The sequence below is a fragment of the Leuciscus leuciscus genome (genome assembly GCF_965113295.1).
Source record: "Leuciscus leuciscus genome assembly, chromosome: 20".
Taxonomy (NCBI): domain Eukaryota; kingdom Metazoa; phylum Chordata; class Actinopteri; order Cypriniformes; family Leuciscidae; genus Leuciscus; species Leuciscus leuciscus.
In genome coordinates this window covers 12092562-12367561 of record NC_138744.1, presented here as the reverse complement: position 1 = coordinate 12367561, position 275000 = coordinate 12092562, and the positions used below count along the sequence as shown (strand labels likewise).

General features: G+C 37.0%; 13 protein-coding genes and 1 long non-coding RNA gene across 27 annotated transcripts in view; 4 read left to right on the top strand and 10 right to left on the bottom strand.

The window, feature by feature from the left end:
• Positions 1 to 15578: 15578 nt before the first annotated feature.
• Positions 15579 to 19314, bottom strand: scrt1b (scratch family zinc finger 1b). Its single transcript, XM_082150054.1, has 2 exons — positions 18685 to 19314; positions 15579 to 17840 (listed from the first exon to the last, which is right to left on the bottom strand). The coding sequence occupies exons 1-2, from the start codon at positions 18797 to 18799 to the stop codon at positions 17116 to 17118; spliced, it is 840 nt and encodes a 279-aa protein (XP_082006180.1). The 5' UTR covers positions 18800 to 19314; the 3' UTR covers positions 15579 to 17115.
• A 46570-nt stretch (positions 19315 to 65884) lies between these two features.
• mroh1 (maestro heat-like repeat family member 1) lies at positions 65885 to 103428 on the bottom strand. 2 transcript variants are annotated; one of them, XM_082149729.1, is made up of 43 exons: positions 103204 to 103427; positions 102272 to 102368; positions 98908 to 99053; positions 97473 to 97604; positions 96673 to 96835; positions 95296 to 95394; positions 93685 to 93836; positions 93018 to 93158; positions 92645 to 92737; positions 91759 to 91837; positions 89278 to 89391; positions 89058 to 89131; positions 88599 to 88721; positions 88097 to 88204; positions 85512 to 85656; positions 84998 to 85041; positions 83791 to 83932; positions 82207 to 82259; positions 81939 to 82046; positions 81453 to 81572; positions 79397 to 79519; positions 78978 to 79124; positions 77897 to 77923; positions 77068 to 77190; positions 76786 to 76865; positions 76495 to 76633; positions 76283 to 76378; positions 76097 to 76201; positions 75072 to 75207; positions 74797 to 74909; positions 74535 to 74687; positions 73813 to 73967; positions 73521 to 73686; positions 72493 to 72698; positions 71830 to 71967; positions 71409 to 71523; positions 70691 to 70837; positions 70179 to 70367; positions 68888 to 69037; positions 68597 to 68731; positions 68078 to 68180; positions 67851 to 67916; positions 65885 to 67538 (listed from the first exon to the last, which is right to left on the bottom strand). In XM_082149729.1, the coding sequence occupies exons 2-43, from the start codon at positions 102300 to 102302 to the stop codon at positions 67462 to 67464; spliced, it is 4956 nt and encodes a 1651-aa protein (XP_082005855.1). In that variant the 5' UTR covers positions 102303 to 102368; positions 103204 to 103427; the 3' UTR covers positions 65885 to 67461. The 2 variants fall into 2 exon arrangements, with proteins under 2 accessions (XP_082005855.1, XP_082005856.1); XM_082149730.1 differs by lacking the exon at positions 77897 to 77923 and having other exon boundaries at positions 103204 to 103428.
• Positions 103429 to 131118: 27690 nt separating this feature from the next.
• Positions 131119 to 135006, top strand: scxb (scleraxis bHLH transcription factor b). Its single transcript, XM_082150897.1, has 2 exons — positions 131119 to 132024; positions 134480 to 135006. Exons 1-2 carry the CDS (start codon positions 131461 to 131463, stop codon positions 134516 to 134518), a joined length of 603 nt encoding a protein of 200 aa, XP_082007023.1. The 5' UTR covers positions 131119 to 131460; the 3' UTR covers positions 134519 to 135006.
• A 14354-nt stretch (positions 135007 to 149360) lies between these two features.
• LOC309483836 (uncharacterized protein) lies at positions 149361 to 156317 on the bottom strand. 2 transcript variants are annotated; one of them, XM_082149879.1, is made up of 15 exons: positions 154663 to 156317; positions 154467 to 154545; positions 154163 to 154224; positions 153982 to 154014; positions 153841 to 153894; positions 153624 to 153683; positions 153301 to 153336; positions 153026 to 153070; positions 152872 to 152910; positions 152738 to 152779; positions 152572 to 152613; positions 152417 to 152458; positions 152228 to 152326; positions 151325 to 151669; positions 149361 to 151242 (listed from the first exon to the last, which is right to left on the bottom strand). In XM_082149879.1, the coding sequence occupies exons 2-15, from the start codon at positions 154472 to 154474 to the stop codon at positions 150920 to 150922; spliced, it is 1230 nt and encodes a 409-aa protein (XP_082006005.1). In that variant the 5' UTR covers positions 154475 to 154545; positions 154663 to 156317; the 3' UTR covers positions 149361 to 150919. The 2 variants fall into 2 exon arrangements, with proteins under 2 accessions (XP_082006005.1, XP_082006006.1); XM_082149880.1 differs by lacking the exon at positions 153982 to 154014 and having other exon boundaries at positions 154467 to 156317.
• Positions 156318 to 156461: 144 nt separating this feature from the next.
• On the bottom strand, positions 156462 to 167820 carry csnk2a1 (casein kinase 2, alpha 1 polypeptide). Of its 2 annotated transcripts, none has more exons than XM_082149881.1 (15): positions 167724 to 167818; positions 166530 to 166619; positions 166337 to 166415; positions 165523 to 165651; positions 165207 to 165318; positions 164977 to 165078; positions 164729 to 164779; positions 164579 to 164638; positions 164226 to 164309; positions 161375 to 161485; positions 160820 to 160921; positions 160550 to 160650; positions 160225 to 160373; positions 158099 to 158188; positions 156462 to 157666 (listed from the first exon to the last, which is right to left on the bottom strand). In XM_082149881.1, the coding sequence occupies exons 4-15, from the start codon at positions 165621 to 165623 to the stop codon at positions 157542 to 157544; spliced, it is 1188 nt and encodes a 395-aa protein (XP_082006007.1). In that variant the 5' UTR covers positions 165624 to 165651; positions 166337 to 166415; positions 166530 to 166619; positions 167724 to 167818; the 3' UTR covers positions 156462 to 157541. The 2 variants fall into 2 exon arrangements, with proteins under 2 accessions (XP_082006007.1, XP_082006008.1); XM_082149882.1 differs by lacking the exon at positions 156462 to 157666 and adding an exon at positions 157678 to 157730 and having other exon boundaries at positions 167724 to 167820.
• A 901-nt stretch (positions 167821 to 168721) lies between these two features.
• Positions 168722 to 195631, bottom strand: ptp4a3b (protein tyrosine phosphatase 4A3b). Of its 2 annotated transcripts, none has more exons than XM_082149773.1 (6): positions 195527 to 195631; positions 178689 to 179306; positions 178386 to 178478; positions 173776 to 173906; positions 171461 to 171535; positions 168722 to 171024 (listed from the first exon to the last, which is right to left on the bottom strand). In XM_082149773.1, the coding sequence occupies exons 2-6, from the start codon at positions 178791 to 178793 to the stop codon at positions 170907 to 170909; spliced, it is 522 nt and encodes a 173-aa protein (XP_082005899.1). In that variant the 5' UTR covers positions 178794 to 179306; positions 195527 to 195631; the 3' UTR covers positions 168722 to 170906. The 2 variants fall into 2 exon arrangements, with proteins under 2 accessions (XP_082005899.1, XP_082005898.1); XM_082149772.1 differs by lacking the exon at positions 195527 to 195631 and adding an exon at positions 181014 to 181204.
• A 3086-nt stretch (positions 195632 to 198717) lies between these two features.
• Positions 198718 to 203192, top strand: ndrg1b (N-myc downstream regulated 1b). Its single transcript, XM_082149760.1, has 14 exons — positions 198718 to 198816; positions 199263 to 199368; positions 199599 to 199719; positions 200260 to 200322; positions 200439 to 200499; positions 200734 to 200820; positions 200958 to 201014; positions 201138 to 201238; positions 201408 to 201470; positions 201561 to 201612; positions 201735 to 201782; positions 201941 to 201976; positions 202192 to 202243; positions 202357 to 203192. Exons 1-14 carry the CDS (start codon positions 198769 to 198771, stop codon positions 202548 to 202550), a joined length of 1089 nt encoding a protein of 362 aa, XP_082005886.1. The 5' UTR covers positions 198718 to 198768; the 3' UTR covers positions 202551 to 203192.
• Positions 203193 to 203331: 139 nt separating this feature from the next.
• Positions 203332 to 208459, bottom strand: ccn4b (cellular communication network factor 4b). Of its 2 annotated transcripts, XM_082149761.1 has the most exons (5): positions 208242 to 208459; positions 206382 to 206658; positions 204786 to 205043; positions 204478 to 204671; positions 203332 to 204263 (listed from the first exon to the last, which is right to left on the bottom strand). In XM_082149761.1, exons 1-5 carry the CDS (start codon positions 208287 to 208289, stop codon positions 203964 to 203966), a joined length of 1077 nt encoding a protein of 358 aa, XP_082005887.1. In that variant the 5' UTR covers positions 208290 to 208459; the 3' UTR covers positions 203332 to 203963. The 2 variants fall into 2 exon arrangements, with proteins under 2 accessions (XP_082005887.1, XP_082005888.1); XM_082149762.1 differs by lacking the exon at positions 208242 to 208459 and having other exon boundaries at positions 206405 to 206539.
• A 1329-nt stretch (positions 208460 to 209788) lies between these two features.
• tg (thyroglobulin) lies at positions 209789 to 245131 on the bottom strand. Of its 3 annotated transcripts, none has more exons than XM_082149724.1 (48): positions 244973 to 245131; positions 244751 to 244859; positions 244550 to 244647; positions 243460 to 243648; positions 243090 to 243249; positions 242195 to 242301; positions 241748 to 241891; positions 240939 to 241121; positions 239494 to 240531; positions 237967 to 238563; positions 237619 to 237852; positions 237155 to 237292; positions 236458 to 236535; positions 236226 to 236326; positions 235981 to 236101; positions 234399 to 234602; positions 233252 to 233455; positions 232966 to 233111; positions 231847 to 232003; positions 231554 to 231718; positions 231056 to 231205; positions 230660 to 230824; positions 229679 to 229801; positions 229456 to 229571; positions 229064 to 229169; positions 228328 to 228525; positions 227210 to 227380; positions 226850 to 226936; positions 226643 to 226720; positions 226347 to 226484; positions 226060 to 226233; positions 222810 to 222921; positions 222644 to 222723; positions 222388 to 222531; positions 222178 to 222243; positions 221937 to 222071; positions 220723 to 220887; positions 220405 to 220612; positions 220168 to 220255; positions 219696 to 219834; positions 218381 to 218577; positions 214644 to 214808; positions 214382 to 214549; positions 214074 to 214261; positions 212133 to 212240; positions 211328 to 211468; positions 210860 to 211053; positions 210433 to 210723 (listed from the first exon to the last, which is right to left on the bottom strand). In XM_082149724.1, the coding sequence occupies exons 1-48, from the start codon at positions 245055 to 245057 to the stop codon at positions 210587 to 210589; spliced, it is 8199 nt and encodes a 2732-aa protein (XP_082005850.1). In that variant the 5' UTR covers positions 245058 to 245131; the 3' UTR covers positions 210433 to 210586. The 3 variants fall into 3 exon arrangements, with proteins under 3 accessions (XP_082005852.1, XP_082005850.1, XP_082005851.1); XM_082149725.1 differs by having other exon boundaries at positions 240942 to 241121; XM_082149726.1 differs by lacking the exons at positions 210433 to 210723; positions 210860 to 211053; positions 211328 to 211468; ... (1 more) ...; positions 214074 to 214261; positions 214382 to 214549 and adding an exon at positions 209789 to 209965 and having other exon boundaries at positions 214605 to 214808.
• Positions 215172 to 218363, top strand: sla1b (Src like adaptor 1b). The gene is made up of 7 exons (XM_082149771.1): positions 215172 to 215465; positions 216005 to 216104; positions 216876 to 216962; positions 217055 to 217152; positions 217329 to 217460; positions 217566 to 217689; positions 217854 to 218363. The coding sequence occupies exons 1-7, from the start codon at positions 215387 to 215389 to the stop codon at positions 218068 to 218070; spliced, it is 837 nt and encodes a 278-aa protein (XP_082005897.1). The 5' UTR covers positions 215172 to 215386; the 3' UTR covers positions 218071 to 218363.
• Positions 245132 to 245492: 361 nt separating the features above from the next.
• phf20l1 (PHD finger protein 20 like 1) lies at positions 245493 to 261554 on the bottom strand. 6 transcript variants are annotated; one of them, XM_082149732.1, is made up of 25 exons: positions 261397 to 261473; positions 261194 to 261280; positions 260293 to 260438; positions 259620 to 259788; positions 259294 to 259389; positions 258023 to 258107; positions 257693 to 257781; positions 257018 to 257228; positions 256540 to 256815; positions 255976 to 256040; positions 255665 to 255890; positions 255409 to 255543; positions 254655 to 254849; positions 254382 to 254441; positions 253984 to 254274; positions 253688 to 253870; positions 253533 to 253589; positions 253347 to 253448; positions 252976 to 253119; positions 252591 to 252775; positions 252291 to 252390; positions 249261 to 249456; positions 248699 to 248942; positions 248442 to 248607; positions 245493 to 246832 (listed from the first exon to the last, which is right to left on the bottom strand). In XM_082149732.1, exons 3-25 carry the CDS (start codon positions 260373 to 260375, stop codon positions 246690 to 246692), a joined length of 3501 nt encoding a protein of 1166 aa, XP_082005858.1. In that variant the 5' UTR covers positions 260376 to 260438; positions 261194 to 261280; positions 261397 to 261473; the 3' UTR covers positions 245493 to 246689. The 6 variants fall into 6 exon arrangements, with proteins under 6 accessions (XP_082005858.1, XP_082005860.1, XP_082005861.1 ...); XM_082149734.1 differs by lacking the exon at positions 261194 to 261280 and having other exon boundaries at positions 256540 to 256812; positions 261397 to 261554; XM_082149735.1 differs by lacking the exon at positions 261194 to 261280 and having other exon boundaries at positions 259626 to 259788; positions 261397 to 261554.
• A 4559-nt stretch (positions 261555 to 266113) lies between these two features.
• On the bottom strand, positions 266114 to 267253 carry LOC309483785 (uncharacterized protein). The gene is made up of 4 exons (XM_082149793.1): positions 267129 to 267253; positions 266780 to 266927; positions 266525 to 266633; positions 266114 to 266354 (listed from the first exon to the last, which is right to left on the bottom strand). The coding sequence occupies exons 1-4, from the start codon at positions 267205 to 267207 to the stop codon at positions 266229 to 266231; spliced, it is 462 nt and encodes a 153-aa protein (XP_082005919.1). The 5' UTR covers positions 267208 to 267253; the 3' UTR covers positions 266114 to 266228.
• Positions 267254 to 267738: 485 nt separating this feature from the next.
• On the top strand, positions 267739 to 271651 carry LOC309483786. Its single transcript, XR_014200644.1, has 3 exons — positions 267739 to 269112; positions 269248 to 271008; positions 271138 to 271651. It is a non-coding gene; the product is annotated as an uncharacterized lncRNA (long non-coding RNA).
• Positions 271652 to 273299: 1648 nt separating this feature from the next.
• LOC309483766 (gamma-aminobutyric acid type B receptor subunit 2) overlaps positions 273300 to 275000 on the bottom strand; it is a 9032-nt gene continuing 7331 nt past the window's right edge. Inside the window, exons 18-19 of one of the 2 annotated variants that reach the window (XM_082149748.1) lie at positions 274368 to 274446; positions 273300 to 274221 (exon numbers count right to left, since the gene is read on the bottom strand). In XM_082149748.1, coding sequence (XP_082005874.1) covers positions 274065 to 274221; positions 274368 to 274446 — 236 coding nt within the window. In that variant the 3' untranslated portion in view covers positions 273300 to 274064. The remainder of the gene's footprint in view (positions 274222 to 274367; positions 274447 to 275000) is intronic. The other variant, XM_082149749.1, reaches the window with a different exon arrangement.

Below are 275000 nucleotides of genomic sequence, written 5' to 3'. Positions count from 1 at the left end.
TCTCAACCTTGAAGAAAATCACCATTAAGTCATATTAAATTAATAATTTAGTTCAGTCATGGAACTCTCTAGAGGTCTCATAGTGATAGGTCCTTTACATGCAATCTGCAAGCAATCACATCATTACTGCATAGCACAAGCTGATTGGCCTCTGCTGATCCTGTAGCCAATGAGATTGCTTGCCCAACGTTTAAAGGGATAGTTCACCCAAAAATGACAATTCTGTCATCATTTACTCACCCTCAAGTTGTTTCAAACCTGTATGAATTTCTTTTTTCTGCTGAACACAAAAGAAGATATTTTGAAAAATGTCGGTAACCAAACAGTTGATGGACCCCAGTGACTTCCATAGTAGGAAAAAAAAATACTATGGAAGTCAATGGGGTCCATCAACTGTTTGGTTACCGACATTTTTCAAAATATCTTCTTTTGTGTTCAGTAGAAAAAAGAAATTCATACAGGTTTGAAACAACTTGAGGGTGAGTAAATGATGACAGAATTGTCATTTTTGAGTGAACTATCCCTTTAAATAGTCTGGTCCAGTGTTTGCTGTAAGCTAGTCCTGCAGCGTGCTATCAGTTCCTCTGAAACCCTCCACCTTCCCAGTTCCACCTGCCTAGATCTGCTACGGGGATTTATGTCTGTCTATTTATGCAGCAGCAGTATATCTTACATGCTAACAGCAACGTGTCTGTGTATCTATTAGCATTAGCAAGTCCATACTTGCTCTGCAGCAGCAGCTCCAATAATCAGCAGCAGCGTAGCAGATGAAGTCCGCAAAGAACAAATACATAAACATTGGTGTATTCAATAACATGCTAAAACTATTCAGAGAGTTATCATGATTGAGAACTGACAATTTCAAACATTACAAAATTCTATACCTTGAGTTTGCATTCTGAGTAATCCCCCCAAAAAAGCCATGATTGTTTTATATATAAATAATAAATCCTCAACCAACATGGATATACACACCCGTTTTTTTATTTTCCTTCTCATTGTTACTATTTTAGCAAACTTTTTTTCATTGTATGTAAATCTGTTATTTAATGTTACCAATGCTTTGGCAATGTAATGCCTTTTTTATATACCAATAAAGCCAGTTGAATCTATAGCACAGAGGAGCTTGCTGGACGCCCTCATCACATGAACTGGATGTTCTCAGTTGACGATGGTCCTGGTTTTAAGAGTAAAATGCTTAAAATGTATATTGTCTGAGACTGGATCTTTCTCTGACTCAGTCGCGTATGCCGGGCTCATGCTTGAAGTGAGTATATTTTGAGCTTTGAGTGGTTCTCTGTTTCAAACCAGACATCACACAGTCCTGCCCTGAGGAAAACTAACAAAGCAACTGCCAAGACAACAGACTTTTCAGATACACACGCAAACATGCACACACATAAAAACAAACATTACACACAAATACCTTTGCACTCAAAAAGAGGTCAAGAAAAAGGAGAAACAGATACTAATAGTGGTTTCCTTTGAGCACTGAGGGGAACATGTCTTATCTTGGATTTCATACGTAAATGTTAAACGCAAGATGTTTTTTATATTCCTACAAAGTGTTAACATTCATTCTGATGAATATTTATGTGGTGTGATCCAATGCAGATATTTGAGTGTCTGATTTCACATTGCAAAAAAATCATTTTTTTGTTTTCCAGAATAAATATCTAGTATCTAGCATTAAATAAAATAATTAAAATATAATAAAATATAATTCAGATTATACACAAATACTCCTTTAAACATGTAAACATACTTAAAAATACCTTGACTTGCCCTTAGAGTCCTTTGAAAAGGCCTTAGAGTAGAAAGTCTCAACAAATAAGCATACTTTTTATCTAATGGACAGGTACATATAAAGTTTTGAGTTTAGGTATCAGTATATTCTTAATCTGCCTCCGATACACCAGCCTATGCAGTTTTATATTCCATTTACTGATGGTTTGATATGTGTGGCATTATCTTCCATTAGACCTTGAGCGGAGACTATAAATATCCCCAACTGACCTCTTGTGTATTTGGCTGTGCTCTTTTGTTTTTATTTGTGTGTAAATTCCGTAGAGTCCAAAAGAAGCAGCGCTCATGCTAAAAGCCATTTGATTAATCTGAACCTCGATTGCCCCCCGGGGTGCAGTATGACCAGAGGCATATGTCCCGTGTTCGACATGGCATATTATTCCAAATGCAGAACCCTGTTTATCTTTCAACAAACCCTAGAATGATTTCTTAAGTCCCGTACAAGAGAATGAGGTGCATTCAACTAAAACCTGAGTCATCTGGCTCGTGTCTCATCTCTGTTTCAATCCCGCTGTGTTCCTGTTATGATGGAAGGGCAAGGTCACATAAACTGCCGATTCAGATAGCAGGTCACAACTACTCTATTTACACAACATTCACAACACTCTAAAGCTTGTACATGTGTGTGTGTGTGTGTGTGTGTGTGTGTGTGTGTGTGTGTGTGTGTGTATGTATGTTCAGATTGTCCTTATTTGTCTGTGTTGTTGTGTCGGTGTATTTTTATGTATGCACAGCTGTGAATGTGTTTACCTTGCTATACTTCATGGACAAATTTGTCCCCAGAAGTTAGGTAAATATGACAAAAACTCCCTTTGGGGATGTCCTCATTTGTAAAAATTCATAAATAAATTATTAATGTATTTTTTCCTACTAAAAATGCAGTTTTTGCAGGAGTATAGGGTTAGGGTTAGTCTGTAGTAATTAGATTTAGCTATATTAAGTCTATGGTGTATCCAAATTTAGATAGCAAGTAAATGTGTGTGTAAAGTAGGTCTGTATATGCTACTGAATGAATCTCACAGGATTTTAGCTGGTGTGATTATGTTTCTAATCGTACATCATACCTGCAGGCACTTGTCTATATATGCTTCACAGATACTTGTTTATGAACGTTCCCCATATGTGTTTGTTTGCGTGTGTGTGATTATATGTACAGTATATACTCTGTGTGTGTATCCCGGTGAGGAACATGCCCGTCCTGGTTTCCTGCTGCAGGCCTGGCTGCATTGATTGGAGCAGAAAGTGCTGATCCGGCAGAGCAGCTCGAAGTACAACTCGCCCTGACCCACTGATGCTGAAAACATGCACAGAAGACAGACCAACATTTACAACACTTTACTTACTCCAGCATCCTTCTCTCTCTCTCTTGCTGTACTGCATTGCGCTGCAATGCACATTTGAGCGGTGTTGCTTTAACCTCATCAGCAAACTCCTCTACACGACACTAAACTGAACTGAACTGATATCGAACAGAACTGAATTAATTTGAACAAAACTCAACAGCATCAAGCTACTGATTTGAAGAAACTGAATGCAACTATACCAAAGCAGAACTGAATTCATCAGAACCTTAATTAACTGAATTTGATTATCTGAATGAAATAGAACAAAACATACAGTGCTGGTCAGAATTATTTGCCCCCTTGGTAAAAATGATCAAAGATGGCAATAAATAATAAATCTGCATTTGGCAGCAAACACTTAAGATGGGTTTGGTGCACACAGGGATAACAAGGTACCCAAGTGTAAAATGAAATACTCTGCTGTATCTTTAATGCTGTGGGCCTAATTTTCTGCCAGAGGGCCTGGACATTTTATTCAGATCCATGGCATCATTCGATCAAATACCAACAGATAAAAAAATCTAAACCTGACAGCCTAGAAATCTTATAACGGGCCCTTTTTGGATCTTCCAACAGGACAGTGATCCAAAAACAAACATCAAAATCAAAACAAAAATGGGTCACTGAGCACAAAACCAAGCATCTGCAATGGCCATCCCAGTCCCCGACCTGAATCCTATAGAAAATGAGTGGGCTGAACTGAAGAGAAGAAGCACCAACATGGATCTGGGAATCTGAAGGATCTGGAGAGATTCTGTATGGAGGAATGGTCTCTGATCTCTTGTCAGGTGTTCTCCAAACTCATCAGGCATTATAGGAGAAGACTCAGAGCTGTTATCTTGGAAAAAGGAGGTTGCAAAAAGTATTTAATAAAAGGGGGCAAATAATTGTTCCCAACAGGTTTTGGAGAAAAACATTTATTTCATAATGTGACTTTCCCCCCACTTTCAATTCTTTTACTTCAATGATTTAGTTTTTACAGCCATCTTTGATCATATTTACCAAGGGGGCAAATAATTCTGATCAGCACTGTGGGCCATTCTACAGAATTGGTGCAAACTGCTGTCCGACAACCAAAAAACACATTTAAAAAGTATTTAAGTATTCAAATTTTAGATGTTTACTAAGATCCTTCTATTATCTATTGAATATATATAAGTAAGCTTAATATATATATAAAATCATCATTTATTGGGTACTTTCAATTGGAGGTGGCTGTCCCGAACCCTAACCCGTCAATTTCAACTTGTGAAAATAATATTGAAATATTTTGTTACATTTTTTCCATTGTTGTTTTTAATAATGTCAATTTGATTTATTTTAAAAATTAAAGTTAAATAAAAATTTATTTTATACTTTATTTTTAAATCATGAAACTTTATGTAAAAAAATGTGTCCCGCATTTTCATGTCACTAACAAAATATATTTACAAGGTAGATGTAAACAAAATATTAATAGGTCAATATAAGCCTTCTTATGAAATTATTTATTATTGTGTTTCGGTAGTGACAAATTTGGGGTGAGGAAAAATATTCCAAAACTTTCTGAAAAAACAATATGATAATTAACTGCACAATCACTAGAAATGTGTACCTTGGATATTATACAATTTGCATACATACAAACTTTGTGGAAAAAGACACCTTTTTTCAAGACATTTCCAACTCTGACTTTGAACCAATTCTGTAGAATGGCCCATATAAGAACGTAAACATGCCAAATGACTGAAAACAGGTCAGAACTGCACTGAACTAAACTGAAGTGAACTATATGAAAGTCTAGAACAGTAGGCCTACTGAAGTTTATCTGAACTGACAGAACAGAATTTATGTCATGACAACTCTCGGACTGTTTGGCATGGTAATGGATATGACAATGTTGATATGTTTGGTCTTGGCAGAATAGATGTGCTATGCTGCTGTTGCTGTTGATTATTGTTGCTGCTGCTGCAGAGCAAGTACGGGACTTTCTGCTGCCAATACATACACAACACGCTGCGGTGAGCAAGTAAGACATGCTGCTGCTGTACAATAAAGCTACAATCATACCTGTAGCAGATTTATACAGGTGGAGCTGGGGAAGTGGAGGGTTTCTGAAGGCGTGTTGCAATGCAAAGGAAAATACTAACCAAGTATTTGAAGGTTTAGCAGTGAGCTCATTGGCTACTGATAGGAACCAATCAGCTGTGTCCTATAGATAACGATGTGGTTGAGTTAAGACCCTATTAACGTGCACCATATAGAGTTTCATGACAGAACTTGGATTTATCTTAACAGAAAATAATTAATTTAATTGAGCAGCAGTGATCAGGAGAGAGAGCTGTGTTTAGCAGCACACCGTCTTCAAGAGTTTAGGTCTTAGTTCCGGTCTTCACAGTCTCCGTTACTGCCTAACTCAAAAAGGAGAAACAGCTTCAAATAATTCCAGCAGTCTCTCAGTCTCTCAGTCTCTCTCTCTCTCTCTCTCTCTCTACTGCATGTCAGTAAAGAAGGGTGTAATTTATAACCTCTCTCTCGGCTCTTCGTCTTGAGGTTATTGTGCTATATTTAATGCTTGTGTAATGATGAAGGCAGGTAGTCTAATCTTGGGTGAGAAAATGCCCTGGAGAGAGAGAAGAACAGAAAGAGAGAATGAGATGGAGAGACAAAAAGGCAAAGATAGAGGAGGAAGAGAGGGTCTGTAAGGAAAATAGATTGTAGCGTTAAGGCTGAAGTTCATTCCTGCCTAATACAAAGTGTGAAATATATGTTAAAGAATATAATCACATTAATATATGGTGTGTCACTACAAAACATTTCCAATATAGACCCAGTGTGGAGGAACCAACTTTAAAACTGTATGTACAACAAGTAACTGATGATACTATGTAATTCTGCAATTATAATATTTATCTGGCATTCAATTAAATAAAATTTTACAATAAATTATATATATATATATATATATATATATATATATATATATATATATATATATTGAAGTCTAATATAATTTTTATAACAGTTTTATAATATTTTAAAACTGATAACAACTGTTAAATATTAAATACACCAATTTGTGATATGTTAAAATCTGCAGTTTTCAACAATTACAAAGGCTATTGGCACAATGTAGCAGACTCATGCAGTGCCCATAATACAATGCGCCATAGTGGATTCAATGGCTTTATTATTCTCAGAGGGAGATACAAGCAGCAAATCAACACTGACTGATGTTCAGATTCAGGTCAGCTACATTACTCTGTGTTCCCACAAGCCTTTACCTCCAGTATTGTATTGTCACTGTTCCTGGAACAGTTTGGATGCTCTGCTTAATCTACAGTCGAAATCTCAGCTTAGTCTAATGCTTAGTCTGTTGCTGGGTAGGCTGATCCTACATCAGTGATGAAAAAGTATCATGTAACAAGAGCTGAGCTCTCCTTGAGGACATCAGTCAGTGTTCAGTCTATAGGATGGGTCCAAATCCCATTGCTGAGGGAGAGAGGGGAAAAAAGATGTGCATGCATGAGATAAAAGAACAATTCACCCAAAAAGGAAAATTACTCACCCTCATGACGTTCCTGACTAACCTATGTGCTATTTTATATTCCATTGAAAAAATACGAGAAAAGAAGAAACTGAGAGAAAGAGAGAAAGAATAAGAGAGAGAAGCAAGAAAGAAAAGAGTTAAAGATGTGAGATTGAAGAGCCAAACAATAGAGCCACAGGCGTGGAGACACCAGAGCGTCCAAATCCCATTGACTGTTCAGATGCCCTGTGCTCACTCTCTCTCTCCCACACACACAAAGACACAAGCGTTATCTCTTAGAGGACACACGTTGTAAGTTTATACTCACACATAAGAGTCTCAAAACAGCCTCTGGCTACCACTCACATGTGGATTTAGTCAAATTTCTGTCAACAGCCAAATCTTGATCCTTTTCACTCACAGGCAGTTTGTGAGATAGCCTGCGTTTCATAATGGGAATGATAAAGGAAAGCCATGGAGAAGTGCTCAAATGGAGTTTAAACACCTGGGGATGTTTATAGGAAGGTTTAGCTGGTGGTATCCAGCAAAACTTACTTGATGAAGCTGGCTGAATAACTGGCTGGTTAAATAAGTGAAAGGGGACCTATTATGCTTTTTTTTTACAAATTTCAACTTTAGTGTGTAATGTTGCTGTTTGCACATGAAAAAGATCTGCAAAGTTACAAAGTACTGACATTTTTTTTCTCAAGTACAAGTACTGTTACATTACTGAAATAATACTCAATTACAAGTAAAAGTACTGGTGTCAAAAAAGTACTGAAGTAAAAGTACAAATTACTCTACTCAAAAACTACTCAGAGTACTAGTTACTAGTTACTTTTTAGCCGGCGATAGTTCATGTATTACCAATAAATATTCAATCAAATCGTATATCTATTGTGATGGCCCAAGCCACACAGGATACCGGACTGTTTGGTCCGTGACACTATCTAGAAAATAACCACTTTTAACACATTTTTACTTTATTGACGTAGGACATTATTTATGGTCATGATCCTGGAATTTCTAACTTCAATATGACACTTTGAAAAATGTCAATATTCAGTATAATTTTCAACAACATTGGGAAAACCACCACATACTAAATATTTTAATATCTAAATTTTTGTCCATCCATTTTGTCAAGGCAATCATTATTTTCAAGCTTCAAAAAGCACAAAACTCATTGTAACAGTAATCTATTTGAATGGAAAAGTTAAATTCAAGTCTTCTGAAGAGACACATCCACTTTATACGATGAACGGATTTTAATTTAGGCTTTTGTTTACATATTTAAACGTTGATCAATAACCATTACAATAATCTAACTTAAACATTTGCTCACTCTGTGTATTTGTCTTTACAATAATAGCTCACACACAGCGCAAGGAAGCTTGATTTCAAACTGAATTGAATTTGCAGAAAAGACAAGTAAACAGTCAGTAATAAAATAAGAACAAATAAAATAAATTACCTCAATACAGTTGATGTATTTGAAATATGACAACACAGAATTTTTATATGCAGTGTGTGTTAAAGGGTTAGTTCACCCAAAAATGAAAATTCTGTCATTAATTGCTCACCCTCATGTCGTTCCAAACCCATTAAACCCCGTTCATCTTTGGAACAGAAACGAAGATATTTTTGATGAAATCCGAGAGCTTTCTGACCCCACATAGTCTGCAGTGTAATTCGCAGTTTTTAAGGCTCAGAAAGGTAGTAAAAATAAAATCGGTCTATACTGCAAAAAATGAGTATTGGAACAGATATTGAGTATTGTCAGATATTTCAGTATCGATATGTATCAAAATAAAGATATTTTGACAACACTACTATGTAGTTTGTTGTTTCTCCAAACTTTCAGTCCATTAATCACTGAGCTCCTTGCCTCCTTCACTTATGATCAGCTCTTCGAAACCTGTGGCTGCGGCAGCGTTATTGGGTTTTCTTCCGGGTAAGTACACGTCACAATATTCCTCATTTCAGTTCAGTACCTTGATCATATAATCATACGGCATAATATAGGTAAACAGATTTGGTTTGCTGTTCATGGTTAAAAGTGTGCTCTTAAATCAAGATCGAGCTTTTAGATTTCCTACCTCAGAGAAATGCATAAAGATGAATGTAGGCTTAAGGTGGAGAAGGTGGAGGGATGCTTGAGCGACATCATCGGAAGATGGTAAGCAAAGACGCTGTTTAAATACAAGTCCTCCTGGACTTACATCATGAACCTCAATTGAATAATTAATTTCTGTCAAAGGTATATGCAAAAAAGGGGGGGCAAGGCCTGGTTGAGTTGCACTAATAGTGTGTTGAAACTCTCGTAATGGGCGTAACATTTCTGAAACACTCTTGAAGCGGTTGACTAATCAAAGCACACTGGTCCAGCCGACCAATCAGAGCACATTGCGCTTTTTGGAAGGAGGGGCTTCATAGAGACAGGAACTAAACAGAGTCCTTTTGAAAGTCTGGCAAGAGAGGTGCTGTAAAATATGTGAAAAATAATGTGTTTTTAAAAATTCAAGCATGAAGTATACCTCCAAAACAAAATCCAGACTTTGTCAAATAATGTGGCCTCTTTAAGAAATTCTGGGAACTACCCTGCTAGAAAATCCAACTTAAGCTGGTTTCTAGTTCATCCAAGCAGACATTAGCTGGTGGTAAACAACTGGCTACCAGCTTGTCCTACAGTATCACCTTAAGGTGGTCAAGCTGTTTTAGAACATGTTGGTGTTGGGTAATGTTTTTAAATTGACTTTAATTAGAATTTTTAATTACTTGAATTTTGTTCAAAGAGTGCCTGAACATGTATTTTCAAACTAAATCTTAGGCTTCACCATGACAAAACTGAAAGGTTAAACATTTAACCTCATGCTAATGTGAATTTCAGCTGTTATAGTCTAAGGTATGCTACTTTTTTTGTCCAATGGAAAAAGTAAACAATGCAATAAAAGCTAATTACCAGTTTAGACCAGCTAGAATCCAGCTCCCATATTCCATATAAACACAGCCACCAGTTTAAGTTAGACATTCTCAGTTGGTTTACCTCAGCGTGCATTCATCTGTTGATTGAATACAACAAGTGGTTACATCATTTTATTTTAATTATACAATTTTTTTATTTTTATTAATAGAATTCTGGTCAAGCAGTGTCTAACTATGTATTTTCAAGCTGAATCTCAGCCCTCAAACCTGCATGAATAATCAGAGTGGACACACGGCAGACACAGTCACAGCACTTCACAATGCTCTCGGTCCCATACGCTGGAATGTGCTCTATTTAAAACGGCGAGAGTCAGTGTAAAAATGGACCTGCAGTGAGAGGAGATGCACGTTCCTGTAGCGGAGGAGAATAAATAGGTCTTAGTCATTCTAAAGCCCTGCTAATGCAGCATCTCTGCCTCTTGCAACCACTGACTCACACACATCAAAGGCTGTTGTGGGGCATTGCTCCGCCTTCTCGCCTGCTGAATATGCATGATGTGTTAATTCCTCAGCCACGTTAAATGAAAGGTCGAAACAAAAGCATACGCCCGGCCTGTTTGCGCACAAGTTCATCGCAGAAAGTACACTAGGAAACACTAAATTACACTAACTAAGTACTTAGGTATGAGTTAAAATGACTTACAACTTCACTTTGAAGTGCTTATGTTACCAGCTTGCATTACTGCAACAGGCACAGAGGACAAGGACAGACCACAAAGCTGCAATAATCAGAACATTATGGCTCCTCAGAAATGCTCCTTCAAGCCTAACATTAGACAACGATTGCACACAAGCACTTGGCCTATACACACTAATGGGCAGAAGCATCGTTCGGGCACAATTAAGGAACTGAACCGTTCCTCTCATACAGATATTCAAAAGGAGCCATTAAAAATGTACTGACTGTTCAGGCTAGAACACGTTTTCTCAGCTGCATGTCATCCAAACTGGGTCAACTTCCCTCCCTCCTCCCTCGTTTTCTCTCTCCCTCTCTTTCTTTCTTTCTCCATCCCTCCCACCATTTCTCTCTCCATCTCACCCTTTCTCCTCCTATAGAGACCTGAAAGCGCTATTCTCTGCCTGGGAATATTTGCCGTGCAACAGAGCAAGAGCATGCAACAAGAACTCTTACCGCTCTCAAAATAGACACCTCGTAGATACACAGACCTCATTATGAATGACTGAAAGGCCTCATGAATTATTTGAATCTTCCACTGTCTGCCAGAAAAACGCACACTCGAATTCTATGTAAATAAGGATGATTATATATTTTTTATATGGAAACTTTTAACATCTAAAGCATCTAATGACCTCATCGGAGAGGAATTAACTATGACAAAACCCAAAGGTTAAATGTGAATTTTCTCATGCTAAAGTCAATTTCAGGTGTTTAAAGCTTGAGGTATGCTATTTTTACAACATTTTTGTCCTCTGAAAAAATTTGAACAGGCATCACTTTAATTTACAGTCCTGTTTCCCTTGTATACTATGTATTTATTATAGTAATTGCAATAACTGGGTAATAACTAGGTACTAACCCTGAATCTACCCCTAAACCTAACCTTAACCCATGTAGTTACCTCTTAGGTAAGTACACTGTAAGTACACGTAAAACACGTTAATGTTTACCTATTTTAAAATATTATTTTTAAAGTACTATATGCAAACACAAAACACATAAAGATGCCTTATACATTGTCTATTCTCATCAGAGGTAACACTCTCTCTCAAGTGGCTGCGCAACAGCTATAAAAATCCTCTCTCTCTGAGCAACCGGCTGCTACTTGTAGCTACTGAAGTGTGTCTGAGAAAAGTTAGCCTGCAGACATTGCTTTTCAAGACCTCCACCTACACCAGTGTGGACAACTACACAAAGCAAACCCTGATGAGAGCATCAGAAGGAACAGCGTGCTTTATGTTACAGGTGTCATGGTTGCGCCGTTCGAAAAGAAAGCACACATATGTATTAGAATGCTATTAAAAAGACTAAAAAGACACAAGCTGCTTGGTTATAAACAGAACTCTAGAGAAAGGAGATCGCTGGACTGTGAAACATATCTGAATGACAGAGGATGTGACAGACAAGCTGAGGTACTGAGAATCTATATACTGTGGAGGATACATATGTCATCTATAGTACCTTAAAGGAACTGGCATATCTGCAGGAGTGGGCAGTTTCAGAAGGGAAACATCATTGTAGGGACTTTCATTCTGCACCACTGAAACGTGAAATTCTCAACTCAAAAAACATCAAAACCTCCGCAAATTTAGTGTGTTGTTGCCCCTAACACAAACCACTGCAGAGTTTAAATGAGTTTGAATTATTTTATAATCTAAGCGGTATCTTAAAGCTTCCACTAACATGAAAGTCAACTACAGCACACAAAACAACAAGATGAACACTGCAGAATTATTACAGTACCTTAATATTGATACTGTAGTCCTTTGAGGTCATTTTCACTATAATTGATAACTAAGGGGACGTTTACACGCCAATAATGTACTAATAACGGAAAAAGATGTATCTTTGTGGGGGGGTTTTTGCGTACAGACAACAACAACGTTGTCAAAATGATACCTGTTCACACAGATTCGTGAAAATGACTAAAAAGCTGTATTATTCATGCCAGACCAGTAGTTGGCGATGTCACTTTGTAAAGAAACACTATGCGACTGAACACATATTATGTCACCTTTATCACAAATTCACGTTTTTGACAAATGACAACAGTATCGTTTTCAGGCCCTCAAAACACAGTTGTTGGATAAATGAATGGCCAAAAGGCATAAAAAGTTTTCAGTTTTTGGTGAAATGAGTAGGTGGGGTCACTTTAGTGAAATTTCACGGGTCATATAAAAGTGTAGAGATATATGAAGCACAGCTCACACAAATCACTTTTCAAACAAAGCAGCTTTCTTTTGACCAATGCAGCGAATCAGCAAGAACAATTTGATCCCAGCTATAATTTGTGGAGAAATCTTTTGCCGAGATTTCAATCACATGGATTCCTATTGAAATGACTGGATTTCCAACACAATCTCACAGCAATTCTTAAATATTTTATGTTTTAGCGAATTGGTGGCTAATGCATATTAAAGGGTTAGTTCACACAAAAATGAAAATTCTGTCATTAATTACTCACCCTCATGTTGTTCCAACCCTGCAAGACTTTCGTTCATTTTCGGAACACTAATTAAGATATTTTTTATGAAATCTGAGAGCTGGCTCACTGCTTCATAGGCTTCTATGTAATCAATATCTGCCATCCAGCAAAAGTTAGTAAAGACATCGTTAAAATAGTCCAAGTGACTACAGTGGCTCAGCCTTAAGTTTATCAAACGACGAGAATACTTTTGTGTGCAAAACCCCCCAAAAATAACAACTTTATTCAACTATTAATTTTCTTCTGTGTGGGCCTCTGACGTGAGTTCACGTACTGTAACAGCGCAGCGCTTCTGTGTTGTACGTCAGAACGTAGGCTCACTATTGGCCGACGCTGGTCATGTGTGTGATGCGTGTGATGCTGGCCCAGAAGCGTTGCGCTGTTACACTACGTGAACTCACTCAGAGGCCCAAACAGAAGAAAATGAATAGTTGAATAAAGTCGTTATTTTGGGGGGGTTTTGCGCACAAAAAGTATTCTTGTTGCTTGATAAACTTAAGTCTGAACCACTGTAGTCACTTGGACTATTTTAACGATGTATTTACTAACTTTTCTGGGCTGGCAGATGAAATTACATAGAAGCCTACGAAGGAGTGAGACAACTCTCAGATTTCATCAAGAATATCTTAATTTGTGTTCCGAAGATGAACGAAAGTCTTACGGGGTTGGAACAACATGAGGGTGAGTAATTACTGACAGAATTTTCATTTTTGGGTGAACTAACCCCTTTAATTTGTATGATCTCATTTGTATGTTTTCGTTCAATCTGCTTATGCTTCAGTGATGGGTATGTTTAGAGGGTGAGGTTAGGGGTGGTCCTTCATGCTTTTTAAAAAATAATCATACGAATTAATCCAAAATTGCCACCTCGTAACATTTCCAGTGAGATCAGGTGGAAATTTCACCAAACAAATTCGCCGCCGAACAACGGTATGGTGATACGAGACACATGAAAGTAGCCCCGTTTCAATTGATGATGGAGAATATTAGAAAATATTAGACCACTGAATGTCACGATTGATCCGAAATAAGCATTTTAGAAAGCTGTGGAATACAAAAGTAACAGACAGATAAATGGACAATCATAATAATTCTATCCAAAAATGTAATACAATGTTTTCCAAGTGCTATAAACCATTAATAACTCTGTAAAGAACAGACATTGTTATTTGTGTGAAAAAATTCACAACTCTAAAATCTCATTCAAAGAGATATCTTTAAATTTGGGTATGACAGTCTCTCACAAGACACACAAGAGCCAGCAGTAATTTATATTGTTAAATCTTTCAAGGTTTATCAAGGAATAAACCTCAAGAAAAAGATTATCAGGTAATAACAAAACTTGGACTGTTTGTCACTCAAAGCTTATGGCTTCAGGAGGTCAATACTCTACATCAGAAGAATATAGAGAACAAGGACCACTATGCAGATTTTTAAGGCTTGAACATTCAGCAAAAAATAAATAAATAAATAAATAAATAAATAATAATAATGTACAAGTGGCATTTTGCTGGGTAACGTTTTCTTATGAGCATGTTGGCACGTACAGAAACTGGCCTGCTAGTTAGTTGTAGTACATCAACAAACTCTTTTAATGAATACCGCTCTCTGACCCGTCTGTGTTTTCAAATACAAGGCTTGCTTTAATAGCCTCTGATCTAATCCATCAGTTGACACCGGCACAATTTCAGCCATTGCTGATTGTAACCTCATGGATATTGATTCTGGCTTTCCAGAATGAAAACAGTGATGTCATTAATAAGCAGTTACTTTGACTAAACCCAATCCAATCACTTCTGAAAATGTTTATTCTGAGATCAAGCTGGGTCTCAGTTGTAAAAGTAAACCTGCTTGACTTGAGAGAGAGTTATGGGGTTTGTCAGAGAGCCGAGGACCTCAGAGTGCACACGGAGAGTACAGCAGACGCAGGAATCACTCAGGGGATGCTGTGATCCTAAAGCAGAGAGACGGGGACGAAACAGCAAACAGATCAACGTGTGCGGCCCCTCGCACAGCTGTCTCCGGTTAAATAATGACTCCTGCTGATCCCATCCTGCTAGCACAATTACCCAGAGCTCCGGAGACCAGAGCACAGACGCTCAGAATGCTTGGATAATGATTCCCAGCAAATTGATGACACTGGTGGCCTCGTTTGCACAAGCTAGATTAACCTGAGCGGGAGAGTTTGGTGCTCCTCGCTGAACGAGAGCTGAGCAGATACAGAGGAAACTGCAGTAAAAGCAGCACTTCATAGTGCGTGTTTGTGAAGTGGATTACATCCTAACACACAGGCAGTTTATCACCAAAAGCACAACTCAAGTGTAATGCATCCCTCGGTAAAACAAACCCTTATTTATGTGGATTGCTAACATTAATGTGCTTCACCATGAAACCTGTTGATTTGGGTTAACAAAAGCACACATTTTTCTTATACAGCAAAGTTTTTGTGGCGAGAATGTCACCTTAAATGAAACTCGGCACCTGTGGAAATGGTTCCCCCTGGACTTCCATTATTGCCAATCCATTGTTTCTAGTCTATCAGCTTTTGGTGCTACATTAAAAACAACCAATTGCTACTGCCGGAGTGGATATACTGAACCGTAAATAATCATAGCAGGTTTTCACCCATCCCATCTTTTGGCCTGCGTTGCTTTGTCAGTGCGTGTGCATTGATTTTCATTCACCAAGATTAATTGGCCTCTTTAATAGACTAATTTCACAGAGGAACGGCAATAATCAGGGACAAATGAGCAACAGACTGTGTTTGTTTACTTTGCCTTTATTATGAAGTGCTTAAAATGCCTTGTGTCTTGTGCTTACATCATTTGAACATTGGCTCAAAAAGTCGCAGGACATTTTTTGTTTGTTTCTTGAACAGGTTTAGTGGATTCATCTACAGTAAAAAGGTTTTTCCTCTTCAAATGAGTATCTACATGAAGATCATTTCACAAACTGAGCTGTTGTTCCTCTTCCAAGACATAAAAAAGGAAGATTGAGCTAGGTAATATCTACCTGAATCTAGGGTTTTTGTGCTACTTTTTAAGGATTTCTACAATGAAGTGCTTTTAAACTCAGGGACACCCAAACTGGAGAAAACGAAGTGTCAGATCAGAGCTGAGCAGGGAATGCAGTGTGAGTGCATTACAGAACGGCTTTGCAGATGGCACACCTTCCTATCACTCCAGTCCTTTCTTGTCCTTGCGTGTCCCTTTAAGTTAACCTCAGAAAAAAACCATTACATGTTCCACACTTCTAGAGAATGGTTCTGAATTGCTTAGAGTGGAGTTACAGCACTTTGGGCCTACATCCTAAATCTACGTTAAATTCGAGGCAGGCAGTGCATAAGCAGAGAGCAAAGGAAGATGGTTTAGACTTATGGATTTAGTCTCACTAAACTCTACATTGGCATTTTCCCTGATGTGGTATTTTTAAATGTTTATTAAGAGTATTGGATCAAAACGTACCTGATTTAGAAAAAACTGCTATAGGTAATACTTTATTACTTTCAAAAATACCATGCATTATGATTATTGCTTTTTATATTCTTAAGAGAACCCCTAGAAATATTGCCCCCTGATACTATCTCTACATTTTGGCAAAATAATAAGCTTTGTGGTATTGGCATAGATTTCTTTTCTTTTCTTTTTGCATGCAGTATGTAGGTATACAAAAAAAAGAATCAAACAAACAAAAAAACATTTGTTTCAATTGTTACCATGGATCTAAATGCTTTGGCGTGTTAATAAGACTGGTATAACCCAAAAGGCAACATTATTCAGAAAGAAAAATGCAAATTGACAAAAAAAATGCAAAAAAAAATATAGAAAAAATAACAAAAAAAATCACACTTTCAGGGCATCATAGAGAATCATACATCCTAGATGAAGTAATTAAAACAAACAAATAATAAATATTGAAAAAAATTAAATAAATAAATACCGGTTTACCTCGATTGTGAATACGTTTGGGCCACTTGCAGCAGTGTGATAATATCCACTGACAATACAAAAGAGTTTTATTTTAATGAGGAACATGGTGTCACTCAAACCTTCATTCGACGCCAGTCATAGTCAAGTGTTGCGCAGCGTCGAGGTGAACTGTCTGAATGTCATTTAAGGACATGGTTGCTGAAGTGCATGCGAAGGTTCCATATTCCTTTAAGGTCAACTTTGCAAAAGAAAAAAAAAAAATTTGATAAAATTGTGCTATTATTCGGTTTCATTTTGATTGTGAGACATAACTGGGGAAGATAGCGTAATCATCCTAACACGTGACGGGACGGGGGAAGTGAGCGTTTACAGACCGGAAGTCACGCCTCGATGGACGCCAGCGGCGAGAACGCGCCTTTAAAGCATGCCGACTCGTAGTGCTTGTTCAGATAGGACTTGAGTGCGAAAGTTTTGTTGCATCGCTTGCATTTGTAATGCTTAAACGCGGAGTGGGTCTGCATGTGCGCCCGCAGGTTGGAGCGGTCGGCGAACGCTTTTCCACAGTGTGCACATCCAAAGGGCTTCTCGCCCGTATGTGAGCGCATGTGGCCCTGCAGTAGCCAAGGTCTGCTGAACGCTTTCCCACATATGTCACACTTGTGCTTGAGGTCATGGGTAAGCAGGTGCATGGCCATGGCTGGCATGGACACGTACACTTTCCCACATGTCGGGCACTTTTTGGCCATCTTGCTGTCCAGGCTCCGGTGTGTCTGTTTGTGCCTGCTCAGGTTAGAAGACGTTGCGTAGGTTTTGCCACATTCGTTGCACGTGTGCCTCTGGAGGGTCCGTGAGCTGCTGATCACTTTCCGACGGGACCTGCCGTCCGTGATGAAGAACGCGTCCACGGCGTAACCTTCGCTCACCGCATTGTCGCCGTTGATGTACCCGGACGTGATCTCTGACTGCGGGCTGTCCGGCTGGTCCGAGTCAGGTGCTCCGTAGTCACTGTGGTTGCTGTCATAAATCGGTCCTGGAGAAGGTACTTTAGTGCCACCGTCACTTTCTCCATCATAAACGGCCGGGGTGATGTAGTCACTGATGTAGCCTAGCGTGGAGAGAACAAGATCTTTTATTCAATTATTCATATTCACAAGGGAATCGAGTGAGGACAATGGGGTTCGGCGGTGCAACGGGCACTTTTCCGCTCAATTTATCTCCACCTTGGCAAAGGCGACGGGCAACCAGATTGTGCCACTGCTCTTTGAGATTCATTAAATGTTCAACAAATTCAGCATTTCTCTTTGAATATAATTAGACTTAATGACCATTCACTACAGGAAATTTCAAATAGAACACATGTCAGTTTGACTTCCCATTATTCCAGAGTTATTTCAGGACAAAGCCCGTGGAGCTGTGAAGGATACCGCGTTTACTGTGGACTTACAGTATGAGCACAGATAGCACTTTTTTTTTTTTACAGTGGGAGATTAATTACCCCTTTCTAAAGGCACCACCATTAGCACAGTGTGCAGTGTGCAGCTGCACTAAGCGTTTCTTTGATTTGCAGAATAAACAAAACACCTAAGCTCATCTAGAAGTGACTGGGCTCCAAGTTGCTGAGAAGTTATGCGTTGTTACCAGCAGCAGATTTTCATAAAGCATGCGTCATGCATGTGAATTTTACCAGGCATTTCAGTGCTGGAATCCCACTAATTATGTTTGCATTCCCATTACGGTTTCACATAAATCACAAGCAACGCAACAGAGGTGCTCAATCCTGTAACTGGATATCTACTTTCCTTCCTGCAGAGTTTAATTTATACAGTAAATGAACCCCAAAACCTTGCTTAGCACCACAAAACCTTGGTCGCATCTAAAAACTATGCTTGGATTTGGCTAAAGTGTGCTAAATAAACAAAAAAAGAACATATGCATTCCTTTGCAATTACCTTTGTCGTGTATCCGAAAGCTAAGATCGGTCCTGGACCTGCCGTACGCACTCTCAAGTTCCGTGGATGAGAAATCATCTAGCTTCACCTTTTTCACCAAAAAAGACCTTGGCATGTTTAGAGCGCAGAGCTGAAATCCTCTTCCAGCACGTTATCCTCTCTTTATCCACCGCACAATAGAAGAGTTGGTCCTGCAGGGCTGAAAGTCAAACACCTGAGCGGGAGGAAAGACGAGGAAGCTCCGTTGCTTCAGCTGTGCACGATCCGTTCTGCACAGGCGAAATGCAACTTCAGCACTGGACAGCAGCAGATACGCCTCCCCGAGCCCGAGTGTCAGAGTGCGCTTAGACCCAAATGGAAGCGCTCCAAAAATGGGCAGCTTTAAATGCGAGCAGGTTTCCGGAGAAGCTGTTGTTGTTGTTGCTGTGAAAGCGGGGGGAGAGAGAGAGAGGTGTCCGCTGCCGTCTCTGCTCGCGCGGTGTCGGTTTGATGTCTGAGCTCTGCTGATCAGCTGCTGGGATTTATACGCGCGCGATCAGGTGGGAGATGGAGATGGAAGTGCTTAATTTCATCCATCAGAAATCTCCCGGGAACAACATTGGACGAGAATGATTTATTGATGCTGTTACTCGTCTCTCAGTCTCATTTTTCCCCCCCACATTCACGGCGCCCGCCATGTTTCTGAGGAATATGAATAAAATGTATTGTTTGGAAAAGTCGAGTTACGACAATCTATTGAACGTCATCCAGGCTTGGGAATTTTTTTTTTTACATTTCTTAAATTAAAGTGAATCACACATATATATATATATATATATATATATATATATATATATATATATATATATATATATATATATATATATATATATATATATTTAGATCGATTTTTTGTTTATCTGAAAGAATGAAAACATTTTAGTTTTTCATTCCTTCTTTCTCTAACAGAATAAGTCAATACGAAATAAGAGTTACACCTCAAACTTGGTCTGTTCCTTGTTTCCTTTGGTCGTATTCAGCACCTCTACTCTGAAAGCTTGCATAAAATATCCTACATGGGACATCAACGAAAATATTATACTCAGCAATATCTAGTAATTTATTTAATTTAAATAATATAGGCATTTGCTTTAGATATATTTGTTCTTGTGTCATAGATGTCCAAAATAGAAAACATGTCCTTGCTGCTTTTCAAAACAAATAAATAAGTTTAAAAAACATGCACTCATTTATATTGTTTAATCAGAATTACATAAAATCCCATCTACTCCTTCCTTGCAGTAACTAATAAACTGCCTATCTCTCTGGTTTGTGTCGCTGGGGTTAGTTTTATGAAAAAGGCACATTTTTGCTCCAAAGTGAAGCAAAGATAATAGTTGGGTCTTATTTCAAAAGTTATTTAAAAGGATGAAAACATTTCAAAGCAATTTTTTTATTAATATGACAATAACAATAAGACAATAGCATTTAACTTTAACTTTGGTTTTCAACCCCTCTGCTCCGAAGCTTTCACAAAATGCATCCACAAACTCCACAAAACCCTTCAAGTGGTTTTGCCACTGATTTACAAATATTAGATATGTCCCGCTCAATATATTCCTTCCAGTTAGCAATATTAGTAGTAATTTATATGATTCAAAAGGGCATTTGCTTTAACCTCAAGCCGCTTAAATTGGAACAAAGTGTTGCCGAAGTTCATTACACTTGAAAACTCGTGAAAACTGTAAATTACATTGTGTATATAGCTTAAATGAATGAAAATAAAGATGCTGTTATTTTTACAGTATCTTGTTCTTTTGCCAGTGCAATAGAAAAGATAAAGTCCTCAATGATTTCTAATATAGAGAGAGAGAGAGAGAGAGATAGAGAGAGAAAGAGAGAGAGAGAGAGAGAGAGAGATTGAGAGAGAGAGAGAGAGAGAGATAGAGAGAGAGAGAGAGAGGGAGGCCAGATGACGATATTATTGAACCTAACCCTATAACCTTATGAGTTGGAATCAATTATTTGAGAATATAAAGTAAGCTTTTCAGACATAAAGTACTCTCAAATATGCTTATTGTCTATGTTTAACCAGTATTACCTAAAATCCCATCCACTCCGTGCTATCTCTAACTAATCACCTGCCTGTGATTTTCTGTGATTTTGTGATTTTTAGCAGCAGTGCTATAGGTTGCGTAGGCTAGTTTACAGCTGGTGCTCGTGTGCAGTGGCAGGCAGGCAAGCACAGAGGAGCGCATGATTCAGGCTTTGCAGCTGCTGTGGCCCCCTCCACGAGCAGATGGAGCCTAGTGGGAACAAGCCGGGAATTGGGGGGGAAGGAGCAGCATAGGGGAACTCAAAATCACTAGAAGAGAGAAATAGAGGGAAGGAGTTTGAGAGAAGTGTTTGGTTGTAGTGTTGATGGGATCAACACAAATTCAGTAGTTTGGTCTTCAAGGAGTTTGTTCACCCCTAAAATCATAGGATCTAAGCTTACATATCTGTTCTGTCAGCTCAGCACTAAATTGGGGTTTCAGGTCAAATCATACCAAATATCCTGATTCTAGCTGGTTAGGTCTTCTTCTAGCTGGTTAGGTCTTCTGAAGTACATTCAATTTAATTAACATAAAGTGTACACACACTATAGAAACAAAGAAATCAATATAGATTGCCGCAAGCAGCAACCATCGGGGTCCAAGCACCAATGGCCCGTGTGAATGATTAGTGATCCAATTGAAATCTATCTTATGAAGTGGTTTTTATAGCTATAACTTTACTGAAAGTTAGAGCTTGATCATAATATGTGTAGTTTACTGTATGTGTGGACTCATATTCAACATTTAAATTTAGATTAAGCGCATGGTCTAGGACCATTTCGAAAGAATGTGAAGATTTGCAACTTATTTGCAGCTCAAAACTTTAACTGTTGCAGAGTTATTAGCTTGTGGCTGATTTTCACAAAAATCAGTACACATATACATTTTCACAAGATGTACAAATATATAAATTTTTGTAATGGTAAGCCATTCAGATTTGATGCTATTAAATTTGAATGGCTGCTGGCGGCCATGTTTTTTTTTTCATTTTAGAGGAAATGTTATAGGGCATCCACCAAAGAAGATGCACACCATTTATCAACTTCATGCATCATTGGTGGAATTTTACAAAATTTGGTGTGTATTCTCAGAATGTCCTTTTGTCTTTGTGTGTCAGGTTTTGCTAAGCTTGGACATTGCGTTCAGCAGTTATAGATCAACGCATAAAAATTGGCGCTGCCTGACAAATTAATTAACTTATAGGCCTAACGTTGCCAATTGTTTTGATAGCTTTTTGCCCACACTGCTGTGGGCCTATTTTGGCGAAGATTGGACCAACGGCCTAGGAGGAGTTCAAAATAGTAGTTTTTTTTAGGAAAATTAAAAAGGAGACATTTTGTAGGGCTTGTAGGGATTCTGATGGAAAATAATTTTTTTTTCTAGAATTTTGTTTAGGGTTCCAAAGTTATGATCCAAAATGCTAATTTCCTTATTATAGCGCTCCTAGTGTCAGACGGTTGTGTGTCTGTGCACATGAGTAGCACTGCAAGATCGGGACAATCCTGCCAACTTTGTGGTCTCTATGATTTATGGCCCATACACTCTTATGGCAGAAAAAATAAGGAGGAGGAGGAAGAAGAAGAAGAAGATGATCAGTACAAACACAATAGGGTTTCAGCAACTTCGTTGCTTGGACCCCTAATGAGTATATTTGATAAAAAGCTTTATATAACATCTGTTTCATGACAAACAGCTACTATGTATAAAGCATCAGATCTAAAATGAGAATAAGATCAGAGAATGAGATTTGTAGATAATACAGATGCACCAATATTGAAATTCTGGCAGACACTGATAATTATTGCTAATAACATAAAAGATTTACAATTTAAAAGATTTAAATTAATTTAAGAAATGAATATTAAAATATTTTTATTTTTAATTAGATATTTTAAATATTTATAAAAATAATAATTAATTAAAATATTTATAAAATGATATACCATTTTATCTAAATAAATTCAAAAGTAAAACAAATCTTTTGAGGCATCATTACAGAATAATGCAAAGGACGTGAAATGTTAGTAGTTAAATATAAAACATTTAAAATAAATATTTATTAAACATTTATTATTTATTTTAAAATATTTAGTTATTATTTAGTTAAATTATTAGTGTCTTTAAAGATCAATCTTAAGTGAACGTTAGATGGTGACAAAGGTAATAAAGGGTAATGAGCATGCATTTAATATACTGTATAATATCTAACGATATGATAACTAAAAAATAAATCTCTAATAAAAGCCAATAATGGATATTGTACTGATATATCATGCATTTCTTTTTTAAGACAATGGTCCACTCAAGCTATAACAACAGAGGTTTCAGTGCACAAATAAAGGGGACCGCTGGATATTATCATTCAGCCTGCTGTTGCAATAATAACACTAAATCTTGCTGAGTACAGTCCTCAACAGGCCAGAAATGCTGGTCTAGGAGTAAAACATACCTTGCCCTCTCTTTGAGTAAAACATACTTCATTGGCAAACCAGGGAAACAAATACCAAAAGATTCCACTAAAGTTAGTGGGTGGCACTACAATTCACACACTATGTAATATGTACTACAAACTCTCTCTCTTTCCTCTCTCTCCCCCCACATTCACAGCAAATTGAGGATGATGCAAGTGATGGTGGGTAATTAGGATTCTCTCCTCCTCTTTGTCTCGAGCGCTTGAACGATTTAAGTCATCACCACGCAAGTGTCAGTGGGGCTGCTGTGGATCTTTGCCTCGAAGCTCTTTCCTTTACAAGAGTCAGCCACCATCTGTGCCTTTGTAGTTTCTTCATCCTGATGAGGAAAGAGGCTCCAAGGTAATTGCCTTGAATCAGTGAAATTGCATTTCTATACTTGACAAGCCTTTCTGTGAAAGAGTAACATACCAGAGACTGGGAATTCCGTTTTGGAGAGAGGAAGAAAAGAAAGAAGAGAGAGATGTCATTTAATTCTGCCGACAGTCAAACAATGGTATGTCAGAAGTGATCAGAGGTTACATCCTTCTGAACCACAAGACACAGAGCCAAGGGAGAGAGAGATATTAACACCCGCTCAGAGATTATATTATAGCCTACTCTGACACGTAAACAGACACGCACATACAAATGCACACGCAATCTACCTCTGCATTCATCTCCCTGCAGATCACTGAAAGGCTCTCGGTTGTTTTCCCTGGTCACTGTGAGGAGCCAAATCACTCAGAGTAGACTCACTGCCAAAAGAAACTTACCTAGGATCAACTTGCTATTGAATTCTGCATACTAATGGTTGTGACAAGGGGTGAGCTGAACACCATCACAGAAATAGGTATCATACATGACCACCAACCACATAAAGGTAAAGATTTTGTAAGTCTCTGCATAATAAATAAATAAAAAGTAAAAAAAACAACAGACATTTCAACAATTCACTTCTGGGTTATAATTCTACTTGCAATCATGGACTACTGGATGTTAAATTACAGAACTAGTTTATAAGCACATTCTCTTGTTTAATTTGGTATCCAACATTTACTCAAAACCTTCAGATAAATGTTTAAAAAAAAATCTAAATATTGCCTAAACAGACAAGGAATGTTGTACTTTCCCACTGAACCCACAAAGACCAGTAGCACCTCACTGCAGTACACGAGATACAGGGGGTGGAGTTGGATCCAGATCTAAGGGGTGGAGATGGGTAGGTTTAGGGGTGGGTTTAGGGATCAGCGGGTGGAGATGGGTAGGTTTAGGGGTGGGTTTAGGGATCAGGGGGTGGAGATGGGTAGGTTTAGGTATGTGTAAGGTGGGAGGAATTGGATCTGGATCCAACTCCTCCCCCTGGATTTCGTGTTAGGGTTAGGACCATCAAAGACACAACATCTGGCACAACTGTGAAAGAGACACGGAAACACACCAGGGTTATTGTTGCACGTCCTGATTTTGCAGAGTTAGACATTTTCCTGCCTGGGTCAACATAGTTTGTTGATCCTGGAAAATCATTCTTGTCCGAACATTTAATCATAACCCCATAAGTTATATATGTGATTTTAGGGATAACTTACACCCTACCCTAGCCTGGTTAAAACCAGACCATTCTCAGTAGTAACTGAGTTATGGTCTGGCAAAGCTTCATAAATAACTCATTTCCAAAGGGGCGTCACCAATGGACATCGCTCAAATGCCTCTGGGCGCAATTGGATAAACCTAAAACCAATCAGAGCGATCGTCATCGTGTAAAGCCATATGCTGCATCCCAATTCGCCTAAGTTACACTACGCCATAAAAGTATGTACTCTTTTTGTGAAGAAAAGGTATTTACTTTTGAATGTGTAGCAAAAAAGTAGGCAAGCTTTGGGACATACTACTTCGTCATCTTTATCGGACGGATCTGTCGCGTGCATCCTGTCACTTAAACTGCCCTGTCAATCATCTTGTCACAGTTAAAATCCTCTATTAAAATATCATTTAATTTCCTACTGTTTCGGAGAGAAATGTAGTAGCACATTCATCTGCCAGTGGCTCTTTCATGGAGACTGTCCTCATGTGTTTGCAATTTGAATATAATAATGGATTTAAAAGTTTGTGCGCTTCACCAACGGACGTCGCTCAAATGCCTCTGGGCGCAATTGGATAGACCTAAAACCAATCAGAGCGATCGTCATCGTGTAAAGCCTGCCCCAACGTTTCTGATTGGTGCCGCAATTTCGACGGATTAGAAATGGGCTTGAATGAGCTCTTTGCCAGACTACTTGCAGAGCAAATCTAAATTTGCCGGAAGTTGTCTGGGTTTTCCCAGGCTAACCCTACCCATAAGTTATCCCTAAAATCAGAGGGAAATGATAGGTAAATAACACTCATAGAAGCACCTAAACCTGGTTGCAAGCCTAAACTTGACAAACTGTAAACTGCAAACCTTCAAATCTGATTGGTTGATTGGAATGTTGCTCCAGGTTCAACAAAGCTGTTCATCCAGGAACATGTTTTACTTGGTGAAATCAGGTTCTGCGTTATCATCAACCAAAACTATAAATATTTTTATTACTTAAATAAAAACGTGCAACATTTCTCATTTAGTTTAAGCTGAACTACTACAATAAACTAACAAAATATATATAGACATTTGAAAAGAAGAAAAAATAATAATAATAATGACAAAAACACTTAAAACATTTTTAATTAAAATGAAAATATCAATAAAAAAACAATCCCACTTTTTACTTTGCACACTCTTCATATCACAGTCCTACAAAGATGACAGAAAATTTGCTGTCCTGCGGCAAAACATGAGAACATGCTTATTATGTTTAGTCTGTAAGCTTTTATTGTTTGTATGTACATCATCACAAGTGGTTATTAGAATTACACTTAACACAATATAACATTTTTTCATCATGAAAAATTAAAGGTTTGCGTTCAAAGGATTTGACATTTTCCTAGGAAGTAAAAAGAGACTTTATATCAGAGAACATTCTAAAATTGGGATTACAGGGAATGGTTTTGGCTTTGTGAAAATGAAGTTTACCCAGATGACAAAGTAATACAGCGTTATTAGTCGTTTTCATTGATGTGTGTGAATGGGGATCGTTTTGATAATGTTGTCATCTGTACAAAGAAAAAAACGTTTCCATTTTTAGCACATGGTTGTCTTGCAAGTGGAACAGAGTCCAGAGTGCATGTGACACGTGTTCAGTTTTTGTTGTTTTGTTTATTACATCTGTAAGACTTGATTTCCCTACAATAAAGCAATAAAACGCACCCTGGAGAGAAGACCTTAAAGAAAGAGCACAGTACCTTTCTCCTCAGTTTCTCCCACCTCCCTTCCTTTCCCCCTGATTCAAGTCACTAAAAGTTCACTAAGAGGATCTACAATATACTGTACATATTATGTATCTTTTGAATTGTGTTTCCCTTTTATGTTTGGTATCATTTTAAATGTCTCAGTGCGATTGATAAAATGGTCTTAATTTCATTGCAGTCATTGAACACAAGAAAGATTGAACACTTAGAAGAATCCTGTTCTCCTCTTTGGGTTGTGTCTCTTCAAGATAGCTGATAATTCTCCCCCGAAACCAGGTGTTACCCCCTGGGGTACATGAATAGACCCAAAACAACTCTACTAAATATTTGTACAAGTCTTTTGTTCTGGTCTGTGTACAGTATATAAGTGGCAGAGCAGTCTTTGGGAACCTGTAACCAGGAAAACCCCCATACAGTGCTGTGTCAGTGTTTTCCCGTCGGAACACACTCACACACCACTGTGCGTCTCTGTCAGGAATGCTTTTCTTACTCTTGGAGTCATATTTGAGAAAGTGATGTCATGTATTTATTATTTCTGAATTGGCTTTTAATCATTTACTTGTGTAATTGGCATGATACAATTTTACCTGACAAATAAAATGTTATATTTGATTTATTCTGAATTATTCTGAAATCATTATTTTAGTAGATTGTAAGGAGGCTGATGCTACCGCAAATCTTAGTCAGGGTAGGTCAAACTAAAGGTGCATATATGAACGGAGCAGTAGGCACGTTATCTGAAGACCTTCTGATTTCTGTCTATCAGTGATTTAGTAAGTGACAACCGACTTAAGAGGTATTAGCCAACCCTGCATCCACTGACTAAAGTCAGAACTGACAAGTTTGTGTCCGTGAGAAACACAATCCGGCCGACGTGATTTCTATGCGGCAGTGGGTCCATAATGAATTAATAATTGAAATGATGGGATACTCAGAATTATCATAGATCTAAATTAAGTTATAATCAATATTTATGATTATTTTCTAATAAGAAACACAATCTAAATTTGATAATCATTTGAAATTGGAGTCAGATTAAGCGTAGAGCTAAAGTAATATTGAAACTAAATTCTAATAAATTAGCTGAACTTCACTGGAGCGTTGAAAAGACATACACACATTATACCTTCGCCCACACCATTGGATTCCGTCGTTGGGCCGATGGGTGGCCTTTACACATCCCAACCCACTTGTCACATTTCACGCTGGTACTGGGGTTGGTTGTAACAGCAGCACTCTTTGCACTTGACACAGTCTTGGAATACGTTGTAGACTTTAAAGACTAAAACAGCTTTAACTTGTAGTGCATAAATGTAGGGGAATTGTATCAAATTTAGAGATAAATAGTGCAAAACAACACCGAGTTACAGATGTTAAAGCAGAAAGTTTTTAAACCATTGCCACTCACCCCTATATCAATAACTAAACATTGAGGTTGTCAGTTTGGCCTAACAGCATTATTTGAAAGTTCTCTGATTGGCTGTTTGCCCCACCTAATAGAAAAGCTGAATACCGTCTGTTCAGTCAAGCTGTCAACCCTTAGCACAAATAAAAAGACCCACGGCAAACAAAAATACTGATATTTGAAAAACGCCATAATGGCTGCAATCTCAAATGCAAGCCTGAATTTCAATAAAAAGTCAAATCAGTCATCATACTTGCGAAACCACATTTAAATCAAAACTTTCCTAAACATGTGATTGTCAGATTTCCAGTTTTGCAAATAGCAGCAGAGCCTACCTGGCAACGTCTCTGACAAGCAGATGGGTCCAGAATTATATTTCATTAAAACACAAACAGACCAGAGGGTGCCCCCACAATGCTTTTCCCATGGAACGTGTGTCTTGGCTACACGACAGGAACAGGGTTTCTCAAAGAGTACCGGTGGATTTCTATATCAGGATTTCTAGTGGATGTATTCCCTACCGCAATTAGAGCACAGTCTACGGGTAACAGTCTGTGACCCCATGTCTGACCCATCGTTTGGCTGGTCTCCATCAAGGTCCAAATGGCCAACAGCTCAAGCGTGCACTGACCAGCATGTACTTTGGCTACCAGCTAAAAAAGTCACCTATCATTTGCAGGACTGCGGTCTGGTGACAGAGGGACTACATTAATCTTATTTGTCATAAGCAGTCTCTTGGGAGAGGAATGAGCCAGCCTGAGACTCAGCAAAGCCTCTTTATCTCACACAATCATGAAAACAGACCCAAACACACACACACACAGCCCTATCTCTAGCTGGCAGTCTGGAGCTCTAATTAGATGTGATAGTTAAAGAGACTGAAAATGGGGACAAAAGCCACATTATGCAAATGGTGTTTGATTTTTGCCCATTCTCTTCTCCGTCTCTCGCTTTCATTCCCTCTCTGCCTCTTTTTCTACGCTCCTTTTTCGCACTGTGTACCCAACTTGTGAAAGGAAGGAGGAAAAAAGAGAAAGGATGAATTTTGTGCCGTGCTGGCCTCAGTGTGTGCCCTTCCATGTGTGAAGACTCAGCTGAGTAGGTCCGATAATTGGACACTTTGGCTGGAGATAGTTTCATAATGGAGAGGCTTGTCATTGTACTGTATGAGAGTGTGTTTGTGAGTATGTGTGGGTGCAAGGGGCTTTTTAGGCGTAAGACACAGGAGATTTTACTGAACGGGTTCAGCAAAATCATGCTGCAAAAAAAACAAAACATGAGGTATGGGGGACTGTGGGTTCAGATAAAAATGCAGCGTAACAAGAGAGAAATGTTTCGCATAACCAGGGCTTGACATTAACACCCGCCAAATCTGGGTAGATTTCAGCAGTGGCGTGTAACGCAGTCACTCCTACTAGTTATTTAGTGGGTTGAATTTTAAATAGAATCTATATACATTTTTCAATTGAAGTCTTTTAAAAAGGCATCTGAAATAATAAACTAGGTGAAATGTAGTGGTGTCAGAAATGTCGATTTTTCATTACATATCGATGCTGAAATATCTTCAACACTTCCAATACTAATTTTCCGCAGAATAGATACATGACACCAGCTGCGCTTTCTCGCTCTATCATCTCTCTGACAGCGAGTTGACACACAAACCCGCCTCACACCCAAAGTGTGTGCGAATAAAGCCGCCTCTCAGTACTTTTTCGCTGCTTATTGCGCTTAAAAATACACACAAAATAATGTCAAAATGCTGGTCTTGGTGAGGATTCATGTAAACACAGTCAGTAATGTTCTAAGTGAATGTAAACAGTTGAGAGAAAAAACCCCGCATATAATGGATCAGTGTCTTTCGATGTCAAAACTATGGCCAGTGAAAATGCTGAGTGACTAGTAAGTTTTGAAAACTACTGAACTAGTAGCCACAGTGGCTGGTGAGTAAAAAAGTCAATGTCAAGCCCTACGCATAACACTATAAAACATGGCAGATATGCTGCACTTTAAGAGTGATAATTAATTTTGACCTATTTGCATTGTATTCTGTGCATTATTTTTTTTGCAGATACATTCAACATATAGTGTATGTGTGTGTATATACACACATTTTACCCAGTTTATGCATTCACTGGGAATCAAAATATTGGCAGATATTAAAGTTCTATGATTTTTTCTCGAAAATAAATTTACTTAAAAACACTAAAAACTCAAATATACCAGCCTGATCTCACAGCAATTCGTACGAATTCTACGAGGTGGCTAATTCGTACAAATTCATACGACCTCACTCGTACGAATTAATACGATTTTTGCGAAATCGTACATATTTTATGAATTGCCCAATTCATATGAATTCATACGAATGACCTACCCCTGACCCCGCCCCTAAACCTACCCATCACGTGGGTTTAGACAAATCGTACGAATTCGTACGAATTAGCCACCTTTTTATCACTCGTACGAATTCGTACAAACTGGTCGTGAGATAGCGTTGAATATACCACTATACAATATACATGCTACAAGTAATTTTAGGCATCACAACATTACAATGTACTGTATGAAAAAAAATACATTTAACTAATCAATTATTGGTGTTTTTAAAGATTAACCTAAAATTGTTGAATCTAAATCTAGATGTACAAATGGGGAAACTTAGTATAGACAATTAAATACCTAATACAGACCCACACTAATAAAAATAAAAAAAAAGTCTCCAATATTGGTATCAAAAACCAAAATTGTACCGATATATTGCATCCCAACTGAAACTTCATGATGTTACACTGCTATGCTAATGAGACCCATGAAAATGTATTTTATTTACTCTTCAGAAGAAGCTTTGGGTACGTCCCTATCGCCCTCTGCGTTTGACCTATTAAAGCTCACCAGCGCAGAAAGCTGATTATACGTGCACCGCACCATTGTTTCCTCGTATGAATGAATCAGACCGGCCACTGTGAATGGCTGAGCACAATGTACTAACATACACCAGACAAAGACCATATAATTAACAGATCATGATGGGGAAAAAAGACAGAGAGGAAAGTACAGGGGAGGGGAAATGAGGCATTTGAAAATAGACATGACTTGGCATGGAACTCTAACCCTGTAGACAAAGAGTACAAGGTCAAGTGAATTAATCTGATTAGCATGTTTATTCTGAATCCATTCCCCCGAGTAAAAGACCCTTTCTCACCCAACAAAACCAACCATCCTGCACTCAGTAATGGAAAATAATCAGCCACAGAGTTAAAGGGAAGAAAGCTATTTACGAGTATATGAAAAAGATCTCTCTAATATACAAGAGCTGTGCACCAATGATCCTACAGATGAATCTGTGCGCGAGTGTGTTTGTGTGTGTGTGTAATTGTGAAGTTTATCTTCTCTCTGTTGGAGTCTGAGAGCAGGGCCTTCTTTGCTCTTAAGCATGAAGTCTGGAAGAGATAATTAGTTCATCTGACTTTATTCAACACACTGGCAGACAGTCTATGAGTTGGCATTGCTGCACTGCCTTATTAATCAGAAGACACAGGAGTAATATTACTTATAGTGGTTTCTGCATGAATTAGGTGCATGAAAAAAATCACTTTAACTTTAAAACAAAGATAAATAAACATTTCAAAATGACTCTGTAAAGGCATTTCTGGTTAGTGCTTTACCAATACAATGACTTAACATGTAAGACTTTGTCCTAAACGTGCAGAATGAAAATGCGACAAGCAATAAATTCTCTTTTATATTAATCTAAACTAGTGGTGCAAAATCCAGCTCCTCTTAGCTGTTAATTAAACTTCATATGTCCTGATTGGGTGTGATTGTGTTGCATCATGCAGATTTTTCACTGTCAGTGTGGAAAGACAAAATTACTTGAGGCTGAAAATTTGCAGCATGGCTAAAACAGTGTCAGAACATGCTCTTACTATTTCATGTTACAACACTGAACAGATTAAAGTTTTCATACCTCTGCTTTTGTCCATGATGTCACAAAAAAAAATCAGAGACAAAGAATACAATGACAATACCTTAAAGATTCTACTAAATACTTGTACATCAATCCATGTGTTTTCTCTCTCTCTCTCTCTCTCTCTCTCTCTCTCTGTGGTCCTCTCTAGCTGGGAAATACAGTGCGGGAAAAAACAAAAGCCAAAAAAAAAAAAAACTCATTATCCTCTAAGTGTGTGATGGAGACTATAAGTGCAGCGAGGTAGACTTCAGATGGAGAAGAATGGAGCAGCTGAGCTCTCCTCCACAGATAACCCCTCTTTGAGATTGATAGCGGGACAGACTTGATGCCATATTGGTGTGGACTGGCTTTGTGATGTTTATCTCGAGGGAGAGAATCATCACATCAAGGTTAACACAAGATGAACAGTTTATGGGCAGTGAAGTCAAACCTAGAGTTCAGCTGCAGTTGTGGCAGAGCTCAGCACGCTTGTGTGTGAGGATTACAGCCAAAGATTCTGATCTGAAATCAATCTCTGAGCTCTGACAAACTCTGTCACAGCGGTCACGGATGTTCATACTGTGTGTGCACTGTGGAATCAACTAAATATGTTGAACTTGTTGACCTCAGCTTTTTAACAACACTAAGCCGGACCACAAAGAATCTGCCTGCAAATTTGTCCAACATTCAAATGTTCTTTATTAACATCTCTCTATCTTTTTGCATGCTTGTTTATTAAATACTTAAGCAGATTTTTTTATTGTTGTTTGTCAGATTGTATGACATGACTCCAGTAAGATCTTGGATAAAAGCCAAGACAGACTGCATCAACTGCATCATTCTGAAGTCAATTGACGTCCATATTATTATTAAAATGTAAACAATTGTGGTAAATAAAATAATATAATATAATATAATATAATATAATATAATATAATATAATATAATATAATATTCCATCTGAACATACCAATATAAGTGTCAAAAGGGGTTATGGCATACGATATAGGCCTGGACTGGGTTTCCCAAAAATTAATCGCGAAGACCATTGCCACCCATGTTCTCTACAATCAACTTAGCTCACAATGCTTTTGGGAAACGCAGCCCTGGTAACTAAAAGGAAGTTTGATTCATGCAAGAGGTGATCCATGAGATATCGCCGCTGTGCCCTTGAGCAAGGCACTTAACCTCAGCTTGCTCCAGCGGGATTGTTCCTGTAATGTATGTCGCTCTTAAAGCACCTGCTAAATGACTAAACTTACTATCATGAACGTTACAACCACAGTTTTTTTTCTGTCATAGTCACCAAATCCTATGTTTGTGTGTGTGACACAAAGGCCATTGCAAACCAAAGAGGCTTTACTTCAGAGCCCAGGGCTTTCTGACTGTTGTGCTGTGGCGAGACACTGCCCTCATAAAGATTTCATGTTTGGACTGGGATCGCATGCTGAGTTTATCACTCTGCGATTCCCTTGATGAATGATTGGCTTGAATAAAGCAAGACTATGATGAACAAACAGAGGTGCTGTTCAGAACGCCGTTTATGCGCACACTGTGAATCTGGATGGAGAAATCAGTCAAGATAATGAACAGAAATACACTGGGCTGATAATTAAATGCTAAGACAGACTCAACACAGCCATATTTAAAACATTCTGTGTCTCCCAGCCTGGATATTTTTTTTTTAATCATCAGTGAATCACTAGAGCTTTTTGGGAATGTACGAGATTTCGAAACAGATTAAATATGAATTAGTCGAAGCAATTAATCAAAATTATAAACATCTGTGTACATCTTATAAAACCATTTAACCTTGATAAGGTTTTAAAAGGTGTGTTATAATTAGATGCGCCACGTGTCATTACTCGGTTTAGGGGTGCGGTGTAAAAGTTGGGCTCTTATCAGCAGAGCGAATGATTAAATGGGCTCTTGAAGGATCATATGAATCTTCTGTCTGTTAGGGCGTGGTTAACAGCTTCCCATAGCGCACCATGCATACTTGTGAACACCTTTATTCCAGATGGTGCGGGATGACACACACATAGAGAGAGAGAGAGAGAGAGAGAGAGAGAGAGGTTTGTTCCATTCACTGTGCATTGCTCAATAAAGAAAGATAATTGTTGAGCTTTGACAGATGTTAAGTAATTATTACAGATGGAATGGATGAAAATTTCATTACATGATGAAGCTTCAAGTACCACAACAAAACCTGCACAACAACATCTCAAGCAATGACTTTAAATGCAATTAAAATCTGTCTGACGATCAACGTATCATCAGCTTCCTATATTTTAGTCATTCATAATTTATATTAGAACAACCTGCAGGCCAGCGAACATATTCAAAATACACTGTCAAATATCATGGTAAATATCATACTGTTTCTATAAATGTTGTGACAGAAATGAGAATGCAAGATACATCGGGTCACAGCTAGTTTGACTCTCTTAGCCCTCAGAAGTGCAGCTCCCTTGTGCTGATATCCATGAAGCCCTGCAAAAATTACAACTCTGACTGTGTCCTAAATCTAAGGCAGCTGCCCAGTCAATGGGCTTCCAAGACACCGTAACATCATACAATTAACTAAAACTACAATCAATGACTTTTAGTTTGGTTATCTTTGTTTCCTGTGTTCCCATTTGTCTTCAGTTACCATGGTTATTCATAATTTGATTAATTAGCACACCTGTCTTCTTTTGGTTCATCAGCACTATTTTAGTTCCTCTTTAGTTCCCATTCATTGTCCTGTATTGTTTGTGCCTAGCCCTCTGTTTTTTTTGTTGTTGTTTTTTGCTCATTTGGATTACCTACTTTTGAGTTATTTCAAAAACCTTTTAAAATTTGATCCTTTTGACATTTCTTCATAATCATTGGACTTAAACGTTACATTATCAGTGTAGAATCTCTCTCTCTCTCTCTCTCTCTCTCTCTCTCTCTCTCTCTCTCTCTTTGCAAGATGAATCGCTTATTGTGTTCCTTATTTGTAAGTTGCTTTGTAAGCATCTGATAAATGAATAAATGTAAATGTGAAAATGCATTTTGTATATAAAAAAAGGGAGTCTATTTGAAATAGATAAAAAAAAAAATTGTAACCATGTAAGACTCTTTCTTGTAAAGAATCAATGTAAAGCATCCTTAAAAAAAAACAAATCTTACTGACCCTGAACATTTGAAAGGTAATGTCCATCTATGCTACATACAAAATTCGGGCATCTAAGTGATCAGAATGTATTTGGACTTGTCCTTGCTGCCTTCCTTCCTCTATATACTGCTGCCTATCACTCTGACTTTTACCTAGACTGCTTCTTCAATGATAACACAAATGCAGATAAGATGAGAACAACCCAGCATACGAACAACTCTCTCACCCTTTATTTCCACAAGAGGTCACATCGCTAATGTAGAGTGTGTCAAAGCGTGTGCGTTTGTTTGTGTGTAAACTATCATCAACAGCTGCATGCACCATTTCCAGATGAAAACAGTCCTGGCTGTCCAACCCAGGGTGATTAGGTAAAAGAAAGAAGGACACAGGCCTGCAAAAGTCAATGAGGCGTCACCATCAGTGGCGGTAAGCCTCCTGTGTCATCTCAGCATCTAAATAGGGTTACATTAACAGCACTGATTAACATAAGTGTCAGTAGAAAAACTGCCGAAGAGCATCCTAATGATTTTTAAACGGATCCGTGGAGAAAGCAGCAGGTTTTAAGCAGCTCTGGTGATAAGAATCAGCTGGAAGGAGTAAAGACTTTTACTATGAAGAGCTATTAACTAAATGGTGAGTAAATAAGGAACATAGGCTACTGAATGAACTGAAAACTGTGTTTTTTATAGTTCAAATTATGAATTATGAATTTTCTTTGCATCCAAGACAATTTTGACAGCTCAATTTTTTTTTTTTTAATAAATAAAATAGACCATAGTAATTTTGAAATTAACCCTAAAGCTTCAATGTTGAGCTTTAGGGTTCGTTTCAAAATTATATGGTCTCTGGTACCTCAAAAATAAAACCAGTAAATTCATATCAACATAAAATGAGGGTTAAAATACTCAGATTTGTCAAAGTTATCTTAGTACACACACTTGTTTATATCCTTGCCATAGCTTCCCTTACGAAAAAGAAGTATACTTCAAGTTCATTTAATGAAGTATACTTAAGTAATGTTCAAGTATATTTTTAAGTAAACATTATGCAGTAAGTATACTAATGTCAATATGTACTTGTAGTAAACTTGTAAGTATACTATTTTAATACCGCTTGGGACTAAATTGGCCCACTTTTAGTATATAACAGTATATGTTTAAGTGTACTATAAGTGTAACAATAGTAAACTTTAAGTGCACAACTAGTTCATAATTACGTTTCTCATTTGTAGTGCAAGTGGGTATGGTTATACTAGTATGGGTATGCTAGTAGTTTTACTATTTTAATACTTATAGCAAATTTTTTGTTTATGTAAGTACACTTTGAAGTATACTTTCAGTAAACTACTAGTTTAGTAGTTTTATACTACAAGTTTTCTTTAAGTGAACTTAACATTATACTTGTCGTTTACTAATTATATATTCTTTTTGCTCTTTCAGTGTACTCTCAGTAAACTACTAGTTTAGTAGTTTTATACTGCAAGTTTTCTTTAAGTGAACTTAACATTATACTTATAGTTTACTATTTATATATTATTTTTTGCACTTGCAGTCTGTACCACTATGTTCAAATTTTATTTTTTTATACTTGAAAAATACCTTTAACTGTACTTTAATTTTAAAAACATTTTATTAGCTTCATGCATTCTTTTTTATCAACACTTGAACGTTGGTAAGTTTCATAAAGAAAGGCAACATTTTAAACAAAAAAGTTGAGAAAATCACATTTCTGCCAAAGATCAGACAAATTCAGAAAAAGATCAGATTCAGAACGATGATCAAAACACAGATGGAGTAGATCGAGTCCAACACCCCCAAAGCTTCACAGTCGTTTTCTCTTCATGGGTTAAGCTTCATTTCATTTGGCAATATTAAGCAGTTTTGATTTACACGCCGTTTAATGTTTGATGATCATGTTATTTTACATTTATACATTTGAGTGAGCAATCTTCTATCACTTGCTTCAGCTCTTCTTCACCTGTGTTTTGATCCGGAGATTCTGTACTAGAAGATGTCATATAGCGCCCTATACTAGTGAAAACATGGATAGCTGGAAAATTCAGTCAATGGCGGGGAAAGAGTAAAGTAGAATTAAAGTAAATTTATATACACTACCAGTGGACTAGCCTAAACAAAAATTTAGATTTTTTAGAAATTTAGACACAGAATTACAAACATATCTGTTTTATATCAATATTTTAATCAATATTTTCAAACAATGTAAGTTTCATAAGACTGTATATGCAAAACTATGTAAAAAAACAAACAAGTATATTTAATAGGCTACTCAAAAGAGTTAACACAACTACAAGCCAAGTATACTTTGAATACTTAATTATACTTTTAAGTATATCTCGATCAAAAGATTGAGTAAAAGTACAGGCCAAATATACTTGGATTTTTCTCTCAGTATAAGTCAAGTACACTAGTGTAATTTAAGTATATTTCTGAGAAGTACATAAAGTATATTTTTGAGAAGTATATAAAATGTAGACTGAAAGTATGCTTTCTTATTTTTAGTTGAAAAGAAGTGTACTAATAGAACACTTTAATAAACTTTAAATTATTATTATCGCTGTATACAAGATCAGGTTCAGTTCCATGCTCATTTTATTTACTCTATAAGCTACTCCACCCGAAAGCTTGTTACTATATAAACATGAACATGTTAGTTTATAAGACAGTGTGTAATATTATGTTTTTAAAAAAGTATTTAATAAGCTACTCAATCAAAATAGTACACACAAGTACAAGCCAAGAATACTTAGAATACTTAATTATAATTTTAAGTATATCTCGATCAACAAGTATAGGCCAAATATACTTAGACTTTTCTGTCAGTACAAGTCAAGTATACTTAAGTGCAATTTGAAGTATATTTCTGGTAAGTACATAAACTATATTTCTGAGAAGTACATAAAGTAAACTTTATTTTTAGTTTAAACGAAGTATACTAATAGCACACTTGAATAAACTTATTTTTCGTACGGGTTAACAATCGATAATGCAAGATAAACCAGTAAATTGCTGTAAGTAACCCCAACAAGTCAAGACTGGGTCAATTGTTCAGCCTCTGAGTGCATCTGAGTAACCGTAAGCTCTGAAGCGTTCAATAATTAAAGATGAATCTACAGCAATAATAAGGATGTAGCAGAGTGAATACTAGGTGCTCTCGATCTTACTTTTATTTCACTTTCTCTTTGTGCCCTCTTATTCTAAGATGGTTGTGAATGCTATTGTGAACTTGCCTTGACTCTACAGGGTCCTTTACCTCAGTGGCTTCAATGCAGACAGACACTGTTATTTTGTTTCACTTCAATTGGTTATTTTTGTCTTTCTTCTCGTTCTCTATATGCTGCACAAAGACACACCGATGAGGAACCACTTTGCTTTTGGCAACTACAATACCAACCTGGCTTTCTCTCAAATGCAAACACTCTACTGTACTTCAGAATCAATCTAAGTTTGTATTTCTACCAACAGGTGGGAGATATGAAACACCAGGTGGATGCTTGCTGTTGCTCTACCTAAACTATACTGGTCTCAGCATATTATAACAGCCTTCTGAAATAATTGTTTTCCATCTCAGCTAACTTTTGTTGATATTTATGAGCATGGTAAACACAAGTCTAAACATTCCTTTTTCTTACTGCATGAAGAGAGTCAGGATGGATTCAATAGATGATTATAACATTGCTACATTTTTTATTGTTTTCATTAAAAATGGCATCGCCATTACAGGAATAAATTGCATTTTAAAATACATCAAAATAGAAAACAGTAATTTTAATTGTAATAGCATTCACAATATTACTGGTTTACTGTATTTTTGATTAAATAAATGCAGCCTTTGTGAGCATGAGATACATTTAAAAATATTACCGACCCCAAAGATTTAAAGATTTTAGGGTTTTATAATTTTGTTCTAATAATCCGTAAGGTTAATTGATACAATGTTTAAAGGAACACGCTGACTTTTTGGGACTTTAGCTTATTCACCGTATCCCCCAGAGTTAGATAAGTCCATACATACCCTTTTCATCTCCGTGCGTGCCGTAACTCTGTCTGACGCACCCACCGCTAGCCTAGCTTAGCACAAAGACTGGAGGTAAACGGCTCCAGATAGCCTACTGCTCCCAATAAGTGACAAAATAACACGATGTGATTTGTATAGTCACAGCGTGCACAAATAACAAGGTCACATGAGACACAGCCATCTTCTAACCGTATACATACTGGGAGCTATATTCTCAGAAGGCGAAGCACTGCTACTTCTGCGGAGTGATTTGCTCGCAGCACCGAGTGTTGTTAGTTCAATAGTTACAATAGTTCCCAGTATGTATACGGTTAGAAGATGGCTGTGTCTCATGTGACCTTGTTATTTGTATACGCTGTGACTATACAAATCACAACATGTAAATAGGAAAATGTTGGCGTTATTTTGTCACTTATTGGGAGCAGTAGGCTAGATGGAGCCGTTTACCTCCAGTATTTGTGCTAAGCTAGGCTAGCGGTGGGTGCTAGACAGAGTTACGGCACCCACGGAGATGAGAAGGGTATTTATGGACTTATCTAACTCTGGGGGATACGGCGAATAAGCTAAAGTCCCATGAAGTCGGTTTGTTCCTTTAAAACAATTAAAAACAATATCACATATCTGGGCCTGGAAGACAAACTACATCACATTATCATGCAAACATAGAGGACAAAATCACAAGTCACCTTCCTGCCATGCATTGACTACAGGTGGCTTAATCTGTGAGGCACAAGCTAATTATTAGGATTCTGGTCACACAAATGTACCGGCGAATCTCCTAAGGAACAGGGAGACACTGCACATATTAATGCAATGTACATGCGACCTGTACCACAGCAGGGGCGAATGGGGTTGCAACATGCAGATTTCACTTGATTATGTAAATCTTAGTGAGGTGATATGGATTAGGACTCGATTATTTATCCAAGTTTGAATATCCCATGGGGCCAGGGAATGAAGGCATTTTAGTCAGCAATGCTGAAAATCAGATGTGATTGTGCATTTGATGTTAAGTCAAGGACAACACTGTTCTGTTGGTTAATTATGAATATTATATATTACCATAAAATGTACATCTTTTGACTAACACCTTTTTATATACAAATCAACACAGAAGGAGAGAAATCTGTTTGCATGGGCTGCTGAGACAAGCTTAAATCTTATGGTCTCTTTATGGCCTTCACCAGGAAATTAGGTACAAAAAAATCAAACATAATCAGCTATGCCTGAAGTTTCTATCTGCTAATTTTATTAATTACTATTTTTAAACATGGTGTACAGCTTTTCAGGTCTCTAAAAGCAATTAATGTTAATCTCCCCCTCTCAAAACCTATGATTTGTTTGAAGCAGTTTTTGATCTTGTAAGCATTTTTAGACTGGCGAAGAAATATATATGATAATGTATAATTATAAATAAATAAATAAATAATGCATAACTGTAAGTGCAGTAGCTCTAAACTGCTTAACGTTTAATGCACGTTCAGGCAGCAAAACATTTCCAAGTGCTATCTATAGAATTCTTACAATATATTTCTGTGGGACAGCACATAAAAGCACATGTTGAACTAGAATCACATTAATATTTCATTCATGTAACCTTTTTATGATTATGTTCCTGGTAGATCCCTCATGAACTGGTTGTTTCTAAAAGAGATGTCTAGCAAACTGAAGAACCTTTATTGGTGCTACTCAGAATCTTATTCTCTAAAGGTGTTCTTATTGTGATGGGGGAGGCTGTGGCTCAGAGAAAGAGGGTTTTTATTGGACTATGAGTGATTTCTGAGTCTCTTGATGAGCCTGAGAGGGTTATTTCCACAATGTAGCCCATCAAGTTCTGGGTCACCATCTGGAGTGTACCTACACCCTCACAACCAGCCAAGGAGATTGCTCTTTATCTGGCTGTCTCCTTTCTCTCCAATCTCCTCTCTTTCCATCCTCCATCCCTTTTTTTCGGCCGCCTTTACGGTTGCTTGACAACCTGCCAGGATGAAGGAGATGTGTAATGGGGGAAGAAAAGAGGAAAAAGATGAGAGTAAAGCTAAATCTCACCCACGTCTTCCTGGACCAACCTGCTCCTCGTGGGGAGTCCAATTTCATCGTGCCGTTTCAGTTGTGGGATTGATTTCAGCCGTTGGTCAAAAGCCCAAAAGTTCCCAAGGGAGGGCATTTTCTCTGATTTAATAAACAGAGATAGAATGCCAAAATCATAAATAAAAAAATGGATAGCCTTTAGCTCTAAAATTATCCACTGGGTCAATTTTTTCCTCCTTCAGATGTAATTTGAAGCATCATGCTAAAACACAAAAGCGTTTGCGAAAGAAAAAAGAAAAGAAAAAGAATGAAAGGAAGAGGAAAGCAAACAGGAAAAGAGGAAAAGAAAAGAATGAAAGGAAGAGGAAAATTAACAGGAAAAGAGGAAAAGAAAATGGAAGGGAGTAAGGAAATGGAAAAAGTAAAGGGAAGTGAAGAAAAGTAGAATGAAAAGGCAAAGAAGAGATACAGGAAAGAAAGGGGAAATTAAAGAGGAAAGGGAAGAAAAGAAAACGGGCAAGGAAAAGAAAAGAAAAGAAAAGAAAGGAAAGGGAAAATATAGCAATCAGAATTAGAAAGGGTAAAAATAAGGGCAGAAAACGGTAAAGAAATGGGAAATTATAAGAGGAAAAGAACTGAAAGTAAATAGGAAAAGGGAAGCGAAGGGAAATAAAAAAAGCAAAAGAAAGATGCAAGAAAGAAATGAGAAGTTTAAAAAGAACAGGGAAGTGAAGGAAATAAAACAGGGGGGAAAAAACAAGAAAGAAAACAGGAAAGGAAAGGGGAAAAGACAAAAATAGAGGAAGAAAGGAACACAAAAATGTTCTTGTGCAAGAACGTAAACGATGAAAATGAAATCAATGGCAGTAAAGCTGTCTTACAGAACACTGTGTGGAATCCTATGCCAACCACATCACCGCATTTACAAACACAAGAAATTCCCTGAGGTGCTTTTATTACAGACAAACACTTCTGCTTCCACAGCATAACTATGTGTAAACCCACTCTCGTTCTGTAATAGCATTCAGAACTACAGGCTTTTTTTTTGCAGTAAAATACATGTTTAAAATCTTTGCCTCCTCTGAGCTCACAATAAAAGTGTGTGTGTGTGTGTGTGTGTTGGGTTTGTGTTACAGAGGAGGGGGGATGCATGTCCTCGATACAGGCTACCTGCTGCTGGAGGCTGATGTTCACCCTGCTTCACCCTGTAAATCTCCCGTTTACATGGGCCACAGGTTTTAGGGAGCTTACATTGTACAGGTATATGTAACTTGCAAATGGTCATCATTATGATTCTGGGGAGAAAGTCTAAAACTGACCAAGATTTTCCATAGGGAAGATGTCACAAATGATATCAGACGGCAGATTTGCTATGTACCCATTATTGTGTCTGCCCCTCCCCCCAAAAAATATTATGCAGACGGGACTCATGAATATGCATGATTATTTTGGGATGAATAAATTCATAGCACTTGAATTTTCTTCCACAAATAATTCAGCACTTGCAAATCTTTGAAATTCAAAGCATTCACAGCATGTGCATGCATTGAATAAAAAAAAAAAAAAAAAATAAAAAAAAACTTTCAGGAAGAAAATGTGATGAAAAGTAATGATTCACAAACTGGTTGGTGCGTGAGGCGCCAATGCTGCTTCTCATAATTTTATAATTCTGTAATTTTGGATTTATGCAGAACCCCAAAGGAGGTTTGCTGACTTTGCCATTTCCACAATAATAATCTTGTCTTATCTCTTCATTTAGTCTGTTTTGTGCCACCACACCTCATTATTCCTTCTCCCCTCTGCTTACACTTCCCTGAAAAGCTCCCAAATAACCCTGAAGTGCCTATTCACCATATTAATGTTGTGCTAGAGCAACAAAGAGAGAGAGGAGCAAAGGAAGGTGGGAGTGTAGCAAGAGGGGCTTATATATGCTCAGTGACAAAAGAGCCTGGCAGGTTTGAAAGCAGTCTGGACCATCACACAAAAACAGGCAGCAAATAGGCTTTACGAACACATCACTTCACTTCTAACGTGCCGTTACGGCCAACACAAACAAAAGCAAGACCAAAACATACTGCAGCCGTGGGTTGCCCTGGCGTCTATTACAGTTTTGCGGGCGCTAACGGGGACAATTATTGCCACCATAAGGGAAATAATTGGTGGACGATCTAGATTTAATTTAGTCACTATCGGTACGAAACAAACTGGCAGCCCCAGAGGTCTGACATTGTCTGATAAGAGCTCTGCCACCAGCTAGGCCTGATGAGAGTGCACCCTGAAACATACACACACACTATCGTACAGACACTGCTATGAATGGTGAATACATCCACCATTAGAGACCCAATGACATATGTGATGACAATGGTTCTCAAACTGTGCTCTACTGGTGGTCTGTGAAGGTTTCCAACTGGTCTGTGAGATGAGTGAGTGATAAAAAGAAAAATCTAAATATATAAAAATCTATATATAAACAATATAATACAATTAAATTGTATACATATAAACTGTAGCAAATTAGCTTGAAAGGGAAATATGAATGAATTATAACTTGTTATAATTCATTCTAAATATTTGGATCAGTTAATAGAATTAACTTGATGTAGCTGAATTAATATTACAATTAATTAATCTGTTTACCCAGCGAACACTCAGTATTGATCGTCTGTCAACTCTCAGAATGGATATTTTTTGTGGCCACAGAAAAATAACTCTGCCTTAGCATATAGCAGTGATTGCATCATAAAAGGGACTTTGTCTCCAAGCAGTGAATCAACAGAATCAATACTGGTGCAAAATGTGCACAAAAAAGTTTTATTTAACTAAATCACGAACACTTAACTAATCTAAACAAATACATACACACAAAGTACACATCCATGGGAAATGGAAAAGTTAATATAATGGGAAACAGAACAGGGGAATGAATCTATGGAAAGAGTCATTTAACCATCTGAACAGAACCATCAGTTTCTTAGTTCAAAGAACCTTGAAAGATGTGTTACATATATCAACATAATATACACAATCATTTAGATAATCAAAATACAAATTCGTAGATACCAAAAATGGTTACATTAACTAGTGGTTCTATCATAAAGCATGCATAAAATGGTATATAATACAAAATATAATATACAAGACAGTAATAGCCATACACACAATGTCCTGGAGACATGCATGTTCATTCATAAAAGGTTTCCTGAATGAATGGGGAAGAGTCCTTTTTTATGGTCATTAGTAAGAGTTGATGGGGAAATGGAGTGAGAGTTAACTCTTTCCACATTCCTTTTGGTCATAGTTAGTTGAAGACTGGACAAAACTCTAACACATAGTTTGTTGGGAGAGTGGTTTGCTGGATTATTCATTAAATATAATGAATAATTGTGTGTCTGATTGGTCCAGATGCTACAAAACAATATAATATAATTGACATAGATGAATATATTAATATTAGACTATTAAGAGTAATATTTAGCAGTATCTTTCTATATTGATTATTGTTTATGCTTATTTTTTACATTTAAATTAACTTTGCTGTAACCTAAGGCTCACTTAAAGTTTAAAAACGCTAACAATTTAACAACTGCTTTTAATTAAATTTTTAGCAAATGAAAACCACTTTTCTGTTTTATAGCAAATAAAAACCCCTGTTCTGTTTTCTGACAGTCATACATCAGTGTACATACATCAGTCCAACAATTTAGCTAGCTCATTAGTCAGCTCATTTATTTTCATAGGGTAAAATTAGCAGTCTATGAAATTCAAAGAAATAATTGATTTGTTAGCCTATTTCGAGATATATGAAATAAACAAATTAGGAGTGTTCTGCCATTTTTGTTTTACTGTTGAAAGCTTGAGAATCACTGCTTTTATAGTTACAATGGAATCACAGCATACCAGTGAATTATGTGTGTGGCCATCCAAAACAAGCTCACTACACTAGAAAGAAGACAAAAGACGCAGTCGGAGAAGCGTGTATATGTATGAGGAACACTGAGAAAGCAGCAGCACATGCCAGAGAGTAAAAGCAAGCAATCCTACAATGCAACTGAATAATAAACAAGCATGCCACCAAACAAAGGAGGTGTCTATTGTCCATACGAGTGTCTTATCAGTCCACTCAATACTGATTTTGCGGAGTGCTGATAGGAGAGAATGAGAAAGGAAAGCATAAAGAATTCAGCGCTTATTATCACGGGGATGTGTGTGTGTGTGTGTGTGTGGAGCCTAATGTATTCTGGCAGCCATGTGCTAGGCTGTGAGTGTGTACCCTAATGTATTCTTACAGCCATGTGAAGGGCTGGGCCACTTAGCATGCGCTACAGGTTTCCTTTGTCCCCCGAGACAGTGATGAACGAGTACTTCTCTCACATAAAGACCTGGGAGTTACACCCAGCAAGCTCAAACGCAAACACTTGCGCGCACACACTCCACAAGTGAAGTGACACACTCCAATGAGCTATAATTAAAATAGCCCTGAAATAAACATATTCAACTGACAAATGGGCTAGAGCTCTTCCTGTAGAGGCGTGCAGGACCGTATGTGAAGAAGCGCGAGACACATGGCCTCTGTTACATGCGGCCTCGCAGTATGTCATCCCACATACATATGTATGAAGTTGTGTTACATGTATTCTGGTGTCTGCAAGGATAATCTGCACCTGAATAATGTACAGTAAAGCAGCACAGAGCACTAATCGTTCAATAACAGAACATACAAAATGCTTGTAAGGGTAATGTAGATACTGAGTGGCTGAATAAATCAACAGTGCATGGAAAACATTACATGCATTAGCTCCTGCACATTCATTGATGAGTCATGAATATTATGGAAGTAATCGATCGCACCAGTTCATTGCCCTATATGTATATATAAGCATCATGCCCATTCAAACACACGCAATTTTAAACGCAAAAGATTTTTTATTTTATAAACACATATATAATTCTATAATTAATAACAGCTAAGTATGTTATTTCTAGCCTTAATCAAAGCAAACTTCAGTTACTTTAACTTGTTTCTTCTCGCTCTGTGATGAGAAGTGTGGAAATGTGTGTTTTTTTAATTAGTCTCTGCTGTGGACATTATTGCAGAGCTCTGGGACGTTTTAGCGCCTGAGGCGCAGCATCACACACTTAGGTCTGTTAATAAGCTGTCCACAAACACAACATCTGGACCCGTTCTGCTATTTTTAACTGTCTGTTTCTTTTTTCCCATAAGCAAAACTTTGATATCTTACTTTCTCCCCTAAGTACATAACATGATGTAGTGTATTTTTACTAAAATCAACTTCATCAAAAATTGTTACATAAAAAAGTAATATTTTGCACATTCTATAGTAGTACAGATTATCATCTGCTGTTTCATCTAGATTGAAGCAATCTTATAATCCTGTCATTATTGATATAGTAATAGGGTGTCTCAATCCACTCCCTAGTCCAATAGTAAGTACACTGGCAAGAGAGCAATTTCTAGGCCAGTCCAATTATCAAAATCATTCTTAAACATTCACTCTAGTCTAGAATGAACCACTAGTGAGCATTGGTTGCTCTCTATATATTCACTTACCAAATAGTGTGAAGTCTTCTCGTCTTAAATGGAGGACAAGTGCCTTAAGCTTTAAAACATTGCATGATACATTTAACAATAGCAAGTATTTCATTTTTAATTTTATAAAAAGTTGTGCACAGTTGTGAAAGGGGCCTTTGCAGGAGTATTACATTTTACTACAGATAAGGCAGACATTAAGCCTCAGAATGTGCAGTTCAAAGACAGAGCCTCTGTAAGGATGACAGTCAGCTCACCTCTATGCAGGATCAGTGGTTCATCACTGATGACAGGTCAAAGCCACAGACCACAGCAGGTATGCATGAACATGCTCTCTGTTTTGGTGTAAAGACACTCAGCCAGGGATGATCTGGACAGTAAACCCTGTTATTAATCATGGGTAAAACAATGAAGGCGACACACAATTAATGTCCAAATTAGCATAATTTAAGAACACACAGTGACAAATTATGTATAAAGCCACACAATGCATCATTAACAGAAATGGCTTAATAATATATGGCTGTGTCGAATCCAAAAGTTGAAAAGGTGCAGGTTTTGCGCTCCATGTGTTGATTTTTAGTAGTTTTACTAAACATGATGCGCTAAACGGGCGTCTTTGATGTTGCGCCACGTGTCGCCGCATTTTCAGCGTCGCGCGCATGAACGTCACTGAACACTCCGTGTCAAGTTAAAAAAAGAAGTTCAACATTATCCGATTTGTATATATTGCGATTCTGGCTGTACATTGACTATGTTTGTTTGAAGTGCAATAATAAAAAATATATAAATATAATAATAAAAAATATATAAAAAACTTGCAAGATTTTCAGGGACGTTGTCTGTCGTCTTTTTCTGATAGACTGTATTGCCTTCAAAACCTTCAAACTTTCAGCTTGAAAACTTTGAACTTCAAACTGAAACTGGCTTTCTCAAGCCAACCTAAAGTTTGTCTTGACTAGATCTAGTTTATGTTGTTCATAAACAAAGTAAGTCTCTTAGGTAGGCTACTTTACAGACAAAACCAATAACACACACTCAAGCATATCTTTGTCTAACATCTTCCTATAATATGTTTAAAATATAAAAATAAATTAAAAATCCTTGTATGACTCTGTACTATGTTAATGCCTTTCTTCAAAATGATTCAATATTGTTTGTTCTATATTTTATCTAAATTAGGTCCTGAACTGAAGTGCATTTACCTGGGTATGTAGATGATGGCAGAAGGGGAGGCCCAAACATAAATGATCACATTCATCTAATCTTTCCTAACGATCCGCTAGCTGCCCGCCCCATAAGCAGGCCGTCAAAAAAACGCGCCTCTGTAGGCAGCCTAGGCTCTGAGATCTGCACACAAAAACAATTGGTTTCACCAACCACTCAAAACCAAAATAAATAGTGTTCCAACCAATCACCGACAGGGGGTGGGTGTTGTGAGGTTTTGCGCTCGTGTTCTCCGACTTCGCATGCAGCCGTGCACAAGCGCAAAACCTCACAACACCCACCCCCTGTCGGTGATTGGTTGGAACACTATTTATTTTGGTTTTGAGTGGTTGGTGAAACCAAAACTGATTTGTGAGCTTTAGTGGAACTAAAGGTGTGAGAATAAACATGAAACACACGTGATCGTTGTCATGCGGTGAATCCGGCCAATCGTGGAACAGCTGTGTTGTCATCAGAGCTTGTGCAGCTGCGCTGGCTGAGTTCTCTGGATACTCTCGAATCGCTCTCATGGTACTTTGATGGCATACGTCACAGTTACGTCGCGTCAGCGCTGTATCAAGTCGGACAAAATTTCTAATCGGCATGCACTGCTTCAAGTCAGCCGCCGATCGGTCTGCGCAGAGCTACATGAAGTCGAACAAGCCTAAAGACATGCCACACGTAACATACGTGACACAAATACGTGATGTCACCGCGCTACAGTCTGCAGCGAGGAGTAGGCTACTGGACTAAACCAGTGTTACAACTCTCCCAGCCTCCCCTATTACTTTCATGGCAGAAATATGCGGTTCCGAATTCAGCAATTTAACTCTGTTGGGTGTTTCACTTCAAGCCATTTCATTCGGATGCATCTCAATAAAAAAAAAAAGACTATCACAACTTCCGTTTTATGCCGACTATAATGATATTATACTTTGTACTTGAAAGGAGTTATCGAGTAAAAAAAAAAGAAAAAATCTTTAATAATTGTTTATATTTTTCTGAAGAAACAAGCATAGGTTCTAAACAGTTAATTGGTAATCTCTAAAGCTCACTTAAAATTGTTTAAGATGAATAAACTTTTCTAGTTATCAACCTACTGGGAAGTGAGGCAACAGGGCACCTGCCTTGAGTCTCAGACACAGCCTATATATGTTTCGAGCTTGAGTTGACAGAAACGTAAAGTATTTGCATGTGCCGCAGTCTTTCCCTCCTCCTTTCTCCTCAAGGCATCCCACTCTGTTTTCTCCAAGAGCATTCCGGGCAATTATTCCAATTAACTACAGAGCGAAGTTATTAAGCATATGCACAGATCACTGAGGGAGAATTTCACCAGGTGTTTCTCTCTCTCTATAGCCTCATCTGGGCCTGCTCCACCATTTAGAAGGGGAAAAGAGAAACTGAGTGTGGAATTTCTTCGTCCTGCTCGTGTCAGACTCTATCGTTCGTCTCTCGGGGACAGCAGATGCTCACACAGTAATTATTTTCGGTTTGGAAGCTGGCGGCTGACAGAGTAGATGTGCATCACTCTAAATTGGCTGGGAGTGACCCCTGGCCATCCAGGAGCACACAGGGCCAGCGGAGATGGAGGGGAGGGGAGGCGAAGGAAGACAGAGGTCCTGGCGTACTAACAAGCAGCCAACTCACGACACGGAGGGCCGCAAGCATCAGTCTGACCTGCACAAACTTTATTCTTTTTCTGTGTCTGCTTCGCCTTTTCTTACTCTTATACTTTTCGATTGTTCTGCCTTCCTCTGACTAACAAGCAGCCGAATGTCTATGCGGGATCATTGGTGAGCTCAGCATCACTCAACGGTCCCTTCAACAACCTAACGAGGATGTATTAGACCACTTGCAGCAACCAGACCAGGGCTCACCTAGTCACACTGGAGGAAACTAACTAAGAAGGAATTGCACCGACAGTGGCGTTTATTTGCACACACTGTCTGAATTGTTTTAGATAAAGGAACTATGCAAAAAGTAATCAAGCAAACATGACCACAAAATTCTGTCCTAAGCGCAATTTGTACGGTGCATTTCTTCATCTTGCTGGCCAGTTCTGGAAGTTGTGGAACAGAGAGACATTACAAGGCAGAGGAGAATGAACACTCATAGAAAAATGACTGAGTGGGAACATTTTAATGTTCAATATAATGATAGTAAGAATGAAGTCATGCCTTTTAGAGGCTCAAGTCCATAATTTATTTTTTAAACTTTATTTGCTGTACAAGAAAATTCAAATGAACTGAATCATAATGGAGCTAAAGAAGCTTATGATGTACAGATTCTACTGCTGATTTCAGAGTTCAGGGCTCATGACTCAACTGGCCAACATTTTCACTTGCCCTGCCACAACAGAATTATGTATATTTTATTTTTGCTTGAAATATGTGTATGTGTATCCGAGATTCATTCTTCCCCACATGAATGATAAGTCAATTTGCAGTCTTATGTTTCATCAGAATGTTCTGAAGTTCCCTGTTTGCCATATCTGGGGGTAGAGGATGCTTCTGGTGTAATAGGTGCAATATGTGATGCTCGTTACAATCTGAAGTCCCCAGCATACAGCCGGTGAGTCCCATGAATCTAGTGCTCCTTGACAAGCCATACTGACTGTAGAGAAGCAAGCCGATCAACACACTAATCGATGGCACAAACAGGGAGCGAGACCCAAAGGCACTCGAGACATAAGATTGTAACGAGCATCACATATTGCACCTATTACACCAGAAGCATCCTCTACCCCCCAGATATGGCAAACAGGGAACTTCAGAACATTCTGATGAAACATAAGACTGCAAATTGACTTATCATTCATGTGGGGAAGAATGATTCTCGGAAAGATCAGTCAGAACTCCTCAAGAGGGATTTCAATGAACTTTTTGAAACAATTAGAAGACTGAAAGTTCAGACTATCATCAGTGGACCACTTCCAGCGAGAGAAACAAATCGGTTTTCACAGTTGCTTGGGCTTAATACATGGCTGCAAAAAACCTGCAATATAAAACAAGTAAACTTCATTGACCACTTCAATCTTTTCAGTCAAACAACTGATCAAACAGGATGACCTCTACCCAAACAAACTTGGTGCAAGAGTGCTAAAGGACAACATTAACTTATCCCTCCATCACCCTTCAGCAGTGTGTGCCAATCCACTCAGCCTGAATATCACACACACACCTGGACAGAGTATAAATGAACACAGGACTTCACTTCAGCACCTGAATGGACATGTGGTTGACATACAGTATCACACAAGGACAATGATAACACCATACAGCCACAACAACCTCTGCTCACGGACACAATCTCAGCTGAGCCCTGCCCACAGAGCTCACCACAGACAGACTGTGACGGATTAGAACTGCTAGAAGTTTCAGCACCCAAGGATGACTTTCTGGAAAACAGCAAGGAAAACCAGGACAACATATCACAGCCTCCGGTAACACCAGAGCAACATCCCCTCTCACCAGACATGTTATTCCTCTCTCCAGCGTCCCCGCTTCTGGGCTTCTCCGAGAAATTGGAGGAACTGGTGTATGCTGGAACTAAACTACCCCACTGTTTTGCTGCAAGCCCCCAGATATCAACCAAAAAGGGGCAACCACCAAAGAATGCGGTTCCAGCTCACCCTCCCCCTCCTCCTGTGAGAGCTCTTCGGCCTTTACCACAACACCAGGGCCCACTGCAACTGATACCAGCTCTCAGTGATATGTGTCGGGTCCCCGCTATGATAACAGTTACTTTCTCAAATGTTTACAGAACAAGCGGGAACCCAGTATTCCTGTATCTTTCTCTATTTCTGTTATATTACATGCTAGAAAGTCTAAGGTCTTCCCAAGCTGTACAGCAAACCAATCTAATCTGCTGCCTGTTACATGTCAAACTAAGATTGCTGTGGGGGGAAAAATGTATACGGTCAAGTTAGCACTTTTAAACATCTGATCACTTAAATATAAATCACTTCTAGTCAATGACTTAATACACAAACAACCTGGATTTTATGCTTCTAAATGAAACTTGGCTAGAAGACAGCTGCAGTGCAACAGTCCTCAATGAAACAGCCCCTCCTAACTTTACTATTATGATTTGGGGTGTAGCTGTGCTATTTAAAGATGTCTATCAATGTAAGCAAGTATCATTTGGGAATTACCCATCTTTCAAATATCTGAGTATTGTGTTAAAAGGTGCTCCACGCATTTTACTTACCATTATTTACAGGCCTCCAAAAAACTATCCAGCCTTTGCTGAGGACTTTACAGAGCTGTTATCAACAATTTCCTCAGAGTTTGACTGTTTTGCTATTGCTGGGGATTTTAATATTCACATAGATAATGCAAAAACCAATATGGCAAAATAAATCATGACTGTTTACTTTTGATCTGACTCAACATGTACACAGACCCACACACAGTCGTGGGCACACTCTAGATTTACTTATCAGTAAGGGTTTAAACATTTCATCGATTGTTATTAAGGATTTAGCACTGTCTGATCATTTCTGTATTTTCCTTGACATATTGATCTCTCCTACTATTGAAGCTAGATCTGTCTGTCAAGAAGAGATGCTTAAATGAGAACACTAGTGAGCTATTTATGAAGGCCCTATCTTTAACACCAAGCATATCTGCAGACTCTGTTGAGTCCTTTGACTCAAAAGTACAGAGTGTAATAGATTATTGCTCCTGTGAAAGTCAGGAAGAAGAGTGGCAGACAAAAAGCACCTTGGAGAAACTCAACAGCAGTGCAAAATATGAAAAGACAATGCAGAAAAGCTGAGCGCATGTGGCGGAAGACAACATTTGTAGTCCATTATAACATCTATAAAGACAGCCTCCATGCTTTCAATGTGGAACTAGGCAAATCTAGACATACTTTCTTCTCAAATATTATAAACATAAACAACACATGCACTCTTTTTGCTACTGTAGAGAGTCTAACAAACCCCCCAAGCCAGATTCCCAGTGAAATGCTCTCAGACAGCAAGTTTAGTGAGTTTACGTCCTTCTTCTCTGAGAAAATCAATAATATCAGAAAGGCGATCAGCAAATCCTCGCGTGGCACTGAGGCCAGGCAGATCAGACCACATCCGCAGAAAGTTACTATGTCTGATTTTGAAGAAATTAGTGGTAAAATTTTGGTTCAGCAGTTCAGAACCTTAAAACATTAACATGCGCCCTTGACACAATCCCCACTTCCTTTTTCAAAAGTGTGTTAAACTACTTAGAAGCAGATCTCCTTGAAGTGGTAAATTCCTCACTTCTCTATGGACTTTTCCAAAGTCCCGTAAAACTGCAGTTGTCAAGCCCCTCCTTAAAAAGAGCAATCTGGATAGCAACATATTGAGCAATTACAGACCAATCTCAAATATTCCTTTCACAGGCAAGATCATTGAAAAAGTTCTTAATCTCAAATGGATACTTTGACAATTTTCAATCTGGTTTCCGACCACATCACAGCACAGAGACAGCGCTCATAAAGATAATAAACAATATTTGTTTAAATACTGATACAGGCAAAACATCAATTCTGGTACTACTCGAACTCAGTGCTGCATTTGACACTGTCGATCATAACATACTGTACTGTACTTCTTGACATGCTGGAAACTGGGTCGGGCTTTCTGGGATAGTCCTAAAATGGTTCAGGTCATACTTAGAAGGGAGAGGTTATTATGTGAGTATAGGAGACCATAAGTCTGAGTGGACATCCATAACGCGGAGTCCCTCAAGGCTCAATTATTGCGCCACTCCTGTTCAACCTGTACATGCTCCCACTGAGCCAAATAATGAAAAAGAACCAAATTGCTTACTACAGCTATGCAGACGACAGACGACACAGATCTACTTAGCCCTATTCTCTAACGATTACAGCCCCATTGACTCCCTGTGCCTATGCATTGATGAAGTGAACAGTTGGATGTGCCAAAACTTTTTTTATTTTATTTTTTTATTATTATTTATTTAGCTTTTCATAAACAGGGAAACATTAAAACAATCACCATATGTTCTACAATAAGTGTCAAAAACAAGTCCTCCCCCCAGCCCTCAAGCGTAGATCAATTCTATAAGTACAAGACCTACAATGTGACAGACTGCTCAATTATAGTAAATATATGAGCATGTAAGCATGAGGAAAAGTGAAATAAACAAAAATGAATGAATAAAATGACTTTGTTAATACAGAGTATTAATATATACATGCATATACATATTGTATATACACACATATATTAAATAAAATATATATACTTACATGACTATACATCAGTGAGCATAACCTACATTTATACACCCCGTATACATTACCTACTCCAACACATTTATACTTAAATATACCTGAATGGCATCACATATTACATACATTCAGTAACCTCACATACCTCGATATTCATACCCGCAATGAAAAAAGACTTAGGTTAGTGGGCAAAAAATATATATATATATATATATATATATATATATATATATATATATATATATATATATATATATATATATATATATATGTGTGTGAATGGGAGAAATTGCAAATGACACCTAACTTCAATCTCTAAAGATGATTCTTGTTCCCAGTAACTTTAACACTAACCAGAACAAAAATAAATAAATAAACATAAAATAAAGGACGGTAACCAACTTTATTTAACTGATTGTCGGAAGCACTATAGTTGGATGTGCCAAAACTTTATGCAGTTAAACAAAGACTAAACTGAAGTCATTGCGTTTGGAAACAAAGATGAAGTCCTCAAGGTGAACGCATTCCTTGACGTTAGGGGTCAAACAACTAAAAATCAAGTCAGGAATCTCGGTGTGATTCTGGAGTCAGACCTTGGTTTCAGTAGTCATGTCAAAGCAATAACTAAATCAGCATACTATCATCTCAAAAATATTGCAAGTATTAGATGCTTTGTTTCCAGACAAGACTTAGAAAAACTTGTGCATGCTTTCATCACCAGCAGGGTGGATTATTGTAATGGACTCCTCACTGGCCTTCCCAAAAAGACCATAAGACAGTTGCAGCTCATACAGAACGCTGCCGCTAGGATTCTGAGCAGAACCAGAAAATATGAACACATCACACCAGTCCTCAGGTCTTTACATTGGCTCCCAGTTACATTTAGGATTGATTTTAAAGTATTATTACTGGTATATAAATAACTCAATGGCCTAGGACCTCAATACAATGCAGATATGCTCACTGAATATAAAGCTAACAGTTCACTCAGATCATTAGGATCAGCTAGAAATACCAAGGGTTCACTCTAAGCATGGCGAGTCCGCTTTTAGCTACTATGCCAGCCACAGCTGGAACCAGCTTCCAGAAGAGATCAGATGTGCTCCTACAGTAGTCACATTCAAATCCAGACTCAAAACACTTCTGTTTAACTGTGCATTTACTGAATAATGAGTACTGTGCATTCACTGTGCGTCCGACTGATTACACTGTATTTTATTTCTGCTTCCTCCTTTTGATTCTAAACTCAAATGGCACTGAAAATTGGATAAGAGACAAACATAAATTACTTAATTGGAGATATTGAGAGATGAAACCATGCTGATGATCTGGGTCTGTTGTGGAGTAGTGAGTTTGATGTGTCAATGAAACTCGAGGTTCTGTGGGGTGCGGACTGGATCGACTCCATTGCTAGAGCTTCCGAACAAATTTTTTTTTTGGGGTGCGGACTGATAGGGCAGTGAACCCAAGGAGTCAGTCTTAGAGCTCCTGTGAAATTTTAATTCCTTTCTATGTAAAGCATTTTGAATAACTGTTTTAATTTTCCTTGCTTTTATTTTGTGATTATTTTTATTCCTTTCTATGTAAAGCACTTTGAATTGCCATAGTGTATGAACAGTGCTATATAAATAAACTTTCCTTGCCTTGCCTTATCTGTTATGTCTTAAAGGAGCTGTATGTAAGAAATGTATTTCAATTAATCATAAAACGGCCCTGATATGTCACTAGACATTAAGAAAGGCCAGGATATTGTCATTTAAAAAGTGAAGTTGCAGCCCTCAACTGATGTTGATGTTGTCATCTTGTGTTTTGGCCTGAAGCGCCACCCTCCACCTATCTACCAATCACGAAGTCAGTAGTGTTTCGGCATCCGGGTTGCCAGTTCTGCTCTAGTTACCACAGCTACGTAGCAGCCTACGTTCCTGCTGGATCCTGCAGCCTATCTGGCAACCTCAAGTCAGGGGGGAGGGGGAGGGGATACACTGCTCTACAGTAATTTGAAAGTGATTGCAGTACCAGTTTTGGCCACAATCTTACATACGGCTCCTTTAAGTGAACATTTGGTGAACTGTTGGAGGAGACCATCTGATGAGTAACCTTATATTATATCCATGCGGTACAGTAGGCCTTAATATAGGCTGTCTGTTTCATTAATGTTAATTAAACAATTGTGGTATCATGGGGAAAAAAATTTATATATATTTTTCCTATAGATATGTTTTGACTTGGTGTGTGCCAGATTTGGTGTTATTACCAGGGATTTTATGGTTGCTAGGTGATTTTGTTTGGGAACCTTCAGAAAACTTTTACTCTATTTTTCTCAAAATTAACTTCGCTGACTCTATCGACTTCAAACAGGTGTAGCTCAATCATTTTTGGTCTGATTCCTACAAATCATACATCATTTTGAAGGTTTTTTAATAGGGGATGTACATTTTGCCAGCATAGGTCACATATATATTTTTTACAATATTTTTTTTACAAAAAGAAAATAGCAACAAGCTATCTATCTATTAAATAACTTTAACTTTTGAATTTGCTAGAAAACAATGACATTCTAAGCAAGTCATTACTAGTGGTGACGAATCAACAGATTTGGCAGCGACAAAGTAGAATAAACCACAGAAAGCTAGACATTTAATTTTGCAAGGCATAAAACCCCTTGTAAAAAAAAAAAAAAAAAAAAAAAAAAAACTATACCAATATTTAGAACACATTAATTTTATACTAAGTATACTACAAATCCATTAACATATTTACTGATATATCGCTTGAGACTTACTTGTATAAATATTTTAATTTAACTTTATTTGGATTTCATCTTTATTGCACAACGCACATCTCATAATATTAAGCCTAAAATGTGTTTTAATATCACTATTAGTAAGGATAGTATCATCACTGTATAATATCAGTCTTTAAATGCAAGATATTTAAAGTGCACCTAAAGTATACTTCAAATATAAATATATATTATATACACAATCAAATAAGTATCTCTTTATTGGACCTCAACACTATTTCCGGATAACTAAAGTGCATTAAGTACAAAATTAGTTGTTCCAATTTAGCACACTTTAAGTATATCAACTTACTATACCCAAAGTACAATTGCAGGGTCTTTATATTAAGTACATAAATATGTAAAAGTATTTGTAGTATGCAATTAAATGAATTTTAAATACATTTTAGTATATTTATTTTTCACCAGGGACTGGTGTACAAGATCAATGAATGTTGGCAAAATCTTTCAGTGTCAAAGCAGTGTCCCAAAAGGGCAAAGTCTGATTCTGTCACACCGCCTCCCTAATAAACTGGCGAGCTATTCTTATTGTTGAGCCCCAGTGTATTAAAATAGCCACCAAGACGACTGACTTGCCTATAAGGGATCACTGTAAAAAGTGAACAGTTGGATCGTTTTACGTGATAATTTAAGTTGAGAAAACTTAATTTCTTTAGGTGTTACCAATTGAAGTAATTTTTTTAAGTTGATCCAACTGTTCACTTTTTACGACTTGAGAGAAAGTTTTGCAAATGCTCCTCAGTCTCTTTCTGTCTCTGAAATTCAGTTCCTGTGACTTTGTCAAGGAATGCAAGGCATAATCTCTCTCTCTCCTTCTGTCCAAAAATGCCTCTTTGAATTGACATGTTGACCCAGAGAGAGCTAGGCTACATTTTCTGTGAACCTGGGTCAGAGTTAAAATGAGTCAGAGCATGCTGACATCACAGAAGCATGCAATTATCACCTCTTACTCTCCAAACCGGCTGTCCTCTCCTTAGACACATATTTCTGAACCATTATGAGTAATTTCAACATGTTTGAAGTTTGCCCTCAGAAGATCTTGACATCATTAGCATTAATATTAGACAACGGCGCAGAGCTGTGATGAGTTTAACCATCTGAGAGTTGAATTCATTAATTGACAGTTATTAACATGCAAAGGTAGCTTGTCCTCTACCAGAACGACACTTTAAATTGATTCTGAGTGGCTCAACCAGACGTTTAATTTGGAGAGGCAGGGTAATTCTCTGAATGTCCTCTTGACAAAATAATTCTCCTCTCTCCCTGAAGGACGTTTGTCCTCTTCAACTACTGAAAACAATTTAAGAGTCCTTCTGATAAAATGGCTCAAATGTTGTTTAATTAGTTTAAAGGAGTGGGTGATTTCTGGTTAATTAAGACTCTATTAACAGTGGTGATTCCTCATTAAAAACGGAACATTATTAACCAAATAATGCCCTGTACAGATAGATCAGATTTATCATGGGGCGTCTTTTCTTCACTTCTAAAAATAAGGGTTCTTTATTAGCACCTGTGGGTCCATGAGGAAACTTTAACATCCTTGGAACCTTTCCATTGCACAAAAGGTTTTATATAGCGAAAAAAGCTTTCTTCAAATTATACACATTTTCTTCAAACTAAAATAAAATATGGTTCTTTTATCCCTAGAATGCATAAAATGGGTCAAATTGATACAGCATGCTGTGATTTTTGTAACTGCAACTGAGGGCTTGTGGTTCAGACACGGTAGTATTTGAAGACTGCTTTATCACAGGATCTGTGAAAGGGAAGAAGAATTTATATAAAATTAACCAATGATTAACATTTTTGTGTCCATGTTAGAATAATAATTTGCATAGAAATGCATTAGAATTCCGTTGACTTCTCAGTTTACCTTTCAAAGCTTTGACTATATCCTCATCAAGCTAGACATGAGTGTCCGTTGTTATCCTCTTGTCTGTCGTCACTATACAGGACTCTATGAGTTCCATTGAACATGAGATTAGAAGAAGCCCACCACAATTTACAGTGAGCAGAGTTCAATCAAAAAGTCACTGATATAGTTATTTGCAGCAATAAAGCAACCTGTGAGTATTAGAGGGTATATTGTATATTGATAATTGTGGTTTATGCTTTATTTAAACCTAGGGTATTTCCCATGAACGTGTCTTGTGTCTTGTGGTCATGCTAACATGGACTCTCTTCACCTCTGTTGCAAAGATTGAAGGAAATTAGAAGATGTGCAAAATATTGTATGCCAGGACAACTAGGACAAGTGACTTGCAGCTTTACTAAAAAAACAATTAAATAAACAGATTTTTACATGAATGACTCAAAGGCAGCACAAATTAGACACCTGAAATTAACATGTTGCTAACATTTTCCTAACTGTCAATCACCTTTCAATAGGCCTGATTCAAAAATCTCTATAACAGAGGTCATATGAGATTAAACCATACTTACTACTCTCTTCTTCGCTTGTCTCTGCACTCAGATTTCAGTTTTTCTTCTATAGCAGCTGGTCTGAAAAACAACAAATGTTAATATATATAAAAAAGAGAGATTTATATATATATATATATATATATATATATATATATATATATATATATATGTATGTATGTATGTATACATATAAGACAAATTATGTCTTTTTAAGAATGACAGTAGGCTGAGGACAATGTACTTGGTGGGTAATATAATCAAAACCCTTCACAGACTCAGCAGTTTCAAATGTATGCTCTCTTATAAGCATCCCTTTTAACAATGTAATCTTTGTACTCAGTAATTTGTAATTAGAAATATATATTAAGTAATCAAAAAGGCAATAAGGTTGTCAAGCTTGAACAAATATAAACACCAATCAACACACACTACCATAATTGGCTGGTCAGCTCAAGACAAAGTAAATTTATGTTACTGCAAAATTCACGTCTTTTCACCTGGGTAGGGAACCTAAAATAGTTATTCTATGGCATCACTGCAAAAAAAAAAAAAAAAAAAAAATATTTGGAACCTTTATTCTTTCAGTGTTGGCCTAGGACTTGCTGGATAGAGAGATGAGCATTATTCTATAAAACTGAGTGTGGCCTAAAATAATGAGTATATTACATATATTAAAGATAGATTTACATACTTTGTTGTGATACATAAATTGTGATGTGTGATATATGAGAGACTTGAAAGTAGCACCAGTTTCAGTTAGGCAGATGATTGGTTGCCATGGACGACAGCATATTTAGGAATATTTGACCACTGCATGTCACGATTGACCAGGTTCAAGCATGGAATAATTCAAACCCAATACACTTTATGAAGAATTAAATTATTCAGCTGAGCTTCAGCTTTTTATCTTTAGCTATTTATGTTCATGCATATTTTCACAAGAAATAGTTTGAATTTAAGCAACAGGCCTGGATCAAGTCATGAGAAAATAATGGAAAAACACTAACTTTACTTCCACCTCCACCACCTCCCGCCTCCTCCTTAACTGCTGACGATTTTGCGACCTTCTTCACCAACAAAACAACAGCTATCAGCAGTCAGTTCTCAGCTCCACACACACAGGAACCCAGACCGACCCCTTCCACAGCCAATACCCCTCTGTCCTCCTTTTCTCCGCTAACCGAGGAAGAAGTATCTACACTTCTCCTCTCCAGTCACCCTACCACCTGCACGCTTGACCCCATCCCCTCACACCTTCTACAAGCCATCTCTCCCACACTTCTACCATCACTCACACACATCATCAACTCATCCCTCCACACTGGCACCTTCCCTACAGCATTCAAGCAGGCTCGGGTTACTCCACTGCTCAAAAAACCAACGCTAAACACATCATTGGTAGAGAATTACAGACCTATCTCTCTCCTACCATTCATTGCGAAGACACTTGAAAGAGCTGTCTTCAACCAACTAACATCCTTCTTGTCTCTAAACAACCAGCTGGATGTCAACCAATCTGGCTTCAAGAAAGGACATTCAACTGAGACTGCATTACTGTCAGTCACAGAAGCCCTACGGATCGCAAAAGCTGCTTCCAAATCTTCAGTCCTCATTCTCCTGGATCTGTCTGCTGCCTTCGACACGGTGAATCATCAGATCCTTCTGTCCACCCTCTCATCACTGGGCATCACAGGAACTTCACTCCACTGGTTTGAGTCCTATCTCACAGGTAGGTCCTTCAAGGTCGCATGGAGAGGCGAGGTATCCAGAGCACATCAGCTGACCACAGGGGTTCCCCAGGGTTCAGTTCTTGGTCCCCTCCTCTTCTCCATCTACACCACATCACTGGGACACATCATACAGGCACACGGTTTTTCCTACCACTGCTATGCTGATGACACACAGCTCTTCCTCTCCTTTCAACCAGATGATCCCACAGTAGCTGCACGGGTCTCAAGCTGTCTGGCGGACATCTCCACATGGATGAAGGAACATCACCTGCAGCTCAACCTGGCAAAGACTGAGCTTCTCGTCCTCCCTGCCAATCCATCTCTACAGCACGACTTCACCATCCAGCTAGAGTCATCATTAATCACCCCATCAAGATCGGTCAGAAATCTTGGAGTAACGTTTGATGACCAGCTGACCTTCACAGATCACATTTCAAAGACAGCTCGATCATGCAGGTTTGCACTGCACAACATCAGGAAGATCAGGCCTTTCCTAACTGAGCATGCAACACAACTTATCGTCCAGGCCCTGGTCATCTCTAGGCTTGACTACTGCAATGCCCTTCTGGCTGGACTCCCAGCATGTGCGACCAAACCCCTACAGATGATCCAGAATGCTGCAGCTCGTCTTGTCTTCAACGAGCCCAAGAGGGCCCACGTCACTCCTCTGTTCATCTCTCTGCACTGGCTACCTCTAGCTGCTCGCATCAAGTTCAAGGCACTGACGCTTGCTTACAGAACTATCACAGGCTCAGCTCCCTCCTACTTTCACTCACTCCTACGAGTCTACATCCCTACCAGACACCTAAGATCGGTCAACGAGCGACGTCTCGTGGTTCCATCACAGAAAGCCACAAAATCACTTTCCAGAACATTCTCATTTACAGTTCCATGCTGGTGGAACGCTCTCCCCACCCTCATCCGGAATGCAGAATCCCTGACAACATTCAAAAAACAGCTGAAAACCAATCTCTTCCGTGAGCACTTAACCTTATAGAAAAAAAAAAAAAAAAAAAAAAAAAACATTTTTCCTTTCCCTTTGAAACATCACTTATCAGGCTTATGCTACTCTGAATAATACCTGAACTTCGTATTTTGAGCACTTCCTGCGTTGTTGTTGCTTTTGCCTCTTTATGATGACTCGCTGAATTTAGTCCTAATTTGTAAGTCGCCTTGGATAAGGGCGTCTGCTAAATGACTAAATGTAAATGTAAATGTACTTATGTGCGTGTTACTGTTTAAACAAAACGTTAAACTTATCATCATCTGCTTACTTTTCTTCTTCTTTTATTATTAATGCTGCTTTTTTGTTTGTTTTCATTCCAGGGCAATATTCCATGAAACAGCAGAGACTAATGCAGCATTACATATAGAAATAGTTTTAACATCCATGAGGCCACTATCTATTTTGCCCTGGTCTGCTCTGGCATCATCCGCACTGAAATATAATACCCTCAGAACTGTGGAAGGATTTTCTCCCATTGCATCACAGGGTATGAATTGATGGGCACTATCACATGTGAGCCAAGCAATCGAGTCTTAGATTAGATCCATATGTTCTCAGAGAGCCAGGTCAACTACAGATACGCACTCGCTGTCTCTCTCTCCTGCTCTGACACAGGGGAATGAATGAGTGTAATTTCAGAGAAAGGGTGAGGGAGAGCCAGAAGGATGGATAGAGAGAGGGAATGAGAGGGAGATAGAAACTTTCCCTTGAAAGTGTGTGGAAATCATTACGGTGCAGAAATCGGAGCGTTTGTATAGAATAAACAATCTGAGTTCTGTAAAGTAATACTGACAGAAAATAACATTTGGAAAATTATTCTGGAAATAGGTTCGATAAAAAGTAAGTAAACAGCGTGTACTCTCATATTTGCTCTGTGGGTATGAACAAATTTCAGAAGATTTCTATAAGGCTGGAAAGGGCGCATTCAAGAGCTCTGAGCCATTTATAAAATATATTATAAAATATTACATATACAGTGTAAAGCTCGGTCCTGCAGGTAAACTGCAGGGATAAAGTACAGCATGTGCTGATTATATCAGCCGAACATCAGAACTTGGCTCTTCTCGCAGAATTAAATGAAGCCTTGAGGAGTTATCTGATGTTTCAGCTTGTTTTTAATGCAGAAGGCCCTGTCATAAAAATTGCTATGATGAAAGGAACAGAATTAATATAGTTATTCACAACCTGAATATTTGTCAGTTTGGCTGAGGAGACACATAGGATGATGGAAGAGGACGCTTTAAAAGTTCATATATCCTATGTGCTCCAATTCTCTTTCTCTCTTTAACCACGCACACACACACACACACACACACACACACACACACACACACACACACACACACACACACATAAACCTTTTCCCCATTTTCTGCCTATTTTTAAATTTGAGAAATGGACACAATGAAAACGTTATCAAATTGCAAACAAATGAAGGCTAATCTTGCTGCTATAGCCGGCAGAATAGGTGGAGAGAGTCAATAGACGTGAGCCGAAAGGCAAGATCAGCTTGATTAGGGAGAAGGACGGCCAGCGCATCCAACAGAGAAAATTACCCTCAGGTACACACCACGTGTCCACAGTCACAATCTCATGTAGTCCTGCCTCTAATCTTTCAAACACCTTCATTAAGGATTAAAAGGCCTTTCTATTTGCCTGCAAATGTAATGTGATTTTGAAAATCAGAATCTAATCAAGGTAGCTTTGACCTTTTGGTCCAGTAGAATTATTGTTGGATGAGCAGTCTCATTCGGTTAGGCTCGTCATTTATGTTGTTAGTCAGCTTTTAATGCTGGAAGTGTCAAGGGGCTTCTTTAACTCGCATTGTGGCGGCCTCTTGTGGCTACATCTGGAAGTGAAATACATACAGTAGTGCGTTCCACAGAAAAGTGCTGTCGTCGCGGTACCATGCTCGATGGAATCGGATGGTAATATCATGATCCTTTGACATATATGCCTATAACATTTTACTGAATGAATATCATTACGGTTCTCCAAGCCAAGGTACTAAAGGGTATCTAAGCAGGCCACCATGAAATATCAGACCACTCCTTTAGCTCAAATCTGGATGCACCAACCAGACTGGAAGGACTTCGTCTAATTTTTTGCGAAAAATATTGTAGCTTATTTTGAGGTCAGCAAGTTGTGCAAAAAATAAATAAAGGATGTGTGTGAACTTATATAAAAATTCCAGCACTCTTTATCAATTAAACGAACATGAGAGTTGAGGTCTGGGTTGTCATGTAGGCTTATATAGCCTTATAACTTTTATTCAGTTCTACATATTGTAATTTCCATCATCCAGAGATCAGCTTTACATGATACAAAACAATCCTGTCAAAAAATAAAACAACAGACAAATTGATGTGAAGATGCAAACGTAACACCCGATACCATGATTGACCAGCAGACCTGTGAAACCTTCAGTGAGTTTGATTGCTCTGAAATCTATCCCAGAAACAAATACAATTTCAGTGACTTATCCAATAATGAATCCCAGTGCCATTACCACATGAGATTCCTGACCACATTCCTGACCAGGAATAACTGCCACTAATTGCTACATTCTAAAGCATTTAGATTTATTGTCCGTAGTAAGCACTTTAATTTGATTGACTTGTGCTAATGCATATTCAACACAATGAGCAACAAAGGAGTTGTAATATTTTTCTCTCTCTCCACACCTCAGCTCTTCTTCATAGTGCCAAACCGGATCCACTATTTTGCAGAGAAGAATAGACAGGCAGTTCAAAAGTTTGGGGTCAGTAAGATAAAAAAAGATTAAAAAAAAAACTGTTAGATGTCTCTAAACTGCATTTATTTGACCAAAATACAGTAAAAACAATATTTTGAAATATGTTTACTAATTACAGTCATATGATCCTTGAGAAATCATTAATATTCTGATTTAATTGACGCTTAAAGGGATAGTTCACCCAAAAATGAAAATCCCCAAAAACCTGTAGGATTAATGTTTATATGCGAGTATAGAAGCCTAAATTCAATCTGTTCATCATATAAAGTGATCATGTCAAAGTGACTTTGAAGATAGCTCTTCAGAAAATTTGGACTAAAATTCGCTCAATTCATATGGATTAGTTTTAAAATCTCTTGAAGAACTTTTTTAAAGTGTTTAAGTGGTAGTTGTGTAGCTGTCAATGGAGGGACAGAAAGCTCTCAGATTTCATCAAAAAGATCTTCATTTGTGTTCCGAAGATGAACGTAAGTCTTACGGGTTTGGAACGGCATGAGGTTGAGTAATTTCAATTTTAAGAATTAAAATTTTTGGGTGAACTAACCCTTTAAGAAACATTCCTTATTATCAATGCTGAAAACAGTTGTGCTGCTTAATATTTTTTGTGGAAATGTGATTTATTTTTCAGGATTCTTTGATGAATAGAAAGTGCAAAAGAGCAGCATTTATTTGAAATAGAAATCTTTTGTAAAAGTCTTTCAATTTAATGCATGCTTCCAGAATAAATGTATTCACGTCTAAAAAAAAAAAAAAAAAAAAAAAAATTATTAAGGACCCCAAACCTGTACAGTAGTGTATATACTTGCAATTAATGTTTGGCTCTTGTGAGACTGAGAATCACACCAATGCAGTTTACAAAGTGTTTGTTCCCTAATTCATTAATGCCTACATTCATTAAATATTAATCAGTTAAAGGAATTAAGACATTAGGCCATTTACATTGAAATAGACCCACTCCATCAAAAGTTTAATTTACTAGTCTGTGTTTATATAGCATCTCATAGTATGTCCAACTACTTCTTGAGGACACTGTACAGTAGGTACCAAACTTGTAAAAATAGCGGATGTACCATACCATCATCACTTTTTGCCCTGTTTATTAGGATAAAATAATAAATTTAATTAACATTTATTTAACAGTGGCCACACTTGTGAATTCATTAATTTCACAGATATAACTTACAAAACAGAACAAGACAAGTGCCACAGAAAGGCTGGCACTGGTGTTTCAACTACACAGACGCTTTGCACATGAGTCCCTCTAGGTTTAAGGGGTGTGTCTGCTGTGAGATGTACACACCCACTGCTATGATTGGCTTAAACCTTTGCATATGAAATAAGTATTAATTGTGTAACTCTCTCGAAAACTTTTACTACGTTTTTACTATTACAGCTATCGAGATGAATTAATCATGAAAAGTGCTGATTATAGTATTAGATCTATTTTTAGATATACTCTACATTTTATTTAGATCTCTACTCTACTTCATCATAACTAACAGTGCAAACAAGATGTAAATAAGAGATTCATTGTGCAGTGTAGACAGCGTCATTAATTATAATGGGAGTTTTGGCGGGAGTCCAGAACTCAGTCACTGATAAACTCGCGCTGTGTGATTGACAGCTCCAGCGCTTTCTGTATAGAATTATCACAATTTAAATAACAGATTATGTTTGTGCTACTTAGAGAAACGATGTAAAGTTGATCGTTTATTCATTGGCTTGATTTACTGACGCATTAAACAGAAATAAACGATTTTGAGACAAATAACATCTGACTGAACATAAATCATTACATATCAGAAATCACTGATTGCAGATCAGGCATTAGAATTAACCCTGTTTACTTGCATGTTGGTGCATTACTGTCTGTTTGCAAAGCTTGCGCCGAAATTACGACTGATTTACCTAAGAATCCACAGTGAAATGTACCGAACAAACAAATAATGCTGAGATATTCACATAGTTGAAAATAAATAACCTGCTTTCCTATCATTAGGATGCTTTGGAAGGTAATGTTATTTTTAGTCTAGTGTTAATCATTTATCGCTCTTCTCATCTCACTAATGCGCCAAAAGATTTGATGATGTAGAAGTACGCATTGATCTGATTCTGCAGAGGCGGTCTTTAGTCACACTATTATGTCATAAATGTGACAAAATCTGAAGAGCCATTTTCAGAGCTTGGTTTCAATAAAATATGTTTTTGGACTAACAAGTAAGTTTTAAGTTCTGAAACGTATAGAATGCTTTTTATTGTACAGTAACCTCTTACATGTCAATTCATGACCCCTTTAATGAAGTGTTGAAATGCATTTACCACGCTACAGGAATGGTCAAGCAAGTAATACCAGCAATATTTGCATACAAACTTTCAGTAAATCTCATTTAAAGGGCTTGCAGTTGCAAGTACATACCTTACATTAAAAACCCCACTCTAGGGATCACACACACACACCGTATTACTGAGAGTACTTGCAGTAAAAGTGCTGTAACGTCTTTTTTTTTATTCTTCTCTTTTCTTACAGAACTAGTGAACAGTCTTTGGTCAAAAATAAAATAAAAACTTTAGAACAACAATTCAAGGCTTCCTCCTTATTCAAAGCAACAAACTTAAAATCGAAGACCAATCTGATTGGCTGTAGAGTGGAGGTAACGTCAGTGAAAATGACCCATGGCTTCAGCGGCTTTCACCCGCACGAGAGGATCTGGATCCTGCAGCAGCATCACCAGACCTGGAGAGAGGAAAAAATACGAGGGAAAAATAACTTAAGTCCATTAATCAAAGAAAAATTATAGTTTCATTGAACATACAAGTCAGGTGATAACCAACCAAGAGCATGGTGCATTTACTATATTTTAAGAGTTTCAACAGCAATACATTCTACAATGCACTACCAGACAAAATCATCATTAAAATAGAAGCAAAAATAATAGATTCCTTAGGTGCCAAGAAACAGCAAATGTAGCACAATAACAAGGATGTGCTGTCTTTCCTTAAATATTTCTCTTGACTGCAGATATTATTATAGAACTGCTGTACCTACCCTTGGTCACTGACCCCATATTCATATGGGAGAAATGCTCATCAGGAAGGTTTCCAAGCAAAAACCCTAAAAATTCACAAAACACGGTTACAAAACCATCACAAAATAATAGTAGAAAAAAAATATATAAATACTAGAAAGTCATTAAATATTAAAGTTAAAAACAACTATTCAATGAAGCATAAATATTTGCAATACTAAACTAATAATAATAAAAAAGTTTTTACCAATGAACATGGCAGCACCGGCTCTGATCTCAGACCAGTTACTCTTGAAGAACTGAATGACTGTGATGTGGTAGAAGTTCAGCATGCCTGGGAAATCCTGGATCTTTGCAAACACACATTATGATTGGGGGTTTTTTTGGACAAAATTCTCAGTAACAATCAGTAATAATCTGTTCAGGCCCGTTCACACCAAGGACAATAATTTTAACGATAAATATAGTTATGATGTGTTGGTGTGGACGCTAATATAGTTATCGATATAGTTACTGCTCTCATTGTGAACTGGACTTTAGTCCCCGTATTATAAACTAAAACTGCTGACAACATTAAAAACATCAAGTATATCAAAGAAGAATACAAAGATGCATGCACATGTGGCATAGCACAGTGATTATAATAACAGTAATCTTTATAAAAGGGAATCAGTCAACTCATCAGCATGCAGAGAGAGATGAACAGAATGTACTGTGCAGTTATTCTATGTGTGTACTTATAATTAAGTTTTGGTTCTTGCCATACTAGGTATTTGGTGAGGTCATTAATGAACTCTCCATAGTGCAGACCCTTCTCCTCAAGAAGATGATTCTGGAACATGGCAGAGATCTGCTCTGAACCTACAACTGGAGCGCACACGCGCATGGCATACTTACATGCCTAGGGGAACAAAGACACACACACATGCAATATTTCCATTATTATTCTTGAAAGACTTCTGGTTTTTGCATAATCCTTTTTTACTAAATTTCAATATTTATACCCATTATAACAAAAAGCAATCATTGTAGGAGTGTGTGCAGACTAAACACTGACCTTGACCACTTGAGGGTTGGGATCATTGAGGTGCAACAACAAGCTGACCAGAACATTGTGGATCTGGTCTTTAAAGATGGGCTCACCTGAGCCGAACTTTGACAGGTTTCCCAGGAGCATGATGGAAGCACATCGGATCTCATCGTTCTCCTGAGAGAACATGACAAAAGATCTTTCGAGTAAAGCCTAAACAACAAAATCCACCACCAAAACACTGTATTCTAACAGCCTGCATTTACCAAGAATAACCAAGAATTTACTTGAGAAAAGTCAAATGTTTTAGGACCTATTTGTACCAAGATTTTCTCAAGAAAATTGGCAGTCAATATAGGTGTTAACCCTCTAGAAAATGTTGATTGTCAACTTCAGAAAGTCAAACAAAAGATAATATTTATTTTCTTTTTATTTAATTGTTTGAAACTTGTGCAACCATGTTACCAAAATCAAGGGCATGTGTACATACAGTTTAAAGCTGATATTTGAATAGACGACATGTATACATTTTTCTTGAATTTTTCTTGGTACAGTATGGGAACAGTATGCAGTCGAAACCATAATTTGTGTTAACCTCAAATTCAAAAGAGCTCAACAATTTTTAATAGTATTTTTTAATTATTATCTATTTATTAATTAAATTATTTTTATAATTTTCCTGCCATTCAGTAGAAAAGGTTCCAAATGTGGAACACACGCACAATATATTTGGTAATTATTTTATGTCAAGTCAAGTCAAGTCAAGTTTATTTGTATAGCGCTTTTCACAATACAGATTGTATCAATGCAGCTTCACAGTATTAAATTAAAATAATACAACAAAGTTTGTTTCAAGAGGAATTTATTGATTGATAAAATTAAATTAAATATCCCCAGAATATCCCCAACTGAGCAAGCCAAAGGCAACAGTGGCAAGGAACCGAAAAACTTCATCAAGTGACCTAATGGTGTCCTAAAACTCCATCAGGTGACCTAATGGAGAAAAAAAAAACCTTGGGAGAACCCAGGCTCAGTCGGGGGCCAGTTCTCCTCTGGCATTTATGAGCTAGAGGCCGGATTGTAGTTTGAACTGTAGGATTATATGAATGCCTGGCTGAAGAGATGCGACTTTAATCTAGTTTTAAACTGGGACATAAATAGTTGTGGAAACATTGGACTTGTGCTTTTTTATGTTTTAAAAATAAACTGTTTTATCGGTAATCAAACTGATATTATTATTTTTTAAATTAGAATAAATAAAATGTTTACAGCTTCATAATTGTGATTTTCATATTCTGCACCTTCTCTCAACACTCACATTCTCCAGAAAGGGTTTTATCTTCATGAAGATGTAAACCACAAGCAGTTGGACATTCTTCTGGTCCAGGTAAAGCAATATCTTGGACATTCCTGACATGGCCTCCAGTGTGATGAGTTTCCCTGGATCATCCTTCTCTTCCATTCCTGAACTCATGGCTGCTAAAAGCTCCTTTGCGTACTTATTCACCTGAATGAGAAAAAAAAAAGAAAAAAACAGTTTAGCAATGTATAATTACACACTTAACTGACTGATTTTGTTACCAAGCTTTTGAAAGTAATGACATAACTTCATTTGACGACAGAGAGAAGAAAAAAATCAGAGCAGAACAATGGAGGGCGTGGGGAACATGGGGAACTTTTTGGCAGCAGTTGTTAGGTAAAATCTTTTCATAATTGTTGCATAAACAAGTTGCCATGTCTCTCACACTGTTGCCAAGAAACATTGCCTAAAAAATCTATTAGAATTTTCATCCAATTAGTATTTTCAGAGGTCAAGCAGAGCTTCTGTACCTTCTCAGGTGAGCCCACAGCAATGTTCCCCAGGCCTCGGACCGCCAGCATCCGGACAGTACCGCAGGTGTCAGTAATTCTTTCCATCATGTTGTTCATCAACATGTCCAAAATCATCAGTTCAGTCGCTACATGGTGGTTCAGCAGCTAGATGGAGTAAACAAATAAATCTTGACATTTGAATCTAGCAATATCTGAAAATATCATATAAAAACATGCACTTTTATGTAACGCTAGTCAATTTAAGTCGTATTGGACTTAAAAGGGTGAATACAAGAACAGGCCAAAGTTTAGTTTATAGAATGTAAAATTAGACTGTAATTATTATTATTAATATTGAAAACAGTTGTGATACTTAATATTTTTTGTGTGGAAACATTTTTAAGGATTCATTGATGAATAGAAAGTTTAAAAAACAGCACTGATTTGAAACAGAAATCTTTTGTAACAATGTCATTTCCTGTAACTTTTGATCAATTTAATGCATCCTTGCTGAAAATAAGTATTCAATTCTTTAAAAAAATAAAATAATAATCATACTGACCCCAAACTTTCGAACAGTAGTATAAAATAAACTACTGTTAAAAAATAAATAAAAAATAAACACTGAACAATCTGTGGTTTTGTAAAATAATTAGTCTTTAGCTATTCATTGTTACAAAGCTTTGAATTTATCTGTAAAAAAACTTAAAAATCACATAAATCTAAATGTTCTCACCTCAGAGAAGAAGGCTGTGACTGTGATCCTCTGGCACTCGTAAATATTACAGAGAGAAGGACACAGGCTCTCCACAATTGCGGGGAGTCTTGGACCAGCATGCTTTGCCATTGCTCTGATAGAAAGAATAGCTTCTTCAAAATCTAGTATTGTAGAAGACCACATTTAATCTTACCACAATGAGACAGAAAACAGCGTGTTAATTCGAACAATTATTTATTACTCTGAACTTGCCAATTTCCACAAAAACTTAGCATGAGACAACAGCTTGAAATCGACGTGTAGCACTGTCAAAATGTTGTAATTGAACACATCCTGTGTCTTCAAGAACAGTTCTATGGTTATACACATCTCCTTTAACATAGCAGAACAACAAACAGTCCAAGAGAACGGGTGTATGACGGAGGACAGGTGTGTGCACCTGGAGAGCAGAGTGACTCCTGTTGTGTGCTGCTGCGGGTCCTTCATCTTGTCCCAAGCTCCCTCCTGATCTAATGGTTTCACGACAGCGTCTAGCTGAGCTCGACCCAGCAGGATCCGCAGGGCCTCCACTGCCACCCTGAACACACACAGCAAAGAGAAACACAGATGTCTTATTAACTCCATATCCATGGTCTCTTTCTTCTCACATTAAACAAATATGAACCCTTTTCACGGACCGGTATATAACGTGTTTCCACAGTTATTAACGTCGCAAAAAAATTTAATACACTTATAACACTATACTTTGTGTTATATTGCTTTGGCAGTTAATGACAAAAAATTAATTAACGCTGCTGTGAGGCTGAGGGAGTGATCTTAATTAAGAGGAAAGTATATTAATGAATAAATTATCATTGACATTAAAATACTGAAAAAACCCTCCAATCTCTATTTAAATTATTCTTGAAGTTCTTGAAATTTCTGGAATCATAGTTAATTTGGTATATATCAATATTCCCAGTTTCTGTAAATACCCAAAAAGATTAAAAACAAGTAGCTTTCTCACAATTACAACAGAGTCAAAAAGTTTGAGAACCACTGTGTTCACAGTGTAACTCTAAATAAGCACAATAGCACAAAATTGCATATGTATGCCACTCACCCGCACACATCAAAATAAGTCACATTGTTTTTGTTGGTTGTTTTGCGGTCTGAAATGATGCTGTTGCTGTTGAGATCTTTAGGTAACTGAACTCCCACGCTAGAACCCAAACGCAAAAGCAGAGCGCTGAAGAGCTTTGGAAACAGATACGCCACGGCGTCAGCTGACTGACCATTCAGCATCATCTCACGAAGGGCACATGTCATCTAGAAAACATGGAAAATCAATAACTATTAATTATCAAACAGGACACTGCACTGACAAACAGACTACCGTTTAAAAGTTTGAGGGTAGCTTTTTTAAATTTTTTTAAAGAAGTTAATTCCCTTATCCAGCAAGGATGCATTAAAAAGTGAAAATAAAGAAATTGATAAGATTACAAAAGATTTATATTTCAAATAAAACTTGTTCTTTTAAATGTTCTATTCATCAAAGATTTCAACAAAAATATTAAGCAGTACAACTGTTTCAAACTTTGCCATCACAGGAATAAATGACATTTTAAAATATATCAAAATAGAAAAAAAGTTGATAAATTGTAATATTTCACAATATTACTCTTTTAATGTATATTTGATCAAATAAATACAGTCTTGGTGAGCAAAAGAGATGTTCAAATTTTTTTATTCACTGACACCAAACTTTTAAATGGTAGTGAAAGCCATTTAATAAATAAAAGGAATAAAAGAGGTTTAACAGTTTAACACCATTTCCTAACTAATGCAACAGTAAAGAATCAAGCTATTAATTGCATCCACTAGTATTTGTTTCAACAAGCAATGACTGTCAATAACATTGCCAAACACTTGACATGTCAGGATGGGAAGTATGAAGCTCACAGTAAAATCCCTACATCCTGCTTCACAAGGATTGTGTTTGCTTTGTTATGATTTTGTTGCGTCATGCAGCATTTCTTTCAGTAAATACAGAAACATTACTTGACTCTGCATAATTGACAGATTATGTCTAGTTAGCATTATGCGTTTTAAAAGCCAAATGACACAAATCCTACATATATTAAAACTTACAGCCAATGGTTGGCTTGTGGCAACTTTGGTCAAACCAGGTCTTAACATGGACTCCTTCTTATCTACATAGGGAACCATAACACTGAGCTTCTCGATAATCATCTCCATGATTTGCAGGGCCAAAGTGCTGTCTGCTCCTAGAGCCATCCACATCTCACAGCTCCAGCTGGAGAAAACACACAATGACACACACACACACACACACCAAGCACATCATTATTATGCTTGAGCATCATGGAGCACATGCCAGACAATGAATGCCATGCACATAAACAACACACACAATAATCACCTGTCGTATGGTAGTGGATAGGCGACGAGCGTGTTGACCACTGTCTGAAGGTGCTGTGTAGCGAGGATGAGGATGGACTGACCGATGGCCACCTTCACCTGCTCTTCACCAATCACCTGCAGCCGGTTGTGCAACACCTCCAACATCTCTGGCACCTGACAAAGAGTCAAGACACAAGAAGTGAATTTTGGGAGTGTTATAGAAAATACTTTTCAACTAATTTTCTCTTACCATTTACTAATCCTTTCAAGCAGCTAAGCTACAGATTGAAATTTAAGTTTTTATTCACTAAAAATCCACTCTATTGCCCTTTGCCAAGGGCATGACAGAAGGTTTGTCCAATTTGAGAATTAATTTGTCTTTAAGTTTCAATATTTCAATGAATTAGTTGATTTGGTTAAAAAAAAACAGTCTGAATGATTAGCTGGAGAGTTCAATAATTACATAAATTGCATAAAATGCATGTTATTGCATACAAACACTTGTAGCTGTATATAAACTACATATTTTGCTACAATAAATATTAAACCCTCTCTATATATATTATATAAATTGTCAGTTTACAACAAACCAGTTCATTCAAATAAATAGGATGATACATAGAGATGATATTTATTACATCAGTTTGCTTGTCCATGTCCAATATATGCTGATCATGTAACATTTGCCGGCAGTAAAAGAAAAAAATGTATTTCCCAAAATCCGATGAAAGTGTAATGTACCAGATCCTGCAGCCCAGCACCTCTGTTCTTCAGCAAGGTGTTGAGGATCACGCTGGATGCTCTGGAACAGTTGGACTGAGAGTCCACCAAACCATCAAACAGCATAAACAACAGGGTGCTCAACTGCTGCTGGGGCAAACGCTTACTGATGATCTAAAACACAAGAGACAGGGGGTGAAGAGTGAGAAAGAGAGAGTGTGGATCTTTAAAGATCTCTGGAAGCATCAGTGCTTTAGGAGAATATTACATTGAGGCAATTTACCTTGGTTAGCTCAGAGCAGGTTTGGTACAAGACTGAATGGTCAGGATTGCTTAGCTTCTCACGAACATCTAAAAGACCCTCAACTGAATCGTCTTTGTAGTCCAGTGAAAAGCCTGTCAAACAGAGAAAAATGGAAGAGGCAAGATACTTTTCTAAGTATTTCCAGAACAAGATAACAGTGTAAACAAGTTTATATTGACACACTGTCAATCTGAAGCCCACCCTGGGTCAGACAAAACAGAGTTGTGCTATAAAATAATAAAAAAGGGCAGTACCTTCATAGCGCAGCTGAATGTACATTAGACTATAGACGCAGTCTATGGCTGCCCGCCGCACCTCAGGGTTTGGGTCTGTGCACCGTGGGGCCAGACGCCCCACAAGAGCTCCCAGATTATGGAATGTCACTAGATTCTGTGAGTGAGAGAGAGAGAGAGAGAGAGAGAGAGAGAGAGAGAGAGAGAGAGAGAGAGAGAGAGAGAGAGAGAGAGAGAGAGAGAGAGAGAGAGAGAGAGAGAGAGAGAGAGAGAGAGAGAGAGAGAGAGGAGCACTGAGCATGAGATCTAATAAGATTTTAACTACAGTAAAAAAAAACTAAAAACTAAATTAAAAACCCATATTTCATTAATCAGTGCCTTGAGGAAGCCAAAATAATGCATCCTGCTTAACATTTTAGCTTGGGCAGAATAAAACTAATATGTACTTAAAGTGAATGCTTTGTATTTAAAGGATGTGAGAGGTTTGTCTTAAACAAACCAATTCACAATGTTCAGGGTAACGATCTACAAATAACCAGAATACTTTTTTCATGCAACACATAAAATAACACTTTACTTGCTAAATTTATCATCATAATTTCAGAGTTACTTCAAACAAATACGCTTCAAAATAATGACTAATAAATAAATATCTGTAATCTATAATATCTAAATATCTTTTGATTATAATATGATACGATTACTTTTTTATTTATATAATTTACAAATAAAACCCTCTTCCTCTAGAATGTTGGTGTAACAAGTATTGAAAAAGTTGTTTTAGTATGTTTGAGCATGATGGGAATTCTAACATGAAGAAACATTTCCCAACACTAGCAATTCAAATTGAAATTGCAAAAAATTGCTAAAACTGACCCTATCAGTAATCACTCTCTCTCTCTCTCTCTCTCTCTCTCTCTCTCTCTCTCTCTCTCAAACACACACACACACTATATATATATATACTGTAAACACACATCATATATAGTATACTGTATACACATATACGTATTTGTATACACACACACAGTAATGATGTCCTTTACCTTCACATTGAGATGGTCCAGATAAAAATGCAGTAACTCTGCCATGGTCTTTGCTGCTCTCTCCCGCTCATATTCTTTTCCTGAGCTCAGCCAGCTCTCAATATGCTGAGAAAAAGCAAAAGCACTCATGGGGTTCAGACAAAGAGACTACAAAATGGCAAGTGACTTTTATAGTAACTACTTCACCTTGAAAACAGACTGCAGACCATCAGGACTCAAATCTCTGGCTAACACATTCTTCAGCAATTCAAGAAGAGCGTTAAAAGTATCTGAATATAAGGCCTGAGGGGAAAAGGAACTGTAATGAAAAACAAACTCTATGTTTAAAGCATGCATGAGACAAAAGAGACATTCTACCAGGGATGCGTATGTACTGTACATGCATATTTTATTCTGACCTCTCTTTGCTGTGGATCCAGGGCTTCTTCATCTTTAGCTTTGTCCAGAGTGTCCACAGTAGGAAGCCCATAAACACCAGTCAAACATATTTTTAACAAGTCAAAGTTTTCATTTTCTGATAAAGGAGGATCTAAGTTTCTGAAAGCTTGAGTTAAGTTCTTGATAGATTGTGGCACTGTTTAATTAAGCATCACGATGGATGGACAAACATGTTTAGCATATATTTACAAAGACAAACTTTTTAAAAATAGCGCAGATGAACACTAGAAAGATTTAAAATGGTAGGATACATGAGGTTGGCACATGTGGTCATAACTAGATAGCGAACAGGGGTCCGCATGACATCTGCTGGTTCAGCTTTGATGAAATCCTGCAGGAACATAAAAGACAAATGCTAAAAAGGTACATCATATTCTAAAACTGATCTGAGATTTTCAAAATAACATTTCATTTTATGCCACATTCAGCTCCTAGATTTTGCCCAATGGAAATGAAATCTTCCTTATACTGAAAGTACATTGAAAACATACTGTATATTAAAAACTGAATGATCTTCAAATCAAACCTCTCACCATCATAACACCCATCAGCTCTTGCTTGCGGGAGAACACGAAGCCCTGTTTACGGACACTGTTGCTGATGGCCTTGGCAATGAGTCCAACACTATGAATGAGACTGAGCTTCATAGTCATGTCCTATGAAATGCCCATGAGCATACACACACACACACACACACACACACACGCACACACAGAAAGAGATGAAAACACACTCAAACTGTGATTTATGGAACAAAGCATATGTCAATCAAACAGAGCAGGAAAATCAAGACCTGGAATTAGAAAAGTATGTCCAGGTCAAAGTTGCACCCAGCATGCTCATTTTAAATAAATAAATAAATATACATGTTCTACTCATAACATTTACAGTGTAATAAGAGATGAAAATCACAATGTGCGACAATTTAATTGTGATTCAATAGAAAAAGAGTTGAATGGATAAATCAAGCCACCTAAAATCCAGAAAACCATGTATCTAGACACTGTGACGCTTTAGTAAGACAAAGGTTATTATCAGGTTAGTGAGCTTTTTTTTGACCTTCTCAAAAACCATGAATCTTTAACTTACAAGTGTAGTGTAAAAGTTTTAAAATGTCATCTTTATTTTATATCCAATTTATCAAAAGACCTTTTTAAAAGATTCAGATGAAATATGAAGCGCTTTATACCGGCGAAAACATTTTTTTTTAAACTTAAGTCTCATAAAAAATGTAATAAAGAGATAGCTTTTTGAGAGGGTCAAAAGGTTTTGATTGCAGCATCAAGACTGAAGAGAAAGTGAGTTAAAGTTTAAAGGTCAGAGGTGAGAGAAGGTCCTCATGATCTCTTCCCTTCACGGTACCTTGGTCTCTACTTTAATTCCCAGAACCTGTACAACAATAAAAGTAATGATCCAATGTAATTCACAAACATGAAAGATAATCCATTTTATTTAACAATAATCAGAACTTCATGATTGGGCACACAATGGACTATCAGAATGATGAATTATGTGACCCTTCAGATACTTTAAGTATATTGAGATATAAATCAAAATTGCCTTTAGTTATTTGTGTGTGTGCGTGCGTGTGTGTGTGTATAAAGTTGTCCTAAGAAAAGAATGGGTATTGTTCAAAATTCATGTATAACTTTGATGAAAGGTTTTGATCCACTTTAAATGTTGACTACTGTAGTATATATATAAAAACATCTAATTTGAATGAATTCAGTGAATAAACAAAGCAAAATTCTCCAAAAATCCCCATGAAGACTCACATGAACTCAACTTTGATATTCAATTTGGACTGGAGTGCAGAATGCTAACAAAATGAGTTACATGGTTCCCTAAGAGTGAAATTATTTTAAATCGCACAATTACATTATGAATATGGATAAGATATGTTTCAGCACTCAAAGAGAATTAATGATCCTTATCATTAAAAATCATTTAGATCAAACTGTCAGCCTCAAAAGCAGCCAACTGAATCTTGTCAACATATACTAGGACATTCAGAGGACTTATTTAGGAAAACACCTCACAGCAACAACACATTTTTAATTTATTTGCCTCACTGCTATAACAAACAATGAGAAATGATTAATGTATTATTCTGATCAAATAAATGAGCTGTTCATCTAACATAATAGAGCTACAGAGGCATGAAAATTAAAGTTCTTCCAAAAATCTCCAAACAAACAACCAATACAAATGCAAGTTGAATCATCAATATTTTTGGTCCATTTTCCCAGAAGTTAACTATGACTATAAAACTAACTAATACCGCAAAACTCATAATAACATTTTAGAATTTAGAAATACCAGTTTACAAATACTTCGTAATACTACAATAAAACTGCTGTATTTTCAGGCCACAGAAAGTCTTTTTACGCTGCAGACAAAAAAAATATTATGGTGTTACAGTTGAGCCCTATGTGTGTTTTACCTTGGTGTTGAAGTTTTTCGAGATGTTTTGGAGAATGTCACTATCGATGCGAGTTAGGAGCTTATCTTCTGGAGCGTGCAACGCAACATAGCCGTAACACAAAATTAAAGTGCTTTTCATTTTCTCCACATCAACATCGTTTTTATCCTGAATGACAAGAAAAGTAACACAACAAGATACATCTGTGAAATACGGTTTCTGAAGCGCTTTATAAACCTAATATAATTATCCTTTTACTACCTAACCTTTGCACAATGGACCACTGTGCACTGTTAAATTTCACAATTATTATTATTATTAAAAAAAAGGACCATTTCTAACTAAATTTAAATATTACAGTTTTTAACACCTGATTTGAAAAAAAAATAAGATATTTTTATTTTTGTATTATGTGAGAAGCACAATGAAACTCGCCCTACTTTGAGAAGACCAAATATCCCTGAGGCTTTCCTGAAGGCGTCAGACTTCCCAAACTCCTCCAGTTTTTCCAGAGTACCATCGAGATGGCTGCTGGCACACAGCCCGATTCCCATGGCAACACCCTGCAAACCAATTATTGCCTGTTACTACCATTATTCTTAATTAGCAGCTTTTAAATAACTGCAAAAACCTTTATATAACAAATTTCTAATCTATGATTAGAAATTATATGGGATCTATGTTCTCAATGATAACTGATAGCACAGCAGAATAATTACCTCAATTTGGATACAGGGTATGGGTCAAAACGGACTACTGTATGGACTACCGTATTTTCCAGAAGTCATGTTTTTTTTTTTATCTTCTGAAACATGCTGCAATTTATCTTCCAATATTCTATATAATGGAATTAACATCAAGCACACAAAAGCGTTTATAATAAGTGTTGTTTTTAATGAATGCCACTTTAATTTATGTTTGTTTTATACTGTTCTGTAAAGCAGTGGTTTTCAAACTGTGGGTCGCGACCCACTTGTGGGTCACACAGTGAGAAAAGGTGGGTCGCACAAAGGCACTTAGCTGCAGCTAAATTTACGTTACGATGAGTGAAACAAAACCAGTCCGATTAATGACCAAACGACTATGAGTTTTAGCGCCCGCCAAAGTGTTATTTGATCGCTGAGTAATGTAGATGAACTGCTGCGCTTGTGACAGAGTCACAGTGCATGTTTAACTGAAAGAACGAGCAGAGAGAGACTCGGTCGCGCGCGCGCGCTCTCTCTCTTCGGAGCCAGGCGAAAGTGTAAAAAAGACTTCACCGTCTCCAAACTAAGCGCTGTCTTGCTCTCTCTCCCTCGCACATATTAATCAAAATAAATTGACACGGTGGTAAAAAAAATTTCTTCCTCAATTACCGCTGGGTGTGAATTGTGCTAAATAAGTTGTTGCCTTATCTTCTCTGAAAAGCGTCCCAGACATTCAGCTGACATAAAACAACACTTTAATTAAACGAAAAAAAACTATCCAGTGATGAAATGTTTTCTGTGTTGACACAAATCTTGGATGTCTATGTCCTAACTGCTGGGATAATCACACAACGCGCATGACACGTCCAATTCGCAAACTAATTACTCCTTTGAACGATTCATTTTAATGAATGGACAACTGATCTTTCCAACAGTGAACTCAGGAGACGTTTGAATCAGTAACACTTTACAATAAAGTTCTATTTATTACATAAATTACATAAAAAGTACAGTTTGCTTACTCAAGCTTAAGCTTTAAAATAAATAAAACCCCTTGTTTTTTTTTTGAAAAGCATATGACTACATTTTTCCACACAGTGCTATCAAGAATCGATAAGAGAATCGTTAAAGAATCGGATCGATAATCAGAATCGTCAGTGGCATTATTATTATTGATAAAATCTTATCATTTCCCATCCCTATGTGAAGACGGTAAAATTATAATCAAACATTAAAGAACATACATGTTTTTAAAAGTTTTTTTAAGAGTTAAAAGTTTAAAATATTTTGCTAACATGAAGGCTTGTCACTGTCAGTCTTTTTACATCAGTGCAAAACTAGGGAATGCAGATTAAGACCATCAGCATGCATTGATTAATCCCATGGCATGTAGCAAAAAAAAACTGTGCAAGTGGGTCTTGAGATTGATTATACTTGTCTAGGTGGGTCCTAGAACGAAAAAGTTTGGGAACCCCTGCTGTAAAGAATACCATTAAATTGAAAGGATTTGTTGTGGAGTGAGGGGAACTAAAATACATATTTAGAATGTTTCGTTTTATTTACAGATAGAATAATTAGCGACTAGCTTTAGACTTCTTTTCTAATATTTGGTTTAGTTTTAATCATTTTTGTGATAGTGTGGTAAAAGGGATGCATTAAGATACATAGTTCCCCAGAGAGGGTTTAGTGTGCTGTCTGAACGTTGTTCTTGAGCAAGCAGTTTGACTGTCAGCACATAAACTCTCTCTTAATTTAGAAGTCAGAAGTGAACTGATAAGTGCACGGTGTACAAGCGCTGAGATCGGTGTACCGTTCTTTCCATTGCATCATTGTGGCGAGAGCTGATCAGGATCTCCTGCAGCTGTTTCTTGACCAACTCTTTATTATGGCACTGCTGGAGAATCATACCGACACACCTATACAAAAAACTCTGAAAAAAGAGAGAAAAAGAAGAGTTTGTCAAAAGAATGCAGGAAATTACGGCAAATTTACATTGAAATAAATATTTTGTTGGGAAAATATTATGTTCTATGTTCTTGAATTGCTGTTTTATACATATTTATATTTTTTCAAATCTTTTACACAAAGCATTCAGTGCACACCAAGAAACTGTCACTTGTTTAGTTCTTTCACGAATTATCACAACAGCTGCAATCACAATGATTCATTTTTGAACAAAAACACTTAAATAATGACAATAAAAATAGCTATTGGACGTGGACTGTTCCTTGTCAGTAATATTAAAGCTTTACTTTTTTTCTACCATGAAGAAGCACAGATGGATTTCTAAACTGACCTTCTCCTCCAGTGAGTTGTTGTAGTTGGGCAGGTATCGTGTGGCTTCTACTGCAAGCTGACCGGTCCACTGGCTGTCGTCAATGGCTGCCAGAGTTTTAGACAGGAGCTTCATCACAATCAGAAAGCAATGTCTGATTAATCACCATCAATAACTTTGGCCATGTTCTCTTCTCTTATTCATATAGACTTCTTGATAACATTTTTCTTAATATTGCAAGCTTTTCTTTTCAATAGTCATTTATGAGTTAATACACATTACTACAGACCTTTAGTAAACTTTCTTCCCACTTCTTTTTGTCCAGAGATTCTTCTGATGATTCTGGTTAGAAAAACACAAAATTCAGTCAGAGATCCATTCAAACCACACTCTGGAAAAAGTCAAAGATAATGGGATACCCAATAGAAGTCTTTAAAGCTACACCATGTAACTATCTTGGAAGAGTCGCGGAATGTGAAATAGGAGTTCTCATATTCAAGTATAATTTTGGCTGTATCTTGGAAACATCTGGTTGTCTTGTGAGTCTCTAAGGACGGGTGGTTTTGGGAGGCACTTGAGATCATAGCAGATGATTCAAGAACCTCTCCTTCGACTAAAAACTGACGGATCAAGACAGAGCGAACCTGTAAAGTTTCAGTTACTGGCATAGGTGTAATTTGCAGGTGGGACATGTCCTCACCACTTTTTGGCAGGGTCAATATTGTCCCCACCACTTTTTGAAACATCTCGCGGAACGGATGCATCTAAGGAAGCATCTTTAGCTGACTACCAGAGCAGTAATTGCATTCATTTGTATTAAATAAGAGGTGATCTAGCGCTGGAACGTGGTTTTTTAATTTATTCGGAGTGTTTGTTGCCGCTGTAATTAGTGTTCTCTTGTGGCTCATACAGTCTTCACACGGACAAACGCTGCAATCTATTACTTAACGCTCTCTATTCGTTCCGGTGATGTGAACTCACATAACAAAGTGCACACAAACATGTCCCTGCTCTTGATAAACAATAATTGATGAACATCTTTATTTTTAATGTGAAAATAATAAAATAAAAATAAACTATACGAGGGCAGATTAGAACCCAAAACCTCCAACATGCTTAACAAAAGTTATACCCCCGGACCATAAAGGCACACGAGCTTTGCTTGCGGATCTGTGTATTTATTCACTGATGTGAAGAAACTCTGTACTAACAATATATTGTATTATACAGTAGTCAACATTTGAAGTGGATTAAAAAAGTTAATCAAAGTTGTCCTAAGACAAGAACGGGTATTGTTCAAAATTCAAAGATAACTTTGATGAAAGGTTTTGATCTACTTTAAATGTTGACTACTGTATTTAAGGATGAAACTATCACATTAAACGAGTTCAGTCTACAAGTTGAACTCAGTGTACTATTGAAATTGATTTCTGGATATCATAATGTTTTTTTTAATTGTTTAAGAATAATTGTATATTTTACAATTGTTTTAGTACATATGTGATTAGACACACACACACACACACCTGTCCCACCCACTTTTTAAAACAAAGTTAAGCCACTGGTTACTGGACTAAATACAGAAACAAGACCTCTTATGTCAGTAAATTGACCTAAATATCGCAGCCAGTTAGATTAGACAGAGCAGTGCCTCCTTGCAAAGGCAAACAGACTAAATGGATTCTTTCATAGATCACATAATTTCTCATGATGTCCAAATTTAGTTTCTAGGATTACTGGACTTTTGAAAACATGGTGAAACACTGAAGTGTGCAGGTGGATGTTATGACCAGTAGGTGGCGTGGTCTGGTGGCATTGTGAGGAACAGCCCTGTACCTAATCCTCTACATCACTGTTGTATATTTTAACAAACCTTCAAGATAATCGAGCAGCTTTGGAATCTCATTTTCCCACAGCGGCTCTGCTTTAGGGTGAATGTTAGGGCTGATAGAGTTGAGCAGACTCAGGGAGGGAGCACCGTGTCCCCTGCACCGAAATGGGAATGAGGCATTCACCTAAGGAAAAGGTTACATTTATTTTAGATGTTTAAGGTCTGCATTAAGCAGTGACTAAATTACATCATGATCTAAAAAAAGTGTATCAGGAGAAACAGAGACTCAAAAAAATGGAGATTGTTAGCTTAACACTAATATTATGTATATGAATATCTCAATGTGTTCAATGTTTCGAAACACTACTGTTCAAAAGTTAGGGGTCAGTACACTTTTTTTAATGTTTTTTATGCCCACCAAGGCTGAATTTATTTGATCAAAACTACAGTAAAAGCAGTAATATTGTGATATTATTACAATTTAAAAATTAGTTTTTTTTATATATAATCTTAAATGTAATATTTATGCAATATACTATTTATTCCTTTGATGGCAAAGCTGTTTTCAGCATTATTACTTCAGTCTTCAGTGTCACATGATCCTTCAGAAATCATTCTAATTTGGTGCTTGTGAAACATTCCTTATCACAGCTGAAAATGGTTGTGCTGCTATATTTTTGTTCATGATTCTTTGATTAATAGAAAGATCAAAAGAACAACATTGATTTGAAATATAACTTTTTTGTAACAAAGTAAACGTCTTTGTCACTTTATTGTCAATTTAATGCATCCTTGCTGATTAAAAGTATTAATTTATTTCAATAATAATAATTAAAACTTTTGAACAGTACTGTATGAAAGTAGCACTGGTATGTTGCATTTTTTTTTTTAAATATTCAGTTTGATGGTCATTATACAAAAATAGGTAGAACTTTATTTTACAGTCCTGTTCCCCATGTACATAATATAATAGTAATTGCAATAACTGGGTAATAATTAGGTACTAAACCTGAACCTACACCTAAACCTAACCCATGTAGTTACCTTATAATACCCAGTACTTTCTTAGGTCAGTACACTGTAAGTGCACGTACTGTAAAATAAAGTGCAGCCCAAAAATATGCCACAACTGACCAGAATCAAGAATCAAGAATCAAGCAGTCCAGAGAGGCATGTAAAACCTTACTCGTTGCCCCGCTGAAACTGATAATGATATAAGTAAAACAAACACTGGAAATTCGACACTTACCAAGAGCCTTATCATCAGGATATATTGTGAGGGAAGACTATAGCCTGCGGGAAGAGGAAAGAAACAGAGCAAGACAGAGAGAGGGGGAGAGCAGACAAGGGTAACCCATTAGTAAAGCACATGATCCAAAAGCATTACAATTAACGAATAAATAATCACTGAGCCTGGGACTTATTTGTCCTACTAGAGTTCAATTTAATCACTTTCAGCGTAAGAAACAATTACCCTCTGCCCAAAAAACTTTATTCAGTTGATAAATTCCACTTTTCATTGGACTAATTAGAAACAGACTCAACAGGCAAAGCAAACGACTTGCAATGAAAACAGAACGTCTGCAAGTGCAATTTAGTTTCAGTCCAACAACGTAAAAAAAAAAAAGATTTAACGGCGGCTGCTGGAGGAGACAGAAAGTGTGATTCAAGGGTTTCTGCAGGTCAGACATTGGAAAAGCTCTTAGTCTAAGACTAGGCTCATCAGTGACATCATGATCGTATATATGTGTGTGTGTCCACACCTTGTGCATTGAAGTCGATGATGAAGTTGGGTTCTTGTGCTGTTCGCTTCTTATTGGCCAGAAGAATTAAACTCTTGCACAAGGGGGTGGTGGCGTTGGCATACTGATTTGGGGTCAGGTAGCAAAGCAACATCGGCCACAGAACCTACACGAAAAATAGCATGCACTCAATTCAGATGTACATACATTATGTTCAGTAAACGAAAGACAAAGTGTAGAGATAAAGGGCAAAGTGTTAATATCTTACAATGGTTTAACTCGAGATACATAAATACTGAATAATGGATGTTTATTGTATTTAATAAAAAATAATAAAACATAAATATATATTTATATGGTTTGTGGATTTATATACAGTATATACACTGCCTGGCCCCAAAAAAAAGGCACAACTTCATAGGACCGGGACTGCCTTATGCTTTGATTAGGGAATGCATTCGCCAAATTATCGTTTCAATAAGCATCTGCAATGTCACAACAACATTAATTTCCGTTCAGTGCTGCATTCATTTCTCATCAAGATCTTCTATTGATGATGGGAGAGTCGGGCCGTTGCGTAAAGTCTCCTTCAGCACATCCCAAAAAATCTAAATGGGGTTAAAGGAATAGTTCATCCTAAAATGAAAATTCTGTCATAATTTACTCGCCCTTAAGTTGTTCCAAATCTGTATGAATTTCTTTGTTATGTGGAACATAAAAGAAGATATTTTGATGAATGTTTGTAACCAAACAGTTGTGGGGCACCACTGACTTCTACAATGGAAGACAATGGTGCCCCACAACTGTTTGGTTACTGACGTTCTTAAAAATATCTTCCTTTGTGTTCAGCAGAAGAAATAAATTCATACAGGTTTGAAACAACTTGAGGGTGAGTAAATGATGACAAAATTGTAATTTTTGGGGTGAACTATCCCTTTAAGTTCTGGACTCTGTGTGGTTAAAAATTTTAGCCCAACAATCCTGGTATTGTCATTTTGGAATATGCTCATGCCATCAGGGAAGACAAAATCTATTGATGGAAACCACTGATTATTCAGTAGTTAGCTGTCCTCATTTTCTGGGCACATAACGTTGCTGAACCTAGACCTGACCAACTAAAGCAACCCTGACAGGCTTGTACAGTAGGCACTAGGCATAATGGATACATCACTTCTTCTGCATCTCTTTCTACCCTGATATGCCCATCACTCTGGAACAGGTTAAATCTGGACTCATCAGACAACATGACCTTTTTCCATTCTTTCCAAAAAGTCCAATCTTTTTTGCCCAACTCTTTTTTCCTCCTGATTAGCCTCACTGATAAGTGATTTTCTTAAGCCTACACAGCTGTTTAGTCCCAATCCCTTGAGTTCTCTTCGCATTGTGCGTGTGGAAATGCTCTTACTTTCACTATAACACATAGCTGTGAGTTCTCTGAGAGATCTCTGATCAGGATCATTTAAAATAAAATCTAACTACATTTCTTTCTCAAAGATGATGGTTCACCGCCATCCTTCCAGGTATAAATTATGCATTGGACCCAATTTTAGCAGTTTCAGCAATCTCCTTAGTTGTTTTCTTTGCTTAATGCAGACCAATAATCTGACCTTGCTGAAACAAAATAACATCTTTTCCACGACCACAAGATATCTTCCGACATGGATGTTTAAGGAATGTGAAGCTGCATCAGATTAAATAACTTCTTGTAAGCTGAAACATAATAATCACTGTATTTATCCAGTGGAAAGCTCTTACCTATTTACTTTCAGTGTCTACCTTGGTAAATCCACACAATAAATCTAATAAAAGTGTAAATTTAGTGCTTTAAAACAACATGTTAACAAGTAAGACACAACAAAAATCTAAAAATAGTCTGGCTAGATGTGCATCTCCTGACATTTTCCTGGTTATCGTTTGAATGTGTTTTGGCAGAGTGAATGGAGACAGTCTCATCGGCACATAAACTGTCTTCGTCTGTCTGCTGAGGAGAGATCCCTGTCAACGGCCAGCTGTTGATGTTGGGAAGCTTACAGGAAAAAAGATCTAATATTTCTCTAGACACTCTTTCTTACAAGCAGCAATGCCGGGCTGAGGCTGCTGACTTTGGCTGTGAAGATGATGGACTGTGCTGAATGACTGCAAAGCCCATCTCTCACTATAAGAGTTTCATTGAGTTGTCTTCAAGATAGTAAGACGCATTGCAGATGTGCATGTGTCTGATTTAGTGGCAGTGTGACTGTCACCACCACAGACATTGATGTTCCCCCTAATATTCAGAACAGTGGGAGATCAATATTGGCTTTCTGATGGTTGATTTTTAAATCACTACACTTGGTCCCCACAAATCCAGACAATCAGGTCAAATTCTTCAGTGGCAGCTCCCTTAAGAATGATGGCATAGATATGACCGCTTTATGACATTCATCAAGTTCACCTGGCATACATAAAATGACATGCAATATCAGTCAATCATAATGTTGCACAGCTGTAACAAGATTTTTTTTTTTAAACATTGCACATTTTGAAATGAGAACCATGACTTCAAGCATATAATGAAACCACCATTTTAACTTGTTTGCGGAAGGTTTACAATTGTGTGTACTCACATCAGTCAGCCGGCCCACTGTAGTAGTGAAAAGATGTAGTGTGTTATCACACATGCTACGCAGAGCCTCATTGGTCACTTCCTCTGGGTCTGGTGGTCGCGGTCCTCGCTGTATAAATATTAACACAATTTATTACCCATATTGTATTACACACCCGAGCATAACTAGGGCTAGGCTAAAACCAATAATTGTTCAAAGACAAAGCTGTCAAACAAAGGGAATCACCCCAGCTAATGCAAACATTTAAAAACTAAGCTATGCACTGACACATGACTCTACATGGACTATGGACTGAACAAGCTTGCTAAATTGAATGCTAAAGAGGTCTGAAACAATAGATCATTAACAATCTTGCAGTTCAATGCATGGGAAATCAAGTGAGATTTGTAGACTTATCAAGAATCTAAAATGTGGCCAGTGAGCAGAAAGTTCAGTTGCAGATACAGTCATGTGACACTGCAGTAAGATAATGAAATGTGTAGCCAGTAAAGGTTGTTTGTACATGATAAGTGTCTGGTAGAGCACAGTGCTGAATGATGAAGCGGACGAGAATGTCTCCTCCCTCCAGCTCTAGGTAACCATGATGAGCCATCGCACTGATCACCTGCACCACTCTCTTCTTCACCTGCACAGGTAAACACAATCATTAAGTCCTTTCTGAACACTCAGAATTTCTGCATCCCCGGAAAAAAAAGTTTCTACCACATAATTCCATTAAACACAATACATAACAGTGACAATGACACTGCAGCATAAATGATAGCAACAGAAAAAAAAAAAAAAAACTCTTATGCATGAACATTCACTTTTGAACATGTTAGTAGACAAATTAAATAAACTAGTGTGACAAATGTATTTTAAAGGAGTTTATTTTCTAAAGGTCCACTGGGGCAAAATTGCCTAAAGTTGATGAAACACCCATGTTTTGTCACATATCACATTCAGAGGATTTATTATGTACCTTATTGCTGTGGTCAGCCAGAGGTTGTCTGATGCTGGTTAGAATTAGGAGCTTCTTGGTTTCCATAGTGGAGGCTTGAACAGACAAGAGTAGAGTTTTAAAAATACAGATCTGTAAATGACTATCTCAGCAAATATTTCTGATCCTTTCATAACCAAGTATGACAATCTGGATGTGAGTGACTGGTTGAGAAAGAAATCATTGACGTATTTGAACTCACTGGATGAGTTGATGAGGTGTCTGAGAACAGCCAGTGAGCCCATTCTGTTCCTCTCGTTACTGTTCTCCAACCTCTGGAGCACAAACACTATCAGGCGGTCCGGAAACGTGTTCGCTGGGACCAAAAACAGCAAAATATTAAATTTGTCAAGTTCACCCTCAGTTACCATCATAGACTTTGACAGTGTTCTGTGCCAATAAATGGACCAGCTAGTCAATGGTGTCTGGTATTGACGTCTGGTAAATGATCCAATATAGAAATAGCCCATATAAAGTCTCTGCTTCATTATTTAGACCAGTGGTATTTGACAGGTTTTGTTTTAGGACCCAAGTTGAACATTAATAGGTAGAGGTCGACCGATTCATCGGTCGGCCGATTAATCGGCCGATTTTTTGCATTTTTTACATAATCGGCATCGGCCAATATCCAAGTGTATCAAGCCGATTATTAGGCGGGCGCATCTGTGGACAGCCTAGTGTTGTTGTTGTGGAACACGTGTTCGACGCACGCTGCGCCTAGAGTCATTTTCCAGCAGAGTGAGCAGAGCTCATCCAGTGCCTAAGGAAGGAGCTAAGTTCCTTGGAGAAAACTCCTTTATATTTAATTAAAAACTTTTGATATGTTACTGCCAACTTCGAGAAAAAACATGAATAGGCGACATGACGTTCGGCTACTTTGAAATTGATAGCGTAGTTGAGATTGCATTATCACAGCAGAAGGGTTGCTATCATGTTACAATAAGTAAGCAAGAATTTACAGACAGTGAATCTGAGACTTTTATTTGTTCTGTTTGTGTGTCTTATATTTGAGAGGGTTGTCACTCAATGCAGAGAAATAAGTCATAAAAAAAAGAGACCAACTATAGGCTAGTGAAGGACTGGCTTTGCTTTGCTAGCGTCGTCGCTAGGGTTGGGTATACAGACAGACCCGGTGCTAATACGGCACTGGTGCCTTAACGACCGGACCGAATATCAACGCGGATTTCTGTGCTTCATTTCGGTGCTACTGTTATGTCTGTGCTTCTCTTGGATGCTCTGAAAACGGACGTTAGAATAACAGAAACATCGCTTCGCTGCACGTGACGCTAGTCAGCAGCTAACTTTAGCATTCCGTTAGCAAGTAGCTGTATTAAACACGGTTAAAATGCTGGCCAAACAGTGTAAAGTGTGACTGTATTTCACTGTAGACTAGGGGTGGAACGGTACATGTATTCGTATTGAACCGAATCGGTACAGGCTTCACGGTTCGGTGTATAAATTTCCACGGAGAATACACGCTATAAAAATAAATAAAACTCGTGTGCAAAGTAATGCGGAACTACTGTTAGATACGCGGGTTCTTTAGGGACACCTAATCTGTAGCCCCGCCTTAGCTCAGGCTGCAATGTAAAGATTGCAATGCTGGGATATGTTGTGTGTGTGTGAGAGAGAGAGAGAGATAGGCGCGGGCGCGATCGAAATGTCGCGTGTGTTTAAAGTCGCAAAGTGTTTACTTATATTTGTGTGTGCGCGCGCGTGTGTGTGAGGCGCGATCGAACAGTGGAAACATAAAAACATACTCCGTCATTTTGTTTATCAGGACATCATTCAAACTGCAAAGTGTTTAAGTTACTGTTAATTAAAATGTTAAGGAAAACAAATATATTAATCTGAAATGTAGCAAATTAATTTTCAATTCATTCAGGTACAATTACCAAACATATCTCAAGGTCTTTTTGTCTTTTGTACAAGTGCAGATTGGTAAAGTGTTCAATAAATGTTTTTGTTGAGAAATTTTGTCTATCTTAAGTAATTATTTGTGTTACATTTTATCTTTCAAATAGAGGTTAAAAACAAGCGCATAATCGGCCAAATATCGGCCAAAATAAATCGGCAGCATTTATCGGCCATCGGCCGACCCGGATTTCAAAAGATCGGCATCGGCCTGAAAAAAACCATATCGGTCGACCTCTATTAATAGGTAAAAACCTTGGAACTAAACTAAACTAATAATAAAAAAATAAAAAAATGTAAGGAGTTATTTTTCTAATTTATGCTCTTTTATGCTTCAGAAGAGATCTAGCACTAACACCTATTATTTTCACTGTTGAATGACACACTCATGATTAAAACATCATGACTGACATGCACACACAGAAAACACATAACAACTCTTGGACTCCTTGCATCTGCTTGACAAAACACAAACGCGAGAGGAGAGAAATCCAGCTGGTGTGTGTCAACTCAAATCAGCACCAAGCACACAACTGTACAAGATCATCTCACTGATTGAAAGAGCCTGCTGGTCGGACACTTTAACTTAATCTCAGCTCAGACTCCATCAGCACATGACAAAGATATAGCAAACAGCAGTCAGCTGATTTAGAATACAACTTTCACTTGAGTTCATGACCACATGGCTAGTAAAAATAAATTGATTTCTATGATTTTACATTTGCATGCACCTTAAAATAATAAAGAAAAAGGTTTAAGCAAGACTCACCAAGGATACTGAAGCATCGCAGGACCTCGTTGTGATTTTTCACAGTTGGAGGGTTGCTGAAGTCTACAGGCGAGCATATCTGGAAAGAAAAATTAATTTTAATTAATGCTTTTTTAATGAAAAACACAGTGATGAAGCATAAAGGCAATTCAATAATCTAAACTGGTTTTCTAATAAAAAAGGGGGTAAAGTTTAAAGGTGCATTGCGCAAGTCTCTGAGTTTTTGCAGAACTATGCCCCCTCTGGCGGCAAGCGATACTGCAGCCAGAAGTGTGCACGCTCACGGACAAAAGTTTTCTTTTTTTTATCTTACGTGGAGTTTGCGTTGGTGTTTGAAATGAACTACAAGCCGGTCTCTTAGAATCCATCTTCTACGGAGAATGGCGGCGAATACACAAACCTGCCAGACATAGCCAGGTGAGCGTGCCGTGAACGCGCATGACGTCACGCCCAGTCTAAAATTCCGGCCCGAATCCCTCTTATTTATTTTACTTTACAGGATTATAGAGACAATCTCAGTGATCAGAGAAGGGCTCATTCAGCCCATCAGGCAATTGTTTAAGCATGTATGGGTTAGAAAACGGGTATTTTTAACATGAAAAAGTTGCTTAATGCACCTTTAAAATAAATGTAATACATTTTTTTTTTTTATTCTCAAGTTTCCGATTTCAAATTAGATCAAAACAAATCCCAAGGCCACATAGGTGAACTTCTGTGAACACTTCCTATTATGTTAAACTGTTAAATGGCCCTGGGTTGCTCTCTTTGTTAGGCAAATTAAAACCTGTTCCACCAAAATGAAGACACAATTGCAAGAAGTTAAGCAAGAGATTTAGAAGTCTGTAAACGGTGGTGCACATAAAGAGAGATTGAGAGAGACACTGACCTGCTGGTGCAGAGCAAGTAAAAGACCATCCACCTGTGTCTCCAACACTCTGCTGCCCATATTCACAGAGGCCTCCAGGACCTGACACAAGCTCTGAACAAACACAAACAGCATTAGACTACATTAGGCAGTACAGAGACCTGGATCTCCTCATAGATCAGTCATTAAATCTGATCTGATTCCGTCATGAACCAAGTCATTAAACAACACAAACAATTACACGTTGTTATGTCTTTATTGAACACACTGTAGAAACATTCACAGTCCAGAGTGGGAAAAGTATCTGAACTTGGATTGAATAACTGGTTGACCCATTAACCTCCACCAAACATTTCCTGTAATTGTGAATCAGATGAAACGGTGAGGACTTTACCTTGCTGATGATATAGTGTTCTGCATTCTTCTTGTAGAGGCCCAGTATGGTGGGAAGGAGTTTGGGAAGCTGTTCTTCCAGTTTATCATGTGCCATCAGATGACTCATTGACCCGAGAGCCTCTGCAACAGTCATACGTAGCTGCCGAAAGATACACGAGAACAATCAGGTACAAACATGTACATGGATGAACACACACGCACACTAGATCAGATCGGAAACACACGCACACTAGAGCAATGTGGAATGGAAGTAAACTAATACGTTTATGGTAATTAGATTGAAAAAAGCCAAAAAGTTATTTTACAATCACTTCATGAATATTTTATTATTATTTTGATGATCAGTGACCAAGGAGTATTTAAATGACAGTTTTGAATAAAATGCATGATTTGTAATTCTTCCATTATTTTTTAAATGTACTTTACAGTGCTACAAAAAGAAATGTGTAAAGGTGAAAAACTACACACAATCCAATCTTCAGCAATTACAAAGAAATCCACCTCTCTGAAAGAAGCAGATTTAGTTCACAGGCTCACATGTTTTTTCCCTGCTTCAATTCCAAAGAAAACTGAAATGAACCCATTTGGCAAAAGTTCATGTCCCTCTTTAGTCTCAAAAGTGAGTTAGCTGTAATTGGATGCGTGCTCTGTCTCATTGAGTGTACCTTGGACTCTCTGCTCTGGATCCAGCTGTTGAACAGGATGTCGTAGGCTGAGAAAATCTCACTGGAGAAGGTGTCTTTACGCACAGTGGGGTCTGGAGCCTTGTCTAGGTTGGCCAGATATTCTAGAATGCTCTCGCTAAACCGGCAGAGAGCTATGAGGAAACGTAAACAGGTGAGAAGGCACGTCACAACAAACAATAAGGATGCATCCTTACTGAATAAAAGTAATACTTTCTTTCAAAAATGACATAAGTGACAGTAAAGACTTTTACATAGTGGATTAACTTTCTATTCTCATTAAAGAACCTGAAATAAAAAGATCACGTTTCCACAACAACATTAAGCAGCACAATTGATCTTATTATTGATAATAATAAGAAATGTTTCTTGAGCACCAAATCAGCATATTAGAATGATTTCTGAAGGATCATGTGACACGAAATACTGGAGTAATGATGCTGAAAATTCAGCTTTGCCATCACAGGAATAAATGGCATTTGAAAATATAGTAAAAAAAGATTCTGATCAAATAAATGGAGCCTTAATAGAGCATAAGAGCCTAAAAATCTTACCAACCCCAAAATTCTGAAAAGTAGTGTATACATTTATTCACATTTTGGGCCCTATTTTAACGATCTAAGCGCATGGTCTAAAGCGCACGGCGCAAGTTCACTTAGGGCGTGTCCTAATCCACTTTTGCTAGTTTAACGACGGGAAAAATGGCCGGCGCACCAGGCGCATGGTCTAAAAGGGTAATGGGTGTGTTTTGGGATATACGTGCGTTAAACCAATCAGAGTCTCATTTCCCATTCCCTTTAAATGCCAGTTGCGCTTGCGCCATTGCAGATTCGCTATTTACATGACGGAATTTGATAGTGGAAAGACCGAAGCCGTCTCCAGAGCGCAAACGGAACTGATCGTGCGCGAGGTTAAAGCCCACAAGCAGACCATCTACGGGACAAGCCGGATTCCACCATATCTTTATGTACACAATAATAATAATAATCTTTATCTAATCCTTAAATATTTGGCATGTTTGTGTGCTGCTATGCGTCCCTGTGTGTTTAATAAGCAGAGAGTACGCGCATTGTGGACCCGCCACATAAAAAGAAATATTGCGCCATTGACCAACTGAAACCTGATCTAAAGTCAATGGCGCAATATTTTTTTTTATGTGGCGGGTCCACAATGCGCATACTCTCTGCTAGTCTATTTCTATTCCTCAAAATAGCAGTGTTTGGTGTTTTTAGCCCCCAACGGCGCCTTCCAGTGCTGGGTAGGTTTAAGGTTGAGGTTAGGGTTAGCTGCCTGGAAGGAGCCATTGGGGGCTAAAAACACCATCGAGCCAAAATAGCAACGCGCCAACAAAGCGCCAGTACACACACGTTTTCAGACCAGCACGCCCATGGGCGCACAAATGGGCGCAAATGCATTTGCTATTTAAACAACATGTCGCAGGACATGAAAATGATAACTGCATCGGACTGAAACTAGCAAAAAACACTTGTGTCGCGCTTGGCGCTGCATTGTGTCGGGTGTAAGATAGGGCCCTTTGTCGTTTAGCTGACACAGAAAATGTAACACTTTACGCAGACCTGTAATTGAGCTTACCGGAAGAGAAGACCCATTTCATGTTGTCTTGTTTGGTCATTCCCAGCATGGGCAACATGGTCCCCAATATAGCACTGAGAAATGGCACCATTCCATATACTGTGGGGGAGAGGTCAAACATATCAAAACAGGTCAGAAACGTAACCAAACAAGAACACAGGACTTAAACAAACAGTCCAAATCTGCATTATGGAGATAATTATTATTATTGTTATTATTCAAATAAGTCATCTTAAAATAATGACCAGGCATAAGGGGAGTTTAAAGGGATAGTTCACTTTGAAATTAATTTTTGGTATGTTTTAGCTTACCTCAAGGGCATCCAAGATGTAGGTGTCTTTTTTTCCGCAGTAGTTTCAATTTTGATATTTTTAGGTCAAACCGTTCTTGTCTGTCAGTCATATAATGCAGGTCTATGGTCATTATCTCAAAACACAAGCACAGAGTCCAAATTAAAACAATTCCCCGTCGTCCAAATTAAACAATTCCCCATCGTAAGTACACATTGATGGCCTAAGACACGAAACGAGCGGTTTGTGTGAGAAAACTAACAGTATTTATATCGTTTTTACCGCTTATACGCAGCCATGTCCAAGTGTTCTGATCTGACGTGTACGCAGACTGGTGCATAGATATATACACTAGATGTCGCCTTGTCTACGGCAGTTTATTGGAACGAATGTCTTTAAGGCGACATCTAGTGTATATATCTATGCACCAGTCTGCGTACACGTCAGATCAGAACACTTCGACATGGCTGTGTATAAGAGGTAAAAACGATATAAATACTGTTCGTTTTCTCACACAAACCGCTCGTTTCGTGTCTTAGGCCATCAATGTGTACTTACGATGGGGAATTGTTTAATTTGGACGACGGGGAATTGTTTTAATTTGGACTCTGTGCTTGTGTTTTGAGATAATGACCATAGACCTGCATTATATGACTTGACAGACAAGAACGGTTTGACCTAAAAATATCAAAATTGAAACTACTGCGGAAAAAAAGACACCTACATCTTGGATGCCCTTGAGGTAAGCTAAAACATACCAAAAATTAATTTCAAAGTGAACTATCCCTTTAAGCTGTTAGTTATACAGCTTTCAAGTGGCTACAAATGTACATAAGACAAAATAGGCTGGGAAACACTGGTGTTGACATAATTTGCTAACTTCCTGACTAAAGTTTGCAGGTCAAACTGTAACTTCCCTTTCATTTTCTAGTTAAAAACTCAAATAAAAGCTTCAAAAATCTTCAAAAATCCACTTATACTGAAAATTCTGTAAAATGAATCAAATTAAATTAGAGCTTCATAAAAGAAAGACATCACTAGAGAAAACTTTTAATGAATTTAATGAGTTTTGATTAAGGTTATGTACCATTTGAGTCTGAGAGATTGGCTAGTGTTTGGACCACAAAAAAGTGAGGCAAAACTCCCGGCTGGAACTTCCCGAGAATCTCCTCCATGATGTCATTAATATATTTGTTTCCTACAGCAACTAGTATATTACTGGCTGCTTGCTGCCAGTCTGGGACAACTTCCTGTACAAAAGAAGACAATTTGTTTTATATATTTAAATATAGAAAATCATAAATTTGTGTTGCACATTATGATATACAAACAATAAATAAATAAATAAATAAAAATAATGCTTTTAAATACTTAATTTTTTACGAGTAACCTGTCACATAACTATTTTCCTAAATGTCATTGAAAAGTTTAAGCAAGACACTCACTCATAGACCCAGTTGTTATTATCTCATTATTATTTTTTAAATAACTGTTTTCTAATTAAATATATCTTTTTTTAAATGTAATTTAGTCCTGTGAGGGCAAAGCTGAACTTTCAGCATCATTACTCCAGTCTTCAAGATCCTTCAGAAATCATTCTAATATGCTGATTTAGTGCTCAAGAAATATTTATTATTATTATCAATGTTGAAAACAGTTGTGCTGCTTAATATTTTTGTGGAAACCGTGACAGATTATTATTTTTTTTTTGATTAATTGAATGAAACATTTATTTAAAATACTGTTGTAACATTATAAATGTCTTTACTGTCACTTTTGATCAATGTAATCCTGAACAAAAATATTAATTTCTTTAAAAAAAATCAAAAAAAAAAAAATCATAACGATCCCAAACTTTTGAACAGTATTGTAAATCAGATTTCTCACCTTTGATTTAGTCATCTCATCTGATGCCAGATGTATAACACTCTTGATCTTGGGGTAACTGATGTCATCAATCCTGCTCTTCACCACCATCTCAATGGTTTGCAAGACCACCATTCTGTGCACGACCACCAGCTACACAGGAAAAAGATGACTTGCAAGTAAGCTCATGCACATGTACTAAAGTGTACTATAAAAGACATGCTATCACAAAACTAAATCAGTAACACCACAGTCTCAAATTTAGCAAACTCATACATCCTACATTCATATCTGACAAAGCTGGTCAACTGTTAAAACAGACACGAGCCAAATCAGAGGCAGGCAAAAGCAACACAGCCATGCCTAGGCATTACAAATCGATAAAAAAAGAGATCTGGTTACAGTTAAAAAGGTTTATTACAAATAACATTAATGTGTGTTTCCTTTATAAAGAAACACGCACTGAATTCTTTTCCTTTCTTCCTGGGGATATGCTTTCAAAGGGCGATCTTGATCTCAAAAGGTTCCCTGGGAAGTGAAATTCACCAAACAGAGAAATCATGAAAACATGACATGAGACTACTTAATGTGACACACTGACGCCAATTGTCACATCATCAGAAACAACAAAGATAGTTCTACTTCCTGTTAGCAGGAAGTGTAAAGTTAAGTGTGCTTGAAATTCAAAATAGCCCAGCTATCATTATAAACATCTGCTCAATAAATATAGATTATGCTAGAATAGACTAGAATAAAAAAAGGTACTTGTTTTAAAAACATTGTTACCCTATTTTTATCATAAAATGGTTGACAAGTACACTGCCATTTGAAAGTTTGGGGTTGGTATGACTTAATGTTTTTTTAAAGAAGTTCTTCTGCTCACCAAGGCTGCATTTATTTAATACAAAAAAAACGTAATATTGTGAAATATTATTACAATTTAAAGTAATTGTTTTTTATTTTAATATATAATTTATTCTTGTGACAGTAAAGCTGAATTTTCAAAACATTTCTTTGCTGTGCTGCATAATATTTTTTAGGAAACCATGATACATTTCTTCAGGATTATTTGATTAACTTAACATTCAATTAAAAAGCATTTATTTAAAAACTTTTGTAACATTTTAAATATCTTTATTGTTCAGTTTAATGTATCCTTGTTGAATAAAAATATTAATTTCTTTAAAAGAAATCTTACTGACCCCAAACCTTTGAATATTAGTGTATTTAAAGCTACAGAGACAAGACTGAATCCATGAAAACATATGATATTTGATGCTTTTTAGATCATATAAAACCCACAACATTCAGCATTAATCTATTTAACCCACTGTAATAGTCTTCACAGAGGAAATCATATGGAAACACAGGAGAATTTCAAGAGAGAGCATAATATTTCTCTGGAAAACCTTTTTCAAAACAGGTTCAGATGTTTTAAGAAAAATCTTTGGCTGACCTTGGGGTGTTTGAGCAGGTAGTCCTGACACATGGACAGGACTTTATCAGGCTGCTGGTTCCCCAGTGTCAAGATGGATTTCCTGACCTGTTCCTGCACCACCGGATCCTTGTCATTGGCAGCATCCAAAAGAGCCAGGGTCACCTCTGATAGCATAAAAACATGCACATCAATATGAGCACAGAACAGGATGGAGAATTTCTGAAATGTGTGTACTGGTACACAAACACAGTGGCTGTATCCTTATTTGTAGATAAATGGACATTCATAGTAGGGAAGTAGGCCTATTATTATTATTATATAGGCCTACTTCCCTACTATATAGTAGGCGAAAACAGTATGTGACAAAAAAAAAGTATGTTCAAATTCACAGTACTCATAAAAGAGTAGGCAAAAAGAACCCAGATGATCTACTACTTCAGGCAAGATTCTGAAGCATGCGTACGGACAACACTTTACTATCCCATGAGGCCACAGAAGAGGCTTTGTGAATGGCAGTGAACCTACGCAACTGATGCTGGTAGGTCACATGATAATGACAACATGTAGTATGTCCGAATTACATTCATACTATAATATGTGACCCTGGATCACAAAACCAGTCATAAGTCGCACAGGTATATTTGTGGCAATAGCCAACAATAGATTGTATCGGTCAAAATTATCGATTTTTATTTTATGCCAAAAATCATGAGGATATTAAGTAAATATCCTGTTCCATGAAGATATTTTGTAAATTTCCTACCATAAATATATATTAAAAAAAATTTGTGAGTGAATGCAGCACAATCGCCAATATAAATGAACAACTTTAAAGGCCATTTTCTCAATGTTTTTTAATTTTTTTGCACCCTCAGATTCCAGATTTTCAAATAGTTGTATCTCGGTCAAGTATTGTCCTATCCTAACAAACCATACATCAATGGAAAGCTTAATTATTCAGCTTTCAGATTATGCATAAATCTCAATTTCTAAAAATGTACCCATGTGACTGCTTTTGTGGTCCAGGGTCACATATAGAACATACTTTTTTTAGCGGCCACGAAGTAATTAATTATTCAAAATAAGTACCTACTCAAGAGAGTATGCGATTCCAGACGCATCCAATTATATACTACCATTCAAAAGGGGTTATTAAGATTGTTTCATGTTTTAAAAAAAAAAGTTTCCTATGCTTACCAAGGCAGCATTTATTTGATCTAAAATACAGTAAAAAAAAAAAAAAAAAAAAAATACTTTTCCAATTTAATATATTTTAAAATAGAATTTATTCCTGAATTTTCAGCAGACATTTTTCCAGTCTTCAGTGTCACAATCCTTCAGAACTCATTCTAATATGCTGATTTAGGGCTCAATAAACATTACCATCAATGTTAAAACATTTTTGTGGAAACTGGGACACATTATTTTCAGGATTCTAAATAGAAAGTTTAAAATAACAGCATTTATTTGTAATAGAATCTTTTGTAACATAAGAAATGCATTTCAATTTTGATCATAATGCATCCTTGTTTAGTAAAAGTATTCATTTCTTTTTTTTTTAATACTGACCCAAACTTTTAAATAGTACTGTATACAAGTACATCTTTTCTCATAGTTTTGCCACTATGCCAGTTTCTCAATGGACAAACTGACCTTAAATCATTTTTATTAGTCTTACTATCTCATACTATGCGGTAAATCCAGATACAAAAGTCCTACACAAACATATTATTTCAACACCAGACATTACTGATTCTCACCTACACAAACACAACTGTTGTGAGTGGGTGATCAATTAATCATTGGGATTAGTGTAATTAACTCGTGCTCTAGTAGGTCACAAGCCCTGCATTGAGGACATGATGGATGCCTCATGATATGACTCACTCCTGCTCCTAAACTTACAACACAGAGAGTACAACGTAAGGGGGAAGATCTGCAATGCAGAATATCTTAACACAAACTTTGCAACATCTGGACATTTTAACCATACTTAATCTTCACATACAGTCCCATCTGATGAGATTATTCTAATCTACCTACAGCACACAGAGTAAATTAGTTGCCTAAACATACTCATTGGGCAATTAGCTTTAAATCCAACCTAAAGAATTCAGTGTTGAAAGACACTAATGGGATAAGAGAAGCCCATGACTGGATTAATGTGGGAGTTCATTTTAAATGAAAAACAGGTGCTTTCACATAAATATAGGCGTGTATCTATATCACTTAATCTGCCTCTCCATCTCTGTTAGGGCTGAGCTAATATGCGAATAATCATGATATAGAGTAATATTCAAATGTTTAGGGGTTAGTCCGATTTTTTTTGTTTTTAAAGAAATGATTCTTATTCAGCAAGATGCACTAAATTGATTACAAGTCACAGTTAAGACGTTTAGGCTATAATGTTACAAAATATTTCTATTTCACCAAAGAATCTTGAAAAAAAAAAATGGATCACGGTTTCCACAGAAATATATTTCAATTTCTTTTTTTTCATGTGGCAGAAAGTTAAGCTTGGCCATCACAGGAATAAGTTACATTAGATTAGAATTACATTATCATTGAAATTATAATAATATTTCACAATATTACTGTATAAATAAATAAATGCAGCCTTAAAGGGATAGTTCTGTCATTAATTACTCACCCTCATGTCGTTCCAAAAATGTAAGACACTTGTTCATCTTCGGGAACACAAATGAAGATTTTTTTATGAAATCTGAGAGGTTTCTTTCCCACCATTGACCATCCATGCAACTATAACTTTAGCTCAAACATACTTGCTTGACGCACGAGAACAAACCTCTTGTGGAAGCTCAAATGTGCTGCGTAACATATGAGAATGAACCTCGCTGACTCTGGCACTTCAAGGAAACATGCTTGAGCTTCCATTTACCACAACTGATGTGTGAGTTGATGAATGTATGTGAATAAAATTAATCTGTTTATCAAATAAAGCGATCGTGTCTCTTCAGAAAATTTGGGCTAAAACGCTCAATTCATATTAGTTATGTGATCTCTGTCAAGCTGCCTATGGAGACTACAGAAAGCTATCAGATATCATCAAAAAAGAGCTTCATTTGTGTTCCGAAGATGAACAAAAGTCTTACGGGTTTGGAATGTCATGAGGGTGAGTAATTAATGACAGAATTGTCATTTTTGGATGAACTAACCCTTTAAAAGAGATTTGGTCAGCAGCCATTCGCATTACAAGTAACACTGGAGATGAAAATCAAAGCAATGTATAACTTGAAGAACATTCAGCATATTAGACAAGTGTGACATGATCATGCTTACAAGTGCTTGTGTTCAAGTGTGGACTAGTAAATTAGTTGACATTAAGTATATAGTGGGCAAAGTGGACAAGAGTGTTACTTACGCTCTACGTCAGTCTCCTCTATAACACCCATGACGAGGATAGCAGCAGGGATTTAGGAATACATCTGGTTGTCCAGTATCCCTCAAAAGATCCCACTCTACAGATACAAACCAACAACAGAGATGAAACAATAATCAGTTTTAGCACTTTTTTTTAACTGATATTTACATTTTGTAATATCAGGCCTACTGATAAATGGTATATTTAATGGTAATAATAATAATAATATACTTTATTCATCAACAACAATATTGTGTTTGTAATTATTAGGTTTATTGTCATCATTATTGTTGTAGGAATATTCACAATTAATATTTAATTGGTGTATTATAAAGATGATTTAATCCTCACACTGTCATAAATCAAACATTAAAAACAATAATGTGTTGTAGGCTAGGTTACATCTCGGTGCCAGTCATAGAAAATATCTCTAAACAACACAAAGTCTCAAAACCTAGCCAGCGGACTAGACTGACAACATTTTTGGCACCACGTGTAAGTGTAACGTTTCTTGGGATCGTAAGTGCACCTATGATTCCTAAAAATGCTGTCTAGGTAGGAAGCTCATTAGGTTAAGACACAGCCCGACACAGCATTCCATGTGATTTGGCAATCTGGCATAGAAAAGGCACAGATCATGTAACATGCAGTGAAAACGTCGTCTGAACATATTGACTAATAGTCCAACTAACACTGTGGGTCACTTCCACAGTCGTATTTTAGTATTTCACGCTCAATGTCAACTTCCTCAAAGCCACAGCGACCTATTAAACTACAATGACAGCGTTTGCATTTCACTTACATTGGCTGACATGCGCTCAAGGCTATTGAAATACAAATAAAAACGTTTAAAATGCATTTACAACAACGTTTATAATGCATTTAGAACAACGTAAAATGTCTAAAGATTAACAATATATTATTCGTGTTACCTTTCCGCTTGACTCGCTTGCCCGCAGGCTACACACTCCGATTCCCTTTTCTCAGATGCATCGAGCAGTTATTTATCAGCGAAGACCCTAATGTAAATCCGATAACTGATTCCGATCCTGGACGTAAGCGTGTGATTGATTATTCGGCTGAGGTTGATGATAGTCTCATGGACGCTACATTGTATCATAGGTAAACACGCCTAATCACGTGCTTCTGCTCAGGTCAGGAGGAACGCATCAGAGTGGGCGTGGCCTGTCGCGTGGTCCTCTAAACACCAACGAAGAAGACGCGCTGCATGCAAATCAACCTACTTAATTATTCATGTGTGGCGTATGTGAGGAAAATGTACAATTTGGGAAGGTTTTACATTGATCTATTACGTTGTATCTGCCATGCTTAAAAATAACGATTTAATGTTTGTTAATGTTAATTTTTTCAGCTTGTCCCACTGGAACAAGGTCAATTAAGATATCAATTTTGCAGAATAACTTAAAAATATTACTAAATTATTATTAATATATTAGAATAATCAAACTCAAATCAAAAGTAAAAATTCTAATATATATATATATATATATATATATATATATATATATACACACTCACCTAAAGGATTATTAGGAACACCATACTAATACTGTGTTTGACCCCCTTTCGCCTTCAGAACTGCCTTAATTCTACGTGGCATTGATTCAACAAGGTGATGAAAGCATTCTTTAGAAATGTTGGCCCATATTGATAGGATAGCATCTTGCAGTTGATGGAGATTTGTGGGATGCACATCCAGGGCACGAAGCTCCCGTTCCACCACATCCCGAAGATGCTCTATTGGGTTGAGATCTGGTGACTTTGGGGGCTATTTTAGTACAGTGAACTCATTGTCATGTTCAAGAAACCAATTCAGGGCTCCAGACTAACTTTTTTTATTAGGAGCGCTGTAGCCCCTGACTTAAAATTTTAGGAGCGCAAGCAGAAAATTTAGGGGCACATCTTAAATCACCTTGCAATGCAATTATTCACATTTCCCCCAAAAATAACTGTATTACTGACAAATGCTTTGATAATAAATAGACTTAACGTACAGAAATTACAATGTGCAGTTTTATTTTAAGTTCACAGGGCTCCAGACTAACATTTGAGGGCAGCGGCACTAAGTTCTACAGAAAGTATCTGGTAGCACTGTGGGATGACAAAGCACTGAGCTTAATTTGAGGTGTAGATAAAATTAACTTGAACTATTATCATTCATAATGTCTTAATATTAATTCAATAGCAAAATGAGTGACAAAATAGATATTAGGGATTGAAAATAGCCAATAAGCGCCCTCAGCAGCTATGTTTACAATGGTAATTTTATTTTATTTATTTTTTAAAATAAGTGTGAGTTTTCCTACTTCTTGAAACTTTTAGTTTTATAAATAGAGACAATCTTTAAAGGTTGAACAAAAAATGTTTTGGTCAACACATTAAAAATAACATTTAAATATGATATTATAGTTTTGAAGTGCTGGAAAAAGATATGTGTAGGCTACTGTTATAACCACAGTATACCGTTACAGTTAGTGTTACTACATTAAATCCATGGTGAATGTTGCTGATCTGTGGACCTAAAGCCTTCTATAACTTGTTCGTTCATGGCACATGTTTCTCCTGGTTTCCACGTTAGCGCTGTTTGATCTGATATGGTTTATAACAGAGAATTCTGCGTTGAATCTGAATGTTTCTCACTGGATCTCGCAACGATGTTATTAATTCTGTCGCGAACTCAATGGATTTCTTCACTGGATGTCCACGATGTAACGGTGTTGCGTGATCGAGATCCGCCCGCGACTGGCGAGAGAAGCTCTGCGCTGTCTATTATTGGTTCGAACTATTAAACGGTCCGTGACGCAGAAATGAGTAGCGCAGTTTTTTTTCCGCTTTCATTTTGTTTTGATTTATTAACATGTCACGGAATACTCTATGCTTGAGGCTGAGAATGTGTCTAACTAGCATATTGTGTTTAAACTGCGAAGTGCCTGCACTGTCTGCAAACTTCGTTTTCCCCGCAGTTCTGGGATAGCGGCTGCAACATTCGCAGTTAAGTTCGTCTCCTTACAGTACCTCAACCAGCTGAATTCTCGCAGCCAGTCTTCCCGAAAATGGTGGGTTCGGGCCTTTATCACCTCACAAACCTCTGATTCTGAATCATCATCCGGCTGTGTCTGTGACATTGATATTTGTCTCCGTCTCCTTCCCACGGACGTTTACGCGCGCTCGATTATCTCTAGGACCCTCCCCCTCCACACATTAGCCAGTTACAGTGGCCATTCCCAATTCTTCTCACACTCATTGGCCTGCCACACATTCCGGATTCATTGACGCGCCCCTTCCGTTTAACGTGTAAAAACAAAACAAATTTACTGGTCGCACATGTGCGACTGGATGAAAAATTCAGTCGCACACTCTCAAATTTTGGTCGCAAAATGCGACCATTTGGTCGCAGTCTGGAGCCCTGCAATTTGAAATGATTCGAGCTTTGTGACATGGTGCATTATCCTGCTGGAAGTAGCCATCAGAGGATGGGTACATGGTGGTCATAAAGGGATGGACATGGTCAGAAACAATGCTCAGGTAGGCCGTGGCATTTAAACGATGCCCAATTGGCACTAAGGGGCCTAAAGTGTGCCAAGAAAACATCCCCCACACCATTACACCACCACCACCAGCCTGCACAGTGGTAACAAGGCATGATGGATCCATGTTCTCATTCTGTTTACGCCAAATTCTGACTCTACCATCTGAATGTCTCAACAGAAATCGAGACTCATCAGACCAGGCAACATTTTTCCAATCTTCAACTGTCCAATTTTGGTGAGCTCATGCAAATTGTAGCCTCTTTTTCCTATTAGTAGTGGAGATGAGTGGTACCCGGTGGGGTCTTCTGCTGTTGTAGCCCATCCGCCTCAAGGTTGTGCATGTTGTGGCTTCACAAATGCTTTGCTGCATACCTCGGTTGTAACAAGTGGTTATTTCAGTCAAAGTTGCTCTTCTATCAGCTTGAATCAGTCGGCCCATTCTCCTCTGACCTCTAGCATCAACAAGGCCTTTTCGCCCACAGGACTGCCGCATACTGGATGTTTTTCCCTTTTCACACCATTCTTTGTAAACCCTAGAAATGGTTGTGCGTTAAAATCCCAGTAACTGAGCAGATTGTGAAATACTCTGACCGGCCCGTCTGGCACCAACAACCATGCCACGCTCAAAATGTTATATATATATTTACACAGTACTGTGCAAAAGTCTTAGGCATGTTAATATCACCATCATCGAAGAACTGCGGGAACGTCTCCAAGATGCTTGAAGAAACCTTCCTGCAAAGCTACAGTACTGTGAAAAGTATACTGGCACTTGTGTTAAAATGCTGTAAAGTGAGAATGCTTTCAAAAATAAAATCACAAATTGAATTTATTTATGATTTAACTTCTATTAGCTAATTCAAAACAATATATGGTGTAACGACCCTTTGTGTTTAAAACGGCTTTTGTCCAGGTACACTTGCGCATAGTTTTTCAGGTAGCTTTGCAGGAAGGTTTCTTCAAGCATCTTGGAGACGTTCCCGCAGTTCTTCTGGATTTAGTTTGTCTCAGTTTTTTCTGTTTCTTCATGTAATCACAGACGGACTCGATGATGGTGAGATCAGATCATACCGGCTGTTGTCAGACTCCTTGTGCATACACAAATCTCATTCATTCAAATAATTTTAGTATATATATATATATACTACTACTACTAGTTTCTGTTAAAAAAAAAATTTTTGGAAAAAATTGAAAACAAACCAACATTGTTATAATTACGCCAGAAATACTGGAAATATCCTATATGTTAATATATCCAATATGATCAAATATTGTGTTGGACAAAGAGGGGTCTTCAGGTCAAAAAAGTTGAGAGCCACTTCTAGGCTCTCTTTGTCATGCATTTTCACAGTATCGCTTAATTAAGCATGAGGAAAGGAAAGTGTTGTAATCCTCTATATGCTTTCTGTTAGTAGATTTGCCATGTCCAGAAGAAATCTTGAATATTTCAAGTGAACCTGCCTCAAAAGGTTTACATGTGTTTTTCTCAGTTCACACAACACACACTAGAGGGAGCTGGTGAGCTCTTTAGACTTGAAATGTGTCGACTCCACAACCCTTTGGGCTTTTTCAGACGGAAGCCTTCCCTCTGGGCCTTACAACTTTTCCCATATGAGTTTATTTAGTTTGTCAGTTACTGAGGTATAGCCCTTGCTATAATAAGTTGCCTGTGTGACAGCTATCCTGGCCGGTCCCTATAGATCTGAATCTTAAAGCCACAATGAAATGGAAGTGGCGACATTTCTTTTCTTCCGTGTTGTGACGTACATCCGGGTGTAATGAATTATCAAAAAAAGAAAAATACACTTGGGTTATATGCATCGATTGTTGACTGGATGTTGAGATGTGGGTGGTGCACTTATAAAGTAAAGGCAGATGAACGAGAGTCTAAGGGGCAAAAAAAAATTTGGGAAATCAAACTTGCATGGCAAAATTGTTCACAATAGATCTAAACAGAGGTGGACAGTAACAAGGTACATTTACTTGAGTACTGTACTTCAGTACACTTTTTGAGTATCTGTACTTTACTAGAGTATTATTTTTTCTCTAACTTCACAACATTTTAAAGACAAATATACTTTTTACTCCACAACATTTTTGTCAAGGTCCTTGAGTAGAAAGTAACGTCAGTCAGGGGATGATTTTGGTTGCAGGGGTTGCATTTTGGTTGGTCGTCGGTTTGACGTCTGAACTCGACGTCAGGTTGATGTCGGATTTTGTTTGGAAATGAAAGTCGGATCGACGTCAGAACCTGACTGATGTTGGTTTCTGACGTCAACCCGATTTTCATTTCCAACCACAATACAACGTCTGTCCAACGTGGGAGATTAACGTCAATCTGATGTTGGATTCTGACATCAACCTGATTTTAATTTTCAATGTTGGGTTTGGTCTTCAAAATGTGAATTTTGCCATTGTTTGGGAGCACACTAGCTTATAGATAACAGTAAGGCTACCATATTTATACTAAAAGCCAAAAAAAACTTTGAATAGGGCACTATTTGAGGGAACAGCCATTTGGGTGTCCGAAACCATTGTGGACATTATTGAGTGCACATATTCAATCTCACATTCAATCCCACTACTGGAACTGTGTTCAAGAAATACATTTGATATTGATATGAGGGTAGGTAGGCAGGCATAGATTCAGAGGCATAAGGTAGGCTACTGTAAGTATTACATGCAACAGTAATAAAACAATGCATTGACATTTACTTTTTACTCTTTACTTTTGATACTTAAGTACTTTTAAAAACAAGTACTTCTGTACTTTTACTTAAGTAAAAATCGGTCTTTACAACTTTTACTTGTAACGGAGTAACATTTGACCAGTAGTATCTGTACTTTCACTCAAGTAAGGAAGTTGTGTACCGTATTTTCCGCACTATAACGCCGCCTTCACACTGGCAGTTGAAACAAGGTTTAAGTCAGCGGTTGTTTTACAGACATTAATATAAGGCGCCAGATCCATATATAAGGCGCTCCGGATTATAAGGCGCACTGTCGTTTTTTGAAAAAATTAAAGGCTTTTAAGTGCGCCTTATAGTGCGGAAAATACGGTACTTTGTTCACCTCTGGATCTAAAACATAGGGTGTTTTCATTTTATGCCGATTTTAAAGAGAACACTGCAGTGATATTTTAGTATCATTGAGACACTATTATACTTTTTATTAATATTCTGAATCAATTTACTATTTTTATCTTTCTGTTTTCCATTTGTTGTGTTTTTGGTGCTTTGGTTAGTTTTTTAAATATATCTATCTAGATTATTTTTTCTGTTTTATAAAAAAAAATCCTCTTTTAGTTAACTATCTAAATTAAAATAAGTTTTAATATTTTAGGATTTATATTTTATTTTAACTTTATAAATGACAAAAATGTACAATAACCCTGCATTGAACCACAATTTTTTTTTTTTTTTTACATTTGAGTGTGACTGATTGTTGTGAGTTTACACACATTTATAATCGCATTGCATATTTTGTGCAATTGCAATGCGTTCTGCATCTGCCATCTAGCCGACATAAAATAAACAGTAATCATGCATGCACATTTTATATTAAGTTTTAGACATCTAACTGATATGATTACTGAGAGTGCAGTTACATCACTCAAATAAATATGGCCTTAAGAATGACTTATGGTTCTTTACAAATCTGTTCTCTATAATATTCAGCTGTTAGGAATTTAGCAAAATATAATTATCCAAACTGTATTTATAATGTGCTTTTAAATTTTTCATCAGTGCTGATATTTAAATATAGAGCTTTGACTGCAAAGGTCTTGAAATGATGTATTGCAGTTGATTTGTGTGTCCTGCTGTTCAGGCACTGCTGTAATTACACAGCTTTTATTTGCACAGCATGTATCATATTTTTCGCTCTTTATGTTCTTGGCCTTGTCAGAGAGTTTAATGAAAGTTTTACTGCAATTGATGAGACACAACAGGGATTTTCAGTCTTATTAGACAAAATCCAAAGTCCACTAGACTGGGTGGCATTTTTAATTAGGAATGCAAAACTACTGAGACATTTTCTCCTAAGTTAATGCATAGAGAAAATTGGAAGCCAATCCATTTCACCCCAGTAGGGACTCTAGGTCTGAGAGAGAATTACGGAGTCAGTCTCATAAACAGACCTCGGGATGAATCGCTCACAAAAACCTGCTGCTTTTACTGAGAGGCAACTAATGTGTGACAGACACATGTGTGCACTATGCAGCCAAATAAGCAGATGAAATATTTTCAGTCATGAAAAATGTGACATTTTAGAACCGCTTAGAATATGTTTTAATATACTTTTGTTTAAACAGCAGTTATAATGGAAAGGATTCTTTTTCGGCTTTCATGTGGAAACGATAGGCTTTGCCGCCATCCAAATATGCAAAACCACCTTTAATATAGATCAATAATTCATATAACATTTACACACTCAATGAATCAAGCAATCAGATTCACATATGGGTTTGACTTTATATCAGCACAAGAATGTCTAAGTTTGAAATGTACGTAAATAACAGAGGATAACAAAAAGTCCCTCACACTGCATAAAGGAGTATCTGTAATGCACACTCAGTCCCTTAAATGGCATGACAAATTTTAGAGCCACTTGCAGCTCTGTCATTACTCACAGAATTAATATTTTCATATTCAGTGAAACGAGAGGTGAATCGAAGTAATATAAAGGTTAAGCACACGCCAAAGCTCTAAACCATACCCTTTACGTTGGGCCTAAACACAGAGAAATCAGGACCACATGTGGAGGGGAAGGAAAATTCCAAACGGCAGCACTATACGTCAGGGTCAGTTTTGCTGTTAGCGCAGGGTGGAATCAGTACAGACAGGAGTGTAATCTGATCTGAGCACAGATCTCTGACGTGGTGTGTGTTTAGGCCAGTGCTGGCATCAAACATTTCTTCACTTCATCTTCTCACTCTCTTTACCTGTCACCCAAAAAACCTGGTTAGATGTATGTTGATTCAAGGTCAGTTTGAAACTATTTGAACAAATTTTAAACTATTTTAAAAACAGAAACAAAAATAGTTGCAGGAATCCCAGTGGTGTACTAATCATATAAATGAAATTGATTTTTTATTTTTTTTATTACTCAAACAGGCTAACAACTATAACCAAAGAGAAGTTGTGTCCCAAATGATTATGCTCTATATACTCAAGCATGTATTTTAATTTTATACGGTTATTTTATCATTCAGCATTAGTGTCTGCCTGCAACAGTTGGGTTCCGGAATTAAAAATCTTATGACTAAAAAAAAAAACGCGAGTTCGCACGGATGTGCAAGTAGTGAATACTGTAGCGTAACAAAAGTAGAGCCCGTTTCTTAACAGGCTCGACCTGTGCGCTGTATATCCATATATACGCCTACATAATTTCCATATGAAACACATAACATAAACATATTTGCCAAATGAAAAAGTGTAGGAGAAATTTTGATTTATTAAGAGTGACATGTCCCCCTGAGGACTCTGAAAGCAGGTCTCGGTCGTTTCAGCTGATGAACTTGTTGACAGTTGGTTTAAAAACTGTATTTTAATGCTGGTTTATACTAGACAGATTTGACACAGTTATTGCTAACGAAGAATAAGTAAGCCCAGAGGTCTGAAATCTAGAGTCCAATATAACTGGTTTTAAGACACATATCTACAGCTGGAGATTACCTGTGATGATGTCATATGGTTGTTATCACTCTAACTGACGGGAGGTTGGAAGAGGAGGGAATGATCTTATTAATGGCATTAAAGTGTCTGCAAGGTCTGGAGCCTCTCTCTTGTGTGTGGCATGAATCCAGTGCTGTTGGCTGGTAAAGTGATCCATATGATGAGGGCTCTGTGGCTGAAGCCAGTGTGAAAACCGATACAGCATCTACCTGTCAAGGGTCTGGCAACAAATGTGTCTTGGATCAAATGAGACATCATGCAAATCAGGCTTAAATATGAGAAACAATTTTGCTATGCATGTGTGTTTGTCTGCTAAGCATTTAAACTGTACTTTCAACCCACCAACTGAACCTATAATTATTTTCTTGCGGTTTATGATCTTGCCTTTCTCGACTTTTAAAATTTGGCTCAGGTGATCTTGACATTAATGCAATCCACAAACTAAAAGATTCTGGCGGGCTCAAACCTTTTGTTCCACAGGCCAGATTTATCACACCAAACCTGCCCCAAACAACACGCTCTCCAAGATCCAATTGTGTCGTCACTGTCATTGTTTTAAAATATGTGAATATAGCTGCATGTAAAATATCCCACTGAGAAATGTTGCAGGTGGAATTTGGCTCAGGAGGAAACAGTGAAGTCATGATTATGAGGTCATATTATTGACCTATGGGATGAGTGTCTGAATTCTTTTATTTCCCCATTGAATCCCTTTCTTATCCCTCACTGTGGCATTCTTAGAAATATTTTTATATTATACCAGGCACACTATCTTCAAGACCGATTGTTTTATTATTATTATTATTTTATTAATTTATTTGTATTATTCGGCAAGGATGCATTCATTTGATCGAAAGTGACAGTAAAAACATTTATGTTTCAAAAGATATATATTTTAAATAAACAGGTTTTTTTGAAGAAGAAAAAAGTATCACAGTAAACATAGTAAGTTGCACAATTGTTTCCAACATTCATAATAATAAGAAATGTTTCCTGGCAGAAAATCAGCATATTAGAATGATTTCTGAGAATTTCTAAAGATCATGTATTGAAGACTGGAGTAATGGCTTCTGAAAATTAAGCTTTGCTATCAAAGGAATATATTACATTTTAAAGTTTCTAAAAGGTTATATTTACATTATATGGTTCAGATTTTTTCCTCCCATGTGGCAAAGATCGGATATGACCCACGAACGTGTAAGCAGGAAAACAATCACATGGATTCCGATATTCTCAGATCGGTTTCAGGCCTCATTCATATGTGGAAATAAATCTGATTTGAATCGGATAAGTGCATTTGCATCTACCATGTAAGCAGACAGATCGGATATTCCCATCAATGCGAGCTGTACGTCATTGAAACACTGACGGTGGTGAATGACGTCAATTCAGGCGGATACCAACCGCGATCACATAACCTTTTCCAATGGCGCAATGGAGGACGAATGCTCAACCCAATGGAGTCATGCTGAAGTTTTATGACTTTTGTGCCTTTAGGGTGAAGACACAATGCAGGCAAAAATGCAGGATTGTTACAAAAACCTTTAAAGGTGCAGTAAGCAAAAGCTTGTAATATCATTTCGTAAACACTGTTTCGCCAAGTGTATAGTGTAAATGCAGATATCGGATATGGGTCACTTTTAACAGAAGATGTAAGAATTGGGCATCAAGACCTGCAGTTTAAATGCGGCCACAGTGGCCAAAGAAAAACTTCTTTTTCATTGTACGTGTACAGAATTTTTACTTGTTTTTCTGTCTGTCAGGCAAAAATCACAAGGCTGATTACTTAGAAAAGTAAAAACACACCTTTCCTCAATAAAAAGCACAGTTAAAGTCTGTAGCAGAGACCGTATGGGACAAGTTACAAACAAGTTACAAAGATTTGTCCAGAAGATGTGCTTAAGTGATGCTTAAGTCCAAATAATTAAGAAAAATAAGCTATGATGTTTATAGGATTTAAAAATCAATTTTCTTAAATATTCTTGATTCCTGACCGTTGCTGGCAGTAGAGGAAGGTCCAAGCTTATCAGAATTAATGGACATAGTGTAGTGTTAGGATCTTTGCCACTCTCAACATACACAGCTTTTTAATACACAATATTTTACAGCCCTTGTGGCTTTTTCTTATTAAGCATGCTGAAACAGCTTTGTGTTTGAACAGCTGTGAACTACAATTTTACTTCTCCTGAGGACACTCAACACTTGCAAAAATATGAGTTCACCCCTCTCCTGTCTTTCGTCCTGGACACTGACACCGGCTTGTAAATCGGTAAATCTCTGTGAATAAAGTTTTATTCTGGGCTCTGAGTGATTGGCCACCTCAGGCTGGTCTTCGCATACCAGCGCTGAGCTCATGTGTGTGTGCTTTGGGCCATTCTCAGAAATGAGTCAGATGATACATGAGCACGTTTGAATAGTGAATCCTTTAATTGCAGGTTTAATCTTTAAGGAAGGCTAAGAGCAACTTGTACCTGCTGACCCACTACAAATAACAACTCGGTATGTGGCAATCTCAGAAATATTTTATAGAGTTTAGTTTTGAACGTAAATGGTATTAATCAATAATCTGAGGTGGGCTCTTTTGGAGTTTGAATTGTGTTGACCTGGAGGATGTGAATTACAAAGGCAAAGTTGTAAGAAAATAACCAAAGAATAAATCCTTTAAACTAGAACTTTATATACTCCCATCCCATCCAAGGGAAATAAACAAGTGTGATGGTCCGTTTGAGTTAAATACTCAATATTTGCTCCAATAATACCTTAACATTTAACATAAACATTGTATTTCACCTCAATTAAAAGCAGGGTTCTGTTTAGAAAGACGTCAGGATCAGTTTTTAATTCTCTTAAGCAAGAGGATTAAGGTATCAAAACACTAATCATGTTGTTCCAGCTTTCTTTGAACTAAGTCTCCATTCCATCCCATTTGAAATGAGAACATTTCTATTGCCCACCTGAATAGTGTTAGTTTACTTGTACTTTGTATACAAAGCTTACATTTGAAATGCATAGAAAAGACCAATAAAATGAATGGTCCTGTCTGGTCCAGTGAATAGTAACCATATGAAACTCATTTTCTTACAAAGAAATTAAATTATTTTTAGTTAATGGATAAATTCAAGTAGAGTTTTGATAAGGGGAATAAGAAAATTAGCTCTTAAAGTAATTGAAGTGTATATGTCAAACTATTCATGTCGTTCATAAACTGGAACATATTAAGGAGATGAACCCTGTTTAAACAGTCTTATGGGAGGTCCTCAAAATACAGTGAAAAGCAGCAACTGTAAAAAGTTTTTCATCTTTCGTTGTGCAACTATGAGAAAGGTTCAAACTATGTCATGGCACACATATTGATGCTTTACAAGCCCTATATTTTTTTTATTTTTTTTTATGAGAATGAAAGGAATTTTAAAACACAGTATATCAATATCTTTAACACCATGCACAGTATATTCTTAGAGCTCAATGAATTAAATCACCGTGCTGAGACTGGACAGTCAGAGAAATCTGAGAAAGAAAGAAACATTCTGTCCTTTGTATAAATTTTGGCACTACCAGATACTTTATTTCAAAGCAGAAGTATGAATTTATGCTTTATGTGTGTTTGGAAAGAAACGTTTAGGATAGAAAACCTGAACCGTTAAAGATCCACTAAGGACATGTTCAGACTCCATATAAGACCTAGGAGTAACACCAAGGCCATAAATCTTTCTAGCCAATGAGCTTCATGTTAAACTGATATCCTTGCTTCTGTGAAGAACATTTAACATTTCAAGCCATTTTAATCTTAAACTACAGTTTGTCAATCTTAAAAAATATGAATATTTAACTTAAAGGGATAGTTCACCCAAAAATGAAATGAAAATCTTTCATAATTTACTCTCCCTCAAGTTGTTCCAAACCTGTATGAATGTCTTTCTTCTGCTGAACACAAGTACCGGCATTTCTAAATGGGCTGAGGCTGGGATTTAGTGAGTTTGAAGTGAAAGTATTTGATGAGCGCATATATATATATATATATTGCTAGCTATGGAACAAGCAATATTCAATTAGTTAAAATGTATGAGATTGAAACAAATTGCATTTATTGATGATAAGTGTATAAAGTATAAACCTGGTTATTTTGTATTTAAAATTACGTTAAATCTGTGTCCAAAATAATGGAAATTTTATATGCAATTGAAATATATACATTTTCAATTTAGGCATAAAGGATGTTGCATAACTATGTAAACATTGACTAGATGGACGACTTTGGCCACTGTTTTTTCAGCCTTAAGAGGCTGTGTCAAGTTAAAAACAGATCATTTTAAAATGCATCCCAAAAGTCCCTGCATTCTTTTCCATTCAGTTGCGCTTCATCTAGAAGCAAAAAGGTCAGGGAGCACAAATTATTTCTTTTTTTGAAATTGGACCCACTAATATAAACCACGGAATTAAACAAGCTTTAGCTTGTGTAAGTTCATCTAGCCATATTTCATTATTACTCCTTTTTTATTTCAACTAGGGATCAGTTTCTGCTTAGTAAATTCTTGATGTTTGGAATCAAGACTAGCCCAATGCCATCTGTTGGTAGTAATCCACTTGTCAAGCATGTGTTTTATACTAAGACGACCAGAGATTAATTTCACGGTGATTCTGTGCATCCCAAGAGAGTGTTAAACAGCCTGCTTAGCTCTTAAGTTTAGAGATTTACTGCGGTGCAGGGCATCAGTCCAGTGTCCAAGCAAACTATGATAACAAACATGAACGCATGCGAACTACGAATGCAACATGAGGGGACATCACAATGGATAATTCTAAGCCATTATGTCTGAGATATGGTTGGTTTAAAATTAAAATTCTGTGATTATTTACTCATTGTCATGTCTTGTCTTTTAAACTAAATGTATTTCTTTCTTCTGTGGAACACAAAATATGTTATGGTCACACTTTAGTCTAGGGTACAATTCTCACTATATTAACTAATTAGTAACTATAGCTTTTGCATCAATAAACTCCTAATTACTGTTTATTAATAGTTAGTAAGGTAGTTGTTAAGTTTAGATATTGGGTTGTAGAATATGGTCATGCAGCATAAGCCATTAATATGTGCTTTATAAGTACTAATATACAGCCAATATCCTAGTAATATGCATGCTAATATGCAACTAGTTAATTAATAGTGAGAATTGGACCCTAAACTAAGTTATTTGTAATTTTTCTATTCCATACAAGAAAAGGGAATGGTGATCATGGCTGTCAAGCAAGATTTTCTGTCAATTTCAGTCTGACCACCAGACAAATCTATTATATGGTTTTGTGAATCAAATGGACTACTTTTATGAGGATGTTATGGTGTTGGTTATATATATATTAGGGCTGTCAAAGTTAACGCGTTAATAACGCGTTAACGCAAAATCATAACGGCACTAATTTTTTTAACGTGCGATTAACGCAGCGCGTATTTTCTGTTTGACCCGTGGCCCAACCTTGGAGAAATGGAGATACACAGTGTTGCCAACTTAGCGACATTGCAGACGCCTTTAGCGATTTTTTTCCCTTCAACAAAGCGCCCAAACCTTGTTTAGTTTCTGAGAATCTACCGGTACCGCCGGTACTGCTCTCTCAGCCCGCGCGCGCACTCTCGCTCGCTCGCTCTCTCTCTCTCTCTCTCTCTCTCTCTCTCTCTCTCTCTCTCTCTCTCTCTCTCTCTCTCTCTCTCTCTCTCTCTCTCTCTCTCTCTCTCTCTCTCTCTCTCTCTCTCTCTCTCTGCGTCTCGCGCGGAGGAGCAGCGCTTTAATTCAGTTAAGCACAGATATTATGTTGCTTCACTAATTTTACAAGTATAGCCGAAATCAGAGCACAGATATTGTCTTTATCTTATGTGAATTTGATTTCACCAGACGACGGCTCGATTATCAGAATTGTTGTGCAGATTAACTTAACATCTTGGAAGGGAGAGCTAGTTATGTCTTAATGGGTCGCGTTTCAGTCACCATTTCAAATTCATTCCGTTGTTTGACAACAGAAACAGTAAAATATACCAATGAAAACAGTTTTATTGAGAATTTAGCTTCATCAAAATGGGCACAGAGAGAGACAAACTACAATGTAATAATAAATAATAAATGTACATTTAGCATTTTCAGAAGAGCTGCCCTGTCATGCAAAAATCTAAACATGTTTGTGTTAGTAAATTGCTCAGTACAAAGAAAGAGAAGTAATGGTAACCTGGCATTTTTTTGTTCTTTCTACATATGTTTAATAGACATGAACAAGTTCTTTGAAAAACATCTATGACCTTTGAAACATGTCTCGTCCTTATGCTCTATATTGACTATGGTTTCAATAATAAACATACATTTGCATAAAGCATCTATATTTATCCATGCCCACGTTGATTAGAGTATTACAAACTTGAAAAGTATTAATTTAAGGTACATTTAGAACAAATAAAAAAAAGTGCGATTAAATGCGATTAATCGCGAGTTAACTCATGACAATCATGCGATTAATCGCGATTAAAAATGTTAATCGATTGACAGCCCTAATATATATTTTTTTTTGCCCTTTGTTGAGTTTGACCAAAGACCCTTTAAGGCAAGTCATTTCACTTGGCGGCCATCTTTGAAACACCTCTCGCAGCTATAGTGACACAATGATTTTACTAATTAGCATTTGGCTCTTTTATTTAGAACGTGGGACGATTCCGCCATATTGTGGGTTACACTTTCTCCCATTCATAAGTAATATGAGTGCACCATCTTTGTATATCTAAAGTTTTTGGTTTGACTACCCTCAGAAGGGGTCATATGGAAGAGAGCAGCACAGACATTCTGCTAAACTTCTCTTTTTGTTTTCCACAGAAGAAAGAAAGCCATACATGTTTGGTAAAACATGATGGTGAGTAAATAATGATAGAATTTTTCATTTCATTTTGGGTTAACTATCCCTTTATGTGCTTTCCAGCTGAGGACTGGTTTCTGGTTTATGGCACTCTGGGGGTTTCCTGTTGTGCTGAAGGTCAATACACAGCTGAGGCTTGAGAATGAGGGAGGGATAAATCAAGGTATGATTATGAAGGGTAATCAAGGAAGGGAAGCAGGAAGAGCTGCTTTACTACAGCTGCCATGATCGGTATTTGACAGCTAAAGTGGCTTTAGTGGGTATCCTCGTAAGAAAATGAATTACTCAGGAAACATTACAGCACCTGCTCTTACAGTAGTGCTTTTACACTTTGACTTTGTAACAAACCTCTCCTTAGATTTCTCCAAGTGAAATACATGTGAGAAATCACAGGTGCCTCGTCCACCATTACTCTAATACATAGGGGAATTATTTTATTTATATAAAATAAAATAAAAATCTTTGGACTTCCTTTCAAAGATATAGTGAGGGATATTCACCAGCTAAAAATCATATCAAGTCCAAAATGATTGATAATAATAATAAAACAAACCTTAAAAGAGGTAATCCTTGCACAGTGGCAGTAGTTGAGAACTCATCTGAGTATATCCGAAAAAAATCACTCATCTGAAAGATAGGAAACAGAAACATGCCATATCTCATCTAGAAAGGTTTCAATAATAAAAGCAAATCAGGGAAAATGTAAGCCTTGTGATCCTCCACTTCTTTAGCACACTTTATTAGAAGACAAAATATGGATCTTTGCATCCCATCACTGTTAAATCTCACTTCTAAATCACACAACACTGAATAAACATGTGCTTTTCTCAAGCAGAAGGTGTTAAACTGGGCTTTTCTATTATGTAAAGCCAAGTCAGATGTTACTATTTACACCATACTTGAGTGAAAAATAAGATGGAAAACTGTCTCGGCTGAAAGTTTGCATTTCCATGCATCTAAAATATTCAGCATAATACATTTTGAGTGATATTAAACTTTGCTGACATAAAAACCACACGTATGTGTATGTGGGCTCGAACAGAACATTCTGTATCTTCAAAATTATGTGAATAAAAAGCACCACAAATAATCAAACATCAGTTTTTATAGATATTAATACTCTGTTGTAATTCTGGATATGACATTTGAACCGACAGTTAACAGATTTTCAACGTATTTGGAGAATGTAAAAATATTCTATTTTAATAATGTATTTTGTGTGGCATTGGTTGCTAAAGATGCCATTACAAAACCAACTCACATAAAAGGTATGAAATGGATCATATCAGACAAGTTAATCAGCAAAAAAGGAGCATATCAGGTTCAGAGAGGGAGAAGAGAGGTTAAACAAACTCCACAAACCCAACACATTATAATACACCACATTACGTTTCAGACACAAACCATGTGGAACTCAAAAATGATGGATCTGGCATGAAGAGAAGAATGTTCCTCAGGCTTGCGCATGCTTTTCTGTCTACTTGTGTTTCTCTTGGCAAAGCTCAGCATGGCCATCTTGTTTTTCACAAGGAGCCTCTGTCCACGCGTATATGGTTGAACTTTATGAGCACAGTAGACAAAAGTGGCTGAAGCACATTTCACCGGCTGGAAGACCCTCCATCCTCTGTCAGTTCTAGCTTTGGCGCGGTGGATGAAACAAAGCAAATCCGCAGTCACAGAACTGGAGCCTTGATAGGCTCTGAGGCCACTTAGCTCATGACTTCAGAGTGAACTTGACGGCTGGAAATATTCCAAACTTACAGTCTCTCTGCTCACCTGCCTATTGTAGATAATGGGGACATTTCAATGACTCAAGTCAAGGGTTTTAGTTGTCATGCAGACAAACCAGCAGTGTTAATCTTGTCAATGACAAAAACGTTTTTAACAAAGAGTTTTTTGATTTTGATTTTGAAGTGCTAAAATGCTAACTTGTTTCTGACAAAAAAATATGTCAGCCCTGCAGCACTCTATAGTGCACTCTTTATAATTTTATTTTAGTAGCTTGTGATTTTTATTTAAAATGTTTCAATATGTGGTTTAATTTTACATTCATAAACTAAAACATTATTTAAATTTACCAAAATTAAGTAAATTCAACCAAAACTAGTGATATGACACAAAGAAATAATGACTGAATTTAAAATATATTTTGGTCAAAAGATAAACTATAAAAAAAAAAAAAATGTCTCAATGCTTTGAATTGAGTATTCAAGCCCAGTGTATGGCAATGGTATTGACGCTATGGGGAACCAATACCCACTACGCCATGAATGCCTGCCCCACAAGGCTGTGAATATGCGCAAACATAGTGGGCATAGCATAAATTGGCTCAACGAATTAACAGCACCATGGGGGCATCCCATTTGACTCATATGGTGGCATTACTCCATAAGCCAATACTCCCCGATACTGTTTCTCTACAGCAAGGAAAGTCCCGGCTGTTAACACCTTTCTCCCTCCCTTGCGGGACAGGCCTCAGCCCTTTACGGTCCCAAGAGCAAAGCTCTAAGGGTAAAATACTCAACATAGTCTCAGCTATGTCAGGCATATCACACCAGTAATTTCACAAGGCTCTTAGGGAGCAGCCTACCGAAGGCAGCATTTCCTACTACAACCTTCCATACAATCATACCGCAGGGGAGCTTCTACTCCGTTTTAAGGACCCTAGAGTAGAACAGCGCTTGCTCCATTGGTAAGGCAGGAACCTTTAAAGAGGATGCAGCACAAGGGGAGAGATACCTCGCAAGTAGATCTTCAACTGGGGCATTCCTACATATCGCTGCTCAGTCTCTCCACACGTGAAAAGTTTGAATGCATGGGAGTGCATGGGACTGTACGAGCCGAATACAAATTTCTCCATTATCTTAACATTTCTCCATTATCTTAACACCTCAATGAGGAGATATAGAAGGAATAAAAGGCTTACAAACATATATGCGAGACAGCGGAGGCGGCGGATTATTAATAACACCTGCTTCAACTCTCTATGCATCTAATTCCTCAGAATTAGACAATTCACAGCAATCAGTCAGGTCGGAGTTGGCCACAGAGCGGCTTCGTGAACTGACATGAAAGTCCAGAAGTCCAAAAAGGAAAAAACTCCCGTCACTCCTCCCTATGCAACACCTTCAATCCACACAATCAATCCCGCACTGATGCCTCGACAGCCGCTTGACCCGAATCATGATGTGCAGATTTTCAACTCTCACACCTCAAAAGAGTCAAGCATGGATGGAGTTTCCCACAACGAACGCATCAGAAAGAATACATTCAGCTTCCTCGAGAGTTTAACGCGCTCCGTACAAACAGTAGATTCCCTCTAAACTAAGAGAATCAAGCAATAACAGAGCCTCCTACTGCGAATGCATTGTCATGAGCACATCCAGCTCCCTCGAGAGTCAAACACGCTCCAACAGACTCTTATCTTATACAAACAAGCGGCTCCTGAAGGCAAAAAAGCAGAGGACGTGCAACTCAGGCACCCTTTTATATTCACGGGCTATGACGCGTGTGACGTCATGGACTGCCAGCTGGCAATAATTATTGCCGTTTGTTTACAAGTGCTTCACGCCAATATCAAGACGCAGCATCAAAGTTCCACTTCAAAGGGGAACTGTGTAAAAATGTACACTGCAAACCAGCCAGATGAAATGATGATGCAGACTTCTCACATTCCAGTGTTTCTCCAAAAGCAGAGGACTTGTTTTTCCCTTTGGTCCAACTGATACAGTACAAAAAAAACACTTTAATTATTTCATTATTATAAAACATCTTACCCCATGAAGCATACCAAGCACAGAAATCACTTCTGAGGGCAGCATTGAAAGGTTTGGAAGAGGACTAATCAGTTTCTTAGTGGGTGTTGTAAAAAACACCCCAAAAGAAATACAAATCATGAAACATTCTCAATTCAGTCCTAAAAATCCCTCTCCATTTAAAGATAGCCAGGCAGTGCTTAAATATAAAATAAGAACCTCACTTCTAAAAAAAAAAATAATAGAAATATTTTTCAACTTCCAGCGCAGAGCGAAGCAGGGTTTTTCGGACATAATTTATTGCATTTCATCAAGCGTACAGAGGATTTGAGCTGTAAACTGCACTTTCCCTGCATTTATTTTCTATTTTACAGCCATTACAAACACATTTGTGTGATTTGTAATCTCCGCAGGCTGCCGTGAGGACATTTCAGCTGAACTTATTCATTAGCCTCTTGGAAGATGGTTTCAGGGCAAAGGTTAAATCAACAAGGCACCATTCCAAACCATCTTGAGGAAAAACTGCACATCTATTTAAGTGAGTTACATCTCAGTAGAGGAAATGATCAAATGAAAACATCCAAAATGATCAAGGATAATCTAAATGATATGCAATTTAGAAATCTTCTATTGTAGGAATGAGGTATCCGGTGTGATAAGTGAGGATGTGAGAAATACCTTTTCCTTGCTCTCTGTCAAAAGACAAATCAGAAATCCACAACAAAATCCCGTTTTAGTCCACTCTAAAGCCATCTTGGGCACCTCCGGTCAGCTATTTCCAGTAATGCAAGTACAGCTCCCATTTACTTGAATGGGGAAAGAACAAATCAATGAAACCAACCATCAATATGAGGATTAAAATCTGACAACAATAGTATCATAAATTGTTCTTCTTTACATCAAATTACACCACAAATATGTATTTTTCAGGCTGTTCCATCAAATTCACATGCACATTCTAGAGTAAACAAACAGGTGATGCCTCTATGAAAAATTAAATCTTGTAACTACAACATATATGCACCATACTGAGTGTGATGACTTCTCCCATTCATATCATAATGTCTCTGCCCACACTGTTCATCAAATACCTTAAAATTGCAACTGTCAGCTTTATCATTACAAATTACCCATATAAAGTCCATAACTTCAGTCCATTGGTTAACATCCCATGATGACGTATCCAGCACTGATGAAACTCTTTTAAAGAAAGTTTTCTTGTGGTGCTGATGAAGTGCTGATGTCCCCTCTCTGTCTCGGGCCGGTTTCAGGCATAACTCAGCAACACAAATTCATCTGAAATGAGCCAGCATTAAGAGGGCAATTTGGCAATTCATTTCAGATGGCGAAGTGACCGCAATTATTTGTTTTTGGATGCTATCGAGGATGTACGTTTTGAAAAAGGATGTGTGAGGGTAAATGTTCCGCCAGTATATGACTGATATATGCCTTGTGGATTTCCTTTACACTCACTCAGAGCTTTTACTCGATGGATAATGACAAGCATATGTCCTAAGGATCCTTCGAACTGTGCGAACACACACACAGGAATCAGTTTAAATTATGAATAGACCGCATGACATACTAAATCACCATCATAAACGAACAGCAAAAACTTCCTGTTAGGCTTCAAAAAGTAAATGTGAAAGTTCATACATTTTATTGACAATTTAATATAAGCTTCAACGGCAAATTTACTGAGGCCGTTTTGTAAATCATTTGAACATTTTATGGCCTGCATTAAGGGTTTTCATATTTCTGATCTGGCCACTACAGTCGAACGATTTTGCCAAACACTATAAAGAAAAGAAACAACCAAGCCAACGCTTGAGGATAAAGCAGACACAATTGTACATTATACTCAATTCTTGTTTTTTACGCCATACATAATGGAGCCCTGAAAGTTTCCAGCAAATGTTTGTTCTAAAAATCCATCTGCATGTACTCACCCACACCCAAAATGGATGACTTATTTCTGGGCCCTAATCTACATTAACAGGACTGTACAGCCAAAAAATTAGCTCATTGGTCTCACTGCAAAAGATGATATAAGCAGCCAGTTAGCTACTGCTTACATTACAAATGACCACAAGCAGCAAAGTGGGGCGTGCAATGTTGATGGAGATGAAACGGTGTTGGAAATGGTCCATGATGGAATGAACGGCAAAAGGAAAACCTCCAGTTTCCATTTAAGGTCCATTTCCGTTCAGATATGTTCAGGATGTCTGTGTGTTTCTGGCTGCTACTGAGCTGAGCAAAATTGTAAAAAAAACAAAACAAGGTCATTAACTTTTGCACAAAATTATGAATGCATATTTCAGCTACATTATTTGATGCATCTAAATTGCAATAGAATATAAATTAAAGATAAATGCTGGGGACAGACAGTCAAGGTTGAACACTCACTGTTACTCACGTAGTGTATTCCTAAGAGATGTCTATGAATCACTGTTACGCTCCGTGATGTAATGAACATATTTTAAACGTAATGTGTAATGTAATGAACATATTTCATGGACCATGCTGGTGAATGTTGTAATGAAAACATATGTGACCTTCTGCACTCTGACATTCTGCCTTGGTCAAACAGGAATCTGCAATGTCGCAGGGTAATCACCATTTATAAAAACTAATAGCTGCAAATTGCAAATTTCCTGCCAAGCTAGCCACCCCCTTGAAAAGTACTTGTGCCTGTAAATGTGTGATTTTTCTCTACTTAAGTCTGAAAAATCTGACATTTTTATTCATTACTGTAAGTTTAAATTTCAAAACCACTTAAAAATATTAGGAAACTGTTGATTATTCACCTTATTTTGCAACATGGAAGTAATCTATTTTCAGTGAATGTGTAAGACTTTTGATTCATTAGTCACACAAACAGTAAAACTATTTGCACCACAAACCGCAGTGTATTTGTAATTACGACAATGCATTAAAATAATATGATAATACTAGTTTGCAATATCAAGCAGCAGCATTTTATTTGTGTAATGAAAATATCTGTATAATGTTAATCAGTTTATTATTAATTGAATTAATAATTATCAACATTTACTGTTTTTTATTTATTCTATATATGTTTAGGTGAGAGTTTATTCTCATTGTCTTATAATATAAATTATGGCCTACAGTAGTTATAAGATAATTTAATTCTGACTCACTGCTTTCCATTTATTGGTAAAGCATGTAATTAAAAAAAAGTAACAGGAAATAATGCAAAAAAATATATTTTCAAACAAATTTGCAGAAAAATCTTTTTTTTAGATTTACTAAAATAGGAAAGTGTGAAGCTTTAAATGAGTGAAGTGATTATATCCAAGATGATGAGCAGATGTTTTAAGATTTTGTTCTGGTGGTGGCACCTGGAGCAGATATATGAAGTGTTACCACAATGAAGAGTTAACAAAGAGGAGAATGCTTTGAATTTAAAAGAGTCACTAAATTAGCAGTGAGCCATTGTTAGCGGGCCACAGGTTAGTCCCAGGGCTCCAGTTAGGAGGGGCGGAGGTGGATTTACAAGCCCAGGCCGAAGAGCCGCAGTGGGATTGCCCTCACCAGCTGCCTGCTTTACAAGGCAAACTTCAAAGATAAGGCCTTGACTTACCCCCCTCCAGTCCCTGCCACACCACCAACTACACGCCTTCTTTGGGTTACACAGTGTGAGTAAAGCAACATGTCTCATGGTTCATTTGTAATGACTTATTCTGAGTGACACACTCCAGTGTGTGAGAAAATGCCTGTTCACTAATGGGGTTTTTGGAAAACCTGTCACACATGATGATGGCAGGGGTCCACAGACCCCCAAATATGATGATCCCCTTCCTAACATACAGTACAGGTCAAAAGTTTGGAAACATTACGTTTTTTTTATATTTTTGAAAGAAGTCTCTAATGCTTATCAAGGCTGCGTTTATTTTATCAAAAATACAGAAAAAAACAGTAATATTGTGAAATATTATTACAACTTAAAATAATAGTTTTCTATTTGAATATACTTTAAAAAATCATTTATTCCTGTGATGCAAAGCTGAATTTTCAGCATCATTACTCCAGTCTTCAGTGTCACATGTGACATCCAGTCTATCACATGATCCTTTAGAAATCATTCTAATATTCTGATGTATTATGAGTGTTGGACACAGTTCTGCTGCCTAATATATTTGATGAATAAAAGGTTAAAAAGAACTGCATTTATTCAAAATAAAAAAATATTTTCTAATAATATAAATCTTCTTTACTATCACTTTTTATCAATTTAACACATCCTTGCTGAATAAAAGTATTGATTTATTTCAAAAAAAGAAAGAAAAAAATTACTGACCCCAAATTATGTATATTGTTGTTACAAAAGATTTCTTTAAAAAAAATTTAAAAAAATAAATCAAAAGTATCACAGATTATGAAAAAATATTAAGCAGCAGAACTGTTTCCGACTTTGATAATGAATCATCATATTAGAATGATTTCTAAAGGATCATGTGATAGACTGGAGTAATGATCCTGAAAATTCAGCTTTGCATCACAGAAATAAATGATAATTTAAAGTATAATAAATTGAAAACCAATTATTTTAAATTGTAATAATATATCACAATATTGCATTATTTTACATTTTTTTTCTGTATTTTTGATCAAATAAATGCAGGCTTGATGAGCAGAAGAAACTTCTTTCAAAAACATTAAAAATAGTAATGTTTCCAAACTTTTGACCTGTACTGTATACTGTAAAGGCAGCCATATATCATCATGCATAAAGACTGATTTGTACTGTGTGAGAAAAAGCCTGATATAAAAGACATGTTGTTTGCCAAATTAAATAATTGGCTTTTATATTATTGCTATACTGAAGCCAATACAAAGTATTAAAATATGATCTGGAAAATATTGACTTTGTATTAAAGTGTCCCTATTATGGTTTTTCGAATATTCTTTTTTATGCAGTGTGTAATATAGCTGTTTGTGAATGTTAACATTCTGTAAAGTTGTAAAGTTGAAAGTGCACGATAAATAAAGTTATTGTCTCCCAAAAGAAAGAATCGACCCAGAACCGCCTAAAAGAGTCGTCTGTATTTTGAATCCCACTGCGTTGCGGTTCTACGTCACTAGATAAGACATTTGCATAATGCCCACCTACTGTGTGGTGTATGTTGTCCGCCCTTGAACAACTTGTCCCGCCTTCAAACACCTAATTTTTCTGACAACTGCTTCTCAAATCTCAGAGTTCAACGCAGGATTCGCAAAACACTTGCTCTGGAAAGAAGGGTCGGTACAATGCTTTATAACTACCTGAATTAACCATGAATTACAGTAGAAATACATGTTAATAAAGAATGTATTAACACACTAAGTAACAATTACTATATGTCTGAATAATAAGATGCATGAATGTACATTTAAATAATTTATTAATCATTTATTTACACGTTCTAAGCGATCTTATGAACCACTAAAAACTTCTAAATAACTGGTTTGTAAATAATGCAATACTTCATTTTGAAATGATAAATGATCATTAATAAAGTATGAAAATGCAATTATTAAACATTATAGATATGCTTATAAATCAAGAATAAAGCATGTATAGCTGTATTTATAAACTGCTTAATGCCTATTAATGCTTTATAAATGATGGATTAACTGTTTACTAATGCTTAACTAATGATTAATAGCATGCAGTTATCTTAAAGTGTTACCAAATAAACTTTTTAAAATTCAATTCAAATTTATTTTTATAGTGTTGTTCACATTATTGTTCCAGAGCAGTTGTAAAGTACATAATACAAAATATTATTTTGTATCGTTTATAATTTTGAATTATATTATATTATATTATATTATATTATATTATATTATATTATAGATTCAGGTTCTATAGGGTAAGATCTGTCGGAAAAGCTCTGAAGGGCACAGAATTCCAGAAGTTTCTAAACGGTTCACTTTTTCCATCTCAAAACCCCACTGACCTGCTTTGCCGTCTGAATTCTTTGGCTTCCGAGGAACGGGACGATTACGGCATGGAATTTCAGTGAAGACTGACTTCATTTCTGCTCCTGAAATAGAGGGGTTGGAAGTCAGAGGCAAGGCCACAGAAAGTGGCAATTACCAGTCAGCAGTGGAGAGATGAGTTAGACGAAACGCCAAATTATTTCTCCCATTTCTACTGAGGGCCGGGTTGAGCTTATGTGACCAACTCTAAATAGCATTGCCCCATTTCAGGGAAACCACCCCAGATACATCTAACCGATGAGATCACAGTTCATTACTAATTAGACCTCTTGCTTGACACGTAAAGTGATATGCGTGTTAAAATGAGACAGCTGATAGGGTCCCTCCTTCCCTGTCTCTCTCCCTCCACCCCTAAATCCGTCTCCTCTTACACTAAATGAGCCAGCTGCGGAGGCCCTGTCCTGTCAGGCGTGGTTGCTGCCTGCTGGCCTGTCCCCAACTATGGCTAGACAGCGGAGTCCCCCGATAGTTGACTGGACGTACGTCCGGCAGACATCCATAACGACTGTCTGCAGTCCTGAGCAAAAGATTAGTGATGGATTTTGACAGTTTCCCAAACTATGCCAGAAGAGTTCAACTACACAGGGCACAAGAAGAAGGGCACTTAAAGCTGAAATGACGTTTTACCACAGATGTTCCAGAGAAAGTAATGATAATCAGATGTAGGGAAGAACAAACTACCGATCTGTTCTGATTTATGGACATCAAGTTTCAGTATACACAGCATTAATGCAATGGGCTTTTGCAAGCTTTTTCATACTGAAGTATGCTATCGTTACTATTTTATCTAAATTAGTCATTCTTGTTATGCAGTGCATTTTCTTCAAATATCCTTACTCATATTGTAATATACTGGATGAAATACGAAACTTGAAACCTTTAAAGAAATCATATACTGTAGCTTTTTTTTTCTATTATTACAATATTCAAAATCATTGAAAAAAAGGGATGCATTTTAATTGTAATTTAATTCAAATTTTACAACTATGTCCTTCTTTAAAAAAAAAATGCATTTTGGTTAGACAAAAAAATTGAACAAAGAAAATCTTGAAAATATCTTAATAAATTATGTATTTTTTTGTAACCAAAATGTTTCAAACAAAATGTGTTTTCTTCAGAACATTATTCAAATTGGTCTTCATTTTATAGGTTTTATTTTTATATAAGTCCTTAATAATCACACAAATCATATTCCATCAGGTTAATCATTTGTATCATTATTTTTAAAAAATAAAAGTGCTTTATGGCATTATCATCCAGGAAGTGACATCATTTTAGAAAACAACAGCAAAATCATCACATATTAGCAGTGGGGGTTATGCGCAACAACCTTCAGTATTCTGTAAAACAGGTTGTATCGCTTCCGGTTCTAGTCTACTGTATGTGCTTTACTCAAGATACCTTAAAAGAAGCAAGCAAAGATGAACATAACCGATGCTCATCGCATATGCAGATTGATATCTAAAAGTTGTTTTATTTGTCTTCTTCTCATTAATAATTAGATATTTAGATGGAATAAAACGGCAACAATAAAAAAATAACTAGCTAGGTTAGCTGATTACCTAAAAAGTTCATAGACATCGTCATCAATTCATACTGCCGTTAACACTTTCTCCGACAAGCGGATGTGATGAGACCGGTTTTCCTGTTTGTATGTGATGTTCGCCATAAAGCTTATGGATTTTATAAATGAATCATCTTATATTTTGAGGTCTTAGTTGGTTTGTCTCATTCTAAAACATTCCATCTGGTTTGCAGAAGTAGGTGTGATTATATTAATATTGAAAAAGATTATTTTAAAAAATAAAATCTAAATTAAAGGCAGGGTAGGTGAATTGTTCTAGAAAATTTTTTTGTTATTCTTTTTTAAGTCTCTTCACATCCTGATAGCAATCACTAAGTTAAAGGGATGGTTTGGAGAAAAATCAACCTAGGGTCCTTTGCACCATGACCTCAAGCCAAACACCAATTCCATCATATAATTTAGAATAACCAACACATCTTTTTTTCAAAAGATCAAAAATGTACAACATGAATGACCAGAACCCCTAAAATGTAAGTGCATCAGGGTCCTAAAATGTTTGAAAAATTTTCAGATCAATAACATACCATTTTTGGCAACGTTTGACAAGTATGGCAAATTAAAATGTCAGTGTGCCCGTGACTGTCATACAGCTTTTCAAACAACCAATCCACCTATCGCCTTCACTCAACCATTATGAGAGTCATTGTGCTTACAGTGAAAACTCTCCGCAGCCCAGGGCACTTCCTGTTTAATCAGCACTAGAGCTGCTAGTGGACAATCTCCATGCACAAGAACCAATATTATGAACAATGAAAATTATTACTATTATTATGAATGTTGTATAATATCCTGTGATATTACCCCTCAACAACTGTGCAATCATTTGTCAGGCCTCCTATGACTGTGGTGCCAAAGGCAAAACGATCTGGGCTACCGTCCACAGACTGAACGCTGTATTTAGGTTCAGATTGGATTGATTCATGAGCACCTGGCCCTGACGACTCCTGTTTTTGACAAAGAGTGAGAGAGCGTAGACAAAAAATGGAGAGTTAATGGACTGAATTGAAAATTCAGTGTGAAAGGACCAAAAATAAATGTAATACACTGAAAGAAACGAACCAATCTATCACACTGATTAATCTTCTGTGGAAGCACTTCAGGGTCACGTTTTTATAAAAAAAAATACTAATGTGGAGTGAAAGAGACAGAGGGAGAAGAGAGAGAGAGAGAGAGAGAGAGAGAGAGAGAGAGAGAGAGAGAGAGAGAGAGAGAGAGAGAGAGAGAGAGAGAGAGAGAGGTCCCCGTTTTCTCTCCTTCCTCCCACTTGCTCACAGGATTTCACAGGGAATGGAGAAGGGAGAGCGAACCCCAGCCACACCCCCTGACTATAAATCCAAGGCATAAGGAAACGCTCAGCTGAAATCACACGTGGAACTGAAGGATCTGGAGCTCACAAACCCATTCACACACACACACACGCGTGAACATACAGATTCTGGGAGGCGGCTTGGCATGCTGTTAGCCTAAATAACTCATGACATTGGAGAGAAGAGCATTTCTTGTGAATGAGTGAGTCAGAAGTGACTCAGTCAAGCATCACTGGATTGGTTGGATCCCTCCTGCAAAACTGGTTACAGGAGCTTGGACTCAAACGACACTAGTGTGTCCTGGTGTGTACGATTAGAAATAGGGATTGAGTTCATTCTTGTGTTTGTGGAGACTAGAAAATATTCAGCGCTCTGGTGCGAGGTTGAAAAGCAAGTTCCTGGGGTCCTGTAAGGTGCTGAGCATGTCTTTCGCGATGGTGCGACCAACCCCAGGTAATTTCTTGTGCTCTGAGATCAGCATGCATTCCGAGGACGACGACAACGGCAGCGAGGGTTCTGGATCCGAAGACAAGTCCTTCCGTATGGCAAGCCACAGCTATGGTGCCTTTAAGTTGGGTGCTCCCAAAAAGAGGTATAGCTGCCGACCGGTAGCGGTCCCTACCGAGATCCGTTCACAGATCGTTGAGGTACGGCAGCGGAACACCGCAAATGCCCGAGAGCGGGATCGCACGAACAGTGTGAACACGGCGTTCACCGCTCTGAGGACGCTGATACCCACCGAACCAGCCGACAGGAAGCTGTCCAAGATTGAGACATTGCGGTTGGCCTCCAGTTACATCTCACACCTGGGGAACGTCTTGCTGGTTGGAGAGGAGTGTGGAGACGGCCAGCCCTGTCTCAGGAGTCCTGGAGCCTTGTATCATCACCACCACAATCTCCAGAAGACCTCGACACCCAGCCCGGACTCGGAAAACTCACAGCCCAGACAGATCTGCACCTTCTGCCTCAGCAACCAGAGACGGCTGGTGAGTAGCATGATGGAACGTAGCTGTCAAAATGTATGAGTTTCCTCAGTTTGCAGTCATTTAGCCCTGATGGAGGCCTGTGTGCCGAAATAAAAAAGTATAATTTTTTCAGTTCCACTTTCTAATAATTTATTTTCTATTAAAGTGTTGCTGATATTGCCTAAAAAAATACCTTTGTTCTTATCCACACACATTGTTGATTTTATTGCACCAGAATAACTATTCAAAATGCACGAGCAGTTAGTTAGAGGTCAGATATCATCTTAAAATGTATAGAGCAGTCAAAACCTATAAAAAATTATGTTTAATAATAAACTATTATTATTTTGTGACCGGTTCAAGGTTAGAGGTCAGTGCATTGTTATTCATCCATGCCATTCAGAAATGCAACTGAGATATAAAGGGATAGTTCACCCAAAAATAATTTACTCTCACGTCACTCCAAACCTGTATGACTTTCTTCTGTGAAACAGATATTTTGTTGTTTTGGTCCAAACAATAAAAGCAGTGTCCAAAACAACATTGGACCTTATTGACTTTTATTGTATGGACAAAAAAAAAACTTTTTTAAAAACATAATCTTTGTGTTCTACTGTGAAAGTCATGGAAAAGAAAGTCAAGTTTGTAAGACATGAGGGAGAGTAAATGATGACAGAATGTTCACTTTTTAAAGTGTCATTTATCAATGTTTAGTGACTGATACCATGAAATATTCTGAGTGTGCAATTGACAGATAAGCAGATATTTATCCATAGCTTTTTAAGCTTACATTAGTATAATTTCTTGATGTCATCAGATCATAAAAACAGATCATTTTGGCATAAAACCCTTGATATGCTTGGTCTGACTTCAACCACATTAATTAACATTTACCGCATTCTAAAAGAAAGTGTTTATATGACCCACTGTGATGAAAACAAATGATTCATTTGGCTCTAGACAAAACTTTCATAGAGGTACACAAAAACGCCATGAACACACACTGCACAGGCTGCAATGCGTCTGCTGTGTTTGTGCAGTGCACTAGAAACATCTGGTCTATTCCCCTGACAACCTGAACGTCTTCCTGCGCAGTTCATGTATGTCCTGAGTTCCACCAAAGCCTTCAACACCCTCATTATCATTACGAGGACTAATCCTGAACAGACTCTTTAAACACCACAGTTTAATGAAAACACTCTAGATTCATCCTTTCATCTAGTATTTCACATACTGTTACTGAAATAATATGGTTGTATTTGATGGGCCATAGAGGATTGATTATTTATTAATAAAAATTTCATCGGCTGCAACCAATTAATGAGGGCTGATGAACTCAAACTTGCAATTTGTCAGTGTTTAATGCCAAACATTCAAAAGACTTTGTTTTATCAGCTGAAAGCACTTCTTTTTCTGTTATGAGTTAAATTTAAGAAGCATTAATTGTTCATATGTACACCTACAGTCCCATAGGTAAGGCTCAAGTACACTGTCAAACACCAAAACAAAAATAATTAACTTAATGCAGTGAAACAAAAATTCTCTCTTTTTTTTTCTTTTTTACAATTTTCCCTCAAAGATTTCGTAAACAATTACAAAAAATGGCAAGCAACACATTTCATCAAACAAGAAATTTTGAAGTACATTGACAAAAAAAGTATTTCTTCTAAAATATACTCCAATAAAATCTGTTTTATTTACAACTAAAAAAAAAATCGTTTTTTACAGTGTATATTACACCAGGTATCATTGTAAAAGAAAAAGAGACTTGTGGAACGCTGCTTGTTCAAAACAAGTTAAACTGCAACTAACAGCTGTATAATTACTTATATCATTCATATTATTCAAATTATTCAAATGGTGTAATCCACAGAAATCTTTCGCAAATTTTTTGCTTAAAAGCTGTTAAAGGGTTAGTTCACCCAAAAATGAATTACTCGCCCTCATGTCGTTCCAAACCCTCAAGACCTTTGTTCATCTTCAGAACACAAATGAAGAAATTCGAGAGCTTTCTGACCCCACATATTGTTAAAATAGTCCATATGACAACAGTGGTTCAACCTTAATGTTATGAAGTGATGAGAATACTTTTTGTGCGGAAACCCCCGAGCAAATTTCCTGCTACACAAAGAAGGCACCAAGCACCACATAAACATGCCACAAACAAGTGCCAATGCAATGGCACCTCACCACACACACACACACCCAGCAGTGCCTTCTGATTAATCTGGACCAGGTGGTAAGCGATCAGATTCCCTAAATGAGATCTATCTCTGAGATGGTCCTGATTACGGTTCAGACCTGTTGGTAATGACGGTCAGAGTTCAACTGCTCATCAGTGTCCTAATGTGTTTAAAAATCTAATGAGATAATTGTTTGTATGTGTCTGTAAAATGAATGGATGTACAAGATGTATAAAGACCCTTTAACCTACAGGTTAGTCATTCTCTCATCACTTTGTTTTCTTTTCTTTCAGAACAAAGACAGAGAAAGAAAAACTGCGTTAAGGAGTTAATGATGAGAAGAAGAGAGTAAAAGAGCGTTCCCATCAGATCCGTCTGAAGAAGCGCGCCTGAGCGAACTGCACATTTAGTGTAAATTTGCTGTAAATAATGTTTAATTAAATGTAACACTGCTTAACTTCCTGGTGGACGGCATTATAACGGACAGCTACACTGCCTTTCTGCATTTCCATATTTAGAAGCCAAAAACTATGTGAATTTAATCCTAACCTTTTTTATACAGAGGTGATATACTTTTATACAAACATGATAGGGACAAAAGACTGTTGACTAAGACTATAAGGATGACTTGTAATTTAAAAACTGCAAAAGAAAGACAACTTGCTGCAACAGCTCAACTTCAGCTCACCAGTACAGATCTTGTTTGTGTCCTTCTGGTTTTGTCTATGGTCTATATATTTTTGATGCACTACACTGAACTTTATCTACATTTGCTGATGTAAAAAAAAAAAAAAAAGGGGGGAAAAAAGAGCCTTTTCTTCTATCAACACATTCCTACAGTACGAGCAAACATCAATGTCAAGGAGTTTTTAAAACCTGTAACATAATTGTTGTTATTTTTATTTATTTATGCCAATTAAACATTAAAAACATTGTTTAAACCAAATTATGAATATGTCAGAGCTGAAAAAATATAGAGCATGAGAGCTTCAATGAAATCAGACAGACTGTGAGAGGCCAGGAGGAGTAAAAGTGAGAAAGAGACTGAAAGATGAACAGAGAAGGAAGGTTGTAAGTCTGGTTCTGTAAGTACAGTCTAGATGAGATCTGCAGGTTAATTGCTGCTGGCAGACAGTGTCCTCTACTTTAACTCTGACCACAAGCTCTCACACACATTCACATATACACACCTGCACACACAGGCAGTCTGGGACTTTCATTTTAGGAGCCTCCCTTTCCAAAGCTCTAATGTAAATGCCTGTCCTGGGTCATCAGCATTACCTTGCCCTTGCCCTACTACAATTGTCTTTCAAAGACAATTAATAGATACAATTAATTGCACTGAACTTCTCATCAACAACCCTAAGCATTTAACCTTCAGGCTACTGAAGCTGCTGTATTTATTATTATTTATTAAACACAGGAAATTGAAGCCACCAGTGATTGATTCTCTCAAAGGCCCACACCTGGGATTGACCATGTGGGTTTAAACCTATAAACTCTGGCCTAACCTATTAGGTTAATTTAATTCTAATTCAATCAGGTGTTGTTGAGCCGAAATGAACCCAGATACGATTGAAATCAATGTTTAGGAAGCCCACGTCCGGGGGTTTTGTTTGCGCAAAAGTATAACGTAGTGTCAATAAAATCCTTAATTTCAGTATTTATCATGTTATAAATGAAAATTTGAGTATTGCATCTCAAAACCCTCTGTGTAATCTATCATTTACAGCAAATAAACACAAATTACCTATTTTTGTCATTTTTATGACTATGACTACTTTGACGCTCTTAAACTCATGATTAGATTCTTCGACTTTAGCCGGGGTCACAATTACTCACCCTCATGTCGTTCCAAACCCTTAAAACCCGTTCATCTTTAGAACACAAATAAAGATATTTTTGATGAAATCTGAGAGCGCTCTGACCCCATAGAGACTGCAATGTCATAACCACTTTCAAGGCCCAGAAAGATAGTAAAGACATCATGTGAGCACATGAGTTCTGAGCCGGCGTTCTGACGTAGAACCCGGAAGCGCTGCACTGTGTTTACTACGTGAATCGCATCGGAGAAGTGAAGGGAAGAGAAGAAATTGTTGAAAAAAGTTCATTTATTATTTTACTATTTTAACGATGTCTTTACTACCTTTCTGGGCCTTGAAACTGCTAATCACACTGCAGACTATGTGGGGTCAGAAAGCTCTCGGATTTCATCAAAAATATCTTCGTTTGTGTTCCACAGATGAACGGGTTTTACGGGTTTGGAACGACATGAGGGTGAGTAATTAATGACAGAATTTTCATTTTTGGGTGAACTAACCCTTTAACACACACTGCATAAAAAAATTCAGTGTTTTCATATTTCGAATACCTCAACTGTATTGAGGTAATTTATTTTATTTGTTCTCATTTTATTACTGACTGTTTACTTGTCATTTTTGCAAATTCAATTCAATTTGAAATCAAGCTTCCTTGCGCTGTGTGTGAGCTATTGCAACAGAGTTACCCTATTGTAAAGACAAATACACAGAGTGAGCAAATGTTTAAGTTAGATTATTGTAATGGTTATTGATCAACGTTTAAATATGTAATCAAAAGCCTAAATTAAAATCCGTTCATCGTATATAGTGGACGTGTCTCTTCAGAAGACTTGAATTAAACTTTTCCATTCAAAGAGATTACTGTTACAATGAGTTTCGTGCTTTTTGAAGCTTGAAAATAATGATTGCCTTGACAAAATGGATGGACAAAAATGTTGATATTAAAATATTTAGTATGTGGTGGTTTTCCCGATGTTATTGAAAATGATACTGATCATATTGAAGTGAGAAATTCCAGTATCATGACTAATTAATGTCCTTCATCAATAAGGTAAAAATGTGTTAAAAGTAGCTATTTTCTACATAGATCTATGATTTGATTGAATATTTATTGGTAATACATTAACTATCGCCGGCTAAAAAGTAACTAGTAACTAGTACTCTGAGCAGTTTTTGAGAAGAGTAATTTGTACTTTTACTTAAGTACTTTTTTGACATCAGTACTTTTACTTGTAATTGAGTATTATTTCAGTAATGTAACGATACTTGTACTTTTGAGTACTAATTTTCAGTACTCTTTCCAACACTGATCTGAATTGAGATAATTGTTATAATTATTTATAAAGATCATGTGACACTGGAGACTGGAGAAATGATGCTGAAAATGTAGCTGTCATCACAGGATTAAATTACATTTTAAAATACATTAAAATAGAAAACAGCTATTTTAAATTGTAATAATATTTCACAGTGTTATTGTTTTACTGTATTTTTTATCCAAATAAATGCAACCTTGGTGAGCATAAGAGACTTCATTCAAAAACTTTTTGTTTAATCTTACTAAGCCCAAACCTTTAATTGTATATTAACTTTATAAGACAATTAATCCTACAAGGTTTGTAAAACATCTATATATTTTATAAAAATAAAAATAAAACAGTGACAACTAAATGAATGTTTCACATTTGTCAAAACTGTGATTTTCTATAGTGCTGAGTGTCACTATCCCTTTCAGCTTTCAGCATTGTTCTCGGTCTCGTCTCAGTAAAGTCTCCCACACTCAGTGGATCCCTCTGTTCAGCTCAATATAGAGTCTGTGAACTGTGACCTGGTCTAGTGCTCTCAGATCATTTAACTCACTTCTGCCTTCTACATCTGCTTCTGTTATCCAACATCAACAGCTCTATATCATCCCCTGTGGTTGGAGACGGCACTATAGAGACTAGTTGCCATGGCAACAGAACTGCTCCACTAATACCATTATCTGCATGGAAACTGGTCCAACAACTTGGTCCAAAAACTAAGGTTAAGTGATCGAAAGCTGAATGGTTTGAAAAAGGGAGACACCGTTTGGGACACAAGGCTTCAAAATCACAGTATGAGACCTCTTTAACTCAAACGGTTAATGCACAAAGATATTTGATTCCCAGACAAATGCAATACAAGCTGCTTTGTATAAAAGTGTCTCCTAAAAGTATTGTAAAAGTAATGAACACTGACCTGTACACTGGATGCCGTTGATATGATGTCAAAGAAAGAGTCGGACCTGTAATTAAAGACATCAGAAAAGTATTAGAAACTTTCCACTTGCAATGAACTCCACCAAAAATTCAAAAACGTGTATGACCTAAAACTGATCTGAATGATTTCATACTAAGTACAATACAAAACCTTGAATAATTCTCTAAGTGGAATAATACGTGCCCTAAATATCCTAACCAGCAGCACCTGCATACTGAGGACGGAAAGGGTTTGAATATCCTCATGTCATTCCTTTGGTAATGGGTTTGGATTCACCATGTTTTTTATGGTCCAAATGAAAAGTCAGTTAGATTCAAAGAATCCCGTGGCACTTCACAATATGTGTCAAGTAAAATACTTTGTCTGTTCGGTATTTGTTTGAGCTATTGGATTTCAAATGGATTTGAAGTGCATACAGTTCTGCTGTCTTTTTTGTATTAGATACGTTTTGTTTTTCTGTCAGAGTGTTTATGTATCTGGGTTGCACAAAAACAGTACAGCATGAGTAATGTGGCAAGATTTCGTCTGTCTCAAGTAATATCAACATAATCGTTTCCATGTTTGAGAAATATACACACACATATACATAATATACACACATGGCCCCCAAAGTGACGATTATAAACCCTTTAAAGGTACAAAAGAAACTATCAAAATGTCACTGCATTAGATACAAACCATGTTTCAGTTTTTTGTTTTCCCATATACAGAAGAAAAAAATGTATTATTTTATTCGCATTAGATTGATTAAAATTAAGACTTTGTACATTGTCACAAACTATTTATATTTCAGTGTAGACTTGGAATTTAGTCTTTCCCCTTATTATTAGATTCACAGGACCGGACACCAGTTATCTTGCCAAGAAGAATCTTTTATTCTTATATGTCAGGAGAGAATCTTTCAGAAGATGTTACATTCATGCCAGGTCTATACGTTCTCGTATTTCTCTTCCCTCACATCTCTTAGTTTCTCTCTCCTCTCTTAGTTTCTCTCTCCTCTCTTAGTTTCTCTCTCCTCTCTTAGTTTCTCTGATGTGTACAGTAAGATTGAGCTTATATACATCACTGAGAGGCTTCCTTTTATGGTAACAAACTATATTGCTTGAGCTTTAAAAATGGAACGTATATGTCATGCGAACACATGGCACAATTCACTTCCATATTAAGAATATCTTTGTTGCTTACATCTGCATCAGTTGCAACATGTTACAGTACACACCCCTCTGTCTTCCTATATCTCTGACATATGATCTTCATATGAATCCATGCTATCTATAGTCTCTCATGCACTCAAACTCACATACACATAAAACTCTATAACTCTATAAGATATTACAACTGATTATGAATATTAATAAAGAATAATAGTACAGATACATAATATTCAATAATAAAATAATTAAATTATATTAAAAAATGAAAAAGATGAAATTTTAGTCTTCATTCAGATAAATGCTGTTATTTTGAACTTTGAAGAATCCTGATAAATCATGGTTCATGATCATGATGAGGCATCGTGGTTTCCACAAAAATAAGCAGCAGCACAACTGTTTTCAACACTGATAATAAATAGCACCAAATCAGCATATTAGAATGATTTTTGAGGGATCATGTGACACTAAAGACTGGAGTAATGATGCTGAAAATTCAGCTTTGCCATTACAGTTATAAATTACATTTTACATTAAATGGTGGTGGCGCAATGGATAAGACACATGCCTTTGGTGTGAGAGACCCGGGTTCGAATCCACTGTGAGACACCAATGTGTCCCTGAGCAAGACACTTAACCCCTAGTTGCTCCAGAGGCGTGCGACCTCTGACATATATAGCAATTGTAAGTCGCTTTGGATAAAAGCGTCAGCTAAATGAATAAATGTAAATGTAAATACAATAAAATAGAAAACAGTTACATTAAATAACCAATATTTCACAGTACAGTTTTTACTGTATTTTTGATCAAATAAATATAGCTTTAGTGAGCATAAGACTTATTTCAAAAACATTTTTTAAATCTTTTAAACTTTTGAACAATAGTAATAGTTTATTACTTATAAAAAAAACATTTATAAAATAATCAATTATTAAATTAAATCATTCATCAATGTCATTTCTTTATAAATGTAACTATTATTATTTTTAAATTTAGTATTAATTTTTAAATGACTCATGTACCTTTTCCCCCAAATTTTTTTTAACAAAGTCTTGTCAAAATGACTATCTATGACTTTTTAAAATATATATTTTATATATAATATATAAATATTACAAGCAAATTTGGCAAAAGAGGTTAAATTAGAAAACATGATCCATTACGTCAAGTATCCAAGAAATTTCCCTCAGGTTTTAGTGTGCACCTCAGTCTTGACTTCTGACCCCTGATTTCACAGTGAGGACGAGGATGAAGACAGTGATGGTGAAGGTCAGTGAGGATAGAGGGAGTTGGACTTTGCAGCTGCTCCTCTCTCCTCATTTGACTGGCCTTAGGAGAATAAGTTCTTCTTGGTTTTACAGCACTCCTAATCCATACACACACTTTTATGCCCAAACATGTGTTCTCAAGACCCAGGCTTTGATGCATCCTAAGGCCCCTCTATACCCCCATCCAAATCCTCAACTCCGAATGTGAGTTAACAAGTTTTGATTGTAAAAGAAGCCTTGAGATCCTAAGGGCCAATCTGTCAGCTCCCTGTGGCTCACCACAGAGCCATTGGCTTCATAACTAAAAAGAAAGGGAAGAGAGAGAGAGAGAGAGAGAGAGAGAGAGAGAGAGAGAGAGAGAGAGAGAGAGACAAAGACAGAGAGAGAGGAAGAAAGAGAAAGGTGGTATAACCCAGTCCCAGTAGCTCAAAGTCAAGACTTGGTGTACTTTGTCCCGTTCAATTGGGCCTAGAGTTTAATACTGGAAAAATCTTCCTTTGCTGTCAATCAAACGCTTTAATAAAAACAAAGTATAACACTGCGGTCTTGCTCACTCTCTCCCTGCCCCTGGGAGAGTGGAAATGCGAGGGGTGCCTGCGGAACTGTGAAAATCCCTCCTTTTATTGCCATCAGCCTGCAATGGAAAATTGGGTTTGCGGAGGGGCCCATCTGTTGGACATTAAGCAGCCACCTGGAGCTTTAGCCAATCATGAAATTAAACATGAGTATTAAAGAAAAATGAAAAATCTCCTCTCCCAGACATGCGGGTCACCCAGTCTTTGCCGCATTTAATCAAATTTCCGACAAGAAGCAAAGGCTTAGTTCACAGGGTGTCATCCACCACCCCACCAGTAAAACCACTCCCGTTTTTCCTGGTTTTAAAGAATAAAAAAAAAGCCGGTAAATATGACTATTAATCTAAATGGTCTTCAGAAAGAGGTGTATAAGGAACACTGCACAAAAATCATTTTGCCATAACTTTGCCTTATTTTCCATTAAAAATGCCTAAACATCCTTAACAAAATTTACTTGAAAAGCAAAATGGAAGAGAAAACATTTATTTTTTGACTCTACTGTAAGTTTTTTTTTAAAACATAACCTTACCAAATTTTAGAAAATGCTGAAAATAACTTATCTTAAATTAAGTTATGATATATATACATATACACTCACCTAAAGGATTATTAGGAACACCTGTTCAATTTCTCATTAATGCAATTATCTAATCAACCAATCACATGGCAGTTGCTTCAATGCATTTAGGGGTGTGGTCCTGGTCAAGACAATCTCCTGAACTCCAAACTGAATGTCAGAATGGGAAAGAAAGGTGATTTAAGCAATTTTGAGCGTGGCATGGTTGTTGGTGCCAGACGGGCCGGTCTGAGTATTTCACAATCTGCTCAGTTACTGGGATTTTCACGCACAACCATTTCTAGGGTTTACAAAGAATGATGTGAAAAGGGAAAAACATCCAGTATGCGGCAGTCCTGTGGGCGAAAATGCCTTGTTGATGCTAGAGGTCAGAGGAGAATGGGCCGACTGATTCAAGCTGATAGAAGAGCAACTTTGACTGAAATAACCACTCGTTACAACCGAGGTATGCAGCAAAGCATTTGTGAAGCCACAACACGCACAACCTTGAGGCGGATGGGCTACAAGTTACAACAGCAGAAGACCCCACCGGGTACCACTCATCTCCACTACAACTAGGAAAAAGAGGCTACAATTTGCACGAGCTCACCAAAATTGGACAGTTGAAGACTGGAAAAATGTTGCCTGGTCTGATGAGTCTCGATTTCTGTTGAGACATTAAGATGGTAGAGTCAGAATTTGGCGTAAACAGAATGAGAACATGGATCCATCATGCCGTTTTCTTGGCACACTTTAGGCCACTTAGTGCCAATTGGGCATCGTTTAAATGCCACGGCCTACCTGAGCATTGTTTCTGACCATGTCCATCCCTTTATGACCACCATGTACCCATCCTCTGATGGCTACTTCCAGCAGGATAATGCACCATGTCACAAAGCTCGAATCATTTCAAGTTGGTTTCTTGAACATGACAATGAGTTCACTGTACTAAAATAGCCCCCACAGTCACCAGATCTCAACCCAATAGAGCATCTTTGGGATGTGGTGGAACGGGAGCTTCGTGCCCTGGATGTGCATCCCACAAATCTCCATCAACTGCAAGATGCTATCCTATCAATATGGGCCAACATTTCTAAAGAATGCTTTCAGCACCTTGTTGAATCAATGCCACGTAGAATTAAGGCAGTTCTGAAGGCGAAAGGGGGTCAAACACAGTATTAGTATGGTGTTCCTAATAATCCTTTAGGTGAGTGTAGATATACAGAGAGAGAGAGAGAGAGAGAGAGAGAGAGAGTGTAGAACAATAATACAATTATTGTTCACCCAAAAATGAACATTCTGTCATCATTTACTCACCCTCAAGTTGTTCCAAACCTGTATGAATTGCTTTCTTCTGCTGAACACAAAAGAAGATATTTTTTTTTAGAATACAGGTAACCAAACAGTTGATGGACCCCATTGACTTCCATAATAAATTTTTATCTTTAATGATGGCCCAGTCTGTTGTGATTGGTCTACTACTTACAGCGCGCAACGGAAAAACAACAACCATTTTCATACCAACTAGACTTCAGCTCCAAGGGATTCCTAAAGCTCAGAGATCGTACTGAAGGGGTGGATTCTGGAATCAAGGTATTAAAGGGATAGTTCACTTTGAAATTAATTTTTGGTATGTTTTAGCTTACCTCAAGGGCATCCAAGATGTAGGTGTCTTTTTTTCCGCAGTAGTTTCAATTTTTATATTTTTAGGTCAAACCGTTCTTGTCTGTCAGTCATATAATGCAGGTCAATGGTCACGGTCTCAAAACACAAGCACAGAGTCCAAATTAAAACAATTCCCCGTCGTCCAAATTAAACAATTCCCCATCGTAAGTACACATTGATGGCCTAAGACACGAAACGAGCGGTTTGTGTGAGAAAACGAACAGTATTTATATAGTTTTTAGCTCTTATACACAGCCACGTCCAAGTGATCTGAGGGCGCTCGCGCATCCTGGTGTGTGACGTGTACGCAGACTGGTGCATAGATACACTAGATGTCGCTTTGTCTACGGCAGTTCATTGGAACGAATGTCTTTAAGGCGACATCTAGTGTATATATCTATGCACCAGTCTGCGTACACGTCAGATCAGATCACTCGGACATGTCTGCGTATAAGAGGTAAAAACGATACAAATACTGTTCGTTTTCTCACACAAACCGCTCGTTTCGTGTCTCAGGCCATCAATGTGTACTTACGATGGGGAATTGTTTAATTTGGACGACGGGGAATTGTTTTAATTTGGACTCTGTGCTTGTGTTTTGAGACCGTGACCATAGACCTGCATTATATGACTGACAGACAAGAACGGTTTGACCTAAAAATATCAAAATTGAAACTACCGCGGAAAAAAAGACACCTACATCTTGGATGCCCTTGAGGTAAGCTAAAACATACCAAAAATTAATTTCAAAGTGAACTATCCCTTTAATCAATTTTTTTTTTTCCTTCTAAATATCACAAGTTAAATGACTTCTCTAAGCTTATGAGATTTTACTTTGTTATAGAAGTTACCAGTGTGATTACTGAAATGTTCTTTTCATGTATCCTCTAATGTCTGTATTAAATATCTGAGAGGTGACTGAAGGGTCTGGCCCATGCCAGGAACGCAGTAACAGTGCTTGCTCATTTAGCCCGGCTTCCAGAAATGAAATATGGACTCGTTTTGTGTTTAAGAAAGGTCTTCAACATGTGTCAATACATACATCTGCTTTTCTAGGGTACCCTGACAACTATGGTCACAGGGGTCATTGAAGTTTATAGTTTAAGGGACCATTTCTTTGTTAAAGCCTTACTTTCCAGTTAGATTAAAGTGTCCTCTCATTGTCCTCTCAAGCTTACCCCTTGGTGAAGGGTATAATTGCTGTGATCTTTGTAACTGTAAGCGGGGTGGGCCTGCGAACTCTTTGTGAGTCTTGAAGCTGACTTCTGCCTGATGAAACAAACTATCTTCAGTAAAACTTTTCTTCAATTGACTGCACTCTTAACTCCGGGTCTTCATTCATCATATCTGGTTCTGGGTCTTTGACTGTATTATTCCCTTACAGTACACTTAAAGACAGTAATGATGGCGTAGATTTGAACAAATCAATCCGAGCGAAAGTCTGATGATGAAACACTGAAAGTTAGTTGTTCAACCCGAACCTCCATCGCAAGGACGACTTGAGCGGGACAGTTCTCAGTAATACGCTACTCATTTTGACGTTCATCATGAGATGTTGCAACTGTTATTCCTCACCATCAGCATTAACAATTGTATGTCTATCACCAAACCGATATTTTATATTTCTAATTTATTGCAGTGCACATGCGGGAACTGTAACAGCGCATATGTTAGCAGAGCATTAACATGATTGACTGACTTAAAACAAATCTTGCTCTATCCTTTATCATTACTCAAAGTAGTAAGACCGGCAGACAATCTGCATTATGGACAGTTTTAGGTAATAGTTGCCCACAGATAATTTGCAGAACTATTTGAGGAAGACAATAATAACGTGAGATAGCTGGTTAGCCAGAAACCTACACAATATAAAACACAAAACTACATATTTAGAAACAACCGGTTGAAAATATAAACATCAATAATTAATCATACTTAAAGGTTGTGATTCTGAGGAGAAAGCTGGTCCAAATAAACTGGGTACTACTGACCCATCTTTCGGGAGCAAGCATTTTGCGAATCCAGAGTTAATAAAATGACGGAAAACACAAAAAAAGATTGGAATTGTACTTTGTTTTAAGATTAAAAGTCTAAATAAAACAAACATAAAAGTACAAAAAAAGTTGTTTAAAAACGATCAAAATTAAACGAGACAAAAACATTTCCAAGACAATTTTAAAGTGACTTTCACTGAACAAAACAAAAAATAACTGTAGAAAGTAACCCTCAATTCCAATAAAGCACAATGCAACTGAACTCAACAGTGTGCAGTCAGCAAATATCTCTGAAGATCTGAGCCCAGATGTAGGGTATAAAAATAAACCAGACATAAAGATATTGATTAGATCCGTCAATGAGTTACTATAAAGTACTGATGAGGGATTCTGGGAGTTATTTCTTACAATACCCCCAACCCACAAGACCCCCTATACCCCCTACACATTTTATCCATCATTTAATCTTGAAATGACTGATTTCACTCCGACAGGCCCTGAATAACGTGCTTTTGTGTGAAGGCTCTCTGAGAGGTGGTGGAATCGGATGAAATTAGACTCTCTCCTCTCTTCCTTCTCCCTCTGCATCTCCTTCCCATTCCCTGTTCCGCCTGGAAAAGCCATTGCAGAATAAAACCCCACTTCCTCCCGCAGAGGCTACAGCCAGACATGGAGCGGTCACACATGTTCCCTCTCACTCCACATAGACGGAAACAGCTCTCCATGGTGAGCACATATTTGCTCACACGGCTGATCTGGTGTGTGGTTCGGTGTTAGGTCTGAGGACAAATTGCATTGGGGGTTCTGGACCCAGAGCCGGAAGATTTCAGGGGATTGAAAGGAACCAGACTCATTGGCAGATGGTCAGCTATCCAGCAGTCATCATGGGACTGACCTCAAACGAGGCTTCAGTCATTCTTACAAACTCATGATTTGGTTTTGTCTTTAACAAATATGTAATCGAGACTCTATTGGATAACCAATAAACCCATCAGCTCTGTCACCATCAAGTCTTTGTCATAGTAGGCTATTTCATGTTTCAACAGTCTCATTATTCTTGTTGGGTTTTTAAAAAATCTTGCCGAGAAAATCCCTTTTGATGTAACGTTAGTATCTGGTTACCCGTCCAATGTGGTCACTATATAGTCTTGTAAGCAGGGCCAAATGGCTGATGTAAAAATTTAGAACATGAAACATTCGACATGCAGTTACCATTTTTCAAATGAAACGCTGAATCAAACAGACTCCCGAGTCGTCCAATAGAACCTGAGGGAATATACTTAATTCGTATTTACATATAACGCGGTTTTCCCGGTTTCTGCCGTAGGAAACTATTCAATAAACAAGAAGGAAGAGTAACTTACATTTAAGACACAATGGCCCTCATTTATCAAAAGTGCGTACACCAAATTCCCAGCGTACACCTGGCGTACACCCAAAACCACGGTGACTTTGAGATTTATCAATATGAACGTTGGCGTACGGCACGCTCAAATCCTACGCCAGCTCAGGAGGTGGTGTACGCACGTTTTGAGTGCGGGAATGCGCAGAAAAACAATTCCTAACACCACAAAACGCACTGACAAACTAAAAGATATGATATATTATGACCCACTGTAAAAAAAAAAAAAAAAACAACATAGTAGGCTAATTATAAACTTCAGTGTTTATTTTTGTGCAACATGGACTTCAATGTTTAAGTTGTGTGACTTTACCAAAGCATTTGATTTGTAGGCATATGTATTCCTTCAGTTGCGAGCCTGTGCGCTTTACCTGACGTTTCAAGCCTTGTTAAATACTTTCGCCTGGCTCCGCAGCGCGAGTCTCCACAGACTGCGCGCGCACCTCCCCAAACGGACGAGGCGTTTATACTCGACGCGCTCGCCGTTGTACTATTCTTTGAAACGATGGTTAGGCCAGGGTTAGGCCCGGCAGGTGTGCACGGACTGGCTTCAGTAATGAAAGGCTTTCAATGACCAACAAAATTATTCAGACTGACAAAATAATAAAAATGACATTCTTCTTTTAAATAATAATAGCCTAATAATACAAATAATAATAATAACGACATTCTTCTTCTAAATAACAATAAGTGTCATTAATAATAAAAATCTAGAAATCAATTTTGTTTCTTTCCACTTCCCTGGTTTCGCTTTCTCTTTCTCAAAGAAGTTTCTCTTCTTTGCCGTCTTCCGTGTGTCCATGGCGTAAAATGAGGGCGTGGGGGAAGCGGAGACTTGAATATATAGGGGCGTGTTATTCTAATGACGATCGTTTTCAGCCGCGGCATTTATCAAGGGCAGGTATTGCGTACACCTGGATTTCAAAGGTACGCACAGCTTCATAAATCAGGCGATGAGAGGAGTGTAAGCATAATCTTACGCCAACATATACGCCCGTTTCTACGCAAGATTGATAAATGAGGGCCATTAAGCCCAGTTACGTTAACGTTTAGCTCCGCCAAATTAAACAAGTTGACAGAAGTTGAACCCATCGCCTATCTCCGAGGTCGAGCACCACACACGGGGACCCGTTGGTGTTACTGAATGAATCAGTGTTCAGAATGAATCGTTTGAGTGAATGATTCAACTCAATTCATGAAAATGCCCTTGTTTGTCACCTACTGGCGTAGCGTAGCGAGCAAAATAAATATAAAGATTTGCAAAAACAATTTGTCCAACATAGTCACTAAATGATGTGAATTCAAAACACTAAAATTAATTTAAATACTTACAGTTTACATCGCAGAGTGGTTACGTTTGGATGGTAGCCTAATCCCATGCTGGTAGATGCAATAACCAGGCAAAAAGCATTTTTGTAAGTTTTTTTTAGCTTTTTATTTATGAGAGAGAAGTCAGTGGCAGAGAGATAAAGAGAACAGTGAAAACAGAGGGACCAAAAAAGCAGACAACCACAATCAGGACGGGATGTTTGACTGATTTTAGTTACCGTAAACGGAAAAAAATGGCGAGTTGTCAGAGGATTTAAATAGGTCTCCACAATTTTCCAATTAAACTGAAATATGAAACACAAACTAATATTGACTCAGGCTATTTTACATTGTGGCTTAAATATATTCAATATCAAACTTAAATATATTCAACATCAAACCACACAAACGGAATTCAAACGACTGTGTATTCGACGTGGCCTACGACCAGCTGGATGTGCTGATGGTGCTCAGTGAAGCACTTGGTTTTACAGGGCTCAAATCCCAAAACCTCTATAAATTAGGAATCTGAAGAATGTAGAGCACCGTGGTTGGTGTTCTTGGACAGGGTTGACAACTTTGACCCATAAAAAAAACCCACATGTCTTTTTTAAAGACTATTTTTGGTCTATAAAAAGATTGATTACTTGCTAATCGTCTGCTCTCCTGATATACCGTTTAGCTTCACGTATAAAATACATGTGCAGACACATATTTATACACAAGACACCGGAGCTGCACTGTGTTGTCCCAAAGGCTTCATCTAAGTGATAGATCTTTCTGGAGATGTTACATGTCTAGATTTAATGCACACAAGATGCGTAACAGGTCAACATCTTTTTTCATGAGCAGTGTCAGTATTCGAAGGTATTGAAATAATTAACTTCATATCAAAAAGTGACAGATTTGCATCAACTGTACAATCTGTCGGTCCATTGTTTGTGTTATACTGAACCGACAGGCTTTGATGTGTCAGATCAGTTGCCCCCTGTCACCTTTCACACGTGGGAACTATTGCTGTAAAGCTGAAAAAGATGACAACATACAGCATGAGTCCTAAAACTGGCTGATTGCCATGAGTACAAGATCTGTTTAACATTGTTACAAGGTCTGCAATTATTTTAAAGGATGCGTTAAAGGAATATTTTGGGTTCAACCCAAGTTAAACTCAGTTGACAGCATTTGTGACATGATGTTCATTACCACAAAAACAATTTTGACTTTGTAAGTGCCTCAATGTAACCCGATTTCTTAAGGATAAGGAGTGATAAGTTGATATAAATGTATGTGGTAATCAACATTACGCCACAAAGTGCTGTCGATTGAGCTTAACTTGTATGGAGCCCCAAATGTTCCTTTAAGGACCACATGAACGCTTTTCATAACAGTTTTGTTTCGTATGATCCATGTCTCTCATTCAACAGGATTTGCTGTAATTTGATGGTTTTTTTGCAGATTAATGTGCCCCAACATTGCAGTGCGGAGATCGATAGGCCTGCTGGACCAGCCGTGCATCTGCGAGTGGAGTTGTTATTTCACAATTGCTTTGAGTGAGAATCTCTTGTAAATCTCCTTAGACATGCTGACATCTCTGTCACGATTACGAGTCTGGAAAAGATTCTCCGAGGCCTGGTAGAGTTGATGAAGCCTGCCATAGTCAAGAGACTGCATGATTTATGACCCCGACAGAACGGCATCAAGCCAACGATACCTGAAGCTCCTTACATATACAGTCAGTCGGACGTTGATTGTGAAAACCCACCAAAATCAACACCGTAGGACAAATAAGCACCAGTGGGAATGAGATCTATATGATAAATGGGGAAGACAGCAAGGATCTGTCTGATAAACGGATAGGAAAGGTGGATCTGGCCGAAGTATTAGACACACTCATCACCATAGCGTCTATAGAGCTGCGAGCTGTCTTGTCATTGCTGATAAATACCCTCTATTTGTCTAAATCCACACGCTGAGAGATTTAATCATTTAGCTGTGTTGAATCAATGATTGACTCGCAACAAGCCGTTCTGTGCGACCTGGGACTAAATTTAGCAGAAAAAGCACCGTTGCTAAACCTCTGACCTAAAAAAGCCATTTAAATCTTTTAAAATACTGTCAGTGGGACACAAATCAGTTCAGTGGAATGAATGGAACATTAGCAGCCATTAACTGCATATGGAGGATGTTTAAATGGCTACTTACGGTGAACATTGGTAAAGTGGGACACTTTTGGGAATGTAACTTTTCTGTGCACTTTTAATTAGGATCCAAATAGCATATTACCTGACATTATACTTTAATGGAAAACTTAGAATATTTCTTTGGTCAAAAGCAAACATTTCAAAATAGTAAATCCTGGGAAGAACAACAATTAAAGTATTAATAATTGTTATCACTAATATATATCTATTTATTTATCAACATAGGCTTAGTTAGGGTCGATTTTTAAAATCAGCTTATTTTAAAAATGTTATAAAAAGTTATTTCTCCTTAAAATACCATTAACATTTTATTCTCTGTTCAAAATGCCTAATTTGCATCACCATACACCCTTGTAAATGACAGGTTTTTTTTTACATGTGTCAAAAGAATGTCTCAAAATCATAAATATCAATAAAATTCACATTCCACATCATCTTTTTTGTATTTATGCAATGACAAACAAACACATGATATCAGATCAAACTGACATTCAAATCACAGTCCAAATAAAAAAAGTAAAAAGTACATGTTCTACAAAAGTAAGTGATTCTCTACAGATGAACTGCCACTTGATCTTCCAGCCTCTCACTGCTGTTGTCCCTGTCCAAAGCTTCACTGTTTACTCTTTCTGGACTATCTAAATCCAGCTGTGCTCTTGGGTTGTTGGATGCTCGTACGCTCTTGGTGAGACATATCTTCCTCAGCATTGTGTCCTTTTGAATCTCCTGGTCCACATTAGGGGCATCCAGACTGTTGTTCTCTTCCATGGGATGTTCAGCAGATGTTTCTGTGCATCCTGGGATCAGATCAGTCGATTCCCTGCTGTCATCCAGCGTGGCCCGGTTAGCAGTGTAGTTTAGTTTTGCTTTGATTCCTGCATATTATTTAATCAGAGTGTCTCATTAACAGTGTTTGTCTGAATATTTCTCAGTAAAATTGATTTATTTTGGACTGACCTGAGATTTGTCTCTGAGATCTTCCATGACCACCACCACCACGTTCTTCACTGTCAGCATCAAGGTCTGGTGTATCAGGGGTGTCCACAAACTCTGGGCTGTCGAAATCCATTGCTCTTTTGTGGCTCTCCTGCTGGTGTTTGTCAGAATCATGTGGTTTACCAGGCTGGTTTTTGAGGTTCATTCTACTGGCAAAAATTATGTTATGCATCTTTTTCATAAAGTCCAGATTTTGTCTGTCTGTGTCCGTAGCGTTGTGTTTTTCTAACATCTGGATCATTGCGGGTCGGTTTCTCCCGTTCTCCTCAGGTCTGTCCATTTCCTGACTGCTTATGTCCTCCATCACTGCACGGAATTATAAGATGATGCATATATTCAGTAAAAAATACAGAAAAAGATATCCACTTTATTCAGTGAGACAAAACTCATGACTCATTTACAGACCTTGTGAAATCGAAATTTGAGTTTTATGGATTTTATTCCGTGTCTGTTAGTTTTATAGCTAAAATTCACATTTAGCAGAAAAACACCATTCAAATGTTTAGGTTTGGTTAGAATTTAAAATGTTTTTTATAGACGTCTCTTCAAAAGGCTGCATTTATTTGATCACAAATACAGTGAAAACAGTAAGATTGTGGAATATTATCACAATTTAAAAGAACTGTTTTCTAATTTAATATATTTTGAAATGTGATTCATTCCTGTGTTGGCATAGCTGAATTTTCACTATCATTACTCCAGTCTTCAGTGTCACATTATCCTTCAGAAATCATTCTAATATGCTGATTTGGTGCTCAAGAAACATTTCTTACATTGTGTGGAAACCGTGATGTGATATTTTTTCAGGACTCTTTGATAATTGATAAAACTGGCAGATTTGATCCCTTATGTAAAACGACATACCTGTTGCTTTATGGATATGTTTGTTGGAGCTCTCAGTCAAGCTCCATGTGTCCATGTCAGTCCTGTCCATACTCATACTCTCGTCCATACTCATACTCTCTATATTAAGATGCAATAAAAATAATAATCTTTAATATTACATCACATCAAACAGTAGCAGGGTGAAGAACTGATGGAAGTATGGCTTACCTGCTGAGTTCCCATAATGCTCCTGCAATGCTTTATGGGTGTCTGTTGACAGGTCAGTGATGAAGTATATACACGATAGAAGTTTTAAAAAACACAAGTTTTAGCATGGAAACAAATTGTTTACTCCAACAATCACATAAAATCCTACAGCTTACCTGCAAGTGCGGTTCTCAGCTGTAACTTCCAGTTGTCACCCTCTGAAACAAACAGTATTTTAAATCAGTTATATACAGTATCTGCACCTAAAATATGATAATAACTTACAAGTGTTAAAATGTTGTGATCATCTAACAGGCTAAATAACATAATACAGGCCTGTACCTCTGCTGTCTTCTGCTGATGCTCTTTCAGCTAATCGGCTGTCTGTTTAAAAAAAGGAAATTAAAAATAATAAACATCTAAATAATACTATTAACTTTAGCTTTATTTCTCTTGTGTTTTCCTTGATTGATCACCTGAGTTGCTGCTCTCAGTTGATTTCTCTTCAGAAACATCTTAGGAAAGACATGTTAGAGAGGTCATATATGTCTTTAAAAATCCAGAGACAAAATAATATTCAAATATCAGCTTTTTTGTTCATAAATTGGATAGCATAAATTGTTCATTTACCTGCAGGTTCTACCAAGTTTGGTTCGGGAGTTGTGATGGAAAAGTCTAAAATAATTAAAATACCTTATTAGACACATTACATGAATATATACGATAGATAGATTATAGAAAATATTATAGGCCTATAAAACTTTATGCAAATTTATATTTCTATGATTTATATATTTAAGGAACATACCAAAGTGAAAATAATTTTTTGTAAACAAATACACTTATAAAGTGAATAAAAAAACGTATAAAACGTATAAAAAATTTTATACAATTTAAAAAAATACCAGCAGAGATCACAACTGTTTCTGGGGCTTCACATTCTGTAAAAAAATATATATATATATATTCAGGTCCTTCATAGATATGATACATTTAAATTTCATTCACTTTACTTAAACATATCTGATTAGGAGTAATACATATTTATATTTCAAGAGTCTAACATAAAATATTTAAATAGTGTCATAAAATGTAAGTTTGACCAACTCAATTTAGTTAGATTTAGTAAAGAGCAGCTATTACCTAAATCAATAAACATACAGGTCTGATTTTTTTCTTTTTTTTTCTTATGATCATGATTTCCCTGTTGCCTCCACTAATCACTCACCAGCAGTCGGATCTGTCGGATGTACAGGATCCAGAATCCTCTCTGTTGCTAGTTCCATTTCTAGGAAAAAGGTCTCCTTAGGTCAGAAATCAATAACTAATAGCACAACTGGCTGTTTTCTGATTCCCATATACATATATAGACGATTAATAACACTATTCCCTTCACTTTCATACAATAGAAAAAAGATCATATACCAAAGCAACGATTCACTGACCTGAGAGCTGTGTTGGTTCAGTGTGGTCAGGAGGCAAATTCATTTCAAATGCATCTGAAGAGACATTGAGCAAAATGGGAATAAATAAGTAAAATTTGCATGAATTTAAAAGTATTTAATACATTCATTAAACATGCTCACCATTCAAGAAACTTAACAAATCTTCACTTCCTTCTAAAATATATAGTGAATAAATATAATTATAAAATTTGAATAATTATGTCATTATAATTGATTTGAGCATTTCTAGATTATAACCAAAGCAAAGCAAATATATCATTGTTCTAAACAATCAAATCAACACACATGAAATGAAGTTTACCTCTCAAAGCTGCTGAATATACAGCGTTTATAAAGACTAGAACAGTCAGGGAGCTGTTGATGCTGAGCCAGGAGGGAGAACCAGAGGGAAAATTACTACATTTTCCAAATGTCAATGTAAATGAAACATAAACACATTTAATATTGTTGACCTGCCGCTCTCGTCGTTCAATATCATTAATTTTACACCAGCAATCATAAAACAGCCCTAGTAACACGGATCTCGTAATTTTTTGTGGAAAATGCTGACTAAACATATCTTGACAAAATAAATTAGACGAAAAGAGAGTAGTTTGGTTACTTACAGCTTCATATTGAGTACTGATGTCCTTTCTGAAGGGCTTGTGTGTCATTTGTGGCTTTATATCAGTGCAGGTTGCTGATCTGGACAATAGGGTCATAGATGAGCAGTTAGAGACACTGAGAAACCAGAAGAGACCTGTTTTGCTATGAATGGCAGATGTGTTTTAAAATAATAAGGGGATGCATGGCTGAATTTACCCCATGGCATTTCCTTCCTTGCACAGAGATCCAGTGAAGGATTTTGTTTGTGCCATTGTGAAGAAATAGGAAACCTTCTCATTTAGCTTCATTTACCATAGACTTTTAAAGTAACACTACAGAGGAAAAGATTTTTATAAATAATAATGATAAAAAAAACACATTAGAATTGATCCTGTCTATTCAGAAGAGTGATGATAAAAAGTAGGATGAAGGTAAAGTGAGACACCTTCTGATAATTTGCCATATAATATACAGATAAAGCATAGTTGCTATAATTTAGAATGCTTCCTTGGGCACATAGACCCACAATTTAAATCAGAAAATTTTCCAGAAAACTGGGATTTAATGTAGAGACAGTTACTTATTTTTAATATAACAAAATTAAAACGTAAATGTAATAAATAATGGTTTAACTTTATCAAGGGTTAGGCTAAGGAATTGTGCACCCCCTGAAATATGATTACACTTAAGTAATGGAAGCATGTACACACAATGATAAAGCAGATTTATAAAAGATATAATCGATTTAATGTCCACTGTACCAACATTAAACCACTATAGGTTATAGAATAACTTATCTAAAAATACTAAAATACTAAAAATACAAAGACTGAAAAAATTTGATGGAAATAAAACAAAACAAAAACACTCTCCAATATGATCACTAGATGGCAGAAAAAGCTCAAGAAACAAGGGCTAAATTCTGCAATGCCACGAACGTGCGAAAACCCTTTGCTCCAAATGAAAACTCATCACACACACAGAGAAAAGCCAAACGACAAATGAAACAAAACATAACAGCTCAAAAGGCCCTGATGGAACTTCCAAACAAATTTAAATTATGCTGTTAGCTATACATTTATCTATTTATGTTTCTACTCATTTTAATGTTGAAAAATTATGTAATTTAAAATAAGTACAAATTTTAAACCTCAGGGAATGAACAGTAAACGAAGCACAAATATATTTAGTGATGATCAACACTGAAGATGAAGCACTACCTGCAGGCTAACATACGTTATTAAATGAAATTGTTTATTATTTTCCCAAAATATATTTTTTTGTAATCGTAGGCTAGGCTACTGGCTAATACCAGTAAATTCCAGGTTGAGTAGCCTAGTAACAACAGCTGCAGTAACTTTCTCAAAAAAAGGAAAGAGTTTGACACTGTGGTGAAATAGTTGAGTCTCGCCTTAGAAGAGCATTGCGGAGCTTTAGGCGAAAAATTAAACCTAGTTCTCAACGAAAGCCAACCATTGTTTTCCTTTTTTTTTTATTGAATTCCATAGAAATGTGAGGTAGCCTCTGTTTTCCCACCTGACTTCAAACATATACCATTCACTTGTATTAGAGAGGCTGCAATAAACGTACAGCTGAATAAAGCAAAGTGACATGGTCTTTTTTTTCTCCCTTAAACAACATATTTCCTCTTTTAAATGATTTATAAAACAAACAAAAAAAAATCTCTGCAAAAAAAGTATCTATTTCAAATTTTAAATGAATGAATTTACAATACAGTTAGATATTTAGATTTGAACTCTTCACACTGAACACAGGCAGAGGACAAATACGAGTTCAGCCTCCACTACAGAGCTAGTCTTCAACATCGGATTATTTCAATAATAGACAAGACCAAAAGAAAGATATTGAACACTTAAACAAGAATTTAGGTATTAAAATATTCAATTTGTCTAGACAAGATGCTTTAAGAGTGACAAACCATATAATATTGTTCGTTCTTCAGTCAGCCAACCAACGGCAAACCCACAGTAAAACACAACATGCAATTCTAAATCGATATTTCACCTGTTTAATTTGTTTAATTTTGGGGATAGAAAGAGATGTGTAATTCACTGAACAGTCACCTCTCAAACAAAAATTACAAAAATTCTTAGTTTCAAACAAATGTCTGAAACTTCTTAAAAACAAAAGACAACTCCACTCGTACGTACACACTCACACAAACACGCACGCAAACAGAACTGAAGGTAACAAAAATTGGCATATTATTGATTGTGTTACTCAGCAATTGGTACAAGTCCTTGAACAGCAACTAGTTAGAGTTTAACAAGATCCGGGACCATATCCAATTAACCTGCAATACACAGAACCAGCACAGCTGAAATGAAAGAGCTTCCACTATTGGAAAGAATGTTTGATACACAATGATCGAACAAATCAGAAATATTACAGTAGTTTTGATTGAATCTTGCCCTCAGTCTGGACGCAGAGCTGAAACGCACTGTAACGGGAGGAATCGTGCCACTGGTGCAAAATGCTCCCTCCAACATCAAATCAAATTTCTCTTGTCCCAATCATATTCTTCAAAATCAAATGACTCCTTATAAGCATCTTCACTCAGAAGTTCAATATATGACACCAGGTTTTGTAACCTTTGTGATCAAGATTATTGTAAAAACAGGGACTAAAAAACATGAAAAAAAAAATCCCTGCTTCCCCAAAACAAAACGTTAAAAATAAGTCAGTGAAATGGTTTGAGTACAAGAACACTAGAGGGACAAATAAAATTAATTTTATTATCCTTCGTCAGGTGGACATTTACGTGTTTCTAAACAATAACGGCGAGTGAAAGTTCACACCGTTTGCTTTTCTAACTCACACAGACAGGTGCAAAAACATCATGAGTTTCTTTGAGTTCAAGAACCCCTAAACAACAACTGAGGGGGAAGAACAACAAAATAAAATGGTAACTTAACATTAGTTCTGTGTTATTTGCGACATAATAAAAATAACCACAAATTAAATCATTGTCCCCCCCACCAATTCACAATTCCAAGCAGGCCCACAGAGAGAGAGGAGAGAGAGGAGAGAGAGAGATGTGAAAGAGGGGGGGTGGGAGGTTGGGCAGTTGGTGTTCAGGGCTGGGCTCCAGCGGCAGTGGGCACTTGTGTGGCCATTGTGTTTGGGGCAGGGATGACGGGTGAGCCGGCGCTGATGTTTGCGATGTTGGGCTGTGTGCTCGGAGTCATAGAGGTGATGCCTGCAGTGCGAAAGCCACCAACACATTTAGCCTAGTGTTTTGATTTCCTGCACACAGTCGAAGTCTGAATATCTCTATTAGTAACATTCTGTTCAAAAGCTTTTTAATCAAAAGATACGTTTTCAAAACAATTTTGAATTACTATTAGTTAAAGTTTCACCCAAAAATGAACATTATCATTTATTCACCATTATGTCATTCCAAATCTGTACGACTATCTTTTGTAGAACACAAAAAAATGTATTACAAATTTAAAAATTCTAATGTTTTGAACACCACTGACTTCCATTGTTCCACAAACATCTTGTGTGTTCTGCAGAACAAGTCACAGGTTCGAAATGACATGAGGGAGATGACAATTTCAATAAAAGACTACTTAAATTAAATTTTCCATCAGAGGTGAAGCACTGAGGAGAAAGACAAATGGTTTACCTGCCATCAAGCTAGAAGAGCTGACTGGTGTGGAACTAGCAGCCATTCCTGCTGCCGGCGCTCCTCTGCCCTGGTCTTTAACTATAGGGTCTACACACAAAGAAACATAGCATATGTTATCTCAAAATGAAGACAAATTATGATGAAGTTTCCAATTAAACCGTTCCATGACACCTTTCAACTTGCATTTGGCAAATTCACTCAAACCAAAAACTATCTGTAACAAAATGTTACTAACCCAGGGCTCAAAAATAAGGATGGCCTAGGGCTAGAGTGTGAGTTTTAGACCATTTGTCCATAACCATTAGTTATAAAATATTTTATTTTAATTGATCAATTACATGTTTGTTTTTTTCTTATTTTCTTTTTTTTTGTGGCAATGACCAGGATAATTCACAAGAAAATAGAGAGCAAAAGGAAGTGACATGTAAGTATTTGTCCTCTGCATTCAACTCATCCAAGTTAGTGCACACAGATTAGGAGCAGTGAGAAGTGAACACACTGCAAACCGTGGACACTAGGGCTGGGTATTGTTCAAAATCTTTCGATCCGGTGCCAATTTCGATACCGGTTCCTAACGATACTTTTTTCGATACCAATTTTATGAAATCCATTTTAACAAGATTACATAACACATTACCTCAGAAAAACTTTGGTTTTATTTTTTCAGTTTGACTCATGCTCCTTAGCCAGTGCACAAAGGAACAAAAAAAGTTTTATAAAGAGCTCATGCTCACCAAAGCTGATTTAAAAAAAAATAATAAAAAAAAACAGTAAAACTTGTAATATTGTGAAATAGTATTACAATTTAAAATCTTATTTGAATATATTACAAAATGTAATTTATTCCTGTGATGTCAAAGCTGAATTTTCTAAATCATTACTTCAGTGTCACATGATCCTTCAGAAATATGAAAAGTTTGCTGCCTAATATTTTGGAAACTATGATACATTTTTTCATGATTCTTTTATTTAAAAACGAAATATTTTGTAACATTACACATGTTTTAATGTCACTTTTTATAACTTTAATGCATCCTTACTGAAAAAAAATTGACTAACCAACACATTTTTGAACGGCAGTGTACATTCAGTAGGTTATTATTGCAATATAAACACTGTCAGAGTGATCAACAAGGTATCTCTTCATTTACCAGTCGAAGACGGAGCAACTTTCTGCTATTATGTTTACTCTGTCCGTGCACTGTCAAGGTCTTCATCATATCTGTCGTGGTACCGGTCTTTGCAGCAATTATTTTACCGCAAATACTGCATCGCGCGCTGTTGGCATCGAGCCTGGAGAAATGTACCCACACTTTTGATCGACTTTTCCACATCTTTAAAGTATTATGTGTGTGTGCTCACGTCTCATGAATATGTGCGCGAGTTTGTGTGTGTGCTCGCGTCTCATAAGTATGCGCGCGCGGGACTCATGAGAATGTGCGCGGAGGGTTCCGTGCGTCTCGTGTGTGTAGAGTTTGCGTGAGCGACTTTACCGAACAAGTCATTTTTCGATACTCGATAGTAGAGGCAATTCGGTCGGTACCTAAAAAGTATCGAACTCGGTACCCAGCCCTAGTGGACACACACACCCGGAGCAGTGGGCAGCCATTCACTGCGGCGCCTGGGGAGCGATTGGGGGTTAGGTGCCTTGCTCAAGGGCACCTCAGTCGTTTCCTGCCAGCATTGAGAATCGAATGGGTTACAAGTCCGACTGTCTAATCATTAGGCCACAACTGCCCCTTTTTATGGCTTTTTCATAAATTATGTATAAAAAAAAAATACAACAAAAAAATCTATTGGGCCAATGCAAGTAAAATGTGAAGAGACTGTATAACAGCTGATTAATATCATTATTTTTGAGCTCCGCAATCAGTTTCTAGTCCCAAATGAAATCACCATGAGGAAGAAAAATGTATTAATGAATAGAACATGTCACCATTTACTACTGATCAAATAGCTTTGAATAATGCAGGACCATAAATTCATTGATTTATTCAACTGTATATAAAAGGACATACAAGGAAAAACGGGCAAACTCAAGAGACTGGAAAACATTCACAGGTTTCCAGGGAGTCCTTCCTTCCAGGGAGGAATTTTGAAATTGCTAAACTCTGGGAACTCACAGAAGTAAGGGTGGTCCATGGCCTCGCGGGCAGTCAGTCGGGCCTGGTGGTCATAACGTAGCAGCTTGTCCAGAAAATCCAGAGCCTCTGTACTGACCAGGTGCTGATTCTCACTGTGCACAAACCGTTCCCATCTTTTCCGGGAGTGTCTGGGTGAATGAGTGCGATGTTAAAATGGTATTAATATGATTATACACACACGCACACACAAACACTTCAGTTTTATAACTAAAAATTAAAGAACTATGGAGGAACTTAAAAAAAAAAGAATACTTGTTTTAATCAACTAGATAAAAAGTCTGTCCATCATGTATTAAATTCATACCTGCCCAATATGTCATTGAAGCGTGGGTCCAGCTCAATGTTATATTTGTCAATGTAATCATACAGGTCCTCTGTACCCAGAACCTTTGCAATCCGAACCAACTAAACAGAAAAACAAGATCACATCAATAAACCGTTCACAACAGACATTAACCAGTATTATAAAATTAGTTTGGAGCAAAAATATATCAGGTATAATGTGAATGACTGGACATCACTGCTATTGGTTTAGAATAAGTTGAGGCTAAAAATCAATTAATAAATGGTGGACCTGGTCATAGTTGTCATGTCCATGGAAAAACGGTTCCTTCCTGAAGATCATACTGGCCAGCATGCATCCAAGACTCCACATATCCAGACTGTAGTCATACATCTGGAGAGACCAAAACATTTATTTGACTAACTCAAAAATATCAACTGGAATTGTCATTAAATGTGAACACCACAATTAAAAATCTTAAGAGATGTCAATGATTAATCACTAAACGATTGATCTGCATTACTAATTATTCAATTGTGGATTCATAAATGTCAACACAAATGTGTTCAGTAATCATGCAATGTCCACCACAAAAACCCTGATCTTATATTAACGTAAAATAAGATATCTGTGCGGCAACAGTATCTGTTAATAGACACCATAGCATGCAAGAAGCAGACAAATCGTACCGCAACATTCGATTAGCACACATGCATTCTATGTTGCTCCGAAAAAATATTATTCTGCACATGCCAAGATATGTAATAATTTGTGTCAGTGTGTAGTACCGATTGATTGATTGTTAATAACCTTGAAAAGTCACATCCCTTATCTTAAGAGACTAACCTGATAGTCCACAAGTAGTTCAGGGCCTTTAAAATATCGGGAAGCCACACGCACATTGTACTCCTGGTTTGGGTGGTAAAACTCAGCCAATCCCCAATCAATCAAACGAAGCTTTAAAGGGAAAATGCATATTCGACAAATCAAAAATTGGACTCAATCTATATACACAATAAAATTGCCATCAATTACTCACCCTTATGTCGTTCCAAACCCATAAGAAAATCGTTCATCTTTGGAATACAAATGAAGATATCATTAATTAAATCTTTGAGATTTCTGTCCCTCCATTGACAGTCCACACAACTACCACTTTGTTGATTTCTCATTAAGAGATCGTAAAACTAATCCATTGAATCAAGTGGTTTAGTCCAAATTAAATGTAGGTTTTTATTCACATATAAATATTCAATAACGAACATAAAAAGAATCTCAACCATACGCACGAGAACAAACCACACTGGTTCTTGCGGAAGCTCAAAGTGCTGTGTAACACATGAAAAAATGAACCTCATTGGTTCTCGCACATCAAGCATGTTTGAGCTTGTTTTCCATATCTGATGTGTGCTGTTGATAAATGTTTATATGTAAATAAAAACCTAAAATTCAATCAGTTCATCATTGAAAGCGACTGCGTTTACAAAATTTGGACTAAACCGCTAAATTCACAAGAGATGTTAATTTCTTTTTTCCCTAACCGACAACCAAAACTCGTCAACCGATCATTAACCGCTAACCGATCATTAACCGCTAACCGACAAGACTATGTTAAATTATATTAGAATGGATAAGGGTCTGTGACCAATTAAAAAAATAATAAAATTAGTTTTCCATGGTTTTACTTTTACAAGCGAAAATAGCAGCATAAACAACAGAAGAACATGAGGATTCATCGTCACATCACGCACCTGCAGCGCTTCTGTGAACGGAGAAAAACAGAAAATCATATAGGAATAAATACACTAAATATATTTCACTTAAATTAACAGATTAACAAAACGAAAAAAACTGCAGCAAGTAGTATATGCTGAGTTTCGGTTAATTTTTGTGATGCGCTCCACAAAAGAGTTCACGGAAAGGAAACCAAGACAGCATAAATCACATCCTGTTTGTTTGTTTTTTTATTTTAAAAAAGCACGTTTATTTTTATTGTGTGTACACAAATAAAAATAAACCTTTTACAGTTCCGAATGACATCTTACTCTTAATCAGCATGACCAGAGTAGTTTAAGTTGTTTCAGCAGTCATAAGGAAACATTAAGTGATCGCGCAGACGCCTCGCACACACACAACATATCAGTTCAAGCATTGCTAACTTGACATCGCATCCTGTTAAAAAATAATAAAATCCAGTCAACCAAACAAAGTTACACTGCTCAATTTAAATAGTCCTTAGTACAATCTGTGCCATTCAGCGTGCCCTGTAGAGTTATGCCAAAAACATTTTGCGCATGTGAAGAATGATGTTTTACGTTTAGAACGCTAGTGAAGTATAAAGCATATTTTCCATAAATAATAGATTTGCATGCGAATACGTTGCAAATATGGAAACATTTGGATTTGTGCCGAATGAGAGGTAGTCCAACGTCCAAAATTTTATTATTTTGTTTTGGCTTAATGTTTATATTTATTATATAATTTTCATTCTTGTTCTCTTCTGAATACTTGAACTTTTTGAACCAATTAACTGGTAGTTAATGATGTTACTTATTGACTAATATTAGTTAATTATTATTTAACCAGTTAATTATTAGTTAACCAGTTAATTATGAGAATCCCTAATTCATATGGATTAGTTTTACAAAATCTCTTAATGAACGTTTTGAAGCTTGAAAGTGGTAGTTGCGTAGACTGTCAATGGAGGGACAGAAATCTCTCTTTTACATTGAAAATATCTTCATTTGTGTTTCGAAGATGAACGAAAGTCTTACGGGTTGGGAATGACATGAGGGCGAGTAAATTATGACTTTTTGGGTGAACTAACCCTTTAACATTCAAAAGTTTGGCGTAAGTAAGAATTTTTTTTTAAAAAGAAATGTATACTTTCAGCAAGGACACATTAAATTGATCAGAAGTGACAGTAAAGACTTTTACATTGATAAAAAAACACTTTCAAATATATGCTGATCTTTTGAACTTTCTAAAAATCAAAGTATTGTAAAAACACCATTGTTTCCAAAAAAATAAAAATATTAAGCACAACTGTTTTCAACAATGATAAATGTTTTTTGAGCACCAAATCAGCATATTAGTAGAGATGCACCGATTGCAATTTTTTGGTCATATAACGGGCAATTTTTGTTTTTTTCAAATAAAAGTCATAATGCAGACTGCATATGATAGTCATCATATAGATATTAAGTGGCTGTTTCTTCATTGTAAATGTGTTCAAATCAAGCCACTTAATATCTATATGATGACTATCTTGGACCACTCCGATGAACACTCAATTTTTTAAAACTGGCAACAAAACGAACCGGCCAGTCACCGGTCCGGGCTGAGCATGTGAAACCGGCTGATTCCGGACCCTGGCCCTTCGATCAGTGCATCTCTACATATTAGAATGGTTTCTGAAGACTGGAGAAATTATTCAAAAAATTAATCCTTGCCATCACAGGAATACATTACATTTCAAAAATATATTAAAAAAGAAAAGTCATTTTAAATTGCAGTATTTCAAAATACTGCTGTTTTTACTACATCTGATCAAATAAATGCAGCCTTGATCAGAATATGGGATTTTCAAATGAATAAAAAAAAGCATACTGACCACAAACTTTTGAATGGTGCTGTACATATACATAAATAAACAAGCAATGCTCAATGTTGGGTATATTCTTAACTTGGGCGATACCTTTCTGTGCTCATGGTCAATCATAACATTGTGTGGTTTTACGTCTCTGTGCATTATTCCCATACTATGGCAGTAGTCGAGAGCCTGGGGATAAAAGAGCGAAGATAAGCATTAGATCTAACATCAGTGCAAAGCAGTTGAGCTCTGTGTAAAGTTTCCACAGCAACAGAACATTCTTACTATTACTATGAGCATTACTCAAACTGTTTTGCCATTACAAATAAGCCAGCGAGGCAGATATTGGCTGGTTATGTTCCATGATATCGCTCTTGCAACACACTTTTAAAATGGGCTTAAATAATGGTAAGGTCAATATGCGCCTTTGTACAGGAGGATCAGTGTGATCATCTCACCTTAAGAATTTCATACATGTAGAAGCGAATGTCATAGTCTGATAATGTTTGATACAGTTGCTGTGAAGAAAGAGAAACAGTTTACTACAACCTCAAATTAAATGCATATAAATTCTCTAAGGAGGGCCGACAAATAAAAACATCTCTTACCTTGAAGTCCGTGTTGTTAACATGCTCAAAAACCAGCGCTGGTGTTCGGGACTGTGGATGGAAAAAGCAGAATGTGTTTTAACCCCGAGGGCACACAAACAAACTTGCATATTTACTTTGAAAATTAATTAACTTTCCAAGAAATACCAGCAAGACATTATAAAAAGAGTCACAGTTTAAAACACACTGACACAGTCTTAAAGTAAGGAAGACAATGACAGTTGAACTCCCAAATAATTCAAACTCACCACAGGATCCTTTACGATGTCCAAAAGCGTTATGATGTTGGGGCCTCCTCTCAAGTTCTCCAGAATTTTTATTTCTCGTTTAATTTTCTTCTTTTTCACTGGCTAAACGTACAGGGTGGGGTGGGGGGGGGGGGGTGGGGGGGGGGGGGAGAGAGAAACACCTTTAATATAAACTGACTTATCTCCTGTCAAATCTTCACTGAGGTGTGAAACCAAACATCAGATGATACCTTGAGTATTTTGACGACTACTTTCTCATTGTTAGTGATGTTTATGGCTTCAAACACTTCACTGTATTTTCCCCGGCCAAGCTTTCGCACTAACTGATAGTCGTCCTGATTTCTGCATAATACAAACATACAACAGAGTACATACAATGTGAGTTTAACACTAACATGCTGAAAGCATCAAACAATAATTGATAAAGCAGCACATTTGATCCAAGGCTTCGGAAAAGCATAAATACTTATATAACAATTAAATGTCAAAATTGGCTATTTAGAGCACATGTAATTTCTAAGTGCTAAAAAATGAAAGAGAACACACCCCCAGTCCACCACATGGGATTCATAGTCCCAGTACTCTCTGGGTCGTTGTGTGTTTACATCAGGGTAAACTCGAGAGCGACTTGGGACAGGGCCAGACATATTCTACACACGGTATTCCCTGAAACACCTGGAAAAACAACCATATAAAATACTGAGAGTTTACAGGAGGATCAGGGAGATGTTTATCAAATCAAACAGCTTTGAATAGCACAGTAAATAAAAGCTCTGAACTGCATCTAGACCAGGGGTTTTCAAAGTGAGATACAGGGCTGCAGGTCAAATGTTTAGAGAAAAACTCTATAAAAAGTTAAAGGTATAGCGGAGGATCTTTCCAAATTTTAGATAAGACCCGCCCTCTCCACTTTTTGAAAAGTTTGATTGATTCACCAGAATGATTGACAATTAGGAGGACCAATAGTTTAGACTACCCACCAGGAAGTAAAACATCCTCCGCTATACCTTTAAATAAATTAAACTGGTAAATAAATAAAAGCTGATTTAGATAAGTAAATGGGAGAATTAATAAATACACAGTACAATAATTAGTAAACAAATATATTAATGTAACTTAATAGAAATTAAATATTTTCCAAGTAATATTTTACATTATTAATAGGATTACGTTTTTTTTTTCACAGTACACACTGGGTCTTTATACAAGAAACTAAACTGATGCCTTTTAAATTTTAGAATAGTGCCCATCGCATGAGGATGATCATATTTAGAGGTCTGTGGGATCTAAAAGATTGAAAACCCCTGATCTAGATTAATTTCATAAAGTGTTAAGCATACTTATTTATGTTGGTTATTACCTTGGAGGAGTCCTCCAAGCAGCAAATGACAGGTGAAGCTGATGAAGGCAGATGTGATGACTTTATGGTGGAGCATAAGCTACAAAATACATTAAATAAGCCTGTTAAGACAGCTGATGATCAAATCAATTCAAAGTAAACCACTTTCATTTGAAATTCACTACATTCAAGCACTGCCACACAAACAACCCACCTGATTGTAATTCCAATGAAAGAGGACATCCAGGAGCTTATTCAGGAGACACAGCAATCCTAAAAGTCCTTCCTCATGGCCCTCCAGATGCTGGAAAACACAAGGATGTTGTAAACTTTACAGACACCGCTGTGCAACATCAGCCGGGGTGTCACTGTCAAAGGACTGATTTATGGAACAACGTCCATAAATAAACTAGATTATTACTGTACTGCCAGATAGTCATTAGACTAACAAATCGCTGTTTGTGACAAGACTTGTGATCTTCCTGAATGAATTACTAATTATAAAACTACACGAATTAGCTTAATTAAAGCAGGGATGAGAGAACAAACACATTGGAATATATAAAAGCCGAACTAGAAACGATATTTAAGCTCTATAGCCTCCATTATAAAGAGGAATACTAGTCAATTTTTCCTTAAATCAATATCTTGTTTTGAGGAGCCAAAGGCCTGGTGACACTGCCAAAGAAATCAGTCTAGCTCACTGGACAACTTATCTGCATTTCCAACGTTATCCACATATAATACACATTATTAAATAACTAAAAACAGGTCATATGCAATATAATTACAGGATGTCTCAATTGTATTATAAGCTTTCCTAACAGCTGTTAGTTAGCCAGCTAACCGCTAACTAGCATAACGTTTGCCACGCCTAAGCCATATCTAATTCATTTTACGACACATTTAACTCATTCACACTCCAAATAGTTCATTTCAATTTAAAACAAATTATAGAAGCATACATTACCCAATACATGAACCCGGGGTCACAGAACACAGTGTTCTATCGCACAAATTCTGCTAGCTGAACGTGGCGCAACACGCCACATCAAAGCTAACGCCATTCGCACAAAAGATTAAACAAGCGCATTCAAGGAAATACATACTAATTTATAGTCATAAGAATTATAAAATATACACGAAGCTTATATTTGTGTTTAATCGGACCCGGAATTAATCCAGCCATTTATGCCGGTTTTTATAAAGAATACGGCGGGTTTAAGTGGTTAGCGAGTAGCACTGGCACGCGCTAACTGTGTCGCCTGCAAATACCATGAGATAAATTCACACAAACATGTATTAGTAGTGTAGTGCCTTACACGTGTGTCCTTTTTTGAAATAATGCGAAAAGCCAGTAAACATAAGAATACAAATATCAGTAGGTCGTAAAAGCACACTGCATTACCTCTCGGCGTCTCCTGATAGACAATATGGCGGATACTGCACTGGAGAAAGGCTCCGTCTCATTACCTAGCAAGCTGCTCGACAAGAACGTGTTGAATGCGCATGTGATGTCTCAAGATGCTGTCTACGTAGGCAGCTCACTAGTTTTTGAGGCACGGCTAAAAATATAACGCGCAGACACACAGACAGACCGGTGTCATTCTGTACATTCTGTATATGTGAGTAAACGTGTGTATTGTAGGCTACATATAATACCTAATGCTACGGCAATGTAAATATTTTTTACCATGCCAAAAAATCTCCGAATCTTAGATAGAGACGAACAGATTGACAGAAAGTGACGTGAAGTTTCTTTCTTTCTTTCTAGAAATTATTTCTGAATTTATTTTCCCATTTTTTTTGTTTCAAAGTCTGCACATCTGTCAATGTTTTGTTTTCTAGTGTTTATGTGTGTATGACATAAGCTAATAAATTGCATATAGTTTCTCCAATTTGAACATTCATCAAATTAGTTTAAAGCAACCATAATTTTGAGCAATCCATCAAATGAATCCTGTTCATTTGTATTATAATTTGTATTTGTATATAAATATAATATACTTTATGATTTCATGAACAGCAGACCAGTTGCTATAGTTAAAAACTAAAAAGTGCTGTCCTTTCCCAGTTTTGATCTGGTAAATCTGTTGGCATTAACAACAAACAAGATGTTGTTTGTTGACAAACAAAGAAGATAAAGGCAAGTTCTCAAGGAGAATCAGTGTAGAATTACCCTCAGATATAATTAAAATCCATGAACAGCTGTTAGGATTACAATATACACCCATTAAATATACCCACATTATTTCCCTTCTTTGTTCATTATTCCTTCTCTGATAGATCTTGTGATTATATCACAGAGACAGTGTTTTATAAAATATAATGTACAACATAAACTAACAACATGATTGTGAGAAATACCAGAATGACATCCAAAGAAATAACATTAAAGTACTGTGGTATTGAGCAATCTGTTTTTATTTATTTGTAATTAATCCAGATTTCACATATGTTCCAATTTCATTTAAAAAAAAAAGAGCAATATTTACATCAATTCTTAACTTTTCTGTTTTGGTATTAAAACTTATCAATAATACAATCATTTCAACCACTGTAGATATGAACAGGGAACAATAGATCATTAATTATGGATCACCGTTTCATAATTATCACTAATGCATCAATGTCAAATAGGCCACTGTAGAGATGATCAGAAAACAAATGGTTCAATGAACATTACGGTGGTGTAAGAGTGTAACGTCTTCATACAGATCAGATCATAAATTGATCGCACGTGATTTTTAAACACTGACACTACATCATACAATGTCAAGGGTAATGACTTCAGCTCTGCTGTTTTATTCAAAAGAAAAGAAGAAAAAAGAGTGAACAAATTTTCTATAAGATATGGATAAAGGAAACATGAAAAAGTGGACATTCCCATGATGTCATCATCTTAAAGACTATGAATGAATGAGGTTTAAGATAAACCTGAGATGTGGCGTGTAGTTTGAGCCTCACTCACCTGCCTGATCCTTTATCACAAAAAAAAGAAATGTTTCCTTTGAATATTAGTGTGCTGATCATATCAGTTTTCAGAGACATTCCGAGAATTATTTAGCTAACAACCCTACAAAACATTCCAGATAACAAAAGTGACTAAAGAGGCTGTATGAAAGAGAAGCCCTTATATATGTGAGCAACAGCAACATTGAGCCGATTTATTCACACCTTTTAATAAATGGGAAAAAAAAGTTCAGCTCTAAATTGAAGTGAGCTTGGCGTGTTCCTTTAAAACATGTCTATTCTCCTGCTGTCATTTCTGTAGATAAACATGAGAGATTAAGTGAATATAATTGGAAAATAATTTAATCCATAAAATGTGCTATTTGCTTATCCTTCTCATAGTCATTAAGATGCAATTATGCAAAGATGCTCTTTTGTTAGATATTTCTTTAACATTTGCTTCACTAGCTTTTGCTTTCAAAGGTAGAGAAATGTGACATTGTCCCAGATCCAAAGTTTTATGCATTTCATATCCAAAAGACAAGCAGATTAATTATGCATGTGAGATCATTTCAGTACCAACACAGATTCGTTAAATGTTTTCCTCCGTTGGTGTCTGTATGACCACTAGTTAGGCAGAGATCCTGTTTCCATTTCATTTCCCATTAAATGACCAACACAAAGTAGTTTTAGCCTCACTCTGAAAAGTTCATTCTGTAATTCTAAAGTGTCCACAGTACAACTATGTCTCTGAGAAACAGCCACGTGTGAGCACTGAGCGCAAACAACAACAAAAATAAATAAAACTAGTGAAATTCAAAAATGCTGTATGTATATGTTGCAAAAGATCTATCATTTGAAGCATGTAGTGTGAGGACTCCCTCTTGTGGTTGCTGATAAATTAAGACAAATCTACAGATCTACAAGTGCGCTCACTCATGGATTTCTCGCAGTTCGTTGGTGCAATTCTGCGGCACAATCGGGTGTCAGAGAAGCTGGATTTAGTTTTCTGTGTTTTGAAAGCAGCTAAAACATCCAAAAACCTGGAAGTCATGTTAAAGTGTGCTATGTTATCCATCTAGATGCCCACAGTTCTATTAATAAAGAGCCAGTGGTGTAAAACTCGAATCCCAGAGTAGATTCATGATACAAGGTAGAAAAAAAACAAGGTTAAATCACTCACTCGAATCCCCAAAAATGTAGAGCAACATGCATTCTGAAACTTCAAAATGACAAAAGGTAGTCAAGCAGTTTCATACGAAAGCGCGAGTATAACAACCGTGATTTTGTTGAAGCAGGGGGCCATGATCATCTTTGGATTGTGTGCTGCTGGTACAGTGTGATGGCTGGTAGCGTTGAGTGTGTGCGAATATGCATTGGCGTGTGTTTGTGTTCACAATTCATTTGTGAACACACAGAGGATATGGGGTTTGTGTGTAAAGACAAAATTCAAGAGGCTCGCCTTTCACAGCCCTGAGCTGGTAAAGACCCTGTGTGTAAGGGTCTGACATAAACACCAAAAGGGGGTTGAATACCCCTCCAAAAAGTAGCAAGAGTTCAAATGCACTAGGTTGGTAATTTAAGTCTGGTTTAGTCCATGTGTGACTTGCTCCTTCAGATGCAGGCTAGTGAGACCAGATCACATTATGCAGCACTTGCTTTTGTGGTTGTGTGGGTCTTTGAAACGCAGTCTTTGTTTGGGACGGTACTTCTCCAAGTACGTCAGCTGCTTGCTGTTGATGGCGCCTCGGCGCTTTCTATGTGAAAAAAACAACAACAACAAATACCCATCAGTTATATGAATGTGTGATTAGTGATTTTTAATAATAATAATAATTATTATTATTATTACTACTACTATATGTACATACACTAAGATATTCATGTTAAACAGGCGTTGAACTGTGAGTACAGTTCATAGCGGGTCGATGGCAACCCATCATCATAGTCACCATTCTAAGTCATTAAGAGCTACATATAGTGCACATTGTATGCATAATTTATGGATTGCATAATGTGCTATAATTTGTTTGTGCTGTATAATTAGCTGTAATGTATTAATGCTGCACAATATCTGTGCTGCATCATTTACTGTGATGTGATTGTACTGTATCGCTCACTGTATTGATTGGGTATTGTTTAATTTTGCTACAAGGTGTTGGTGATGTTTTGTTAGCCGTAATGTATACTCACTGTCTGATGAACTGAATGGCATCCTCATATTTCATCCCACTCTCTATAAGTGCCAGAGCCACCAGCACCGGAGCCCTGCAACACACACAGATAGTGTTTAATACCAGGAAACACCATCACCTCAAACAGCTTGTGTGTGCACGAGCCCCCCAGAAACAATAGGCTTCCAGGAAAAGCGAACATTTAACCCTTCTCAGCAAGGATACCACCTAATGGATGTGAGAGCAGGTTTGCAGATATAGTGCGTTACATTTTTGAGAGTGGCAAGATGCTTTATTCTACTAAACTACCGTCTGTTCATCACACAAAGCTATTGTGTGGCTTCAAGACTTAATATAGTGCAGAAGTCATGGATGAAAAATATATGCTGTTTTTTTTTGTTCATCATTATGGAGCTTGACCGCTCTTTTAGACTAAATGAAAATGAATGGGTATTTGGGCTGTGGAAACCAATACATTCTTCAACTTTTTTCCAGGTTTGGAACAACACTAGGGTGAGTATTAAACAGAATTTTCAGTTCACTTTAATGACATTTATTTGGATGTTTATGAATTTCATTTAGCCTTCTAATCATTTAAAGAGCAGTTAAGTCTTAAATGTTTTGTTTTTTTTTCTTTGAGAGAAAAACCCTGAAAGTCATTACGTGCAAATCCCAGATTTACTAAAACACAATACATTTTTATTTGAAGAGTGTTCCGTCCCTGTCAGAGACTTTGTCTATTTTTACCGTTTGCATTCAGGGTCCTGACAGCTTTCAAGTATCCACTGAGTGTGCCCCTTTCCAATGCGTAACAACACAAACTCAGCCTACTAAAGCAAACACTGGCTCCCTGTCAAAAACTGCTGAGGGCTCCCATAGGAGCCACAACCTACGTCAGAGAGGCTGGTGCTTAACTTGTCGGCAGAAGCGGTCAGGGGTCAAAGTGGGAGGAGGGCAGGCAGGGTAAACCGGACTGTCATTAGCCTACCACTCCTGCAGAACCGCCGCATTTGACCGTCTAGCTCAACATTTTGAGCGCCGCAACTTAATTAAAGTCTGTGTGTTTTGACAGCTGACAAGATAAGAGGGCAACACCGACATTACACCAGGATTCTATACTGAAAAGAGATACGGAGGAGCAATTAAAAGAGCTGCTTATCATCAGCTTCCCGTTTCGTCTTCGGACGTCAACCTTTGTGCCTCGAATAATAAACATGGATTAATATTGTGTGTCCGTGTGGCCGGTTGGTTTTGGCACACAGCGGTCAGGCAGAGAGAATGGGTTTGACCTGGAGAGGACGCGGGCCAAGAATGAGAGGCCTGTCGCTGAGGGGTATTTGGGGTAAAGCAAAAAAAAAACAAAAAAAAAACATTATGAGAAACCAAATGTAAACAGTAGAACTCAAACACAACACTAACACAAGCCAGCTTAAAGCTCTGCCAGAGATATTACACAGTACACACAATCCATGATTGCATTCTGAGGGAAAAAGAGCAACAGATCCTGGGAAAGGCTGTTGATATGTTTGAGAATTTTTGTAAGAGAGAGAAACGAGCCACATAAAGCCTGACCCATCAAATTCAGATGAGCATTTGCACGTCTACAAGTTCTGAACAGCCACAACTGCAGCCTGGGAAATATATGAAATCTGCGCCTGCAGAAAACCGTAGAAAGCTCAGCAGATTTCCATTTGAACCGATGTTATTTTTACTATTATTTATATACTTTTATAGTATTTAATATTATTTTCAATTCGCTTTTATGTTTTCAGTTTTAGCAATTTTGTGCTTGTCACTTTATCAGTTTTATTATTTCTATTTAGCTTCATTTTTATTAATTTCAATACTTTTTTTATTTAACAAAAATTATGTTTTCATTTTAGTTAATAGTAACAACATTGATTTGAACAGCCTAAATTCCAAAATTGTTCACAAAATTCTAGACATCCTTGTGCTCTTTTTTGTTGTTGTTGTTGTTGTAATAGCATTTTGAAAGGTTTAACAAACCAGGTGTCTTACTAGACCAATTTTCAACCAATTTCCAATCAGAATAATCATTTACATTTACGTAGGTCATTGTAACAGATACAATTGGGCAATATTTAGCTGCTAGGCAGGAGTGAGTTGTTTTTAGTTGCCACATAATTCCTCACTGGAATATTAGAGCAAAATTTTTGAAAAAAGGCACACTGATTCAGTGTGTGCGCAGCACTGGTTTGATTAAGTTCAATTTGTTCCATTTTAACATACCACAAAGGTGGCAAAAGCCTTGGACTTAGCAGCACGTCTGTGATAACAGGATGAAGTGATGTGATGCTGTTCTCCTTCACTCACCGGCCCAGTCCGGCCACACAGTGCACAGCCACACAGCAGCCTGGATCCTCACAGAACTTATTCTTCAACAGACTAAGCCAGTCATCCACGATCTTAGTAGGAGGAGGTGCACCGTCATCGAATGGCCAATCCTGAGGGAGAGAAACAGAACGATGAGTTTATATCTATTATAACTATGGATAACTATACGTCTGTATGTTACCAAGTTTCCCCTTGAAAGGGAAAGACTCACATCGAGAGACAAAATAGCAGATAAGAATGAAATAAATGATTCGGATCACCACCAGCAGGTGGTGCTCTATAATGCTTCAGAGTGCATCATCTCAGATTCACAGCAGCTTGCGAATCCCTTTGATGATTCCTGTGTGATTTTTACAAGTTCTGCAATGGCAAACATGGCACGTTCACTCGTCCTGTCAACTCCAGCACTTCAATCAGATCTGTCACTAACAGCTATTTAACACCATGTGCAAGAGCTGAATCGTCAGAAATATTATGTAAGAGAGAAACAGGGAATTATCACTGAGACATTGCATTCAATAATCCGTTTTATCAAAGTCTTTACATATTTAAAGGGATGGTTCACACAAAAGTGTTGCAAAAAATTCAATCTTCAGGATATCTCCTTTATGCTCAGCAGAGAAATAAAAGTCAAACAGGTTTGAAATGACTTGGGAGTGAGACAATGATAGGTGAAGTAACACTTTCTCATATTCTTTACAATTTTATGATTTGACCTGTGGCTTGATAGTCACATGTTCTCTATGCTTCAGAGAAACATGCTGGTCAGTTCTGATGATTGCGTCAACAGATCAGAAAAAAACACATTCAGTCTAGGCACAATCTGACTCACATGCAGATATTAAAGACTTTTTTTTTTCTTTCATGGAAGACTGAACCTGAATGAAAAACACAAATGTGCTGGGTCAAAATACACTGAAAAACAGAGCATGGTGTTCTGAATCGCTGCTTTCTCGGAAAAGGGGACATTTATAGGGAGCGAGTTGATGAGACTATTTTCTACGAGGACCGTCTATGTGAATCTCCTGGTTTAAAAATAACATTTTAATCCACTAAGAGGTTAATAGGCCCCTCCTTGTCTGGTATGTCAACAGTAGGCTATTAATTCCAGGAGTCCATTCCAAGATGGAAGTGCTCTGTACTCTTGCCAGGGCACACCGACTCCAGAACCAGCAGTGTGGGGCCTAATTGTGGAAAATGCCCTGCCATTTTCCTTGAATCGGATACCTGCTATTCCTCCAGCAACTCGAGCCTCTGCTTACAAGAGAGCAGGAGAGGTTTCAAGCACCTGTTTGCTGTCAACCAACACTTCAGTTTCATTACTTCCTTTAAAGGGGGTCTTGATTTTAAAACTTAAACTTTGGAGAATTAGATACTGACATAATGCACACAAATGTCAAAACATCCGTTTTCTCATAAAAAAAAAAACAGTCATGATTTATAGAAAAGTTTAGATGGTTGTTTCAGTATGATTTATAGTGCACCTAGACTTTTTACCATTTTATACTTCTGTGAGACAAATGGGATCTGAAATGCACAAATCCACACTGAAATGACACCACACAATCTATCATCAAGTTCACAGAAATTTTTTGACCCCACGGTGTAAAAATGTGGAGGATGACTGTTTAAATCCATCTGGAGTTGACTGAAATGGAGAGGAAATCCCATCCCATGTTTTGACCCCCTACAAAGCCATTGCATCATCACCACTTATGAAGAGCAGAAGTGGGGGGAAAAAACCCACACAGTCCACTAACAAAAAAGAGAGAACAAAGAGCAAAGGAAAGTCAAGTTAAGCACCAAAGACATTCTCAGGTTGACGCGGGTTGAGAAGTGCAAATACTATGCCATTCAAAATATCGTTTGAATACTGTGACATGAAATTCTAAATCAATAGTGAGAGTTTGAGCAGGACGTTTGGCTGAACAATGGAAGACACTTTTCAAGTTTGCACCATTGCTAATGGTGCAGCAATTACACATTTCACCTTTAAAAGTAAAGTAATTTTTTGTCTAAATTAAACACCTTTCTTCTATACCAGCTGAAAAATGCAATGACAACTATACAACCTTTAAAGACAAATTAAAGTTGAAAAGTTCGGGGTTGCTAATTTTGGGGGGATTTATTAATGTCTTAGTATCTTGTGCTCAGCAAAGCTGCATTTATTTGATCAAAAATAAAAAAGGTCTAATATTGTGAAATATTATTTACATTTAAAATAACTTTTCTATTTTAATATACTGTAAAATAAAAATGTATTCCTGTGATAGAAAAGCTGAATTTTAAGCAGCCATTAATCCAGTCTTTCACATGATCCTTCATATCAGAAATCATTCTTTTGATTTGGTGCTGGTGAAGAAACATTTCTTCTTATTAACAGAGTTAATTAAGTTTTTGTGGAAACTGTGATCACTTTTTAAAGTTTAAAGCACAGCATTTGTTTGGAAATCTTTTGTAACATTATAAATATCTATTGCACTTTTGATTAAAAAAAAATTAATGCATCCTTCTTGGATAAAAGTATTCATTTTAATTTATTCTTGACCTCAAACTTTTGAACAGTATGGTAAATGCCTTCTCTGAATCTGAAAATAGCTGATATAATCCAAACTATATAAGTCTAAAAGACTTGATTTTGTAAAATTCATATGACAGCATAAGTAAGCCATGTGTAAGTTTATTTCCTAGAAAAGTATAAACACTGTGGCTCTAGGGTACAATCAAAACATTGCTCTGTTTGTTTAAGTATCCTGACCAGCATGACAACAGCAACACTGGTTCAACCAATGGCATTAGTTTGGGGCAGGTCTATCAGTTTTGTTCCAACCAATAGCAGGCAGGGGAGTTTTCTGCAAAACCCATTTGAAAATAGTCATTATTTTTAATATTCCGTTTAGTGACACTAGTGATACAGAAAGTACACATTTCAGCTTTAAGTAACCAAGTACACTATTCAAGTTGATCCTCTAAAATCTTGTTGAGGAACAGCTAAAATAACTAAACAAAAGCACTAAATCCAGATAAATGCATTCATGTTTTTAACAAGCTCCATGTTCTTTTGAAGGTGAGCCATGGACTTAAGCTTTACATCAGCTTGTCTAGCTGAACATAAACACACAGCAGCAATGTTTCAAACAGGCTCTGTGTTTAAGAGTGTTTCTCTCTTGCGGAAACTGACTTTTCTCTTGATGGCACCATGGAGGAAGTTGATTTACATAACTGTGCTTCTGCTATGCTTCTCATGCATGTTACAGTTTCTAAAAGTAAAGCCTGCGATGCACCAGAATGCTAGATAAATTCACTATGACCTCAGGTCAATCTAGGAGGCTAAGACAGCTACATTTCTAGAATTCTTCTAGAAGCCAAAGTTAAATATGTAGCATCATGTATACGTCTTATCATTTAATGAGAAGTTCAACAGAGTAAAAGGGCACAAGGGTGTATGAGTCTTAATAAAAAGCTCAGATGGAGATAGATCAAGCTCCCCTCCGGCTGCCATGGTAACGGGGAAATGTTGACGAGCCAAACTGAAAACACATGTGGATGTTGGATTCAAGTAGTTTAAAAAAAAAAAGGTGAAGGCAGAGAAAGATATGATGTTTGGCAGAACGTTATAGGATTGTATCCTCAAATGCAGAGCTCCCTTCGGAGCACCAGACAAAAAAGCAACCTCATCTCACTCCACTTGACATCATATCACATGACTGGGCAGCCAATTCGTACAGCATGAGTATTCCAGAAATATAGAAGCGCTTCAGGGCTGTGTTAGATGTGGTTTCTGCTGATCAGAACAAACCTCATTCTACATATGAATTCAGACAGTCTTTACTTGATGTCAGAGGAAGCCAATAACCTTCATTAGAGTACCACTAATTACAGAAGCATCACTGCAGTAAAGCAGAAGTGTTAATTAAAGTACGGACGGCATGGAGTGACACACTCATGATCAGGAAACTGTACAGGATTATTACATTCAGGTGACAGTGAGTGTGTGTGCATCAGACACATTCACACACTCATGTTCTAGTACAGAAGGTGCAAGATGAAAATGCATCTAAAAACAAAAGGCAGAAAAGCTAAGAGAATGATCAGTGCTAGTATTACACTGAGAGAGTCAATTACATAGTCAATCTATAGTTTCTAACTAACACAATACAATCATTTTAACTAGAGTTTGACCGATAGATTTTTATGATACATTCAGATATTAATTATTTTAATGTAAGTATCCGATAACTGGTTTTATTTCTGCTCTGACAAAATTATTTAAATTACAAATAAATAATAATAATTTTCAGTCACTTAGGACAAAGTGGAATGTTTCCAAAAGTTCATTTGGAACAAGATTTTGGCATTTATCGGTAGATCTATTAAGGAATCAAGGACAGTGTAGAAAAGCATGAATATAAAATAAATATTGGTGATTATCAGTCTATCAATCTATTTTTAACATTACTCAAAACCCATGTCTAAGATTTCAAAAATAAAAATAAAAGGACTGCATAGGAGGCGGCAAAGAAAAATTTACTTTTAAAAAATACTTTACAGTAGACACTTATTTGTAGTATGACAGAAATATATCTCACCATGACAGTAATTCCATCCTTTTCCAGCGGTGTCTTATCATAGGTGATTTCACACACACGCACTACTGTTGTTGCCCCATACTTCTTCAGATCCTGAGGAAACAAGCGTTTTGAGTTTTGAGGGACTCAACAGAGTACATTTAGGATTTCGAACAAATGTTTTTCATTTGTTCTTGCTTGCTGTCCATTTATCTGCAGCAATGAATGTCACATCACAGTAATTAGTGACTCTTTCAGAGAAGAATGTTTATGATCTTTCATATCTTAAAATGATCTGTTGCATATGTTTGAATGGTCTCTCACCTCAATGAAGCTGCTTAACGTTGCATTGGTTGGGTTGTGCGTGATAAGGAAGCGCATGTTTTTGTAGCAGACCTCGACAGGAGCCGGACGGTTCATCTTGGTCATGCTGGTGTCCCTCCACTCTACAGTAAACACAGCACCCAGTTCGGGCCAGAATCCACAGAGCTCCACTCACAGTACGGCACTACTCTGCCCTAGAGCAGTGCTACAGCAGATCACAGTGAAGGTGTCCGGGAATTGTAGAATCCTCCGTGATAAATCAATACTAATCAGTATATAAAATTTAAAGCTGCCTTTCTGGGAAGTTAGAGGCCACAAGAGTCTTCCTCTTCAAACAAATTGGCTTCTTCCTCCTGATACTCTGGCAACTAGACAGGTGGAAAAGTGTCCGGTAGCTAAATGCCAGGTGCCGCGATGCCAGTTAACCCATTTGGCGCACAACAAAGTGGTCAGTCAGAAAGACCAGCAAGAGAAGAGCAGAGAAGGCGTTTCTCTGGACATTCAGGGACAGATTCCGGGCGTATCCACCCGTGATCATGCGTTGCGATGTTGGGCGTGGCAGTAATCACCGCTGCCCTGCCGGAACTCCATTAACAAACAAGAAGCTGGAGAAGAAAGCTGTTAAGAGAAAAAGACAGAAAGAAAAATTAACACATTTTAGAGTCAATTACATACCAATCCATACGTATAATTTAATAGGGGTGTCACGGTACATGTATTCGTCCCGAACCATCACGTATACAGTCGGACAACGAATACAGTCAAAGGCGATCCACACTCCAATCCAAAGAGACGAACCATGCACCAACCCAAAACTAGGGTGTTTCTCAATACAAAGTACGCAAAGTTCGGTTTTGTGTCCTTGGTAGTTCAGACTTGCCAAGTTCGACTCAGGAGTACAAACTCTAGAGGACAGGAGGACGCCAGTTCGGTGATTCTGCAAATGGTACAGCAGTGTTCTTGATAACGTCACTCACCTCGCCTTGGCTACTCCAGTTATCTGTATGTATATTTACAATAAAAATAAAAAGTACGCCAATATAGTATAATATAATACACCGTACTCTTGCATTGTCAATACACAATCTTGACCAAATAGTTGATGCACCTCTTGATGGAAATAACATCACAACATTTATTTTCATCAAGAGGTGCAACAAATTTTGGTCAAGATTTTGTATTGACAATGCAAGAGTCAAGCACTCTGTAAAGTCTACTCCAGCACATCCCAAGGACTTTCATTTAATTTAAGGTCTGGACACAGAGGTGCCAATTCATGTGTGAAAATGATTTCATTAAGAAATGAAAATCTACACATTACATCAATTAGGGTTAAAGAACTGTTGTGAATATAATATAATATAATATAATATAATATAATATAATATAATATAATATAATATAATATAATATAATATAATATAATATAATATAATATAATATAATACTCTTAAAGTTCTTTGGCAACTTAAAAACAAGTTTCAAAGAATAAATGATAATTGTAAAAATAAAAAATGTAAATTATGTAAATATAGAAGTTAAATAAAGCAACGGTCCAGGATATTTAAATGGACAAATAGGTTAAAATAACACAAATATGTTCCTAAATCAAATTATGATGATATTTAATACATCAGACAAAGCCATCGAATTTCCAGAATCTGGCACATTTGAAGAAAGGTTTCAAGGAAAATGTAGAAACAAGTCTTTAGACAAAGGCGAATAAAGCAAAAAAGAAATACATTTAAGGTTATGGATTTAGGATTTAAATGGACAAATAGTTAACTAAAATAAATATATATTTGTAAATCACAAATTATGATCATGTATATATTTAATTTAAATCATTATCATTTATTCAAAATGTCTCGGCACTATTCACTTTTTATTTAAATGTTTTTAAAAAAATTCAATAAATGTCTGAAGTCTTTTAACATAATATTTTGTGTTTCACGGAAGAAATCAAATCAAACATGCATGAGGGTGAGTATATGATGACAATTTTGGGTGAAAGATCTCATTAAAAATCAAACAGAGTGACAGAACACTAACTCAGAATTACACACAATAAACAGCAGAGGGTTTGACAGCGCTCACCTATGCCAACTTCTCAAACAATAACACAGAACATTTTAAAGACAGAACAACCATCTAAAATTCATATACACATGAAAAAAGAATCACAAACGAGTTCAAAAGAGAAAGAAGTAAAACACCAAGAAACCTCAGTAACACGTCTTTTCCCCAATAACACGCGTGAGAAAATCATGCGGAACGGTTCTGTCTGATCTCCCCCGTGACTCGTGAGAGTTGTTTCCCCCTTACCTCTGTGACAGGCTGCGTTCTGCTCAGGATTAAGACCAGGGCTCTGGTGGGAACAGTGGAGAGTGAACAGTTGCAATCCGTAATAACCGTCTCTGTTCTAAACCAGTCGAGGCTGCCTTGGCTTGCCATATGACAGTGACAGCACACTCTGCTAATGTCACAAACAAACGCACTCGTAATGCTCTTAGGAGGAGCAGTGAACAGGTCCACCCCCCACCTCTCCTTCTTTCCATCACAATATTAAAAATAGCACGGCCAATGAACCTAATAGGTATAACCCCGTACACACGTCTTGTTTATGTTTTGCCATAGGCTTTGAGGTATTATACACACTTCATTCCCTGCCGCAACAAGAGTGTAAGGAAACTACTCCTGAGTTAACTTGACTGTAAGCAGTTTAAAACTCACATACTTCCATGTCCGGCCCTGTTAATTTAATAATATTTTCACAACATGACTGAGGAAAGAATATATAAATGGCAGCCTTCAATGAATAATTCACCCAAAAATTCAAATGTCATAATCTACTCACCCTCATGTCATTCCAAAACCAAATGACTGACTTTATTTTGTGGAACACAAAAGATGATATAAAAAAATAAATATAAAAAGTTTTAAAAAAAACATTCTTCAAAATAAACTTTTGTGTTCCACAGAAGTCACGACATGAGGATGAGTAAATTACAGAATTGTCATTTTTAGGTGAACTGTCCCTTTAAATATAAGGTCTCTATATAGGTTAGGCTATATTTTGATAGGGGAAAAAATGGCGGAATTCATACAGTTGAAAGAAACAGGTTCTACAGAAACAGGTCCTACACAGATAGCAACATATTTGCTCAAGAGTGGAGAGGAAACCACAAAATTAGACAGCCACTTATTTCTTCATGAGGTTATCACTGAAATCCCGTTCTTCGGATGAGACGTTAAACCGAGGTCCTGACTCTCTGTGGTCATTACAAATGACTGTCCATCATGGCCTCCTAATCATCCCCATCCCCATATACTGATTGGCTTCATCACTGTCTCCTCTCCACCAGTAAGCTGGTGTGTGGTGGGCGTTTTGGCGCAATATGGCTGCCGTCGCATCATCCAGGTGGATGCTGCATATTGGTGGTGTTTGAGAAGATTCCCCCTTCCATGTAAAGCGCTTTGAAGTACCCAGAAGTACCCAGAAAAGCGCTATATAAATGTAACGAATTAAATTATTACCATTTTGATGCCTAAACCACGTAAATCACATCATGTAGGACTTAACAGATAAGAAAACAGACAGACTGCCAGCACTATAGTTACCCTGCTACTCTTGTTGAGGGCTTAGCACATCTTGAGCCAAATCCTTTTACGTAAAGCTGTAAGGTTGTATAGGTCTCTCTGCCCAGTAGTGCAGTATGTTTTCAGGTGATCTGTTGGCTCTGAGGTAAATATAGTCACTCCAACCTATGTATGTTCACTAATCTTTACTGTTGACAGTAGTGCTTTATTTTGCTAGGTAATTTTTGTTCCTTTTTAGTTTTCAAGATGCCATCAGCATTTATGTGTCTAGCTAAAGAGAAGTTTAGAAGACAAAACATGGGCAGAGAAAAAGGGAAACAAACTAAATAAACGGGGTCCAATAAATTCCAATAGGGTCCCCACATCATGTGTTTGGGGGGGGGGGGATGCTATCTTCTGCCAATTTGCATCGATTCACAAATTTCAAAAATCGATATTCTAAAGTTGTACATTTCTTAAACTTCGCTGTACTAAAAGTTATTGACAAGTTAGAGTGTTATTAATCACAATAAGCTGTGAAAAAGGACTCAATGTGGTGCTTGCGCTGCACAGAACAGATGCCGCCTGTCAGATGCATGCGATCCCGAATTCAGTTCCTTTTACAGCTTACTGCTCTTAAATGGTCAAATAAACAGAGTTATGTCAAAATGCACATCGTGTGGAGTATTCACACGAACACAGTCTGTTATATCCTATGTGAACGTAAACAGTTGGGAGCAAATCAGATGTGTAATATTATATTAGATGCGTGCATGTGTTCTTAAAGAGACAGCAGCATAATAAACTGTTGCTATCCATTTCATTGTTAATCCTTAAAAAAACTGAATCACTTTTGTATCTTTATTATGAATCAATTTATATTTGATTCATACAGTGAAGACAGTATTTTATTTTTACATTTGATTATTCAATTTCTGTAGTATTTCTTAAGACATGTTAAATAAAACTAGGCTACTGTACCTGAAAAACTTAGTTTATTTAATTTGTAAAAAAAATTCTACTGTATTTGTCCTATTGTTTACTTATTTTAATTTTATTTTCCAGTTTTATATTAGCAAAATTTTTTTTATTTTTGTATCAAGGAATTTTATTTATGTCCTATTTAGTTTTTCTAAGCTATTTGTCAGAAAAATGCCAGTTACTGCAGTCAGCTTAAATGGCATTTGTTTTATAATATTGGGTTGACAAAAATGAGAAGAAACACTAAATAAATTTCAAGGTTTACAATTAATTCAAAAAAAATTTTCTTCTAGACCTATTAATTTGTCTACCGCAGTCAAATAAGAAAACACAAAACAGTACACTACAATCAAATCTATGCATATATCGAATCCAAATTTTATTCAAAATCGAGAATCTATTTTTAATCGAATCTTGACCCCAAGAATCGATTTGAATCATGAGGTACCAAAAGCTTCCCACCCCTACTAATTAAGAAATACCGACTGAACCTCATAGCTTCTGAATTAACCAGACTTTGTGATCAACAAGGCTTGTTTGTAAACAGGTTTACACAATAGGCACCCAGCAAAGTCTTCTTTCCCAGAAGTCCTGGCTTGACTTCAAAAAGGCCAATTAATTGAAGGATTAAATACAAATGACCTCATCAAGGGCAAGTGTTCCAAGTAATCAAACAACAAACACAATGCATGACTCATCTGGGCCAGAACTCTCGTCATATCAGAAAGTGCAGACTAGAATCAGAGTGAAAAAAATCATACAGAAATCTATTTAAGCAATAATAAGGCACTATGAATATGCTGTAATGAATACTGTCAAAGCTAAGGCAGCACATTTAACATTCTAGAACAATTTAAAAAATAATTCATTTGGGAGTTTAACATTTTGGAATGATTAAAAAAAATATTAATTCTGGAATTAAGCCATTTTTAATAATAATAAAAAAAGATTAATTCTTGAATTAAATATTAGAAAATATATTAATATTAGAATGATTAAAAACAAATTAATTCTGTTATGATTAAAAAACATTATGCTGGAATTAAACATTCCGAAATGATTTAAAATACGTTTTCTGGCACTAAACAGAAATAACAAAATAAAAATAATAACAAAATACAATTATTTTAAAAAAGTACTAAATGTCTACACACCTAAAATTATACAAATATGATAATATTATAAATTAAACTTGCTTAAAATTTAAATTCACAGCCTGGAACCTTTCTTTTTTTAATGAATGGGTGCCATTTCCACAGGCTATGGCCTGGGCCTATAGGGTATTATCCATGTAGATAAGCTCAAATCACAGCAGCAGTGAACAATCTGGAAAATATAGCGCTCTAGAATCCTCCACCGATTGTTTACCCAGCAGGCTGTCCTTAACCTGAATTAAACTAAACCGATATTTATCAAATACTAAGTGTTCCAGCACTCTGAGCCAATTATTTTATACAAACTACACTAATTAAAAGAGGAACAATAAGTCTCAGATTTACTAGAAATATCAGGGTTCTATTTAACTTGAGTTTTCAGGAAACTTCTGGAACATTAGCTGCTAAATGAGGTCAACATTTATTGAAGGTAAGATGTGATATGGAAAACTTCCCCTCTTCCCCACTCAGCTGTGCTCAAGTAACCCCTGTGCAAGGGCTCCCCTGGCACGCTCCACTAATGCCAATGGCCAGCAAATGCCACACTGGCAGCATCAACACACTTTCTCGACTGTGGAGGTTCATCATTAGTCTTGCCTTGTGGAAATTTCAATACGATTTTTTTAAAGCTGTTTAAGATTGCATAATTATCCAAAATTACCAGAGACATTAACACTCCCACACTCAATATATTTTAGGATTCCTTTAGGACAGAGATGGGGTTATAAACATTTGAAAAATGATTTAAATGACAGGGCAACTACTTGAAGAGTACAGGAGGTGTTAGTTCAATGAACAGATCTGCAGGTGTTTTCCTGTTGGCGCGACTGAACCTGTATTTGACGGGAGAATGTGAGTTGAGGACTGGGCTGGCTTTGTTCTGCACTTGACTGGAGAGGAACTGCAGGGCACTAAGGCTCTCATGGCCACCTGTGTTCTAAATATACCTCTGCCAGCTGTCACCTATTAAATTTAGTCCGATCCGAAATGAAGAGGGTCAGGAGTTAAAGATAACTGGGAACTTGTTTTGAAACATGAGCATATGCTACCCGGAAACAGCTACCCAGAAAGAGAAAGGTCTCGCATTTTACAACTGGATTAAATAATTAGCTGTGAAAAATAATTAATCGTACACACATTTCAATGCCATGTAACTTTATAAGGTTGGACATCTGAGCACAGATTCCTAAGAGCTCAGATACCAGGTGCCATACCAATAATTTACTCAACTACTTAAAACAACATTTTGAAGAGGATCACCTCATGATGCAACATTGTTATTTACTTTTTAGCCACGTACAGATGGTTTTTCATAACACTAAACATCTGGTGTAAGTCTATGACATTCAAAAACAAACGGCAAATGACAAAATCTGACCTTTGCAATGCAATATCAAACTTTTTCTCTTGTGTTTGGCAAACTGACAACCAGCGTCACATTCCTTCAAAGATGTCCTAGGGCAGAGGTGATTTGTATAAAATAAGATGAGCAATCAAAGCTAAAATGTGCCTCCAACATAGTGACTCAACCCTAAATAGCGCAGCCAAAACAGAATTCGCTAATATAATTTTAATATCGACATTTGTCTGGTCAACTTTTTTCCCTCAATAGCTACAAGGTAGTTCGCTTATAAAGAACATTTAGGCGACATTTGCATGATTTATTTGCAGACACTTTTATTCAAAGCAGTGCATTAAGATACACATTCAAAGTGTTCCCTCTAATTCATGACCGTGGCAAGCATCACGCTCTGCCAATTGAGATACATGAACACCTAGTGAGAACCTTAGTGTACTTATTTTAAAAGCTGCAGGTTGTAAAGATGAGTGACATCTATTACCTTTAACAGCACGCAAAGACCACGGTGCGCTGGGATAAGGTCACCATGACCAAAACAAACATGCTGGTTAAAGCAAGAAACAAAACTGGAAGGACATGGGCTGGTTCATTTTCCTATAATAAAGTGCATTCGTGATAGGCTTTGAGCATGCAAAATTACTTCAGAATCTTAAGAAGTAACTCCACCTTCCTGCAACAGTCCAAATCATGCATATTCAAAGTTTGCATTTGTTTTAAGCAAAGAGGACAATATGTGATGTTATATTCTCTTTTGGTTGAAATGTTTTTTTTGCTATCCAAATCTGCAGTCAGAGTTGAACTTAAACATATGATGTGTCTAAATTTTTACTCTGATATTGATGAGTCTTAAACATGTGCACATATGCACACGTTGCTCTGCATGTTAGTGTGGTGTGCAATTTGTTATCAGGCGTAAGATACACATAAGGAAACGCTTAAGGGGCAAAACAATACCACATGAATTGGGCTCAATGCTTTGATTTCCAGGAGACATAATGCAAGCATATGGTATTAACGAAACACCATGGAGAGCTGGATGTAAAACTCAATTACAGCATTTTAAGACAAAGGCAAACTTATACTGACAAAATCTCCACAAAATTAGAAATTGCATTCTAAGATTATTCAATGGGTGCCATTCTAAACCAGAGAATACAAACTTAGATTTTGACTAAGATAAAAAAACAAACAGGTTCCTCTCATTCAAATATGAAAATATCTGAGGAGGGGTGTTTCCAAGATGTGATGGTTTGTAACTACAACTGGAGGGTTGTTGGTCAAAGATTGGAGATTTGAAAAACTTCTCAACTTCACAAGGCAATGTCCAGAGAATCATCAATAACATCCACTGGATTTCAGAGGACAATTTCCGTTAATTTCATTAAAATGCTTTGTAGACAACAAACGATTTGTGCCTATGTATTGGTGTTTGTTCTCTATAGCAACATATCTGTGATGTCACAAGAGATCTGGGGTTTTATCCTTATCCCTTCTGACCTGCAGGACCCAGTGTCCCTCATAACAGAAGAGAGTTATGAGCAGTGCCATAATCCCTATAAGAACACTGAGATCATCATCTCCTTTCCAGTCACATGACCCATTCAAACACAAATCAGATCATTCCAAGCAAGTTCTAGAACAGGTAATTTTCTCCAGAAAGAAAAGGCTAGATAAGTTCTCAAGAATGTAGCAAATACATCACTTTTACAAAGCTTTATAAGGGTCAGGCAAAAAATTGATTCTTAAAACTTGGGCCACACAGTGTTGCAATGCATCTCACCTTCCCTTAAGCTTTCCTTTCATTTCTTGTGCGTGTGGGTTCATGGGATGGGGGGAGGAAAAACAGAGACAGATACAGCACGTACGTGCATGCTTAGGAGGCTCCCTGGTCACCACCTATCGAAACTCGACTCTTTTCCAGCTGGCAGACCACATTTAAGCAAAGTCTCCATGAAGATTCCTCCACGCCTGGTGTTCAACCCTGCAACTGAGATAGAATTTATATATAGGAGAACAAACGCTGTATTAGGGGTGTTGAAGTTAATCGTTGCATCGAAATGTGTACGATTCTGCATCGGTGCAGTACTAGAACATAATCGATTGTAGCCTCTGACGTCATTCGTCACATACACGATTCTCACGCTAGAGTAAAAAGGCGGAGGGAGGCGAAACACAAAAGTGAGCAATAAAAAAAAAATGCACCCACTATTTAAAAATGTACAGCGTGTGAGCTTGAGTGTGCGTGTGAGTGTGTGTGCGTGAGTCGAGTGCGAGCGTTATTGTAACTTAAGTACACTTGACCGTTTCATGCGCTTTTAGTATTTACTAGTGCTTGTTCTAAATGGTCCTGTCGTCTGCTGTGTTCAGACTTAAGTTGTGTTTGATGTTTGCTAAATTCAGGAAGTGTACATTCTTGGAGCAGATCAAATAAAAAGGGAGTTCATATATCTGACTGTTTGTATTCATTGACGAAAATGTAGGCATGTGCAGTAAGAAAAGTGCGGATGCAACACATTGTGATATCGAATCGAATCGTTGACAATTGTTATCGAATTGAATCGCGAGACCAGTGACGATTCACACCCCAACGCTGTATACAGATTGCAAATGGTCACAAACATATTATTACTTTCAGAGAACAACATGCCATGAAACAAAACAAAATAAAGAACCTTTGAAATTAACACTTAATGAGATATTTGTCTAGTCTGCGATTGGACAGGTGCTTTTGGTATACAAATGACCAGGCCTCATTCAAAACCCTCAGCATCAGTGTGCCATACAATTAGTGGCGTTCAAAGCATGTAAACACTTGGAATGGAAGCCACTTCATCAATGGCATTATGCCTGGGAATTTCTTTGTCCAGTTTCTAAATGTAAACTGTAGCTCACCCAGTGAAGTCAAGGGAGACCAGTTTTTGCAATAAGGGTTATTTTTGAGATGGGAAGAAAAAAATAACAATTTCAATGTTTTGTGATCCAGATAAACTTCTCTGAAAGGAATGTAAAGATTCTTGGCGTAATGTAAAATATTTGCATTTATTATAATTTTTCCTCTACCATTTTATGTAGGAGCTCTGTTATTGTCTAAAACACAAAATGTTATAAACATAAAAATGATATTTTGCAATGGCATATATAACAAAATCTAAAACCATAGATTTTAATATAATAATCTGCAAGATTAGCAGCTAGAAAATGTTACACAATTTGCAACAATACTAAATTTGTAGCATTTATCAAAATAAAAAAAAGCGTTTCAGTTTACAAGACAAACACTTGTACAAGACAAGATTAATGACTGGAAGATTCAGTTAACACAGCACTGGCTTGACTAAGAAAGTGACTGTTCTGTCTACTAGTCTCACACTGATTGGCCCGGGCCTAGATCAGGGGACCATCTTTATTATTGATGCCTGCCACATCTACCTACATTAAAAGCAATACCCAAGTCAAACAACACTCAAACCCATTTGGCACACCTGTCAATCACTGCATGTCTCTGGGAAATCACTGGATGTTCTCATGGACTCTCCCAAGGATAATAGAAATAACTTTAATCTTCCAGATGGGTCTTAACGAGCCCCTTTGGGTATGCCTTTAAGAAAACGTCCTACTTCTCCGGGCCCATCTCCTTCTGAGAGCAAGAGTCCAGTGACAGCCCCATCTGTCTACTGCCACTCAGCCTGTACTGAAACATTTCACACCATCACTCTTACTCCAGACCTGCGTGAAAGACACCAGACCCACCCGAGATAGTCTCACATCTGCCGCCAACGGAGAAAGATCAAGATCGCACACCAAAAGGTCAGGACCTGCTATCAGGACTTGCTGCATTTAAACACCAGGATTCAGATTTGTGTTTATAAATATAATAATATGTTTAGATATATGATATAAAAATAACTGGTTCATAAGAGTTATACGTTTAGGGCTCAGACTACACTGATCACGCTGTATGTTTTTGATTCACTAAAAAGAATGGTTTCAAATGACTCAAAAAATGTGTTTACCTGTTCATGAAAAAATAAAATCAAAATAAAATCACACATCCTCACACTCTAAAGACTCACACACTAATTCACATGACAGGTCTACGTGCATCAATACACTCTGGATGGAGCAGTATAAACACTGGCTCTCTCAGGGGTCACCATGGTTCCAGGACAGTCTTTTGGCCACAGCTGCTGGTGCATAATCAGATACTTGTTTAGATTTCAGATTGATTCATATCTAAACAATTTGAATATGAGCACAGGATGACGTTAAAGTACTTTGTGTTTACTACAATCAACTGTCCAACATGCATGACATGCATGTTCCTGTGAAAACTGCATGAGAAGTAAAACTGTGGAGAGGATTCTCAGTACCCTGGGATATCTCTCATGATATTGCATCACCTCAAAATCCCCCAACACATGAAAACTATAGTTTATATATTGGAGATCAGGGGCTTCCCTACTGCCCTGTAGGCCACTGTTTGTTTTTTTATTCCCACATAAGAAAGATACGGTTGTAGCAGAACTCTATGGGATCCCCACAGGAAGCATTTCCCTTCATTGTGTCTCTGTACACTGGCCACAAGGAATCCCCCGGGACTGCTCAGACACCAGCTTGTGCTCCATCTCTCTCTCTCGCTCTCTATCAAGTTTGTTCTACTCTCTCTTTTTGACTTTTTGACCACCGTGTCTCTATCTCCCTGTGAGGCACTCATCGCCCTTTTCCCCTCAACTACCCCAAACACATGCAGCCACACACAGTCTCCAGATCTCCAGCACAGCACCAGCAGCGGGATAATTATGGAGAGATCTCATTAAGAAAGCAACAGGGTATAGGCCTAACTAATTAATATCTATACATTTAATGTCTCAAGACATCTTGAGCATGGCATAAATACACACAGGCAGCTAATATATGACGTCTTTCATAAATATAAATACACAAAAATGTTGGGGTAGATAGGTAAGAACTCTTTAAAATAACTTCCCTAATTTAAATATTTTAAATCCAGAATTTTCAGCATCATTACTCCAGTCTTCAGTGTCACATGGTCCTTCAGAAATCATTATCTTGCTTAAGAAAAATGTCTCGTCTCTATATATATATATATAAAATCTCACTGACACTAAACGTTTAAATGTTAATGTACACAAAAGATACTCTGAAGCCAATGAGGTAAAAACCAAATGCCCAAAGCTGCCATCTGTTCTCTCCATCCTTTGTAGCAACAAATATAACATATACAGTAGATAAACTTGTTTACCATGATGCTGCCAGTGTGACCTACTTCTCAAATATTGTTTTTAACATCTTTCTGAGATCTTTTTTTTTTTTTACATCAAATTTTCATGTCAGAAATGAGGGAATCAAATGGACCCACATCTAAGGGTCCTTTACACCAGATGTTAAAGCATTTGCATAAGGATATTCTTTAGCTGGATGGCATTTGCACTTCACACAGGATCTGAAAAACTACTTGCAAAAAAATGGCCACTTACAGATTTTATAACGAATTAATTGAAATAACTGATGGATAATGATTTCAATGTAGTCAAAATGCATCCTGTACCCCCTCTGAATGTGGTTTCAGTGATTTGAACACACTCTGATCGCAATGGATTCTCTTACACCAGCATTTAAGGAAGTCAAGTCCAATCCGATTGTTATCCAATCACTGAAAACACCTTATTCACAATACAGTAAAAAGGTTCCTATTACAATAATGTGCTCAATGTGTGTGTGTATGTATACACCACTAGCCATGACTGTATTGTGCTTTCTGAACCCAAAGAGTGACCTTAAATGCCAGTTTAAGAGAACGGGGACAACTGTTCCTTTGGGAATCGCAGCATAACCCTTTATTTGGCAACAGTGCACTTCTGAAACCTCCACTACTTTCTCCCCTTTTTCGCCTCTTTATGTGGTTGTCAGACAGCCAGAAACTATCAGGCTCCGGTAAAGTCAGATGAAGCCACTCTGATTGACAGGCAGAATTGCAGTGGTGGAGTCCTGCGGCTTATTTCTTCTATGAAACTACTAGAATTATGCAGCAGTGAGTAACAGGTTTCTAAGGCTACGTTCACACTGCAGGGCTTAATGCTCAATTCCGATTTTTTGAAAAAAATCGCTTTTTTTGCAAGGCCGTTCACATTTCCAATTAAATGCGACCTTTTGTGATCTCCTGTGTGAACGTGAAATGACTCAGAAGTGACTCGCATGCGCAGAAGAGTACTCAACGGTCAACGACGTCACTTTTTGTTTGCGGAAGTAGCTAAACTTTAACTGTGATTCTCTCTCTCACACACACACACACACACTAGCGCGCAGCGACCGTTACACAAGAGCCAGACAGCAGCCGCTGACCTATCTAATATCAGATTCAGCACAAATAAGTTAACATAACGTATATAATGGCCGTGGGCTTTTTTTATTTATTTATTTTTTATTAACGGGCTCGTCGAGGTCGACCCGTTCGGCAGATTTACCTCAGCTCGACGAATATGCAGTCCGTTTTCAAACCGACGACTACTTCAACGCAGGATTATGACGTTTTTCGCGTATCAATGACGTGCGGGTCGGATAAATGCGACCTGGCCGTTCAGACTGAAGTCGCATTTGAAAAGATCGGATATGTATCGGATTTGGGACCACATACCCAAGTGGCCTGGGTCGCATTTGAAAAGATCGGATCTGTGTCGTTCAGACTGTCATGAAAAGATCAGATACAGGTCGCATAGGGGCAAAAAAATCGGAATTGGGTCGTTTCAGCCTGCAGTGTGAACGTAGCCTAAGACTCCGGTCCCGCGCGACTTTGTTCTCAGGGAGGAATTCCCAGCAGCAGGCTTCAGTAAATGCATGCTGGGTAAATGTCACATACCCTTGGGGGCCGACTTTCCTCGAATGAAGGAGCTTGCTTTGATTAGACCCACTGCGTTTCGGGTTGAATAACAGAAGTAACCCTCTAATAAAAAAAAAACACAAACTAGCCTATAGCATCTGTGTTGAAATGGAAAACAGACAGGGAGGCAGAGGTGGTGCTAAAATAATGGGAAACATAAATAGAGAAAAAAAAGTTAAATCAAAGAAAACATTAACACCCCCACCCCTTTATAATCTCTACATTTCTTACAAAGCTTCCAACTTTGCTCACTTTTTCCTAATAAAAGGGGAGTAACTCACTTGCCGTGGAGGAAGCCACCCCTTGCCCCATGGTGGCAGCTTACGTCAGTGGTTAAACTTCAGTGTACAGAGCCAAGTAAAACTCTTCCAACATTCCATTATAACAGGGCGGTTTGGTGACCTGCTGCTTGGAGTGCACGGCAGGTAGGAGGAAACCCATCCCAGGCTAAACTCTTCCTGCCTGGCTGATTAGAGGTGGGCTTACCCTTCTTGCTTGCACCTATAGGGCTTTTCCAACTGCAGCAGAGAGGTTGTGTTGGGGCACAATGATTGCTTGCTTAGATGAACAGGTAGAGATAATGGTAGCAAAACAAATGAACACCATAGGAATAGCAAGCTCACTTGCAGGTTCAAAGGATCGGATCATACCATAAAGTTATTTAAAACTAAATCTAGACTCAAAGGAGAACTCACAGACAGCCTTTATATATCACCTGCAGCTAAATACCAAACCCACGAGTTGACCTTTTCTGCGAATTTCTCACTTCACTAGAAGTGGCAGGAACGTCTTTATCATGACTATCTCCTTCACACACAAGTACAGAAATTGTGTTCGCAAGCCAGTTTTAATGTTTAAAGAATTTTGCTTGTGTTTGTATTCTTTTTCCACATTTGTAAGTTGCTTAAAAGACTATTAAATGAATAGCTAATGCATAATTCGTTTAACAAGATTTCAGGTTAACATAGTACAAGGGGAAAACATATCTTATCCCCTAATTGGGAACTACAGTTTATCACCATTTTTAATCATCTTTCATCTTCACTCTCATTTTAAAGAGATAGTTTACCCAAAAATGACACTGTCATCATTGACTTAACCTCAGGCCGCTCCAAATCTGTATGACGTTCTTTCTACTGTGGAACATTAAAGATATCTTGAAAAACATCTCCATGTTTTTATCCATGCAATGGAAGTCAGTGGTCTCCAAAACTGTTCTGAGTTCCGCAAAAGGAACTACATAAGGGAGAGAAATCCTAAATACTGCATGTTTAAAACCTATAATAAAATAAATGTTATTTAAAATAAGTTTTAGATGGAGTTTGGGACATGTAAACAGATTTTTTTTTTTTTTACTTTTCCACACTGAAAGGATGCCAACTGATGCACTCAAATGTCTTGTATACATTTACACGCTTGTATACGGTTTTACAGCAACTTAAAGGGATAGTTCACCCAAAAATGAAAATTCTGTCATCATTTACTCACCCTCACGTTGTTTCAAACCTGTATCCTGTATACAAACCTGTAAATTTCTTTTTTTTCTGCTGAACACAAAAGAAGATATTTTGAAAAATGTCGGTAACCAAACAGTTGATGGACCCATAGTATTTTTTTTTTCCTACTATGGAAGTCAATGGGGTCCATCAACTGTTTGGTTACCGACATTTTTCAAAATATCTTCTTTTGTGTTCAGCAGAAAAAAAAGAAATTCATACAGGTTTGAAACAACTTGAGGGTGAGTAAATGATGAGAGAATTTTCATTTTTGGGTGAACTAGGCTATCCCTTTAAGTCATAGATAAACCAAAAAGCAAAAGTACCCGAAATGCTCCTTCTGTGCCAAAGTCAACAACAAAATTATAGAAATCTTTAATACTTGAGCTAATGGTTCACACAGATCACATCTCGCCAACGACAGCTTTATATCCACTTCTTCTAGCAGCGTTTAACAGAAACAGTCAGCTACAGCTGTGAAGAAATACTGAAACATGAACTTGAGATAACCTGGTACAAGAGAGCTCTTTAATCTGGGAACATCTCTTCCTGAGAACACAAATCGCAAATATCCAGAACTGAACCATCAGGCCGTTCAAGTGAAATGAACATAACAGCTTATATGCAAATAATACGTGCATGATCATTAGTGAAGGTTTACAGACTTCAGCGCCCAGGGAAAGATACCATACCAGACAAAGAGACCACACACATGCACAACCCGCGCTTGATCACAACTTGTTGCTTTTATTGTGCTACTGAGTTAATCAACATTCCGCTTTAGCAAAATAATATTCATGTACGTTCAAAGTTAAAGGATTTCTTTGACTTATCCATCGTTATGCGATGGATGGATGCTCATGGGCGTCCAGCTGTGTCCCATTCCATACACAAAGCGTTGACTTTCTAACACCGAATAAAGACACGTGTATTACCTGAGAGCTGCTGAATTACTAATGTTAATATGAACACACAAGCTTAATATAACGGGTGATGTGTAAAAGAAATACCTCCAGTCCGTTAGCAGCGCGCTAACGCTAACAGCCCCTCAACGCTTTTGTTCTGAAACGCCGGTAGCAGACGACCACTTATCTTGACAAACGAACTTTCCACATTGCGTAGAAACAACATACACAGCATAATATGTCGGGTATTGACAAATATGTGCGATGTATGAAATATATGAGAAGTTATTGACTATAACAGCCCCAAAACTATAAGAATATTCGCTCAGCGCGCGCTCTCCACCGTCAAAAATACGAGTAGCGCGGATTACAAGAGCATACCTGATTTCACAAAGCTGTTAAACACATAGTTTTGTCTTAGTAGACGACTTTCTGGTCATTTTCATACAGCTTTTTCATACTCACAGATTTGTCAGTCTCGCTCCATGTGATTCAGTGTGTATCCGTGTGTGTAAGGGTGCGTGAGCGCACGCAAGCGCGGAGATTCCCCTACTGCAACCATGGAGACGCAGCGTCACCCAGAGCAACCGAGAGGGAAGAAAATGTTGTGTAAAAATGACATTAGAATAATTTCAGTATTTGTACTAATACAAACAAGATTAATTCCAAACAATACAAGACACATGTCTGTGAGTTAAACCGTTTAAACAATTAAACTCATGTGAAGAGAAGAGAGTTAATAGAAATTCATATTTTCGTTTGGTTACAGTTATTATATGGATTGACATGTGTTAGAATATACTAATAAAGCATATTTATATTCACAACACACTGTCTCTAATCTCATTCCGAACGAATCACTAAATAATTAAATACTGCTGATATTGCGCCATCTAGCGTAGTCTAGGCTAGGCTACAACATCATGGAAATGTGTCAGTAGGTCATGAAATGTGTGATTCATCTAATTTATTGAACAAATTTATTGTAAAATTTAACTCACTGTAACCATGTCATCGACATATATTTTCGTATATAATGATATTATATATATTTATTTTAAACAACAACAAAAAAAAGCTACTCTGGTATCCTGCATAATAATATACAAAGGTATTCATTTAATAAAAGTACTTTCCTATTGTGGTATTCATCATCATTATAGGCTATCTGTAATGAGGTCATTAGATTTATTTTTACATCGCCCCTTATAGGTTAAGTACTCTGTCTGGTTTAGAATTTATGCAGGTCATTGCCTAATAAAAGATGAGGCTCACATATGTCAAGCAACAGATGGATAGTCCACTTCAGTTGTTACCTAGTCAGTAGGCTAATAGGGAATAGTATAGCTACTATTGTTTGAGTTAAACTATATTAGTAGGCTAAACATGTTTTGAATAAAACTCAAAAAACATTTTATTTACACTGGCTCTCCTCCAGTATCCTGAATGCAATTAATGAGAGCTCTGTCATGACAACTCTCGGACTGTTTGACATTGTAATGGATTTGACAAAGTTGATATTTTTGGTCTTGGCGGAATAATCTGCTGCTGCTGCTGCTGCTATGGGATATTGCTGCTGCTTCAGGGTAAGCACGGGACTTGCTATACTGCCAAATACATACACAGCACGCTGCTGTTAGCAAGACATGCTGCTGCTGTACAATATAACGTACATGAATCACCTGTAGCAGATCTATACAGGTGGAGCTGGGGAAGCTGGAGGGTTTCTGAAAGTATGCTGCAACTGCTATAGCAAATGCTGACCAAGTATTTGAAGGTTTAGCAGCGAGTTCAGTGTACACTGACCAATCAGCTGTGTCCTATAGAGAATGATAAGATTGCAAGCAGATCGAGTTAAGGACCTATCAGCCTGCACCATCTAGATTTTAATGACCGAACTTTGTATTTGAGAGAACATCGGCAAACAATTACATATCAGTATAAAACAACTGTTCATTAAATGCAGTCTGTAATTGTTGATTTAGTGATTGTTGAAGAAAATGTATGCAGGAGACCCAGAATCATTCTGCATCATGCGATATGGATGATGATGAGCACACCAAACAGATCAAGTTTTGTTAAAACATTTTTTATTGTTTGTTTGTTTGAAAGTTTTGTTTTTTCATAAATAACTTTTTTTAAAGTGCAATTTCAACTGAAATTCCAAATAAAATATTTCAACAAATGTTTTTGATAAAAATGTTGTTCTGTATTTTCAATACATTTTCAATGTAAAATCAGGTGTGCCAGTAACAATCACAAGCTGTACAGACAGAGCATGAAACAGCTGTCTCATGGCAGATGGGCTGACACTGTCCCTTCACTGATCAGGATCACATATGGCTCCTCTTAACCCTTTACTAATATACATGCATTGCCTTTCTCTAGCAGCACTAAGATCACTCCAGCAAATATCATATTAGGCTGCATCACATTCTTTAAATGACTGGCATATAACAGTTAACAAATTAGCCTATACCTTTATTTTAAATGTTATTGAAAGAAGTCTTTAATTCTCAACAAGGCTGCATTTATTTCATCAAAAAAAAGAGAATAGACTGAAAACTGTAACTTTGTTGAATATTATTGAATTTTCAGCATCATTACTCCAGTCTTCAGTGTCACATGATCATTCAGAAATCATTCTAATATGCTGATTTAGTGCTCAAGAAACATTTCTTATTATCAGTGTTGAAAACAGTTGTGCTGGCTGCATACATATAGATTTGCTGAATCATTAACAGTAGCCATCAGTTCTGTAAAAGTGGCACAATGAGGACTGAAGAAACAGCTTGCTTTGTCACTGATCCAAGACCATTTCAGGACTGCTTGCAGGCCACTGTCTAGTGCTTGACAGGGACACTTGTATAGGGGCTCTCAGCAGCAATGACGTCTGGACCACAGAAATGCCATCTGCCCCGAACTGCCTCACGCCTGCACAAACATGTTGCACGTTGTCATTATGCTAAATGAGCTTAGCGCTGTTACTGTGATGATGGCCACTGTAAACAGAGTACTTTAGATCAATTACTGTGAGATCAAGGTTCCTTAAGTGCTAGACAATGCTACATGCCTGATGTGAGCTCTGACTGTCTTTCTTTTCTTTGCAATGGCATTTTAAATAGATTGTCTTAGCTTTTTGGACAGAAGTGCTAAGTGACTTAGAACTATCTAAGTGTTTTGTGCAGTTCAAGTTCAAAACAGTTTAAAGGGATAGTTAACCCAAACATTTAAAACAAAAAATCTGTCATCATTTACTCACACTCAGGTTGTTCCAAACCATGAATTTCTTTCTTCTGCTGAACACAAAAGAAGATATTTTGGAGAAATTGGGTAACCAAACAGTTGATGGACCCCATTGACTTCCATAATATTTGTTTTCCTCCATACTATGGAGGTTAACAGGGTCCATCAACTGTGCATGTGTCTCATTCAAATGTTTACGTACCTTAATTGGGAACACCAAAGAGGTGGGACGTGTTCAGTGATACAGTGTCCTGCTTAACTTACTGATCCAATTTGTGGAGCTTTCCATAAGAATTTGGCTCCTTCTGACCACTAAGGCATGCTGGGAGTGGGATGTTTACGCCACACTGTAAACAAGGATATATAAACCCAGAGCTCAGTGCATTCTGTGCAACTCAGAGCTTGAGGCAGCAACAAAACAGGATCTACTCTATTCAAATACACCTTCCACAACTGTAACCATGGTACTGGAGGACTCTGAGGACAGCGTCTTTGAAATTGACATCACTGTGAGTTCTGATATGATTTTATTGATCTTCTGCTATTGTTGTATAGCCTACTGTGTTAGAACAGAGGATACAAAGGATGTTGCATGTTTTATTTGAGCTTTTAAGGGGGTTTTGATGGTGATATTTGTTGTCTGTATAGCTTTGCTATATGCAGTCAAGGTGCTTTGATGTTTTTGTGAGAAATAACATGCTATTTAAGACTATTGGGTGGATTTTTGGTGTGCAATATTAAAAAAAAATTGTCTGATGAACTGAGGGAAATGTTGCAATAAATATGTTCATCTCAATTCAAGTCAGTCAAAACTTGAATTGAAAAATGTTTAACCATATATTCTGGCATGACTGCTGCAATTGAGAATGAATGAGATGAATGAGTATCAGAATTTTCTCTTCATAAAATAAAAACTCTAAAGCATTGCAAAATAACCATAACTTTGCTCTTGCAGGAGGATGATGTGGAGACTTCATTTGGTAAGGTGCACTGCACCATGAAGGGTGTCTCGAGGGGCAACCGGCCTACCATCCTGACATTCCATGACATTGGACTGAACCGTAAGAATCTCCTCTAAACCTTCTCACTCCCTTATGCAGAAGCTGTGTCTGTACGACTTTCTGCAAGAGAAATGTGCTCAGTGTGTGTTTTAAAGCAACAGTATCAATGCAAGTTCCAGTGCTCTTAAAACTGTATATAACATCTTGTCTGTATTCTGTCTTAATGGACTGAAAAAAATGTGTATGAATATAAAAGGCTTAGTACCACAGTTGTGTTCTTTGTTGTGCAGATAAGAGCTGTTTTGAGTCACTCTTTAATCAAAAAGACATGCATGAGATCATGCAACACTTTGCTGTGTGCCATGTTGACGCCCCGGGACAGCAGGAGGGTGCCAGCACACTCTCCACAGAGTAAGTATAGAGTTCATTATACCACCTGATTATGGTTTCAGGTCTATCAGAGCATCCGAAGGGATACAATTAACTCAAATCTTAAGCAAATGAATGGTTTCCCTCTCTCATTGTCAAACAAAGAAAAAAACAGAAGAAAAAAAACAGCTTTGGTTTAACTTCCCCAGCTTCTAAGACAGGAAATCCATTTCAAATCTGCTCATTTGGAGCAGGTCTGTTTTAGGAAATATAACACAGACCGCTTTAATCTGCAACCTAAAGCACCAGACTGGCAGCATGTAGGTCATGTCACTTATAGGGTCTAAGGGGAGTAAAGAACATTTATGATCTGCCATCTGCTACAGCAACGTAACTGACATCCATTGCCCATAATCCAACCATCCAAAACAGCATCCAGACAGATTATGACCTCGCTAATGCCTGGAAGGCCGTCAACCAGTCCTAAATAACCTGTTGTGCTGTTTAACCGTCATAGTATTTGACCTCCATATTGTTCCACATGTGTAAGGCTAACAAATAAACCACTGTCTGTTGTTGTAGGTATACCTACCCTTCGATGGATCAGCTCTCAGAGACCGTCCCTATGGTCCTTGAGCACTTTGGGTAAGTCTTCAATGCTGGTATAAAACCCATCTTAGATGTTTAACTCTTATTATTGAGGCTCTTATGAGCACTCTTGATCCAGACCAGCTTGAATGCTTGCTCTTTTTCCCTTATAGTCTGACGAGTGTGATTGGAATGGCGGTCGGTGCTGGAGCCAACATCCTTGCCCGCTTTGCAGTGAGTTTTATACACTTTTCCTTTCAGATGCATTTTGAATGGCCTTGAATATCACGGATTACAGTTCTGCAACTCTTGCTACAAAGCAATGTTGATACTTGCAGTGTAATCCTGCTCATTATTATCACATGCTTGCTTGTTGTGCCAACCACATTCCAGAGGTGAATATTCAGTTTTAATTTTTCATAATTATTGTTTTTTGTTTGTTTGTTTTTTTGCATGTGTCTCTTAAAGCTAAAACACCCAGACATGGTTGAAGGTCTTGTTCTGATTAATATGAGCGCTCAGGCAGAGGCTTTTATGGACTGGGCAGCACAAAAGGTATAAAAGCTGGTTTCTTACTGCTAGATTTGCATTCTTATGAGATTTGAAATGATTGGATTATTAAACTAATTTGAAGGAGCTCATATATTTGTTCCAATGCACAAATCCTCACTAAAGTGTGACATTTTCAACAGATTACTAGCTGGACTCACGCTCTCCCTGATACTGTAATATCACACCTGTTTGGAAAGGTGAGAACTGTTGAATATATATTACAAAAAAATACTAATTTGACTATATAATAAAAATATTAACTTATAATGAATATAAATACATGCAAATTAATTCTCAATGTATTGATTGTTTTGATGTAGGAGGAGATACATAATCATGAACTGATCTCAACCTTCCGTCATCTCATCGCAAACAATGTAAACCAGTCCAACCTGCATCAGTTTGTCAAGTCCTACAAAAGGTATCACTAATGAAATTTGTGTCTGTACTCACTGCAGTCACTCAGTTCCTGGGTTTGACTGTTTTAATAAACTTTACAGTATCTATATTGCAATACAGCAGAGAAAAAAGTTGAAATTCACCAATAAGTTACTGAAAGCCTCTGAAATCATATTTCCGTCTTTTCTCAGCCGACGGGATCTGGGGATCGAGAGACCGGTACAAGGAGGAAACGTTAATGTACAAACACTCCAGTAAGTCCCACCTGACGACAGTAAACATACTGACTTTGAGTAGTGCATTAGACCTCACAGTTGTATTTTGTCTAAATATCTTTATTACAGGTGTCCAGTTTTGCTAATAGTGGGTGATAATTCTCCAGCTGTGGATGCTGTGGTGAGAAAAGTTATTTCTTTAAGGTCGATTGGTTGCAACAATTCCCCATTATTGACTATATACTACAAATAAATTGGAGACAAAACATTACATAATGGTTATCTAAATATTTGACCTCACAGGTTGACAGCAACTCTAGAATGAATCCAACAACAACCACCTTTCTCAAGGTCAGTGAACTTGCCATTTCTATTGCAATCAAAATATCTTTGATAAATAGCTATATGGATAAAATAATTTGACTTATATGGTAGGCTACAGATATTTTGCGCATCCATAGTTTGTAATGGTTGAAGTGTCATTTTTAATATTTTACTTTTTTTTCTAGATGGCTGACTGTGGCGGCCTGCCTCAGATTGATCAGGTATATATCATGAATATACATACTACTACTACTAATATAGATAGATAGATAGATAGATAGATAGATAGATAGATAGATAGATAGATAGATAGATAGATAGATAGATATTTGATATTGACACACGCATTCAAATCTGCATTCTTAATCTAGATATTTGATATTACAGTGGTTATAAGCGAATTTACACTAGGCTACTTGTTTGTGTTCTCTTGCAGCCTGAAAAACTAATAGAAGCTTTCAAATATTTTATCCAGGGGATTGGCTACAGTAAGCACACGTTATTTTAACAACAATACTGAACTATTATCAAATATATATATAGGCTACGTATAATATATGTAAGAAAATCGTGTTCTCACTGTCCTTTATCACTTTCACAGTGCCCTCTGTCAGTATGACCCGTCTGGCTCGATCTCGTACGGGCAGTAACTCATCCCTCATCCGCAACCGCAGCGGTACAAACACGATGGATGAGCAGCGTGGACGTTCCCACACTGACGTCTCCATGGAGAGCGCCACAAACATCAAGCACAGTTCCTCAGGCCCCACACTTTCCGTCGAGCTGTCCTGCTGAACGCCTCGTGAAATTAGTTACACCACCGTGCAAATCTGAATGGAACTCAGCAGGCGGTTTCAAATTGGACCTAAAATTACAGGATTTGAACCTGAAAGCTGATGCTCCTGTGATTTGATGTTTCATGTATCATAGTGTTTATCATAAGGGATATTAGAATAGAGATAGATAGCCCTCACTGCAAACAAATATTGCACGTACTTAATAGACCTGCAGGCACTTGGTTTTAAATATCTAAAAAACATTTGTAAATTACCATTTTATTACTTGTAATGTGCAATATGTAATATTTTATAATGATATAATATAAATAAGGTTCTATGTGATGTGTACAGTACAGCTGTACACAAAGTGTGTGCGTGTTTGTGTTTTCTGGTAAGGCTGAATGTTTGTGGGATTTTTTTTTTTATACATTATAATTTCTTATTACATATAAATTCTATACTTGTAATTGATAAGAGTAATGTCAAATATACTTGACAGTATTGGTTAGTATAGAGAGAATGACCACAGGTAGTCTACAAAATATTTTATATCATTTCTGAATCATTTCAGGTGGTAGGTGGCTACTGTAAAATCTTTGAATGTTGGTAAAATAACTTTGTATTTAACAACTGTATTAATAAAATATAACAGTAAATTTAGTCAGTCTCACTGCTATATAACATCTAAAACTAAAAGTATAATTACATCCAATATGTGTCATGAATTTTAAACAGCACCATTACAGAAATGATGTAAATTACTCTATCGAGTGACAATAGAAATACAAGCAAATGCATAAAGAAAAGCATATGTCTTTTTTATTAAATAAAGAGATACATTTCTGGAATATTTCCTGAATTAAATATGAACAGCAACAACTTGGCAAAATAAATGTCTGAATAACAAAAAGATCACTGTCACTTCTCTTGTATATTTCAGAATATGTATTTCAGAATAAAAAAAATTTAACACCATTTTAACTCATATATATATTTTCAAAAACGGATTGCTACAGTATGTGTATTCCTTTAAGGAGAATTCCTTTTATCGTTGAAGGCAATGTTTTTTATTAAACATTTTTCGTAAAATACAAAAAGTGATTTTCTTTCTAACTTTGCACAGATTAAGCGGTAAATCAACAGAACATCTTAAATTTAAAATGTTTTGTCCCTCATAAATCCATTAGAAATCTTGTACCATAATGTCCCTCAGTATGAACTAACAATCCCCTCACAATCCATCTCAATATGAGTAACTGTGCTAATTTTCATTCATAAACCATCCGATATGATTTCTCATCAACAGTGAACGATTCCTTTCAAAAAACATCCCTGTTTCTGTCACACTGTGAGCATGGATGCTTTTCATAGACTACAAATGTGAGTGCAAGGATGCCATAAAAAGAGATTGCATCTGGCTCTCGGTTAATTAGTTAACAATCTCATTGAACTCATAGTATTGCTCCAGATCTGCGAAGATATCGTTTGGATTCCTGCAGGAGAGGTTGCAAAAGCATGCGTTGATCCACATGTATTTCCAAGTAAGAACTGATCCATTTGGACACTCAAACTCCACCTCAATGGTCTTGGACTTGTAGGGGATGCAGCAGCGCTCATCAGTACAGATTCCACAGTACTTGGGCCAATACGCCTTCTTACTGATGCAGCCTGAGATGGTGAAGTTCTGAAACTCTGGCTCACGGTAAATGTTCAGGCACTTTTTACCCGGCTGAGTAACAGATGTCACAGATATGACAGACAGACAGACAAACAATCAATCAATTAGTCAATCAATCAATCAATCAATCAATCAATATCGATCTAAAAATCGTTTAGATCAGGGATGGGCAACTTAGATTATTCATATTCTGTCATTAAAATAAGTGAGGAAAAGTAGAGATGGGTCAGCAAATTTAATATAATTCAAAAAAATTCATTCTTACTCTAAAGTGCTTGGTGATGTCGACCTCACAAGGTCGGAGGTTACACAGTCGGGTCTCTTTCTCCATCACACAGCCAGCATTGTCATTAGAAATGCGCAATGATGAGCCCCGGCCACAGGTCTTTGAGCAGGGACTCCATGGGGTAGTCTGGGTAATGCAATTGTTATGCCAAATATCATTAGTGGTGAGGGACTCTGAAAAAGACATAAAGAATAGGTGTGAGATTCGTCAATGATGAAGAACTAAAAACGTTATAGTATTCTTATGGACATTTATCACCACGCAAAACAAAATAACGCACTGCTCACCTTCCTCAGGAGCATGTCTGGGGTTGGTCTTGCGTGGTTTACGGGACTCTTCGCAGATCCATTTCTCACAACACTGGCCTGTGATCTTCACTCGCTTGGGCGACTGACACCAGACCCGGGGTGGCAGGGACTCGGTGCAGAGAGACACACATCCAATTGCCCCATTCACACACAGACAGCGGTACTTACAATTGGGCTGGAAACTTTGGCCATTACGGTAAATCACACCGTTATACTCACAGCCTGTTCCCATAACATCTGAAACACAGAAGAGACTGGATCATTTATTTCCTTAAAGGAATAGTCCACTTTCAAATGAAAATTAGCCCATGATTTACTCACCCTAAAGCCATTATAGGTGTATATGACTTTCTTCTTTCAGACGAATACAATCGGAGTTATATTTAAAAAATGTCGTGGCTCTTCCCAGCTTGATAATGGCAGTGGATTGCAACCAACAGATTGAAAATCAAAAACGTGCATCCATCCATCATAAACAAACTTCACACAGCTCTGGGGGGTTAATAAAGGCCTTCTGAAGTGAAGCGATGAGTTTGTGTAAGAAAAATATTCATATTTAAAACTTTAGAAAGTAAAATAACTAGCTTCCGGTCAAACGAACATACAGATTCCACTTAAGTGTAAAGCGCAACTTGTGCGAGTAATGCGACGTACTGCTGATATTTTCGCTACACCATCAGACGCACTACGCTACTTCCGATATCATTAGTTTCGTATGTTGCGCATTTGGGGCAAGTGGACTGCACTGCGTATGGCCGTTTGGCTGGAAACTAGAATTTTACTTTGTAACGTATTAAATATGAATATTTTTCTTACACAAACGCATCACTTCACTTCAGAAGGCCTTTATGAACCCCCCAGAGCCGTGTGAAGTTTGTTTATGATGGATGGATGGATGCACGTTTTTGAGCTTCAATCTGTTGGTGCAATTCACTGTCATTATAAAGCTTGGAAGAGCCATGAAATTTTTTTTTATATAACTCCAATTGTATTCATCTGAAAGAAGAAAGTCATATACACCTAGAATGGCTTGAGAGGGTGAGTAAATCATGGGGTAATTTTCATTTTAAAGTGAACTAATCCTTTAGGTCAAGGACAAGAAACAATACTGGACAGCCTAAAAGGTTTTGTGCCAGAGTACCAATTTGACAGGTAATAAGAAAAGAAGTAGATATTGCATTTAATCTGTTGGTACTAAAAACTGTTGTAATAGTATACGTTTAATTTGAGTATATTAATATTTACATCATTTTCCAATATTGTGGGGTCCAGTCCAGATGTCAAAGACAACATTTTGAAAACCTAGGATTTAAAACCTTATTAAAGCCTGGACAAAAACAGAAAGATTTCACATGTGTTCAAATTTAAATAAATAAATAAATAAATAAATAATAACTATATACATACAGTATATAGAAATACATTCGTCTTTTAAAATGTATTATCAGTGAAATTCTTCACATTTACACAAAATAAACATTTCTTGAAATTGAGTTCTAACTATTTTGTGGTATATTTCATCTAATGCATATGAAATGAAGCCAAGCCAGTTAAAGAATATGTGGGGTCACTTACATGCACACACTCCTTTTTCGTACCTCGGCTTGTCAGCGCTGTAGTCACAGTAAAGTCCTTTATGATAGTCACAGGTATCTCTCTCATTACAGGTTTCCCCCACCTGCTTGGCACAGGCCTTGCAGCAGTCACATCCATCTGTCAACAGGCTAACCCCATGTGGGCAAACAGGGGCACTCTTGGGGCATTTACAGGGCCAATTGCAGTATCGATTTCGGTTATAAGGGTCCAAATCTGTGGTGACAAGAGGAGAGTCTGTGGAGTTGTGGGAACTGGCCTGTGTGGAAGAGAAGAGAGGAGATATGCCACCTTTAGCCACTTTGGGGCAACAGAGAGTTTGCTTTGAAAATAAAAAAATGCTCATCTGAACAGAGATCCAAAAAAGAGAGAAATGCAACATTATTGTCACATAAATTTTCCTTTTTGTAAATCAAGCAACCCTTGGAGAAGAAATAGCCTATAAGGCCAACTTTTGTGTGAGACGTACGGTATTGGCCATCAATGGAGTGTCTTTTTACACTAAGTGCAAATAGCCTGCCTTGTTGGCCATTTAAACTAACTCCACCCATTGACGTCTGGTTGGGCCAGACAAAATTAAGGAAGATGCAGATTTGTCAACAGTTGTAATAGGGTAAGGTGTAGCAGAAATTTTCAATAAAATGGAGTTAGAGTCTGCCTTTTGCCAAACTCGCTCTACTCCCTTTCCCCATCTCATATCAGATCAGAAAGGCATTTATTTTCAATACAAATTTTGAAAAAATTCTAAAAGTGGAAATAAAGTGTGTTTAATACTGAAGTCTTTATCAGTTAGGGTTAGGGATAGGTTGTTAGGGAGGGCTTATTGTCCCAATAAGGCAAGTGGTACTCACTGCAGAGTCAAATGACGTCCAGCTCCAACTCTCTGGACATCTAATGGGGTGGAAGGATAGAGTTGTTGGATATTTTAGCTCCACCCATTAGGGCCAAATTACATTTTACATTACAATTACAAATGACATTTTGTCTAGCGAGGAGGAGCTAGACATAAGCTCCACCCATTTGCTCTGCAGTGAGCAGCCTCTCCAATAAGGCGGCATCTATTGAATTATTTTAATAAAAATAATAATTTACTATCTGTTATTATTGCATACTTAATGTACAACAACACTGAGAAGCTAATAATAGTATCTGCCACTATTTATAAATATAAATAGCATCTAATTACTAATTACACTTATTGCACAGATAATACTGGTAGTTTTACATAGTATAAATAGAATTTTTTTCATAGACTACAATTTTTTGTAGTCTATGAAAAAATTTTTCATAGCTACTTGCACTTGCTACTTGCACTTAGTGTAATTATAGATATTTTGCTATTTGTACATAGTGCAAATAACCGCTGCCCTAGCCTACATCAATACCTTTTTATATAGCCTAACTGTTGCATAAGAAAATTCACATTTTCAATCAAAATGTTGTAGGCTGCTACTAAATATCGAGGCTGCACATGCGCGTTAAATTACAGCACATTTGTTAGTGCAAAGACGTCAACAAATGTAGTAAAATAAAATAAAAATAAACATTATTGTCATCATGATGACCAATCAAACTGTCATTTTCAGTTTTGGAAAAAATTATAATTTAGGTTTTTATTTGCATTTGAGGGTTGGAATGAATGTGCAAGTAGGCAATGAATTTGAAAGACAAATCGCGCTTTCCGAGAACCAGCTACGGTGTCTCGCGCTTTGATTAAGGAACTACTTTACTGAGCTAAAAGGGTTTATATTCTTCTTGTTTTCTTTAATTGTTAAAAAACGCCTTTAGTTGCATTTTTATATTAAAAAACTGCGTAAAAATCAACAGAATGATAAGACTTACCTGGTGCACACTGGCTGTCAAAAGAATCCACAACAGGAGTCTCCACATTACTATATTCCTGAGAGAAATACATTGAAACAAGAAATGTTGTTTTCTACAGGTACAATCCACAAGCGTTCCCTCGTGGCATTCACGGTGACGCGCAGATGTGTCGGTCAGAGTTACTGGAGTCTCACTTTTCGTCAGTCTGTCAGATTTAGTGGGAGTTTACTGGAAGTTTTCCTTCAGTTCACTCCAGTTCAATCGTCAAGGGGGGGTTGGAATCAAAATAAAACATCTAAATTATTTAGAAAGTGAACTTTTCCAACAGTTTTAACGTATTATAAAATGACTAACATTGAAGACAAATGTTTAGATTTCTCACATCGTAACTATGTCTTTGCTGGCAATAATTATGGCATGACATGAAATGTAAGCAAGCCATTCATTCTGAAACCTCACTTATTCTTCAGAAGATATACACAATAGGAGCACACGAACCAAACAACTTAAGTGTGCACAATGATGTTTTGAGTAATCTGTTTTTGACTTGTCAAAGAATCCGATGAAGGACATTTACAGTAAGTATAATAGTGTTATAGTCAGGACACTCCTTTTTATAAGCATGAGGGGTTAGTGATGTAAATAGGAGAGGAAGATATGATAATCTATATGATAACCCATAGTTAATTCATTACTCATAATACCCTAACTGCTTGATATTTGGAGAAAAATAACTCCAGAGAGCAGCAAGAATTCAAGATAAGAGCAGTTGGACCAGGACAGAGAACTGTGTCCCCAAAAAACATTTCCTCCTGCACTGAGGTGAGAACGTAGGTGTAAGAAACCAGATATTGGTAATACTCATTTTAAAATGTACTTAAAATTGATTAACAAAACATGCACTGTAAAAATATTTAGTTCAGAAATTGGTTAATACAGTGAAAAATTTTATAATATTTTAACATCCCATTATTACCATGTAATTTATGTGTAAGATTTATGGTGATTTTGGTAGTTTAAGTAGACCAGCCTATTAAACATTATATTACGAAAAATATACTTCCTGTACTGTATGTCTTTCTGTAATACTGTCTAATGGTGAATTTCTGACAACCACATTTTACAAGATTTATTTTTACAGTGCTTGAATCTACTGTAATGTATTGAACAATAATAATAATAATAAAAAAAAATCGAATAAAAAATCGTATAATTTGGCTTTTTTTTCTGTTATATTTCATGAAATATTAAAAAAGGAACTGTAATTCAATCAAATAAATAAATGTTGATTTAAGTGCATTGTTTGCTGGGAAAAATGAATAGCTACATTTTAAAAGTCACATGCGGTAAAGATTGAGCACTACTGCTGAGGTTTCCACTATTTACAAATTAAAAAGCGACTGCTGGGCAGCCTGCCACTGATGCACTAAACAGAAGAACAGTAAAAATTCTAAACTAATCTCCTACACCACAGACTAAAAAAAACCCATAACTTTAATATTTCAGCCCTTAAACGTGCAACTTTGTTTCATAGTTCATGTGGAAAATATACAAAATATACCACATTCTGAGAAAATGCCCTAAACCTTGACTTCATTCATATGGGTGTACTGAACGTAATCAAAAGTGTCCAGACAGCCAGAGCAGAATAGTCTAGACAAAGAGGAAAGGCTTCTTATAATCTCCAGGAATAAAGTGATAATTAGTATCTCAGAATAGCCCTCAGTCAGTGGCACACAAGCCTGTGGCAGCATCTGGAAACTTGCAGAAAGTGAAACGGTCAGGATTACTCATATATTCTCCTGGCACTTTGGTCAGTCCTTATTCCATGTGACTGAATGATGTCTTCATTTTAATGTTAAATCACCTCATTAATTATTAATGAAGATAATCTAATGCTCTATATTTATGTATCATTTTCACACACACACACACACACACACACACACACACACACACACACACACACACACACACACACACACACACACACACACACACACACACACACACACACACACACAGCAGATTGAATATATAAATCAAAATAATACGATTTCTCTCTATATGTGGTATGCCGTTTATAATACATCTGTTGCATGATATGTTTTATAATGCTGGTGCGGTCAAAGAAAAAATGTCAGCCTTGGTTGACAAAGTTGTATTGTATTGTGTTGTAAAATTTGAACATTGAAGAATAAACCATAAGTGTTTTCAATACAGTTTATTGCTTAAGTTCTACTATGAATGTTCATTGATTCATACTCATAATGATTTACATCAATAGAAATACCAAAATAACAGAGTGCTAAGCCTGAATTGGTTCTGGAAGAAGCGATTACAAGTAAATCTAAATTGTGAGACTAACTGTAAGCATCCTTCTCAGATTTAGGTTTGCTTGGAGTAAGAAAGAAGCTGGTATCTGGGAGTGACTTGGGCTCTTGGGTTGGAGTTTGAATTCCTCCAGTATCTCCCACTGAAGTCCCACAGGATAATTTGGCTGGTAAAATCAGGTTTACAAGTGCACAAAATCAGAATTTATGACTGGTCTAAAAAACAAACAAACACTGTAATATTCCAATCTCTACATTTAAAGACCACCAGGAGTTTATATGGATGTGTAGAGCAGTACTAACCAGTAGAGGAGATCAGAGCCAGCACATATTGAGACCAGAAGGAACACTGGGGGCTCTGGAGGTTCTTGCGGTTAGTGAGCGTAAAGGACAGCTCTTTATAGCCACGTCCACCCGGGTGAGGCATGAACTGAGGCCATGGGGGCAAGAGCTTACTGAAGGACGTCCTAGATGTTGCAAGAGGCAGGTTGGGGTTTCTGTGAAGAGCAGAGGAGAGATGAACAGGCCAGTGCAAAATCATTACAGTCGGCATGAAATGAAAATTCACCATTTTTTTTCTAAATGCATGCTATTGATCTTCTTGTGAACAACTCATTCACGCAGGTTTCATTTGATCAGATCTGCTTCCATCCAATCAACAACCGATGCTTTTCGATAATTCATTTCACTCAGATCTGAAGAAAAGTTCTGTCGGTACTTTTGTTACATCGCAACTTTAAAAAAATAAATATAAATGTGGTTGATAAATACCCAGACTTTATGAAGTTTGTCATGTAGTTCATGACTTGCAGAGTAAGCATTCTCTCTTTTGAGCTGAAGAGGTCTTGTTTTTCTGAGGCAAGAGGAACTCCAAAGAGGAACTGCACATCCATTGGAGCTGATAGATCAACACTGTGACAAAAATATATTTAGACGGGGTTCATACAAGATGCTTAAAGTTTTTGAAATTTAAGTCTGGGAAAACCCTTAAAAACAGCCATATTTCTGAAAAGGTACCTGAATAGTGCTTGAATTACTGGAAGACAAAAGACTAGAAAATAAGAGTTTCATTTTATTGATAAAACTATCTTTTCTCACCCGTCTGATATTGCTATAGAGCCATTTCACATGGCTATGAGCGTGATATTGCTCATATATTAATTAAAGTATATGACACAGCTTTCATTCTTCAGGTCAATCATATATTCAAGGGAGAAAATAAGGAAAGCGATATCTTTGTCATAGTATCCTTTTAATGGTTAAAGTTACCACAGCCATTACATGTGCTGCACTTTATTTGTACCATTTTTTTTTAATCTATTTACCTTTTTTAGAATTTGAAAGATTATAAAGATATGGTTTGATAAGTGAGATCTCTCATTGTAGTCCTTGAAAACCAAAAAAGAAGTGCTTGAAAAGTCCTTAACAGTCCTGGGATTTCATTTTACAGTATCTGTACAAACCCTGTTTAGAATACACAGAGATTCTTCTTGGATCTGATAGATGTTATTTTGAATGGAACCAAGTCATGTGCAGTGAAGTAAGTATGATATTATGTGTGTGGAATGAGAGGCACCTGTTGTAGGCAGTGTCCTCAGGTAGGTGGTACATGTGAACACTGGACCGTGTGTTTGCTGCCCAGAATTCAGCCATGTCCACAGCTGGACAGATGATAAAGAGGTCTCTGTAGAAATAAAGGGCCATGATATGGATGGCATGCATAGCAAGGGACAGGCGGCTACTTCGGCATCTTAGGATTTTGATAACACAGGAGCCACTTTTTTTACCACTTTTACACATCGGGCAGTGTCGCAACAACAGGAAATGAAGCTGGACGTAAACTTGGTTTTATCAGGTTCGATAAGTTCTGTTTAAGTTGTAAAAAGTCCTTTCCTGTTTGTGTTGCTATGCTGCGGTGCCTTTGTGTGCTGCAGGTCAGAGGGGTGTGTCACATGTGTTGGTCAGGTTTGGTCTGTACTATATCTGACACTAGTGATTATGTGGGCAGCTAGCTTATCCTCTTTCTGAACTACTGAGCGACTGACAATTCAGAGAAAGAACCAGGAATATCAGGACATAGAAGTGGAAAGGAAAATGTGAAATTGCCCTTCAGAGATTAGCTAATCTTTTATTTTATTTTAATATTTTAACTTCATTCTAGCAGACATTTAATTTTACTCAACATAAAATATTTTGGCTATGATTCCAACAGTGAACAATGCAGTGTTTGGAGATAACTGGTAATCACAAACAACAATAAATCAAAAGAAAGAGCTTTTGGTTAAATGGACTATTGTCTGCTGAATTTCCCAGACACACTTGAGTAAATTCTCTCCTCTTCAGAATATGTTTGACAGAAACTGAGCTCAAGATGGTTGTATCTGTATCATTCAGAGCTGGGTCATTTCTGCCATAACCTATATTAAGGTAGATAAACATATTTCTGTCAGGACCACTATCGTCAAAGATGATTGACAATTAGCATACAGTTTGGGTTGGCGGTATGCTTCTGTTCTGGCAAGAATTCCCTGCCCATATTCCTAAAGGTAGACATGGATCAGCTGAGAGTCAGCTGATGCGAGCTTGACTAACTTGACCTGCCAGAACTAATGCTACACTTGATTACTTTAAAAGTCATCAAATTGTCAGTAAAACATCATTAAAAGTGCCATAGACTATTGTTTTTCGGTATATGCATAGTCTTCCTGTTCTAAAATTAGCTGTCTCCATCCAGTAAATGTCTCCATGTCATTTTAAGTGCAATGGAATTGTTTTCAGATCAGTGATGAGTGAAAGCTTCTGTTAGGACTGTTTTAAACAATAAGTATTTTTCAGTCGAAACCCAGATATACCATTTCCTTCCTCTTTGCCACAAGCACTACAGCCTACCCACCCACAGTGAATGTAAGACAACCACAGGTTAAGCGCAGAGTCCTAACCTAAGGCTCTGGATTCCTCTGCATTCCAGACCATTTAAAAAAAAATTGTTTTTCAAGGATCTGAACAAACATACTAGAAGGGCAGCTGTGAACATTTGTGAGATTTGCTATTGTTCACTTTGGCATCTAACTAAAAAGTTTGCAACTAGCATTCAAAGCTTTACAAACAAAAAGCTGATCATGGGCTTTTAAATTCAATTAAAACTCTTTTTTTATTGGTATGATATTTTAATGATTGTGAAAGAAGTCTATTATGCTCACAAAGGCTGCATTTATTTGGTCAGTGAAGACAGTTACAATTTAGAATAACTGTTTTTAATTTAATATATTAATTATATATATTTGATGAATAGAAAGTTCAAAAGAACAGCATTTATTTGAAAAGGAAATCTTTTGTAATATTATAAATGTTTTTAATGTCACTTTTGATAAATAAATTTATTGTGTCCACACTGAAAAGTATTACCGGTAATTGACCATAAACTTTTGAATGGTAGTGTAACTTTGGCCCATGCTTTCTCTGCAACATTCTTATAATGACAAGAAAATATACTTCTGTAAGATCTTTGACCTCTTACCTCGTAGCGTTTTCCAGAGCACGAGAGAACACATTGTACCCTGAGGGTGTGGGGGAGTGCTGCAAAGAGTAGAACCAGGTCGCTGCCTCCTTCACGAAAGCATTAGCATCATCTCCACCCAGAGAGTTAGACAGGGCCGCGTAAAACGCTGTCTTACTGTCAGCCCTTCCCTGAAGCTGCTCAAAATTCTTCTCAAATTAATGAAACAGAAAAGTGTCAATAAGAAAATGTCATAGTATTCTATTAATGACACCCTACTAATGAATATTCTGAATAACGCTTTCATTCCGATATATCTGTGTCCTGACCTTGATGTTCTTGGCTCTGCTGATGAGGCCGTCTTCAACTGATGAGCCCAGAAGTAATTCAACTCTGTGGAAGCGTCCGGAACGAAGGACCACAGAAGGTTTTTCCCGAACTACAGTTCCATCAACCACTGGTGACCAGGCCTGCAGGGGACCACTCACAGCCAACAACTACACACAAACACACCAAGAGAACGTTAAACAAAAATAATGATAGCTTTTTGACTTTATTGTGCTTTTTCTTCACAAAGGTGACCCATTGTACCTTGGTCTGGGCAGCATTAATGCTCTGAGCCGATTTGCTCCTCAAACAAGTCAGTATCTGTGTAGTATCAGCTGCCGAGCAGCCAAGTTCTCTAGCCAGAGATGCAGTTTGCGCCTGGGCTTTAGATGTACTCATTACAACAGCAGGCGAAAACACAGATCCACCCTGCAAGCATACAACAGCATTGTTTAGCATTGCATGAGACCAGTAAAAAGGTATCTGGATCTTTAGTCAACAACCATCATTCATTATTTTCATCTAGACTTCGTTTATTATGGGTTTTTTGTTATATTACTCGGCTTGAGAACTGAGAAAGAATTAGGCCACATCAATGCACATTCTATATTAATGCATTATGCTTCAGACCATAAAAAAACTTTTCAAAACAGAAAATCATGACACCATGATGAAGTTTCTTTGCATACCACAGCTATTTATACACGTTTACCCGAAGCTGCATACATAGCACATATTTCAAAGAATTTGCATGTGATTATAAAGCATTTCATTTCAGCACTTCCTATTTTTGCTTAAATGCGAAGTGGAAAGTGTGGTGAGAAACAGTTTCCCTGTTTACTCGAGCCATGCCCTTAAAGTCTTATCAGTGGGAAGTTGCACAACAGAACAATAGCAGAATCTAATAACACTCTTTGCTCAGAACAGGAGATTGTCTCAGTCTGGACTGACATCTGATGGCTGATCAGATGTGATAAATCTGTAGGAATACTAGTGGGAGATTGACAATGGGAGGCGCTCAGGCAAGCCAAAGAACCCCAGAGGATTTAAGACAAACAAATACTAATGAAGACTTTCCAACGAGAGGTACGAAAATGCTGAGCACTGTTTGAGTGACAATGTATTAGTGGTTTCAAGTGATGTTTCTAGTTATTGTAAGCAGATGCCACATCGTTTCGATCATTTGCAGATGTTGCGTGTTTGAAGAGACTCAAACTGTATTAAAACAAAGATATCGGTTCTCTTTCTGACCAGAATGTGCAGCATAAGCTGTGGTCTGTCCTTGATCTGAAATAATATTCAAAAGACTAAACTGAACTTCTCTTTTCAAAAACAAATGAAGTTTCAAAACAGATGTGTATGACCTAAAAATATATAAAGTCGCTAAGATTATACACAAATGTGCAGAATTATCTGGTAACATACTCATGACCAAATGGAGATAAAATCAGACTTTTTTTTGTCAGTCAAAAAGTTAAAAGTTAGCTTAAAGGCTAATGGAGTTCATAAGCTAATTACTTAGCTACTTGATGTTTCCTTGATATAAGAAAACATCAAGTAGCATACATAAACATTATTAAAATCCTTTTTGCCAAGATACAGATGCAGTATTTTCTATTTTACAGTGCATGAGAATGACACTGCAGTAGTGCTGGATAACTTCCCTCCTTCGGACATCTGCGAGCCCATATTTCGAATAGGAGATTGGCTGAAAATAGTGTCTGAGTAAGCATTAGCATTTCATGTTTCTACAAGAGCTTTAACATGTATGCTAACAGTAAAATCTGACTTTTTATATATTTTACAAGATTATTATTACACAGGCAAGCACATATACAGCCATTCAAAAGTTTGGGTTTGGTAAGATTTGTAGATTTTTTTGAAAGAAGTCTCATATGCTGACCAAGGCTGCATTTATTAGATTAAAAATACAGTAAAAACAGTAATATTATGAAATATTATTACAATTTAAATGAGCTGTTTTCTATGTAATTTATACCTGCGATGGCAAAGCTAAATTTTCAGCAGCTATTCTAAAAATCATTATAATATGCTGATTTGGTGCTCAAGAAACATTTCTTATCATCAATGTTGAAAACAGTTCGTACAAACAGATTATTTGATAAGAAAGTTTAAAAGAACTGAATTTATTTAAATTGGAGCGACTTTATTTTCAGTTTCGCTCAATTTAATGCTTCCTTACAGAATAAAAGTATTAATATATCACTGACACCAAACCTTTTAATAGTAGTGTTTAAAAATATTTTCTGTATTTGTATTCAACTGTATTTACAGCAATGTTTGACAGTTGCTGGGCTCAATGTGTGAATGCACAACTGACCACAAAACCCTGCAGCCAGTGATAGCATTAACACTACCTTCCGCTGTTTATCACACACAAAACTTGTTTTTCTTTCTTTTTTTTCTTTTTTTTGTGATAATTAGAAACTTAAAAATGACACAAGAAGCATAACTGTCCACCTCCCTTTCTTTCAGGGAAGGGTATTGGTGGAAGGTCTACTCAGTCAACACGAAGGAAGTGAACTATATACCGCACTGTCATGCCACAAAAGTCTACCATGGGTAGGTTCTGAATTGCAAAATAAACAAGCTAATTGTCAGTTTGCCTACGCTAACTGTTTTAGTGCTGATGGAAACATTCTCGATTGTCTCAGCTGGCTGTTTGAAAGTGTGACCAGACCAAAAGCTGAAGAACTGCTTCGACTCCCAGGGAACCGAGTGGGGTCGTTCATGATTAGAGAGGGCACAAAAGGTCACAATACATCTTTAAAACGAACATTAAACAGCCAGACAGCATAAGGTCTGGTCCCTATTGAAGCTTATTTTTGACAAGAACTGCCCACTAAACAGGAAGAAACTGTCTCACAGAAAGAGATGTTTTTGGCGTATATGTTTGATGTTACAATCATATAACTTGTATTTTTGTAGGTATGTACAGCTTATCTTTGCGCCACAGAACTATTAAGCATTATCGGATAGTTCGAATGCCAAACAACTGGTACTTCATCTCTCCACGCCTCACGTTTCAGTGTCTGGAAGATCTGGTCAACCACTACTCTGGTAAATCATGTAATACAAATAAAAAAACAATAGTCATTTGTGCTGTTTTAGTGTAAAAGATGGTCATCTGTTTGATGCAGATTTTCCCCTCTTGCTCTTGTTTAGATATAGCAGACGGCCTGTGCTGTGTTCTTACTGGCCCGTGCTTGGCCGCCTGTGAAACACACCTGAGTGAGCGCAAGAAATCGACTTGGAGTAAATTATCCTTTGACTGGAGAGCAGTGAACAGGTAAGAAAATCAGTAAAAGCCACTCAAATGTTGTTTCTTAAAGGGATAGTTCAAAACTGAGATTCACGTGATCAGTGTTTGAACTTTCACATAAACATGGAAGAACTTAAAATACTGTAAACCTTTTCAGACAAAATCTTTAATAATGATACACTTTCTCTCAGCTCCGAGCTCATCCCACAGAGTACAAGCCCTTCGGCGGTCAGCTATGGGGTTCAGAACAGTGTCTCTTCCTACCTGTCTTTGCTGGGAGAGCAGGAAAAGCCAGAGAGAAAGAAATTTAGTTTGAAGAAGAAGAGGTGGAGGTCTGTCTACACACTGCCGAACCACCAGCTTGAAAATTTGGCCACTGTGGAGGACAACTATGAGGAGGTGCATTGATAGATCACAGCTAATTCATTTGAGGTGCTCAAAAGCTGATATTTAAAGGCACTGCTGTTTGTGAATACTAAAGGGACTGAATTTTTGTCAGAGAAACATTTGGAATGCTTCAAATATTTTCTTAAACATGTTTATTATTCAAGTTTAGGATTACGAATGAGTGTTTTAAGATACTTGTGTAACCATGATTCATTATTTTTGGACTGGAGTAGATAGATTTTACTGTAAATGTAACCTCAGGCATTAGTCTTGTTACTCAAAACAGTGGTGTTATATAACCGGCAGTGGGACCTCAGAGTTCTGTTCTTACCATTAGTAAAGCTCGGCGGAAGGGTGATGAAGCTGATGGCGAGGTGAGATGAAGGCTCGCAATGTCGGCTCCGTTTCTCTCTGCCCCTATTGTGACTTTAGTGGGGTCTCCTCCAAACAAAGCAATGTTTTTCTGAACCCAACCCAGAGCAGCTGCCTGGTCTTGCAACCCATAATTCCCCGCCAGAGCACTGGAACCTATACAGAGTGAACAGACTTCAATTCATGAGGCACATTCTGGATCTCCAAATGTATTTTCCACACTATCACTCCAGAAGATTTGCAGTAGATTACTGAGAAATTACCTTCGAACTATAATCAGCATGTGAGAGTCCATTCATTATAGAGACAACAAAAATAATAATAATCATTTTTTAAATGTTTACTCAAATCTTCAAAGCTCCACAAGGGTTTAGCTGGGAAACTCAAGGAAGCCAATCAGGCTTCTGCGCAGCTTTCACTGCGTGTTGTTTTTGGATGGACAGTGAAAGCTCATCCTGGCAGACTACTCAAAGGCACCAGTTAGGCCCCCTTTTCAAACTTACTCAACCAATGTTGGCAAAGGGGAAAAGAATCTGAATATTTTCACAACCACTGTGTGGAATGGAACTTCTCACATGGACCTTACGCAACTATATTCCATAACCATATTCCATTCCATTTTTTTTGGAATTCCATTATATGGAAGAAATGATCCCATCTGTGCAATACGTCATTCTGTTCTAACCTAACAGAGCTTCCAGGGCACGGTTTAATTCCAGTGTAGGATATACATTAAACTGTCTCCATAACACTGAGATTCATTCCTTAAAACATTTTCAGGACTTTTCAGCATAAAGTGCCAAGGAAGCCTTTATATTTTTTGCTGCATGACAATAAAAAAAAGCAAATAAAAATATTTTTGTTGTCAGTAAGTTTTTTTTTTTTTTACCAAAATGTATACAAGGATCCATTAAATTGATCAAAAGTGACAGGACTTTTACGTTACAAGATAATTCTACTTCAAATAAATGCTGTTTATCAAAAAAATGCATCACGGTTTCCACAAAAATATGAAGCAGCTCAACTGTTTTCAGCATTGATAATATTAAGAAATGTTTCTTGGGCCCCAAATCAGCATATTAGAATGATTTCTGAAGGATCATGTGACACTGAAGACTGGATTAATGATGGTGAAAATTCCGCTTTGTCGTCACAGGCAAAAATGACATTTTAAAATATATACAAATAGTTCAATTTGTGGGGCTGGCTAAAGTCTTGGAATATTTTCAAGATGCAAATATGAACACATTTGTGTATAATATGTGTGTTCGTACCTGCACTGAGGAATCCGAAAGCAGCCACTCTGAAACTGGCTGTCACTACAATTATGTTGCCAACAGCAGCGAGGTAAGAACCATCTAAGAGACCCGATCCAGAGTTGTGGAAGAACACCAGAACCGGCGCATTCTTTCTCTGTGACAAAATAGAACATTTTGTACTATTAATTGCCAATAATTGTATCCACACCACAGTCAGCGGATGGCGAGGTTTATGAAAAACAGTATTTACAGAAGTAAAAGTTCATGACAAACAGTGAGGTCAGTTACACTTTATTTTGATGGCCTGACAAAACCCGGAAAAAGTGCCTGTTGCCGTCTGTCAGTGCGGTGTAAATTAAATGCATAATGCATACATGACTTTTAAAAAAACATTTAACAAATCTTACCGGCCTCAAACTCTTGATTATTGATTACGTTTATGTACTTATGCATGTTTGAGATCTTGAGTATGTCATGGGGGTCTTACCACACTACTAGCAACAAACACATTGAGATAAAGACAGTCTTCACTGGAGGTGGAGTCAGCGGGGTCACCAGGCTGAAGACAACTGGATCTAAAACAGTTTTGATCAAATAAATCAAATCTCTTTCCAGAAAAATGACTATTAATTCTGCAGAAAGGCAACCGATCAATTTGAGGGTATAAATGTATGAGAACATACATTTATACTCTCACAATCTGCAATCAAAGTTGTCCACGCACCGGGAAAACGTGGCATTCCAGGTACCGGTCCAGTCAGCTGGCTGTGGAGGGCTGAAACGGAGCTCTCCGATTGGTGGACGAGCATAAGGAACACCCAGGAAGTAGGTCACACGCTTGCTATCTAAGCCAGTTATCGGTTTCACCTCACTCTCTCCGAGTAGTGTGCCGTGATCAAGGATGAAAACAGAAGTCAACTCTGGCTGTAAACCTATAAAGAAATGTTTAAACATCTCTGTTGTTTGGATGAAAGAGATCAGAAACACTCTGCACTGATTGAGACTTGAGTGAATAGAAGAATGTTTTGTTTTAAGGTGTCACCTGTCCTGATATAAACAGATTGAGCAGGCTCTTTGGTAACTAGTAAGCAGCGCTGGCCGCTGGTTGTAGGAAGGCAGGTGTGTGTGTCTGGATACATCACACATCTCATGGCTGACTCTCTGCTATCGATAGACACGGCTGAACAGGACTCACTTTCCTCACAAGCTACAAAGGACAAGAAAGTTATGAGCACAAAAGTACATCCACATGTTGTAAATAAAAAAGAAAACATTTTCATCGGTAATACTTTAGTTTAGGGTCCAATTCTCACTATTAACTAGTTGCTTATTATTAGCATGCATACTACTAGGATATTGGCTGTTGATTAGTACTCATGAAGCACATATTATTGCCTTATTCTGCGTAACCATATTCTAAATCCCAATACCTAAACACAACAACTACTTTACTATTAATAAGCAGTATTTAGGAGATTACTGAGGCAAAAGTCATAGTTAATAGTTAGTTAATAGTTAGTTAATAGTGAGAAACCCTAATCTAAAGTGTGACCAAAAAATACATATTCATCAATTGTTATATAATTGTGATTATTATTATTAATGAAATGAAAATAATAAATGAGTAATTTATTGTGAGTTTTATTAATATTATTAAATTATAATATATTTAAACTACTGTTCAAAAGTTTGAGGATAAGTAAGGGTTTTTTTTTTATAAAGAAATTAATACTTATATTTAGCAAGGATGCAATAAGTAAGTCAAATATGAGGGTAAAAACATTGGTAAAGTTACAAGAGATTTCTATTTTAAATAAATGCTGTTCATTTGAAATTTATATTTATCAAATAACCCTGAAAAAAGTATCATGATTTTCACAAACATATTAAGCAGAGCAATTGTTTTTTACATTGACAACAATAAACAATTTCATGAGCAAAAATTCTGCATATTCAAATGATTTCTGAAGGATCATGTGTTACTGATGACTGGAGTAATGATGCTGAAAATTCAACTTTCCCAGCACAGGAATAAATTACATTTGAAAAAAATATTAAAATAGATTTAAAAAAATTATATTATAATAATATTTCACAATGTTACTGCTATTTTTGATCAAATAAATGCGATCTTGAAAGAAAACTTCTACATGTGTTCAACATGTAATACAGTATGTGGCTCTATCACATTCAAATCCGTAAAGATTCACAAAAAAAAAAAAAAAAAAAAAAGGCATAGATAGAGATAGACGTTACCAGAAAGACACCAGTCTCTGACTTTATCCAGGTCCTCAGCAATGTCTCTGCTTATGTGGACAATGTCAAAAGCAGAAACAGACGAATCCACCTGCACAGAGGCGCCATCCAACTGCTTCCAGTTCTTCAAATCAACTGAAAACAAATTTGCAATAAGATCCACAATGTTATGTGTGGAAATACTAAATTCTATTAAATTAATAGAAAACAACAATTGATTATTCATTAACAAGTCTCTTACCATTCTTTATGGGAGAACGGAGAATAAATGGTGGACACACACTGGGATTCTTTGTCCATTGGTTCACTAGAGACATAACAAAGCTGATATTTAAAATCGTTTCATTAATTCATTCACTTCCACAACTCGCATACTGGGAATTCTCAATTGATTGAAAATTACAGAGTTTGAGTTTCTCGGTTTAAAAAGGCACTTGGATTCTAGACATACCTGGCTTTTCATACCAGCCGAAGGGATAGACTTCAGTCTGCACTTTGGATGGGGAGCAGTCCTGAATTCTCCAGTTAGTGCTGTCGTTCTCTCCACACGTCTGGATACCCAGACTATTTAGCGTTAGACACAACACATCTGATCCTGTACAAAGGAAAAACAGAGGCCAACTGTGAGTGGTTTCATTCCTCAGATTAGACATATCACATATGTTTTAAGTAAAATAATTAATCTGAATGTAAAGGTTCTTTCGTACCAGGTACACCTGAATCTTGGACATATCCCATGCCACGACAGCATGGATCTTTATCACACCGCCTCTCACACTCAAAGAATCTGCTCAAGGAATTCAAACAGCATTATTCATAAGGGGAAACAAATAAACTGTGAAGGAAACACAAATTTGTTGGCTTTCCCCTCACCCTTCTGGGATAGATTTACTGGACACACTGACTCGACTGCGTACAGAGTAAGACACCATCTTCTTAAAAGGAACACGGCTGTAGAAGCTCTTCACACTTCCGGTCAGAGAAACTGCACACAAAAAAAGAAAGTGATGAGCACATTACCTATCTTGAAAAAAAGCACTTTGGTGTATCAGTTGGTAAAATAAAATACAAATTTAATGGTCCAAACAGTGAACCATTTATACAAAAAAACATCCATGTAGTGCTTTAGGGGCAAAAAAACAAAAAAAAAAACTGTTTAATTATGAGAGGTTCTTTGATTCCCTCAGTACAAGCTAAGATAAAACGCTGGCTCAAAAAAACTGGAAAATCTCTTTTACAGCATTGAGAAAACCCTTTACGGCAGATTTCCACATAGGCAGCATTATTTTCCACCCTTAAACATCATCAGCAGATGGCCCACATGTTAAGAGTTTATGATCACACCTTTTTGTTGTGGATTACTTTATGGGCCATGAAACATTCAATCCCCTTTGATCCCCTATTATGACTGAAAATCACGGCAGGTGTGTTCCAGGAACGCATAATAGGACTATCAAATCCTGTTTTGGCATTTTAAAGATACTTAACACTTACACTACCATTCAAAAGTTGACTATCAGTACGATTTTTTTTTATTTGTTTGTTTGTTTTTGAAAGAAATGTATACTTTTTTTCAGCAAGGACGCATTCAATTGATCAAAAGTGACAGTAAAGACATTTACAATGTTACAAAAGATTTTGTTTATACTTTATTTTAAGGTGAAGAAGTTACATTGTACTTAACTACTGAGTAATATTAATAACATGCACTTACTATAGAGTTACAGTTAGGGTTTTGTTTACGGTTAGTTGCTTATAATTATGCATAATTTACTGTTATTACTATAAGTAAGTACAAGCAGTAACATGTAACTACGTCACCTTAAAATAAAGTGTTACCAAGATTTATATATAACGTCATTTTTTCTTTTTATTATCATTCCCATATAATCATCTCTCCAAACACAGAGGCTTGTTCTAAAAAACAAAACAAACAGACCAAAATATCTATATAGTCCACCTAAATAGTCCACAATAAATAGTCCCTTTTAAAGGAAAGCTAAAAAGCTACAGAGCGGTCAAAGTCTTTGCTATGCAGAGGAATGAATGACTAAGGTAAATCTGAGAGACACTCCATCTGTCCACTTCTGTTAAAATAAATAACTTGTGATGCCACAGGGTTTAAATCCTAGAGCTGTTCTGCAGTTAAGACAGACATCCAGAATAACCACATTACCGTGTAGTCACTCACTCACTCTAACAATTCTTACGTAACACTTCTTTGTTCTTTTCCATTTCCAATCAAAAGGCTAACAATGAACATCATGCATAAACCACAGTTAGACAGTCTCCCCCATGTGCTTTTCTTTAAAAGGAAACTAATTCTGACACCTTGAGGAACAGTACAAACGGGAAATGGTGCAATGGAGCAGATGTTGAAATAAAGATGAATTTAGCACCATAGAGTGGTGTTGAATTTCAAAATTCAATTGTACATAATGTGTGTTCTGTACATAATGATAATATCATAAATGGTAAATGTCCATATGACATCACATTACAAGCTCAGTATTCTATTAAATATTAAATTATTATATCGGCTAAAAGTTGTCAATGTTTAGGAGCACACTAGCATATGTCTAGCATTAAAACTATTAGAAATTGACCAAATTGCAACAAAATGTAATGTCATGAGGCATTTAAGTTAAAATGAACTAACTTCAGGTGAGTTTTGCATGAACTTAGCATGACAAGTGAATGCTCTGAATTTTAGAAAGGTCCTGAAACACTAAACTACATTTTCTGAGATGTAGTGTACAGATAAGATTTACACTTTTTTTTAACAGCAGCAGTATAAAGCAGATGTCAAATGTCAAGACATCACAGTCAACTGTACAAATTGCACAAGCTGTCAGGCATGTAGATTTTACAGATCTGCTGGTACAGAATAGGTCATATTAGATTGTGTTTGTGTTTGCTTCCACGTACCGCAGACAGCATGAGCTCACTGCTGTCTGCACGCCACATGGGTGAAGGGGAGTTTTGCCACTTCACCTCATTGAAATGTTCTCTAGTCATCCAGACAATTCCTGTAACCACTAACTCAAAAAATGCATAATGAGAACTAGGCATGGCTCATTTTTATGGCTAATGAACAATGCACTGCATTTAAATGCAAAATTAAGATAACGCTCCAGTTTGCATTTGCAGGTCTATACCATTAACGGTAGCAAAACAAGTAAACCTAACCGGTGCAGTGTGCATTTCTTTCTTCTCACATAAAATAATTATATTATATAATTATTAACTAAATCAAATAAAAATTTCATGTCAATTTATTTATTTATCTGAAGTAGGAGCAGTATAATAAGTGGGATAATACTAAAACTAAACGGCATAACTAAAACTGCATATACACATGGTCAGACAATTCAAAAAAATCTCTTCAAACTAGCCATTCTTTATCCATCATCAGTGTCTCACTTTGCCCTTTTACCCTCTGTCAAGCTCCATACAAACATCTGAATCATCGGCATTTCATGTTCAGTTGCTAGGATCACATCCGAAAACAATTAAAGTAAATGACAGAAAGACTCAGTCACAAAGAAAGTGTTGACTTCAGACTTTACAGTAAACCACGGTCATGAGACTTGCATTAGGTAATGCAAAACCCAATCACAGAGAAAAGTCTCTGAAAACTGACAGCTAATGCTGAGAAATATGAAAGCATTATATACTCATATAGTGTAGGCTATACATTATTATTTGAGGATAATGGGTTATGAAAACAAAGTCTAATGTACTTGGTGTACTGAGTTATAGTGTAATGGAATTGCATAATAAAAATTGTCGGTAACACTTTAGTTTAGCATCCTATTCCCACTATTAACATGCATATTACTAGGATATTGGCTGTTTATTATTACTCATAAAGCACATATTAATGCCTTATTCTGCTTGACCATATCCTACATCCCTTAATCCTACCCAAAACCTAACTACTACCTTACTAACTATTAATTACCAGTAATTAAGAGTTTGAGGCAAAAGTTGTAGTTAATGGTTAGTTAAAATGAGAATTAGACCCTAAAGTGTGTCCAATTTATCATATTTTTGCATCATAAATTTCATTGTCTCGGTTTCATTGCAGTGACGCATGGCATTTTGTGTATAAACGACTCACCTTTCTTCTGGTATGCAGTCTGAAGACTCTGTGCCATCACAAAACTGCATGCCTGTCTGAGAGGTTTGTCATACGCCCCACACACACGTGTGTCAGGATACAATACACACGCAAAATACAGAGGGCCTTCATCGCGAATGTCGGACACGTGACACAGTTCTTCTTCTTCACACCCTGAAACCCATCACCCATATTCAAAGAACAGAAAGGGAAACATTGTTGCACTACACAGACATTTACTAACTAATTGTAATTGTATAATTGTAAACAAACATTTTGCATCTTACGTTTTAGGCACAACAGCTGAGCTTCCTGGAAAGTGTACTGGTGTTTAAAGATCCAGTAAAGCTGACTAGGCAGTTTCCTCTCTGCGTCGACTTTTATATCACCACTCTCCAGAACACCAAAAGCCTCCTTTACTGAGTCTAAGTGGACATTAAAGTAGAAACAGAAATTAAATACCAATAAAATAAATATTATTAATACCATTTAAAAAGTACAACGTTTTAAGGGTACTTTTGAGCACAAGAAGACAAAAATGCTCAGGTATATATAAGTTTGGCTTAATTTCACTCATTCGTACCAGAAAGTAGGATTCTGGAATCCTCTACAACAGCTGATCCACTGCAAGCAGAGGGAGGACGTGTGTTCATATCAGACTCTGAGAACATAAATTATAAGTTTATGGCTATACATGAGCACATTTAATCAAAATATATACTTTTATTTATGACAGGCATTTAAAATGCTTTATTAGTGTCCTGCTCATGCATGCAGACTATGTCCAAACCTTTCCAGATGTAGACACGTTGGAAACTGATGAGAGTTTCCTGATAACCAGTTTTATTTTTGCTGGATGCCGGTAAGGCTGCATCAGCTGCAAGAAATGTTCATTTTCATTACAATGCCAATCAATTCATAAAATCATAAATCTTGATATAGCATACAATCAAGTGTTTGTATTAGTGAGTTTATGAAATTGGTACGGGGTGGGGAAGAATGATGCAATAGAGGGTAAGCGCTGGAAAAACGAAACAATTGATAAAGGTCAAATAACAGCTGAACCATGCTGTGCAATTTTTAAACAACAATTAAACATCTGTGTACATTTGTAGTTATGAAATCTGGAGTGTGTATGTGGGACTCATACTGATGGTGAAGTTCTGTCCGCCAAAGTTGAAAGTGAAACGTTTCAGTTGTTTGCTGTATTGGACACCAGCACCACAGATGCGTTTGGAGGACGCCACGTTCCTCACGTCCCAGTCTGTCTCGCTGCACTGCAGCACTGAAGGAGCGCTCAGGAGCCCACACATGATAGAGCCTGCAACACAGGACACAAACCATTTAACAACGTAACACATGGATGTGAACCCTCACTCACCTTTTCTGATTTAGATTGTATTTGGATTATTATACTTTGATAACTTCTAAAAAAAACCTGATGTGATTATTTTTATACATTTAAAAAATCTTTATATATAAAGAGTTTGTAACATTCACTACCATTCAAAAGTTTAGAGTCAGTAAGAATAGTTTTTTTGGGAAAGAAATTAAAGAAATGTATATTTTTATTTAACAAGGATGCATTAAATTGATCAAAAGTGACAGTAAAATTTTTTATAATGTTACAAAAGCTTCCTATTTCAGATAAGTGCTGTTCATTTGAAATTTCTGTTCATCAAAGAATCCTGAAAAAATATTGTACACAATATTGTACTTTTAACATTGATGATGATAATAATATATGTTTCTTGAGAAGCAAATCAGCATATTAGAATGATTCTGAAGGATCATGTGACACTGAAGACTGGAGTAATGATGCTGACAATTCAGTTTTGCAATAATCAGAATAAATTGCATTTTAAAATATATTCAAATAGAAAACAGCTTTTTTAAATTGTAAAAAATAATCCGCAAAATTACTGTTTATGATGCATTTCGATCAAATAAATGCAACCATGGTAAGCAGAAGAGATTTCTTTAAAAAACATGTACAAATCTGACTGATAAAAAAAAAAAAAAAAAAGTTGTTGATATATTATATAATATAATAAAAATATTTTTTAAAGAACATTTTATTTAAAAATACATTTCATAATATATATAAAATATTGAAATATATAATTGTCAAAGTTTTTTGGAAGTATTAAAGAAACAGTTTAAGATGTGTGTCGCACGGGCCCTTTTGGTTTTGTCTCCCAATGATTTGGGTGTTAGAATACTGGAAAGAAGCTACATCTGCTCCTAATGAGTGAGAGCGTCCCTGACCTCCATCGAGGACATTCTGGTTCAGGATGAATCCATCACAGCAGTTCTCACGGCTGCATGAGTTGACGCAGAAACGATGGACGTCAGCCAGAGTGGATCCACGTGAATCGAACACAAGCGTCTGATACACTCCAGAACCGGTCTTACGGAAACTCAGCCTCTCAAAACTCTTCAGGCCTGCTGTGCTGAATTCATGACCTTTTGTCAAAATATGAAGGGTAGAGAGTAAAAGAGAAAGAAAGAAGAACAGAGATTCTTTAAGTCGTGGCCAAGAAACACAAGTGCATCTAAATGCCTGTGGGTTGCCAAAAATAATCAGAAACTGGGAGCTCCGTTCTTGAGAGAAGTCTCAAAGTATCAAGTCGTTTATTTCACATGGAAAAATATGTAACTGTTAACAGAACAAGCCTGCAGAATGTTTTTAATGACAATTTTGTTTATTCTTGTGTCCATGGATGACTAGACCGCTTTGTTCAAATCATTACTTTCAACCCACAACTTAATCTTTGGAACTACAGCTCAATTATGATATTGTATGTTGATTATATTTCATTGTTTTAGGCTCTTTGTCTCCTAGGATAGTTCATTCTCTATTCAGAGAAACTCAAAACTCTCCCCACATTTGATGCATCACCACATTTTACTGCAGTGTGTAACCAACACATGGTCCAGGTGACTCACAACAACTAACCAAACTGAAAACATAAGGGATATAACCAACAGCTGATGATCTTACCTTTCTTTCTCAGCACCGACAGATTGGGTTCATCTCCTTTTATTTTCAAAACACAGTGGAGAGTCTGGAACGTCTCAGCACCATCATTTCCCAGAAACCCTTTGCTCTGAAATGCAAACCGCAATTCTTTTTTTTCTCTTCCATTTTTTGTAATAACCATGTCACTTTTGGGAGTGCCACCAAGGCAAAAAAGACCCAATGCCAGATATAACACTGGAAATAATTCTTAAATATGATGAATGTCTGATACCATTCAAAAGTTAGGGGTCTTTTGGTAAGACCATTTTAAAAAAACATCACAGACAATAATTTCTGTAATCCAAAATTTCTAATTAACAAATACACCGCATACAATTCACATGGGGTAAAGTGTGAATGCATTTTGGTCATACTTGTTCAGAGGTCCTGCATTCAACATTATCTGTACTGGTGCTGTACAGCTCACAGTAAGTTTTCTCTTCATCACTGAAAATAGCAACATGTTGGCATGAATCTTCCAGGGCACAATCTATCAGAGATCAGGGATGAGATCAACTTTAGTCATGAAGAGTGTGAGAACACATCTAAATAATTCAGTACAGGTGCACAGCTGCAATATTTAACAGTGTATCTCACCAAGCACACACTTCCTGAGCTGTGTTTCCTTTGGCTGGGTTGAGGAATCAGAGCTCAGTATATCAGCACTCTCTGATTTCAGCAGCAGGGAGGAAGGAGCAACCACAGCAAACTTTTCCATTACTGCAAACACACAAAAAGTGATAATCTGAACAAACACACAAATACATTTATGTATTGTGCTTTCATACTGATAAAGATTTACTGATCTACTTAAGCACTGTTAAAGCAATAATGAAGCCAGTCTTGTGAAAAGCAAATTGTAGCTCTCCAAGTTTAGCCACACTAGTAGTTTGGTAGACTACAAGTTAACAAGTTATTTAAGAAAGCAATATATTTTAGAATATAAAACTACCACTGTCATTTGATTTACTTTTACAATCATTTATCTGGCTTCTTTTTATTAAGATCTTAGGTTAGGGTAAATTTACACCAAATATCGAATACAATTAGAAACAAATTCATCTACGTAACTGAATCAAAAAATATTGTAACAAATAGCGGAATTTAAAGTCGCCGTGAAATAGAACTAGTAATAGGTATTTTCTTCCGTATTATTATGTACACTTGAGTAAAATGGATTATCAATAAAGAAAATTCAAGTAGGTTAGAGGCTTGGATCTATACATCAGTTGTTGATTGGATGCAGGTAGATCTGAATGTAATGAGGTGGCGACTTTAAGGGGACTAAATGATGTCTAACATACGTCACTAGAGAGAAAAACTGAGTTATGACATTTTAATTAAAATTATTAAGTCAAAAAGGCTTTTAAAAATTAAACAAATGCATGGATGAATTGTTCACAATGTGATCAATAACATGCATTTAGAAAATAAATAAGTGCGTTTTCATTCTGTGCCAACTTTATAACTTTGGTTACACTTTAAAAACACCTGAACTACTGTCACACTGTATACAATTTTTTGCAGCATTGCTATTTTTAGTGATTTCTACTCCTTAACGCTGACTGTAGCACATACTTTTACACTCTTCAACTGTCATTGGACCATCAGAAGACGTCCAAGAAAGTTCCTCTCCCTGTGGGGAGACACACAGCCATCTGCCAGACACGGGGTGCTCCTGGGCTGACAGAAAATCCCCTTTATTTGTACAACTCAGTTTACTCTGCTGGCACTCAGTAAGACCTTGAGAGTATTCAGATAGAGAGAGGACAAACAGAAAACACAATTTTAAACCATGAAAAATCACAAGTGAAAAAAACAATACTCCTATATGGTCACTCTTCTGCCTCTGAAACCTATGATCTACATTTCGACAGAGCTGTCATGTATAACTAACCGTCTACACCAGCTGTTCTTGAATTTGTGTGACAGGTGGCACTTGGGCTGGGCTGATTTGTTTTGGCCATTACTCACAATGAGAAGCACTGAAGGCTCCCTGGGCCACAGTGGATGTTCCCGCACGGCAGGGAGAGCAGAAGACCTGCCCTTCTTCCTCTTGAAATGTATCACGTGGACACGGAGTACACACACCACCACTGGAAAATGAACCAGCTGGACACAACACTGTGCGTGAGAGAGGATAAAAACAAACACACAAGAAGCAGAGTGATTGAGCATGAGTAAGGATGGTGCAGAGTGGAAAAAGAAGCGAAAGTTTGACAGATGCAGAAGGGAAGATTAATAATAGAGAAGAAGCTGTGTGCAGTTTGAAATATTACATAAACCTTCACAAATACATTTACACATTTTTGCACACCACATTTCTATTTTCATACATGCCCGTTAAGCTAAAATGTGCATCAGTTATAGAACTATATAGCAAATTCAGAAACACAAGTAAAGCCATTTTCTTTTATGGTATACAGGCCAGTCTGTCATTAAGATGACCAAATAGTACAGAAGCCAACCTACCACACCCAGTGGATTGTGGGAGCCGCTTATAGCCAGCCATGCAGCTAAATGAGGGAGGACTAGAGAAAGCGAGAGAACCGTCAGAGAGGAAGATGGACAGGTATGACCCACTTCGGATTAATGCCTTCACACTGTTTAGCAGTCTCTCTTCACTAAGTGCTATATCTGGAAAAAATAAACATGGAATATTTAGAAAGAAAAGGACATGGAATAATAAAACACATCAATGATTCAGAGTAATGTGAGTGTGAAATTAAACATTTGGCATTAGATATTTGAAAGGCTGCTCTCACCAATATCATGAAGATCAGGGAGAGATGTTATAGGCAGGTCAGAGAGGCGGGCCCTAAAGGTGATGCGCACAGTGACCTCCTTGTCAGTCAAACACTCAAGAGACACAGATGACTCGTCACAGACTGAAACAGAGCTGGTCTGGCCGGATGAGGTCAGCTAAGACACGTAAACAAGTATTCAAAAGAAGTTGTATGTTTTAGAGATCTGCACAATTTGTTGATGTTCTACTGTAGGCCAAAGTTACCTACATATTGAATATGACATTTGCAATTTATCTAATATTGTAGTCCAAGTAACAATTTACTTGTCCATCCAAACTAGTATTAGTGTTAAATTCCCCTACGAAGTCTTTAAAGGAAAATGGTGATGATAAAAATATGAGATGTGAGGAAAAATTATATTACAATTGTTTTGCGTTTATTTGCAAAGGTCTTTTGTTTCTCAATAAATTTTGCGTTCGCTCCAAAAGTTTTGTGTTCCCACAAAAGTTTGCATTCACTGGCAAAGAATGCAAAAGTTTGGCAAGCAAACACAAAGTTTCTCAGGGGAGAGCAAAACTTCTGCAAACTTTTCTCTCATATTTTTTGTCTATGACCATGTCCCCTTAAGGGCTCTGTAAAACCCAGGGGGTCTATGGAAAATGTAAGACAAAATATTTATTTTTAAACATTTATATTATTCGATTTTTTTGTATTAGTAGATAAAAACATACACTGCCGACTTAATACAATATAAATATTTTCCAATTATTTTTGAAATAATTAGCTTTGGCTTTCGGAGTATGACAAAATAAAAGCCAGTTATTTGATTTTAAATCATATTGTGGTAACTCTTGTTACATATACTTACTGTAGCAATAACAGTAAATTATGCATAATTGCACGCTACTAACCCTAAACCAAACTCTAACTCCAGCCCTAATTGTACAGTAAGTACATGTTAATTAATATTACTCCGTACTTAAATGTAAAGTTACACTGTAACAAGGACACCTTAAAATAAAGTGTAAAATGTCTTCTCTTTATTATATTATGCTTTTTTTTTTGTCACACATTAAAAATGTGTTTTTATACATGAATATATATAATATATGTCAAAGCAGACTGTGTGTGTTGTACCTGTAAGCTGCAGAGACCTGTAGCTCTCATGTCTCGCAGCAAAGCAGCCTGTAGCTCAACACTCAACACATTGCAACTCTTTTGGCCCTCAGCCAGGAACATCTGTAGCTCTAAGGACACCTGCACTGTCTGCAAAACCTGAGGCTCTGATTGACATCAAAACCACACAGACTCTCAGTAATTAGAGCAACAAGACTTCATAGAAAGACAAATCCCAAAAGGAAATACTGCAACAACCTGTGAGCATTTTAACAGGAAAATAGAACATTGTGTGTGTGGCCTTTACTTTGGCAGGCGTAAGACAGTGGAGCATCATCAAGCCAGTTTTTCGACTGCGGATCACACAGGAAGCTGGCGACAGGAAGGGTGTTAACATAACCTTGGTCACAGAACAGCTCACAGCGCTGTGTCTGCTGGCCCGCAACATTCGCAGTGCTACAAAGAATGGCACCATGGGAAATGTCTCCGTATGGAAGGGAGCATTCAGGAACTGAAAAGGGAAACAAATAAGGGAAATTCATGTTGCACAAGCATATGAAACATTTATTATTATCAATGCAAATTATTTTATTTTTTTACATTTTTGAACGATACCATTCAAACATTTGTGGTAAGACTAATAAAAAGACAGAAAATAACTATTTTATTAATTTATTAAATTGATCTAGAGTGACAATGAAGACATTTATAATGTTACAAAATATTACTATTTAATAAATGCAAATAAATACTGTTCGTTTAACTTTTTATTCATCAAAAAATCCTTGAAAAAATATAACCATTTCCACAAAAATGTTAAGCAGCACAACTGTTTTCAACATTGATAATAAGAAATGTTACTTGAGCACCAAATCAGCAAATTAGAAAGATTTCTGAAGCATCATGTGACACTGAAAACTGGAGTAATGATAGTGAAAATTCAGCTTTGCCATCACCAGAATAAATTACATTTTAAAATATATTCAAATAGAACATCTATAATAATATTTCACAATATTACTGTTTTTACTGCATTTTTGGTCAAATAAACGCAGACTTGGTGAGCATAAGAGACTCCTTACAAAAACAAACAAAAATGTTAATGTTTCCAAGCTTTTGACAGGTACTGTATCCATGCACATTATATTTGTATTTATTTATCTTCATTCTTAAGCTTTAATCAAAATAACAGTGACATCCCTTCTCTTCTCTGATGACATTTACCGGTTAGAGGGCAGGACAACCTGTCACTCACATGAAATCACAGCAATAACAAAACACAACTATCCAATCAATTCCAGATTGACAAAATAAAGTACCACCCTACATTTTTTTTCTCGTTTGAGAAGCAGTTTCACTTGTGTTTACATTTAACAATAGGGAAGAAAAGACTATCGCAACCTCCATTTCATGCCGACTTTAAAGAAATGCAAAGTGTGACCTAATTCACTTACTATCACAGGCTGGGGTTTGTCCTGTGCTGCGAGAGGTCCGTGTTTTCGGCAGCTCTTTTCCGCTTTGAGAAACACACCAACAGTCGGACAGGTCACACTGCAGGGGTAAGAACCGCTGCCCGTCCTGCACACATTCAGGCTCATACCCCACACCGACCTCTCTCTGCAATGCCAGAGTCTTCTGTAGAGAACACCAACCTGGACCTACAACACACAAAATAATACAAAGGTCTGACGTGGTACATTTCTCAACACCTTGCTACCAGACACGGTACTTAAAGGGAGAGTTCACTTTGAAATTAAATTTTGGTATGTTTTAGCTTACCTCAAGGGCATCCAAGATGTAGGTGTCTTTTTTTCCACAGTAGTTTCAATTTTTATATTTTTAGGTCAAACCGTTCTTGTCTGTCAGTCATATAATGCAGGTCGATGGTCACCACCTCAAAGAGCATGCACAGAGTCCAAATTAAAACAATTCCCCATCGTCCAAATTAAACAATTCCCCATCGTAAGTACACATTGATGGCCTAAGACACGAAACGAGCGGCTTGTGTGAGAATACGAACAGTATTTATATAGTTTTTACCTCTTGTACACAGCCACGTCCAAGTGATCTGAGAGCGCGGGCGGGTATAGATATATACACTAGATGTCGCCTTGGCTACGGTTTCGTTCCAATGAACTGCAGTAGCCAAGGCGACTTCTATTGTATATATCTATACCCGCCCGCGCTCTCAGCGGGCGGGTATAGATCCTTATCTCACTATATCTTATCTCACTATAAATACTGTTCGTTTTCTCACACAAACCGCTCGTTTCGTGTCTTAGGCCATCAATGTGTACTTACGATGGGGAATTGTTTAATTTGGACGACGGGGAATTGTTTTAATTTGGACTCTGTGCATGCTCTTTGAGGTGGTGACCATCGACCTGCATTATATGACTGACAGACAAGAACGGTTTGACCTAAAAATATCAATATTGAAACTACTGCAGAAAAAAAGACACCTACATCTTGGATGCCCTTGAGGTAAGCTAAAACATACCAAAATTTAATTTCAAAGTGAACTATCCCTTTAATGTTGGTGCTGGAACATCATTCTTATCAACCAATCACATGTTAGGAATAGTTTTTTGGCTCAGGTGAAAATTCTTAACCCTGTGGTCATGACCCCATATGTTAAGATGTACAGGGTAGCATTTCTATGAACTATATATATATATATAAAAGTATATATATATATATATATATATATATAAAAAAGTATAAATATATATATATATATATATATATATAAAAAAGTATAAATATTTATTATACTTAAAATATTATGTGAAATGTACACTACAGTGATGAAGGGCTGTTGAACACAGGGCTTTTTTTTTAGATGCATTTTTTTACTTGAAAAACATGCAGCTCATTCATTGAAACTAAATTCCTATCACCCTTTATTCCCTAAGGTTTTATGGTTAGGTTACAGTTAAGTTGATGATCGAAAATCATGTATGTAGGGATGTATGTATGTATGTATGTATGTATGCATGCATGGATAGATGGATGGATGGTTGATGGATGGATTACATTGCAGTTCTCCAGAGGGATCGGCGATGGCAGGTTGGATGACTTGTCCGGTTATTGGACTCACACACAACCCCTGCGAATGGCCTGAACTGGTCTTCTGGAGTACTGAAACCTCACCATCCTACAGATATGTGCACACAAACAATGAGACAGATACACATGAAATGCAAACCTTCAGTAGTTATTATTGAATGTACTTTTTTATGTACAGTACAACCTAAATAACCACAAAAAGAAGGCCTTACCTCCTCACATGAGGGGCTATATGTGAAAGTGATATTAGAGCTTGTTTGCATCCAATCAGAAAGCAGAAAATGACTTTGGAGCCTTTGGCATGTAGTTTGACCTGGGAGACAAATTATTACAAGTCAGCATACAGGTTAAATGATAAAACCAATAAGTAAAACTAGCAGTTCACCCAAACAACCTTGATTATTATTGAAAAGATTTGAGAAAAACATGAGATTGGACTCTTACACTGCTGAGGGGCCGCAGAACGAGACATCAGAGACCCTGTGATGTATCTGCCCTCCTCATCAACACACCAACAGTGACCTATGATATCAGACAGAGCAAAAACATGAAAATTATCCACAAATAAATATTTCAAAGTTTTCTTTTGGCAGAAGTATTCTACTGTTCAAAAGTTTGGCATCAGTAAGATTTTTTTAAAGAAATTCATATTTTTATTCAGCAAGTATGCGATAAATTGATTTAAAAAATGACAGTAAAGACTTCTACATTGTAACAAAAAAATCTATTTCAAATAAATGCTGTTTTTTTTTTTTACTTTCTAGTCAAAGAGGCCTGAAATAAAATTCAAAAATTATGATAAGAACTTTATCTTAAGCACCAAAACAGCATATTAGAATGATTTCTGAAGGATCATGTGACCCTGAAGACTGGAGTAATGATGCTGAAAATTCAGCTATGCAATCACAGGAATAAATTACATTTTAAAATAAATAAAACAGAATCCAGTTATTTTAAATTGTAATAATATTTCACAATATCACTGTTTTTACTGTATTTCTTTTTATCAAATAAATGCAGCATTGGAGAGTATAATAGACTTGCAAAAACATTAAAACATCTTACCGACCCTAACTTTTAAACTGTAATGTATGAGCCAATCTGTTTATATGAAGTAAGAAGTACCGGAGTATGGTCTCACCTGTGCTTTGGTGGCACTGATTGGGCAGCCACTGGCCATAAGCATCACACTGTGGGATGTAGGGCTGGTACCCCAGCATTAAACTTTGTCTGTCTTTGTCACTGGCCATCATTCTGCTCTGCCAGTAGAAATGTAGGGCTGTTGAGAAGCGAAAGCATATTTAATATAAGTGTGGGTAGAGCTTTATAGCAAATAACCAAAGAAATGAAGTGTGGAATGTTTAATTACATAGCAGAAGGGGAGGGGCTATCAGACTTGTTGACTCAAATAACTTAATGACTAAATAACCTTATAAAATTCTTACACTACACAGTTGAGTCCATAGTGCATAAGTATAGTGTATAAGTGCATAGTGTATAGTGAATCATTTGGGACACTTCATTTCCAGGGTTTTCTCAAGCATTACTTTCTTCTGCAGCATCTTTTAACTTTCATTTTGAGACAGATAAAACAAAAGACTGTACTGGAATGAGCTGCGAGTCTCAATGCTGAGTTGATGTTGCTCAGCAGAGTTTGAGTGATGGGGATCTTTGAGGACCGTGTCTGCTCCAACTCCACAGGGCTCAGATAGACACTCTCAGCCAGGAGGAAACCGTACCCCACAGGCACATGCGAGTTGTTTGAAGCAAAGATTAGTTCCTCAGCCTGCTTCCGGAACTCAGAGACCTGGCTTTGAACAATAGAGCATGGACCTGGACCTGCAGAGACACACAAATGAGATATTATGAAGATGATTTAAATAGATTATAAAGCAATACTTGAGCAGATAGTAATGCCACTACATATATTAATTACTATTGTGTATAACTCACATTTGGGAATTTGTCCAACAGGAGCCTTGCTATCTGATAGCATGTCTCCTTGAGGGTTAACGCACCAGCATTGACGCAGGTGAAAGCTCCCAAGAGGAACACTGAAGTCTGATAGCGGACCTGGATAACCAGAATCCTCTCTTCTGATCAGTCTCCAGAAAGATAACGGGTTCAGAAAAACTGATGGTCCATAATTGGCCTCAACGCTCCCTTCTAACAAGTCAGATGGAACATCAGAGAACTTCTCAAATCTCGCCAGGACAGGGAATACTCTGTGGTGCCCAGCCTTGAACAATTCTGATACTAATGCTCGGAATGAAGTCATTGCTTCTGTGTTTCTTGCATAGGCCCGCAGAATTCCAAGAAGTTCTGAGACGGGCAGGTCTTGTCCGGAATTTATGATCTGAACCCACTCACGGTAGAAGTCGTTCACTTGTTCTGGAGGTCCATCGCACTGGATCTGGTTCCAGCTGCCATCATATGCACAACGAGGTATGTACACTTCAGAAAGCTGGGTTACAGAAGATGGATCTGTGAGAACAGAGCGGATTGTGGACAGGAATTTCTGGATCGCTGTAGCCTGGCAGCTTGTTGGACCTTTGGAAGATCAATAGAGGATAATATCAAATTACAACATATTTTAAATCATAAAACATAATATTAAAATGTCAATCCAAGTTGTTCATTTCAGATTTGTATAATTAGTGTTAATATGATGCCATTTCTGTATAGCAAAGGGCTTTTGTTGTCAATAAACTGCATGGCATTATGGTGCATTTCCGGTTTCTGCAGCCATTATGTAGTTCATTATGTAAATCTGAGAAATAAAGTCGCAATTCTGAGAACTAAAGGTTCAATTATGAGATTAAAGCTGCAATTATGAGATCACAATTGCAAGATATAACATTTATATTTATGCATTTGGCAGATGGTTTATCCTCTACATCCTGAACTACAGGAATGAGTATAAAGTCACAATTATGGAAAATAAGTCAATTTCTACATAGTGCCACAATTAACTCTGAGACAGAAATTAGCTTTTATACACTTTCAGAGAGTCATTGGGACAGTACCCTTCAAGAGACAACATTGTACCAACAACAACATTATCCCTAAAAGGATCCTAGTAGTACTCTAAGGTACAAATATGCACCTTTTAGGGGTAAATAAGGTACAAAGTTGTCCCTTTAAGGGTACTTCCCCAGTGACAAGGTACTGTACCCCTACAGGTAAAACATTTACCAGCGTAGGTTACATAAGGCTGACTATGAAATGTGTTCCACATTCAGCGTAAAAAGTACACCAACAATTTTGAGAGTAAAATAAATAAAAAGCAAATAGCAAAACTTTGAGAAGAAGCCTTGCAAAACTGAAAGCACCTAAGCTCCATAAAACAAGATGTCTCTATAATGCATACATTTTGGCTGGTTGTTTATTACATATGAGCCAGATCATTTAATGTGTGTTTAATTAAATGAATGAACATAGCTCTGTAATTAATCATCTGTGTTTAGTGTTCAGACTCACATTGAAGAGAGCTTCCTGAACTCTGAATGCTGAGTTTTGTTCCAGATCGGTCCACGCAGAAACAACTTTTGCCAAGGCACTGTCTTGCTACGTAAGCACCATCAGTCTCACATTTAGGAATGAAGACCTCAGATCCTGCAGAACTACTAGCTTTGACTGCAATAGCCATCTTACGTTCTTTCTCACACTGGGATAAGCATCTCGGTCTGGACCCAGTAGTGCGAGAACCTGTTATCTCCAGACCACGAGAGTCCACACACCAACACTCTGTGCCCTGACATTGAACTTCTTGGTATAGTCCATTCTCAGTGCACTGGGGTATGTATGAAGTCAAGGTGGAAGTCACAGGCTTACAAACATCTGATTTCTGGAAAATTGCACGAAACAGCTGACCCAACTGGGTGCTTTCATTTGCCTTCAGCTGTTTGATGGCCTCTCGAAGGGCAGTGAGAAACTGCTCATTCTCAAGAGCCATTGAAACAAGTTTAATCATATCTCGGTTGATTTTCAGGTTTACAGAACGACCAAATGCATCAGAAATCTCCTGGTCTATATTAAGACTGACAGAGTCATCTGCAAAGGTCTTGGCCAACTGCATCAAGCCGGTCCCGGCCTGCATCAGACCAACTTGACTAAAAACTTGACTGAAACTCAATGTACCACTGTTTCCAACATTGCCAGTGAAGTTGAAATTGCCAACATTCTTCAGGAATTTTCCTCCAAAGAGATTCTCCTGGAGTCTCTTGGGATTCGGGGCAAGAGCAATAGCTTTTAGGGCAAGAGCCCCAGAGGGAAACATCCCTTGAAGGAGCTCTGCCAGGATTTCTCTGACATTTGGACGCTCCAACTCTGGCAACGACTGCAGAGGACCAGAGTTGGCCAAAAGCTCCTGGAATTCAGGACTGCAAGTACCAAGAAAAGAGAGGGTGTCTTTGGAAACGGAGAACACGTTGCTCTTGCTGAAGTCTCCAGCTGGGCCATAAAAAAGCCTGGAGAGGGCTTGTCTCCTCTCAGACAGGCAGTCTTTCACTCCAGTGCCTAAACAAACAAGAGAAACAACATTAGTCAGTGCACAAACTCCATTCTACTTAAAAATGTTAAGGGACCGCTAAACCATAAACTCTCAGAACTCAAAGATTAGTTTTTGCTTCATGGGTCCCTTGGCAGGTAAAATAACTTAAATAAGCTTAAAGATCAATATTATTATAGAATAAAATGTACAATTAAAGCATGAATTTCTTCTGCTAGATTGGATTAATTCAAGTAGTTCACAATGTGTTTAAAGATGTCTTTTTACATATGTACTATTTGACTACCTACTGATTAATGTTATTGATTGATAAAATCAAGATTTACTGTTACCAGAGACGCTGAAGGGGCATCATGGCACATAAGTATGGAATATACCGTGAAATACACACAAATGCAATTAAGGCCAAACTCACTACATTTTGGTAGTCCATACTGCCGTGTGCCAAAGATCTCTTTGCCATCAGCATCCACACACCAGCACTGGCCACCGGACTGACACTGGGCTGGCACATACACTCCATTATCAGTACAGGAGGGTACAAAGGAATTACCAGCCTGAGTAGCTGCGGCCCGTTCACTCTCGCATGGGGTGGGACCTTATGAATACAAAAAGAGTTGGGCACTGTTGGGTTGAGCACCTGTACTTTTACACAGATATAGCAAGTGTTAGGGGTCAATTTTATTCCCGCACTGCCTGTATAGTATTATTTGATTGTTTTTCATATTCTATGCTTGCTATGAAACTAATGTTTATTTAGTCACCACACATTTTTTTTTTTTTATTATCACAAGAAAAGTAGATAAATGTTTTGCAAATTATTCTTGTTTAAAGTTTACAGTATATTTTTCTCAAATGATATGCTTACATGTATATGAAACTAAAATGTATTAGTCACCGCAAAAAACATTTAAGTTTATTTTATAATGGCAAAATTGTGGGCGGGGGCAAATTGTTCTTGTTTAAAGCATAATATGACAAAATGTAATTAAGTTTATGTTTAAATCAAGAAAATACTATTTGCAAATGAAGAAAAATAAACTTAAACCTAATAAAAATTAACATCTTAAATTGACCTGAGAAGCAAAAATGCTTATCTTTAATGATATTTAGATATTTTTACTGGAAAACAATGCAAAAAAAAAAACTGATTAAGAAAATGATTTTTTTACAGTGTATGACCATCATTATAGTTGCTTTCCTTTTCAACAAAATGTTGCATACATCTAAATTTCCCGCTGACGGCCAGCTGGACAGCAAGGTAGCGGCGCTGTAGGATTCGATACATGTTTGACTGTCCAAATGCACTTCCTGCAGTCAGGTCTGAAAACGCTGTGTCGTACACCTCATCCAAAAGCAGCTCCACACCTAGACAAACCAAAATCAAAACAATTCATCTTTATAATACAGCACACAAAATTTCACAACTTGATCAGGCCAAACTAATCCTTGAATGACAACACAAAATCATAGCAACACTTGACATTTAGGTGATGCTTTAATACAATTTGATTTATGGTTCACTTATTTCAGGGACAGTTGCCCAGGATCAAACAGAGTTCACTGCTTTGGGAAAGCACAATGGTGATAGTTTATGGATCACTCCTTGCAGGGTTTGAACTTTTGGCCCAGTTCTGTAACCTGAAATATAACGGAAGAGGTGTGTATCACCTGTGCTTGGCATTTCTCTTCCACGACTGTCTGCACAGAAACAATAACTAGATAGCTCTGGGTAGGCCTTTCTGAAAACACTAAAGGTCTGGAACACTTCTGGGTCTCTGTTGATGAAAAGAAACATCAGTTAAATAAGTCACTTGGAGTAGATGTATTTTAAACTAAAGAACTAAAGAAAACAGGAAAATTAGGAAAAGGGAAAACAGTTACAAATGCTTCCTCTATCTGACACAATCCTGCTATCTAGTGGTAAAACATGCATGCTTGGGCTGGTTTCCCAGATGCAAATGTCTAGCCCTTCACTAAAAGAGCTTTCAGAAGGGAATCTTTATTCAAATAAATGACAATTTCATATGAGAAAATAATCCTTATTTGACAATTTAAATAAAATGTGGGGTCAGTAAGATTTGTGTTTATTATTTTAAAGAAATAAACATTTATTCAGCAAGAATGCAATGAATTGATTTAAAAAAAACGATATGTATATATGCTGTTTGAACTTTAAATACAGCAAAGAGTACTAAAATGTATCATGGTTTCCACAAAAATATTAAGAACCACAAATGTTTTCAACACTGATAATTACAAGAAACATTTTGAGCAGCAAATCAGCATATTAGAATGATTTCTGAAGACACTGAAGACTTGAGTAATGATGCTGAAAATTCAGCTTTGCCATCTCAGGAATAAATTACATTTCAAAACATATTAAAATAGAAAACACTCATTTAAATTGTAATAATATTTCACAATATAACTGTTTTTCCTGTATTTTTGATCAAATAAATGCAGCCTTGGGTAAGTTTACAAGACCAAAATAATGAAAAGAAAAACTTATCGACCCCAAACTTTTGAGCGGTACTGTAAGGTTTGAAGAAAAGGCATGTATCACCTGTTAAAGGTGTGTAACAGATCAAAGATCATCCTGTCAGAGGTGTTGACAAACTTGCACTGCACAGGTAAGAAGCTCCCATCATCTGAGCACTGAGGGGGAGAGGGTTCTCCGAAACCATGAAGGAGTCGCCGCTGTCTCACCTCACAAACACCAGGACCTAGGGTCAAGGGTTTAGATTCATTTTACATCTGATCACTAATAGGATCCATTTAAGCATCATCCAGCAATTTAAGAGTCAGGGTTAAAATAGCTATGAAAACACATAAGCAGATAAAACTCTTGATCTTTCATTTAGAGACTCATCTAAACTGTTCAACTAATGCATCTAGGGAATCAAATGAATATGACACTGAATAAGAGAACTCACACTTTAAGAGTTTTCCATTTTGCCTGGTTCCGTAGATCTCCATGCCTTCTTGGTCCACGCACCAGCACTGGCCACGGGACGCATCACACTGCACTTGCTCGTACTCACCTGAGTCCAAACACACTGGCACCAGGGTTGTGTCTCCAGTCTGCAGTGCCTGTTGTCTCTGGAGCTGGCATGAGGTCAAACCTATAGTGAGGACAGAGTGTGGTCAATTAAAATGATTCAATGGACACATATAACTTATGATTATACTATATCCTTATGTAAACGTTCTCTTAAATATGTTAATCATGCTTAATATTAACAGCATATCTCTGTTGTTGACTTGTGACCTTAAGCGGTTGCACAAGGATTATGTTTGGGTTCCCAAAGACACCAAGCAAATACACTACAGTTTAAAAGTTTAGGGTCGGAAGGATTATTTAAATGTTTTTGAATGAAGTCTCTTATGCTGACCAAGGCTGCATTAATTTGATCAAAAATACAGTAAAAACAGAAATATTTTGAATTATTATTACAATTTATTTTCTATTTTAAAATGCCATTTATTCCTGTGATTGCAAAGCTGAATTTTTACCATCATTACTCCAGTCTTCAGTGTCACACATTATGCTTCAGAAATCATTCTAATATGCTGATTTGCTGCTCAAGAAACATTTATTATCATAAATATTGAGTAGTGCTGCTTAATTTTTTATTTTATTTTTTAATTCTTTGATGGAATTAATGCTGTTCTATTGAACTGTTCTCTTTAACAAATGTAAAAGCCTTTACTTTTTCAAATCAATTGCATCCTTGCTTCATAAAAGTATCAATCAATGTAACAATCTTGCAAAAAAAAATAGGTTAAAATAAGTTCTTACTGACACCAAACTTTTGAACGCTAGTGTAAACATAGAAATGTGACTGGCATTCAATCAAATAATATGTTTATTATAGAAAAATAAAAATGTAAGAAATTAAAATAAACAACTGATATTTATTCACGTCTTGCATTAGGGTTTTCAAGGACCCCAAATGCAAGTAAAAGCCACTTTTTTTAAAACAGAGGACATGTTGTCAAGTTGAAGTATGAAGAAGGGCTTACAATGAACAGTAGATCCATTTTGTCGACTCCCAGGTATCTCAATTCCCTCTGCATTCACGCACCAACATTCACCACCTCCACGATTACACTGAACATGCCTACAAGAATGGATTTTTTTTTTTTTTGACTTTCACAAACAACATGGAAATACCATGGTACATTTATATGATGATATATACAACATCGGTCCAGTTAGTGCACCTGAAGCGGCCATCCTCAGAGCACTGGGGGATGTGCTCATGTTCCTGAGCTGCACTGACAAACCTGAGCTGCTCACATTGACTCAGACTCTCTGTCTCCAGCTGGTACTCTAAAGGTAAAAATAATAATAATAATAGGTGGATGAATTTCCTAGTCCATAAAAATACAGCTCCCAAACAGTAAACATAAAGGTGATGTTGTGATTAGACCAAAGATGCTCACCTGAAATCTTTCCACATGTCAGAGAGAAGGTGCTAAGCAGTGTGGCAGTTAGACAAAAGAGCGTCATCTCTTCCATGTTCTGCATCTTCTCTAGGATGCAAGAACTCTCCTAGTGAATGCTACGAAACTGCAGCATCTTTTATACCATAGCCAAGATGTGCACTGTCATACCTGTTCAGCATTCTGTTGTTTTACAAATTTGTCTATCAAAACACTAACCTCTCCAAACTGGTTAAAGTACCTGGTGGTGAATAAGAACATTCTGGACATTGTAAAGTGAGCAGCCAAGCTTGAACTTTTGAGAGTGCTTCTTTAAGGAGAAACAGCTTCATCAGTCTTCTGAAAACCACTTCCAACAGAGCTATGCGCTGTTACTTCTCTTATGTTGTTGCCCTCATATTTCAACAAAAAAGAAAATACTCTTTTAAAGAACTCAAATTCACACACGATACAGTCGGTTTATAAAGCAGAGTAAACTTATCTTGAATCAAGATACACAAAAAAAACCAAAAAAAAAAAATCGAGAATATTTTTTTAATGAAGTTGTACATACAGATAATTACATCGGGTCTTTAAATAAACTCTTTAAATGTACAGCTGGTATTTTCATCAAAAGAAACTTCAAGTTTTAAATCTAAGTTCTAAAACACTCTTTGTACAGATTAATAGAAATTGAGATTAAACAGGCATTTTCAAGTATCATCCTTTTATGCCTTAGTTTTTTGTTGTTTTTCTTTACAGTTATAAAAACTGTATTTTACATTTTTCAAAAACAAAAAAAAATGAACTAAATGGATTTAATTCTATGCATTTACATCCATCTCAGGATTAGCTTACTTCACGGTAGATATTCTCAAAGTATCAACATGATAAACGGGCCTTAGTAAGAAAAGTCACCCATCTCTGGACGTCCACGTTTAGATTAGCTTGTTTTCTTGTGAATCACTACAGCATCCAATAAGACTGCAGAGAAACATGCTAAAGTATTAGACGAGTTGTTGTAAGAAAACTATCTAGGTGTTGTTCTAATGAATTTGTTGGCATCGTGAACCTTTAGTGCCAGTGTATCAGACCGCTAAACCCAATCCTGGCCTAAAATGCAACATTCATTTCAAAAACGTGAAAATTCTGAACTGTGCGTTTCTGAGCAACCAGATCACGGTGGTCTGTTTTCTTGGCACTTCAAAGTTACTTTTTAAGTGGCGAAAACCTTTATGATCTGATTTTTATTTAATTTTTTACATCAAACGCTAATGAACTCATAAACAGTCTGCTATCAGTGACCCACTTGAGTCAAGTTCATATTTCCTTAAGAAATCTCACCTCACAGAGTGGAAATAGAGTTGAAATTTACTTTTGGAGTCTAACTTATGCAAAAAAGGCTAAAACTTAAATCTGTGTGTTGGTTTTTTTAAGATAATGTTCCCTTCTGTTAACATGTGAAAGAATTATTCTGCAATAGTGATCTCTTCCTATTTTGGAGAACAACATCTTTAAGCAGATATGTGGTTTAGACTCAGCACAAATACACTGACATGTTCCTGTTTCACACATTAAGTGTGCATTTTCTTTATCTTACACTTTAAGATGGCCAACAATTTACTTCACAGAGAGTGCATCTACTGAACAGTGTTGAATACACCTTCTCCAGTAGTAGAGTTGTGTGCGAAGAAACGGTTATGGAGTTAGAAGCTCAAAACACACTATAATGTGTGTATCACACAGAGCAGAGGGTGCTCATCTGCTGCACTTTTCCCAGGTCCGTCAGAAGCTGTTTGATGCGGCACTTAAGCTGTGGGAGTCTGGCCAGGGGATCGGGGGGCTCCAATTCACCTGTGAAGTCCAACCAACTCTCCAGCACTTCACACAGACAGGGAGAAAGAGAATGAAACCTTAACAAAATATCAAAAACATCCTAAAAAGGTGTCTCAAAGAGCTGCTTTTTGGGTAATTTTTCTGGCTGTGTCAGTCATTTCACCACTGATCTCTTTTGAAAATGAATGTTTAAGATTAGAAAACGTAAATGACGTTTAAAAAATGTAATGTATTACATTTCCTTAGTCTTTCATTATTGTGAGCAGGTGGCCCAGGCATGAAATATCAGGTGCAGTTTATTGTACAACTAAAAATAAAATAATAACTTCTTAAATATAAAATCCACAAAAAAAACAAACAAACAAAAAACAAAGGAAATACATTTTTAAAAAATCAGTGCAAACTTGGGACTTTCAACTATAAATGAGGCTAAAATAACCTATGGGTGTTTTTTTTTATTTTCTTGATTTTTTCTGTTTTCAAATTATTACAGAAACTGTTATTCATGTTGAAAGTGGCAAAAAATATGAATTGGTCAAGCTCTAGTCCACAGAGCAGTTAAAAGGGTCATATGATGCTTTGTAATGTTTTCTTTTGCTTTTAGTGTGTAATGTATCTATTTGTGAATGTATAGGATCTGGAAAAAGTTATAACGCCTAGTTTCCTACAAAGGGATTTTATTCTATATAACAGAAAACACTGCTCCAGATCAAAGTCCAGATATTACTTCCTCAAACGTCTGTCACAATGTGACATATTGTGACAGACGTTTGAGGTCTGTGTTGTCGTCATGTCGCGGAGACAATGTGTGTTAGAATGCGAAAGCAAAACCGCTGTGTTTGGCCTTCTGAAAATGGATGAAATTAGGAATCAGAGGTTTCGATTTATTTAGAAACCTGTTCATGAGCAGTACAACCCAAAAGTTTTCTTGTGCACAGAAAGTTCTCTCTGTACACATTTTACAGAGAAGTGCACTGTGAGTACAATGCCAGCCATATACAAAGACTACTGACCAGTTTGAGACGGGTCACGCTAAAGATGGACGCAAAGAAGAGAACACAGCAGAGCAAATACTGCACCAGGCACAGCAAATACTGCACCAGGCACAGCAAGCTCACTGTTCGCAACGCTCGAAATACAGGAATAAAATATAAATATTCAAATTGGGGGTGGGGATTTATATGAATATGTCTCTAAAGATAACTGACTGTCTTCAGAAAAGTTAATTCAAATGCAGTGGTTGCCTCTATTTTCAAATGGATGCAGATATTATTATTTTTTAAGGCCAGTTTGCCTGTTATAGAGCAAAGAAAAAGGTGGAAAAGAAAAGGTTTTGGAACTGGCCCATTTGTCAACAAAAAAAAAAGCATTATATGACCCCTTTAAACATGCAGGCTTTCTGAGATAATGCCATTTTCATTGATAGTAGTTTAGTGGTTAGGACTCAAGGTAATCAAAAGGTTGCTGGTTAAATCTTCACAAAGGCTAAATCATCAGCCATCACTACTGTGCTCATGAGCACGAAACTTAAGACCCAAATATATAAGCTAAATAAGCTCATGGTGGCAATCTACGGCGACACCGCAGAAACAAATTCAACCAACCCTGATCATGTGTTAAACTCAATGACATTTCCCATATTTCTCCCCCTTACCATCAAGCTCTTTCTCAATGAGGTCCATGCGGCCAGACAGCTGGTTCTGAATGTCCTCTATGTGTGTAAGCAGGTTCATCTGCCACTGCAGGCAGTTCCTGGCCTGTTCCATGGAGCCCAGGCTGCTGTCATTCACACAGCCGGACAGAGCAATGGCACTGCTCACCTACACAAACCATAAACACAGCATTGATTTCAAACTCTGTATCCTTTCACCTACCTTGAACCAGATCTGAGTTTTTAATGTTCTTTGTTACCTCTTCTTCCTTTAGGTTAAACTGAGCTGCTGTATGTATCCCCTGTTCATCCCTTGTGTGTTCGAGGCCTGTACCGGGAGGTTTCTGGTAGCTGTGCTCGCTGGTAATATAAGTTTCAGGGTTTGAGTTCTGGTTAAGGAGCTCTTTGAAATGTAGGCAGTCCGGGACCCCACCCATAGGCTGGTCCTCATCAGAGTTCACCCAAGACCGGGCCCACAAGTGCAAACTTGGGTTATGCTTGTTCCTGAAAAAAATGTGATAAGCGTATTATTGTTCCCACATCTTTTCTTCTACAGTTGTATATCAGATCAACTTAAAGCCCAACAGCACTAGAAAAACAGGCCTACATTTGTTTATCTTTTCTCTTCCGGTTTCACAGACCAGGCTTAGTCCCAGACTAAAATGTCTGTTTGAGCTGTTACTGAAAGTAACTTTCAAGTAACCCAGTCTGTGAAACCAGGTCATAAACTTCAAAACAACCACTATTGTGGTAGTTTATTTCCACAATGTCACCTAATTTAAAGATGTTGGTAGGCTTCTGGGAAGGCAAAGTGGCTCTTACTGTAATATATCCATCTTCAGCTGAAGGCCATTAAGCAGGTTTTTAACACTGTAAACATCAGCCAGCAGCTGGTGAGTGGACACAATTTTCTTGGCATTCTGATGCGAGTAGTTTTCTGAGAGGAAGGACAGGCCATACATGTGGCCCTTTTGGAGCCAGTCTTTATCATGACGGTATTTAGCACTCCACCTCTGACCTGAGAAAAGTAAACATTTCAGTGACAACTCTTGAGTGACTTCAGTTTTATATTTCCTAGGGCTGGGTATTGACAACTTTCACAATTCGATTGGATTTAGAAACTCAAGCTTTCAATTCAATTCGATTCAATATTGATTCCTTTGAATAAACATCTGTGTTCTAGCATGCCACATTAAAGAGCACCAAATTGGTATTTACTGCTTGAATATCATATTAAAATTGACAGATTTTAAAAGCTGACAGAAACAAAGCACAAAGCTTATTGTGAGTTATTGGATGGGAGGCGTGCTGCAAAATTTTGCATAGACTAAATGATTGATGCTTGGGATTTAAGAATCGATAACAGTTCAAAATATAGCTGCATGCAGCAATTAACAGGTCAAGCACAAAGCAGAAACGACAAATCATGACTGCATGTCTGGGAGCATCAGACCAGCTGCAACAACGAGCAATTAAAAGGCTATAAGATGATTTTAAAAATCAAATACAATCACTAATAATGCCATTTAAAGGTTTATCACTTTCAATCAATAGGTGGCGCTGTTACAAATTTGATGTGGTGTGGTCAGAGTAGGGTGACGATGCATACAAAGTTCGGTTTCAATGCGCCAAAGCATTGCAGAGAAGAGATAAAACTCATTTTTGGCACCATGCCTCAACTTTGTTGATGTGGTTTATGAAAACGGTTTCACCTATCGACACGAAATCCATAATTTTTTGTCGGCACAGTCTAAAGATGATCTGACTTGAATTTGGTGAAAATCTGAAAAACGGTCTAAGAGGAGTTAAAAAAAAGTATGTTTTTAAAGAAAAACAAAATGGCAGACAGGAAGTTCGGCCAACTATGGCAAAATTGGTATCTATGTTCTCGGCACTAAGAACCTATTGAGTTCAGTTTCATTACAATAGGCTAATTTAATCAAAAGTTACTAGCATGTTTGGAAATTTCATTTTCATTTCCAAAACTTTTTGAGTACTGTCAGGGCATGGTGCTGAAGACACATATTGAGTTTCGTAACGATATGCCAATGCGTTCGTAAAATACAGCTTTTTTTTTTTTTACAAAACTCAAAATGGCCGATGCCCAAAATAGTTGATATGGGTATATCGTTCGACTCAGCATTAGTTCTGGGCAAAAAAAATCTATTTTTCGATGAATCGTTTTTTAAAATGTGGTCGATTCAAAATCGATTCTCAAACGCCACAAATCGATTTTTTTCCATATTTTTAAACCATTCATGCGCGACAAGACAAAAAAGAGCTTGCTGCCTGTGAATGTCCTGACTGTGACACACAGAAAGACTCGTATCGAGACTGATATCGTACGTTCGCACAAGACAGCCCAGAATACAGTTCTCTTTCGCGCTTGAACAAACAATAAAACACACAATTATGCCAAAATGTCTTTTTGTCGAGTATATTCATAACATAAGAGCAGTCTTATGATGAACGTGAAGAGTTGTGACTCGTGAGAGAATGAGGCGCGTGTGAGATCCACGTCTGTCAGCAGCGGCTGGTCTTAAAGGGACAGTACACAGTAGCCACTAATTATCTCTGTCGTTAAAGTTAATCAAAGAACAAAGGGAACAGAGAAAAACACTCACTGCTCTTGACTAAAGAACTTTTGTAACTTTAATAAGGATTAGTCTATACACTTTATAATTAATGCATCGCAGACTGTTTGATAACTTTATTCAATTTCTGTATATGTCCTCCCTGTTAGACAGGAAGGGCACAGGTAAATATGATATGCAATTTTTTTTATGGGTTTATGTGAGGATTGTTAACCTGTTTGATCAAGGCATGGGACTGTTCTGACTTGTCCAATTTTCAGCATAAATTTTTCATCTTGCATCAAAATCCTGTCTATTCATTGTATGCATTTGAAATATAGAGTTGGGTTCTGTTTTAATGTACCCAAGTGTACCTAAAATAAAAAAGTTTAATATGCAGGTTTGTAGTTCTTAATTTCTTTTTATTAATTAACCACTTGTAAACTTATGTTCACTGTTCTTTTTTTTTATTTTTTATAAAGGATTTGTATTAAATCTATATTCGTTGAGTGGAATCGAAATCAAATTTAGAATCGAAATCGAAAATCGAATCAAGAAACCAAATCAAATCGAATTGAGAGCTTGCGAATCGAAATCGAATCGAATTGTAACATCTGAATCGATACCCAAGCCTTACTCAGCATCCTACCCTGAATCTAAAGAGACCAGTTTTGTGATTATTGGCCAAAGCATTCAGAAGTTATGAGGAAAAATAGCCGTTTTTCATATCTCCAGGCACTGCACCAATACTATGCAGGTAGCCACAAGTCATGCATGTCATAACACACCAATTTTGGTCAGAATGTGCTAAAGTGTTGCGGAGATATAGCCTCACATTCATTTTGGCAGGCACTTCGTCTAATTACTTCGTCTTATTCGAGAACGGTTTGACAAATCAACTTGAATTCCTTAACGTTTTGTCAGCACGGTCTGTAGATGATCTGGTTTAATTTTCATGAAAATCGGTGCAACGGCCTTGGTGGAGTTCGACAAAGTAGGTTTTTTGGAAAATTCCAAATGGCATCATAGGTTGCAATTAAATCGTCTTGAGCCAAGAAATCAAGTGGAAAAAATATCCCCTACTGAGAATCGATTAAAATTGAGAAATCAATATTTTAACCCAGCCCTAGTATTTACATTAACATTCAAGAAACAGACATTAGACATCTGTAGTAAGCAGAATACAAAACTATATAACTGTAGTTAGTTAGTATAGTAGAGTACAAAACTATAACATCCTGCTGACCCTTTGTGTGTGGCTTTGTTGCATGGTTGTTACCTGGTGGGTCCCGACAGATGTAACAGATGTATTGATCGGGTATGCTATCTTCCAAAAGCCCCATACACACACTGTGCTGCCAGCACATACACTCCTCACACTGTACAGAGAAAAATATACCTATTACCAGAAACTATTATGTGCAATTCCACACTACAACAGATTCAGAACAAACACAACAAAAAGGCACTCAGAACCATTTCAGCACACTTAAGATGTCTCTTGCATGAAACTGTCGTTACAGACAGAATAAAACTTATTTAAAAGTTATTGAAGAGCCATTGCTAAAAGTAATCCTACCTGAATCATGAAGCCATTTTCTTCATCCATCTCACAGATGCAGCGAACAATTTCATCTGCACCGACTTCATCCTCATCCTGGAAGTCCTCCATAGTGATTGAGTCTAGATCCTGGTTATACTCATCTCCACTGAACAGCAAACTCTCAGTGGTTGAGTCTTCCAGGAAGTCGATGTCTGACAGGTCTGAAATAGGAAAAGGAATAAGAACATGAAATAAGCCTCAACATCACAGTACAACACTGTTATCATATTCATGCTGAATACTATCTATTTTAATTACAGAACACACACAAAAAAAAAATGAATAGCTGAAAGCTATAACTGAAATGAGGCCATTATTTGAAAGTAGCTACAAATGGGTGCAAATGGATAAGAGGACTTACTCTCCCCGGTGAGGTCAACAGACAGTATGGCACGAGGGTATTGGAAGGTGCTGTGCTTGAAGGCACTAGAGGAAGAACGATGTACTAGTGGGGAAGACGGTCTTTCCAAGTAAGACAATGACATCTCATTCAGGTCTGCGTAACCTTAGCACAAAGATGAGAACAATATGACCCTCTCATTTCATAATGGCGAATAGTTATGGACTGAACAAGATGGCTAGAACTAATGAGGCAATTTAAGACAAATTATACAAATTAAAGTCACAAATTAATGAATTTTAAAAGTCAATTTAATTTAAAAGTTAAATTATTTGTAAAGCTTGTAAGTACATAGACCTCTGAACCCAAGGCAAACCCAAAACTTAACTTACAGTGCAGTTTTGATTTCTTCTTCTTTTTTTTCTTTTTCTTCTGTTTAATTCGGAAAAGGTCCTTATCTTTCCTGTCCCTCCTGTCTTTATCCCTCTTTTTCGCTACAGCAGAGAATGAAATAAGAGATATGAGGACTGGTTTATGAATGTGAAATTGAGATAAGAAAAAAAGTTCAGTAAACTCACCAAACAACTGACATTTATCCTCCAGTTTGAATTTCCGTTCTGTCTTTATACAAAGCCCTGGAGAAGAAAAAAAATCCATAAGATGCACAGTTAAAGAAAATGGAAAAAAGGAAGAACTCCATTCATCATCTTTAAAATCTGCTGAATTAGCTCACCATCCAGGTGCTTGTCCTTCTTGAGAATCTTGTCATGGAGGTTATCAAAGGTTGGAGGAGGCAGGGAGACCTCCGTACTGTCTGAACTGACAGAGGCAGAGGAACGTTTCTTCTTACAGAACTTAGGAGGCCTCACACAGCCAGCGCTGTCCATTTGAAGCATAAAGCCCTGAGAGGACAGAGCTAGGACACAAAACAAAAGAACAGAACTCTCTTTAATTCAGTTTGATTGTTCAACTGTAAATTTAATAGCCATTTGATTGATGATCCTGACAAATAACAACAAGGGAACCTACAGGAAGAAGTAGAGACGGTCCTGCGTCTCTTGTTATCTGGGATATCTGACAAGGTGCTTGTAGGCATGGAAGCAGATGTGGCCCTGGTGCGGCCCACCCTGTCTGGTGAGCAGACCTCGCTGTCCATTTCTTTCTCAGTGTTATGATAGTACTTCAGGTGATAGTCCAGCAGCTTTGCTTTCCGGAATGCTTTAGAGCATCCAGGGACTTTACACTTGAATTTATTATGGTCCAGGTCTATTAGAGACTCATTGGGAGCAGTGGGGTCATCAGACTTCTTGCTGTTTATAACTGAGGAGGAAGGAGAAAGTTAGATTAAAAGAGAGAGAAAGAGAGAGAGAGAGTTTTAAATTGCAGTATCTGAACGAAGTGAGTGGAAGGCAGGTGATGATTCATACTTGGCTCTCTGGCATGTTTGTTGGCTTTAGGAGTCCTGTAAGGAACTTTCTGACTTGCAGCTGGACATAAAATGAGAAGATAATGAATAGTTTTTTAAATATCACAAAATCCAAGTAGCATTACAGGATTTAAAATCTACTGTTGATATTTTCTAAATATCCTGGTTAGTCAACTTTGCTGTTTACTATATCCACAAAACCAAGTGTCCTTTAAAAGCTTCATGGAGAAACATAATAAAGGCATTCAACGCTATGGTTACATGGCCAACCTACCTGTCACTACAGAAGGTGAGTTCCCTTCAAGTGTTGTTTGATTATTGGGCAACATGTCTGTCATCTTGTCCTTCTCAGTGATTGGAGACTGAACACTGCCATTGGGAGGAGCTGTGGATGGGCTTCCTGAAACTGGCTTTTGTGAAGAAGCTTCTGTTTTAACTGCAGTGCTGCTGTCTTCTTCAAAAGAGAGTGCTTTAAAATGCAAGATTTAAACAGGTCAATCATGGATAATTATCAAATGTCATAACAGACAATTCTAGAGTAGCACAATTGAAAAACAGCATGTTTAAAATTTGCTCAAAAATGTGGGGTCAGTATGATTTATATTGATAAGATTTATATGATCCTATTAAATGATCAAAAGTGACAGTAAATACATTTATAATGTGACATTATAATTATAATATAAAAAATTTACCAGTTTCCACAAAAATATTAAGCAGCACAACTGTTTTTAACATTAAAAAACACCAAATCAGAATATTAGAATGATTTGTGAAGGATCATGTGACACTTAAAACTAGAGTAATGATGCTGAAATTTCGGCTTTGCCATCCCAAAAATCAATTACATTTTAAAATAGAAAAAAAATTTTTTCAAATAAATCCATATTTTTTATAAAATAAATGCAGTCTTGGTGATCATGACACTCCTTTCAAAAACATCTGAAAAACCTTACCTACCACAAAGTTTTGAACACTGTATTTTTAGTGCTTTATTATGCCATAAGCTATGCGTTCGTGTCTCTCACCAGGTTTCTGAGAGCCATCTGGGGGAGGAGGTTGAGTGATAGAATCCCTCATGTGTGGTGAAGAGGGGTAAGCCTGGTCAGAGCTTGTCGCTAGACGCTGAGACCGTCTCCTTCTCTGGGGGGAGTTGGAAGGGGCTATGCGGAAACAGACATGCATATTATTATCATCATCAATACATTATGAAATATTAAGTCTGTTATAATTGCTGATAGTTGACTATATAAACATTACTACTGCTCTCTCTGGCTGACCCACCAGTGTGTGTGCTGTCTGGAAGGGTGTGTGTCGAAATGGATGAAGGACTGGGTTCAGGGGCTGCGGTTGTGTTCTGACTGCTAGAGGTGGACTCTCCTGAGTCGTGTTTAAGTCTTCTTGAGCGAGACTTGCACAGGGATGGGCTAGAGAGGGATGCTGGGGTTCTTTGGGCACTGACAGACTGGGATTTCTCTTCAACTGGACTAGCCTCTGCACCTGACACTTTCTGAGGAGTGGAGAAGTAAACATGACACAGTGTGTGTACTAAAGTGATCATCATGTTGATAACAGTATGTCAGTTTCATCTATACCTGCTGTGATGTTACTGGAAACTCTTTTGACTCTGCTTTGCATTCAGACTCAGTGTCAGCACATCCTTGATAAGAAACGAAAAGCACACTTAAAATATCTTAATCACAACACACTGCTGAATCAGTATCACAGTTTATTTAGGAAATATAGAAGCCATGATTGTAGCATCAACTTTTCTCTCAAAGCCAAGCACAGCAAAAACAGCAGAACAAACTGTAAGCTGTCAGTCAAATGAACTTGTTGATACATGCTTGATCTGCACACTCTTGTTGACTTGCGCAGTTTATCATCACACTTTAATAGTATTTATAGCTCCTTTGAGGAATGATTAGCTCAAAATTTAGATCTGTATGCAGGTGCAAGGTACTTTAAATTAAATACATACACCTCTCACGCTTTTTCCCCAAGTGTCAGCGATTACACATTTGCACGCGTGCCATAGGTTGCAGACCCCTGCTCAATAGGGTTGACTGCATGTTCAGATATTAGCTAGAAACTATTTCTTGTCATAAACTCTAGAAATTAAGCCTTGTTGTGGGTTGTTACTCTCTGCTAATGTTTACCTGTCCCTTTGCTGAGACGAGTCCTTTTACTGCCACACGAGTTGCCTTGTCTTTTGCTCCTCCTCTTTGCTGTAGCTGATTCAAGCTCCTCAACAGCCGGCTTACTGTCCTCCTCAATAGCCGGCTTACTGTCCTCCTCAATAGCTGGCTTGCTGTCCTCCTCAATAGCTGGCTTAGTGTCCTCCTCAATAGCTGGCTTGCTGTCCTCCTCAATAGCCGGCTTACTGTCCTCCTCAATAGCCGGCTTACTGTCCTCCTCTTCTGAGTCTAGGTCTGCTGTGTAAACAAGGAAATAGACATATGGTTGATGTTGCTGCTCAAAATGAATGAAGTGTTGATTTAAGATCAGGCTCCAACCAAATGAAAAAGGTTTATGAAAGATATGTAAGTGAACACAGATCAGTAGGCAATAACTTCACCATAAAATGTCTAGAAACTACAATTCATTAGGCAAGACAAGTCCTAACAAATCACATACCAAGTTTCTCTGATTCACTATCATCATCATCGTCGTCGTCGTCGTCGTCATCATCATCGTCATCATCATCATCATCATCAAGCTCTTCATCCGACCGTTGTTCTCTCCTGTCCTCTCGGTCCTTGTTGCTGTTGGCACTGGTACGTGGTCTGTTCCCTCCTTTATTCTTGGCTGCAGCTGAGGCAGCCTTCACCAGAGCGATCCAGTCCTGCTTGAACACAAACCAATACACTATCAGTCACATCTGACATGGTCAGGTCACAAATATTCTTCTTGTCAAGGCAAACGTAAAAATAAATAAAAAAATAAAGCTTTTTAAGCCTTAATAATGTAGTAAAGGTAACTGAGGAGGTAGAATAAAGTGATTTGGCATCCCTGAGCTGCCTGACTGGCACAAAGATGCAACTGTAAGCTGTGTAGACCAGCTGCTTGTCTTCAAATATTATTCACGATTGACATCATGCATTTTACCTTCTGAAAGAGAGGAAGAGGTAAAGGACAATACTATAGATGGTCACACTAAAATATACGATTAACTATAAAGCATTATGCTTCGAATTGATTATCATAGGTCATACACATGTCCAAAACCATCTATTAAACTTCAGGAGAACCTATTTGTTAATTAAACAGAACTGATGAGGACTCTCTGTGAAATCACTTTAATAAACTTACTTGTCCTTTTGCATCTTCTGGCATGGACTTGATATGGATTCTTTTCACACAGCGGATTACTCCATCATAAAACTGTACAGTGTAAGTGCCTAAAGTACGAAAAAATAACAGCAAATCAGTGACTTTTTATACATCAGAGTCTTTTGATTTGATTCAAATAAACACTATTGTGTGAAGGCATTACTGTGTAGGCATTCAGGTAAATCCTATGCTTTTCAAAATAGCATTTGAGAACACTTTTCCCTATGCATTTGAAAACCATTTAACCAGTATTGCATACTGACAGAAGTAGTATGTTTCTGCCCAGAAGGGTCAGCAAGATGACCTTACCTTCCTTGTTGATACTTTCAATCTTGGCAGGGTAGTAGCGGCAATCTGTCCACCGGGCAAGCACCTCCTCACCATCTCTCAATTCCTAAAGATGAAACAAAAACAGAACAGACATGCAATTAATTAGTCAACACACCAAGATAAATTCAGCCAAGCCTGTATTGAAGATATGGGATGTGCTGTGGTCATAAAAGTGAATGGTTAGTGCAGAACAAACTGTGATGGACACACAGAAAACATCTGATTATTTCATGTAATACCTGGCAAGCTGATAACAGTAGTTAAGCAACCACACAGATACTAGTGAAAATTAAATTCAAGAAAACCAAAGAAGCTTCAACTGTATTTAAAGATTCTTAATTATAATTCTAGCTAAAATCTTTTTTTTTTTTTTTGCACTGTAAAAAAATTACATCCCCAAGTGAAAAATTTCAAGTGACCGATAACATCTACATTTTTCAATTAGTCTGACGTATTATTTCTCATTGAGCCAATGTTAACAGACTATTGCAACAAGAATTTCACTTGGGCCAATTGAAAAATTCAGATGTTATCGGTCACTTGAAATTTTTGATTTGGGAGGGTTAGAAATTTTTTACAGTGTGTCTATACATCAGAAAGGAACGCTTTCTCTAAAAAATCCCAAAAAAAAAATCAAAACACACCATTCAAAAGTTTGGGGTGAGTAAGGTTTTTTTCTTTTTTTTGTTACAAAAAAAATCTGTTCTTTTCTATTCTATTCATCAAAGAATCCTAAAAAGGGTTTCCAAAAATATATATTATGAAGCACATTGTCAACATAAAAATAAGACATTCTTCTTGAACACTGAATCGGCATATTAGAAATATTACTGAACAATCATATGACACCGAAGACTGGAGTAATGGCTGCTAAAAATTCAGCACAGGAATCAATTACATTTAAAAATATGTTGAATGGAAAACAGATATTTTAAATGGCAATTCAATTTCAAAGTATAACCGTTTTTACTGTATTTGAATCAAATAAATGCAGCCTCAGTCAGCAAGAGACTTATTTCACTTTACAAAATCTTACTGACCCCAAACTTTCGAACAGTAGTGTAAGTGTAACAACACCTCTTTAAATATAAGTCACAAAGGCCTGTTTATTTTTTTAAATGGATGATTGTTTGTGGCCGAACAAAACATTAAAAGGTTTTGGCTATGTAGATGGAGGAAAAACCCAAACAATGATGGGACAAGCAGTTGAGAGAGCCAGATCAAGGTAGATGGGCAATTGAGGTATGTACTTGTCTCTGCTGAGGTAAGTCTTTTTGGTCCTCTGTGCTCTCTGTACTTCCAGGAAGCTCACGAAGGCGAGATGCTCTCATCTCGCTGATACTCTCCTGGCAGAAATGTTTGTAAGACAAGAATTAATCAATCACTCATCTCATTAACAAATGAGTGGCTGAAAACTTCAATAATGTTAAGTTTAGCAGCTGAAAAACTTCATTTGGCACTATGAAGACATACTCTAACAGGCCACAAAGGACCCTGCATTTCTCATGCTTGCCAAGTCATCCAAGACAGTTCAGACCATAAACATATCTGACAAGAGGAAGTACTGCAAACATACAGACACCTCCTCTTCTTTGAGACCCTCTTTGCGGAGTGCCGGTCTCTCTAATGGCCGAAGTCTGTTGCTGTCCCAGAGAATCCATTCGTCGTACCTATGGCTCCAACGATCAAAATGCACAAGCATCTTTCCCTCATCATAATCAATCTTCTCGATACGTGAAGGGTACCTGCGAAGACAGCATTCAACAAAGATCAGATCATTGATAGATCACTTGAAAAACAACAAAAAGCACTGAAAATAACTAAAGCTTTAATAACGGTCCATTCATGTACTCTTAAAAATGGAAACAAACTATTTCTAAACAAAGACATTTTTAATACTCTTATTTGTTTTAAATGACAAAAATATGAACCGTGAGTATTTAAAAAACGTAACACTGCTCTTACACAAGGGTTTTTAATCTTTAAGATGCCCTCATTGAACCCATACTAATATAGTTTCTTGTATAAAGACCTGGTTTATATTGTGAAACATTTATATAAATGTGTAAAAATATAATTTGGAAAATATTTAGTTAATATTACTGCTATTTTTTTTTCTAGACATTTAGAGCTATTTTTTTTTTATAATTAATTTACTTATTTTAATTATTATTCACTCATTTATTTTATTTATCTCAGCCACCTGCGAGTCCCCAGACCCCAGTTTGAAAAGCTAAATTAATTCATACCATTTTTGCAGGTAGTCCTGGGCCTCAACCCTGGCACCAACCTCATAAGAGATCCCAGGTCGATTTGGAGGTTTCTTGCTCATTTTGAGTGTACTCTTACCAGATCTTCCTCAAGACACAAATGCTCTTTCGTCCTGTGGACGGACCTGTGAATGTAAAGAAATTATCTATGAGTCTATGTACATAAATCAGCTGAACTATATTGCATGAACAAATGCTTGACATATTCTTTAAACTAACTTTAAATAAAAAAGGCAAATCTTTCACTCCTAAATCATGCATTGCATTTGCATCGGTAGTATTTGTAGATTTATCAATAAACTGCACGGTTTCACGTAAGCTGATTAAAGAAAATATGCTCAACTATTTTACCAGCTGGCAAAGTGTACCCTAAACCAGGCCTTTGATTGCCCTACTGTATTCTGGTACACTCATATTAGGGATATTTTCCAAACGTTTGCACACTTAACGTGTCACGAAATAGCATCACATGCAAAAAACAGAAATCAAGCAAATATATATAATCAACGTTTTTTTTCTGGCTGGACAGTAGCTTATTAAGCTATTCAGCTACTATACTACTACACTCCACTTATGGCTGTCTACCGCACAAATTACATCGCTATGTTAAAAAAATGGTTACCCTATACAGAAAACGGAACCCTCTAAAATACCTGATACAAATTTAAAAGTGGGGGGGAAATCCAATAAAATAAGAGGGTAAATGACTCTTTTACCTGGATTATCATAGCTCGCTAATGCTAGGTATTGGCTAACGAGCTTCTTCTCAAATTGTATGCTGCCTGAATATAATTGTCAAGTTTTCTCCTTAAAGAACTACAAAACCCTTGAGCATAAATATTACAGTTCAATATTTCAAAGATGAAACTTCAAGTCAAACCTCTCATTGTCCAGTTAGCACAGCAGAACTAGCCAAACAGCTAATGCTGTACCAGCTGACTAGCTAAACCGTTCCGAGGGGATAAAACTATGTGCAAAAAAAGAGAAAAAAAAATGACAGGCCAGTTTTCATCTTTGTTAAACCAACTCGAAGAGTGACAGTTGCTTTCTGCCGTCCGCTATACGTGTGACATATAGATTTACCTTAGCAAATTCATTGAGAGAATAGCAATTAATTCCTATGGTGTATTGTGATCATTGAAGCTCAGTTACTTTTACCCAAACTGGACGTGGGCGCGCACGCACGCGACGCACAAAATGCCTGAAGGCACGCGCACCGCAGACTGACACGTGACCGATATTCAGACGCTTTGTGTTTTGTTTGTTTTGTATTTAAAGAGGCAGAACCGTAAATCGACCACCTCTGTTGTAGTGTCAAATGTTTTTGTTTGTGTGCGTGTGTTAGATCTTCTGTTGTTGTGACTGCTGCGTTTTCTTGAATCAAAGTATTCACACGAATTGAAAGGGAGAACATTTTGAACTCTGAATTTTGCCCAATCCTGGTATACAGACCTTTTACAATTAACTGTTCAAATTATTCCAGTTGTCAGGCTGTCTTTCTTTGGAAAATACAGTTGTGTTGAAACAAAAACAGTTTTCTTTGTCAGTCTTCTTCATGTCTGTATTCTTTATGCTCTCTTTTTGCTTTTGTGTTGTTTGGTGATAATAAATTATAGGGTAAGATGGGATAAGATGAACACCCATCCCCCACCTTATTTTTTCTCTCTTGACCATAGATATTAATGAATGGTGCTCTTCAAAATTCTGCAATTGAATCCAAATATCATCATGAGATTTAGTCAGTCGAAACAGTTTTGAGGTTAATTGATTTTTGTGTCTCTGGAAAACAGTGACCTTACCTATGACTTAGCTATTTGTAATATCAAACGTTTTTGAGTCTATTTTCTAATAAGGGTTTTGTGGACACATTAATGTTTTTATATTTGTGGAGTAAAAAAAAAAAAAAAATTTATTTTGAGTTAAAAATAAAAAATTAGGGTTAAAATTGGACATTTATATTTTAATATGTAATAATTATTTAATTATTTTAAAATATTATGTAATTCATGGGGTTATTATTCAGTAATTGCATGAGTTAGATGTACATTTTAGACTTCTTCACTAATTATTAAAACCTTTAGACTACAAAATTGTAGATTACAATTTTTGTGTTATGAGAACTAAATTAACAAATGTTTCCAATTAATAACACATTGGATGATGCATCATCATCGTGCACATGCTATAAAAAAATGTTTATCTATATAAGTTGTCATCTTCCCCGATCATATAATACATATATTGCACAGCCGTTTGCTTTGTTTGCAGACATTTACGACTCATGGATAAATGCAGGGACACATGAACATCTGTCACCATCTGCAGCTCAGCAGCTTTATTTACAAAAAAAAAAAAAAAAAATTATGATTGATGTTATTTATTTTAAACCTTTAAAAGATATTATGTTCATTATGTCATTCATTATATTATAAAGTTAAAAAAGACAAATATAGGCTAGCTAAAATACATTGAAACAAAATAAAACATTTAAAATTGATTTAACATGGCAGTATGTGTCACAATATTCAGCAACAACTTTAATCAAATTGATAACAATAAAATGAAGCACATGCAACACATTTACATTGTAGTTGCAATGAATATACATTAATTTAATATACTCCGCTCCTCCAGCCTTTTCGAAATCAGACAGTCTTGCTCCCACGAAAATCTTTTTGTTCTTCAAACTGTTTAATCAAAAAATCAAAAAACTATAGGTTAAGCAAAAACCAAAATGATTAGAGTGCATCAGATATTAAATACATTTATGTCATGGGTATATTATCGTATCTCCAAAAATATAAACTTTCATTCACTTAAAAGGATGTTAATCTATTCACATCAATAAATAAAATAATGTCCTTTATCTGTTGCACAAATATGAGCTTTGCAGAAATACATTCTGCTCGACGGCCACCCACAACAACGGGATGATTTGCCAAAGTCATTTCCTTTATGGATCAGCCATTTTAGTGCCGTCTTCCAGAGTCACTCTAAAAGCAGAACCAGCAGAAGACATGCAAGTGTAATGTATTGAGCCTTTTGTTCACCATGATGCATATAACAAAAGCAGCAAAGAGGCACAAAATCACTTTCACTGATGTTTACCTTGACTGTTCCCTGCTGGTGCAAGCACTTACTATTCTATTCTTTTTCTATTCTGTCTGTATTTTATTTATTTATTTATTTATTTTAAAAACTTGTTACATGAACTGTGCTAAACTGGGACTGGGGCATGTTGTTGCCCCATTGTTGGTCTGATTGCTTCATTTGTTCTTCTCATTTGTAAGTCGATTTGGATTAAAGTGTCTGCTATGTAAATGTAAATAACACAAGATACAGTTACAGAACTATTGATTATATCAGGGGTCCCTCGAGGCCCACTTTCATGCACTCTCAGAAAAAAAGGTGTAAAATCTGTCAATGGGGTGGTACCTTTTCAAAAGGTACACCTAAAGAGTGCATATGAGGTAGGCCATATTGGTAAAGTGTACATATTAGTACCTAAATGGTACATATTAGAAGTCAGAACCTTTTTGAAGAGTATTGTCCCAGTGACAGCTTTTGTACCTTTTTTTCTGAGAAAGTGCAGAGTTTAGTTCCAAGACTTCCAACCTTGACCAAACTCACCATTCTGTAACTTTCTAGTAATCCAAAAGACCTTGATCACTATTAGCTTGTTCTGGTGTGTTTGATTAGGGTTGGAGAAGCTAAACTCTGCAGGAAATTGGATCTCGAGGGCCAGATTTGAGAACCCCTGTATTATTTTACCTGACTCCTGAGGGGCTCAATATGCCTATTTGGACAGGCATTCCCTCCAGAGGCCTGGTGAAGAGTTGCCATATACACTTTAGAGTTGTAGAGTTTGTTTAAATCAGACTTCTTGGAAAGGTCAAACATGTAGGGCCCATTCTCTGAAGAGATTCAATATGATAAAAAGAAAATCATTCCCTGAATGCATGTGAACCATAAATGAAAAAAATTTGAGGCTTAATTAAATAATATTTTTAATAAGAGAAGATGCAGACAATGTAGTAAGAGATTACTTTTATGCAAAGCAAAATTGAACAAGATTTGTAAATGTTCTGTACATTTGCCCCATGAGGAGCAGCCCCAGTGCAGTCAAGGACATCATGTTTCACAGCAAACAGAAGCTTCGGAGAATCTGATGAGATTTTATTACCAGAGCATTTTATACATCCTGCATGTGATTCCCTTTACCAAAAGCTTAATTCATGCTGATTCATCTAAACAAACATGACTTGCAGAGGCAGTGTTTTTTGGCCGAGAGCAGGACTGCACAATTAAATGATTGCGTAAATAGTAAATAAATTTGCCAAAGAGGTTGGCTATTTGGAAATATGAAATAGCCATTGCTTAATAATTATTCTCATTTGTTATGCCATGCCTTACCCAAGATCAGACAATGTTTAATAGAAATATCTTAAAGGGGTTGGATTTAAAAAATCAAAACAACTCACACAATAGAACTAATGTAAAGGTTCTGCCTATATAGGGAAAATATATTTTTCTCTTTATCTTATTAGTATTGTAATTTATCAATGCCTTTTGACATGTTAATGAGAGTGAGTGTAGTCTTGCAAAACAAAAATGCAGGTGAACTATTTTCTTAAGACATAATGTGGTTAAGAAGCTTCAATTATCTGGCAGTTTGAGAATTGTATTAATTTATAACTTTATCGCTCAATGTCCGAATCTCCACATTCGTGTTGATCTGCTGACAAATGGAAAATAAGAAAAGAACTAAACTAAAGAGGGGAAAGTGAACAAAACATAGTATTTTAAGTTCAGGTGACCAAGAACACAGTAAATAGTTTGAGTAAACATAGTTTTTATTCAAAACAATGAACTTATTTCTGTGCTTGCATGTGCACCGCACACTGATATGCGTTTAATAATCAACCACTTTGTGTTTTGTTTGTTTGGTTGTAAAGGAAAAGAACCCTTTTACTTCAACTCATAACCTCTGTTATAATGTGAAATGTCGTTCAAGTGACAATTTGTTTAATTCACATGTGGCTCAAAACCTGTGCTATGAATGTCATTTGAATTTAAAAAAACAACCAAAAAAAACAACAACTAACATTTAGGCCTAATTGTTCACTTTCAGTATGAGTCATGATATGATTTTTTTTACAGAACACATGGGGTATTTTTAAAGAAATATTATGTGATATTAATCCAAGTTTAAAATGACAACTATAGAATTTCGTATTAAATAGCCTATATACTTCACTATATTTAATAACTTTAATTTCATTTTTTGCAACCATGGTAAATCTCCCATAATGCTCTAATTTACCAAAACTCTTCAAAATAGAGATCAAAATCAATAGATTAAAATTTTGGTGTCAATATTTTAATTAACATATTTCAAAGTTATCAGAAAACAAAGTAGTGAAAATTTTGTGGACATTTTATTTAGCCTAAGTTTTAATGGACAACTTGCGGTGCTTTCCTCTGTTGTGTGACTTTGTTCAATTTCTTTGACTTGGAGTGGCTAAATGTAACAGAAACTCAAGCACAATGTATCATTTTTAAAAGCAGGCAATCAGCACAGCGATTGAAATCACCAATGAAATCTGTATTTAACTTCTGGAAAAGCTGAAGAACTGAAAAACCTCTGTCGCCATCTGCAGCTCAGATGAAATATTCATGATTAGTCTAGCATTAGCCTATAGCCTCGATTTCAACCTGTTTGAGATTTGAATTGTTTTAATATTGTCTTTAAACGTTTACATTCCAAAAGATTACTAATAATCACACTGAAACAAAATAATACATTTAAAAGTTATTTATTTCAGAAACACAAGAATGTCAAGAATGCATTTTCAAATTAATCATAAAAAGTAGGCAATGAAAGTGATGCTCTCATTTACATTGTAGTTGTGAATTTAACCACCCATCATCCGGTCGGCTGCATCGTGGCAGTTATCAAACAAAAGTTTGTAGTCCGTTCCTCCAGCCTTCACAAAAGCAGACACTGTCTTGCTCCCACGAAAATCTTTTGTCTCAACAATCTGTCCATTAAAAAAAAAGACAAAAGATTAGCGCAGACCAAAATGATCGTCTAAAGTTAAATGAAATTGCTAAGGTAGGCTATTAAATAAGTCTAATTTCTACAAGGATAAAATACAGTCTTTTATATACAAGTAATTTGCACACATATCAGAGTTACAGAATTACTTGCCTTCCAGTTATTGCTCATATGACGGGCAGCCACAACAACAGTCTGAGATGAGATGCCATAGCCATCTCCTTTATGGACCAGCCATTTAGTGCCGTCTGCTAGAGTCACTCTAAAAGCAGAACCAGCAGAAGACATGCCTAATATTCAACACGTTCTTTCCCCTCAGAATACAAGTGTGATGTATTCACCATGTATTCAACACAATGCATGTGCTAATACAAAATAAAATGACAAAACTGTTCATTGTTTGATTACCTGACTCCAGAGTGGCTGAGTTTGCCTACTTGGAAAGACATCCCCTCCAGAGGTCTGGTCATCCTCTCTGCCTTGTAAACTTTGGAGTTGTACAGTTTCCTTAGATCAGACATTTTGGAAAGGTCGTAACTGTAAGAGTTTCCACCCCCTGAAAATTCAATGTGACAGAAAATATATCATTCATATGAAGGCACTATTGTTAACTTTAAAAGTAAGGTAGAAGGCAGAAAAACCTTAGTCCACCTTCTTGTTGGTTATTACAATTAAATAAAATTAAACTATAGAGAAGGTGAAGTGTAGTGAATGTAATGCTGAGCAAAGTAAAAATGAACAAAATATGTAAATATACCATTGCCCCATGAGGATTCAGCCACCATGGCCACCATGGCCAAGAAAAGCAGACCCAGTGTAGTCTTGAAGGACATCATGGTTCACAGCAAACTGAAGCTTGGTAGAAAACCAGAGCAATTTGTATACTTTTTTGACCCTGTGATCCTCCCTTTCCCAAAATATTGCTTCATTGCTGAAGTCATCTGAAAAAACATGGCTTGTGATTTGGAAAGACCAGGATTGCACAATTTTAGCTTAAAGGGTTATTGGTTAGAGCTGTGCTGCTCAAGTTCTGAATTTCCTCCAGAGGTCGTGTTGTTCTTCTGGCAAATGGAAAGCGGGAAAAGCCAGAATTGCACAACTGGAAGAGAGAAAAAACATACAGCTGCTAAATTGAAAAAGAGCAAGAAAACAGTAAGTGTTGGGGGGAAATAAATTCTTATTTAGTAGACAATGATATTCAACTTAATCATGTTATCTTAATTTTTCTTTTATTGAATTTTAGTTTTTATTGAATTTACTTTTGGAAAAGAAAGTCATGTCTATTAACAGCTGCCAAAATTAAGATATAAATTGAGATGTAAACTATAGTAAAGTATTTTTGTTATTATGTAGTTATTTTTTTTGTTATTATGTGGAAATTTTCAATTATCTGATTCAGTGCCCTGGTTTGCATAAGAAAATTTCCCATTCATTTCGATAGACATTTCAGAAACATGTAGTCTTAAAGGGATAGTTCACCCAAAATGAAAATTCTGTCATCATTTACTTTCCCTCAAGTTGTTCCAAACCTGTATGAATTTCTTTTTTCTGCTGAACACAAAAAAAGATCATTTTAAGAATATGGGTAACCAAACATTTGATGGACCCATTGACTTCCATAATATGGAAGGCAATGGGGTCCCAATTGAGGGTGAGTAAATGGTGACAGAATTTTTCATTTTTGGTTGAACTATCCCTTTAAGCTTTGATCCAACCCAATGTCCTAGATGAATAACATTGCAACATAGGAATAGCAACAACTGTCAAATGATTACTAGTGCCAGACGGTGCGGTCTGAGTATTTCATGAAATGGTTTAACTCAGATTTTCACAATAGTGTCTAGAAGTTCAAAAACAAAAACCATTCAGCGGACAGTTCTGTGGATGAAAATGCCTTGATTTGACAAGGTTTAGAGGAGAGGGCCCAGACCGATTAGTCTGTATATTGTCCATATGCTTCCATTAGAGCCAGAGTCAAACCCACTATCTAAAGATTCATGGGTTTTTACAATCCAACACTCTGTATGTTGCAATCAGTCAGGAGTCACTTTTATATTTAAGAGCTGCACATTAAACTGCCATTAAAGCGACTAGTGTGCCACATAACCACAGAATAAATGTCAGTGTCACACAGAAAATTTAGATGGAGGCTTGTCTCACTATATGACACCCTGAAAGAGGTGTATATCAAAAGCATATCCATACCCTCAGCATAAAAATCAGTCAGTGACCAATTTACACATCAATTGTACAAATTTCTCCCCTTATCGACGCTTAAAATGAGCAAGTTGGAATGGATAGGACGCTTGAAAAACATGGTGAAGAAGAGTCCTTTATATTCAAATTTTGTTATCGGCTTTGTGATGGTGGGACTTGAGCAACTTGTGGAGATAGACTTTGCATGCCCTTGTAATCCAAAGCTGAATCTGCTGTTCTCAATGGCGTATTTTGTAGTTCCCGCTCTCTTCTCCTTCGCACTTTTGTTTTATATTCAAAGCTCACAAATCAGCAATTATTCAAGCTGTTTGCACTGCGCTTTAGTTTGTCTTACTCCGGCCATTCTCTGGATCATGCTTCTGTTCTTTGATGGACAATACTTTGCCTGTGCAAAGACTTCATGGGAAGGACTTACGGTTCACACGGATATAACCGCTTCAACAACATGGTGTCAGCCTTTAACTGAACGTGACAACACCACAGAAAAGCAAATGACATTTTTTAACTATCGAAATAACTCTCAGGTGAGCATGATGATGAAATCAAAATGCTGTTACAAATATGTTGTGTTTGATTAATCTATATATTTTTCTATGGGTTGATTATTACCTGGTCCTAAGTTTTCATGTACTCATTTAAACATGAATGTACTTCTTCAGCTAGTGGGACTGTGCATACTGCTCCTGATTTCACTGCCTCTGATCTGGATGGGCATTAGGAGGTGGTACTACACACCAACAAGAACCAAAGCACTTGAAAATGAACAAATGGAAATGGTGGATTTAAGCCCATCACCCCCTCCTGACACTGTCTCTACAATTGGTGATCCCAGTAGAGATGAATTTTAACAGCTTTAGATAAAACAGCACTGGACAGAAATTACTTTATTTTTTCACAAACCTCATGTTTAAAATTCATAGTATTTTTGGTATGCTTTAAATATATTGGAATAAATTAACTTGTAAAAGTTTGAATTTTTCAATTAACTTGTAAAAGTTTGTATTTTTTAAATGTATTTACTGTAATTTGGTGTTGTTGCAACATAAATAATCCCTTCTGAAGACGTAAACTATATTTTGCCTTTTTCTAATGAAACTGTGTCATATTGCATCTTTTAGCCTACCTTTAGCTGCCATGTAGAGTAACAAACCACTTCCTGTCATTTACAGCAAGGACATGTTTACTTTGTTTTTGAATTACATTCACTTTGGGTGACATACTCTAATGATATTAAATCATTAGATCTGAGAAACAATCTCTAGTCTGAGAATGTTTTTCCATTTCAAAGAAAGGGCAAAAAAATTAAATAAAAAACATGTTTCTAAATTATATCCACTGAGAGACAGGGCAAAATAAGGGCAATTCTTGAACATGTGACTTCTCGAACTTAAAGCAAAACACATCCAACATTATATTACAGTTTATTAATGAATAAATAACTGTTTTAAATGTGTGACGTGAAGTAGTAAAGCTCACAATGACAAAGGAGATAACACGAAAACTCTTTATTAACGATGCAAAATACTAAACAACATTTGAAAATCGCATAAATCATAAACAAGAACGGACAAGGGACAGAACATAACAGGGTGTATAAATACAAGGCAAACATAATGAAAGAGAGGTGCAAATCATAAGTAACCAATATAACAATTTTTGTGCTATGTTTATTTTATATTTTTAACAAGGCCTTTAATATGTAAGATCATATTACATATAATGTGCCATGTCACAGTAATCATTCAAACTGTAGTATTATGGCACTAATTTATATTAAGTGCTTTTATTTATATTCATATTTTATCTAAGTGCCATCAAAGTGACTAGTGCAGTCTCTTACAGAGGTTCAACCATCTCAGTCGCAACCACAGTCTTACTCCGAGACACATGAAGATGTGAATTTCAAAAGTCAGCCAGCAATCACTTTCAGTTTTAGTCTGTACACCTCCCGACTAACAACACAGACAATGACCAAGCAATGGGTAGCAACCCTGAAAAAAGAGCTGAAGAAGAGTCCTTTTTATTCAAATGCAATTATTGGCTTTTTAATGGTGGGTCTTGAGAAACTCATGGAGATGGATTTTGCATGTCCTTGTGATCCAAAGATGAACCTGCTGTTTTCTGCGGCGTATTTTGTGATTCCTGCTCTGTTTTCGAGTGCACTTATGTTTTATATTCAAAGCTCACAATTCAACATAAAGCGTCTGCTCTCTATCGGAACCTGCATCACTCCAGCTGCTGTTTGGATCATGCTGCTGTTCTTTGATGGACAATACTTTGCCTGTGCAAAAACCTCATGGGAAGGACTTACGGTTCACACCGATATATCCGCTTCAACAACATGGTGTCAGCCTTTCATCAATCATGACAACATCACTGAAAAGCAAATTAAATTTTTTCGCTTTCGAAATACTTCTCAGGTGAGGGAATCATTGGGTGATTCAATTCTGTTTGATGTGGATGAAGATGAATTTTGTATATTATTTTTATATATTTTACAAATATTTTGTCATATGCTTCAAATGGTATAACACAAATTTTCACTTCAGATAGTGGCACTGGTCATGCTGGGTCTGAGCTCTTTGCCTTTGTTTGTATTTGGATGTAAGAGGTGCCACCAACAAGCAGGAACCGAAGAACCTGAAGCTGAAAAAGTGGAAATGGTGGATCCTAGTCAACGTTCAACACCCCCTCCTGAACGATCATCATTATAGAGGATGAAATCAGAGGTGCATCAGAACAGCTATAAATTAAGACCCTTTTTTTCAGATCTTGCAACAACAAAAAAATAATTAATGTTTAATGTTCACATTTAATGTTCATAAACCACACATTTAAAACGTAACAAAGAAAATGGAAAAAACAGTTTGCAGCACATCCAACCGCACCACAAATGACATTTGTTTTTCAGAAGTCTTAACGTGATGAGACACCACATCCTGTCATTCAGTGCACTATGTGCCACATCTTATGTAACATGGTACAATATGCTGCTCACATCCACTGATTGTTATTTTTCATGCTTTTGTCTTGTAAGTTTGGTAAATAAAAAAATACACATTTTGACTGATTTCTGTCACTTATTTTAAGGTATGTGAGGTTATAGGATGAAACATAATCATTAAGTGCACATTGACCAACTGGTTTTGGTTGGAGTCGACCTTAAAGCGATAGTTACCCAAAAATGGAAATTAGCCCATGATTTACTCACCCTGAAGCCATCCTAGGTGTATATGACATTATTCTTTCAGCTGAATACAATCAGAGTTACATTTAAAAATGCCCTGGCTCTTCCAAGCTTTATAATGGAAGTCAATGGGTATATTTTTTTGGAAGTCCGTCAAATCCTGTCCATCCGTGATAAAAGTGCTCGAAACGGCTCCGGGGGGTTAATAAAAGCCTTCTGAAGTGAGGCGATGCGTTCGTGTAAGAAAAATATCCATATATAAAACTTTATCAACTAAACTAACTATTACAAACACTCACTGTGCTTTAAAGTGAGTTTTGAGCTAAAGCATTAATCTCATAAAATGGTGTTTTATTTACAAAGTTTAGGAGGAAGATGTTTAAATTATCTACCCAGTCAGCACTTGAGGAGGTCTATACTTTCAGCTGCACCTATCCAAGCCAGGTATAAGGGAGGAGTACTCCGGGTTTGGGCCAAATTCCGAGCTCAGAACCCTCCCTCGGACAGCACGCCAAGAACGCATACTCTTTACTCAATCTGATTTTTTGTAAGTTTGAACTTGTGAACTGTCATATTTGTTGGCAATTGTAGCTATAATGCACCTGTCAAAGACTCACCAGGCTCCACCTTTACTCCAACATCACTCTATCGTCACATTCCCAGGGCAACATTCACAGTCACTCATCTTGGATCTCCCCAGTGTACTTCCATCATCCTGGATCCAGCCATCACGATCTCCAAATCCACTTGCAAAGATAAGAGACTGATTAATCCATTTGATATAACCATTCAACCAGACTCATTTCAGGAGATCATTCATGCGCTAAGAGCACTCACCAAGCACCCCCACACCACGTTGCTGCTTCCACCTCCGCTTCTTCACCGATGGACGTCGCCAGTCCCATGGTCAATCCTGCTTTCCGGACCTACCTCTTAACATGTCTCCACCAGTCAAGTCCATTCCTTTGAATTCTACTTCCATTGAAAGCCTGGTTGAACAGCAGTCTGTAGACATTCCTGAGTGTTACACACCAGTTACCACCACAGAGACTTGGCATGGGACTGCACCATTGACATCATACTGGGTGAGCCAGTGAACAGAAGGCCATGGAGGAGTACATTCAGGAGGCCCTCGATCAAGGATACATCTGACCATCTACTTCTCCTGCTGCCTCAAATTTCTTTTCTTTTCTTTTTTTTGTGGCTAAGGACAGAGGCTTGAGACCTTGCATCGACTACCAGGCCCTTAACAAGATCACAGCAAAATTCTGTTATCCACTTCCCCTCGTCCCAGCAGATCTGGAAAAACTCTGTGGTCCCTCTATCTTCACTAATCCGGAGTGCTTATAACCTCATCCTGATACGTGAGGGGGACGAGTGGAAGACCGGTTTTGTGACCCCTACTGGCCACTATGAGTACTGCGTGATGCTCTATGGCCTGGTCATCGCCCCTTCCTTATTCCAGGATTTCTTGCACTAGGTGCTTCGGGAGTACCTCCACGGGTTTGTACTCATCTACATCGATATCATCATAGTGTACCTTCGGAAAATAGCCGAACATCGCTCCTCCAATGCTTATATGAATTTCACCTGTTTCTGAAGGCAGAAAAGTGTCTCTTCCATCAATCTTCTGTCAAGCTACTCAGTTATAAGATTGGCAAGAACGGCATCAAGATGGACGATGGGAAGGTATCTGCTATCCATGACTGGCAGAGGTTGGCCGATAGTGGATGCCATCATCTTGGCATACCATGTTATATTTAAGCTATGTGAGGTTACAATGTGATATTTAATCTTTGTACATATGTCTTTTGTTGTTTTGTTTGAAAAAATACACACACAAAAATAGCTAAGGTTTCATATATTTATTCAAAACATTGGTTTGTTGATTTTTAGTGGGACATTTTTTAAACTTTAGTTGTAGAAACAATGGCTACTTCCTAAACAGTAATCAAATGGAACAACATTTCCTGCAGTTGCTAATTGTGATCATTATGTTTTCTTTTAAATAGCCAGTATCATATCTTATCTGAATCAATTACTGTATGCCTATTATGCTCTTAAAATATAATAGTCATTTAGTTGAAGCTTTATTTGTAAACTTAAAAATAATCCACTTTTTAAAATATTTAACATTTAAATTTGAGTTACGTCACAGGTAAATGTACTACGTATATACAATATATATAAGTAATTTTGAAATATGCTTACATTATCAATGCATGCATTTTTGTCTCCATGTCTGTGTACAACATATGAACGCATATCATGCAAGCATATGTGGGTAAATCACAGTCCTGTCACCAACACTCCATATGTCCTCGGCATCAGTGTATGCTGAGGGCTGTCAGAAGGGCTATTTAGAGGACTGGTGTCCACTCCTCCAATTGAGGGCAGGTAGGCAAGGTGCAGAATGGGTAACTGCAGAGAGAGCCTGCGCTGAATGCTGTGGAAGCAACACATCCATTAAATGAAGTGATCTGGAATTTTCAGGACATTTTTTTTTCTTCCAAAAAAATGTAAGGACATTGCAGAACATTGCATTCAAATTCCAGTTTACTTTTAAAGGATTGATAGAGACATGAAACCCACTGTTCAGGGGAGTTGATGTCTTCCAGCAGATTCCTGTTGCATTTGGAGCTTTCGGGGAGAGTCATACATTTCTCCTTGACTAAAAAGACATAATAACATTGAGATATTTTTATCAAAGGCAAACTTTTATAAAAAGAAATTAAATCCCTTTACAGAGCCATTGGGTATGCAAAGAATTCACAAAATGGGAACAAAAATAAAAAATCTTTAAATAATAACCTAAGTTTGATGATACAGTGAACACAGATAGTAGAACATATTTTATGTGATTAAAATCAACTTCTTTTCATGCACATTAATTTTTTGTTAGATAATAGTTAATAACTTCTTAATTCTTTTTAAAAATCATGGGAAAAACACCAAAGTGTTCTGCATTTGTGTGCCTTAAAGTGGTAATTCACCCAAAAATTAAAATTCTGTCAAAAGTTGCTGTATGAATTTCTTTCTTCTGCTGAACACAACAGAAGATATTTTGAAGAATGTCCGTAACCAAACAATTAATGGGCCCCACTGACTTCCATAGCATATTTTTTTTGTTCATACTATGAAAGTCAATGGGGTTATTTTGCGTTCAGCAGAATGAAGAAATTCAATCAGGTTTGGAACAACTTGAGGGTGAGTAAATTATAAGAA

Bases quoted from the DNA above. Each gene is read 5' to 3' on its own strand.
- scrt1b (XM_082150054.1), bottom strand. From the start codon at position 18,799: ATGCCAAGGTCTTTTTTGGTGAAAAAGGTGAAGCTAGATGATTTCTCA. The intron at 17,841-18,684 runs GTAATTGCAAAG...TCTCCACGCTAG, and splicing joins CTTTCGGATACACGACAAAG to GCTACATCAGTGACTACATC.
- mroh1 (XM_082149729.1), bottom strand. From the start codon at position 102,302: ATGGGTGTTATAGAGGAGACTGACGTAGAGC. The intron at 97,605-98,907 runs GTCAGCCAAAGA...TTTCCTGTGTAG, and splicing joins ACCTGCTCAAACACCCCAAG to CTGGTGGTCGTGCACAGAAT. The intron at 68,181-68,596 runs GTATGGCAAGAA...GTGTTTGCAAAG, and splicing joins ATGACCTCACCAAATACCTA to ATCCAGGATTTCCCAGGCAT.
- scxb (XM_082150897.1), top strand. From the start codon at position 131,461: ATGTCTTTCGCGATGGTGCGACCAACCCCAGGTAATTTCTTGTGCTCT. The intron at 132,025-134,479 runs GTGAGTAGCATG...CTTTTCTTTCAG, and splicing joins TCAGCAACCAGAGACGGCTG to AACAAAGACAGAGAAAGAAA.
- LOC309483836 (XM_082149879.1), bottom strand. The intron at 152,780-152,871 runs GTGATCAATCAA...TTTTTTAAACAG, and splicing joins AACTGAGAGCAGCAACTCAG to ACAGCCGATTAGCTGAAAGA. The intron at 151,243-151,324 runs GTCAGTCCAAAA...AATAATATGCAG, and splicing joins ATCTCAGAGACAAATCTCAG to GAATCAAAGCAAAACTAAAC.
- csnk2a1 (XM_082149881.1), bottom strand. From the start codon at position 165,623: ATGTCTGGCCCTGTCCCAAGTCGCTCTCGAGTTTACCCTGATGTAAAC. The intron at 165,319-165,522 runs GTGTGTTCTCTT...TGTATTATGCAG, and splicing joins TCCCATGTGGTGGACTGGGG to AAATCAGGACGACTATCAGT. The intron at 160,922-161,374 runs GTTAGTCTCTTA...TGGTCTCTCCAG, and splicing joins AACTACTTGTGGACTATCAG to ATGTATGACTACAGTCTGGA.
- ptp4a3b (XM_082149773.1), bottom strand. From the start codon at position 178,793: ATGACCAAGATGAACCGTCCGGCTCCTGTCGAGGTCTGCTACAAAAAC. The intron at 171,536-173,775 runs GTGAGTGAAGGA...TGTGTGTTGCAG, and splicing joins TGTGTGGCCGGACTGGGCCG to GGCTCCGGTGCTGGTGGCTC. The intron at 171,025-171,460 runs GTGAGTATACAT...TTTTTCACATAG, and splicing joins GCCATTCAGTTCATCAGACA to AAAGCGCCGAGGCGCCATCA.
- ndrg1b (XM_082149760.1), top strand. From the start codon at position 198,769: ATGGTACTGGAGGACTCTGAGGACAGCGTCTTTGAAATTGACATCACT. The intron at 201,015-201,137 runs GTGAGAACTGTT...GTTTTGATGTAG, and splicing joins TATCACACCTGTTTGGAAAG to GAGGAGATACATAATCATGA. The intron at 201,783-201,940 runs GTCAGTGAACTT...TTTTTTTTCTAG, and splicing joins CAACAACCACCTTTCTCAAG to ATGGCTGACTGTGGCGGCCT.
- ccn4b (XM_082149761.1), bottom strand. From the start codon at position 208,289: ATGTGGAGACTCCTGTTGTGGATTCTTTTGACAGCCAGTGTGCACCAG. The intron at 205,044-206,381 runs GTAAGTGACCCC...TCTGTGTTTCAG, and splicing joins CGAAAAAGGAGTGTGTGCAT to ATGTTATGGGAACAGGCTGT. The intron at 204,264-204,477 runs GTAAGAATGAAT...TCTGTTACTCAG, and splicing joins ACATCACCAAGCACTTTAGA to CCGGGTAAAAAGTGCCTGAA.
- sla1b (XM_082149771.1), top strand. From the start codon at position 215,387: ATGGGAGGCGCTCAGGCAAGCCAAAGAACCCCAGAGGATTTAAGACAA. The intron at 215,466-216,004 runs GTACGAAAATGC...TCTATTTTACAG, and splicing joins TGAAGACTTTCCAACGAGAG to TGCATGAGAATGACACTGCA. The intron at 216,963-217,054 runs GTAGGTTCTGAA...CGATTGTCTCAG, and splicing joins GCCACAAAAGTCTACCATGG to CTGGCTGTTTGAAAGTGTGA.
- tg (XM_082149724.1), bottom strand. From the start codon at position 245,057: ATGCAGAACATGGAAGAGATGACGCTCTTTTGTCTAACTGCCACACTG. The intron at 241,892-242,194 runs GTGATACACACC...TGGTTTGTCTAG, and splicing joins AAGAGAAATGCCAAGCACAG to GTGTGGAGCTGCTTTTGGAT. The intron at 222,244-222,387 runs GTATGTCTAGAA...TTATGTCTCTAG, and splicing joins CGGCTGGTATGAAAAGCCAG to TGAACCAATGGACAAAGAAT.
- phf20l1 (XM_082149731.1), bottom strand. From the start codon at position 260,375: ATGAGCAAGAAACCTCCAAATCGACCTGGGATCTCTTATGAGGTTGGT. The intron at 253,871-253,983 runs GTAGGTTCCCTT...TTTGTGTCCTAG, and splicing joins GACCGTCTCTACTTCTTCCT to CTCTGTCCTCTCAGGGCTTT. The intron at 248,608-248,698 runs GTAACAAAGAAC...TGGTTTGTGTAG, and splicing joins TTAACCTAAAGGAAGAAGAG to GTGAGCAGTGCCATTGCTCT.
- LOC309483785 (XM_082149793.1), bottom strand. From the start codon at position 267,207: ATGATGTCCTTCAAGACTACACTGGGTCTGCTTTTCTTGGCCATGGTG. The intron at 266,928-267,128 runs GTATATTTACAT...TTGAATTTTCAG, and splicing joins TGAATCCTCATGGGGCAATG to GGGGTGGAAACTCTTACAGT. The intron at 266,634-266,779 runs GTAATCAAACAA...TTCTGCTTTTAG, and splicing joins CTCAGCCACTCTGGAGTCAG to AGTGACTCTAGCAGACGGCA.